The sequence below is a fragment of the Rhinolophus ferrumequinum genome, chromosome 21 (genome assembly GCF_004115265.2).
Source record: "Rhinolophus ferrumequinum isolate MPI-CBG mRhiFer1 chromosome 21, mRhiFer1_v1.p, whole genome shotgun sequence".
NCBI classification, from domain to species: domain Eukaryota; kingdom Metazoa; phylum Chordata; class Mammalia; order Chiroptera; family Rhinolophidae; genus Rhinolophus; species Rhinolophus ferrumequinum.
Window position 1 is genome coordinate 45,806,315 of NC_046304.1, and position 288,358 is coordinate 46,094,672.

Sequence of the window (288,358 nt, forward strand, 5' to 3'; positions counted from 1 at the left end):
AGAGGTTTCCCTACCTGCCTTTTGGAGAATATGTAAAAAGTTTCAGATTTTGTGGCTCCTTAAAGGGACCCAAGAAGGGATTTAAGACTGGTGTTCTAAAATTGAACCTCAAGCTCTTGTCTGTCACACAATTCCTGTCCTTTCTAAGCTCTGGCTATTCTGCCTTCTTCCATTTGTTGAATGGCATGGACTGTCTTCTGGCTGACCCATCTCCTGTTCTTTGTTCCAACATCCTGGACCCTGTTGCCTTATTTCTCAGATAAACTAGCATGAGGATGACCCTTTGACTCAGCAGAGTTCAGCCTCTGGCTTCCCAGACTGCTTTGTGCTGGCTCCAACTTGGACTCTCCTTGGGTCACTGCTTTTGCAGCCTTATCCAAGCCTTCTGGTACTAAGGTGCTGCTTTGGCATAGCCCGCTGCTGCCATCTGGTGGTCAAAGAGTTTCATACTTTACCCTGTCCCAACTAGGCACCTGGAGTGCACACATACTGTGCTGACAGAGTAAGAAACTGTTGTGTCTCATGGTCACTGAGGTAAGGAGAGAAGGAAGAAGAGGAAGAGGATGAAGAGAATGCCAATGATGACTGAACCTTAGTTGTAAAGTTTGCAATTAAATGATTTGAATAAAAAACCCTGGCATTGCCACATTTTCAATGTGAGATTCAGCAAGGAGCTCTGGATTTAAATTGAAAATTGAAATTGTGTTTGTAACCATGTATGATGATGGATGTTAACTAAACTTACTGTGGTCTTCACTTTGCAATATATACAAATATCAAATCATTATGCTGTACACTTGAGACTAATATGTTAAACATCTCAATAAAAAATTGAAAACAATTATATATTTTCAAAGGATGAATGTTGACATAAGATTTATTAGAAGGTATGACACACCGTGAGTGGAAATAAGATTGAGATTTCATCAGAAAGCCCAGCCATAGACTGGACTGTCACTCAGAGGCTGTAAAATATGGATAACTTATAAAAATAGGAAATTCCTGAGTGTTTTTGTTATTATTTTTATTTTAACTGTCAAGTTCTACGATTCTGTATTTATTTGGAACTCTATCCCTAACTACCATGTTTCCCCGAAAATAAGACTGGGTCTTATATTAATTTTTGCTCCAAAAGATGCATTAGGGCTTATGTTCAGGAGATGTCATCCTGAAAAATCATGCGAAGGCTTATTTTCCGGTTAGGTCTTATTTTCAGGGAAACACGGTATATCCCTTTGGAAATATGTAATTTCTTTAGAAAACAAACTTAAAAACTTTTAATTAAGATAAATTATAAATTGTTATTCTAAGTTCTTCTGACTTTCAATTAGACCAAATTGACAAACTTAAAGTAGCTTTCTATACAATTCAGCTCTCAATTTCCTGCTGGATAGGCTTTGTATCTTCAACCGCAAGGAAACATCCATCCAAGACAAGTTCCTGGGTTTGCATCTTACAGAAACAATATATATGATTATGATGATTTTAATGGCCATAAGTCAGATGGTACCAGTAGGATTTTTTTTAAGGTTCTTACCTTGAACTTCAAAATGTAAGTGAAGCTATACAGATGTGAAGTTGTGCCACACTGTCTTTATAAACAGTTATGTTCATCTCAGATACCTATTTCTAATATTCATAATGTAGGCTTATAAAGTGTTGCCCCCCCCCCGAAATGAACAGTCCCAAATGGGACCTCATTCAGAAATACCTTAAGAATATCAGATAAGTAACTTGATATGTAAGAAGGTCACAAAATAATCAAAAGATAACCCAAGATTGACTCAAAACAGTACTGACAGTAGAGAAGCCTTCAAATATGCAAAGACCTTCAGAATAAGTTTGCAGATAGTCTATCAAATTCTGATAATCTTTATTTTAAAAATCAGAATTTAAAAGATGTCTTTACTACCTCAATCTGAGTGAACCAAAACCAGGAACCCACATCCCTTCAGCACAGAGAACGAAGCATTACCTGTGTGTGGGGGGAAAAAACACATAAAAAAGTATCAAAGACAACTTTTCCACCAAAACCTTCAGGTAAATAAATTGAATCTATTTTCAACCCATATCTATGTATTAAATCAGTTCTCAAAAAGGGAGATTTTGCCCTCCAGGAGACATCCGACAACGTGAAGGTATTTTTGATAGTGCTACTGGTATCTAGTAGGAAGAGGCCAGGTATGCTGGTAAAAATGCTACAGTGCACAGGACAGCACCGCCCCCACCCCCCCCCCAAAAAAAAACAAGAATCAAACCCAATTTGTCAATGGTACCGAGGTTAATGTACTCTGCATTAAACAATCATAAACCATCTTTGTGCAAAACTGATTTTGCAAGGAGAAATCCAGTCTACTTTGGATAGCAAAGGGAAGATGAGAAAAGGTTATTATTCTCCAGTAAACTATTATTTGTGTCTTGATATATCCCCTCTACAACACAACGTCTTACCAAGGCCTCCAATATACTAGCCACTTCTTGCTCATCCAAGCCATGATGTCAGGAGGAGACCAGTGCCATGTTCTGTGGGATGTCTACCTGAGCCAAGTCTCTCTGGAATATATTCAGGGTAGGAGAACCCTAAGTCTAACCTTAGGGCAAGATTTAAAGATATACTTTTGTCCACTCCAGATGAATTCAGAATGTTTGATTCTCTTGCTGATTGGAATGCAAAAGAAGGCATCTGACAAATCAGTGGTCCAATACTGTGACAGAAGCTGTTCGTAATCTGCTTTTGCAAAAATAGCATATCGGGCTACGCTGCTCAATAGAGCTGTTAGTTGAGTTTGCAGTCGATTTATGTCATCCTCTGTCCGTTATTTCCGATCTTTGCAGGGGAAAAGATTAGTATACGAAAATTCATCTTTTATTTCCCCCATTCTCTCTCTATCCTCCCTCTCAGAATGAAATATTGCTTTTATTCCCTATCGTGGCTGAGGGGAAGGCAGTTTTAGAGGCTTCCATCTGGCCTCCTCCTCCTGTACTAGGTTGAAGTGTCCCCCGCCCCTCAAAATTCATATGCTTTCTGCAACCTCAAAATATGACTGTGTTTAGAAATAGGGTCTTTGAAGGTATAAAGAGAGGAGGTCTATTAGAGTAGGTTGGGCCCTAAATCTGAAATGGCTGGTGTCCTTAGGAGATACCAAGACAGATTCACTAGTAAGGTGGCCACGTAACAAGACTGGAGACAAGCTAGGTAACTTCAAGGGTTTCTGGCAACTATGAGAAGCTAGGAAAGAGCCATGGAACTGATTATCCCTCTGAGCCAAGGAGGAGCCAACCCTGCCAACACCTTGATTTTGGACTTCTGGCCTCCAACCATGAGAGGATAAATTTCTGTTGTTTTAAGCCCCCCAACTTGTGGTACTTTGTGACAGCAGCCCTAAGAGACGAAGACACCGACTGTAACAGTTCTCATCCCACAAACCAAGGAAACAATGTGGGGTTATGCCAAATCCCAATAGTGTCTACTCCAGCTATAAACTCAGGGACTGGAGACGGGAAGACCAGATGGGTCTACAGACAAATAGACTCAGTATGAACAGGATCCAGGCCAGGATTTATTGCCTGGCCCTCAAATGCCCCCATTGTGACAGAGGGCTATGATGATGCTTTGGGTCTCTGGGTCTCAGCATCAACTTTTTTCATGTCCAATATACATTGAAATACTTGGGACAAACCCCTTTTCTAGTGTATAGTTACTAGAGTTAATGGCCACAGATCTCTGTGGAGGTCTAGGGGAACGGATACCATCCCATGATGCTGCCATCTGTGAACCCAATGCTGTAGTAACTGCTTATTATCACCTCACAGAAAAACACAACACTAACTTTACAGTGATGCAGCTATATCCCTTACTAGCACCTTCCTTGATGCTTTGAGTTTGACCCTCGACTATGTTTCACAGTTCCACAGTATACCTACTCACGCATGCCTGACTTTGTCTTTTCACCCCTTCTTCCATCATGTACCATGGCTTTTTAGCATTGTATGTGATAGACACGGACCATTGCTTTTTCTATGCTTCCAGGAGCGATCCTACCAGCGTGTTTACACCGTCTCCTAGGGTTCTTGTCAGGGTACTGAGAATTCTGCATGCCCAAAAAGTGCTCCCAAATAAATAAAAACTCTCTTATCTGACTTTACGTTTGGCACCTCATCAAGCACGCTCAGAATCCGGTCAGATGCATCCTTTCCTGGCTCCTGAGGGTAGATGTGGCTCCTGAAGTTCCTGTGGAGTACAGTCCCTTTCATCTCCCAGCAAGTCCAGCGTAACTCTGGCCACGATGCTGTAAGACTTAACCCTTGTTGGCTTAATGACCAGGAAGAGAGGGAAGAGCAGATCTTGGAACAGGGCTAACGTTAGTTTCCTAGGGCTGCCCCAGGGGGATTGAAAGCTGAGGCAGTACTCTAAATAGCTAGAGAAATAAATTACTAACAATTATAGTGCCAGGTTTTTTCTTCATTTTTAATATGAGCCACTCATTTTCATTTATCAATACTAAAAAACAAAGAATTCATTTCAGTATACAAAATGAAAGGGTTGTCTTAAATTTTCAGTTCTTAAAGCTTGTTAATAATATTTATTTTTTCTTAAAGGGCAGCATTCATAGTTACTTACATTTGACATATTATGAATAAAAATAAGTAAACTTTTACCTTATAAGAATAGCTGATATAAAAATTATCCACCCAAGAATAAATTCTTTCATTTTATGTTATATATTCTTTCAGGGAAGAAAATGAAAAAAATCAATGTTAGCAATATTAAAAATACATTAAGGAAAAGCATTTCTATCTATTTATGTGTTACATGAAAATACTGTATGGTATTTCATCAGATCCAGAGTACAACCAAAATAAAACATTGTGTGAACAACAGAACAACAAAAACAGTAAGTTACCCTAAGTAGAATTACTTGTGTTCCAATTAAGTGTTAGTACCACTAGCAAAGTATTTGTTATATTACATTATAGTTATATAAGACTCTATCTTCCCTCTACTAGATTATAAGATCTTACAAGGCCAAAATTGATAGTCGTCTTTCTTTCCAAAGAACCCATTGCTTGAAATACAGTCAATAGTTAGTCTGTTAAATTACTCTGAAAACATTTTAATGATTAAAAACAAAATATGGGTTTAAGGTAGTGCATTTGTCAATTTAAAGAAAAACCATTTTTAAAGAAAACCTACACCCTTCTCCTAAGTACAAAACTGAAAAACAATTCAGAGCCCACAAAGTGAAATGTAAAGTTACACTTATCATGTTTTTCATTGTTACCAACTGCTTGCTTCCTAAGTGCTGGGGACAGGTTTGCCTTACTAGTCGGTAACACAGTCACTCACTCAAGTCCAGCCTTTACTTTTACAATTCGATCATGAATAGAAAATAAAAACTAAGTGACAAGATTTTTCTAACTTTCACCTAATATGTGCATTTATATTTATTTGATACAGAAAAAAAGTTTTGAGGTCAGTAACTTAAGACATTTTGAAATAATGTATGTTCAAAACATGAACAGTACACTGCAAAGAAAGATAAACTTCAGATTTGACTTTGCCTCTTAACCTTGCTTTCTTAAGGATTAATTTATACTTCTAAATAGGAAAAATGGTATTACTGTGAAAAAGGAACAGACCATTCCTACAAATAGTTTAAGTCATGACAAAAATATATTCAAAGTCTGTAAATCTAAAAAAATTAATTCAAATGTCTTTTTAAAAAAATGCTTATAGGAGCACAATGATAGTAACTGAACAAACATAAGAACATGATTATAATTAGTCAGAATAATCTCAACTTTCACTTTGCAGGAAAAAAGTTTTACTTTGCATTTATCACACATTCAGATGTAAAGTGAATGTGACTAAATCAATGTGCAAAAGCAGGTAATGTTCTGTTTTAGTCATGCTCTACTTTAACATAATACATCTTTCTCAGTAAGTTCTAAAAAACTACCTTTTCAGCGACTGCCCTAGTACTATAGTTTTATTTTTTAAACTGAGTTTAAGTGTTCAAGATAATACATAGCTACAAAAGCATACCCCAAAGGAGAAGCCCCTGGGTATTTTATATGAATATTAGACACTAAAGATAGCTCTTTAAATGTATGACACCATTTAGCAATGACGTGTTTAAACAATGCAATGTGCTATTTATTAATTTATCTACAAAGGTAAAGATTTTCTTTCAGATGTGTCTGGAATTGTACTCATCATGCAATACTTAACTGCAGTACTAAAGATGTAACAGTGAGACTCTCAGATGAAGAAGCCAAAAGCTTGGTATCATGAGGCAAGTAACTGTCAATAATAAAAGATTAAAAACTAGTACCAACTAAATCTTACAAAGAGAAATAACTTAGCTGTGGATTGTAAAATCCAAGCAGAAACTTTAAGACGACTCATTTAGGTGAGTTAAAAAAACCTGAGATAGGAATGTGTACAGCAGTTACCAAAGCTATGGGGGGGAATATCAGTCACGTACCTTGTGCTGAGACTGAGAAAGGAACACCATTGTAAATCAGCTGCTAGAGCCTAAAATCAGATGTCTTATTACACAGTAGAGCTAAAAGTTCATTACATTTTGCCTATTTTAAATAGCTAATTTTATTAAGGGGTTTGGCTATTTAAAAATAACTTAATACCAAATTCTTCTCTGGTTCCCGTTACCACACTCGTGATACATTTACTTTTGCAAAGTTAATACTTTCATTCATCTGGTTGAAATACAATGTCAACTATACTGTATTTCACCCACACATGGGTTCTACAAGGAAGTACAATTGACCTTTGAACAACATGGGTTTGAACTGTGCCGGTCCACTTATAAGCAGATTTTTTTCAATATACATGTACAATATTATAAATGTATTTTCTCTTCAGTATGATTTTCTTAATAACATTTTTTTCTCTTGCTTACCTTACTGTAAGAATACAGTAAATAATACAACATATAAATGTGTTGACTGTTAATGTTATTGCTAAGGCTTCCAGTCAACAGTAGGCTATTAGTAGTTAAGTTTTCGAGAAGTCAAAAGTTATACATGAATTTTCAACTGCATGGGGAAGAAGCAATGCCCCTAACCCCATGTTGTTCAAGAGTCAACTGTATTTTCTGAGATTACATTAACCATAACCTTACTTCAACTCTGACAGAGTGAAATTCTGGTTTCTTATTAAAGAGAATTATGTATGTATTTTACTACAAGCAAAAGAAATGTAACTTCAAATACCTAAGTTACCTATGTCTAAAATCACCTAATAGAATAAGGTCTCATTTATTATGATTGATGAGTGCCACCTAGTGGATGTCACTTCCTGCAAACTTCTACCTGCACTGAGATTGTCTAATATTTATGCTGTAGCTTTTTAACATGCCAACTTTCATTCAAAGTTTCTTTTAGGAATTAAGGAGAAGCAAGAAATTTTTACTTTATGTCCATTTTCTATGTATTATTTATGTATTCATTTTTTATTTAGATTGGGACATTACATACTTGTGTAACAAGATGGCATAAACTGAAATAAAGGTATCTGTTCAAAATAAAATTCTATCACTATTTCTTTAAATCATAAATTTAGAAGCACTGTTTTCCAAAAGTAAAAAAGTAAATAAATATTCAATGTCACATATAGACTACAGCTCATTATATGTCAGCTATAAACATACAGTTTCAATTAATTATACACAAGTTTTATTTGAAGAAAAGAAAAACATACAACCACAGTACTTCAATTAATGAACTTACGAAAATCCCAAGGGCGTTTACAGTTCTTCAGTTCCCATTAAAATAATACACTTTTTAAACCAGTTAAAGTGAAAAAGAAATAAATTCAGTTAACATAAATAAATTCAATAAATTTCAGTATTGCAGATTTGAGCAATACAAATTCAAAATACAACTCTGTCTTCCTGTGTTCTTTCCCACCAAAGTGTGCTGTTTAAAGTTCCACAACTATTATCTTCTTCCTCTTGTTCTTTAGTGAGTTCAACAAAAACCTAAATGAAAGTAAATAAGTGAGTATTCTGTATCTCATTTACCTCAAAGAATTTTTAACTAAATCAGAAATAGTATAAGGCTATATCTAATTACATTAATGATTCAAGTATCAAGAGACTTACTGCTATTAGTACACTTAAACAGAATAATCTCTATTAATCATATACAAAGATGAATGTCAATTCAGAGGATAAGATTTTTTTTTATTAATATATTTAATTTAAGTGGCACTCGCATAACAAATAATTTATAAATATTTAAGCTATATAATTTGATATGCTACTGTAAAATACCGTCATCATGACCCATTTTACTAAACAAAAAAACTGAGCTATTCAAAATAAGCAGATGAAGAACCTAAAGTTGTTTATATACAAAGTTTAGGAATATTGTATAACGATTTGCCTCTGATTCACAAACTCCCTCCCCCTCCGATATAAACTTAAACAATTAGATATTAGACACTTTCTTCTCTAAAAGAATTTTTAAAAATTTAACATTATAGTACCTGTTCCAATGTTGCTTGAGAAAAGCTGTATTCTTCAATGGCAAAAGTATGCTTAGCTATTAAAATATGAAAACAATATTTTACTGATCAATATTTTAAAGAATAAAAATGGCAGTAACTACTAAGTGGCTAACAATCTTTTTTTTAAAAACCCCAAAATCTCTGTAATCAACTCATTTTAATTTAAAGTTATCCAAAAGTTATTTTCCTCTTGCTTTGTTTCTCTTCCCCAGCCCCACAATTTCTCATGGCCTAATAAGCACAATGTATTCAATATTACTTGCCTCATTTCATCTTTTCCAAGCATCTCCTCCTTACTCTTCTTTATCTCTTTCCTCATTATTCCTTTTTTTCATGATTTCTTTTCATCTCTGCTATTTCCCATTCCCGAATTCCAATACTGCTTGTTCCTGACTTCTTGAACTAGATCCTGGATATTGTTCATATGTCCATATAATTTCTTAAAATTTATTGCAGATCCTTTTGCAATCTAATCTAATGCCAAATTTTCTATTCATTCTTTTAATTCTCCCTAAGTAGTTCAGGTGTTCTCTTTAATCATAAAGAAATCACCAGGATATACAGGTTGTTTCATAGTTTATAAATGCCATAAAACAACCTGTATCTGAATACTTGCCCTGTCCAGGAGCTTACCTCCCTCACTGCAACCAGCATATTTTTATCCTACCTACCATTTATTTTACAAAGGTCAAGATTCAATTGAGCTTCTTTAAAGCTTTTAGGTATGTCCACCCTCTGATACTATGAATTTTCCTTTCCTCTCTCCTGCTGTTACTGGAGTCTTGCTACCATTTCTACTTCAATAGCCTAATATGAAGAAAGGATTTGAGAAACTCAACACTCCCACTTCTGGACTGAGCGAGTGAGTGAGGGCTAATTAGCTGAACTTCATCATAGATGCAATGTGAAAAACTGTGGTGATATCTATTAAAACAGCAAAAGTTTTACATTACCATGTAGGTAATCTACCAAATCCACACAGTATTAGTATTTACCTCATCTTAGATTAATAAAAGGTTATCTTCCTATTTACTATAGTTTCTACGATAAACTGACTCCCAACTCCTGAATTTTTAAATAAAATTCTTTTACAATTTGAAAGCTATCTTACCATGTTTTACAAATGTTACTTACCTTCTTCCAGCTTAGAAAAAGATTGTGAAAGGGACTGAACATCTTCCTTAGGAATTTTATAAGCCAAAATAGAAGAAAAACTAAAAACAAAGAAATATAGGAAACGTTTAAGTTACTGCTATTGTGTTCTAAAGCTAAAGTTCAAAATTTTTAAAGTTCAAAATTAAATACCAGTAACTTATTTTGATTCTGATTTAGATAAAAATTACTATTTGAAGTCTTAAACTATTTCCATGCACAATAACTCACTACTGAATAAAAACTTTAAAAAGTTTAAATACTATCGAATATTGAAAGATCTAACAATAAGTTAGATATAAAACTCCAGTCATCAGACTACATTGATCCAATATTAGTGCTAATACAGACTTTCCTCCATCCTTAATATCATAACACATTTTTATGATTATTGCTCTATAAAAAAGTTAAATTTTGAATATCTTTACCTTTCCTGACGGCTTGCATTTGGGAAAATATATTGAATTTCTCTTTCAAGGCGGTCTATTTCTAAGTTTTCTATCCAGTCCTTTAACTTAATTTCCAAAAAGTAACCTTTTCCAAATTTACTTTTCAGATGCTGGACTGTCCCAATACATCTGTAATAATTTTTAAAAGAAAGCTCAGATATAAAAGACTTGACAGTTTCAAAAATTATTTCTCATCTAACGAATGATTTCAATAAAATGTTTACGAGGGAATACTTTTAAATTTATAGAAAAGTTACAAATATACAGTCTCCGTACACCCCTCACCCAGTTTGTTTCCCTAATATTATCATCTTACGTTACTATGGCACATTTGTCAAATTAGGAAACCAACAATGGCATGTTACCATTTACTTGACTTTATTTGGATTTCACCAGTTTTTCCACTAATGTCCCATTTCTGTTCTAGGATCTATCCAGGATACCATATCGCACTTAGTTGCCTCCTTAGTCTCCCCTGGGCTGTGACAATTTCTTACTCTTTTCTTCTTTTTCATCATTTTCTAGACTTATTTTCATGACTTTTTCCCTTATTTTTTTTTAGAGTTTAAGAAGAACTGGTCAAGTGTTTTAGTAAAATGTCCCTCAATTTGGAGCAGTCTTATATTTTTTTTCATGATTACACTACGGTTATGGGTTTTGGGAGAAAACCCCATAGAGCTGAAGTACTTTTCTTATCACATTATATCAGGCAGTACATGAAATCCACGTGACATTGTCTGGTTAAGATAGCACTTGTCAGGTTTGTCTACTGTTACTATCTTCCCCTTTCTATACTTTTAGAAGAGACTGGCTAAATCCAGACCACACTTGGGACACAGATGGGGGACTAAGCTTCCCCTCCTAGAGGGGGTAGTATCTACATATTTATTTGAAATCTTTCTATAAGGAAGATTTGCCTCTTCTCCCACATTTATGTATTCAATCATTTATGTATAAGAATATGAATTCATGTATATTTATTCTATACTTTGGGTTATAATCCAATGCCTTGTCTAGCAATTTTTTAAAATAATAAACATCATGCCTGAAAATAACATTCCGAGTTGTTGAATAATTAAGCCCATTGCAAATGCAAAGTAGGTAGCCATATTTTGGGGAAAATTCATACATTTACGAGTAATTCTATAGAAAGCAAACTGATTCAACAACTCAAATAAGGAAGAAAATGTTAACATTTAAATTAATATGCATTACTATAAGTTTTTTAAATGATGACATTTAAAATCCACCCTCCCACCCCCCAAATGACTGGTCAGACATCTACCTTAACTGCCCAGATACCATGATAGCCACTCGGTCACAGACAGCCTCTGCCTCCTCCATATAATGAGTGGTCAGGATAGCAGCCCGCTTTTTGTTTTTAAATGCAGTTCGAATTGCTCGCCTACAAAACAGAATAAAAGAGAGGAAAGGATCTGAATGTTAATGAAAATACCTGGGTTTTTAAAAACCCAACTATTTGGTTAATTAGGGTAATTAAAATATATCAAATTTCAATTGCTGTAGTTATTACATTCTGCCCAACCATGCATGATTTTTCTATTATAATCTATTTTCCCTTATTTTTAAAAGCTTGTCAGACAAATGTCATGATTTCAAATGTTTCTATGCATTAAAAAAATGAATTGTGAAAACTGGTGCCTCTTCATGTTGTAACAAAAATAGCCATAGGATCATAGGAAAACCTTAGCATGCATCGAAACCAAACCTCCCATTTTATAGACATGGTAATCTAGGCTCAAAAAGTTGGTCAACTAAGCAGTACTGTGAATTCCTAGAAAGAATTCCAATATAAATTCAAGACAATACCGGGGTGCCAAAAAAAATGTATACAAGTGGACACTTTGGTCAACATTGCTCAAGCAGTAGTTTCCAGTAATCAGAAGTGTCTGGAAGGCGATGATAACCACTTTGAGCACCTCTTGTAATTGCAGAAGTCAAACATGATTTGTACTCATCTTTTGTTATCAGTCTATAATGAATATTAGAATTTTAATAGCTTTTTTCTTTCTTAAAATGTATATATACACATATATATATATATATTTGGCACCTTCTGTATTATTATGAGAAAGAATTATAATTTCTATGTGACATGACTAGGAAAAAACCTTTTAAAAACTATTCAGACAGCAATACTCTGTAATTACCTACATACTCATTTTTGTTGTGAAATATATAAAATATTATCAGTATTTCATGAAAAATGATAGTTTGAAAAGTGTAATAGATTCTCTAGAAATCAGAGTATTTAATTTTTAATTACTATTTTATGTATGTGAAGTATTTAAAATCAATATGAATATATAACTAGCATAAAACCGTTAGTTATAATAAACTATCCTTTTATTCGAAAGTATGATATTGTGTAATGTGTCCCAAGTGCCTTACTGTGATACTCACCACATGTGCTGTTTGGCTTTAGGATCCATACCCGTAGATGGCTCATCTAACAAAGTAATCTTAGGATTCCCCAACATACTTAGAGCAAAACACAACTAGATGGAAAGAAAATGGGGGGTGAGTGCTGCAATACAAGGAATCTTACCATAATAGTATGAGACACTAAACTATCAATAAAACATACACATATTTGTTGTTTAATAAAAGTACCTTTCGCTTGATTCCTGCAGGTAGTTTCTTTATAGTTTTCTGAAGATGTTCCTTCAAATCAAGTGCATTTGTTATTCTGCAAAATAGATAATACAAAATGAGTGTATTATACTCACTGTGATTATTGACATTCTTTTTTCTAGAATACTCTGTGGAAGCTTACAATTAGACTTCCAATTTACATCATTTTAAACAAATTAATATCTTGATGAAAAGGTTCACTTTAAGTTTCATGACAATTATATTTATTCTGCAATTAGAAATATAAAAATTGCCTTTTAATTTTCATAGTTATTACAATTCGGTAAAGAACATATGAAAAAGTAATGACTATTTTCTCACACCTGTTATGAAGTTTTTAAAATGTGAAATATAAACCTTTCTCCAGGTTAACAAAAAAATTCTAAATTTTACCGATTTGTGACTTCTTTCATGTCACTTGGACTCATTCCTTTAACAGCTCCATAAATTTCAAAATGTTCCTGCAATGTAATATATGACCACAGAGGGTTTATCTGAGGACAGTATCCCATACACTTAATGGAATCATCATCTTCAGATGGGTCTGAAGAATAATCTCCTAGGAATACCTACAAAAATACAAACCAATTTTAAATAACTGTTTTTGCTTAATTTACATTGTAAAGGAGGTGGCAAGGAATTACTTCAAACACCTTCCTAGAGTTGGGGTAATATCAGGTCAGATTTTTACTCCTTTTGATGAAGAAAGGACATACATCGCTAAATCAAGAGTTCAGTGACATGGCCAGGAAGGGTGACCAGAAATGCAACGTTGATTGAGAAAGCAAGCCTCAATTTTAACTAGGATGATCGGGGGTCTCATTGGAAGCTAATATTTGAGTCAGGGAGGTAAGCAAATGTAGTCATTTGGATTTCTACAGGGTAAGGAATAGCCAACATAATAAATAGCTAAGACAAAAACCCAAAGAAAAGAATATGCCTGGCATTTTCCAGGAAAGCAATAAGCCAGTGTGGTTGGTGTGAAGTAACCAAGGGGAAGAGGAGGAGGAGATAGGATCAGAACAGTTTTGTGAACTTTCCAGAAAGCAGTGAGTGATATTTGTATAAACAAAGAGCAATCGATGGCAGGGTCAAGGTTAGCTGCCATACCTCCTGAAATTAATACTACTGTCTTCCATTCAGTTGGTGGACAAATCACCCATGCACATAGTAATTATAAAAGCAGAAATATTGCATATGTGTGTGTCTGCACATATGTTATGAAAATTTTACTATGTACATTATTTTCACAGATAACCAAAAAGATTACAATTTTTCATACTAAAAAATTAATATTAAAAAAATATAAAATTTAAGCATCAAACTCCTAATTTGTCATTAAGAAATTTATCTTAATTAAAAATATAAATCATAGTAAACATATCCCACACCCTTGTATATCATACCTGGCCTGAAGTTGGTTCAATATCACCAACCAGAATATTAATAACTGTGCTTTTGCCTGCACCATTTGGGCCCAACAGCCCCAAGATCTCTCCTAAAGGAATTGATAGAAAAATCATAATGTAAGTGAAATTAAAAATGGAAATTACTCTTCTGGAAACATTATTTAAGAAAAAATAATTAAATACCAGCCTTTTTTCACACAGAAGGAGATGTATTTAGTTGCCACTTTCTTTACTTTTCTTGTAAGAAAATCTTTCTTATCGTCATATTCTTTATGCAAATTGCTGACCATAATGGCTGGTTTCTGACAAAGGAAAGAAGATTTAAAGAGAGAGTTATAAATGAGAACTTACCATGAAACAACAGGCTGTACTCAACTCATGTCCATATCATAAGAACTGTATTTGCTAATAAAGGGTACTGTATAAATAAATACCCACTTGTGACTGAAATGACTTATTCAAAAGTGAGTGGACAAAAATACTTTTTCAAAGACTTTGTTTCAGATTGATTCATATGAAAAGAAAATATTTTCAGATTATTCCTCTGCATGGGTAACTGATCACTGGACATTTAATATGACTTAGCAATAAAGAATAAATTACCTCTTCACAACACTGGCAACTCATCAGCTCCCTGACCTTTAGTCTTTCAGCTTTGACATCTTCATCTTCATCGTCATTGTTTGGTGGTTCTGGACACTTCTTATTTGGGGACTTTGTTGAAAGGGTCCTAAATGTAAAAAGATAGTAGACTTTCAAATAATTAAAATAGTAAGAAATTCAACCACTGCATAGAGAAAAGACTGAAAAAATATGCCAACATGAGAACTGTGGTTATCTCTGAAAGACAGAATTAAAGAGCTGTATTTCATTCACTGATACTATTTAGATATCATCCAAATTCATTCAACAATATTATTTATGACCAGTGCCTGTCAGGCACTAGTTTACACAAAGATAAAAAGATAAAAACAAACAAACCCCGGGCCCCTTCCTCAAAGAATTTACAGGATGGATGTAAATGAGATTGCTCAGAGTAGATGTAGAGGGTTGCCATCAGAACCCATAGAAAGGCAAAGGAAGGCAAAGGAAAAAGTACTTCCAATGGAAATTTTGAAGAAATAATAAGGTAAAAAGGGAAATAGCAGCGACATTATGGAAAACTAAAACAAGAGAAAAGTGTAAGAAGAAAGAAGTCAATCATATTAAAGGCTGCAGATTAGTTAAATAAGTTGAGCTACTTGACAAGACAAAGGGGAAGTCATTAGCTATCTTACTGAAAACAGTATCATCAGTAGAGGGGTAAGGGCAGACACCAGACTGTAGGGCATTAAGGAGTGAATGGGAGGTGAGGAAGTGGAGAGGGAAGCACTCTGGCTGTGAAAGAAGAGAGACCAGATAAGAACTAGAAAGAGATTCAGGTTTAAATGTGATTTATGAGTTCTACCGTCTATTACTTTGTTTTAAATGGGAGAAAAGTGAACCCCTCCAAAAAGAAAATCACCCTGTTAAGATCCAAAAGAGGAACTGACTGAGCGACACTGATAGGCAGACAGGATAGAGCTGGATAATAGGAGGGGCACCTCTTGCTCTGGGACTGGGAAAAGGCAAAAACAATGAAAGTGTGTCAAAAACTTAATTCATAATTAAGCGGTTTTGTTTTCTGAGATGGCAGGATCCTTTACTAAGGAGTAGGAAATAAGGTGAGGTGAGTTAATTTGGGGAATTTGAGGAATACAAAGAAGGCTTAGGATAAAGAGACAGGACGGTGCCAGCTAACTAAGAAAATGTGATATGGTTACGTGTTAAAACAAAGCTGAGTTTATGTGGGATAAATATGTAACATTATCAAACTGCACTTTTATGTTATTTTTCTCTCATGTACAATTAGATTGACCAAAATAATGATTCTTAGTGGGCAGGTCAAAGAGATACAGAAGATGAGGGTGCTGAAGGAGGGTGAAAGTGATGAATCACGGAGCAAGGCTGGTTAGAGAAAAAAGTGAAAATAATAGGGATTAGCTAATACATTTGGGAGAACAGAAAAAAATCGAGGGTATGAAATCATAGGAGAAAAGTCCAGTAGGACTAATAAAATAAGATGGCTGAAAACAATGAAAAGTGACTGGTAGAGCTGGACACTGGAGTTTAAGATTTTACAGATGAAGTGAACAGCAGCAATGGCACAGCTCTGATGCAAATACATGGCGAAATGGAACAGAGACAAAAATCACCGGCTTGAAGAAAATCAAACTCTGAGGGGTTAGGTTATCTATGTGGATGCTGAAGTCTCCCCCATGATGACAGTAAGAAAAGGGGCAAAAAGGAGAAGAGTCGGATGTTAAGTCTTCAATGAATGTGGGAAGTATCCAATGGTTAATAAATAACCATTTCATGTTTATCTATACGTTCCAGTTTTCTACAGTATGTTAATATTCAGGATATAAATAAATATGTAAGTAATATAAAAAAGAAATTCAGAACCAATTTAGTACCAATAGCTATATTTGAATAAGTAACTCTTCTTAAATTTAAAACACTGTGAAAAGAAAATGCAGAGACTTGGAGAAAATATTTTCAAATCATATAATCTATCCGGTAAAATACCTGTATCCAGAATATATAAAGAACTCTTATAATTCAAGAATATAAAGATATTTCGTTTTTTTTTAATGGGCAAAGGATTCAAACACATTTCTCAAAAGAAAATATAAAAATGGACAAAAAGCATATGAAAAGATGCTCAACACAGGAATCATCAGGAAAATGCAAATCAAAACCACAATGAGACACCATTTTATATCCACTGGAATGGCTAACATCAAAAAGATAAACAATAACAAACATTGGCAAGAATGTGGAGGAAACAGAACCCTCAGACATTCCTAAAAGGACCGTACAGTGGTCCCCCCTTTTTGGTAGTTTCACTTTCTGCAGTTTCAGTTACCTGCAGTTAACCGCAGTCTAAAAATATTAAATGTTAAAACTGCAGACATAAACAATTCACGAGTTTTAAATTTCATACTGCTTTTATTAGCATGATGAAATCTCGAACTGTCCCACTCTGCCCACCTGGGACCTGAATCATCTCTTTGTCCAGCACTCGTTATGTCACTTAGTAGCCCTCAGTTATCAGATGGACTATTTCACTATCACAATGCTTGTGTTCAAGTAACCTTTATTTTACTCAATAATGGCCCCAAAGCACAAGAATAGTGATGCTGGCAATTCAGACATGCCAAAGAGAAGCCATATAGGGGTCCCTTTAAGTGAAAAGATATGTATGTATAAGACAAAAAAATAGTATACATAGAGTTGGGTACTACCCATGATTTCAGGCGTCCACTGGGGGAATCTTGGAACATATCCCCGATAGATAAGGAAAGACTACTGTAAAATAGTGCAAACACTTTAGAAAACAGTCTGGCAGTTCTTCCAAAGGTTAAACATAGAATTACAACAAGACCCATCAATTCTACTCCTAGGTATCCACACAAAAGAAATGAAAATATATGTCCACACAAATACTATACACAAATGTTCATAGCATCATTATAATAGCCAAAAAGTGGAAACAACTCAAATGTCCATCAACTAATCAACAGATAAAGTGTGGCATATTCATACATTGTAATATTACTCAGCAAAAAAAAAAAAAAGTAATGAAATACTACTACATGCTGCAACATGGATGCATCTTGAAAACATGATAAGTAAAAGAAGCCAGACCAAAAATGACTATATACTTTATAATTCCACTTATATGAATGTTCAAAATTGGTCAATCTATTGTCTGGAGACAGAAAGGAGATTCGTGGTTATGTAGGGTTATGAGGCCTGGTGGGAGGCATGGGAAAGTAACTAATGGGCACAGGTTTCCTTTGGGGGTGATGAAAATGATCCAAAATCAGATTATGGTAATAGTTGCACAACTCTGCAAATACACTAAAAAACATTAAAACTTAAACAAAAATTTTAACTGACCTGAAAAACGGATCCTTTCTTATTGATCTGCCTCCGTATTTTTTCTCATAGTGCTGTAAGAGGAAAATCCATAGTACACACTGCAAGTAAGGCTAAAAGAAGAACACAGAACAGTTCATGGCTGAATCTTTTTTTTTTTATACCAACAGAACAAAGACCACATATATCAGTTTCCTTACCAACACCAGAAAAATTGATCACTTTTTTGCATGTCATATCAGTTATGAATAGATTTTAATATAAACCAACATAGATTTTTAGTAAAATAACCCTTCACATACTTTTCTATCTCTGTTAAGTTCATTAGTTGTCAGCTTCATAAAATATAATCAAAGGGGAAAAAAAGCTGTGTTTGAAGCTAAGGAATCCAGAATTATAATAATGTAAAAAAGCCAAGAATATTAAAATTGACACATTCAGTGAATGAAAATTATTACCACCAAAATACACATTAGCTAGCATTAACTAACACATTCTTTATGCACCTTCAATTTTACGCAAGAGGATACAAAGTAAAAAGGAAATTAAAATCACACAACTAAACTTAAGGTAACATGCTGACACAAAAACATTTTCGTTATTTCTTACCGATATAACAGCCACCAAAAATCTGTCCCATGGATTATAGGTATCCTCATTTTTTTGTATATTTTTCCATAAATCCTAAGACAAAAATTTTTGAAAATTTATATGCTGCTGTGATAGTGTGACATAATGATATTTGGTCTTTGACACGGGTTCCTGGCACATAGCTTCTAACATCCTTGGATTTCCTGAGTGATAGAGGTGATATGGGCGTCTTTTGTTGTTTAAAACAAGCATCTTTCAACCAAAGCTGACAGGTGACTCTTGGGAGAAAGGAGGCTAGTTGCCAGAGGAACCAGCCATGTGATTAGAGGGTTGGAACTTTCAGCTCCATCCACTGACCAATAAGGTGAGGAAAGGGATATACCCTCAACACATGGTTTGGAGAGCTTCCAACTTGATGAAAGCACTCCGATACTGGGAAGGTGGTACGCTCCAAACTCCACAGGGACAGAAGTTTCTGCACTTGGGACCTTTCTGGACCTTGCCCTATTTATCTCTTAACCTGGCTATTCAGTTGTGTATCTGCTATAATAAGCTGGTAATAGGAAATAAAGTGTTTCCCTGGGTTCTGTAAGCCATTATAGCAAATTACTGAACCTGAAAAGGGGTCATAGGAACCCTGGATTTGTAGCCAAGTCAGACAGAAGTGTACGTAACCTGGGAACCCACTACTTGTAACTGGCATCTGAAGTGGGGGGGGGCAGTCTTGTGAGACTGAGCCCTTAAAATGTGGGGTCTGCGCTAACTCCAGGTAGTTAATGTCATATTGCTTTTTGTGAGGGAAAAACCCATATACTTGGTGTCAGAAGTACTGTGAGTAGTAGTTTTCTTTTAGCTGCAATGTGTAGAAATATTTGGATTAAAATGAAAAACATGCATTTTATTCAGCAAACATGTATTCTGTATAAATAAGTTAGCTACTACTATTAATAACTGTGATTTGTACTTAAATTCTTCCCCATACCCAAAATTTCTATCTAAGGAGATAACATAAACATATTAAACTAAAACAAAAATGGGGGTGGGGGTAAAGAGATTAATGAGTAGAATTAATCAGTAATCATCCTAAGTCAATAATTCATCACTTAATATTTTCTTAATCACATGGAATTTTTTTCAATTATCCAGGCTGAATAAAACTAATCTGTTTTTATTTCTTCTTTGAGAAAAATCTCTACACTTTATTTTCTCTAATCCCTTTACAATACATTACATAATCCTTGAAAAACACCCCGAAATACTGAAGTCAGATCATATTTATAATTTATGTGCATATATCATTTTGGGCATCAAAGAACATGTAATGGACATAGCCCTCCTCTGAGACTTTAAGGTTTAAAAACACGTACAAAGAGAATCTGCAATAATTTTAAACTGCTGCAGTAACAACAATTAAATCAAGTAGTAGTAGCTAATATGAAGAAATTTTTTACTAGTTTCAGTACAAGAACTAAGATCTCAAAGATTAGGCACTATTTATGCTTTTTAAATATTAAAACACGTAAGAGACCCACCTTTATGAAATAAATCAGACAACCTAGAAGTGGATAGATCGGAATAGCTATGCAAAATGTATAATGAAGAATAGCTGTAACTGTGTATCCCATAAAGAAAGTTATTTCGGTGATTGCCGTGCAAACCAATGCTATCTAAAGAGGAAAAAAAGGAGGAAACAAGTGAAAAAGTGTTTAGACATTTCATGCTCAGCATTAACTATGTTTTCAATCCTTAGTGAAACATGGAACCAAAGACGATAGTTAGCCAGGAAGCACCAGGGTACTGGTACCAGTTGTTTTTAGCTGGCACCCTTGCCGAGCAATTGTTAAATGCTTTCAATAACATCCCTTCATGGAAGGGATGATGCAGAAGACAAATATACAGACAATAAGATGCTGCCAGCTACGTATCTATTTAAGTTCTGTGCTCAGAAAAGACACACTAACATTTTTCAATGTAATCCTTAAAGAGTTCAGGACTCTTTTTTATCAAGTATAATCATGCGTTTCACATAAGTTGCTGTGAAAAGTTGGGATGAAATAATATAAAATGTGACTTACCATAGAATAGATTAATGACCAAAATTCTTTGGTATTTGAAATTTTTTTAAAAGTGAAAGAAATAACATAGGTAAACAGAATAACTGATGGAACATAACCAATAAGACAAAAAACCTGTAAAACAAAAATGTGTAATTTTATATGAAAATATGAATAACAATACATAGATATAAAATACCAGTCATATTAAAATACTAAGGAATAATTATTCAAATTTTACTGCTCAACAAATCACTCCCCTACTTAAAATTATAGTAGGAGTTACCACGGACATTTCTCTTAAATCTAGAAAACTCATGCTTTTAACTAATTAGCACAATCCTGAATAATTCATATATAAATTGTCTACTATTTGCAGTTCTTTTCTTTGTCAAGCAAAATGCTATCTCCTGTCATTTTATTATAAAAACAAGTATAGCTGGTTACAACTTTATCTTTCTCAATCAACTATTAGCTACCATTTTAATAAACAGCACTTAAGGCATTTTGTAAATTTTTAAGAAAAACTTTTATTAATTTATAAGGCAGAATTTAATAGGTAAGGTCAGTATGATCTCTGGGAAAATAAAGAAGTTTACTTTCATCAAACCCAACCTCATCTAGCGCCAGGCTTTTTCCTCCAGTAAATCATTCATATGAAAGCAGTCATTTACATGTGAACATGAATGCAAATCACACTCTTTCTTAGTATTTTAAGCTTAATTTTAAATTATGGAATAAAAGAGCTTCTTTGTGAAATTATTTTCAGGCATAGAGACTAGGAAGACATTTTAAGGAAGCACTATTTAAGTATTCATGATTACACACAAGTAGGTAGTCTACATGAAAAACCACCTCAGTTTCAAGGAAATATTTTATAATGGTAGTAAGTTATTGTTTTAAAAATTGCTTATAGTAATATAAATTGCATTAATTATAGGTATTGTATACAATAATTAAATAGAAGCTGGCTCTATTGTCTGTAAAAAAAATGAATATCCAAAATACTCAACCAGCCAATTGTAACATTTACAAAGGCTTTGTTTTTTAAAGTAGCCCTTTATTTATAAATAGCACAACTGATGTTAACTTACCACAGAAAGAAACTTTACAGCATAAAAATATAATCCATAATGAAATGCAAATAAACTTCCTAGCATCAAAATAAGAACAACAAAAAATAAGGGGATATCAACAATAGCTTGTCCAATCCAATATGCAGATGGCAAAAGACCTGCAAGTTTAAGTTGAGTATAAGCTTTGATCTAAAAAAAAACAAAAACAAAACAAAACAATTAATTATAATTTTAAACACTTTGCAAACAAACAAAAACTCTAGCTAATTATTGTAGAACTCTTAGTTTTACATCAACAAAACAATAAGTCTATATTCCAGGTCTATAGGTAATAAAAGCCCTCTTGACAGCAAAATATAAATTCCATTTAGCCTGTAACAACTTCAATTAATTTTTCAGAATCAGATTATAACAGTGCTGCTAAGAAACATAAAACTAAAATGAAAGGTGTTGTTGGGGTTTTAGCTGTACAATAGTGATTATATATCACAGTAGTCAAAACATGATTGTGAAAATATGTGGAAATAGATGGAAAGATCTATTTTAAACAGGAAAAGGAGTCTCACTTTTAAAAACTGACCTTTCATGAAAACACTAATAAACTGCCAACTACCATCTGGATTTACACAGGGCTTTCAGATTAAGCGTGAAACTTTGTATAAATTATGTACCTAAAAGCCTTTTATACATATATACTCTTGTGTAGTACATAAATGTAAGTTGTTAATACTACCATAAGTAAATAGCATTTTCATGAGTACTAAAAGTAACTTCAATGATATAGTTCTTTTAAATCTCTAATGCTCTCATTACTTAATTTGAAATTTTAAAAAACTTTTACAAATCCAAACCTAACAATTTTATTCACTTGATTTCTGTTATCCAAAAAAACATCCCTTTTAATAATTAAAAGTTATATGAAAGAAAAAGCCATAGAGTGAGATAAGGGGAAGCATGGAATATAAAGCGTAGTTAAGAAGAGGAAAAATTATATAAAAACTGGACAACTGTTGTGCTCAATGAATTATAAGAAAACACAAATTCCAACATAAAGTATAAAAACATAAACCAAGTCAAATACAATTATTTGCAATAATCCAATTAAATGCTCGTTACTCATACACTGCTGGTGGGAATGTCAAATGGTTTATCTACTCTGGAAAACAGTTTGACAGTTTTTTATAAAACTAAATGTGGAATCACCACACAACACGGCATTGTACTCTTGAGCATGGGCATGTATCCCAGAGAAATAAAAACCTCTGTTCACACGAAAAAACCATACACAAATGTTCATAGCAACTGAATTCATAATAGTCAAAAACTGGAAACCCAAATCCACACCATGGCAATAAAAAGAATAAACACTGATACATGCAAACTGAATGAATCTATAGGAAATTGTGCTTAGTGAGAAAAGCCAACCTCAAAAGAAAATACGCTGTGATTCTATTTGTACATTCCTGAAATATCAAAATTAAAGAAATGGAGAACAGGTCAGTGGTTGTCAGGTCAGGGAGGGGGTGGGGCAGGCGTGTGGGCTTGAAAAGGGCAACGGAAGAGATCTTTGTGGTGACAATACTGTTCTGTATCTTGATGTATCAATGTCAATATTCTGGTTGTGATATTGAACTACAGTTTTGCAAGATACTATTGGGGTAAAGTGGATCAGAGTACATAGGGTCTCACTGTATTATTTCTTACAACCTAAAATGAATCTACAATTACCTCAAAATAAAAATTTGAATAAAAAAAAATTTAAGTGGAAACAAAAAAAGAGAAAAATCTAGTAAGAGAAAAAGAGTAAAGTCTAGTAAGTTTTATCTTTGAGGGGTGGAAATTATGGCTGATTTTTATTTTCTTTATACTTTACTGTATTTTCTAAAATAGTACAATGAATATATATAATAGAAAAGTTAAACATATTTTTAAAATATCTTCTGAGACTCATGTATTACTTTTACATGAGGCTTAATCTCATTATTAATCACACTGTATAAAATAATTTAGACAAACTTGCTTCCACTGATCTAAGAATAGATATGGAATGAGAATTTTGATTAGAGAAGTAAGAGAAAGACAATTTCGGCAGAATGGAAGAGTGGAAGGTTTTGAACGGCCAAAAGACTGTATAAGATCGTCATCTGCCTGGATGGAGGACATCAAAATAACAAGGAGCAGAAAAGGTAAAAGAATACTAAGAAAACCTCTGTACACATAGCAATTTTCCCTAGGTCCTGGTGATGACAATCATTTCTCCCCTTTTTTTATTTAACATCAGTTAATTGCCTTATGCAATCAATACATTCTATTGAAGGTTAAGGGACAGAGGCAGTTTGGTGTACCAATTAAGAACATAAGGATCACAGCGAGTTCCCAGATCTACTACGTAACACAAGATGAGTCAACCTGGACACATCATATGAACACTTCCATCCTCCATTTCCTGATCTATAAAGTGGGTAACGTAAAACTTACCTCACAATGTTGTAAGGATGAAAGGATTTACTTTAAAGGGTACGGCAAGGATCTGAGTATTAAATGACAGTTATTACTATTATTATAAGAAATTATAATAAATGTATTTATACTCCATTTCTTACTCCTGAAATAATTATATGTAAGTCTTGCACTCATGCAAAATAGGTTATTTCTAGTGAGATTTCTTATTAGCAAACTATAGCTGTAATTTTTTAACTGAGTCATTACCTTATGATTCTCTGCGTTTTCCATGGCAAAGTAAGGTGGCATTGCGGTGACAATGATTCCAAGTAAAGCTGCTTGAAAATACATTTCAATTTTAAAAACTATGTCTGTAATTTCCTGAAAGACAACCACAGAATAAGAAACAAAACTGAGAATTACTTTATATCATCTTAGTACTTCCTAAAAGCCTACCAAAACCTCTGAAGAAATACATTGGACAACCATCCCAGGCATAGTCTATATGAAAAAACAGGTGGCAGAGTGAGCCGGCAGTGAGCTACAGTACCAACTTTGCTACTTATTAAATAGCTATATGATCCTGAGCAAATCACTGTACTTCCATTTCCTTATGTACCACACAGAAAAATATGGCATATAAATTAACTTCACCATGTAATTAAAAATAATAACTGCACAGAAAGCAGTTAACATATCCACCAGTGGTTCTATGCAAGGAACATGACCATCTCAGAATGATCTTTGATTCCCTCATTGGTTGCCTGGACTATAAGCCAAGTGGGATCTTGGGGCCCTACTTTTCTCCAGTGGGAAAAGCTGTACTCAAACTCAGCTTCCTAAGGCACCAGGAGTTTCTTCTCCCCAGCACACAGGACGGTAACTCCCACAGGCCCCAAAGGTCCCTAGCTGCCCCAAATGTAAACACCCAGAACCAAGTGTACTGTGTCACCCCCCACTCTCAACAAGGCCATTTTCTTAACCTTGTTCTGTAAGAAGATGTACCCCTGGAACAAGGAAAGTGTCTGCTCTAGAACAGAACCCACACATGTCTAGCAGACACCCTGGTCTGGCGTACTCCTCCACAAGTGGAGACAGACTTTATCCTGTGGAACCTGGCCGTCTGAGATTTTACCAATAAAGCCAACTCCTTAATTCATGCCATATGACACTGTAGAACTTTCCCCAACCTCTTGTACATGACAGTGGCTAAAACCAACAAGTATGTAAGCTAAGCAGTACAAGAAATGGAGACTAAAAAAAAAAAAGAAGAAGAAAGAAATGGAGACTAATGAGAGACTACAGTGGGATTCAATCACACAGAATGTGATGAAGAAAAAAAATATGGAACATTAGTAAGACTATATCTATGAATAGCGAGCTTTAAAAAGTCCCATTTCTTTCCCTCTAGTTTTAAAAAATAATATGATTGTATGTCAGTGAGGGAAAATGTAAGTTACAAGATGTATTGTAATAACTATAGATATACACAAATGCAGTAACATCATAAAAACATGTATGGGAATTATAAATTTTGAACTGTGGTTACTTCATGGAGCTAGAGAAGGAAACAAAACTGGGGAGAGGTACACTGGGGATTTCAACTGTATCTTTAAAGTTCAAGTTTTTTTTAAAGTAAGACAAGATGTTAACATTTGAAACATTTGAGTAGTAGATACATGGTTGTTTATTTTCTTCAGGTCGGAAATATTTCACACACAAAACAAAATCAGAAGGGATATCTACAACTTCAATGATTTCAATAAACCTACGCACTGGTGACTCACAAATATTTATTTCCAGAAGTCTCTCGATTCCTATGTCCAAATGCCTACTACATGTCCATCAGGCACAAATGCCAAAACAATTCAGCAGACTCAAAACTGAAATCAGTACCTCCATTCCACCAAATAAACCAAAAATCTCTCTTCTACTTACAATATTCTCAAAATTGGTGATTACTACCATGCACCACATTACCCAAAGGTCTAATATGACTCCTTTCTTCTTCTCACCTCACAAATGCAACCGTGATGAAGTATGCCACATCTCTTTAACATCTTCTCCCTCTGTCGCTATTATTACTGCCCCTGCATTAACTCAGACACTTGTCATCTCCTCTCGTCTACGCTAGTTAGTAAAAGAATCTCTGATCTGATCTTTGTTTCCTTCATCGTAGTTTTCCTCACAGAAATCTCTCCCCACCCTTGTGCCAGTGATCTTTTTAAAATGCATATTTAATGTTACGTTGTCCCTATGTCCATGTATAACTGTAACAAGAAAAGTACTAAATTAATCTTCAATGTGATTTCCATTTAAAAATGGCAAAAAATCACAGCAAACTAAAAAAGTTTTGGGTGTAGATTATATAGACATGGAGACAGAAAGTAGATTGTGTTGAGCTGGGGGTGGAGATGGAAATAAGGAGTGATTAATAGGTACAACAGTTTCTGGGGGAGTGATGAAATGTGAAACTGATTGTGGTGACGGCTGCAGAACTCTATGAACATAATAAAAACCATTGAACTGTACACTTTAAATTGGAAATTAGATGGTGTATGATTAAATCTCAATACAGCTGTTAAAAAACAGTATAGGAATAAAAAATGCTATTACAGAAATATATTTGTCCATTTATTTTTCAGTACACAAAAAAACATAAGGTGGGATAGTCATTGCATTAAAGTCAATGGATCTGTTAAAAAAAAAACAACACATAAGTATTGAGAGAAAAATGTTGAGTATTTTTCTGAAGACTTATGTTAATTTTCATAATTATAATCCCACAGTCCTACTAAGAGGAAAAATAATTGTCTGGGTGACTTCTCAAGGTCCTTTCAATACCCAGTATCCAGAATTTACATAAACAATATTCATTTTTAAATTATCTTAATATTTCTATGATTAATATGAAAAATACTTTTGTTTTACAAAAGTATGGACACCAAGACGGAACCTCCTTGACCCTAAAGCAAACGAATACTGGGGACTCCTAAACCTAGAAGTAAACCATGCCAATTCAAGTTTTAAGAAAGCTAGATGGCACAAGATGAACTTCCTCAGATTTTGTTTGTTATTACCACTTGGCTTTTAATACTTATTTTACACACACACACACACACACACACACACACACACACATACACACACTTTAAAGTTTGTTTACCTGAAAGAATGGGGTATTCCAGATCTGGATGCTTTCAGTCACGTTTAAGTGATAAAGATAGTAGTTACTAATGATATTCATCAATACAGGTAAAGAATAAACCATAGTACTGTTGAAAACAGCTGTAAAAACATACTCCTACAATTTCAAAAAGAGAGACTCATTACATACCGTATATAAACATAAATGGATATATTGTTGCTACGTACCAAGCTTTTCTCACCAACTAAGCTAATTCTCACTAACTGTACTGAAAGCTGGTCAACAAATCAGAGAAATAATAACTTAATGATAGATAAAAACAACCTGGTTTGGAATCTACAGATATTTTGATATTTTAAAAAAATATATAACAAAATAAAAGTAAATTCCTTGTAGCTTTATTTATTGGTCATCCACCAGAGCATAAAATATATCATAAATAAACTCAGCTACTATTTTCAAAAGTAAATGTTAATTTCCAACTAATGAGGCCAAGTCAGCAAATAATTAATTTTAGAGGAAAAATCTTCGTATTTTACAAATTCCAAATGGGTATTTGCTTGTATACATTACTCACCTTTTCTGACTGCATCACATTTAAAGCTGCACTGTGGGGAGCAGCAGATACATAGTCACTGTCATTAAACATCGTCACCATTATGCTCTGTTTTGTGAAAAAGCGAAGAAGATCACTGATATCTGAGTCTGGTATTAGAAAATAAGCAAATAATAAAGAAGCAGTTTAAGTGAGAAACAGGCATAGGCTTTTAATAACATTAGAAAGAGCTCTCCTTTAAAAAGTATTCTATCTTCAACAGCTAAGACATGACTGAGAATATTGGCTCTGGAGCCAGTCAGCCTGGATTCCAATCCAAGTCACTACATACACAGGCCTCAGAACAGAACCTGTTTTTTTTTTGTAATTGAACAAATTTTAGCTGCCGCTGCTGCTACTACTATTACACTGAAATTTTATTCATAATACACGGTATTTGGTTAAATAGTGAGAATAAAAATCTATCTAGCAATTTTATATAACAAGAAAACCAGCAGGCTCAGAAAGGTAGAAGCCAGGGTACGAAGTTAGGTAGCATCACTCCTTAGAGGATTTCTGCATGCTTTGAAATAATATCACAAGTTTTATAAATATCGATTGCCTTAATTACCTTAATACATAAGAACACACAATGAGGCCTTCATCTACATTTTTTAAATTGCCTGGAGCCAAGGGAAAAACTCTGAAGCCTGTCTAAGGTTTAAATTCATACCGACATGCCTGATGAATGAAAACATTCCATTGTCACAAAAGCCAAGATGGTTGAGAAAAATCTAAACCAACCAAAGACGTTATCAGTAACTAAGTAGTACGGCAGGGGGGGTCAGATTCAGCACCAAACCTGAGTGTCACAGAGAACAGTGCGTTTACTGATACTACGTGTATGCCTAATCCTATCCCCAGCTTGCTAGAGTGGCTCTGTACTCTTGAGAAGAGAGCTGGAACGGAAGGAACTGTATCACCTGTGATACCAATGTTTTGCGAGGAGGGTAAGATACTGCCCAATATAAACACACAGAAGTCAGTGATTCCTAAAGGAAACATGGTTTTCTTTAGGACCAACAATGAGGCCTAGGAAAATATGGAATACGTATTTTCTAGAAGTACTAAAAAATAACAGAAGGGACAAAACTGAGAAAAGACTAGAATTTCTGCAGCTCAGTTGAGATTAAATTCAAAGCAGAAAAATTTGAGACAGATGTACAATGCCCCAAATACACAGGAAAAAAAAAAGTCACAACGTCAGAGTAGAAGGCTCCATGTAGTACTGTATTTTAGCAACATGAAATGTATATTAAAACCCAAGGGACGGCCGGTTAGCTCAGTTGGTTAGAGCGAGGTGCTGAGAACACCAAGGTTGCTGGTTAGATCCCCGCATGGACCAGGGCCACTGTGAGCTGTACCCTCCTTAAAAAAACAAAAAACAAAAACAAAACCCACCAAAACAAGAATTCTAATGAAAGAAAATGCAAAACTGCAAAACGTAACATTTTCTATTCAAAAGTACTTTTCTATCATTCATCCTCCAAAAGAATAAGTTACATAATAAACTGAAAACCAGATTTTAACAATGATGATTTAAAGAGTAATTTATAATCATCCCTAATTATGATTATTCTTTTAACACTGGGCAAAGCTCTTTAGTTAATAGTGAATCAAAAGGAAAGATACTAGAATATAGGTAAAGTGCTGGGAGATGTTAAGCCCCAAAGAGTTTGAGGATACAAAGGGTTGTAGGAAATGCACCTCTCTAACATATTTCAGTAAGATAAGCAAATGATGCAGCTTTTGTGTTGCTGTATATTTGCCAGAGTTTGCTAACCTTGATTTTCAATTCAAGAACCTTGGGAACTACAAACTATCTTTGAAGATAGGAGATGGATGTATTGGGAACAACTGATCATGTAGGAATAACATTTTGTATTAGGTTTTATTATTTTGAAAAGCAGAATCCTATGTAAGTTCCTTTCATTTGTTCTGACCCTTGCTCATGGTCATGTGTTTTTAATTTTTTTTCCTATTTCACAATTATGTAATAAGAATAATCAATAGCAAATCCAAAAACATCCATTACAAGTAACGTACTTGATTGTAAATATTTACATCTGTGATGTTTCTTAATTCTAATTTTTCAGATAGTCCTTGAAGACTTAACATTTCTACTTAAATATATAACTGCATAAATATTACATGCTGTAACTTTTTTCAACTTCTGAAGTTTATTTTTCTCACAGTAAACTTTGAGATGAAACATGCTGCTCTGAGAATAATGTTGTTACTACCAAAAAAGGAAATTTTATGATTATAAGAAGTATAAATTAGAATATTTTTAAAAACTGTCATCTATACTTAAACCAAAATATCATTTCTATAATATATTATTCAGCATTAAGGAGTTCTACTTAATTTATATTTGTGCAGCCAGAACATGCTTTTACCTTACATACATATTTATATTTAAAATCCATATTTTCTGACCTATATTTATCCGTCACCCCCACACACCAACCAACACACATTCACAGACCTTCACACACTCTCACCAGTAGAATTTTGAAGAAGCAGACTTGTTTTGTATTTATGAGGTTTATCTTCAGGTCTTAGGAAATATAAGTCTGGAACAAGTTTGATGGGAACCACAGCCTTTTTAAGGGAGTGATGTACCACAAACATAAAAATCTGAACTGCAAAAAAGATTAAAAGCAGAAGCAACCTGAAAGAAAAAAAGATAATACAGCTCAAAGCACATTAATATGTAAATCTATTTTTTAAATCTTCCTTCACATGACAATTAAAAGGTACTCATTTTTTTAAAAAAGAAAGAAAAAATTGAAAAGTAAATCACACTTGGGAGTAGAATTTCTACTCTCTAAAATGATCTCATGACAATACTGAATTGAAAGCCAATAGTCAATGACAAAATTAAAAGTTATAAAAGTATATTTTAGATCAGTCACCTGAAATTTTTATAGGGTAAACTTTCAAAGAACCAGACATTATGTCACATTTACATCTCTATTCTCCTGAAGAAACTTATTTCCTGCCTACCTCTACTCTATTTACCCTCATATTTTAGAAAATGTATGATTCAAAAATATTTTAGATACAAGGAATAAAAGTACAGTGAAACTTTGAATTTTCATCCAAACCACATTAATTTCCCTTGCTCCTCTAGAGGCAAAGCAAGATTAATATTATAGTTACAAGGAACTTCACTTGCAGCTGGCCCACTACATAATTCTATTCCCCATTCAAAATGCTCTTCTATCTGGAAGGCAGATATCCTTCTATCTTATCCTGCAAAATATCTCTACATTATATGTGATAGGTTGTCACAACAAGTGGGTAGAGTGAGCTTAGATTATCACACTTTAACATTTTATAATTTTTCAGAAACCCCATAACTTTTTTAAAAATCTTTCTTAAATTGCTGTAAATATACCTAAATCAACATTTCCAAAAACATACTGCATTGAACTCCAGTTCCATAAGTTAATAGATGTTTTAGGTTAAAAACAAATCATGACTAAAAAATATTTGGAAACTTCAGGTTAAACAAAGTTGAAGGAATTTCTTTACCATACAACCTCTAGTGTGTTTTTTATATGCTAATGAGCAACTCTTCAAAAGAGGAAATACAAGATAGACATCTCCTAAATGTATAGATGGCCAAATGCATTATTTGACCATAGAACACTTTTTATTACGGACTGAATGTCACCCATCTCCCAAATTCATAGCCCTAACCCCCAATGTGACAGTATTTGGAAATCAGGCCTTTGGGAGGTAATCAGGGTTATATGAGGTCATGAGAGAAGGGACCCCATGACTGGATTAGTGCCCTTATAAGAAGAGATACCAGAGAGCTTGCTCTCTCTCTTTTCCTGTTTATGCACAAAGAGATCATGTGAGGTACACAGCAAGATAGTGGCCCATCTGCAAGCCAGGAAGAGAATCCAAAATCCAACCATGCTGGTACCCTAAATCTGATTTCCAACCACTAGAGCTGTGAGAAAATAAATTTCTGTTATTGAAGCCACCCAGTCTATGTTATTTTGTAATGGCAGCCCAAGCTAATTAAGAAACATTGTTTTTCAGGGAATATTTTATGAGAGTAGTGTTCAATTAAATAAGCTGAAACATGCTAATTTAAATAAACATTTTTCTTTTAGTAATGCTGACCCAGGAATATATTAGATACTTGATTGACATTTCTTTGATACTGAATAAATTTGGACAAAAAAGTAAATGAATTCAGCATATTTCAAACATATAACAAATCTCTTATTTTTGATTATTACTTTTTAGTTCTCTCACCATTTTGGATCTTACAAGACAGGTATATGGTATATGAAAGTATTTAATATTAATTCCAAATAATTCAATGTCTAGCTCCCCATGCAATCCTGAGAGGCAAAGCTAAGTGGAAAAGATGTCCTTTAGATCCCAGTTCTACCAGCTATAAAGACTCCTTTACATTTCAGTTTATTCATGTATTACATAGGGATAAAATTTATTCTTCCTGCTGTTTACCTATACATATTAGTAATAGATGCAAAATAATTATGAAATACATGAATGCAAAATAAAACTTAAATACAGTGACAGTAATTGAAACATTACACAATTAGAGAACATTTGTCACTCCTTCATTTTATAAATGAGATTTTAAAAATGCTAGTTTAAAAAAAGGGTAAAGCTCTAATGGTATTCAATGAAATTTACCGTTAGCATAATCTCTTTTCTCTGACATGTGAAATTATAGTTTTAATCAAAACTACAAAGATTATTTAGATGTTTACATTTTAAAAATTAAGATAGTAAATCTAATTTGTGTCCTTAAAAAAACATTTCATCAGGCAGCAGAGTGACTATACTTACACTGATCTCACTGATTTACTTTCACGTTTCAAGGTAAGGAAATGAAACTTGGCTATTGTATACACCTGCTGTTTCCAAAGGCTCATGGTGCCCAGTCGAGAAGTCTTGGTTTCAGAAAGAATGAGTAAGCTCCGCTCCATTTCATCAAAAGATTTTGAATCCATTTCTTCTTCTAGTTGCTGCTGAGTAAATACACTATAATCTATTTGCCAAAACAAAATAAAAAGAAAATTATGGTTTAGTATATTCCTTAAAAAGATGAAAACTTTTCGGAAGCAGGTAAATTTTAAAGAAGCACACATCTGGCAATGATGTAGGACAAGTGGAACTCTTGTATACTTTGGCAATATTATTAAAACTGAACAGGTGCATAGCTTACAATCCAGGGAACTCTCTATTGGGTATAAACCCAACAGAGATACGTACATAAGTTCACCAAAACACATGTACAAGAATATTCTTAGCCACTACCCTATCCAGAAAGCCATAAAATGGAAAGAACCCAAGTATGTATCAACAGGCGATAAGTTGTGAAATATTCCTGTAATAAAACACTAGTAATAAAACAATGAAAGTAAACTACTATACGAATACAATGTATGAATCTTACATAGTATTAAGTAAAAGAAGTCAAATGCAAGAGGCATGCTATAAGTGATTAGACCAAAAACAGACACAACTCATCAATGGGACAGAAATAAAGATGTTACTTTTGTAACAGTAATTTAATTCAAAACAGATGAAAAATAACAAACAGAGGTGAAAACTGGCTTTATTGTATGATGAGAGCCATAAAAAAGGACTTCTTAGACTTATGGTAAATTTAAAAATGAGTAAACATTAAATAAAAATTTAAGAGTGGAATGCAATGATGTATAAAATAGTGTTTACATAAAATCTGATTGTCCTGGCATCTTACCAATTCTACAGTTTAGATGAATGACTTAGTAAAATGAGTTAAGTCCAATCTCTCCCTTCCCATGACAGTGGACTGATCAACTAGAAATGGGTGCTCAAATATTGTATACCACAATCTTGGTATTCAGCGAGCACCAATTTACCTTCACAGAATTTGATACATACTAACTTTTAAAAAATAAAACAATTACAATTGGCCAAACTAAAAGCAAACTGATGTTACAAGTAAATTTATTTTTTATGGTGGACTTAAAGGTACTATAGAAATATCTAAATTTATTTTTTATGGTGGTCTTAAAGATACCTTCTATTTAGAAGTATCTAAATAGAGTACACCAGTAATATCTAAATAGAGCACACCCTTCTCAGCTTTATTCCCAATGCCCAAACATTTCTAGAAACTATTTCATTACTCCAAAATATTTAGCATCACACAAACAAGTACCTTTTCCATCTAATTCTCTTCCATTATCCTAATTATTATAAACATATTCACTGGTAATGAATTCTACATCCTGACATCTAACTTCCTGCTTATTTCCTCTATTCCCACACCTTTATCTCTATTCAATTTCACCAAACTGGACGTATGACCAAATTTAAGAACTGGTTCTCTCTCCAACTGCATAAGATCCAAAATTTTTATGTGAACTTTCTTCTCTGACTATAGCCTGATATCATGTCCTCAAGATAAACTTGACTTTTCTATTTTCTCCAGGTTTGAGAGAAACATCCCTGTTGCCTTCACTCTCCTGACCTGTCACAACCACCTATCACTTGCATAAGAAGTTTCCTCAACTCACAGTCTCACTTTAAACTACACACATCCAGCTTTGACTTTTACCACACCACTGAAATGGCTCCTTCAAGGTCACTACTGGTTTCCACACTACCAAGTCCCTCACTGTCTTCCATATTACCAAAAACATCCTTCTGTCCTCATCTTATTCTTCATAGCAATCAGCAAATAATCGACAACCTCCTCTTTCCAAACACACCATTTTTCTTGGCTTTTATATCTCCTTTTTGGCTCCTTCTCAGTCAGCCCTTTTTGGCCCATCATTGCTTAGTCTCAGAGCTTGCCCCTCTACTCTTATCTATACTTGCTTCCTAAGTGATTTCATCCAATCCCATGGCACCATTTATATATGAGTAACTCCGGAATTTGTATCTTCAGACCTAACATCATCACTTAGCTCCAACTGTGTTAATCCAACTGCCCACTGTACATCACCACTTGGATGTCTAGTAAGCACCTCAAATAATACAGCCAAAAATCATGCTTGGATTCCCTTTCCATAAACCTGTTCCTCACCCCTTCTCAGGAAATGGCAATTCCATTCCCAGTTCTCAAGCCAAAAGCCGGACTTATTCTTGATTCTTCCTTTTCCATAACCCCTACGAATCCATCAACAAGTTATCACCAGTACCACTAATATAACCCAAGTCTGTTCATGTTTCCCCCTTTTCACTACCATTCTAGTTCAAGCTAAGATTAAATGTAAGTTCCCTAACTGTTCTTCTAGCTTCCACACTTCCTTCAACAACCAGGATGCATATTTTAAAAATGAAATCAGATCATGTTACTCCTTTGCTCTAAAACTCCTGATAGCTTCACACTGCACTAAGAAAACAAACCAAATTCTTTTCCAAATGTTCAAAGACTAAACATGATCCTGGTCCCTACCTACTCCTGACCTCACTACATATATTACCCTCTCCTTGGCTAACTAAGCTCCATCCACGGTGGCCTTTTTTCTGTCATCAAAGACATTCAACTCGTTCCTCACTTAACAACTTTGCAGTAGCAGTTTCCTTTATTTGGAAAGCTCTGCAATAAAACCTTCACTTACTTAAGATTTTTTTCCCAGCTAGGTCTCAGTTTAAACATCAACAGAGTCCTCCTTAAAGATATAATCTAAGTTATTTGCCTCCCAAGACCACCTCATTTTTTCCTTCATAACTCCTATCAGTAAATATTTCAGTTACTTATTTATTTACCTGTTTATTGCATCTCTTTCTTCCCCCAAATATATATTTCACATTTATATAATTATTTGTCTTATTCACCATCTGTCTGGTTAATTATCTAAAATGTTTTTTTAGTTTTGTTTTTACCTGCTTGGTCAATTTCTGCTTCAACTTCTAGCTTTAAGAATACATCTTCCAAAGTTGTCATGGAAACACCATAAGAAATAACACCCAAACTTGAATGAGTGTCTAGAGCAGAAAATAAACCTGAAAGGAAAATACGAAAGAATGTTGTGTATCACGAATTATTTTAAAGTAGCCTTTAGAAATAGGATATGACTAAATTTACTCTGCTAGTACAGTGGTTCTCAAAATTTTTGGTCTCAGGACCAAAATTTTTTAACATTCTTACAAATTGCTAAGGACCCCAAAAAATGTTTGCTTATGGAAAAATATCTACTAGATATTTATCATATTATAAATTAAAACTAACAAGTAACTTAGACAGAATGAAAAACAGGGGAACGTTAAGTTGGCATATGTACTTCAAGCCAGTTAATGATTCCTTTTCATTTCTCAAAAGAAACCAACTGAACTAACATAAAAATTTTATGTCTAATTATGAGATAAATGCTATGGGAATTCTGCGCAACATATGTATATCAGTAAAATCCTTTTGGTTATTAAGAGATCCCTAAACAGATAAGGGAGACTGAGTTTGAGTTCCTCGTTATAAAGCAGAAAACTAATACCATAATTAAAATAATTCAAGGGTTTACCATATAACCATATATTTCACTATGGTATCATGAAACTAAAAAAGAACTTGGGGACATATACAAGCAATTATACATGTGTGTGTGTATGTTTATGTATATACACAAAGACGTGTGTGTATGTATATGTGTGTGTATATATATGTGTATATACAATACGTATATGTGTATAGACATGCACACACACACACACACACATACATAAATCTTATTCCCAGGAGGCCTACAAGCAAATGGAATATTTTCTTTCTTTGACAACAAAACAAACACAATTATTTATTCAAGTTAACATATTAGTTACAGTTTCTTGAGTGCTGCCTATAAAAAAAGAAACATGTTGGCTTGTAGTATTTCTGACTTTCTAAAGCAAAATAAAGCAGAAACGGAACATTAACTCTGGCCACCTGAGAGCATGTAAATAATACACAGAAAAGTAAACAAAGTTAAGAAAACCTATTCCCGTTGCAAGATCCTGGTTCAACAACCAAAAACTGAAAGTTGGCAATACCTGAAAATTTGTCCATGTCCTTGAAAGGCAAGCTATACACAAGTTGTTGGTCATTCTGTTGTAATAAAGTAGCTCCAGGTATATGTTGTTTAACCAGAGAAGAAAGACAATCTGTGGCACAATATCTGTCTATGTACATGCTAAAGAAAACCAAAAATTATTTTTTATGATTACTCAGTAAACAACCAAAAGTAAATTCTAAATGCATTAAGTTAAAGTGAGTGCCATAAAAAACGACCAAAGCACATTATGACAAGCCCTAAATTTAATAACAGTAGGTCAAGAACATAATATAGAACCAATAAATAATAGATACCTCAGGCGGTAGCCAATCCCCCATTTACTTTTGAGAAACAAGGAAGAACCAACACATTTCAACATTCCTTGTGATATGACGGCTTTCCTATCTGCAAACAAAGATTTGCATTTCAATTTTAAGTTAGTAATAGCATTAATAACTGGCATTTATATTTTATGAATCACCATAGGAGACATCAATGTATTACTACCTCATTGAATTATCATTACAACCTTATGAGGAAGGTAGTAGATTATCATCACCTGTTTTTTCAGATGAGCACACTGAAGCAATGAAAAATATATAGTATGCCCACGTTTCACACAACTATTAAATGACAAAGACAGGAATTGTATCCAGGCAGAATAACTCTCAAGTCTACTTTCCCAATATTGCTCCAAATATCTCAGACTCTTCCTAAAAGACCTACTAATGCAAGCACTTTCAGTATTTCCTTTATAACCAAAGGTAAAAACAATGACAAAAAAGCAACAAAAACAAAATGTTAGCTGTTTTTTTTAAACAAAGATACTGCTAACCATATGAATGACATGCCCAATTTATTAGATTATAAACAGAAAGGTGCTCTACAATTTCAAACTCTTAGATCTTGTCACAGTTATTAAAAACCATGTGTTGGCTTAAAGCTGAATTTTTTTATACACGCGTGTTTAGATATGTGTAGAAAACAGTTAACGTAGCAGGCCTGCGACTGTTATTCTTAGAAAGGCCTGCTTACAAGGTTGGCCTTTGACTGGTATCTGGAAACCTAGATTTTAGGAGTGTTCTAAAGGATGGCTCACTGTACCTAAACTGTACAATGTAAGGATGGCTCACTGTACCTAAACTGTACAATGTAAATTATACTTCACATCTGCTTTCCTTCTGGGGGTCTGGGAGTTTGGTATACGCTAGGCAGAGGGTGCCTACAAGACCAGCGCCCAGTGAAAACCGTGGGCACTGAGTCTCTAGTGAGCTCCTGTAGTATGCAACATTTTGTAAGTGTTGTTAACAAGTCATTGCTGGAGAAAAGCAGCACAGCCCCTGTGACTCCATTGGGAGAGGATTCTTGGAGGCGTGTGTCTTTCCTCCAGACTTCGTCCTGTGTGCCTTTTCTCTTTGCTGATTTTGCTTTATACCTTTCGGTGTCACTGCAGTAACACATACCCATGAGTGTGACTATGCTGAGTCCTAAGAATTCTCCTAGTAAATGATTGAACCTTGACTAGTCTGAGGGCCTCCCTGACACAAAAATAAGCAGTTTTTTAAAAATTTAATAACTTTTTTGTTGAGAGCACCATGCTTTTTTGTTCCTCAGGACATCTCTATATCCAATCTCCCATTTGGCCCCGTGACCTTATCTTTCAAAACTAAAGTAAAAATCTCACCAGCAAGAATGTCTGCCTCATCCATGAAATGAGTACTAAACACTGTCACCCGATTAGATTTTCTGTATTTTAGAAGATTCCAAACAATATGACGAGAACAGGGATCCATTCCAGCTGTTGGTTCATCTAGCAATAGTATCTGTGTGAAAAGAGATGGAGAAGGGCAGGGAATCCTCAGGAAAACTAAATTTATGTGGACTGAAAAGCTTTTCCATTTCAAGTTATTATTTCCACTCAGAAATCTATTAGATGTGAGTTTTTCAGCACAGAAATTAGAAATTATCATTTGGCATGTAAATTTTCTTGGTTTAATTTTAAAAGACTAATGTCTGTAACATGTAAGACATAACTGTAACAACAATCAGATAAATAATAAACATTAAGTATATTGCTTTATCCGAACAATTAAATTTTCTAAATATAACTGCTTGTTAGAAAAGTATATCCTATCTTAGATCAAGGAAAGCAATTTAAGACTATTTTTAATTTCGAAAACATGGTGATGGGGTTTTGGAGGAAGATAAATTAACATAAAGCCAGAACACAGTCATCCCCAAGCTGCAGCATCAAGGGGAAAAGTAAAGGACGGTGGGGACCAATGGGGTTCCTAGCTACAAGCACGTCTAGGAGCTTCCTAGCACTTTGCAAAGCATTTTATCAGGTGGTTCTGTTTCTACAGGACAGAGAATAGCACAAGAAGAGGTACATACAAAAATTAAATCAGGAAGACAAATGCTGAACTATTCCTTTGATTTTGTTCTATTTTAAAAAGTTTATTATGAACTATTACAAATATATAGAAAACTATAGAGAATAATAGAATACTGTTAAAGCCATCACTGAAATTTAATAAATTATATTTTTGGCCATATTTTCTTCAGATCTTTTTTTAAAGAAATAAAACACTGCACATGTAACTAAAGGCCATCCTTTCTATTCCCCTTCCTAAAGGGGACCACTACTATAAAGATATTATATCGCTTTCTGACTTCAGTTTTAAGACAATGTTACTATAATTACATCCATACCTTATGTTTTAAGTATGTTTAAACTTTACATAATGTGCGTATGCATATATATGTATATTTCTACAACATACTTTTTATTTAAAATAATTTAAAATTATCTCATCAGTGACACTAATATTTGTTTACCTTTGGATTCCCAAGAACAGCAATTCCTAAAGACAGTTTTCTTTTTTGACCACCACTTAACTTTTTAGCTTGATTATCTTTGATAGCCTGCATGTCCAAATCCAGTAAAACCTTCTGCACCTATAAAAGTGTGAACAATGTCATTTTTTAAACATGATTTACATAATTCTCAATATTAGTTTTTAAGCATTCCAGTATTAATATCAACTTTAAAAATGTTCTTTTAGTACAGAATTTAATTTTGACATATATTCATACATAATTGAAGTAACAGATAATAAGATTCCTGATGGAGAGGTATGTTTTACTTTTGTGTGACTTCCTGGGTAGTGCGAAAGGGATCAGTGCGAAGGCTCTGTGGTGGGGATAGGAGTACGTGAAAGGAAAGGAAGAAAGGAAACACCCATATTGAGACTAGTGCCCTCCAGATTAAACAAGGACAATTTAATATGGGCAAAAACTTTTACTCAAAATTCTATCTAATTCTTTTAATGATTTTCCATTTACTGATTAAGAACAGGTTTTGTATTTATACTTTCAAGCATACTTTTATTACACAAACTATTACAAAAGGCTATTAATTTAGAGAGAATAAAATAAAGATTTCAATATGAATGACCTACTTCTTGTATTATATTATTAGCTGGTATTCCTTTGATTGAAGCCAAAATGGATAAGTTTTCTTCTACTGTTAGAACATCAAAGTGTATATCTAACTGTGGACAGATGCCAACCATTTTTCTTGCTTCAAACATTTCATCTATTTCTGAGACGCTGTGTCCATATATAGATGCAGACCCTAAAACCAAAATACATATTTAAATGTATACTAAATAAGTATTAAAATGTATACATGCTTTAATATAGGTATACCAATAATTCAGTTAGTTAGTTGTATGTAATAGACATAAAGTAAGAATTAATATAAATTTGGAAGATACAACACACCCTCATTTCCATACTATTGGCTATCTGCTTCCAATCTCATTTTCCCTCATTTTCAGGACATATCACATAGTGGAAAGAGCAAGGAACCAGAAGCTTAATTGGTGCATTATTTACATTTATATTCCAATAACAATTTTCCTCATTTCCAGGCATTATGCAATAGTGGAAAGAACAAAGGTAAAAATATTCCCCGAACTAGCAGTATAATCTTAAGAAAACACTTACTCTGAATTCTAGCTTTTCTTTTATATAAACAGTAGTATATCCCACTTAAGAATTGTTAAATCAATGTGGTAATATATGGAGAATCATAACAAAACTTATACAGTCTTATATAAATGTACGATATTAATACTACCATCAAAGAGTGACACAATTATGGATAAACAACAAAATAAAAATAATTTTAAAAGTTAAAACTAATTTAAAAAGATGCACATTCAATACATGGAAATTTGGCTTTTTCTTAAAGTAAAATATTATACTGCTGCTCTGGTCATTGTGAAAATACTGAACTGTCTTACTGAATTCTCACCTATAGGGAAACCACATGTAACAATTATGTTTCAGATATTGTTCTTAATACCTTATTTTAGGAGATAGTATTGACATTTATCATTCTATTATTTGAACTATTGTTGCATACTCAGAAATCTATTTTCTCAACCTGAAATGTCTACAGGTCTCATCTAATATCCAATTAATTACTTCCTTGAAAATGAAAAGTAAACACATGCACACAAAATACCTGATAAAATAGATACAAAATTAGATCCTTTTCACTTTATTAAACATGATTGAATCACTTTATTTTCTATTGAAAAACAAACGTGTGTAATCCAAAAAAAAAAAAAGAGCGAGAAAACACCTTTATAGACATAGAAATTGGTCCCAAATCACTGACAAAAATTAATCTGTATATAATTCAAGGTAATTACATTGTGATACCTTAGTTAATAATACCAATAAAAGAAGAGATTTTTTAAGTCAGAAAACTCACCATCAGAAGGTGGGCATAGTCCACAAAGAATATTCATCAATGTACTCTTTCCTGTTCCACTGTGGCCAAGTAATGCCGTAATCTGACCCTCATATATGTCAAATGACAAATCTAGTTCAGGAAAGGAGAATTTTCAAATATAACTTTTATTTCTGTTGGGCTATACAAGATAATTCATAATAATTGAGCAACCTTGAAATAAACCAATAAATTTAAAAGACAGATTTAAAGTTACCAGCATATTTAAGTGCATAATATTTAATATTATAGCGTAATAATTCTTTGCCATAGTCAACGGTATGAACAATAAGTAATAAGCTTTTATTTTTTTTGTTACACTAACAGATTTAGAGGATGCACAAAATATTGGCCGAAGAGTTCTATATACCCACTTTTGGGAATTTCCAAGGGATTTAAAACAGAGAAACCAACAAAAATTTGTTCCCAAGAGTATTTACAGGCATGTTAAATATGTTGGCAAAAACCTGGAAATTAACCAATAGCATGGTAATGGCTAAGCAAATGCTTGAAAGGTTCAATTTAAATTTAAAGAATGGAATAAAGAAATGTTATTGGATAGATACGTCAATGATTGAAGGAAGACAGGAGACAAAGATCTGAAAACCCAGCTTTATAACCCTTGATTTGATGAAGGTGATCTGGGATTTAGTATCCCTAGAGCTGTAGGCCAGAAGTTAAAGTAAATCCTGTCAGGAAGATTACATTATCCAGAGCATCAAATAATCTCTACGATGATTCATATACAATATGTAACACTCAGCCAAAAATAACCAGGCAGGAGAAAGCAAGTTAAGACCAAAAGCCAATAAATAAGACAGGTAACCAAAAGCCAATAAATAAGACCGGTAATAGAAACAGACCTAGAGGAGATGTAGATATTAGCACCATATGACAAGATTTAAAAACCATTATGCTATCATGTTCACAAGAGAATGTTGGTAAAGAGCTAAAAACTATATAAAAGAACCAAGAGGAAAGATAAAAACTACAAAAGTGAAAAAAATTTCAATAAATAGTTTATCAGCAGATTAGACCCAATTATAGAGAAAATTAGTGAACAAGTCAGAAGAAAACACCTACATTAGAGCACAGAGACAAAAGTATAAACATTCAGGAGAGAATAAAAGACAAACGGAATAAAATGAAAAGTCACAGCATGTAATAATAAACCTAGAGGGAGCAAAAAAAGAAAATAGGACAGAAGCAATATTGAAAAATGGCTGAGAATTTTCTAAACCAGAAGACAGCAAGCTATAGCTGCAAGAAGCACTATAGAACCAAAGCAGAATAAATGTAAAAATAAACAAATCACCAAGGCATATTATGGTAAAACTACTGAAAACCAAAAACAAACAGATCTTAGATCAATAGCATTAGTTATTGGGTAAATGCAAATTAAAACCACATTAACATATAATTATACCCTATCAGAATAGCTAAAGTTAAAAGAACTGAAAATATCAAAGGTTGGTGCAGATACGGAGCAATTGGAACTGTCATACATTACCGGTCACAGTGAAAAAGGGTACCAACTTTAGAAAACTGTTCCAAGAACTTACTAAAGCTAAACATATGACCCAGCAACTCTACTCATGAGTTCTACTCATGATCTAGCAATTCTGCTCAAGTACAGTCATGCACCACTGCCATACATTCTGAGAAACGAAGTTAGGCTATTTCATAGTTGTGTAAACATTACAGAGTGTACTTACACAAAGAGCTATACTTTTATACAACTGGCAGCTCAGTAGGTTTGTTTAGATCAGCATCACCACAAATAAGTGAGTAATGTTTGCGCTACGTTACAATGGCTATGACATCACTAGGTTATAGTAAGTTTTCAGCTCCATTAAAATCTTATGGGACCACCTTCAAATATGTGGTCAATTGCTGACCAAAACATTGATGTGTGGCACATGATTATATTAAGAAAAAATAAACCACTGTATACTTATACAAAAGAAAACTAGACAGGAATGATAAAGAACAAAGTACTATGACAGAAAGCAACATGGATGAATTTCTTTGACTGAGTGAAAGAAGCCAGACATTAAAGAGAACATTCTATATGATCCCACTGATGGGAAATTCAAGAATAGGCAAAACTAATTCACAGTGATAGAGCTCAGAATAGTGGCTGTATCTAGGGGAGGATGGTACTGACAGCAAAGGGGCATAAGAAAAACTTTAGAGTGCTAGAAATGTTCTCTATCTTTACCTAAATAGTGGTTATATGGCTGCATACATTTGTAAAAGATTCATCAAGCTGTACCCTAGGAATTTGTGTGTTTTATTAAATGTAAGTTAAAATACAAGAAAATTAAAAAGTTAAAAATGTTCAACCAAATAGGCAAGAGGTAAAGAAAAAAAACAGGACAGGTGAGACAAACAGTAACAAAGTAATAAGATGGAGGATTAAAATTCAAGCATAGCAATAATCTCATTAAATAAAATGAACTAAACATTCCAATTAAAAGAAAAAGATTTTCAGATCAGATTTTGAAACTGTAATAACAACTATACAGGTCTCAATACAGACAATTTCAAAAACAGACTGAAAGAAAAAGGGTGGGAAAACATATCCTATAATAACCTAAAGGAAGCTGTAACTCTAAATTTGTAGGTATCCAACTGCATGGTCTGAAAAATATGTAAAAGAAAACAATGACAGAAATACAAAGAAAATAGGCAAATTCACAATCATAGTTGAAGATTCTTACTTTTTATTTATCTCTCTCGATAAAGAAAAGCATTTCCACAAAAAATAAAGCAGCAAACACAGAAGATTTCAAAAACACAATTAACCAGCTTGACCTGATATGGAACACAATAAACAACTGCAGTATATATGTTTTGTACAGATGCACACAGAACATGTACAAAAACCAATCATATTCCAGGTCATCAAATCTCAGTAAATTTCAAATGGCTAAAATGAAATTATAAGACTATGTTCTCTGACTACAGTGGAATTAAGTTCGAAATCTGTAACAAAAAGATAAATCACCATATAGTTAAAAATCAAAACATAAATGACACAAAGAAAAAAACTCATAATAAAACATTAAAATATTTAAAACTAAATAATGAAAATAACCTGTCAAGATTCATGCAATGCAGCTACAGCCATGCTTAGAGGAAAATGTATATATTTAAAATGCTGCATTATAAGATGATCTATGCATCTATGTCAAAAATGTAGGGGGAAAAACATTTAAATGTAGAAGTAGAAACAAGAAAACAAGAGAAAAAATCAAAAACAAATACATAATAGAGAGGATCAAGAAAGCCAAAAGTTGGTTCTTTAAAAAGATTTTTTTTAACCTAATAAACTGGTAAAAAAGAAAAAAGTTCAAATAACAAACCTCAGGAATAAAAATGGGGAGATCACTATAGATCCTATAGACCTTAATATGAAAATACTTTGAACAAGTTTTTGGCAATAAATTTGAAAATAATAAAATGAAAGCTATCTAGAAAAGTCAATATATGTTAGGTTAATGGTTCTGAAGCAGGGGTTGGGGGTGGTTAATATACACCCCCTCCACTACGCACCCCACCCACGGGGACATTTGGCAAGGCCTGAAGACATTTTTGGTTGTCCCAACCAGGGAAGAGGGAGGCTGCTATGGATATAAAGTAGGCAGAGACCAGGGATGCTGCTTATGATGTTAATTTCATGTGTCAATTTGGCTAAAGCTATGACACCCAGTTGTTTGGTCAAACACGTTGCTGTGAAGGTATTTTATAGACGTGATTAACATTTACAATCAGTTGATTTTAAGGAGATGACCCACAATAATACTAGTGAAACTCATCCAATCAATTGAAGGCCTGAAGAGCAAAAACAGATTTCTCGAAGGAGGAATTCCGCCTCAATACTATAGCTTAGATTTCCTCTGAAATCTGCCTGAGTTTCCAGTCTCAGGCTGGAATGAATTTTGGACTTAAGATTCAATTTTGGCTTAAGTTCACTTCAACTCTTGCCTGAGTTTCCAGGCTGCCAGCCTGCCCTATAAATTTCAGACTTGCCAGGCACCACAATCATGTGAACCAATTCTTTAAAAATAATCTCCCCTCTTTCCTCCTGCTCTGTATGTGTGTATATGTGTATATATTCTATTGGTTCTGAAGAACCCTGACACATTGCTATACATTCTACAATTCTCAGGACAGCCCCCCACAGAACAGAATAATTAGGCCCAAAATATCAGTAGTGCCAAGGCTGAGAAACCTTGTGTTTAGGCCAAAAGAAAAAAAATAAGTAACAGGTATACACACGCATAATAAAATGAAAAAGGACATAGACTTGTTCAAATAGTTAAATATTTTTCACCTTAATAGAAATTCATTTTTTGCTTTTATTACTTTATGTTAGTTTTATTATGAATATTAGTCACATAAAGGAAAAAGAAAAATTTGTAATTTAAATTTCCCACAAACTATACAAATTGTTTTTCCATTTGTACTTTAATACTATGGACTGAATACTAGCAAAGCTACTTACTTCTCAAAGCCTCCACATTTTCACCTTTTTTCCTGTATGTCTTCTGAATACCACTGATTCTGAAAAACACCATTTTCTACTTTAAGTATTTAAAGCAACGTATAAATGTGTTTCCATGTATAGTATTTTTATCAAATATGTAATTTTTTATTGGAATAATAAAGTACCTCCTACTAAAACAATTAACCAGAGCTGACAATAATTATAAAAGTATTTTAAAGAAACTACAAGAGAACAATACAGTATTTCTCTCCATTTTACGTTATTATTCATTTTTCATGAGCCAAATTCCAAAAACAAAGCGAAGCAAGTAACTCAAGCAATTTATAGATTACTTTTCATCTTTGATACTTTTCTGTTTGCAGTTAATGAAATACTTGTTAAATCAGTTAAGGGAGGTTAAAAACCAAATGTCATTTCACATCAGCACACATTTCAAACTGTCCATAAATGTGAAGTAGTTTCTCATTCCACTTTAAACGTTTTACATAATTTTTTAAAGTAATGGTTTTATTAACCAGTTTGAATTTTCTCTTTGAGAAGACAGACCATTGGTCTTCTAATTACATCCTAAGTATCTTGACTCTCCCTAGCTTTTATACATTTTTCTTCAGTTTAAAAACAAATTATGCTTCACTTTTTCTTTCACTTTTCTTTTCTCTTTCTTGTTATTTAATTTGATTTTGACTAATCTAGCAAGGCACAGTGATTAATTTCTTTGGTTCTTAGAAATTAAACTGATATTCTAATTATGTCACAATACCTAAGCGTCTATGAAATTAGCAAAGGACAATTTAATGTGTTGTATAACTTAAGACAAAGCATCCTGAATAAATTTATAAAGTTAATATTTATTGTTTTAAGCTATAACAATGGAGAAAGTTTAAAAGAGCTTAATTGTGTAAACACTAGGTTTTGTTACTTTAAAACCGTTTCACTGAGATATAAAATTTCAAACCTAGCAGCAATCTTCTTTTAAATGGTTGCAAAGAAAATAATTTAAAAGAGAAGTAGCCCCTATTAATACTGTGTCTTAAAAAAACAGGAAATGTGTACTAAATCTAAGATACCACACTTACATACATAATTTAAAAGATAGGATTTAAATGTGGCATATTCCATCAGCAGTTCTTATACCTAAATTGCCAGATTAAATCGTACCTTATAGCTTCTTTTCCTATAAATTCTGAAGAAACGGACTCAACAATTTCACTAAAAGTAATATTCCCATTAACATTGCCCTCTGATAACTCCTTATAATTTCTTTTGTTCTTTGACCAATATGAGGGCTTCAGAAAATATAAAGACGATCTCCGTAAGCCAAATTCCCCTGAAAAATAGAAATCTGAGTTATCATAACAAATTATTTCTGAAAATGAGTTTTTAAATCATAATGGCAGTATGTAAAACATGTAACCTAGATCTAAAGTTTAGATATAAAGTACTAAATCAATATTGTGCAAAAAATAAAAGTTTTATTGACAAATAATTCAGTTCATAAATATAACAGTTTCAGAGTTGCTGAGAGTGCATGGGAATGTAAAGGTAAGCAAAGAACATTTTCTGCCCTAAAGGAACTTACGTATTTATGAGTACGTATATATACCAAGTGGCTAAAACACAATGCAGAACGTGAGACATATCACGCATAATGCTCATAAGAGTCCAGAAGACCAAAAGTTTATATCTGGATAGGGAATATATCCTGAAGGCTTGAATGAGTGTCATCTTAGACAGTCTCTGAAAACAGGCAGTATTTAGAAAAGTGAATATAGTTCATAGAGAAGACTTTTTAGAATTAGGAGAGTAACACAGAAACAGGACAGACATAGGACTTAGATATGGTAGGTAGCAAAGGTTGCCTACATAACACGTATCCATTTTCTTCTCTTTCTCCAGAAAAATTGACACTCCCCATTTTTTTTAATATCCACTATTCTTCCAGATGGCCATGATTCAAAGGGATCAGATCCCAATTACACAGAAGGTTCTAATCGATCTAATCAGTCCTTGGCAGGCTCTGGCAACTGTTACTGTTCCTACCATAAGCATGTAACCAATCAGACAGAAGCAAAGGGCTGGATTCAGGGAAAGGTTCACCCTCCCTCTTCCACTGGATATGAACAAAGAATGCATTCTGCAACCACGAGGAGAGGAAATCTGCCAGACTCTGGGACAAAGATGGCAAAAGCAGGGACAAAGTGGGTCCCTGATGACATAGTTGAGCAATTCAACCAACTTGGTGTCCATCCTATTTCTGGACCTCCTTTTAGGTAATACAATTGATTTCCTTCTTGTTCAAGCCAATTAGAAAGATTTTATGTTATGAATAGCTAAAAACAATCTGAAACACTGGAAATGTGTTTAAATACGTAAATAGGACCATACAAATAAATATTAAATACAGTAAAGAGGAGGAGAGTGACAAGGAGAGATTAAATATGTAAAAGTATTGTGCAGGACATTACTATATAACGAGTTTCTATTTAATTCACCAGGATGTGCCCAGCAAGGTTTTTGACCAGGTGATTAACTTGATTAAATGGAAAGAAAGACTTGAGGTAGGTAATTAGATGAGAGGTATTGCAATGATCTAGACTAGTGCTGCCCAATACAACTTTCTGCAATGACTGAAATGTCCTATATCTGTACTGTACCATATGTTAACAGCCATATGTGGCTACTGGACACCCGGGATATGGTTTGTGCTACTGAGGAAATGAATTGTTAATTTCTTCAATTCCAATTAATTAAATTTTAAAAGCCACATGTGTCTAGTAGTTACCACAGAATAACACAGTGCAGGTCTAGAACACAGACAAAAATAATGAGGAACTCAAGGAGAAAAATCAAGGGGGTACTGGATATTTAATAATATTTTGAATCTACAAAAGTTTGCTATAGATGCAAGATAGGAGATTAGGGGAATAGTAGGAGATACAAAATTGCTTAATAGTTTCGGAACTTAAAGGGTAAAATAATGAAACACTTTAGCCGAAAAAGATTTGAGACTTGACAAAGCGAAGGATCAAGTTAAGAAGTTCAGTTAGGGACTTAAGGCTTTCAAAACAAACTGCTCTCTTTTTATACAACCTCCTTATGTTCACTAGTTAAGACATGGGTATAAAGTATACTTATTTAAAATTAGATTAAAAGTTTAATAATGAATATGACTTGGGTACTCTGGCTGGAAAAAAATTAAGTTGACCCTATGTGGGCAAAAAAACTAAAAATCTTTCAAGTTAAATCCGGTAACTATCTGCATACCTGGAATGACTTGGTCAAGATAAACAGCCAAGAGGAGATAGAATACACTATTAAGTGCTAGCATGATGATAGTAATAATTAGAGGATATGGGCCGTCAATCAAATTAGAAAATAAAGCACCTTCATTAAAATCTTCCAAATGCATGACCTGAAAAACAGAAACACCAACTTTATTATACAAAAATAATAAAAATAAGCAAAAGCTAACGCTAGCTAGAGTTACTCATTGCATCTACAGTGATAGTACCGAACCTGGGCCTTTTAACAGATTAAACAGTCTACCAAATTAGCAATATTAGTTTATAAGGAAAACAATAAGAACTTTACCAAACTATACGTTTATCACAACAATCCCTTTCAATCATGTTTTTAATGCTGTGTTTCTAAAACTAGTATACCTCCACTCCTGGGGCATCTAATTCTAATGCAATGATTATCAAATGAAATAAAAATAAAGTATGACGTTAATAACAATTAATGCAAACAAAAGGGTTAGGTTCACATAGAAGTCAAACAAACTAATCATTAGAGGATAAATTATGGTCAGCATCATTTCAATACTGAAAAGGGAGTAGGTACTATAATTAATTAACATAATTACTAACACAATTATTAAATTATTCATAGTACATATATGTGATACAGCAGAAAGAAATGTGCTAGAGGTTGAGGCCTCATTTAGATCCCAGACCTGCCATTAAGTGAGTAAACTTGAATTATATCATTTTGGATTTCGGTCTCCTCATCTATAAAATGAAGGAGATAAATGAAATGACACTGAAAGCCCCTTACACTTACAACGAAAACCTATTAATCTATAATTTTACCTTCCTAAGTGAAGGGGAATCAGTGGACTCCCAAAATATGTAACAACAGCTCTTAGGTGTGAAGTAATTAAAATTCCTTTAACTCAATATTTATAAACAAGCTATCTTATGTCTCACAAATCAGAAAATTCTATCCAGCCAACATGAATAATCTCTTACACTAATTACATTTTTTCTTTATATATTAACCCACTTTATGTTGTTACATAAAGTAGTTTCTTAGAGGAATATTTCCCTCAGAACCTGATTGCCCCTGTAAAGACCAACAAAAATCAAATTCATAAATTTAAATATTATGCAGGTGAATGACAATCCCATGAATCTTGAACCAATAAAATCCACCACGTCTACTTATTTCTCTACTATTGTCACCAAAAGTTTGTTCTGCTCCACACACAATTTTCTCCCAAGCACACATCTGAGATAAATTTACAATAGGCAGCAATGTACCCAGGCCACAGAGTTATCTACACTACTGGATGCTTAAATCAATGACTTCTAACAAACTGAGTTATTGCAGTGAAATAGATTGTTGAGATATACTAAAGTGAAAAGTAAGAACTTATAAACAGGTAATATAAATGAACTTAAAAATGGAGAAAATATACATGAAACCAATATAAAATGTGCTCCAATATTCAAATCTCATTCCTTTCTCATGTTGAAATTTTTTTTAATTGTTATTGTTATTATTATTATTATTATTGCAAATCATAGATAGTATTCATGGCAGTATAACATGCTGAACAGAACTAGAAAGAAAAGACAATACTTAGTGAAAGCAAAATAAATATATTACCTACCTGCGCAATACCAATCAAAAAAGTACACTGACAAAAGGGACTAAAAAGCCACACTAAAGATTTGGGAAAACTTTCCTGCTGGACTATCAAAAGGCCAACAAATCCAAAAGCCACAGTGACTAAAAATTCAACTATTCCCACATGTTTTGAATTTTTAAAAAGAGGTGTCAGCATTAAAGCAAAAAATACCTATAAAATAAAAACAGTAATGTTAATGCATTGTTCACATACACTGGTATGAAAACAAAATTAAATTCTGCTTGTGAAAGAACGTTATTTTCATTGGAAAATACACTCATTAAAATACAATTAATTTCTAAATGCTATAGTAAGATATTTTATTTTCATACAAATAGTGACATTTAAAAATTTAAACTGACAAATATTAAAAACTGCATATTGCCTATATGATAGGCAAACATGATCACCTCTACCTTACAAAAATCATAAACAACCATGCATTTCTAAAGTTAGATGTGTACATACATAAACAAAACAATAAATCAACAAGCTTTTAAATAAAGAACCCATCTTTTAAACTTAATGTGTTGATAAGAAACAACACCAGTTAAAAAGCAGGCAATTATATACAGAAGTATGTGAGTTATATGTAAATTATGTTAAAGAGCAGCGGTGATACTGAAAATATTTAACTGGTACAGCACAGGCACATAAACCAATCAGAATAGAAACTGGAAGCACCTAAAACAAAGGCTGGTCATTACCAGCCAGCATTCAGCCAATATACCAAATGAATATCAAAACTTCCAAAGAGCTGTATTTGCAAAGATAAAGCTTTACACAACATCATTCTGTAATATAAATTAATTTGAAAGTCAGGATTTCATGAAAACAAAGGAATAAAAAGTCCAGCACTGACCAATCTTAATTATACAAGATTTTATGAAGCTAATAAAAGATACTCAGATGTGATGTGATGTGAAATACATCATATAAAGACAAGTTCAATTTAAATTTGACACTATTTTATACCATTCCTAAAAATATGGAGGCACAATGATGCTATACGTAAGATTTATCAGTAACCTAGTAACAATCTGTCTCTCCTGGGAAACTGTCTGTAAGTAAACCAAACAGTAAGACTTTGCTATATTAATCAAATATTTTGACAGTTCTTTATTTACATTTCAAGTTAAAATACTTACAGATGATAACCCATACAGGAAAAAAAGTAGAAATATCACAATGCAGCTACTTTGAGGGAATAACGAAGAAGCTGTTGCAATGACTGCCATAAGAAGGGACATAAGAAAAATCAAACTTGTATACAGAAGAACCCAGGAAAGCCTAAAATGAGAATACAAAAACATTTATGGTTTAAATGCATTAAGCTTTAATAGTTTAAAAATCATTTTAAACAAAATTTCAGCTTTATTTCAGACATTTTATTCTTAAAACTAAGTCAATCTATTCATTTCTGTGTTATGTTCACGTATTGAAAATTCATGCTTATAAGTAATTAAAAATGCAGTATTGGTTAAGTTATATGTAAAGCATACTGTGATATAGAGGTAAAATGGTGATTATTTTTCCAAGAGTCAAAAAAATTTTACAAATTAATAGCAAATCATGATTAATTTAAATCTAATACTTTCAAAAGTTCACAACACTTCTGATTTTCCTAAAATACAAAAGAGCTTAATGACTAACAATTTTCTTTATGGCATGTGCTACAATTAAACTTCTGATGGCTTATGGTACTTTAAACAATAAAGGCTACCTCACTAATCCACAACATAATTACCACATATTTACACATGTGAGACCAAGGAGATCAACAATGGATTCACTATATTGACTCAAAATTTCTCCTCAAATCAGAGCTCAATGAAATTGCTACATTATTTAGTTTCATTTTATCTTTATTTTTCAAGTTAGTAGATCATGATTTAATGCACGCTATCATAAAACGACTGAAATAGGGCTTAAGAATACCTAAATTACCAAAATTGAATCCATCATTTTACAGAGCTAAAACTGAGGCACTTGCAGCTACTGCTTTCTCACAAAGTTCTTTAAGAACCCAATACATCTTAAAAACCAATCACTACTAAAATGACAGAAGAAAAAAAAAAAAAGTGAGCAAACAAAGTATGTTATACACAATGACCCGATTAGGTAAAATGCTATTATTACTGCACTGGGCTAAATGGAATAAAATTTTGTAAAATGGACTATAATACCAACTCACATGCTTATTAACTTATTAGGTAAAATGCTATTATTACTGCACTGGGCTAAATGGAATAAAATTTTGTAAAATGGACTATAATACCAACTCACATGCTTATTAACTTTTCTCACATGCTTATACATTTTCTTACAACATAGTGGAAAAATTAAGGAAAATACTCAGAATTACTTATAAAAAAGCATGCCTCTATAAAATTATCCTTGTACAAAAATGCTAATACATTAAAGCTCACTTATAAAAACAATTGTTTGGATTTATTTCTCCATAAATTATTTGTATATTTTCATCTTAATTCACACAAACTTTTTTCCGGTGTGGGGCGGGGAGAAGCCCATATACTACATACACAAACTTCAATCATTTTAACTAAATTTTTAATAATATGTATATGCTATGATATTGGGGGAGGACTATAACAGGCAATTATTTTCTAACATTCCCAGATCTCATATATTCTATACACTGAAATACATGGAGCATGCTTTGACTCAAACAAAATGTGAAATAAAATTTAAATATGTAATGTCAACAAGCTTTCTGAATTCCACTTTCCCATGTTAAAACAAGCCAATCGATTGCTGAAGCTTGTTAACTGGTCTCAAATTCCAAGACAAAGACAATCATTGTAAGAAAACAGGATGAGTACCTCTCTTACCAAGTCAGGTGAATAACAAAATTACAGTTCTGAATATCTGTATATCTAATATAATTATTAATCATACTGAATAATAAACTTTTAATAACATACCAAAAGGCAGTGTCATGAAGTCCCATTATCTTTAAAAACTCTTTTAACTTTTTCTCTTTTTCTGCCACGATATGAATTGCCAAAAAGTATCCAAAGGGTGAAAATGCTATAACTAAGTATATTAAAATTACTCCTCGGGGAAAGGTATCTATGTCTACAACAGCAGTTTCTCCCATAATAACAGCTTTAGTTGTCTCCAGCTCCTTCCATAGAGAAACATTGGTCTTCAACTATAATTAGAAAATGTAAATACACTCAATTAATTTAGTTCTGATAGTAACCCCTAACAAAGTGTGACAAAGATACCCAAAAATTTAGTCAATAACCTAGTACAAATACAATCCTCAAGAAGCTACATCTGAAATAAAGTGACTGACCTCAATATCATGAGAGAAGAATGTTGCTTTTATTCATTCTGGAAGCAGACCAGCATGAATGAAGTTTAAAGTTTGAAATTGAGAAGTATATATATTTTTTGACAAAATAATTTGTCAGAGGAAATAAAATTGCAGTTAGCATCTTAAGCAATTACGTATCTTAAAAAATATGCATTTATAAAATTGAGAAATTAAGGAATGATTATTAGTACCACGAAAGAATGATTCTCTTTTGTCCTTTTAAATAGTATATTTAAAAGTAAATAGTATATCATTCTATTGTTTTAAAATCTATATATACAGTACATATAGATAGAATAATAAAACTATGCCATATGTTACCTCTACCTAACATTCAAATGAATCTCTAAAATGAGATCTGCTCTGCCTATTCATGCAGTGTGGTCTGGGTGGTAGATGGCTAAGATCTATGGTCAAAACGTAACTAAGTACTAAAACACCATCAATGTGATATATCCGATACTTCACTGCCTTTACTTTAAACTTCTGTATTATTGAATTCATGTAATCCTACGTATCCATAATACATTTACATCATATTGTGAGAATTTATAAGACAATTCTACACATATCAATCTCATTCGGTTCTTACAACAATGCTGTCAACTAAAGCATTATTACTGTAGTTACTTTACTATATAGTAAACTAACAGATAGGTCTTCTGTTCAAGGTCTCCTGTTCATTTCCACTAAAACGTGACACACTGGATCAGGTCTAAGCATGTCTTTAGAATGTAACTGTACCATGTACACACAATCCTAGTGGCAATATAGTATTAAAACAGGCTTGGGAGCCAAAAAGCCAACTTTGAACCAACTTTGCACTAACTGAATTTTGGAAAGTCACTTAATCTCCCTGTGCTTCAGTTTTATATGTAAAAGGAACATAATAACAGCACCAATCTCATAGAGTTGTTAAAAATTAAATGGGTTAATATTAGTCATAACACAGAAACAATGTTTGGCAAGTAAGTGATAAATATTTGTTAAATAAAAACAAAACCTACTACTATGATTAGATAATAAAGATATGCACTTTATTTAAACTAAATTATTTTTATTCCAGGGAAAAAGTTTTTAAATATAAACCTTTCATAAATATTACCTATGGTCAACCCAGATATAATATATGTAGAATGCTGAATCTTACATGCTTGGAAACCATCAAATAAATGTGGTTTTCAAAAAACATTAAAACAAAAAATGACTTATCTTTCTTAATGAAGTTATAATAAGTTATGTATTTTGTACATTTGACAGCAAACCAAATCCTGTTGTAAAGACATAGGACATAATTGTTAAAATATAGTTTGGCTTTATTTTTCTTCCTTTATCACATTTACCTGTATAATGGCAGCATCTATGGATGCTTGTAAAACTGTGAACCCGGAGGACCAGTACTGAGCAGCCTCACATGATTTTGAACAGCCAGCTACAGGGAAAAAATGTGAGACATAACATTTTGCATGACTTTCTAGTGCATTCTCTAAAGATAACATACGAAGGGTTGCCAAGTAATAGGATTAATCAATCTCTACAGGACCAAAGAAAATAAGCAATTGCCCTTCGAAGACAAACAATATTTATCACATTCCTGAATGTTTATTTCTAATTTTTGAAATTAAGCAAGTTACACGTGTTAGGATACTGAATGGTGAATGAATACAAACAGAAAGAAATTAATTGTAAACATCGTTATCTAAAATAAGTCACTTCTCTGTTTCAAGGTAAATTATTCTACAATGACTTAAAACTTCAAAGCACTTCCAGGTGCAAGGACAAGTCCAGGTTAATAGGAAAAAAAAAATTTCTGTATGGGCCTTTGGAATCAAGTCACAAATTCAGTACTTAGCATAGTGACTTTAACATCGCTCATTGTGGTTTATAAGATCTCTTCATAGGTTTAAGCACTGAAGTCTGTTTTCCATGTTTCAAACATAAAACTAATAAAGTTCACTAGTGGAAAACTTGAGGTTTTAAAGATATGTAATATACCATATGTGAAAACAATTACATGGAAGGAAAAAATACAGATTTAGAAAATCATACAATTCAAGATACATTTTTGTTTTGTTACTGTAATTGACAATATATACAAATGTATTAAAATAAAAAGGCATGTTATATAAATTATGTATTATATATATGTAGATGTAAATAGGTAGATATTTGGGTATGCATATATATTTTCATGCTACACTGGACAGTTTTCTTATCTGAACAAATAAGCATAGTTGAAAATGCCAATGTTGGACCCAACTAAATTTTGCATAACTAAGAGCAGCAAAGACATGGATTTAACTGATTTTCAATGATTTTTTTTTTTTTTTTTTTTTTTTTGTAGAGCTATTTACCTCTGGAATCCATATAAATAGAAGACACTGGAATCATATCAGGAAAAAAACGGAGTTCGTAGGACATGAAGTCTTTGAAAACCACACCCACAAAGTTGCTGAACTTGGAAAGACTGGCTGCTAGCAACTGTTTTTCATCTGTGTATTCTTCAGTAATTATGACTAAAAAATATAGCAACATACTTAACTCACAAATTAAAATAGCTTACTATATAATAGATCAAATTTGCTATATTTGATGAATATAGTAGTTTATAAGCACTTTTGTTTTATGCTCTAGATTCTTAGAAAACGAATAGAGCCTTCTGAAAATACTAAAAAATAATGAATAGTACAATTTTATAGGCACTATTTTTTAACTGTTATTTGATTACATAAATTACGTCAGTGTAATACATGTTACTAAAATGATAAAGCAGAATATACACTTTATATGAAATATATGCAGTTATCTATCTCAAAGTAGATACAAGTAACTCCTTGATAAATGGCATTTTATTTTCAAATATTTCTTCTTATGAAGAAAATTCCATCACCCTTCTCAGACACAACTATGTATTTTAGTAACTATAATACAACCCCTCTTTGAATAAAAATTGCCACTTAAGCTCAATATTGCTTGTTTCTTTCTTAGGTAGATGGAGAAAAAACTGTAATCATCATTTAGGTCCCTTTACATCAGATAATCCTAATTTTTAAATATTATCTGATTTACAAGCAACTATCTTTCACTACAGAAGCTTCAGAGCATGTGGAGAAATGGAAAGAACATAGAATCAGTACTTTATTACTTATTAGCTGTGTGAGCACAGTTAAACAATTAATTCTCCAAAATAGTATTCTCATCTACTATACGTACCTGATAGAGAAGCTTCAGAGCATGTAGTGAAACGGAAAGAACATAGGATCAGTACATAACTTTATTATTTATTAGCTGTGTGAGCACAGTTGAACAATTCTCCAAATTAGTATTCTCATCTACTCTACATACCTGATACACTGGTCAGGATCAAATGTAGTTATAAATATAAAAATGCTTTGTATATTATAAAGTCTTACTTAAACGTTAATTATCATGATTTTCCAGACCTTTGAGGTGGACATGGGACTCCATGATTGATATGAATAAAAAGGGTGTTAATTCAACAACCTCCCTGCCATGGTACCATATATGCATGTATATCCCACTTTTGGACAGTTCTGTTGTTAAAAAGATAGAACTTTAAAAAAAAAAAATCTACATATATTTCTACTCTTTTGGCATCTAAGTTAAAGTACACTAACTTGGATTTCTTTGGTGTATATTCTTTTCTCCTACTCAGAATTACCAATGAATTTTGTTCTCAACAATTCTGATCAAGTTTTGGAGCTCGTATGCTAAATTAAGCTACTTTACTTAATGTGATAAACCAACAAACATGCTATATACCACTAAGGTATGTGTTTAAGAAAAACATTAAATAGGGCTAAGCCAGAAAGAAACCACTGGGGAAGTTATTTGGTTCCTGATTGTATAAACATCTTCTATTCAATGATGCATTATCTAGTAATGGATGATACATACTAGAAGTCAATTACAATTATCCAATGTAAGACATGTTAATCTCTTATTTTCACAATTCAGCATGCCATTAAATCAATAATCATAGTATGAACAATGCTGTCCCTTTCTCCAGTTCTTGCCGCAGGGTCTTTCGCAGTTGCGTTTACTCATTAGTACTTCACTGCTTACACTGCTTTCTAGTCCACTTTTCTGTGAGAAGTACAAGCTGAGAAAAACAGACTAAGATACTCAATCATAGTCATAGTCTCCAAAGCTAAGGTTTTCTTCAGTTTACACCATGTCTCCATAAACAGGCATGGCAATCTGAAAAGATTACTGCTTTATAATCTTTATCATATAGTTCTAGCTTCTCATTAGATGAGTCAGAATCAAAATGTAATATTCCTTCAATTCTTTTGTCCTATACAAACATATTTATTTTGTAAATGGTTTAAAAGTTAAGTATAAAATATTGAAACACATAAAATATGCTTTCCTATTACCAAGAATATAACTAAGGTTTTACAAGAAATATAAGGCAGCAGAATTAAATGATTTTAATACTTTTATAAAAGTATACTTTGGTGAAGGGACATATCTCTAAGTGTTGAGAATGTTATTTACTCAATAAAGCAAGCACAAAAATACTGAAAAGGCTTTCTGTCACAAATAGAATACATATATAAGCTCACAATACCATCAGGAAGGTGATCTGTAGAAACTTTTTGCATGATGCTTCTTGTAATATTAGTCACTGGAGTATATCCAAGAATTAGGTTAGAGAGGATAGATTTGTCCATAGGATTAAGTTCCATATTAGACACTTCTTCATATTTCTTATTTGGATGCAACATGCTAATTAATATTAACCAAAATAAAAAGAATAGCGGAAAAAGAATTTCCTATAATAAAGGAAACAAAATGATTACAAAGTATAACAACAGCAGCAAAATTCATCAAGATTTCTATCCAAATAATATAATACTAATAAATATTGTGTTGAGCATCTCACCTAACTCAACAAGCGTATTAGACAATTTTCCTTTACATTCAGTTTTACTAAAATATTTTAAAATTCAAGTCACATAATAAATTATGATATAAAAAGTATTTATATATCTTAGCTTACTAATGTAAAATATAATAAATTTACTCATATATCTTTATTTAAAGGAACTTACCAAACACCCCTAATAGGGATCACCATAAAAAAATGTCTTTATTCAATTCTAAATTAAAACTCATGCTTTAATTGTACCTAAATTTCTACTACTAAAACTATACAGTGAAACATAATAGTCCACTTTAATGAGGATGAACTATCTACTATTTCATCTTGCTGTTTAATTATTCTGTTCGTTTCAGAAGATAAATAATATACTTTCATCCTTTAAAACTATTAACTGTTTAGCCAGAATTCTTACTTTCTTTTATCTTTTAAAGTAATGTATGCTTATGGGAACAAACATATGACATAATTTTGGTAATCCTAGGCAATCCAATCCAGAATCCAAAAGTCGGGGAGTCATGGGGAATAAACTGTGGAATAACGTTCCACAAAGTAGTCTACGGAATTTATTTTTCATTTCACAAAACTTAGGAAATGCATCCCTAAAAGTTCAAAATTAAGCACTGATATTAGAAATTAACTAAATTTAGGAATCATTACAATTTTTAACCTTTAGAAAATAGGTAATTGAAGTGCTTTTCTGTAGCTAACACAAGTTTTTACTTCACAAGCAAATCAAAGGAACCTAAAAATATAAAATTATAATAAAAATTTATCCAGCAAAATTAAAAATCTCATAAAGATGGAATGCAGAATAAACAGCAACAAGGCATAAGAAAGGCATTTAACTTACCTGAACACTACTTTTTTTGGTCCTGCATTTAATTAAGTAATTCTTCAGTAGGAGTGTTCTGGTCTGTCTCCAAACTCCCACCTCCCTAATTGCAGTAGCCATGTTTTCTGGATCCGTCTATTCAAGTGGAGAGAAAACAAACAAACAAACTGGAACCACACAGTCAAGCACATGCCATGTTTAATGGCAAAAACAGACAGACAGATGTTTCAGTCTCAGATTAGACGGATTAGTCTCAGATTAGCATACTCCAAGCTGTATCTCCTACTTGGACAAAATGCATGGAAAAGCAATTTGAAGACCTGGAAAGCAAACAGTAGCATGTGAAATAAGAGATAACCAGAATTATAATTACCACCCAACCGTGAGCTTGCTACTTTTTCTCTGCTAAAAAACAATGACAAAGACACAAAAATAAGGATATAAATTTTTTTCTTTTAATTTTTTAAGTTACTTTCATTACTCCACAGCATACCTGGGGAATGTGTTTAATTGTACAGCTTTGAATAATAATTAGATAAGTTTTAAACACTTAATATTAAAGAATTAATAAAATATTTAACTTTCTTAGGTAAAAATAATTCTTGCTAAATCTAATAAATTGCAAGAAAAATGAAAGTCCACTTAAAATAGACTATAATTTACATAATCCAAAATTCAGTATCAAAAAATTCATTTATTAATTTATTAAGAAATGATTGCTACATTAATATGCTATGAAACCTATTTCACCTTTCTCAAAGCAATAAAAAATGTATATGACCTTTAGAAATAATTGTTAGAGAAAAATCATTTGGAATGTTATCAGTTTTATTTCTGAGAGAAGTGAATTCAGACTATATCCTATAAAATAAATCGAGTCATCCTACCATTTGCAATAATATGGATAGATCTAGAGAATATTATGCTAAGTGAAATAAGTCAGACTGAGAAAGACAAATACCGTGTTATCTCACTTATATATGGAATCTAAAGAACAAAATAAATGAGCAAACAAAACAGAAATAGACTCAGAGATATAGAGAAAAAAAACTGATGGTTGCTAGATGGGAGGGGATGGGTATGTGGGAGAAGGTGAAGGGATTAGAAAGTACAAATTATTAGTCACAATATAGTCACCAGAATATGAAATACAGTATGGGGAATATAATCAGTAATGTTGTAAAGATTATGCAGGGTACCAGATGGGTACCGGACTTATCAGGGGAATCATTTCATGAACTGTTTCGAAGCCTGACCACGACGCTATACACCTGAGGCTGAAGTAGAATAGCACTGAATGTCAACTATAATTAAATGTACATGTATACTTACACATATAACTATAATTAAATATAACTACATATAGATATATAGATATATGGTCACGGAATGTAAAATACAGCATAGGGAATATAGTCAATGGTATTATAACAGCTACATGTACAATGTCAGACAGGTAGCAGATTGGGGAGGTTATCACTTTGTGAGGGGTGTAAATGTCTAACTATTGTTTTGTACACCTGAAATTAATAAAATAAATTAAAATAAAAAAATAAAAATAAATTGAGTCATCCTAATGTTCATAGCTTCCTTGTAAGAAATGTGGTCTGTCACTTCAGCAAGCTTAATTTTGGGAAAGCTTTTAGCTGAAAATGTTCCCTATCTCCCACAGATGGCTGTTAGAGGTTCTTCTGGTCCTCCTGAGCAAAGCTGATTATCACTCCTTTGTTCCACAGCTATATCCAATAAATAAACTGTAATTGTAGTTGACACATTGTGTCATCATTATTTGTTTACATATCTTAATCTTGAACTTGACCATGAGATCCCTGACAAAAAGACTGCCTTATTTATCTTTGTTTCTCTATCGCCAATGGTATTATAACCAATTATCACCTTAGCGCAATTTCCTTTATCAAAGCCCTCCAAGAGTCCTTATAGATCAAAGGTCTGCAAACTACAACGGAGGAGGTGGGGACTAAATCCAGTCTGCTTTGTACAGCCCCTGAGTTAACAGTGTTTTTCATTTTTTAATGGCTGGTATAAAAAAAAAAAATCAAAGGATGGTATTTTGTGACATGTAAAAATTATATGAAATTCAGATTTTGTGTCTATAAATAAAGTGTTATTGGAACACAGCCATGCTCATTTGTTTCCGTATTGTCTGTGACTGCTTTTGTGCTGCAACAGCAGAGTTAAGAAACTGAAACAGAGACCATATGGTCTGCAAAACCTAAAATATTTATAGAAAAAGTCTGCTGACTCCGTTATGGATTAAAGGAAGAGGAGGAAAAGTGGAACATTTAACATTTACTGAGGGATTTATGCACCAAATGTAATGAAAAAAATAGTAAGTCAGACACTGTCACTGACTCTGCAGATAGATAAAACTTAACATAATGTGACAGGAGCAATTGGGGGAAAGAGTTTGGCAAAGCGTGGGATGGAAGTTTCCGGCAGAGAAAAAAAGGAGTGGAAAAGCTAGACGCCCAAATAACCTTAACTTGTATAAAGAACAGGGACACTCCTGAGATATGGCAGAGGCATAGCCAAAGTGAACTGGGGCAAACGGTGCAGGTGTATGTTCCCGATGACACTGTCAAGACAGGCAATGAAAATGGGTTGTGAAATACTTTGCATGCAAAATTAGACACCTTTATTTTGTGCATCCACATATAGCACCCTATATGTCCTCTTTTGGACTTTTCATACCTCAGCGTGATTGTTTAACTGCTTGGCAATTATACTATTTCACTAGTTCATTCACTCCCCCAAGCCCAAACCTCCAAAGCTTCCACCCGTAACATCACCCTCGAATTATGACCTGATTCCTACTTCACTGAGAAAACTGAAGCTATCAGCAATTTCCAAAATGTCCCATTATCCTTTCTATCCAGCTACCTATAGCCGTTCCTTTAGGTAACGTTATACACTTCAACGATGTGCTATTTTGGCCTAAACTGAAGACTCTGTTTTCATTAGAAAGCTGAGCAATAAAAGCTTAAATGGAATATTAACTACACTTTTAATTTAAGATTTATTTCTTGGAAGAAGAGATTAAGAACATATTTGGCTGATGACTTGAAAGAAATCCTGCCCAGGTAGGTACATCACTGGCTTCTCAACTAATAAAATAACAGCACTATAAAATCAAGCCTTTTAACTTAAGGGGTAAATTATATATGCTCTCTTCTATTTTAAAATTTACTGAAGATAGTGTAACAATAAAACAAAATACTGTTTGAAAATTAATCTGGGGAACGTAATTTAGCGGTTACCAGAGGGTAAGGGGGTTGGGGGGTGGGAGATGAGGGTAAGGGGGATCAAATATACGGTGATGGAAGGAGAACTGACTCTGGGTGGTGAACACACAATGTAATTTATAGATGATGTGATATAGAATTGCACACCTGAAATCTATGTAATTTTAATAACAATTGTCACCCCAATAAATTTAAATTAAAAAAAATACTATGATTTAGCCTAAAATATGATTTAACCTAAATTTCATGACAGCATTTCTTGCTAAATGGGAAAATAACAATGCAATGGTACCCATATGGTAATTTATCCAATATCTTATCTTATATGTAACAGGATCCTAAAAGCTTGCCCTTAAAACTATTTTTAATACAATTAACTCATACACTAGTAAAGATTCCCATTTAGTAGTATATTACAAAATTATTTCACAAGATCATCCTCTCAATTAAGCTCAAAGGCAAGGATTATAAATCGTACTCATCTTGGGACTCTCTTGGCACACAGTTTAGTATCTGGAATATAAAAGACATTCAAATAAACATGGAATGTACTAATAAATTTGCTTTTACCCTGAATGTAAGATTCCCCTATCCTAAGCCCCGTTTGAAGGAAAATACATTTAAACAGCACATACGCAAGGATTAATGCCTTGCTGGTTTCATTTTAACCCAAATACCTTACGAGCACGAAGTGCTCTAATAATGTTCTCTTGTAGGGAGTCTTCCCTACAAATATGTAATATCGCTCCCTGGGCAGTCACAAAACATAAAGCACCAGAATGTGGAGTCTGGCATCTCTGGGTTGGAATCTCAGCTCTACCTATTTGCTAGTTGAGATCTGAATAAGTGTCTTAACCTCTTTGCCACCTATTTTCCATATCTGCCCAACTAGAATAACACGTCCAACCTCACACGGTGGTTGTTATGATTAAAAGAGATAATTCTGAGCCTGGCTCACAGTTGGGTGTCCAACAAACACTCCTATTCTCCCCTTCAGAACGTCCTCGAAAGAAAGGAAACGTGATTATCTTCCTTGTTTAAGCTGCATTTAGCTATTGAGCTATTACCCCCGCAAACCGCGATCAACTCCTCCAGCCTACCTGGCTTTCCTAACTGCTTCCATATTTTCACGTCGGGAGTTTTTCTGTCTTAGCAATCAGGGTATTTTGCCCCCAAATCGTGTCACGAGATGTGCGCATTTTCACCTCACCCGAAGTCCCTTCAACACGCATGAACCCCCCCCCTCCGCCCCTCAAGGAATACCCAGAGCTAACAGGATCCAGCTGTTCCGACTGGCACTGACCTCCACAACATTTCACCCCATCATAATGGTGCCTTGATGATGAAACGACCACGTCCACCCCAACGCAGCCTCGCGGTCGTCCCACGGCGCGTCCCGGGCCCCGGGCGGGTCCCCTCGGCATCAACACATCAACACACCAACCCCCTGGGAGGAGCAAACAGCATCCCCCACAGGGCACGCGCACCTCCTGCGCTCTGAGGAAGCTCTTCGGGGGCTCCGTAGCCCACCTGCTCGGCCTCCTCCCAAAGGCGCCCAACCCCTACGCCCCTCGCGCCGCCCCTCTCTCGCCAGTCACTCTGCGGCCGCCTGCTGGCCGCCCCAGCTCGGCCCCTTCATCCCCCAAGAGAGGTTTCCCTCCGTGAACCTCAAGCGCCGCTGCCCTCGGCGCCCTCCTCACCTCAGGGCCAGGGCCGGAGCCGCAGCGCCTTCAGGCCGGGCCGCGCTCACTCTGCAGAGATCCGGCAGAGGACGACGCTCCGATAAGTGTGTGACGGCGCGGACTCGCGCGCGCGTCCCCGGTACTGGGCCCCTTGCACCCCAGGGCCGCAGGACTGAAAACGCTCGGGAAGACGAGCGCTCGGCGCCGGAAGCCGGGCGCCGCCTCCAGTTCGACGCACCTGAGGGCGGGGCTCCTACAAGACGGGGCCGCGAACGCGCGCGCTCTCGCCACGCGGCCCCACGCATTCAGGCGCTGGCTGGGAGAGCAGCGCGCCTGTGAGGGGGGAGCCCCTCGGGGCGGAGCTTTCCAGGGGGCGGGGCGAGCGGGGTCCCGCGCGCTCCTCGAGCTGCGGTGCCTTGGGAACCAGCCCCACGTCCAGTGGCTCAGCCCCGGGGCCCTCGGCGTCTCGAATCTGCCGCCTCTGTAGAGACCTCCCCACGCTCGACCCTGAAGCACAGGCAAAAACAACCTTCTTGAAGTCAGGAGCTGGGGCGTGAGTCAGAACCCTGCCTCCTCCTACCTTGCTAATCTTGGCCTGCGGCCCTCCCCTCAGCTGCTTCCCGCGTCCTCACCTCTAGTTTTAAGAATCCGTTCTTTTCTGTTTCCCGGCATTTGACCGGTCCTCTCTCAGAACTGCATGTCAGATTCACTCCGCACTCCCTTCTCCTTTACGCCGCAGCGTCTGGGATGCGGTGGCCTCGTTTTCGTGACTGCTGCCTGGGTCCCCCATCAGACGCCGACCTAGGACTTCTAGACGTTGAGGATGCTTTTAGTTTCTGAAGTGTTCTCAGAACGTCTGGGAAAGTGGCAGATCCGGAATTTTCCAAACCGTCTGAGACAGATGGCATCTGTGAGAGTTTTTTTTTTTTTTTTAAGTTTATTGGGGTGACAATTGTTAGTAAAGTTACATAAATTTCAGGTGTACAATTCTGTATTCCATCATCTATAAATCCCATTGTGTGTTCACCACCCAGAGTCAGTTCTCCTTCCATCACCATATATTTGATCCCCCTTACCCTCTGGTAACCACTAAACTATTGTCTGTGTCTGAGTTTTTGTTTCTCATGTGTTTGTCTTGTTCTTTTGTTGTTTTTGGTTCATATACCACATATCAGTGAAATCATATGGTTCTCTGGTTTTTCTGTCTGACTTACTTAGAGATCCTATACCACACTTATTTTTGCTAAAAATATAAACTGGTATTTGAATTTTATTACCGTGACCTAAATGGGGGTCAAAACTTACCGTAAAGAAAAGCTCACAACACTAGCATTATAAATTTTCCTCTACAGATTTCTGAATGGTCACATTTCTTTGTACAGTTCTTTCCTTTGGGGGATTTAACTACTCATTTTTAAATTTTGTCAATTCTATGTACATCGTGTACTTCTGCTTAAATTTAAGCCAAATCTGCCCAACAGTCACAATACTAAGTTCTACCAAAAAAAAAAAAATCAAGAAATCAAGTTTTATTTATACTACCAAATATGGATTAAGTAGGAAATTCAAGAGGTTTAGCAGAATCCATGATGATTAAAAATCTGGCAGTGGGAGTTGGAGGAGGGAAATAGACTCTCCTAGAAAGTCCACTGCAAAACTAAAGAAGGCAGGTGAAAACTATTCATGATACATTTTTTTCTCTTTTGAAATATCTAAAACACGTTAGTTACAAATTCAGCATTCTTAATGGCATAGAATTTGTGGAAAAGCAAATACATGGAGGACAAAGATAAACCTGGTAAAAATGTGTTCCTGAAATACACACTCAGCCTAACTCTCCAGTTATACTTCTGACGGATAGCCTTCACCTGCTTTAACTTCAGAAGTTTCCTCATCATTTCTACCACCATTCAAGGCATGTGTTTCTTGAGTTTCTTATCCTTGTGATGTTCTCTGCCATTCACTCTCTCTGCTTATGCTTCCATTCTTGCTTCAAGGTAACATGACCAAAACCCAGTTATTCTGTGAGACTCATCCCCCAGACAAAATGATCTCACTTTCCTCTCAACTGCACACATGCTACCATCTTGTTCATACCGTTTGACTTATGTACTGTCTCTTCAATTAAATTGTAAGTAGTATGGGATTAAGATCTTTTTCTTATACCAATTTAAATTTCCAGACCCTATGATAGTATGCAGTCAATGTTGTTGATAGTTCTGATGAGAAAATAATTGTACAAAACTACACAAATATTGTTGTCATTATTATCCCCACAAAATGTCCACTCACTCAACAAAATCTACATAGAAAAAGAAAGGGAAGATACAAAGTTCTTATGGAATGGGTGACAAAATTATAATGAAACTATGGATGTTGGTTGTGGGAACAACCATAGTTCCCACATAACAGAGAGAACATAACAGAGAGAATACTAAAAAAAAAGCCTTTTAATAAAAAGACTGCATAGAATAATGTATTGGCCATGACATATTTTACTGTGTCTTTGAGCGGGATGCTTATCAGATTGCATGTACTTTGTAGACAATTTAGCCACATAATCTCAATCTAAATTTCCATGGTTACCAGGTCCCGGTATTAAACAAGCATCAGCAGGGAAGATGTTACCTTCCGAGCATCTGTATCTAGGAAATAGCAAACAAGCTATACTGCTTGGTTGTCATGGTGGCAACCCAAATCCCCTATCTCATTAATAGATTCTCAGACATATAAATCACATGGGAATACATAAACCATAGAAGTCATAGATGAGATTTAACAAGTTACCTAGCTGAACCAATTAACAGTGACCCAGAATTCTGACTGTGTTTAATGTAGAGAAAGAAAATTAGACTTGCTACCCTAAACACCAACCTACACTATAACCTCTTGCTGGTAAACAATGGATTCTATTTGTGTTGATGTTTTTACTTGCTAGAGACCAAAGCCTTATTTAATTGATTTCTAATGTTATTTTAGCCAAAATTTCTAAATTGTTAGGGCAATTTTTTTCTGATGTCATATCAGTACATTATTTTGCATGATTATCAATACATTGAAAATCTCATATACCATTTTTTAAAATCTATTACTATTAAATACTATTATTTGTTTTTAAACTTTTGCCATTTCAACAAGCTAAAAAAAAAAAAAGTGCCAACAGAGTGATGTGGTTTCTAAAGCCAGGGTTTAAATTAGGTATAATTTCAAAAAAGAAAATATTAGGTATAATTTCAAAGAATTTCAAATTGGTGCCTTTTTCTAGAACAAGGCAAGAGAAGAAACACGGCATTGACTGAGAAAGAAGAAAAAGAGTCTTGCATCTTTAACAATAGAATTCCAAACTACCATCTCAAATGTGGCTAAGATTGTTATTAAATTGCCTAGGGAAATGATTAATTAATAATTGATGGAGGGTTGGAGAAGGGAATGACTTCTGAAAGTAGTTTTAGTTTGTTTGGCTTGTATTACTACGTAGTACTGTTATCTTTATTACATCAAAAAGAATTCCAAGTATTATATTTTTTCTTTCTGTTTCTACAAACAGAAAATTAGTCAAGGAGGTTGAAGAGTATCTTGCCAAATCTGATGTTTAAAACTCAACCAACGAACAAATATATATTGAGTGCCTGGTATTCTTGCTTAGCAAGAATCCAAATTTTGCAGCTGAACAAAAAGGTAAAGAAATCAACAATTATTCTGAGAGAGAAAAAAAATTAAAAAGCATCAAATGGAAGATAATATTTGTTCCACTTTCCACTGTTAAACTATGTGGTGCAAACTATAAAGTAATATAGAGAAATCATTGAGGTCTGGAGATAGCTTCAAGAGGAAAAGGGGGGAGATTGGTTTTACCACAGTGGAGAATATGTCAGAGGTCAGAAAAAAATAAGCTTGCATGGGTTTTTATAAACACAAAATTATCAATTTACTTAAGATATAATGCAAAGGCTAAAAAAGAGACTTAGCTCTATTTGTATGTTCTTTCCCTCCTCAGTAAGGAAAATAGACTAAAGTGGTAAAGGTGAAACAACATAGAAAGAACTGAAACTCGAGATAGGTGAAGAGATAGTAAGCAAATACCTATCTGTTTCAAATAAGTTCATGTGTCCAGGCACAAATTACATCCCACAGCTGTTTACAAGTAACCTAAGACCCCTTGCTATTAAGTCCAGAGAAACTGTAAAAAATGAAAAATGATAGATTACCCGCTTTTTAAAAATGTTTAAAAGGTAGACACTAAAAATTTTAGAAAAGTAAAATTCCACAATACATTTAATTAAATATATTTTACGAACATTTAGAAGAGAGTTTGGTGGACCATAAGAACCACTAATTTAAGATGTCATATTATACTTTCCACTTCCTTTTCATTTGATCTTTGAGTTAAAATGGGAATTGTATAGTCATGATATAAATTAATTTCAGCAAAGCATTTAATCCAATCTTTCATGATATTTGTGGATAAGACTCTAAAACAAAAGCTTGATATAGTTATAATTAGGTAAGCTCAAAATTAGTTGGATAATTGTAGCCAAATTTCTGTTCATCATTTTTCATAAATTTTATAGGTTAAGATAGCGATCATTCTGGTGAAACCAGAGGATGAAGCAAAACGTATATATCATAGAAAATATGACTAACAGAATCAGGAAACAAAATTATATTAACTTTGAACTCTGATCTAAAATGTAAAGATAAAATTTAACAGAAATATATGAAAATCCCTACATTTGTTCAAATTGAAAAATAAACTGCAAAAGTACAAAATAGGATAGATTCTGGTTTAGCCATGTAGAAAACACCCAGAGGTTTTAGTGTCTGCCAAGGTCAATGTGAGTTAATAATATATATCTGGTAGCTTGTAGTGATACCTCTAACACTTCCATTTGAAAACACTGTGCCCCCAAGCACCTGCCCCTTCCTTTCATTTGGGGGATGCCCTTGCCAGTATTCTTCTTAGAATTCACTATTCCTCTGGAATAGGCAGAATAATGACCCCGGTCCACAGAAAGATGTCCATATCCTGATCCCTGTGAATATATTACCTTACATGGAAAAAGCGGAGTAAGTTTGCTAATCAACTGACCTTAAAATAGGGAGATTATCCTGGATTACCTGGGTGGGCCCAATGAAATCACAAGGGTCCTTAAAAGTAGAAACGGGAAGCAGAAAAGGAGGTCAGTCATGTGAGGACTCAACCTACCATTGGTGGCTATGAAGATGGAGAAAGGAATGCAGGTGGCTTCTAGAAGCTGGAAAAAGCAAGCAGATTCTCCCCTAGAATCTCCAGAAACAAATGCAACCCTGCCACACCTTGGTTTTATCCCAGAGAGAACTGTGTCTTGGACTTCTAACCTATAAAACCGTAAGATAATAAGTGTGTGTTGTTATAAGTCACTAAGATTGTGGTAATTTGTTAGAGCAGCAATAGAAAAATAATACACCTCGTACAACTTAGTTTCATTCTCTGCAATGTCGCCGTTATTATTTAGCATCCATATGTCCTTTATTTTCTTCTCTCGCTTGAGGTAAGCAACATAATGCTGTAGAAAGGACAATGAACTATTATATATTGTGGATTCAGAAACTTAATAACTGATGTGACTCCATAACCACATATGCACAGTTAGCCTCTAGTATAGTCACTGGTTTTCTAATTTGTGAAATAGAATTGAAAAATACCTACCTTCTTTGACTCCTGGGTTGCTTCACGGAGTTTTTGAGATGAGGTGTGTGAAATAATAAAAGCCAGCTATTAAGGACATAATATGTGCCGCACATTATTCTGTATGCTTTACACGTAGCCTTTTATTTAATCTTTACAATGGCAGTGTGAGCTGTGTACTATTTTTCCTCCACTGAAGTAGAGAGAAGTTAAGTACTCTGAAAACTATAAAGCACCAGAGATCACAAATAAATGGACATCATGTAGGGAATAGATATACAATGAAGGGGAAAAACAGGTTTTTTTCTACCTGTAATTTTCCTGAAAATATATTTTTTTTCATTTAAGCTTACTGATATATCAACTTGCAGCATGTTTCTTGCACATTTCCATCACAGTTATTCTGTTCATGAATCTGTCCATTCGTTCTGTAAATAATATTTTTGGGGTTCCTGTTATATGTCTGGTACTATCATAAGCATTAGGGATAAAATAATAAATAAAACAGACATGGTACCAGCTGTTAAGGAGTTTAAACTATAATGAGGGCTATAGATTACAAACAAAACAAAAAAAACCTGAAGTTACAATGGAGTGTGGTCTGTAGCATCCTGGGGATAGCTGTTGGCAGGAGGACATAAGTGATTCATCTAATGCAGACCTGAAAGGTCAAGGAACATTGTCCAGAGGAAGTCATATCTATATTAAGATCTGAAGGCTAAGTAGGAGTTAGGTGAAAAGGAAGTAGAGAATATTCTGGTAGAATACTGTTATCTTAAGTATTTCAGCCTCTTCCTCATTCGCACTGACTTTTCCTTTTCTCAACTCCTTCTAAAAACTCAAATAGATCCTGCTTTAAGGTTCATCTCAAAATACAATTTGATGTTTAGTCCCTGATGTGAAATCTTAAAATGTTTCATATTTAATAAACCCTTTGTCTATAATCCATCTTATCTGATCCCGCATTCTCTTAATCCAATGATCAAGCAATGTTGTGTTAGTCTATTTCCCTATCCAGTTAGAACATGGCCCACTTTTTTTTTGTTTGTTTTAAGCATGTATCAGAATTTTATTCCTCTTTAAGGCTGAATAATATTCCATTGTACATATATACCACATTTTTTGCTTATCCATTCATCTGTCTATGGACATTTGGGTTGTTTCTACCTTTTGTCTATTGTGAATAATACTGCTATGAACATGGGTGTATAAATAGCTGAGTCTCTGCTTTCAATTTTTTGATATATACCTAGAAGTGGAGTTGCTGAATCATATAAGAAGTCTATGTTTAATTTTTGGAGAAACTGCCACACTGTTTTTGATAGTGGCTGTACCATTGAACAGTCTCACCAGTAATAGAACATGGCCCACTTTTATTAGTTAATCATAATGTAAGTAGCAAGTGAAAAATAAATGTTTCCTGGAGGATTTCATTCCTGTGATAACCTTCTTTAACCACTAGGTGACACTGGTTTACCTGAGACAAAAATACAGATTTCGTTTTTCTTCCTGGAAACTAGTGAAAGTAACCAATCAGAGGATCAAGACATTGAGAAGAAGGAACTACCCAAACTAAATTTTAAGTGATCTGGTTCTTAAATTTAACTTTAAAAAATAAAGCCAACATCTTTCTTTCCTTGTGGATACACAGGACATCAAGAAATTTAAAATTACGTTACCTTTACATGACTGCCCATCTTGTACCCATCCCTACCCAAGCTTTATTTTCATTTCTTTTATTTTTATGGTCTAATAATACTATCATTCTAACCTAGTGAATTGGACTACTTGTTGTCCCCTATTTGTGCCCTCCACCCTCCCATCTCCTTATCTAAGCTTATGCTTTTCCCTCAAATTGGAAGAGCCAGCCTCTCTCCTAATACTTCCCCCTCCACTATTACTTTTAGAAATTACACTTATTCTTCAAGACACATTTGAACACCTCTTCCATGAATGTTTTTCTATTACTACCACAAGAAAATGCCTTCTTTTGATGCCTTTTTCGTTATTTTAACTAGCTTGGTATTTTGTTTAATAATACATGTAGCATGCATTGTTCTAGATCTATAGCCATCTCTATCGCATTTAAAGACCTTCTTCCTTATGATCATATATGAAGATTTCTTAATCCCTGTACTAAGTAGTGTGCCGGAGTGCAAAGACTACCTTAGTTATTTTTAAATTTCCTAAAATATTTAGCACAATATCATTTATTGAGTGTATTTAAATGGTAATATCCATAAGAATATTGCCAAAACTCTAAGAATAAAAAAATGAGACGATGGTTCTTAGTGATAATCTCTTGAATAATTTGGATGAAATTCATTAGTAAAATCTGTGGAACCAAAATCATCTTTCTACCTAGAAATGACAGTCATGGCGTAAGACTCCCACCTCCTCCAAATTTATAGAAATGATGAGTAGAGTATTATCTATTTAAAAATATAAAGCTGAGTTCAAAACTGAAAAAGCAAGCTTCAGATACCAGACATGAAGAAGAAATTCAAAGTCAAAGTAGTAAGGGCCAGGATCAGAGATTTTAACCCCATGCAAGACCAAGAAATGTGGCCATAAGGCCACTTAATGAGGAGCTAAAACTGAAATTCCTGTATAAATTAGGATCCTAAAGAGGTTTCCACTTTTTAAAGGCTAAGAAAGTTGCCAATCTTATCTTCTACCCAGTAGTCTAGATTGGGTACAGGTGGAGGATAATGATTCCCATGAAAATTAAAAGTTCTCATTTTACATTATCACCTACAAACAGAATCCCAAGCTTAGAAACAGAAAACTGCCAAGCCTCTAGAAAAGCAAATATAAAAATCCTTGATAAGGACACTTGCACAACAGAGGGTACAAAATAATCTCACAGGATAGACAATCTTCACTGAAGATGAGCTCTCAAAATTTGCACACTATGCAAGGGAACAATCCACCACAAGGGAGAGTCAGCAGATACATCAAACAGAAAAAAATTTGTGCCCAAATAACTTTAGTTACAGTTAATAAAACAACCTGAAACGACTACTAGTGAATAAAATGGTTAAGTATATAAAAGAAAATATAAAATACAAATAAAAATGAAAAAACAAGATGAAAAATAGAAATATTTGAAAAAGAATAGGACTTTATTGATTCATTAATTCTTTTAACAAATATTTACTGAACATCTACAAAGTTCTAACACTATTTTAGGTGCTAGAGATAAAATAGTGAAGACATACAAATTCCCTACTATGTATCACAGAGCTTATATTCTATTAAAAAAAAAAACTCACCAGATGGGTTAAACAGATGGACTAGAAAAAACAAAAGAGATGATTAGTAAACTGGGAAATAAATCTGAGGAAATTACCCAGGGGATTTTTTAAAATGGAGAATGTAAAAGCAAAGTTAAGAGATATGTAGGACAGAATAAGAAATCCAACGTAGGGGTGGCCAGTTGGCTCAGTTGGTTAGAGCACAGTGCTCATAACACCAAGGTCACTGGTTCGATTCCCACATGGGCCAGGGAGCTGCACCCTCCACAACTAGATTGAAAACAACGACTAGACTTGCAGCACCTTCCACAACTAGATTGAAGGAAGCTGCACTTTCCACAACTAGATTGAAAACAAGGACTTCACTTGGAGCTGATGGGTCCTGGAAAAACACACTGTTCCCCAATGTTCCCCAATAATAAAAATATTTTTTTTAAAGAAATCCAACATAAATCTAATAGAAGTTCCAAGAGATAATGAAGGGGAGGCACTATTCAAAGAGAAAACGGCAGAGAATTCCTCAGAAACAAAGAATAACATGATCCATGGAATAATGCGAGTCCTTAACAGGATGAATTTTTTAAAAGTCAATATCTGGACACTTCTAGGTGAAACTGAAGAAAACCAAACATAAAGGAAAAAACCATTAACAGCAAAGCTAAAAAAGAAGAAGAAAAAAATGGAAAGAAATAAAAAGAATACCTACAAAGTGCCTGGACTGACAAAAGAAATCTCATTGGTAAAAATAAGATTGAAATAACACTTTTTAAATGTAAGTAAATTAGTATTTACCCTCAAACTTTTTAGATACACCCACATACACACACACACACACAGTTTCTATTTTCTGAACCATTTGAGAGTAAGTTGCATACATTATACCTCTTTACCCCTAAATATTGTGATGTCTATTATCTAACAGCAGGGTGGTCTCCTACACATACATAAATAATTATTATTTTGCTTGCTTGTAAGAACATAAGCCGCAGGGGCACGAGCTACTTTTTTGTTGGTACCTGCTCTATCCCCAAGGGCTAGAATAGTTACCTGTCATTTATAGAACAGAGATAGGCAAACTTTTTCTGTAAAGGGTTAGAGATATATATTGTAGTCTTTGCAGGCCAAGAGGCAAAATCGGGGGTATTACATATAACGAGAGAAAACAAATTCTACAACATTTTAATTGCTATACTTTAAAATATAATAATAATAACTGAATGTGATTTTCTGGGTAGTACTGCAGAGCTGGATTAGGAAGGAGGCAAAGGGTTTGGCCAACAGAGATCAGTGAAGCAGAGACAAAACTGGGAACAAAACAGACAGCAGCTGTTGCTGGCAGCCCCACCCACATCTCCAATCCTCAACCCAATTGGGGTTCTCAAGTGTTCTGCTGTGCTCAAACTAACAGGACTGCAGGATGCTTTCAGGCAGTGGGAGTCTGGTGAGGGAGGATTTAGGAAAGATAAAATATGTCGATGAGCAGGGAGGAGGTAAAGGGCAAGAAGGTTAAATGCGGATTCTATAGTAATCAGTTAACTCTGCTGTTGGAGCAGGAAAGCAGCCATCCACAGTATGTAATGAGCATGGCTGTGGTCCAATCAGACTTTATTTATGGACACCAATATGTGAATTTTGTTCAATTTTCACATGCCACAAAATATGGTTTTTCCTTTTCTTTTAAATCACTAAAGTGTAAATATCATTCTTAGCTACTGGGCCATACACAACGGAATTTGGGCTGGATTTGGCCCTTGTAATAGATACTCAAATGGAAGGAATAACGGAAGTGTTAAAGGAAAACAAATTTTAATGGTGAAATCCTGAGTCACATACAAATACAAAATGAACATATGTGGAAGATTTTATTTAACTCATTAAGTAATGGAGGGATCAATAAGATGTTACAACTGGTTCAAAGAATTCAAGCAACGTACACATACATACACACAATCAAGAATGCGGAAGTGAATTCACTCATGGATGCAAAACTGGTCAAGACCCACATGCAATGACCATTTGTATTCCTCTGGACGAAATTCATTTGTATTTCTAGAGACAAGAATCATGTGCATGGTCCTAACTTTTCGCAATTTACAGAATTGTAAAGCAGTTCAAAGGCAACAAGAGGCACTGGACCTACATTCATAGCAACATTAGGGAAACTAAGACCACTTGCCCATTAAAAAATCCAGCATGATGAAATCCTGAGCACGTACTGGTTTCAAAGTCGTGTTTATACCTTGTGCTGCTTTGTAGGGAATGCTAAAAATGTATATCCAGTTTGTTTATAAAATATCATAACATTTTAATAATATGGTAGGCACAGTAACATATTCCAACCTCTCCATCCCAAAAAACTGCCTATAACCTAGAGGACTTCGTGTAGCATCGGGGGCAATAAAGTGGCTTTCAAAATATAGATTCAAATCACAGTTCCAAGACACACTGGCTGTGCTGTCTTGGGGAAATAAATTAACATGTCTGTTTCTTCACCTGTTAAATGGAAATAACAACAGTATTTCATAGGGTTGTTATGAGAATTAAATGATATACAAGTGGCATATGTAGCATACAGCCTGACACAGTAATCACACTAAGTGGTTATTATTTTTCCTTTAGATTGGGGCTTGATAATTTCTAATTTGTCTAAGACACATCGTTTTGGGCAGTCTTGATTAAAGCTGTGAGTTACTATTTTATGGCATGTTTGTATATTATTAGAGAAAGTTTCTTTTTCTGGGGGTATATCAATATATTTAATTCTCTAGCTCCTGGCTGACCTGTAGTGATGTGGAATTGCTGTAGCTCTCCTGAGCTACCTTTCTATCAGAGGTATATCTGTCAACAGAAAGAGGAGAAACACCACCTGATTTTCAATAGGAATCAAAATGTTCTTTGAGTCAGACACAAGTCCTTTCTAAAAGTCTTCACTGAAACTATGTGAATATTATTTTCCAGCATGCATTCAACTGTATCAGATCCTAACATAAGGAAACATCCTTTTCCTATATGACTATTTAAAAAACTGGCATTTTCCACACTATAATGGGCACAGAGGAAGTATTAAATTTAAATCTAATTTCATTCCAAGTAAATTATACACACCTAATTACATATTGTCTGTTCATTTTAAAGAGCATTAGACATTTAAGAAATTAGAATTGCCAAACCTGCATTTTTAAATTAAACAAAACAAGCATCACTGAAATTACTTTCTTTAGAACCACAAGAGTTTTTTGTTTTTGTTTTCCTGAAATAGAACATTTTTCTATATGAAGAACTGGCATTTTTATTCTATACCCTACCCACTCATCACTCTGCTGAAATTATATTTCCAATTCCTCAACTCAGTGGTTTGTTGGTTTGTTTTTTTCTTCTTTTTTTCTATTTATGGCAGATGAAAACCAACATAGATGCTATAAAAATAACCTTAAGATGCAAACTCAATGACCATGCTTTCTGGGCTGAGAGCATTTCTGTCTGGGTTTTCTGTAAAATAAATGTCTATTAAGATGAACTTTTGAAATATCTTTTCTTTGACATTGGATTGTCCTCTTCTGCCACTTGGTCAGCACAGGTGAATTTAATTTTCTCCTCTCTTCCATTATCAACGCTGCAGGCACCTCTTCCATGGAAAATCCAATCAGCTTGAAGAGGACCGAACTGCCCTTGAAATGCTAAAATGAGGAAAACAGCTTGAGAATGTTGTGAGGCAAGACACACTGACGTGAAAGATATTTTCATTTCCACTCACTTGGTGCCAACTCAGGGCAAAGTTAGGAAAACAGTGCTTGATGTGCTGTAAAGTAATACTGAATGGAACAGGTGAGTTCGGAATGGAGTAAGAATGGAAAAGTGAGTCAGAGAAAGTCACAACACTGTAAATGTATCCTTGAGATAACTGTCAGTGGCAATAATTGGCAAATTTCTGTTACTATTTAATAGTACATTAACTTATGCTAAAAATATTTGCATTCTCCACAGAGCACAGTATGCTGTTCTCAGTATAAAAATAGATGGGAAAACGGAATTTAGTCCTTAATTCCATTCTATCTCTTAAGTCAGTGATTTCTATTGCAACCTGAAGAAGAAAAATTATTGTACATGAAACATGTAACACTTTCTGGTGCGTAGTGGGGAAAAGAGAGTGTTCTGATAGTAAGGCCTTATTTAAAAGCATGATAAAAAGTTACTGAGACAATATAGTTTCTATTTCTATAGCAATTTTTCTGTATTAACTATTTTCTAACAAAAGTGACACCTTTTTGTTGTTGTTGTTGTTGTTGTTGTTGTGTTTTGCAAAATAGCTGAAGGCTTTAAATTGAAAAGAGCCTAGTATATCCTAGGTCTTTGATTGTTGATCCTATTAATAAATGGCTTCTTAGCTTTTCCTTTCCATAGATGTAAAAATGGAGACAATAAAATGATGGAAAGTTTTGAAATTTTTCTTTATGTGTTTGTTTACTTTGTTTTGGGATTCCTGAGTGGACATTTTTATCTCTATGAAATATTACTTACACTGGGAATTTCAAAATACAGTGGTACATCCATGAAGCCATGCCATGGAAGCAAAGTCTATTTTGAAGAAATAAAACTTTAAAAGAATGAGCTTCACAAAACTTTAAGAGAATAGATGATAGATACATATACAGATAGATACATAGACAGATAGATGATAGATAACAGATAGATAGGAGATAGATAGATAGATAGATAGATAGATAGATAGATAGATAGATAGATAGATAGATAGAGAGATAGATGCTGTTTCCCGAAAATAAGACCTAGCCGGACCATCAGCCCTAATGCGTCTTTTGGAGCAAAAATGAATATAAGACCCGGTCTTAATAATTATTTTACTATAAGACCGGGTCTTATAATAATTTTTGCTCCAAAAGACGCATTAGAGCTGATGGTCCGGCTAGGTCTTATTTTCGGGGAAACACGGTAGATAGATAGATAGATAGATAGATAGATAGATAGATAGATAGATAGATAAATAGACAGACAGACAGATAGATGATAGATCTTTAAAAAAATTGAATGTACTGTTGAGGATATAGAGTTCCTTATACGAGTATACCGTTGGAATAATATATATTGGTAACACCTTTACGGAAAGTAATTTATCAATACGTATCAATAACTTTTAAAATATTTGTATTAGTCTGCTCAGGCTGCCATAACAAAATACTATAGACTCGGTGATTTAACAGAAATTTATCTCCCAGTTCTGGAGGCTGGGAAATCCAAGATTGAAGCACCAGCACAGTCAGTTTCTCCTGAGAGCTCTCTTCCTGGCTTGTAGAATGCCACCACCTCTGTGTGTCTTCATGTAGGACAGAGAGAGAGAGAGAGAGATTTCTCTCACTTATAAGGCTGTAATCCTATGGAATTAGACCCCACCTTATGACCTCATTTAACCTAATCACCTCCCAAAGGCTCCATCTCCAGATACAGTCACATTGGGACTAGAGCTTCAACTTGCGAATTTTAGAGGGGTACAATGCAGTCCATAGCGATGCTATTCCCCGTTGACCCCGTAATTCAACTTGTAGGGATCTATCCCGTGTTGTGAAATGAGGTGGCAGAGTGGGGAGTCGTAATGTAGGGGAAATAGCCCTAGATGAAGGTTTAAAAACCTTCATAAGATATTATTTTAATTAGATTTTATTTTATATCATAAACTGTAATTAGGTAAAGAAATTTTATTTTAATAAGATTTTATTTTATATCATAAACTATAATTAGGTAAAGAAAACACCATGTTCAAAAAATATTAATAGTTGAGTGTGTTCTGGTCCAACACAAGGCAGAAAATTATTAATAATCAATTAAAGTGCTTTTCTGAAGTTTTTCTAACGATGGGAAAACCTGTGTTATATTTTAAAATATAGGATGAAAAGTTAGTTATGTACTATGATATCAACTATGTAAAATAGATGTATCAATGCATAGAGAAAATCATTAAGGAATATATAACAAAACATTAACAGTGAGTATGTCTGGGTAGCAGGATTATACCTAATTTTTTTTTCAGATTTTCTATGATAAGCATGTAATATGTTGATAATATAAAAAATCTTTTTCAAAGTAAACAAACATGGAAATGCAGCATAAAGCAAAGACAGGAGAGCTAAATGTGCATTATTACCCACCAACTATCTTAATAAGAGTAATTAAATAATTTTACAATAAAATCTTATGTAAATAACTTAGGACTTTATTTTTACTTCTGTCTTTTCCTATAAACCCAAAAGGGGCATTCGATTCTTATTCCATCCACGTTTACATGTTGCAGGTAGGAAAATAAGAACTTCTATTTCTGATTATTCCCTAATGTTGGATTATTTAAATTACAATCTGTAAATCTAATTTATTTTTCTCTCAGATGAGTCTATTGAGTGGAACACACAAACAAACCATTTTTGTTTTGTATCTAACATTTTATATCTTGCCTTATTTCCAAGTGAGAGATCGTCAAAATTTCTAAACACAGTTAAATTTCAGGCTTCAGTGAAATTAAAAATGAACCTGGTCTTACTGTGCTGAAGAAAGCTCTTTTCTGCTCCATCTCCGTAAGTTTGATGGGAGTGTTTGCTTACTTCCCTCACCAGTAATTTATAGTCTCTATTTACTTATTGTTATTTTGTTCATGCCAATCTAAAGAAGTAGTTCAGTGGGTTTCCAGGACTTTCCCACTGTTGAAGTAGGTGAGATGGAACTATGTTGATTACTAGTCTTGGCATTTTACTAACCTAAGTAGCTAAGGAAAAACAACTCTTAACAAATTGATTTGTGTGTGCGTGTGTGATCTTGACTTGATTTTTTTTTTTAATTTAAATATTATAGTGCTCAGGTTAGCTATCTGTTGGATTAAATGTCAGGCACATCTTTACTAAATCAGTGTTCAAGTCTGTAATTGATGTAATCTCTTTCATAATATATCCTTAAGGCAAGGGAATACTTTGAATTAAAAAGAGAATGTCAGTTGATGAGTATGTCTTTTCAGAGAATGTCTCCTTGAAGATATATTGAATCAAAAAATAATCAGCTTGGTGAAGACTTACAGTTAGAGAACATATTTGTAATTTAAAAATAAACATGCCATTTGTGTAATTAAGCAACGTGAGTTTGTCACATTTGCCCTAATGGGAGAAAATAGGTTTTCTGATACCAACATAATCTCTGATCTTACCCTGATCTATGATCTTAGGGAATTTTCCTAACTGATGTTTGCTTGGTTCATTTTTATCTTAAAGGGGTGATTCATTAAGAATAACATACTTAAAGATAATTTTAATATGCTAGGTTTATTTTTTGTTTATTTTAATAATACTCTAAAGAAAGTCCTAGTTTCTCTCTTCTTCCCTGAGCCTGCCAACAACCAGCTTTATGATTTGGGGCAAATTTTTAACCTCGGATTCTTTTGTCTATAAAATATGAAGTTTGATCTGCAGTGTTTGATCCAGATCTACTATTCTGTGATTATTTGCTTTATTTAAAGCAATAGTTTGAATTTTCCAAAGATAAAAGATCTTATCCACATTAAGCTGATCTTTTATTCCTCTGTATAGAGTGCTAAAATCTATGAAGGTGGAATAAAATTGTCAGGAAAACACTGAAATAACAACAGAGAAAGAATTTGAAATGGACAAAGAGTACTGAGTGTCCTATTTAGAACATCCTTCTGGGTTAGCTCTACCTTTCATTGTTCTTGAGCTATTTTATAACTCCATAAGATGTAAAATATTAATAGTAATTCCAGTTCTGTTTGTCCATAGATATGCAAATTATGTCCACTGAAATGCAATTGATTATTGCCTTTGGATAGTAACCTGTTGTATACTTATTTGTAAATTTATTTCTGCAATCCTAATTGCCTACATATGTGGTAGTTCTTTGAAATCTCTTTTGAATCATTTCTAACATCTTATTGGTTTCCTCATTAATTAATAAGTTAAATAAAATCTTGGACATGTATTCATTTTATATTTGTACTAGGATCATGATTTTTTTCTGTAATTTCTTTTTTTAAAAACTTTATTGGGGTGACAATTGTTAATAAAATTATATAGATTTCAGGCATACAATTCTGTATTACATCACCTATAAATCCCATTGTGTGTTCACCACCCAGTTCTCCTTCCATCACCATATATTTGATCCCCCTTACCTTAATCTCCCACCCCCCACCCAGGATCATGATTTTAACTTTAAAAAATTGTCCTTTAATTTACCTAACTCATTAGATTACTGGGAGGATTGAAAAAGATGATGCATGGGAAGCTCTTGGCAACCTGTCTGAGACATAATGATGATGATTCATATTTAGTCTACTGATCAAGTGAGTTTTGATTCTAGTTCACAAGTGTCTTCTTCACAGCTAATTGGTAAGAATTCAAAATCACATAAAGGTTAGCTGAGATAGTTTGAAGATAATTAACACTACAGTATACTTGAGAGAAGGACTTATGTATCACACATACATATATTTTGGTATAAATGTTGAAATATCCGTATCTCACTTAAAATCATGCCTTGATTTCATATTACTTTCAAAATTTGTGAAGGGGCTAGCAGAGATTTAGTTGACCCCTGAAGTGCCTAGAGAATACAGAGGCTCAAGAAAACCACCTGGTAAAACAAGTAGTAGAATTTGAAGAGAACCAACTTCTCACTGCTCACAGTTCTGCCACTTACAAAAGTTACCCATGTGCTAATTAGTTAACAAAATAGCCTTTGTCCCCCTGGGGGAAAATACAAGATGGAATGGTAAATAAAAGAATGAAAATAAGGGAGTAAAAATAACGTCCAACTGCCCTTTATTTATTTCTCCTCCTAGCCTACATTACCACCAAAATAGATAATCTTTGCAATGAAAAGAAGTGAAAGATATTTTATTTCGGTATGTATTTCTAAGTTACTCCACTGAATAAATAAACCTGAGCTGGTTATGGTTAAAGATACAGTTTGAATAAATCAGGAAGGAATCCTGATTAAGACTTATTACACACTGGAACAGGTTTTATAAGAATAAAAATCGCCTTCATCAAGCAGAGTGAACAGAAGATTAAGTGAGAAGAGTTGACGTGGCAGGAAAAATGTCCTCAAAGAATTTTTCTCTCTCCTTAAATACTCCCTATGTGTCAGGTACTATTTTAGCCAGAAAAATCTCTGCCCTCGTGAAGCTTACCGTGGTAGGGAGCAGGTAACAGGGGAGACAGTGAGTAAAATGAAATAAATTATATTAGAAAGTAATAGGTGCTATGGAGAAAAATAAAACAGCAAGAAGGGAAAGGACTGAGGGCTGTATGGTATAAATAGCTTGGTCGGAGAAGGTCACTTTGACGGGATATTGGAGCAAAGATTTAAAAAAGAGAAGGAGCGAGCACTAAGGATGTGGTGTGGGATGGGGGAGGGGAGACTTTCAGGTAGAAGACCCTGAGGCAGGTAAACAGCTGATGTCCTTGGGGAATAACAAGGAGGCCAGCTGGCCTCAGCAGAATGAGCAGAATGAGAATGGATAAGGTCAAGGAGGGAAAGGAGCGAGTGTGAAGGGAGAGGACCCAGTGAGCCAGTGTAAGCTCTTGGGCTTTCACTCTCAGAGAGATTGGGGTGTTAAAAATTCTCTTTATGGAGAATTAAAAAAAATAAAATGATATGACCTGACTTCCTTTTTAAAAGGATCACTAGGGGGAAAAAGTCAGCAACTTCAATCAATAATGAAAGGCTCAACAAGAAATAAGAGTCTCCAGAGAAAAACCAAAAAGGCTCTAAACTACTCCTATGACTCTTTTGCTCAGTGCCCTACTTCCAAAAAGCCATATTGAAAATTTTCCTCCCCAAATCTCAGGACAGCCAAGTTGAGTTTGTTCATTCACTTTTTTCTCTTTGAACTGAGGATTAGTACAACGGTTTATTTGGGGTTTGGAACCCAGTTCTAATGTGTGTGTTGGGTTTTATCCCCATACAACCATGCAATACTCAGGATACCAGCTGAATGTTTTAGAATTCAATTCTGACACTATCTACCTAGAGATACCATGTTTCCGTAAAAACAAGCCCTAGCCGGACAATCAGCTCTAATGTGTCTTTTGGAGCAGAAATTAACATAAGACCCGGTCTTATTTTACTATAAGACCCGGTATAATATAATGTAATGTAATGTAATGTAATATAATATAATATAATATAATATAATATAATATAATATAATATAATATAATATAATATAATATAATACGGGGTATAATATAGTATAATATAATACCGGGTCTTATATTAATTTTTGCTCCAAAAGACGCACTAGAGCTGATTGTCCGGCTAAGTCTTATTTTCGGGGAAACATGGTAGCATCAGATTACCTTCCACAAGTAAAGGGCTCAGTCCCACAAGCCCAACCTCCGCTTCAGACTCCAGTCATAAATTCAGGTTGTTACCTGTGCTTCTGACTGACTAGCTATAAATCAGAGGTTCCCCTGACCCCCTCCTGGGGTTTAATTTGCTAGAGCCGCTCACAAAACTCAGGAAATCTATTTACTCACTAGATTACCAGTTTATTACAAAGGATGTTAAAGGATACGAGTCAACAGCCAGATGAAGAGATACAGAAGGCAAGGTCCTGAACAAAGAAGCTTCTGAGCTCGCGGAGTTTGGGGCCCAGCACGATGGCCCAGGGAAGTTTTCTGGGTCACCAACCTGGAAGCACTCTGAACCTTTTTCTTTTTGGGTTTTTATAGCATGATTGATGAAATCATTGGCCACTAGTGACTGAGTCCTCCTGCCCCTCTCCCCCTCTCAGAAATCAGGGGATATTCTCTGTTGGTCCCCCTGGCAACAAGTCCCCATTTTCAGGTGCTTTCCAAAAGTCACCTCATTAACATAAACCCAGTCATGGTGGAAAGGGACATGTTATGAATAATAAGACACCCATTTCACCTTTATGACTCCGAAGTGTTTGCAGAAACGGAGGACAAGCGACCAAAATTATAACAAAAGATGCTCCCATGGCTCTTACTGCTTAGAAAATGCCAAGGATTTTGGGAGCTGTGAGCCAGGAACTGTGGATGGAGACCAAATATATATGAGAGATACATTTTGGTTATCTCAATGACCAAATCTATTTATTTCCCATAAATCACAACATCGCAGTATTGTTGGAGGCAAGGGAGTGAGGTAGAGAAATGAACAATGAAACTCACGCTCTCTGGTGGACACAGTGGTTCCAAGGCCACACTCTGAATCAAGAGAAAGGGTCCAAAGGTTGAATAAACAGGTGTAATGCACTGTGGCAAAAACACCAAGAAGTCATCACATTGCATCCGGTGAGACAGAGGCACTAAAAGCTTTAGCAAAAGCAATAGCTTGGTAACTGTAAATACAATGGGGGGTAAGGGGGAGAGATAATATAGCATGCAAGAGGCACAGAGCCACCTTAGAGGGAAACATGGCTCAAGAACAGAATAAAAAGGGGTAATATTGACTTACAGAAAACCATCACAAGGCCCAATACAACATAATTACAGAACTAAGTAAAAACAAAATGTAAATAACAATAGAATAGACACTACTGAGAATTGAATTACCGATATAGAGGAGCTTCAGATAATCAAAGTGAATGCATATAAAAAATACAGAGAATAAAGGAATACATGACGTTAAAAGATCCAGAATACAGACCAAGATAATGTAACACCGTGTTTCCCAGAAAATCAGACCTAGCCGGACAATCAGCTCTAATGCGTCTTTTAGAGCAAAAATTAATATAAGGCCCGGTATTATATTATATTGTACTATATATTATATAATATTACATATTATATTACATTATACCAAGTCTTATAGTAAAATAAGACCAGGTCTCATATTAATTTTTGCTCCAAAAGACGCATTAGAGCTGATTGTCCGGCTAGGTCTTATTTTCAGTGAAACACAGAAGAATAATTTCTCTCCATAAAATAGGGACCCCATCAGATGGTACAGAAGATGTATTTAAAAATATTATTCAAGAAGACTATATTATGGGGGAGGGAGGTTATCACTTGCTGAGGGATATAAATGATAAATGTCTAACTATTACATTGTTTTGTACATGTGAAACTAATTTAAAAAAAAGAGAGGAAAAAAAAGACTGTATTATAAAGAACACATCTCCAAATTAAAAAGGACACATTGTTTCCCTAGTTAATCTGATAGAGAATGCTCAAATCCAATAATATAATGACTGAATCTCAAGGACAGAATTCTTCAGGCATTCGGGCAGAACAAACAAATCACCTTCAAGAGGAGAGAAATAAAGCTGGTGTTAGATTTCTCTACAGCAGCATTCAGGATCCAGATAATAAAGCAGAGTCCACAAACGTGCTACTCAAAGTGGGTCCACAGGTGAGTAGCCTGGGCAATACCTGGACACTTCTTAGAAATGCAGGATCTCAGGCCCAAAACCTGACCTACTGAATCTGCATTTTTAAAAAGTCCCCAGGAGATTTCTATGCATATTACAGTTTGAGAATTAGTAACCTACAAAGCTCTCACCGAAAGAAAAGTGTTGTCAGGAATATTCTATTTCAGTTAGTATGTCATTTTATTTAAAAGGTCAAATTTTCAATCGTGAAATTATTTAGGGAAATAGTACCCATGAGCCTTTCTGAAGGCTTGATAACAAAATTCAGATGTCTCAAAGAATTCAGGAACAAAGAAGCAAGAAGTGAAAGCCTGGTGTTAACTTTGAATCTATTTGAGCAGAGAGCAAAACAACCAAGAGAATTATAGTTAAAGAACAGAGTGTGGATGCAGTAACCTGGAGGACGTAAACGTGATGTCATTCACAACAGGGAAAATGGGAAGAAGAATATCCCTATCTTTCATAGCATACAGTTGATACTTTTTAAATTTGAAGCATGTAATGTTTTTAAAAAGCATAATGACTCCAATATCTTAATGTTTTTAATGTTTACACTTGTGCTTTTTGAAAATTAACCTTTTAAGACATATTTTAGGAAATGAGTTTTCCTGTGGTAAGGAGACGTGTGAAGTTCAACAATTTCAATTTCACTTCCTTTTATTTTTCTTACATTAAATTCAAGAGAATAGAATATTTTCATTACAACAGTATTTACAGTTACCATTTTTACAAAAGTATTTTGATCTTTTTCTCTTTCCATCTACCCATCCACCATCAATATTTTATCTATGTGTGAAAAAGTGACATAACACAAGTTTTTAAATGCTCATATTTTTGCATTTCTTTCTCCTTAAAATTAGTCCAAAAGAGCATGAATAATTTTCAAAAGTAATACAGCAAAATAAATATGAGAGGATATAAATAATAGTGAATTACAGGTGATGGAAATAAAGTTGATTCTTTTTTCTTGGATTTTAATGTATTTTTTTAGTTCAAAAAAAAACTTTAGCCAAGATTTACATCAGAGCATCAAAGACGCTTTTGGATTTCTTAGTACTGAGCCACCCTTGCATTCCTGAGATAAACTCCCTTTAGTCATAATGTATTGTCTACTGGTCCACTACTGTATGCAATATTGAAAATAGCTAGCGATCCCTTCATCTATCTCTTCTTATTTCTCCTCAGTTACCTAATATCTGATTCTAAGTCTTTTTAGTTCTAAGACCACTGAGAACATCAGCAAGCTTTGTCTACCTTTTATATGAAATCCAAATTTTTCACCATTTAAAATACGTAATTTTTCAATATCTACAGTATAATACTTTCTCCCTTGTAACTGTTATTGATTCTTAGTACTAAAAGTTAAGTATATACTTAATGCTCACCACCAGTCTTTCTGTCAGTATCTTCCCAGTCTTATTTCTCGTCTGGAGCTCACGCTAGTACATTCTTCAGAAAGAGATTTAACTATCTATCTGTCTCTTTCTCTCCCTTCCTCCCTCCATCTTCAAGTTCACTAATTATTTCTTCTGTCTTCTCCATTTTTCTATTGAGGCCATCCATAAATTTTATATTTATATTTATATAATATTCATATCTTATATTGCATTATTGTTTAAAAATCTCTTTGCTTCTCTTTTACATTTCTATACATTTCTTGTATTTCGACTCCCTACGAGCATGTTCCCTTTTGCCTCATTTCATATAGTTACAATAGTTGCTTTTAAGTCCCGGTCTGATAATTCTAATTCTAACATCTTGGGGTTGGCAACAGTTGACTGTCTTCTCCATTGAAAATGGACCACATTTTTATGGCTCTTTGTACATAGCATAATTTTGCATGGTATCCTGGAAAATGTCGATTCTGTTCTTTTCCGCCAGTGTTGATATTTACGTTTTTGTTTTGCTTTTTTAAAAACTTTTTATTTTAAATGTGTTTTTCCAGGACCCATCAGTTCCAAGTCAAGTAGTTGTTTCAATCGAGTTGTGGAGGGCGCAGCTCACAGGGGCCCATGTGGGGATCGCACCGGTAACCTTGTTGTCAAGCACACTGCCGCATTCTAACCAACAGAGCTAACCAGCAGCCCTGATATTTATGTTTTCATAGGCAATTGACTGGATTCAACTCACACTGCACATTGTCACATCTTTGCTGGGTGGTGCTTCAGTTAAGACTGCCTTCAATTTGTTCTGTGCCTAATCCCAGGGTGAGCCAGAGACTTGGCAGGTTTTCACACAGATTTTGGAGTCCTGCATCTGTCATTCTCTCCTTCCTGAGGTTCTCTCTTCAATCTCTGGAAGCTCTGGTTGCCCTGAGCCCCTTCCCTGGTTCACCCAACCAGAAAGATGGGAGCTTTCTATTAGAGTTTCAGCCTTTCTACCTTCCAACAGAACTGCAGACTCCTTAAGGGTAAAGGTACAAAAACAGAAACAGGAGGCTCACACCAAACCAGACACATCCTTCAACTAGAGAGACTCTCTTCCAAAATCTGCCTGCTTTTGCTTGTTGTTTTTTGCATTTTGCTCAGTATTTATCTGAAGGCAGGCCAGGTGGGGTGGAACTCCCCCATGTTCAAAGCAGAACTTCCCTGGAAGGGATCTGTGGTTCACTAGTTTTGTGAGTTTATTTAGATTTCATTTCTCAAGAGTCATCAGAAATGATTAGACCTGGGGCCGGCCCGGTGGCTCAGGCGGTTGGAGCTCCGTGCTCCTAACTCCGAAGGCTGCCGGTTCGATGCCCACATGGGCCAGTGGGCTCTTGACCACAAGGTTGCCGGTTCGACTCCTGAAGTCCCGCAAGGGATGGTGGGCTCTGCCCCCTGCAACGAAGACTGAACACGGCACCTTGAGCTGAGCTGCCTCCCGGATGGCTCAGTTGGTTGGAGTACAGGCTCTCAACCACAAGGTTGCCAGTTCGATTCCTCAAGTCCCGCAAGGGATGGTGGGCAGCGCCCCTGCAACTAAAGATTGAACATGGCAACTTGAGCTGAACTGCCACTGAGCTCCTGGATGGCTCACTTGGTTGGAGCGCATACTCTCAACCACAAGGTTGCTGGTTCGATGGCCACAAGTGATGGTGGGCTGTGCCCCCTGCAACTAGCAACGGCAATTGGACCTGGAGCTGAGCTGCGCCCTCCACAACTAAGACTGAAAGGACAACAACTTGAAGCTGAACGGCACCCTCCACAACAAAGATTGAAAGGACAACAACTTGACTTGAAAAAAAGTCCTGGAAATACACACTGTTCCCCAATAAAGTCCTGTTCCCCTTCCCCAATAAAATCTTAAATAAATAAAAAAGATTAGACCTTGTTATCCTAAAAATAAAAGGCCTTTTAAAGTGAGAGGCAACCAGCATTTGAGACCAAAGAAATAGCTATTCTGGAAGTATTAATTCAGGCAAATGTCCAAGTAATGTTCCGATTAGGAGAAAAAGACAAGGGGTATTTAAGAGAAAGGGAAGGGGAATAATTACATCAATAGAAAGAAGGCATTTCTATTGGTGCAGATAGCTAACACTGTGATGCTAATTCTAAACAATGTTTTTAAATTTTCAGTCTGGGAGCCATTAGTATAGTAGTTATATCTGCTTTCTTGTTATCCTTGCAAACAGTTCTTTGGGACACAGCGTTGCTTTCGGTGCAGTCTGTCGTGCAGGGTGTCAGGCGGGGTCTCTGGTCATGCTCCCCACGTAAGAACGCAGGACATGGTGAGGCCAAAAAGGAACACCCCCGGAGCCATAGATAGGGGAGTCATACCACTATAGTCTTGCTGGCGGCTGGGTTGGAGACACAGGAAGCAGGAGCCACACTTTCCGCAACCTGCCATCCACTTCTCTCTGCCAACCAACCTCACTTGCTAGCTACAATCCACTTCTCTGCAATCCACAATCCACACTCCACGGCTTGCTAACTCAGCCACCATCTTCTTGCTAGCCCCCACTTTTGCTGCTAGCGTAGCCACAGCAGTTATATTAGTGGCCAATGGCTCACTGGTTACAGCTGACGGCCAACTAGCCACAGCTGATGGCCATCCAATCACAGTTGATGGCCATTTACTACCTGAGCCGGCACCTTTCTATGTGAGGCCAAGAGCCTGGAAACTGCACTCCTGGCTCTGTCCCCACATAGTCCAAAGGGTTTTTTGTTTTGTTTTTGTCCTGTTTTAACATTCCAAAGGTTTGAGGCATAAAATGTGCAAAGCAGTTCCTCTGGGACGGATGGCAGTTTCTGACTTCATTTTAAAGTGGCTCCATTTATATTATTCTTTTACAACCTTAGCTTATCATGGCCTCTTAATTACACTCATGAATTGAATACAGCAGGATCCTTTCTAGTTTGGGCTGCTGTCCTCAGTGAGTACCTGTTCATGGTTTGGGGATCCTCCAGTTCCCAGGGTCGTCAGATGCCATATTACTTCCCTTGATTCATCCCACACAGATGTTGATTCCACATGGACCTTGCAGGTTTGGCTGCTGAAACAAATTACCACAAACTGAGTGGCTCAGAACAACAGAAATGTATTCTCACACAGTTCTGCAGGCCAGAAGTCTGAAATCCAGGTGTTGGCGGGGTCAGCTCTCTCTGAAGGCTTCCTTGCTTCTACCTGGTTACTGGTCATTGCCGACAATCCTTGGCTTGTAGAAGCATCACCCCAATCTCTGCCTCTGTTCTCACATGGCCTTCTTCCTGTTTCTTCTGTGCACTCAAATTTCCCAGCTTTATAAGGATACCAGTCATTGGATTAAGGCCCATATTAATCTAAAATGACCTCATCATAACTTGATTGCACTTGCAAAGACCATATTTCCAAATAAGGTCAAATTCACAGGGGTTAGGACTTGAACATTTCTTTTTGGGAACTTACAATAGGTGGTTTGCCCTCAACAGATCATACTGGGAGTACAAGAGATGGAGATAACTTGTGTGGGGACAGAGCCCCAAAAAGCAGTTTCCAGGCTCTCGGCCTCACATAGAAAGGTGCTGGCTCAGGTAGTAAATGGCCATCGACTGTGATCAAATGGCCATCAGCTGTGGCTAGTTGGCCGTCAGCTGTAACCAGTGAGCCATTAGCCATGAATATAACTGCCGTGGCTAGGCTAGCAAAAAAGGGGGGAGCTATCAAGAAGATGGTGGCTGAGTCTGCAAGCAGCACAGTGAGGGTTGAGAATTGTGTTGCTCCTGGTACCTGTGTCTCCAACCCAGCCGCCAGTGAGAGTATAGTGGTATGACTCCCCTACCTATGGCTCCGTGGGTGTTCCTTTTTGGCCTCATCATGTCCTGCGTTCTTATGTGGGGAGTGGGACCAGAGACCCCGCCTGACACCCCAGACGACAACTTGTAATCTAGTTTCTTACAGAGGTCACCTGCAGATCTTTGGTCTGCTTTTCTAGATTGTTTTTTTTTTTTTTTTGATCAGGAAATTTGGGGAGATTCCTAAAAGGAATATATCGGATACCAAATAGAGTGAACTGTGTAGGTTTTGTAATGGGAGAAAGCGTGTTGTTGAAGGGGGTAAAGAATCAAGAACAGCATGGAGAAACTGCAAGCAAATGTGCATTCAGCATAAGTATCACCCAAGACACAAAATACAATCCTACCTAAAACAGGCTAGAAAATGCCTGTTTTAAAATGAATTAAAGATTAAGGTGAAAACATTTAAAATATACATATCTTAAAGTTATGATATTTAACACATAATAAAAATATTCTAAATGTATAGATTTAAGTGATTTATATATCATATGAATAGTAAAATTGAATCCAACCCATTATATTCTTATATGCGTTAAACAGTAAATATGTTTTACTGATTTAACATGTTTCTTTTAAAATGAGAAACCACTAAAAGAATACTGAAATTTTTAAAAGGGAAAAATCATCCTAGCTCTCCTGTTATCCTAAGACCAAAAATATTTTTTTTGCACAGTCATCTTTTTTCCATTTGCACCAATGTTTTACATATTTGCAAGAAATCAAGGTTATTTTTTATTTAAATAAAAATAAGCAGTAGAAATTGTGTATAACTAAGGAATTCAGTTAACAATAAATTTAATTGCTTTGAATTTTCACTTACACTGAAATCCATAATACCCAGAGGAATTTTCTAGGTCTTGTCAGCTGTTTCTGGGAATCTTCCTTCAGAATAGCAGGCACTGGTCTTACAACTATTCTGTTTTCACACAGGCACATTATATGATTAAATACGAAACCAGCAGTACAACTGCCCAAGCTAAGGATTATGCCTCAAACGTTACTATCCGCCATCTCACTGATCTCAATGAGTTTAAGGTGTAACAAGTACAAATTGAATAAGTAACGTCTGTGACTGACCGTGATTGATGTTACATAGATTACCTTCAAACTGTATAAAGCTGATGCAAAAGATTGTCCTCAATTCAGACACAAATGCCCTGAAATTAAATCACCCAGAGATGGAGCACTGAGGCAGACGTGCACAGCAGTTAAGAATGACTTTGGGAAGAGCTCGGTTCAGATCTGCAGTCCCCTTCTTTCTGGCTGGTGAAGGTACTGAAGTGGATAAAATACAACTTCATTCATATGTTCTGGAGAATGTCACAAGATCAAAACAATGTCTGACAGGCCTTCAGTCAGTGAATTATTCAGTTGAACGCTGAATATTGAATTCTTCAATAGTTGAACGAATATTCAAAGGGTAGCAGGTAGTACTACAGAGATACTGGTCTATAAAGCATGCTGTTGACCAACTGGCCCAACTCTGGTCACTTGAATCTGAACTGTAACCACTGCTCTGGTCTATCAGATTGTTGTATTTACCTTTAAAAATACTCAAACGGGCACTTTCTACCCACAACTGTATCAGAATAGGAATTAGCAGTTATAAATCATAAAATTTAAAACATGAATTAGTTTACCACACAATTCACACACACGCACACACACAGAGGGTGCCAAAAAGTGTATACACATTTTAAGAAAGGAAAAAACTGTATTGAAATTACGATGGTAACCACTTTGAGCACCTCTTGTTATTGCAGAAGTCAAACGTGACTTGTATTCATCTTTTGTTATCAGTATATATTCAGCATTACAGTTGTAATAGTTTTTTTCCTTTCTTGAAATGTGTATACGTTTTTTGGCGCTCTCTCTCTCTATATGTGTGTGTGTGTGTGTGTGTGTGTGTGTGTGTGTATATGTATGTATATATATATATATATATATATATATATATATATATATATAGGGTTGGTGCAAAAGTAATTGCGGTTTAGAAGGTTAAAAACAACTGCAAAAATCACAATTACTTTTGCACAACACTAATATATATATATATATATATATACACATATATATAAATATATATACATACATATATATATATATATATATAAACAATAACTACAATTAATATGTAATCATAGTAAGGTGTGGTCCAGAACTTAATTCCAGTCCTTCCCAGATTAAATGTCAGTCAGATGAGCGGAAAATTTTGATCTGATACCAACCTTCCTCTTCTTTTATTGTCCAGGGTCTGGCGCTGTTCTATCTCCTTGTTTACACTGTGATAGGTTTGATCTGTGACAGGTTTGTCACTTCTTTGCTCCAGGAATGTGGATCTCAGACTCCAGTTACTCAAAGTTCATGCATAGTCTTGCTTGATGGTAATTTTTTTTTGTACTGTTTATGGAACCTTCTTAATAGGTTCATTCTTTTGAGAAATGCCTAACTCTTCCAAGCTGTCTGATACAGATGCCTCCTGCCTTTTGTATGATAAGTCACCCATTTGGAAGGTGACATCAAGGAAGGCTTCAGAGAGGCTATTCCACTTCCACTGAATCTTGAAATATGTCAGGTAGGTTGTGTAGTGGTGGAGGGCATTCCAGGAAAGGAAAAACCTGCAAGTGTTACGAACCCATCTTGTTCCCACCCATCTGGTTAGCAGGAAAGGCTGTTTGGAGGAGAGTGGCACTAGATAAGTCTGGACAGGGGGCCAGACTATGAGGAGCCGTACATCCCATACCATGCTAAAGAGTTAGAATTCCACACTACAGGTGTAGGTGTACGTGGCCATTCACACTACATTTGCATGTCAGATAATGGACTGGGACCTGGTGGCAAAAAAGGACATCTTAAATATCATCCCTTCATTACCTTCCCTTTCTCAATACACCGAAATCCCTTACACATCACCAATCACTTCTCTTCCTTTCTACTGTATCCATGCATTCTTGTTTAGGTATCTCACTCCTCGGTGATTTTTCATTTACACGCGTGTGTCCTCTATTAGACCCTAAGCTTCTTGAGGGCAGGAACAGTACTGTACTCACTTGTGTTCAGTCAGCATTTAGCCTAATGCCTAGAAGAAAGCAAGCATTCAACTAATTCACTATTGCATTCACTCAATATTTATTGAGTGCCTGCTACATGTTTCCTGGGAAAACGGCTGAAGGCATTGAGAGCAGGGCAGTGAACAAAACAGAAAAATGCCTGCCCTCATAGAGTCTACCTACTAATTCTGACAGACACACAATACGTCAAGAAGTAAATAAATAAATGGGTAAAATTTTAGTATGTCAGATAGTGATGAGGGCTATGGTAAGAAATAAATCAGGGGTCATGAATTGAGGGTGTGATTTTAAATAGAGTTGTCAGAGAAGGCATCACCATAACGCTGATATTAGAACATAGATTTGATAGATGAGGGAGCAAGCGAGGTGGTATCTAGAGTCGGGGGGGAGGGGGAAGATGGTAGGTAGGAGGAATTGAAAGAGAAAAGTCCTAAAACAGGATGTGCCAGTTGTTCAAGGAATAGCAAAGGCCAGTATAGCTGGGTCAGTGAGACTAAAGGGATACGGTCAGAGAGGCTAACTTCAAAAAGGAGTGTGGTGGTGGTTACGCAGATCCTGTAAAGCTCCTTTTAAGCCATTGTAGTGACCTTGGTTTTTACTCTGAGTAAAATGGGAAGACACAGCAGGATTAGGAGCAGAGGTATGGCATGCTCTGACTTTCTAATTAAACATGGTAACTTCAGGAGCTGTGCTGAGAACAGCCTGAAAAGGGCACATTTTTCTGGGGGAAGAAAAGGGGTGGCTTGGCCCAGTGTGGTATCTGTAGACGTGGAGAGAAGTGCTGGGTACTGCATATTTTGAAGGTGGTTTTATTCAGCTGGATTTGCTAATGGTTGAGCAGGGAGAGGAGAGAACGAGGGGAGTTAAGAATGTCTCCAAAGTTTTAGCATGCGGGCAACCGGAAACATGGAGTTGCTACTTACTGTTAAGTGACCGTTTAATTCCCTGTCCAAATTATGACACTTTTGAGAGTAAAAGGGAATACTATACACTTGTGAAAACGTGTAAACGAGGATTATCTTGGAAGATATGTTTCATCCTGGAATAGTGGTTCTCAATCAGGGGCGATTCTGCCCCCAAGGGGACATCTGGCAGTGTCTGAAGACATTTTTGGTTGTCACAACGAGACGGCTGCTACTAGCACCAAATGGGTAGAGGCCACGGATGCAAAGGACAGATCCCGTGACAAAGAATTATCTGGTCCAAGTTTTCATTAGTGCCCAGGTTGAGAAACCCTGCCCTAGAGACAAGGAAGAGAGTAAGAAGGCCAGGTTTGCTGACATGAATTGAGATGAAGATCAAAGTACGTACTTGAAAAGATAAATTCTGAGGATGCTTCTGTCTTCATTTGTTTATCACTTCTATCCAGCCTCCTTCTAAAAAATACAAAAGAGCATTTATTAAAGAAAGGCATTTACCCTTGAATACAGCAGAGTATTAAGAATTATATAATTGAAAGAATCTACAGATCTAGTTAGCCTTAATATTACGATGAGGGGTTTACTGCGTCCCTCACCTACTCCTCCGCTATCCTTTGTTTTACCAAAGGCTCATTTTAGCTACATCATCGGTGCTGTGGCCTCTTGGAGTTCCAAAGTATATATACAAGAAAAGGATGTTCAAATGCAACTTTAAGAAAAATGATTGCCATGATTGCCACCCATCTAAATGTGATCAGTTGAATTTGATCTCACAAGCAAAGTTTTTCCTATTCACAATAGATAGGTAAGCCTCTTGGGAAGAACACAATTATCAAGTGAGATTCCCGAACGCATTCTTATCTCTATTCCATCTTTCCTCTAAAGCAAAATAAACAGATGAATGAATGAAAACACCATTAACATGAGTGGCAAAACTCAAGAGACTTCCAGATCTCTGTAGCCATCCTTTTCCCTATCCATCTGTTTGGACCATCTCTGAAATTATAATTAAAACCTCATTCTAATTGACCTGAAAGCATTCTTTTAGCCCCAGTTTAGGTTCTTCAAGATTTAGTCTTCCCTTCTCCCTTCTCCCCCAAATTTAGTCATTCAATGAGGCCACTCCAATAGTTGGATAGATCTGAATGAGCCTGTTCGTTTCTGAGCAGCTGGAACCTGAGAGTAACATTCCAACTATGAAGCTAATAAAGCAAATGAAAACTTCCAAGCCAGCCCTAATTTTCTGCATTCAGGACTGAGGTTTATAACCTCAGACCCCTTTCCTGTCTCAATTTTATTCTGTGCTTTTGGAATGGGGTCTCGAGCTTTAGCAAAATGGGCAAAAGACCCTTTCTGCTTGTGCCTAATTACTGAGAAGATGCCCACAAGGTTTTGTTTTTGGTAGAAATTATATCAAGGCTTAGTTTTGCAATATCCTCTTCCTCCTCATAGTTTATATGCAGGCACACAAGCGCATTTACAGCTATTACATAACGTGAAACTGGGCAAGGATAGAGTGTGTACACATTCCGAACTCTGGCCTCTGTGTGGAATGTAACAGAAACGAGTTTAAGCAGGACTGTGCCCCCCAAAATGGGGCGATTTCGGGGGGGGGAGTGCGTGGAGAGAGAAATCTCTGTGTTCTGTTCATTCAGGTTAGAGTTCACGAAAAGGGAGGAAAGCTGTAAAGGGTCTGTGCTTCTTACAATCCATGCATTTCCACGTTAGATTATTTGTCAGGTAGCTATGATAGGAACATTTCAGCACGAACACTGTTTCTACGTAGGTTGTGAGGGAAATAGTTCTCCCCCAAGGCACCACTGGTACAATTAAAGATCAAATAAAACCATGTAAACAGTCAAGAAAAAACCAGAGAGCAAAGATACAGGCTACTTGTGAACTTTGGCATCTCCTGCCTCGCTACCAGGTGATCGTGCATGCCAAGGACCTGGGCACAATCGCAGGAGGGGGTCCAAGCGGAGGCATTTCTACTCTCAGCCCCACACATCTCCCTAAAGTAAAACAAAACAAACAAAAGGCCTACGAGGTGCCAACAGGATTAATGTATTGTCCTTACGCGACCTTTTCCTCACTTTTATTTGAAGACAACAGGTGGTTTATTTCAGTCACACAGATTCATGCCCTAATCCTGAAACCCAGACTAAGGATCATAAGCAGATCAATGGGATACCTGTTTTCCCAAGAGTAAAAGATACTCCTGTTCAGAAACCCATGGGCATATCCTTTTAGCCCTCCCTCTTCTACAGCACTCACAGTTAATTACTACTTGTCAATGCTTGTTAAGAACTGTCTACATCTACTTTCTGAATATACTTCCGAAGACTCACCATGGAGACTCATAAATCTAGCACACTTCCTTATCTAAATGTGACAACATAAATTTTTTTTTTTGCATTTGTAAAATTCAGGAGTGTTCATAACCTTCAGGGAAATTGGTCTTTGTTCTTGGAGTAGTACAAGCGCATTGAATAAATTGCCTGTTCCAATGAATACAGAAGTAGAACTAAGAGTGTGCACATATAGCATCTTGAAAAATGATTTCATATTACTTGTTGTTCTGCTTCCAAAGCATTATACAAAACTGATTGAAGAGATAACTGGATATCATCCACCACAGCTCAGCTCTTCATCTCCCTCATGACTTATTTTTAAAATGCTGTTTTTAAGACACAAGGCTCAATTCATTTTGGAAGGTGCACCGACAGATATTTGCTCAGCTCTTGTAGCAGAAACCTTTTTTCTTTGAAGGAAACTCAGTCACTGTGAACATGAAATCTTAAAAATACTTTATCTTCCACACTTATATCTACTCAAAATGAACATTGATCATAAGTTCCTAAAGTAATTCACTGAAAATTTAAGGTTGAAAGTTTAATGTATACATTTTTAGTTAACTCAAAATTTAGCTTTTGAATCCGTAACTGGAGAAAATGGTAATATTGTGGAAGGAAAGCAATAGAACATACTACCTATGGGCTGAAATGTTATCGAACACTTCTTAAATTTTCAATATAATCCTATCTATCATTTTGAAATTCTGCAGATTCTACAGGATGATTTTCATGTCTGGACTTCTCTTAACATTAATAAAGGAAGAATGAGTAAGTTTTTTAACTCATTATGGTGGAAAGTAAAATATTTCACATAACAAAAAAATTATCTAATTTTTTTTCTGTTTTTTTCACTTAACTCCTGCCTAATTCCATACAATCCATATGGATCATTTTGGAGGTATTAAACAAATGTTTTTAAACATGGAATCAATTAATAAACCTTGATAACAATTTATTTTTAAATAATGATAAAATATCTCCAATACATGCTTGACCTAACCCCCTTAGTATTTAGTTATCAGGTAACTAGGCCACCGGGAAAACATATTTTGATGATTTGAAAAATATGCCTGATGTAAATTTTAAAATTGAGCTAATTAACAAGGTAAATAGTAAAAAGGCATCAACCACTAGTAACAGTTACAAGAAAAACGTTAACACAAAAGCAATGACTAGATAACATACAGATAAAATAAATAAAATGAAAAGATTTAGAATATTAAGGTCTTAAGGCATTTAAATGATTGGAAAGAACCAAAATAATCTTATCAGTATATTTCTTTAATAAGGAAAATCATATAAAACCTGATCTTTGAAGCCTGACAATTCTTTCCACCTCTCATTAACTACCATTATGCCCCCTGCTGTTTGCTTTGTTAATCTATGACATTATACAGCCAAAGGCCTACATAATTCATGGCTTAGCTATTCAGCTGTCCTTTAAATCCAAGCCACACTGTGGAATGGAATTGTTTTCTCCAGATGGCCTCCATTTCCTCTTAACAAGTATCCAACAGTGTTTTGACTTGCTACAACAATAAAATATTTCTTCTCTTTCCCTTCCATTAAACTAAGCATTTCTATTCACATTTCCTTATGTTGGTGGTAACATTCTTCTAACCTCAAAGCTTTCTTATCTCCTGCCTTAAAAGGTTCTGTTCCTTGTCACTTGGTAGGATACATGTTCTTATATGCCAAGGTTCTCTTTCAAATATAATATCTTCATTCTCAAGAAAGGAGCCAATGCCTGGAAACTTAATAGAAATAATAACCAAAAGCCTCAACAGCTAATGGCCACTGAGCATATATCATAGACCAGACATTCTTCTTAGAGCTTTAAGTGGATTAATTCACTAATCTTCTCAACTAGTCCATGAAGTCAGTGCTATTTTCATCACCTTTATACAGATAGGAAACAGAGGCAATAGAGAAGTGATCCATTTTGCCCAAGTCACAGAACTAGTCATTAGAAAAGCTGGGAGTCCAATCTAGGCAGTCTGGCTTGAGAACTGGTGCTTTAATCCCCTCATGAGATGGCTGACCTACATAGATACAGCATAGTCAACACCTGTGAACAACAAGAAGAAGATAATGGAAACTGGAATTGAAACAAGTGCTAGAGTTTTGTCAACTCATCTGCTTCCATGGGATATTGCACAGGAAAATAGGATCGTCCAATGGTATATTCTTGATATTTGACACTTTACTATCTCTAGCAAAGTCTTCAAAACCTAAAATTGGGGACTGAAATTCACCTTCACTTAATTTTTATTACACATATTTTTTCACAATATTTATGGCCTAAATCATAACACACGGTATTCCATCAGCTGAACTGTCTTAAGTTCTCGATCATCAACTGTTCAGTTGAATGCAAACAATGATGATTGTTAAGTGGAGCTAAGATACCGTGTTTCCCCTAAAATAAGACCTAGCCGGACAATCAGCTCTAATGCATCTTTTGGAGCAAAAATTAATATAGACCCAGTCTTATTTTAATATAATATAAAAGCGGGTCTTATAGAACAGAACAGAACAGAACAGAACGGAACAGAACAGAATACCTGGTCTTATATAAGACTGAGTCTTCATTTAATTTTTGCTCTGAAAGACATATTAGAGCTGATGGTCTGGCTAGGTCTTATTTTCGGGGAAACAGGGTAACAGAGATGCTTATTTACATACATGTGACGTGGGGCAATTGTTTTCCATGAAATAGACCTGAAATTCTTTAACTAATTGATTACTTTCTTTTTTGTGTATTAACTTGGTGTTTTAGATATAAGGTACAAGCATATTCAAATACATTCCAAATGATCTGACTCCCTTTTATTTTTCATCTTTGGCTGACCATATCCACTAATTTTCATGAAATATTTGCTTGTAATATAGTATACTATCATTCTGAATTTTTCGACCTCTTTCCATCTAAACTGTTCCTAATAGAACACTTGACTTTAAGAAATATTCATTATATTTTATTCCTCTATTAACATAAGCTTTTAAAGACAGGTAGGATAGGTATTCATTTACTTATTCAAATTCCCTTCCCAAATTAAACGTGAATGGCTGAGAAAAAATAACTACCTAGATTCCGTAGAACAATTTTTTCATGTATCATCTGTTGATTAATTATCAAAAATGGGTTTGAAACAGAACACATGAAACATATTATATAGGACGGCATAGAACAGCACCATCGGCCAATAAATTCCATATTTTAGAGTCACCACTGCCCTTGAAAAACAGTCCATGACTACTGGTTATATAAAGACTTGAACATGAAATAATTAACATCTTTATAGAACACAGGCTTTGTGTATGCCTTGGGAGGTATTATTAATAATATGTTGGTAGCATCTACATAGGTATAATCTTGTTTTAATCATATTTTCAAGAAACCTTTGTTTCTCTGGTACTTAATTTTAAATATAACAGAGAATAGCTGGTAGTGATTTTAGTTTCACCTTACTATTACTCCTAAGTCAACATCATATGAACTAGGTCACTTAAAATTGTGACAATGAGGGTTCCCAGTTTGCAAACTAAAATAGTGTCCTCAACTACCAAATTAAAATCTCAATCAACTTGACTTCCAATGGTGAAAAACGAAGAAACATGTATTTATAGATACACGAATAAACAGAACAATGTATTTATATCTGAGGTGCCTTTTTGCTCACACCGTTATAATTTTTTTATCCTCGCTTAGTAGATACAGTAAGACCCCGTCTTATTTTGGGGGAAACATGGTAGTTAGATGTCATAATCGTATTCTGCTTCCTTTCTTGATTCCACTTAAAAAGTCACAAACATATACTGTACTTCAGTTGCCATAACTTTAAACTGAGATGCACTTTGGTTTGCCAACTCATTAAGATGGAGCACGAATTAATATTACGAAGCTCATAAATCCTTTAAAGACTTTTTACCTAGTATATTTTAAACAACTACTATTAGAAGCTCCATTTCACCAAAATTAGTGAGTCATTAAAAATTAAGAGCTAAGAATTATTTTTTTTTATGAAGCACTATCTGGGTATTAAAAAGAAAATTCAAATGTCTATTGAAAACCTGTAAAATAAGCTTCCTAAATCATGGATCTCATGGAAATAAGTTTAAGAAAATTATACACAAAATTTTCCACATTTTTCTTTGAAATTTTCCCAAGCATCCAAAATTTATTCACAGCGCCAGATGGTGTTACCATACTCCACACGGTTTCTTTACATACATACAGTAGCACCTGATTTGGCAATTTTCCTAAAAAAGATTAATAAATGCATTTTGATATTTATTTGGATTAAAACAAAAACAAAAACAAGAAACAAAGAAGTCCCTGTAAAATGGAAATCTCAAGTTGTCTTTAGCAGACATGCAGGTTTTTAGGTTTTCTACATTTCCTATCTAAATTTCAGGAAGTTAAGGAGTCTAAAATCAACTTCCAAAGAATTCCAGAGGCAGTGGAGTATAATCTAACATATTTCTGCTGTTTCACTCCTTGTACTGTACGATACGGAACCATGAACGGGCATGGAGCATGTACTCATGCTATTGCACCGTAAACCTCTTCACGGTAGGAAACCCAACCTATAAAATACCATCAGATGTTCATTATATTCTCAAATAGCTCCTTTCTAATACCATGCAACTATGTAATACTTATAAAATACTATTTGGTTATGCAACGTATTAATTTGAAACTTATATATTGTTTTTATGAGTTTGGCCCACAAATGAAATTATTAGTCTAACTCATTTCAAAAGAGAGTAAATACGGAAAATCAGTAGCATTTTCTACTTACCTGCCATTGCTGTTAATAATAAAACATTACCTTTGGACACTGATCCAAGTGGAACAATTTAAGAAAAAGGTAATTTATTATGTTGCCTGTATTTCAATACATCTGTAGTTCGAATAGTTCCTTAATTTTCCATGGACTTCCAAACTTTTTCTGTAACTTGCATATATCACCTATCTAAAAACTTTCTCAGGGGGGCTGGCCCGGTGGCTCAGGCGGGAGCTCCATGCTCCTAATACCAAAGGCTCCCAGTTCGATTCCTACATGGGCCAGTGCCAGATGGCTCAGTTGGTTGGAGAGCGTCCTCTCAACCACAGAGTTGCCGTTTCGACTCCCGCAAGGGATGGTGGGCTGCGCCCCCTGCAACTAACAACGGCACCGTGAACTGGAGCTGAGCTGCACCCTCCACAACTAAGACTGAATGGACAACAACTTGACTTGGAAAAAGTCCCGGAAGTTCACACTGTTTCCTAATAAAGTCCTGTTCCCCTTCCCCACCCCCAAATAAAATAAAAATAAAAACTTTCTCAGAATATTTTATAGTTTTTTAAAAAAGTGTAGCAGGTCAGTATGACCTGAATTATTCAGGTCTGTGACTGAAGCCTGGAACCATCCATTAATATCAATGTAAGCAGATCAAGAAGCCTTTGAAGGGTACACTTTGTCTTCCATCAGTGTACTGGTTAAGATACAGAGTGTGAAGGAAATATACAGATTTATTTTGTACTTTATAAGTCCTGAATTGAGGTTGTCCCATTAATAGCTAATGTAAAATGAGGGAAAATGTTACCAGATTACTCTTAGCCCAAAAAAGGCACAATTCTAGGGCATTTATTCAAAGTTACCTAGCTTAAGACTAGATGGGATAGCTTGAAGTAAGGAACTAGGAATCAGAAGACAAGTTTTTGCATCTGTAGTCAAGATGTGTTTCAATTATGTTTTTCCATCTTGTCCAAGTAAAACAACATGACGTGATGATGATAAACTAGGAAGTTGGGACAACCCATCCCACATTACAACCCATCCCAGCGTCATTGTAAGAATAAAAATGATATGGTATATGTGAAAAGAGCTTGTAAACCTTAAACTATTACAAAGATGTTATTAATATTACCTTCAGGATTTTAAGCTTTTCAGACCAGGGATTATACTTTGTCCATTTTCTTAACCCATATCATAATTGTCATAACTGTAGGTCTTAATAAAAGTCTATTTTCCCCCCTTCTTCCACCTCCCTCCACCCCCACTCCAGTTCAAGCCGTTGTTTCTCAGTCTAGTTGTGTAGGACACAACACCCTGGCCCGTGCTGGTTGTGTAGGACACAACACCCTGGAGCCTTGCGCTCCCCCTGACTGCCAGTCGCCAGTCGGTCGCTCGAGCCGGCCACTCACGCTGGCCACCAGCTGCTGCTGGCAGCACACAGCAGCCCGCTGCGACCTTGGGCTGCTCACGGCAGCCCAGCTCCAGGGAGAGCCGTTGTTCCCAACCTTAGCTGCAGAGGGCGCAGCTCACTGGCGCATGTGGGAATTGATCCAGCGATCCTGGTGTTAGGAGCACGGCGCTCCAACCACCGGAACCACCAGGCTGGCCCAATAAAAGTCTATTTTTTAAATGGGACATAATAAACTGGGTGCTTCCCTCTTCTCCTTTCTTTTGGTCCTTGGGATAAAAAGACTCGTGAGATTTATGTTTCACGGCTGGCATTGGCTGTATTTTATATTTTGATTTTTCTCAGTCCTTCTCTAGACCTAGTACTGAAACATCCTAGGACTTGAACATCCTGAGACATATGTAGGAAAAGTAAAATAGATGGAAAGTCAGGTGTACTTAAAGAAAACTGAGAGCTAATTTTTTCTTATGCTACAAGGTTCGTGATTCTTATAATAAAGGCTCCATTTAATCAATCATGAAGAAATATTTATAACAAGCTTGCTATGTACGGCCCTGCTGTGCTATATGGAATCTCCAAGGTATTCAAGAGTATTCTCAAGGATTTTACAGTGTAACTGCGGAGTTAAGACATTTGTATTAGAAACAGTTCAACTACAGGCTGATTCCAAAAGAAGTGACCACCTCTGGAAGTCATTGCAGTAATTGATCCAGAAACTGAGTACAGGATTGTAGGGGTTTATAGGAACATGTAGTCAAGATCAACCTGTAAAGCAGGCTGTGGACACTTACTCTGTAAAGGGCCAGATAGTAAATATTATAGGCTTTGTGGGCCAGTCTCCGTTCACAGTAGTCAACTCTCTTGTAGTTCAAAAGCAGCCATAGATGATAAATAAGTGAATGGGCAGAGAGCTGTGTTCCAGTAAGACTTTATTAACAAAAACCGCAGGCACGATGTGGAGCATGGGCCATAATTTGACAACCCCCAGTATAAAGAAATTCTCCCAGCTCTCTATATTATTTAATAAATGTTTAATATGTACCTCTCATGTCACCAGGGCATACATCAATCATCCTTGACCTCTCTGTTAATGCCTCACCTTTGACAACTGAAATGGCAGCCATGACAAACTTCATTTCTTTAAGACTGAAAACGAAGGTGCTGCACACACACGAGGTTCTGGAGGTATTTCCTCTGGAAGAAGTGACAAAATGAGATATTTGGGGATCTGGGTGGCCAAGGTGCAATTCTTTTTGAATCACCCTGTATAGTAAAAGTCATTAGTTAATTAAATACGGAATTAATTAGAACTGTTACAAAGGAGGTCCAAGTTTAAGTGTAAATTGAACTTCACGTAGAAGCACAACTGCTTATTTGGCTTTCTGTAGAACCCTGACTTCTTCAGACTTGCAGAAGCCAGATGGGGCAGGACCATGGAAGAAAATGAATGAGTGCTGAAGGAGAGAAAGAAATATGTGCACACATATACACATGCATATACGGTGCGTATGTGTACATGTATATAATATATGTATGTGAAAAAGAGATTGAGTTAGGGCGGAGGGAGGAGGAAAAATATATACGTATTGATTCCAAGTAGTTCACTACTTGCCAGTGCTTTAACACATCGCACAGATGATACCCAAACACCGTTCAGGGTTAATGCTAGGCTGGAAAAATTCTGTTCTTACTTTCCTAGACCCTACATCTTTTGCCAGTCATTTCATGCTAATATATCTTGTTGAGACTCAATATGGTTTGGGGGCAAGGTTGAAACAGCCTCACACTGGCGCTCTACACGGCTCCTTAATTGCTAAGAAACTGAACATTCACATTACACATTTTTTATTCAATGAGAATGTAATCCATAGAATAGCAGGAGCTAACACACAGAACTGGTGACATGCAAATTCACGTCTCAGGTAAGATAAGTAACCCCGTTTTGAGCAGATTGCTTAAATGAAGGAAACTTAGAGTAGATGAGTGACAGGGCTGAACAGTTATAGTAGGGCCATATTGGGGAGGGTACTGGAAGCTAAGTTGAACCTATTTTGGGACTTCTAAAATTCTGCCAACAATCTTAATTCATCGTGACGTATTTTGATTCAGTAAAACGAAAATTTGTACCTAAATATATCGTACAACTCCAACTCATCATCCAGTCCTTTAAACCAATCCCCTACATGCTTGTCCCCAATATAATGCATTACAATATAACATGACTATTTCAACCGTGATTTTCTAGAACCGAGAAAAGTAGATATTCAGACTTGAACTCTTAGCTTTATCTTTGGCGCCTTCTTTCCCATGTTGCTGACATCTAGCAGACACTGTTGGAAAACATACACGTGCAGATACCTGGGAGGCAATATTTCAAACGGTAATATGAGTAGTTCATCTCTTAACCGGTATTATGATGATGATCATGCGTTGTTTTGCCAGAATAGGGGATCAGGAACCTTTCTAATTCCTGAACAGAAAGCTGTATTGCCAATGTAAAAAAATAGAACGAGTGATCACAACTCTTTTCCTTTAAATCATTGGTGGTTTTAATCAGACATGTGGGCTGGGCTTAGTGGTGTGGAATATTAGAACTGGAAGGGGACCTTGGTCTGACCGTCCTTATTTTCCTGGGACAAAAAGAGATCCAGAAAATTGAAGTGACTTGCCCTAGGAGACACAGCTAATATTTTCTACAGCGAGGAGAACACTAGCTTCTAGATTCTAGTGTTTTTCTCACATCAAAAGTTACGTCTTACCAAATCTCATTAGCTTTAAATTAAAAAATAGAGCATCAGTAACTTCTCTTGGTATGACTACGCAGCAAGGTTTCTCAAGCTCAACACTGTTGACACTGGACCAGATAATTCTTTGTTGTGGGGGCTTTCTGATTACTTGCATCCCTGATCTCTACCTACTAGATGCTAAAATCACCACCCACCCTCTTCATTGTTGTGACAACCAAAAATGTCTCTAGATATTGTGAAATGTCCACTGGGGGGCAAAAATCGCTCCTGGCTTTGATGCCCTAGCCCCACTTCCTTTCCCACCCCACATACATCTCTAGAATAATTCCTTCAGAGCCAGTCTGACCTCACCTAAGGGTACCTTTCCGAGAATCTCATATCTCTAACCTGACAGCACAGGGCCTTCCTCAGATGCTCTAGATTCCCCAGCAGATGTTTATTCCATTGCTGGAATCTAGTAAACACCCGGCAGGTGTTTACTCCGTTGTTGGAATCTGTGGTCATAGGTCCTCTCCTCATCTACTCCATTCTTTATTTCAGCATGCATTTGAGTGCCTATTCTATGCCAGATACTGGGCACTAGGAATGCAGAGATAAGTCTCTGATCTCCAGTAGTTCTGGGGGAGTCTTCTGGGGGAGACAAAACATAAATGAACACGCATCAGCCTTCTGAGGAGCATTAGGAGAGGTGTGCGCGAGGTGCTACAGAAGTAGGGAATCCTTCACACTGAGGGTGGTCTTAGGGTGATGCATCTTACAAGGTGGATGAAAGAAAGTGACAGCTAACCAGTATCTTCATGGACACATCAGAATGAGCTAGACAGAGAAAGGAAAAGGCCTGCCAGGCACAGGGAGCAGTGTATCTAAAAGCAAGAAGGGAGAAAACCTGGCTTCTGGCTGTAGTACCGACACAGGGCGCCAAGTGACTCTGGAGAGAAGCAGAGGCCAGGTCTTGAGGAACCAACCATACCACGCTAAGGAGTCTGGAATTGATCTCGAAAGTAACTAGAAACTGAGGGAAAGTGCATCGAACTTGCATTTTAGAAAGATCTGAAGTCCAGAAAATGACAAATATGGGGGATTAGAAGTAGGCACACAGGTTATCTCAAGATAAAACACCTGATGTACTGTTCAGTCAAAGAACAATTGTGCCAGGTTTCACTCTTGCAAATGCCATCGTGGGAGGCATTCTCCTCCTAGCAGCATTGCCATAAACTGGCAAGAAAGATCCGCGACTATACAGAGGGACAGCCCCTCCATCTGCCCAGGGATGTGGGCCGGGGAAACCTTTTACCACCAAGGCAAGAAGAAAACCTTTTTCTCCTGGAATCAAAGACTTCAAAGGGGTTGAGTCCCTATAGACATTTGTAAAACATTTCTTCCCAGAAAGAAAAATGATAAAGTTTGCTATTTTTAAACTTAGGGTTCAGGTAATGTATTGCATAGGAGTGTGAGTCTATTTGTGCAGTGGCTGGTAAACGTGTCGCTGTTCGTCGCTGTTCCTATGGGAATATGAACGACAGACGGATTTCCAGAATACAATCCATTTACCAGCAGTGAACTGTGCATGCCTGTGCAGAGAATGTACAAGCACCAACAACAGTAGCAAAATCCATTGGGCAAGTTTTGATTAGAACTCTTTCACAGATAAGGGAGTCTGGGGCAATTTCAGAGCAATGCTGCTGACCACACACTCGTAAAATGCAAACTGCAGTTAGCTCTAGGTGGTGGTTCAGGCCCAACCTAGGCTAAGGGCGGCTACGTGCAGCTCCAGCAGCTATCCTAGGGCCTGGGACTTAGCAGGGGCCCCATCAACGTTTGCAAAAGTGAATTAGATGCACTGAAATGGATCTCCACACCCACATGCTGCCCGGTTCAATTATACTTAAAAAAAAAAAAAGAAAAACCTGCTGGTTCAATGAAGTGCTGAGAGTGTGTGCAAGAAAGTGAGGAAGGAACGCAGAGAACATGGATTTGCCCAGAAAGACAGTGTAAGGAAGTGAGCTGGTCCCTGCGTCTCTGCTCAGAGGACAGAAACGCCTTCCTCTTAGGAGCAGGAGCTGACACGCACATGAGGTGACACTGATGAATGCTCAATGTCAGCAGAGGGGCTCAACTTAAGCAAATTAATGTTAGTTCCATGACCTGTCGTGTATTTGCTTTAAGAAGTGATGTGCGGATTTGTAGCTGAAACATGGTGGCCTTCTTCCCTCTGATTCATCCTTCCCCAGAAGGCCCTGGCTTCCTAGAATTCTCAATAAAATTCCAATTGGTCTCATAAGCATCATCAAATCCAGCTGGATCTTTTTTCAAAGTGACTCTTTTGGCGGTTCACTACTCACCTGACCTATCTCCAACCTCTCCCAGTTTTAAACCCCCTTGACCACTGAGGGCAAATGTACCTTCTTAAACCAATGCTTTAAGTTACACCCTTTTCCAAAAACCCTTTCACCACCTCTCAGATACCCGGGGAATAAAGTCCAAACCACTGGCCTGCCTTTTAGGCCTTGTTGTGAGTCTTCACCCACTCTCACCACTTTTACACCAGGCAACACGATATCCTTTGTGATCCCTGAAGAGGCTGTTCTCATTCCTCCACTGTGCTTGGCTCCTACCTCAGAAGCCTGCAATCCTCCATTCCTCTCTCTCTTCCTTGAAAAGCACCTTTCTGAGTCTGGTCTTACTCAGTGAAGTACAAGTCTGAGCTCCTTTCACCGCAGGCCCCCTCACTCCTCTCCATTCCTTGCATGGAATATTCTAGGCCTCTCTGGCTTCCGGTGACTTTCTCCTCCACCATGATGCCACCCATCCCTGAGCCATCAGCAGTAGTGACAAATGGACCACCCCAGGCCCTAGAAAGGTGCCGGGCACATCTTAGCTCAACAAATGTCTGTTAATTTTGTTGAAGAATTTCAAGATATTCGACTTTGTAAATTTAAGATTACCACTCCTTTTCTCCCTTAGGCCAGGGACTTTCCACCCTAGGTGAGAAAAAGCATCTAAGTATTTTAACTTTGATAGTTAGCTTTTATACATAAAAAGCAGAACTGCCTCTCTAACTCTTCAAGAAACGAGAACTTCCCAAACCCACTCCCCACCCACCCACTACTGAATTTTTGATTCCTTTAAAATAACCGACCTAGATCATTCTTACTAAATAAAACTTTGTGTCTTCACTGCAGTTGCAAAGGTAACCTTACCTCTAGCCAGCCACGTCACCAACAAATTCTCCATGAGAAAAATGTTTTTAAAAATGGAGGTGGGAGCGTAAAACATCTACAGGCAGGGACAGTACAACAGGCGCTGCCTGCACACACCCCAACACCCAAAAGGACCTACTACTGATTGAGCCAAAGCTTTTTAGCCTACTATTGTTTTTTAGCTCTTGTTTCAGGGGCTTTTCGATAACAAACATGTCCCTTCCCCTTGGCGTTGACCGTTTTTCGCCCACCACTTACTAGAGAGCGTATCTGATTCATCAGGGCGCAACCTACGTCGCACCCAGTCATCTCACTCAGCGATCCGCGCAACCACGTTTCCTTAAATCAGAGCCCGGTGGACTCTGATCCGGAACTACATTACCCAGTGGCCCCCGCGCTTAGCAGGAAGGACGTCTGCGCACAAGATACTCAGTTCCAAGTTTGGAGCTTTTAGCTGCCAGCCCTGGCCCATCATGTAGCTGCAGCACAGCCTTCCCTAACGTTGCAACTGGGGGAAACAAATCACTTTCCAGTCTGTTTTGCAAGGTGTGCATTTCCACCTTGATTCCCTGAAAGTCCATCTGCTGGATCGGTCAAGAGAAACTCCACTTGCATGAAGATTGCACGCCTGCAGCTTGCATCTTTGTTGCAAAACTAGCTACAGAAGAGAAGCAAGGCAAAGTCTTTTGTGCTCCCCTCCCCCATCAAAGGAAAGGGGAAAATGTCTCAGTCGAAAGGTAAGATCCAATTTGCATTACTTGCAAAAATGCAAAGGGTTGTGCATGCATTTATGAATGCATGGATGCAATTTTCGCCTAGCGATTGCATTTTTAAGTTTGAGGTTTTCCACAGCTCAGTTGCATTTCCTGTTTAGTATGTGTCTTTTTTTTGCAGACACAGAGAGTTCCTGTAAGGCAGGGCTTGCAGTTCAGCTGTGCATTGACGTTATTTGCATTCTTCTGCTAGGATTACTGAGCTCTTTTTGCCTTTTGCACAGTCAGGAGAGATAGAGCAGGTTGGTAGCGTCTAAATGTGCAATGCTTTATATAATTGTAAAATTCTTTCGTATGCACGCCTATTACAAGTAATTTTATGTGGAACAGAAATACAAACTTTTCAAAAGTCTGTGGGTGAAGATGAAAGGTAAAACTTGAGTTAAACTAGTAGGAAATTAATGTAATCTTATATTCCTTTGGGAATGCGCCGTTGCTGTGCCAGTATTTAGCTAAATTTCCATTGATATCCCTTTGAACATTAAGCAACTTTTGATTTTTAAAGGAAGTAAAGGTGAAGTGTGAATAATACGTTCTAAAAACGTAGAGAAGTCTGTCTCTTCTGAGATTTTGCGCTTTACACTAATTGCTTATTGGCTCACAGTATTTAGAAGCAGCAATGAGGAAGGACACTGATGTTTTATGTCTTCTCATTTGGGAGATGTGTTGCTTCTGGGTGGGGGGATATCGGGAGAAAAACTATCCTTTTAAGCATTCCACTAAGGTGGGGGGACTGTCCTGTTTCATTAACAACCATAATGAAATCTTTTAAGGGTGTAATTGCATATAGTCAGCGATAATATAATAGGTCAGAAGTTCAGGGTTATGGTTGTTTTCTTTATGTTTTTTTTCCTTCTTAAAAAATGTTTTCTACACAGTTGAATTTTGCAGGCTTAATGTCATGCTGGGGGAAGGATTAAAATAAAATTTCTAACATGGCATCAGAGAGCTGGGGAGGTGCTGTCAGGTGTTCTAGGACCCTAAGGCACTTGTTTCAGAACAAATCCTTTACCAGAGACAAAGCACTTGCCATGTGAGAAATGTGTGGGTTAAAGAGGTGAGTTAAGCACGGGGTGAGTTAGGTTACTGGGGCACAACCTAAGCAAGTAGGCAGTCTAAGTGTGACCTGGGGAGATTAAAATGTCTCATAAGCTTTCGGCCACTTTTTTTTGGAGTTGTTTGCACCACTTTTTAATTCTACCGGATGGGAATCATACCTCACAGCCCAAGAATAAAGTGATGTGTATTCTCAAGAGTTCGAAGTAGGGCTCTGCTTTCCTTTGAGCATGCAGGGGTATGGAAATCTAAAAAGCTAAGCGTTCTCAAGAACCTAGGAGTTGGCAGTATGAGGTGCACAGGTTCCTGAATAGAGGGGGAACCTCCAATCTCCTAAATGAACAGACAAGTAACAGCGTGGAAGGGACATTCCATGCTTTCAGGTATTCAAGAGATGGCACCTGGTTACTTTGTATTTTGTATATATTCACGCATTCGTTCAGTTCAGTTTAACATGTATAAATACACACACACACACTGGACAGGATTGGGGGGCATACAAAAATATTTAAAATGTAATCGTTTCCTTCAAAGAACTTACCCTGTGGTTCATGAAAGACCATGTATGGCTGAAAGAAAGCAAGTCATTATAATGCAAGATAATTGCATAGATAGTGAAGAGAAATGGCGATGTTGGAGTTTAGAGATAAAAATGATCTTCTCCCTGGGAGAGTCAGGAAGGTTTCATGAAGAAGGTGGTGGTATAGTGAGTTTATCTTTGGACCTTAGGGTCTAAACTAAATCAGGTTCCTATTTGCATTTTGGGTGCATACTCCTAAGGCAGCCCTAGTAGAGCCAGTTTTTGAGTTGAGAAGCTAAGAGTTACTAGCATGATACTCTTCCATTATGGGTATGCCCATAATAGATCAGGTACTGGCATTCTTCAAATCATTTTCCATTTATCCAGGTAGTTTTCTTAATTGGTCCCGTTCCAAAGGTGGAGGTCCCGTTCCAAAGGTGGAGGTTTCTGTCCAAAAGGAAAATTATGGATAGAAGTAGGTGATCATTTCAGAAATGACAAAGGAGCCTTGGCCTGGACTTTCAATGTGGAATTGGCCTAATTCAGTTATGGTATTCTTACATGGCCAAGACACTTTTTGCAGTACCCAACTTCTTTGTCATAATATAACCAATAAAATGGGAAGGAAAGTGAAAGGTGGATACAATCTCATAGCACTGAAGAATTTAACAACATGTTCAATTCATGGACCTTTACGAACTTTCTAGATCACTATAATTCGGTTTTACAGACCTCTAATTTAAGGCACAGCAGAGGCAAAAGAATTACAGACTCCCTGGGAGCTGGAAGGACTGGGTTACTTCTTTCCAGCCTTACCAACAGTGAGATTCCGAGAAAGAATTTCTTAAAAAGAAATTTTGTTTTCCACTGTTGTAACTTTAGGTGGTATGCTTTCCAGCTTGTTTATATTAGCTGTCTGGGGTTGAACTGACATTTTTCAAATATTAAAGTGGTAGAATGCCTTTTGAGGAAATCTGAAATGTAAGTTAACAGGAAGGGCACCCATTCCTGCACTTTACAGGAAGACAGGCTACAGGAAAAATGTGTCATCTACATTACCCGGGAGAGAAAAGCTATTGTTATCAGCCCTAATGATTGGAGGGAGGGAGGGAGGCAGGGAGGGAGGAAGGAGGGTAGTGAGGTAGGGAGGTCTGGCATCTCCCAGTTCACCTGAAAATATACAAAAAGTTTGATCCTGTTAAAATGCACTCTTTCTCAGGTCTACCTCTATTCACCATCTAAAAAATACTAGTACCTTAGTTTAAGATAGTAAATATTACATGTTCCCCTTTAAAAATTATTTTAAAATTAAAAAATGCTCCTTTAAAAATATAGTAATAGGCCAGTCATGTCATGAGAAATGTGGGTAAGGCATAATTCAGAATCTTGTAGGAGAGCGATAGACAAGGGCTTAACCCTACTATGGGATCTTTGCTTTTGTGATTAATTCCACCCTGGGAAATGAGATATGTCAATTTCTCATTCTGTGCAAATTCTTTTGTTAGGTTGTACCAGGCGGACTTGTCACGCTTAGCCTGTAATCTGAGCCAGTTACGTTTTATAACCTGGTACATCTCAGGACACAAAATCAGAATAGGTACCTTGGGTTTCCCCAAGCTGCTTTTGTATTGATGTGGCATTCAGCACTTGACAAGTAGGCTGCATGTCAGCTGCAGGGGCTTTCAGGGGAGGGGGGTCTCTGCGGTAAATTTAATGCTGGAGGAAATGGTTGAGATTCTCATCCCTTTGTTTTTCACAGATTAGTATTTTTCTAACAACTTTTTAGTATTTTAAAATCTGAAAGATCTATAAGGAATATTTTTAAAACTTAAAATAAAACTAGTATATAAATAATACTTGTTCATTATAGAAAATTTTGAAAATACAGAAAAGGAAAAAAGAAAATAAAAATCACTAGTTACCACAGTGTACATTTTGGCATATATCTGTTTGGACTTTTTTTTCTGTTTTCTGTATATATATATATATATATGTATATGAATAAACCCAAAATGTGTTGTATAAAACTAGTATTTATTTAGTTACCTTTTGTTTCACTTACTGATACACTGTGAAATATTTCCAAGTTAATCTATTTCAACATTCATAGTATCCAATTCTATTGTATTTATTTAAAGAGAACCTAATGATTATTAGCTTTTTTATTGAGGTATAATTATTATACAAAATTATATTAGTTTCAAGGTGTACTACATGATTTGATATTTGTATATATTTGGAAATGATCACAAGTCTAGTTAACATCCATGACCGTACATAGTTCCAGAATTTTTTTCTTATAATTTTGAAGATATACTCTCTTAGCAACTTTCAAATATGAAATGCAATATTATTAACTATAGTCACCATGTTGTACGTTACATCCCTGTGACTTATTTATTTTATAACTGGAAGTTTGTAGCTTTTGACCCCCTTCACTCATTTTCCCCCCTCCTTCCGCCACCTATGGCAACCACCAATCTGTTCTTTGTTATCTGTGAGAATGTTTTTTTGCTTTTTGCTTTTTAGATTCCACATATCAGTGAAATCATATGGTATTTGTCTTTCTCTGTCTGATTTACTCCACTCAGCACAATACCCTCTAGGTCCATCCATGTTGTTGCAGATGGCAAGATTTCCTTCTTTTTTTATGGCTGTATAATATTCCATTATATATACGTATATGTGTGTGTGTATATATATACATATACACACACACATATACGTATATATACACACATATATATCACATTTTTTTATCCATTCGTCTGTTGATGGACACTTAGGTTATTTCCACATCTTGGCTGTTGTAAATAATGCAAAAACATGGGGGTGCTATTAACTTTCAATATTATGAGTATTGCTATGATGATCATCCCAGTTCATAGGTTATTATGTATACTCTGGCCTTAGTATCACTATAGATCACCAATTCTTCCCCACTCTCCATTTTCTTCACTACCTTTTACACATAGCTTTTTTAAATTATTGTAAAATGATATATATTCCCAGAGAGTAAATTCAAACCAAATAGAAATTTATAAAAAGAAAATAAGAATCCCTCAAAGTTATACCACCCAGAGCTAATTACTGTTAATTTTTTGGTGACTATCTCTTTGCATACATATATACATAAGTATGCATGCTAATATTTATGCGTGCTATTTTTCACAGTATATATGCTATTTTGCAACTTACTTTATACTCTACCATACATCTCGGTCATCTTTCTATATTCATACACATGTAGTTACATCACTCTTTCCAACAAATTATTTTACAATGTAAGAATGTAGCCGTTTTCAATCTTCAATTGGACTTCCACATAGTTTCAGTATGTTTCTTTTTAAACAATACTGCAAGGAACACCTTGAACATACTTCTTTGCACATTTGCCCTATTATCTCTTTAGGATGAACTCCTATAAGTGAAGTGTTAGGTCAAAGGGAGGGCATGCATGGATATATTGCCAAATTGCCTTCTAGAGAGCTAACACTAATTAGTCCCACCAATAATGTTTGGAAGCATCCGATCTTTCCTTTTAAGCATCATGGTAAATATTGTCAAATGAATTGCTCTCCAGAAAAGTTATACCTACTTTTCTTCATCCTGAGTAGAATAATTTGAAAAAAATCTCTATCAATTCAATAAAAGTTATTAATACTTTACACTTCTTTGCATTTTTAGTAATAAAGAAGTTGAATTTTTCCCTTTTTTTTTGACATTTGTGTTTAACGTATTTGAATTTTCTCATAAAATGTATCTTTAAATTTTTAATTTGGGGATCAAATTATTTTCAAAGTTAGGCCAGAACATTCCAAAATTGCAAAGCTTAAGTAATCATGGGTTGGAAATTGGGTTCCATGCATCTAAACAATTTAATTCACTGGTGAATTTTAATTTTAACTAAAATGTCTTAAGTAAACATCACATATTTTATAAACTCATTTTGTTATGTTGTCTATAGCTATCCAGACCCGTATGAAAATAATAAGAAAAATGTAATGATCTGATTAAAATTCCAGTTTGGGAAGTAACTTACTTCTGGACATTTCTGCATTTTTAGTTATCTCTACAGGCAAAAGCAGTTTTTCTACGTTTCGTAAACAATTCTTACATAGCACATGGTTGTATTATGTGCATTGTTGCAGAATAGTTCTTTTTTTTCAGCTTCATGTGCAATGTCTAATCATAAAAGGTGGTTCACTTTAGTTGACTAGATTTGTTACAAGAATCAAGGCTAGAATCCACTTTGATGACGGCACAAGTTAAATAAGTCAGTCACACTTAACATATTCTTAACATAGCCTTCCTTAGTAAATGTGCCTATTTCTGCATACGGGGGATAAGTGATAGAATTTAAAGCCATGAAAGGAGTTTTATAGTCCAATCATCTCTTGACAGAAGAGCAAACTGAAGCCTTAGAAGTAAGTGCTTTGCCTGAAGACGTAGCCAGAGGGTAGAATTTATATCTCTTGATTCTCTGTCCCAAAATTCTTTTCATTAAACCATACACAAACACTACTAGTAATCCATATTTACAAAGCATTTTTTTTCATAATCTTTATTATATTCCACATTTTTTTTTGGTTTTGTTTGTTTTCATGAGAAGCAGACTGGCAAGGGGGACGGGCGGCTGATGGTCCAATCAGTAGGGGTTCTTTTTCTGTGCCCAAGAAATGGGGATATATGAATCATGGTGGTGGGGCTTCTTACGAGTTCTCTGCAAAAGGATATTTTGCAAATGCTTTCATTGTAATTCCCATTGCCTACACTAGATAGCTGCAAGTTTTAACCGCTGTGAATTGTTATTTGCCTTTTTTGGACAACCTCTGAAAGACCCAGCTGGGTAGCTAACGTTTCTTCTTTTATATCTTTGCATCTCCACCTCTTTTAGCAAATGCTTATACATAACAGGTGCTCAATAAATGACGATGGAAGTATTTTTTATCAGTAGGGATCTCTATCAATTTCCCCCCCCACATTTCATAAAAGTATTGGGGTCACTAAATTACAATGTCATTCTCTTCCTGTGCTTTCTTGTTTGCGTTAATATTCCCATTATATGTTTGCTTTATTTGGAAATTGCAAGGATAGCATAAAAAGCAACTTCAGATGGCTGGAGGAGTCATTTCTCCTACCGATGCCCTCTAAACAGATTTCAAGTTTGTATGATCCTTGGCTAACTAACTTTCCCTTTTAAAAATAAGCGGAACTAAGATGAATTTTCCAAAGACTCTAATGGGATAGGATTGAAGTGAATTCCTCCCTCCTGTGCTGGTCTCAGGAGCTGTTGGTAAGTTACCTCTGAACTTGAGCCTCTGAAGGGTTGTCAGAGATAATCTGAAAGTTTTTAACAGCTGCCCTATGACAAAACAAGGAACTTTGCATGGATAACCTCCAAATGAAACGATTCCCCCCTTCCACCCTGGGTTTTGTTTCCCACTCTGTCTCCTCAGATGGTTTTCCTTCCCTGAGTTGGTCCATACATTTTGGTAGTCAGTCCACAAAACCCTCTGTTTCTGCAGTAAGAGGATGTTCTGGTTATAACACAGGAAATCTATCACAAATCATGTAATTTAGTCAACTCACTTCTAAGTTGAAGCATTAAATAGATACTTGCTGGAACTCGCGTCATCTGATTTATTTTCTACTCAGTACATTCCTCCTTAAATCAGATTGGGATCAGGTGGGTTTTTTTTTGTTTGTTTGTTTTGGTTTGTTTTATAGACCATTACCTCCAAATCTCGGTGCTGATCACAACCCACACCCCTACCCCCAATGCTATCATCGTCACCATCATCACTTTTTTCATGTCAGCCACTTTTCATGTATTATGCTTTTGAACGTCACAAAAATCCTATGGGGACAGATACTGTTATCATTCATTTATAAATGAAGAAACTGAGGCTCAAATGAATTAACTAACTTGCCTGTGGCTGAGTAGGCAGTCAGCAGCAGAGGCAAAGGCAAGGCCAGGCCTGTCTGACCACAGGGCCCATGGTTATAACCAGGGGTCAGCAAATTACAGCCCGAGGGCCAAATCCAGCCCCACCTGTTTTTAAGTTCAGCCCATGAGCTAAAATGTTTTGCACATTTTTTAAATGATTGGGAAATAAATCAAAAGAATAACATTTGATGACACATGAAAATTATATAAAATTCACAGTCTGTATCTACAAATAAAGTTTTATTGGAACACAGCTGTGCTCACTCATTAATATGTTGTTCACGGCTGCTTTTCCCTCCAATATGGTAGTGGTGAGTAGTTGTGATGGAGGCTGTTTGTCCCACGAAGCCAAATTATTTACTGTCTGGGCCTTTCCAAAAAAAGTTTGATAAGCTTGCCCTTGACGACTTTACTCAATCACGGCCTGGAGTTTTTTCATGTTGAGGCCCCCATATTACATTTCTCTTTGGCCTTACTTGGAAGTTGTTAACCTGGATTACGACTCACTCGCCACTCAGCCAGTGACCTCTGGGGCCCACCCACAGGAAATGTCTGAGTGTTTCTCCTGGTTATGAGATTTGTAGGCCATTGCTCATTTCCGTTGAACTAAGCTACCCGTCTCCTTTAGCCCATCCTGGGGTCCTTTCGCCTGAGCTGCACTCTTCCTGTTTGCTTTATAGTCTTTTCTTTTTACTCCCCTCCCCTTGAGAAGCTGCTCATCAGTTCATCCCTCATTCCTTCAATCCCCCCTTCTTGATCCCCTATTTTGTTTAAAAAGCAAACAAAAATCGCCTCTCATGCTACGACTGTTGCCTGGCTTTGTTGATTATTATCATGACCCAGGTCAGAGGTTCCATCCTTTCTTTTGTGTGGCATAAAGATGGAAACTGCCCTCCATGGTAAGACAGTCACCATCTTACCCAGAGAGGTTTCCGGTTGTCATCTCTGACAAAGGTTAGAGCCATTTTCTTTAACCGCCCCCCCCCCAACCCTGGGTGACCAATACTTTTGGGGGGCATGACTATCCTTTTGCTTACAGAGTCACATAATTTGTGGGTATTGTGTGTATTTAGGAGGGCAGGTTGTGGTAAAGGGAAGAAAGGGTGAAGATGGAAGCTACGTGAAGACAAAGTAGCTTTGGTGGGATGAGCCTAGATTTGTCTCTGTATCCAGAATGAGGTAAAGTGAAGTCACAAGGAAGTGCTGATTCCTACTACCCCAGATGGTAACACCACTGCAGGTTTTTTTCTGTATTCTGGATACTGTGCTTAGGGAATGATCTCATTCTCCCCTCCTTAGGGCCTGGAGAGGCGATGCCACATTTGATATAGGAGCAAAGCGAGGCCAGAGAGGTTAAGGAACTCGCTTTAGACGTCAAGGCTGATAGTGGCAGAGCAGAGGCTTTTAATTAAGGTCTATCTGACTGCAGGATCTGAGCTCCTGGCTACTGCGCTTGAGTCGTCACTCTATAATAAATTTATGAACCTAATACCCAAAAGACATGGTTGGAGCTAGAACCCATGAATGGCTTCCCTGGAAATGTGGGCATACCAGGACCTGGGATGGTAATTGACAGGGACTAACCTGTGTCTACCTATATATAGGTTCCTTTTGACATGTTCCTTTAAGTCTCTGTTGATCATAGAATACTGGGTCTGACTCTCTCTGACTGCCGAGGTTGAATTCCAAGTACAAACTGCCCATTGGATGAAGGAACACTGGTTACAACTGGTTTACTGATAGATACTGGTCTGTATAGAGTGGAAGTTGATATTAAATGTCAGCAGTGAGTACTGATTCCATTAGCTGTCTTATAGGCTGTAACTAAGGAGACCCAAACTTTGTGTGTTTCCCTACACATCTAAGTTAAATTGTTTTAAAACAGTAATAAGAACATGGCCAGATTGGCACCATACTAAAGGAATACTCAGCCCCTTTTTGGCTCAGTGATTTCTTTTCTTCCTGGTTATTTCTATGTAAATGTAACAAGTGCAGTTTCCTTGAAATTGTGAATGAATCTATGGCTCCACTGTTTTCCTCTTGTACTAGACAGTGTTGAAGGTACTAAAATTACCTCTTTTTATGGAAGAGGAGTCAGTGGGATTGAGGAATGACTTTTCTTTGAAATTAAGGGATTCTCTCTCGGCGCTCTCTCCAGCCAAAGCAGAAGAGTCATACCTAAGCTTGAATTGTTTCCCATAATCCCATGCTGAAACCGTGGGAATAGATGGTCTGGATGTTGAGTGACAGTTACTCATTCCGTTCCTCTATTCTCCCCCGTCCAATCCCACCCGGGAAGGATGAGTTAGAGTTAAGGCGAAGGCTAGAATCTGAAAAACCAGTGGGAACAGCATCATTTTGGGAATGATTTGGGGAATCCTTCTGCAGTGAATGTGAAGAGAGAGCCTTTCTGTGATATTTGAAAACGTTATAAGCATATTCTCCTCCATGCTATTTACTCCTTCCTGCACCCCAAGCTCCTTTGCTATTTGAAAAAAATAATCCCAAAGACTCTGAACATACCTAAAGAAAGCACTGTGATAAAGGGTTTGTTCAGATCAGTTCAACAGATAAACTTCTGACCTATTGTTATGACATTTAAGACACTGTGTTAGGTGGAACTAGACAAATGCATTCCACTCTACTTTTCCACTGACTAGCTATGAGCCCTGGAAAATCTACTTAGCCTCCAGCTTCAGTTTTCTCACCTGCTATGTGGAGAGATGCATTTACTGGATTGGTATGAAAATTAAGGAAGGTCATGTATCTAATATGCTCTGGCCAGTGCTTGGCATTCATTTATTCAATAATTATTTATTGAGTGCACATCTGGATTTAAGGCATTGTGCTATAGTACGTAAGCTCACTATAAACATAGATCTGCTTCCTTCTTCTTTCCCTCTAGCCCTTAAGAAGCTTCTAGTTCAGTAAGAGGTAAGAAAAGCACCGAAATGTGTGTAATACAAGCCAGAATCCTAGATACATATGCTTAGAAGAGGTACTATGAGTTGGACGGTCCTTTGGCTGAGAGGGAGATCAGCCAAATTTTTACAATGAGCTTGGAAGTATCGATGTGATTTTCAAAGTTGATGAGGAAAGTGTGTCCTAGATCCAAAGTAGGTGGGAGAAGGAATCTTGACTTCAAATATCCAGGGGCACCACTAGAATGTTAATATAGGCAGAACAATTCCTTAGAAGAGTTAAAAAGAGAAGATGCCCTAGACAAATATTGGAGCTTGAGAGACCTTACTTGTTTCCTAAGAATTTCCTTTTTCTTACCAAGCTATATACTGGAGCTTTTACTTCTAATCACAGTAGGTTAATAAATGGAATATATCAGGTCTCGTACTTTTAGATGTTTTTGTGTTGTGGAAACTCCAGGAAATCTGGAGGTTAACAGTTAAATGAGTATATCATCATATCAGCTGGGTTTATAGACATACTGTAATTATATAAGCAAGCTGTCGGTTCGATAATCAGCGTCTAGCTAAGTCAGGGAATAGTTCCCGAAGCATGGCCACAGCTGCAATTTTCATTCTTCATAACCTGCCAACCTGCCTTTTCCATTTCTTAGTGCTTTTCCCTTTTCTAGAATCATCTGAAATCAGTTTAGGAGGAGGACAACTGTTTAATGTACTTCTGAATTCTCATTTTACTTAAGAGTGGAGCTCCAGACAGTTCTTTTACCAAACTGACTTTCTCAAGCTTGATATTGGATACCAGCAAGGGAGTTCATCAATTGTTTGTGTATTTTTAATTTCAGAAAAATTCCGTTGAAAAGATAAATATATTTAATGGAATTAATTCTTCTTCCTTTATCTTGGTTTCAAAACACAGTGCCCTAAGTTCTGGAGCTTCCAGTAGGTTGTTCCTTGGTGTAACTATGACTTATGTAGTCACCTTCTTTCTCCTCAGTGACTTTATCCAACTCAGGGTCCGTGGAGTGGGTAAGGTGATGGTCTGAGTCACTCAGTCAGTCGGGCGAGCCACAGGGCAGTTTTTGCCTCACTTCGCTGTACAGTTAAAGAGAACGTATGACCCAGCCAGGTAGGTAGGACCTGCCACCTGTATCATCTCATTCAAGTGGCTTGCCAGGTCTTCTCGCTTGGGACTTTCTTCTTGGATGAGTTTATCTTTTCATAGGTAAAGTAGTGGGGGTGAAATGCAGATTTAATTCTGGAATTGATTTAAAAGCGAGATTGAGAAATTTTGATACATTAGGGTTAGAATGACTTTTTCCAAATTCCAATCTTTTGTTATTTTTTTTCTGATGTGACCCATCTAAGAACAAGAGAGTCAGTGTTAGCCGGGGAGGGGGGTAGAGTGGACAGATGGGTGGGTGGGGGGCAGGGGATCATATATTTCTTGGTTGAATTTAACAAACATTATTAACAAAATTAAACAAATAATTTGCACTTAACACTGTGCTAGGTGCATATAAAGATGAGTAGAATTGTATCTCTACCTTCAAGAAGCTCGCAGTCCAATAGGATGTATTCGTTTGCTAGGGCTGCCATAACAAACTACCGCAAATTGGGTGGCTTACACAGCAGAAATGTGTTGTCTCACAGTTCTGGAGACAAGAAATCTGAGAGTAGTATGGCAACAGAGTTGGTTGCTTCTGAAGGCTGTGAAGGAAAATCGGTTCCATGCTTTTGATGGTTTGCTGACAACCTTTGGCATTCCTTACCTTGTAGACACATCTCCCGGATCTCTGCCTTCATGTTCACATGGTGTTCTCTCTGTGTGTTCCTGTGTCAGATTTCCCCTTATTCTGAGGACACCAGTCGTATTACATTAGGAGCTGACCCTCATCCAGTATGAGCTCATCTTAACTAATGATATCTGCAATGACCCTGGTTCCAAGTAAGATCACATTCTGAGGTCCTGGAGGTTACGACTTCAACACTGGAATTTTGGGGGGACACAGTCAGTCCATAACATGGGAAGACAAACATAATGCTACTGTGTGCCGTGCATGTAAGTTTTGCTACCAGATGCAGCTGGGGTGCTGAGGAAGGTGAAGGGCGTAACTTAACTGGAAGATCAGGAAAGCCTGTTGGTAGAGGGAGGTCATTAACTTGGTATAATGAATTTTCATTGTGGTTTTTCTCAGGAGAAGAAGTAAGTGAAAAAAAAAGGGGGTGGGGGGACTTGCCATCTGGTCGTTGAACAGACTACCTGCTCTTTCTTCTGATTTTCTTTTTTTGAAAGGAGAGCGCAGCTCACAGTGGCCCATGCAGGGATTGAACTGGCAACGTTGGTGTTGTTCTTAGCACCGTGCTCTAACCAACTGAGCCAACCCACCACCCCTCTTCTGATTTTCTGAGGGGTGTTAGAAAGTGCATGTGTGAGCACACACACATGCTGTTGCTGTATTGATTCTCAAAATTTAAGAGTCTTGTGGTAATGAGACAGCAAAACACGCTCAGTTGTTGTCACAGCTGACAGAGGTGGAGCTTGGAGTTTGCGGGAAAGGGGCATCCTTCCCTCTGTAACTAATGCAACAAAGCTTAAGAAGGAATGGGAGTAAGAACCAAGGATCTGTGGCCAGGCAAAGCTTATTTTTAGAAAAGGGCAGACTGCAAAAAAGGACTTCTCTTGCATTACCAAGTTATTACAATATTGATTATTAACAAAAGGTCTTTTCGACCGTGTGTATATATTAATGGAGTTAATAGGCAGTTTTAGTTTCTTTATGTGATCTGAGTATGTTTAGCATAAAATTGTGTATAAAAGTACCAGGATCGGTTTCAGTAAGAGGGGACGATAAGGGATGAAACTGTCAGGACATGTTGTGTGAGGTGGTTTGGGGACAAGATCAGCAGGAAGGAACTTTTCCAGCTTAGAACAGACATCCCTCATCTGTCAAATTATCCTGCCAGGGTGCTGATGGTGGTAAGCTTTAAGTGCAGGGGGCCAGGTGGGCAACCCAGAAAAAGCCGCAGGAAGGTGAATCATCCTTCAGAGCTCAGTGGATGGTCCTGGGAGTGGGGATCCAAACAGCAGAAGAACACGTGGGCAGCAGAAGAAAGGTAGAAAGTAGAAATGAGTTGAGTCACCATGGAAGGGAAAGGAAGAAATTACAATCAGGGAGGTCAGATGGAAAGCAGGGATCAGAGAGTAAAAGGGTCCAAAACACCAGGGTGCGGAAGCCAGGCATGAATGTACGTTTTTATTCCATGTGAGAAATGAGTATCCACCTCACCTGCTTCTTTGAGCTTCAGAGCAATCTTTGTTCTTCTGGCTGTTGTGTGATGATACATCATAGGAAGCCTGGGGAGGTAGGGTGTAGATGGATAGACAGAAAAAGAGCAACAGAAACTTGTTTAAAACAAGCCCAGACTTATATCTGCACACAGCGCTCTAAGTGGGACCAACAGAATCAGAGGAAAACAGGAAATAGTGAACCAGCTGGAGTGGCAGGCCACTTGGCTTAAGACTGAAAGCGGCTGGTTTCTCTCTCTCAGGTTAGGCGGTGAACAGGGTCTAATGTGAAGAAGCAGCCCTGGGATGCAATTTGCCATCCGATTCCATGGCAAAGCTGGGAAGAAGAAATGCAGATGCTAGAGGAAAGCTTGTGCTGCTCTTCTTAAAGGGGATTGGGATGTAGACGTGGTCTTCGCGAAAGCAACTGGGCAGTCGCAAGAACCTGTGCAGTTTTTGTTCCCTTCGATCCAGCATTTCTGTTTATGAGCATCTGCCCTATAATAGCTAGTGATTTTCTGAGTGCCTACCTACTATGTGCAAGGCCTTGTGATAAGCACTTTACTAATTAGCTCTACTCCTCAGAAACACCTGAAAAGTAGGTAAAATGATCCTCATTTTACAAAGGAGGAAATTGGAGCTGAGGTGACTAACTTGCCCCAGATCACACAGGTAGTGATTGCAGAGCTGGGACTTGAATCTAGTGCTTTTAAATTCCAAAGTTCACGTTTTCCACTTATGTCCTGCCATGTCAAAGTAGTGAAGAATAGAAACACCCTATTGCATAATAAGTTACACATACCTACCTGATGCACTAGGTTAGAAAGAGAGGGTAGTAATATTAATGGAAAGATGCTTACAGCCCAGGAAGAATGGATGTATACCTATATATACATGTATGCGTATATGTTTGTGTATTTGTGTGTAGTTTGGTTTTCTTCAAGTCAAAGAGTCTTTATTAGGCAGAATTTCACTGAATCCAGTTGCAGGAGGTACGGCTGAGCCTGCGTTTCGTGACTCCCGCGTTTTCATTCTCTGCCTTTATGGGGACGCTCATTCTGCTTTTCTGAGTCTTTTCTGCTTTTCCCTGCAGATCAGGCTTTTGCTAACTCATCAGTATGCAAGTGGTTTAAAAGAGCTATTAGCCCTGCATCTATACGAATCTGTCGTTTTAGGCCCCACCGTTCTTTGATTAGTTACATTCTCTGGTCTCAGATCATATTCACTATCTTGTAAAAACAAAAAAAATGTTTTCTGTCGATGAGTGGCTGCTGGGTTGGCTGGACCTGAGTTGGGGGTTCATCCTTGGGCTCACGAGGCGTAAGTCCATGGCCCACTGCCCATGTAGAAGTACTGCAGAAACTCGGGGCATGAGTGAGACAGACAAACAGATTGACATCATAAGGCAGGCAGGAAGGAAATACGTGACAACAATGAAGATGGCCGCTGAGACTTATACTTGAATGAAGTCTTGACAGTATTGTGACCTGTGGTGTTTTATCTCATTTTCATACCGTTTTTCCCCGAAAATAAGACTGGGTCTTGTGATAATTTTTGCTCCAAAATACACATTAGGGCATATTTTCAGGGGATGTCTTATTTTTTCATGTACAACAATCTACATTTATTCAAATACAGTCATGTCATCTTCTTCTGGAACATCGTCATAACGTACTAAATACGTCCGTCTGGCTGACGATCTTAACTGGGGCTGATTTTTGGCGTAGGTCTTATTTTCGGGGAAACACGGTATTTGTATACTATTAATAATGAAGACCTTGGTTATTAAAGAAAGCTATGTATCTCTTTAGATTCTCTCATTTTCAGTGAGTAGAAGTGGCCCAGACCATATACGTTACCGTTTGTTCTGTTGCCGGTTGCCTTTTATAAGGAGGCCACTTGAGCAGTAAAAAGAGCCTAATACCATCTGCTGAACAAACTGGGTCAATGCCCTTGAACCGAAAGAACACAGAAAAGGCATACTGGTGTCCTCTAATGGCTAAGTGATAAATACAGGATTAGTTTTTCCATGGTTTGATGGCTGCCCAGGTATATGTGGTAGAAAGAGTCTGGGCAATAGAGAGCTGGCAAGATGTCAAAAGGTTGGAGCCATGAAATGTTACAGCTCGTGGGGACCTCGGAAATCATCTAGGCTAAACACCTCATTTTATAGATGAAGCAGTTATGATCAAGAGAGATTAAGTAACATGGGTAATGGTGATGGTGAGCTAGGTCTGGAAGGCATATCTCCTGACATTCACACCTGGGCTGTTAGCATCCAGGTACATGCTGATGCTAAGCCAACCTTTGGCTCTCTGGGGAGCCCTTATATTCTTCCTGTGAAGACAGAAACTAACTCCTGGGGCTTAAAGATAAAAAAAAATAAACGAGGGCGCCAGGCATGGTGGAAATCAGGACCTCTGTTTACGCCATGGGCCATCAGATGGTTGAATGGGTCTGTTCAATCAGCGTGCAGCCATTCATCCATTTATTTATTCCCTGAACATTGATTAGATGCTTTTTAGTGTGGTTAACGTCTCAGAGAGAGACAACTTCTACTTGCAAGAAGCTCATGTCTAATGGGGGACAGACGTAGGTATCAACATTTGTGACGCAGCGATAGCTCCAAGGAAAAATGATTAATTGCTTGGATCTTGGAACATGAATGGGAGAGTCAGAGAGTAGGAGTGGGGGAGTCAAAGTAAACCTAGCTCTGGTCAGCGTGTGGGGCACTGTGAAATGGCACGAGTGTGCAGGACACCCTAAAGCTCTGTGTGGTTGTTGGAATGTGGGTTCATCTAGCAGAGCAGTGAGAGACGTAGGAAAAATAGGCAGCGGCCAGGGTTTGGAAAGCCTTGCGCTTCAGGAGGCATTCATTACCCGACTCAAATACACACTATGAAGTACGGCAGAGACAGGGTTTCTTCCAGCGGCTATATTTAATATCATTTTGTATTTTAGACTCAACTATGCCTCTATGTCCCTTAGCAACAGGTTTTGTTAATATTCTGAGCTCAGTATGAAATGGAGAGCCAAATTGGCATTGGAGAGCTTTCCGTTGGCACATCTATGACTAGCTTTCTTTATCACTTAGGGGGAAAAAAGATATTAACCTTTGTAGGGAAGAGAGTTTGCCGGGGTTGATTAGTACTGAGCGTGGTTTTCTTTAACTACCATTTGATGACTCAACTCATAATGGCATTTTGTTGGCCGTTCACCAACTTACACTTGCCTCCGATTGACAGGGCACGCCTTGAGGTCTGATTATACGGTTTTCATTCATTTGGGCCTGTCTTCTACCCTGCGTTGTATGTGTCTTAGCTAACTAACTTGACATTCCTGCCTGCCAGCCCCCCATGAGCTTGTCTTTCACCCCCATTTGCTTTCTTCATGAGGTCACGCAAGTGCTACTTACATTTGAGTGCCTGCCATTCTGGAGGTTTGACAGAACGGAAACCCCAGCCTCTGTGTTCGAGAGCAGGAGATTCTGGACCTTCAGAAGTCAGTCTTTGATCTCTGGAAGAAGAGAATACCCCCCAGTTCTGGAGTCTTACAGAAATGCTGGAGGCAGCACCTAGGGGAAGACGAAATGCTAAACCAAACCTAAGGTGGTCTCCCAAATTTCATAAAGCAGCAAATATTAGCTTTCAGCTTTCTTTTTTCTAACTGGTAATTTCCAGAGCCTATGTCTACCTACAGCCTTGCGTAGTTCTTAGCAAACTTAGCAACAAATCAGAGGGGAAAAAAAATTAACGAGTTATCTGTATTTTTAATTACATTTGTGATCTCATCTACTTTCTACATTCTATTTGTTTTAAAGAAATGCCTAATTCGGTTGGGAGGATACATTAAGGCTAAAACATGCAGAGAATACAGAGATATATATGGTGCAAATATAAAATTAAGAAGGGTGAACGCTAACAGATGAAGTATTTCCAACATTTCACCTTTCCTCTATTCCAGCTGGGCTCAAGAAAATCATCCATGGTTTTATTGTTTTTGCAGAGTTGGAAGAAACGAACTCCTTAAACCAGACTCAAACAGTAACCTGAATTTATGTAGAACTGGATTCATAAATTATTTTCCAAAATGCATTTATCTGTTGTCACTCTGCTAAGAATAAAAGGTAAATAATGGAGCTTGAGGAAGAACTTTGTTTTTTGTATGAGTTGTAAATGCAAGGATATATGACCAAGAAAGTTTCTGAAGTCTTCAAGAAAAGGACAGACCAGCTTTATGGGTTGGTTTAGATCTGATGGTCCTAAAAGTTACAAAATCTAAAATGTAGTCCAATCATTTGGAATTGATTTAAAAGAAAAAAATTAAATGTGCTGCCAGCAGTGTTAGATTGTCAGACTGCAAACAACACTTTCAAAGAAGTGAACAGCTGTCACACTTCTCTGTCCTCTGAAGAGATTTAGCTTGGAAAGATAACAGGTTTGCAAATTAACAGATCTCATCTAAATTCCATCCTTTTCCCCTGGAGCCTTTGCAACCCTAACCGCACCCCCCCCCTCCAAGAGCTCAGTCCTTTGCTTCTCTTGATCCAAAGAGCATTTGCTTCCTTTTTCTCATTGTTGGATATGCTAGTTACAGGCAGTTTTAAAATGAGAATTAATGAAGAAATGCTGTCTTTTTTTCCTCCATTTTATAATAATGACTCTACAGTAAATATTCTGCATGTATTTTTATAAAAATGACTGGATCGGGGCTTTTGCTCTGGTTAATTATAGATTGGAAAGAAGTTTAAGAACACCGTTCTGTCCTGTTTACTGTTTGATCCTCAGTGCCAGGCTCTGTGCCCAGCACATTATAGGTGCTCAAGAAGTATGTTTGACTAAATTATTTATTAGCAGTGTACAGAGTTAGCCTTATGCAGCCTAGTACAGTGGACTAAGGTGGTCTTTGGTGAATTCAGTCTCCCTTTTTTAGCCTTTCCTCTCACTTCTCAAAGGCGAACTTCTTATCTCACCGGCTGAATCCTCATGCATCTTCTTTATAGATGTATATTTTCTACTGTGGTGGAATACACATAATAGAAGACTCAATGTTGAAGTGATGTAAAAACATACAATTCTGTGGTTTTTAGTGGATTTACAAGGTTGTGCAACCATCACCACTCTAGTTCCAGAACTTTCTTATCACCACAGGTGGAAAGCAGTCACTCCCATTAAGCAGTGACTCCCCACCCCCTTTTCCCCCCACCATGCATCCATGCTCTGACCTGTCTTCTTTCTCTGTCTCTATCCTTTCACGGGTTCATCTATTCTGAGCAATAATAAGGTTGCCATTTATTAGATGCCTGTAACAGTCAAGCACTCAGTGGGATTATGAGGAAGGTTCAGAGACATACATATAAAGTCAGGTTTATTATTTTGTTTCAGGGATGTGAGAACTGAAGCTTGGGGAGGTCAATTTACTTCTCTAGGACATGTCAGTTAGGAGGCTGTGGTGCCATAGTTTGAACCCCCGTCTTTCTGATCTCAGGGCCACTACTTCTGGAGTGATGTTATCTTTGCTTTCTGAGGATCTAAAGTTATCTACCTGACCCCACTCCCCACTCCATTCTCTTTGTTTGCCCTCTTCATTCTCACCCCCAACCTCCACCCTCTTTCTAATGGTCTTTTCTTCTTTGAATTAAGTTTTCATGCTGAGAAAAACAGTTCCTTGGGCCAACTCTTCTGACCATACTACCCCAGGCCCCACCCCATGTGAGATTCCTCTCCTCTTGGGTGTATGTAGGGCAAAAAGGGCATGAATTAAATCTGGTTCTGCCACTTGCAGCTGTGTGACCTTGAGTACTTATCTAAATCTGAGTGTCCACATCTGTAAAATGGGATGATGGTAATAGAAACTGCAGAGGCTTGATTTGAAAATGGAATGAGATCACTTACATGTTATATACCTAAACATGCCTGGCACCTAATGGACACTAAGAATTGTAGTTCTTGGTCTTCTAACTATTATTGTAAAGCAGTATTTTCTATCTTATTGCTCAGTCGCAAGTCCCAGAATTACCTTGCTTGGTTTTCTAGGGGGTTTTGTTGTCTCTTTTCACCCCCATTGTCCAAGTTATGTTCAGCTTGTTTTTCACTCCCTAACTTGCATGCTCTCCTCTAGTCAGCCTCTGTCTTATCTTTATTTTCCTTTAACATATCTTACCCCTCCCATACTTGGTGCCAGTTCTTAGATTGACCATTCTCCCCTCCTTCCATTCAAATTCTGCACACTTGTCGGGCCTCAGCTCAAGTGCTCGGGTCTCCTATGACCGATCCCCCCTGTCCTGAGTTTTTCCTTTATGGACTTCCTTTGAAGTTGGAGTCGCAGAGCCATAGCATCGAAAGGCACTATGTTGTTCCTCCCACTTGGCCAGGTTAAGTGTCTTCAGTAAGGTTATTCAACCTGCTTGTACCATCACTGCCAGACAGGAGGTGCGGATGTTGTCAGAACTGCTGCCAGTAAAGCTGCCCCAAAGTGGATGGAGCTGCCACTGCCATTGTCAAGTGCTGAAATGGCTCAGTGCTGCCCCTGTCTATTTACATCCCTCGGGACTGATCCTGCATCTATAGTGGTTACCCGGGGGCCTGTTACTCTAGTGCAAAGGATGTTGGGAAAGGGAGTATTCAGCACTTTTAGCTTCTATAATGGGTGGCTGACTCTGCCTCATGAGGTGGAGGACCGTCCAAACATAGGAAGGGGACTCAGAGGCCAAACGCGTGACAAATGTCCGCTGCAATCTCTAAGCTGGCCATTGTATGCATGCCACCAACTTTCTTTAGCTGGAGACTTATGGGAAATCCAAAGGGCATTTGCAGCAGGAAAAGATTTTACCAGCTCTCTGAGATAGAGGAAGGAAACTCGACTCGGGAAAGTTAAGCAGTGGAGAGAAAACTCTCCAGTCTTAGATTACTTACTGACCTCAAAAGCAGAAGGGCTGGCTCAGCCTTAGCTAGGTCTGTCAGGAGCTAATTCTAGTTCACTTGAAAAACGTGAAATTTTAAGTGGGGATGCATTGCCTTGATTTGTGAACGATTTTCAATAGATAAAATCATAGGTAAAAGTTTTATCCTTATTAAGAACTTGATGTAGTAGAAGAGATATTTTTTCTTGTTTCACAGGAGGGAAAATTGTTGCATGTTTAAGAAAAGCAGCTTGGGGGTGGCGGGTTAGCTCAGTTGGTTAGAGTGTGGTGCTGATAACACCAAGGTTGCCGGTTCAATCCCTGCATGGGCCACTGTGAGCTACACCCTCCTTAAAAAAAAAAAAAAAGAAAAGAAAGAAAGAAAAAAGAAAAGCAGCTAGTTTGGGGTTGTATAACTATCAGGTGGTAGGCCCAAGGCTGGGACCTAGGTTTTCCATTTCTCTTTCAGTTGTCTTACCATACCATGGGTATTTCCCTACAAGAATTCCCTTTTCTCTGCGTAACCAATGAATTGTCTGTAAATGCCTGAGTATCATAAGGAACAGTAAAAGAACTCTAGATTTTATGCATAACAATTGGGTTGGTAGGACATACACAGTAGTTTTACTACTCATGGGTAGTTATTTGGATAAAGGGTATGTTACATTTCTATACTCTGGCTTGAAAAAGTAAACCTCGGGAAGGTCTCTCTTCCTTATTTTGAGATATTTATACAATCAAGTTCAGTTTCAAATGTATCAGTCTTAGCTTTAGTTCAAATTTGTTTCAGTGTATTAAAATATGTATGTCACACAGCGCAAGAAATCAAACAGGTACACATATCTAAGGAGTTAAGAGTTTAAGAAAGAAAAATACGTTTTATTTTTTACCCTGCAACAAAGGTATTTTGGGTATGTAGCATGTTGTCTTACCAGCTGCTGCCTCTTTTTAGTGTGAGATTAGCTTTCATTACTTTAGTCTGTTTTGGTGATTAATGGAAACTGTGCTGGTGGTGCTGGTGGTGGCGGGGGGTGGGGGGGAGGCATCTATCACTTTGCCTAAGAACATCAACTGTATATAATTCAGCCAGTAATTGACAGTTTATTGTTAAGCGGCAGAATTCTAGGATTCTTCTAGGGAATGAGAACACAGTACAAGGCTACAGTTTGGATTTACGTTAGTCAACAAGGTTTTTGAGTGACGCACAGGAAACCTAAACTATACAAAGTGTTTAAGAGATTGAATTGCTGGATTAAGAATCCTGTTACATGGGCTAAATCAGTAGGAGCAGGACTGGCTGAGCCAAGTTACTTTCAGTACCTCAGTTTCTCTACCATTGTTTACAGTATCTATGTGTGCCAGATCGTCCTTTGTGTTAGCTCCTTACTCCTTCACCGCTAACCTACTAGGTAAGTGCTTTCTGTCTTTTGCAGGTGAGGAAACCAATGCTCTGGGAGGCTGAGTAATTAATAATTGTCTTGGAGGTTCATGGAATTTGTTAATAACAGTGTGGGGAATGCAGGCTTTGATTAGGCCACTCCAGAGCCACTTAGCCTAATTGCCTGTTCTTATCCTGTGCCTTTAAGACACCGTTTCAGTACCCCCCACAGACACTGAAATACTGTACACATGTTAATGCCTCCTCCACTCTTTAACATGGGCTGTGGTTTGAGTTTATTGGGGAATGGGTGCTTGAAAACACAATGGCCAGATTTCAGAATGATTTTTTTTTTTTTTAAAGTTGAATTATGCCCTTCTGTGAAGTCATCATTCAATTTGATACTTTTAGCAGGTTTGGCGATGTGGGTGATTTATATAACTTCATAGTTTATTGTAATCTTTGTTTTCTACACACAAAGCAGTCATAGGTACAGGCAGGTTTGGGAAATGGAATTTGATGATTGCACAGAAAACAGTTGAGTACACAGGTAGGGATTGGACGAGGGAGGAGATGAAGAGAAGAATTTGAGCAGTGATTCCATTTGGGATCACGAGGGGCATCTTGGCTGAGCAGAGAGGAGCCAGTTAAGAAAGGCAGAAGAGGAGTGAGCAGGAGGCAGGGGATGCGATCCTTAGCAGAGAGCCAGGCTGGGGAGACTTGCTAAATCACAGAAGGGGCCGAGTTCAGGGAAGTGCAGACCTGCCAGACTGTTGAGGTCAGTTGGCAGACAGGGCCTTTTCAACTTGAAATTGAGAGACCGCATCTGGAACACAGCGGAAAGAGTTCCGCGTGACTCTTAGGGTAAGGATGAAGGGAAATAAGTCAGTCAGCCTCGGACTCAAAAAGGGGGGGCATCTTGAGGTGCTGATTCCCTCATGAAGCCATGACAAACTCACCTAAGTATTGTTGCAGCGTACCTCTAAATTTGTCTCGCTGTTTCTCATTTATATGCCCAGGACTGCTTACCCCGCCATAAAATCAAGCAATGGCTCAATTATATCGCTCTGTAAGGAAATAGTCTCAGAGCATTCTTTTTTTTTTTTTTAAACTAAAGTTTTGTCCTCTAAGCACTGAAGCTTAATTTAATTAACACTGATTTTCTCAAGATTCTAAAAAGCACTCTCTTTTCTCTCTGCTACTAAAAACGCCATCTAACTTTTTATTTAAGAATCATGACCATCTTGCTGGTCTGCCGTGCATGGAGAGCTCATGAGAGGTGGCTAAGGTGAGGACCCTTTTGGTTCCATGTCCAGCTGGGCGCCTTGTGGGTCTCCCGATGCTGTCCTGCTGCTTTCCAACATTCAGTGTCACCGTTCTGGCCCCACTGCTACTTTCAGCCACCTCCAGCCAAGACTCTTTCCATTCACCATTGTGTTTTTCTTCTGCTTTTGTCCTCAGCCACGTCTCCACTCTTGGCCCCTGTGGCTTCCTTCTTCAGCCCTCCCCAGGTATATAGGCCTCTTCCTTCAGGTCAGGGAACAGACTGTTTGCAGGGCCAGGTGTCGTCTTGGTGCTCTGCCTCACCTTGGCTCTTTCCATCATTGCCCAGGGCGTTAGTTTCCATTCCTGGCTGTGGAGTCCCCTTCCCTCCCCTCCCTTTCCCTTCCCTTCCTATCCTATCCCATTCTTTTCCTTCTTTCCCTCTCGTTTCTTCTGTCCTGGGCGTTCATGGCTTTTCCACTTAGTGAATTTGCTAAAAGAAAAGCTCCCTTGATAGCTGAGGTGCTAGTAGGGGTTGCAGGGCTGGCTGCATGTAGCTGTTGCAGGCGAGCAGCCATACGTGCTGTGCCAAGGTCTAGGGCAAAGGTCAGCATTCCCAGGTTACAGGCTTTGACACCAATCCGTTAATGACAGTGGCGAAAGTTATAAAGGACCCAGTTTTCTTCTCTTAGCATGATGAAGAGCCTGGATTTTGGAGCCTGGGTTCAAAACCTGGCTCTTCCCCTAATTAACTTTGGGAAAATTACTTGACATCTTTGTTTCTTAATCTGTAAAATGGGGATAATACTAGCACCCAGGACATAGGGCTGATGTGAAGATTCTGTTATATATGTTATATATATAACATCAAATATAACATTTATATTATACTTATTATATTAAATTGCATTATATTTATATTACATTTTAATATATATTAGATGATTGCATAACATATAACGTACTATTATATATAATAACATTATGTATGATATAGTATATAAACTATACATATATAGTTACTATACGTATGTAAAGCTGTTAGGACAGAGCTGGTATACAGTAAGCAGGTGATACATAAGAGTTCACTATTATTCTTTGTTTTTCTTTTGGAGGGGGGAGTACATTTTTGTGTTTGACTTGTAAACAAGGCTGATTCTCCTCCCTCGGACTCCCCTGAATGGTCGGTTGTCATTTCTATCCGTATTTTAACGATACAGTAGTTTTCAAGGCACGGAGTGAGGATGTGTCGATGGATTTAAATCTGAAGCACAGTAAGCACCTACCTGACTCTGAGTGTGAGGCAGTAAGTGGTATTTGGAAAGGCTGGTCTCCCTGCTGCCTGTCCTGGAGTTAACCAGTGGGTCCACCGCCCATCTCCTTGGGTCCACAGATGGTGCTCTTGTTTCCAGTGCTTTTCTGCTCTGATCCACCACTCTTGGGTTTGGAATGAAGATTTAGAGGCCATGCTCTGGCCCAGCCTTCATCCATGCTTTTCCTCTCTGCAAGATGCTAGAGGTGTAGGGCAAGGGGTCAAACCCTTTGTCCAAATATGGAGTAATAAGAGTATTATTTTTTTCTTGAGATATTTTTCTTTTTAAGAGCTGCATTGCATGATAAAGTTGAGCTAGGAAGTGAGGGCAGGCTTTGTTTGTTTGTTTGTTTCAGTTTATTTAAAACACACATTTTGTGAACACCTTCTGTGCCAGAAAAATCTAAATAAGACCCTATTTTCAGAGTAGCTATAGTCTAGACAATACAGTTTTGTGAACACACACACACACACACACACACACACACACACACACGTAATAGGGACATTAGGAGAGGAAAATATCTTTGGTACTCGTAGACACCAAAGCAAGAGGGTTCTATTTAACCTTTGCGTGAAGGGGGATGGGCCGGGGTGAATCTTGGAAATGTTTATGGAAGAGATTTTATTTCAGCTGAATCCAGAATGTTGAATAGGTTTGTATGAGTCAGACAGGGAAAGGAAGCATATTCTAGACGGAGAAAACAACATGAATAAGGACACAGAACCTCAAAGTCTCCTGGTGGTCTGAGAACTGCAAGAATCTGCCGTGGCTGAAATAGAGTATGCATGAAGGAAGGAGCACAGTGAGAATTAGCAGTAGCGGTGGTCAGGGGTTATCAGTGGCATGCTGCATCTGGCTTGTGTCTGGCTCGTCAGAGCCCTTTATTAAATAGCCAGTGATTTTGCAAGCTGGTTTTTAAACTGTTGGTGGCTTGAAATCGATAGGGCTGGAAATATTTATACCCTGGAATCAGCAAATGCAACATATCAGGGCTGTTTTTTGTCCTCGCGAGAGGTGCTTTTCCAGCAGCACTCTACTGGTTGTGACACCCTGGCGTGTCACTCTGATAATTATTCTTTAGGGCCCCTTCATGGAGGCGATGCATGGAGCCAGTGCAGGGTGACTGACAGGGGAGCAACATGATCAGATTTGTAATTTAGAAAGATAACTCTGTGTGTTTGGTCATTTCCCTGAGGAGACAGACCCAGAAAGGGATAGATATATGGGGACATGTTCTTAGGACTAAAATTTGAAGGGGAGCGAACGAAACATGATTGGGCAGAAGGAAGAGATGCATGGCGAAGCAGCTGTAAGGCTGGTCCCACAGGGATGCTTGGGAGCTGGAATGGCCCATTGGAGTGGTCCCAGCCAGAGGCACAGGTGTCAGTCAGGCCTGCAGTCCGTGGGTGGGGGCTGGCGCTGTGGAGGGGCACATCACCACAGTGAAGTGGCTTCTTCAGCTGAGGACACTCCCTGGAGAAGGCTCAGCAGTAGGGGAGAGAGAGAGCCTCAGGCCTGGAGGTGGTTCTGGGCTTTGCTGCTCAGCACCCAGGCCACTCTGGTGGCAGTTCAGAGGCTGTCTGAGCTCTGTGGCAGGAGGGTGGCATGTAGAGTTGGGAGAATGTTATGGAAGTCCAGGTTCAAGATGATGGAGCCTAAAGTAAATGGCAGCCAGGGGTGTGGAGGAGGCAAGAATAGGCAAGTGGAAAGGTGAGGTCCATGGCAGTGGTTGTCCGCTCAGGGCAGGGGCTGCCTCCCAGTGTCTGGAAACATCTGTGGTTGTCAGAACTGGGAGGGGTTGTGTGTCTGTGTGTGTTACTGGCATCTAGTGGGTAGATGTCAGAGATGCTGCCAAACGTCCTGTCATGTACCGGACACCACCCCTCCCCTCACCCCATCCCCAAAGAATTATCAGGCCCAGAATGTCAGCAGTGCCAAGGTTGCTGTGAGGTTAGAAGTAAAGGAATGATATGAGGAGTAAGGGACAGGAAGTGTGACATGCCTTCCTTCTCTGTTCCTGCCCTGGGAGTCTGGATTCAGAATCCATAATTCAGTACCAAATGGTTAAAGTGGAGACAGCCCTGTATGGATGGATGGAGAACTTCCATCTCCTAAGCAAACACAGATCCCATTGTCTCTGAAGCCCTGCGCATCTCCTAGGACGATTTTAATTCTAGGTAACAATAGATTCTCATGTCTTTCCCTTCTGTCTCCCTTCCAGAAGATTCAAGTAAATTAGAGCTACATGCTGTCTTTAAAACTGCAGAGGTGGAAGCAAAAAAATAACAAGGGGGCTCTTACCACAGCCTCTGTGTTTTGCTCCCAAAGGAAACATTTTGAAGAGAAGTAGAACTTTGGGGATAACTTTAAAATGCCTTGCTTAGGTTTTAGAAAAGTAAAGCAAATGAAGAAAATTAAATTTAATTAGACAAAGCTAGAAGTCGATTAGGGAAGTTTGAACTTAGGTTGTGGACAAGCCCTGCATAAAATATCTTAGTTTGCTTCTTAACATGAGTGTATTCAATTGTAGTAAGTTGGTGAGGGCTTTCAGTTACCTGGTCTTGTTTTCTTTTCTGGCTGAAAACTGGTTGTTGCACAGAGTGATGGCGTGAGCCAGGCACTCTGAGGTGTGCTGGTCAGAGCTCAGGCACTAACACCAAGCAGGTTGGAGCAGAGTGACTGCTGCAGACACTGCCAGTGCCCGTTGATGGGACTTACCAGAGGTGTTTGGCAGGAGCAGAAGTACAGATTGATCTCTAGGATGGGCACTCATGGGAATAGAGTAAAATGATTAATTCCTTGTACTAGAGTGCTAGATTATAGGTAGAGCAGTGGTCTGAAACTTTCTGTAAAGGGCCAGAGAGTAAGTGTTTTAGGTTTTGTGGGCCAGATGGTTTCTTCTGTACCGCTGCTGTTATAGTGCAAAAGCAGGCAGATACCACATAAATGAATGAGTGTGCTGCTTCCAGTACATCTTTATTTACCGAAACAGGTGGCAAGCCCAGCTTAGCCCATGGCCAGGAGTTTGCTGACCCTTGGACTAGGGTCTTGAGAAGCTGGATGCACTTAAAAAAGTGATTTTGATATGCTGTTTAAAGAAGGTGCAGGTATGGAAATATAGGAATGACTGTAAGATTGATGACTGAGGGGGCCAAACACATTCATTTTTCTCCCCTTCATTTTGATCTCTTTCTCCTGGTCATCTCTCTCCTTTAAATAATTTTATATATATATATATATATATATATATATATATATATATATACACACACACACACACACACATATGTGTGTATATATATACATATATACACATATATATGTAATTTTATATATATATTCATAATAATTGATTTCCTGTTATTTTTAGAAATGTTAAATATGCAGTGGGAGGAAACTTTTGTAGTCCTTTTTCTTAGCCCTTTGTAAATGCAATTTGGTGATTTTTCTCTTGGGTGTGGCTCTGTAATTACATTTTCTTCTATTTGCCATTGACCTTGGGTCAGTGGTTCTCAGCCCTGAGTGTATATTAGAATTACCCGGGGACTGAAATAAAGAGGAAAATTTAACCTGTGTAGGTAACTGTTTATGGCCCACAGGTTATAACTTTGAAAATAGGATTCTTCAGATTTTTAAGGGCTGTATTCAGACAAACTTATTTCCCAGGGACACAGTAGAAACACTTTGTTGTGGCTTGGTAGAGGCAATAACAGAAATATCAGGAAGCTATCGTGACTTGGCTGATGTCTGTATTACTAGCCAGAAGCACTTTTTCTATCTATGAGTCCAGTGTCAGCCTGGGAGCCTGGTGAAAGCTTCCAGGTTCCAATGATTAAGTCATTATCCACAGAAGCCAGTCTTACTAGAGTAAATGATCAGGACAGATGTTCTGACTGTGTCCAGAGGGAATAACCTTCTCCCATCGTCATGGGCACAAACATATTTCGATGCTCTTTCTTAAAGAGAACCTAGTTGACCAGGCTGAGGGTGACTTTTGTTTAATGTAGGGAGATATAGGGCAGTTCAAAAGGTAAATTCAAGGCACTTTTATAACCTGTGTTGAAATTGATTTGAAATTATAGACATGGGGATACTCATGTTTTGTGAGTAGAGACATTTTTAAGAGGGACCCCCCCCCAACAGCATTTTGTTCACAAACATGCTTTTTTTGTTTCACAAAGGAAAGATTCTAACTTTGTAACACTGGGATTGCTCAAGCATTCAATGTTCAAGGCTGAATTTGAAAGATTTAGTGCTTTCTTTCCTAAGTAAGAGTTAAGAGAATCCTGATTTTGTGGGGCAGCGTGGGAGGTGGCCTACAAGGTTCTGAAGTGTTTTCTAGCCGGGAACAAAGGGTCTAATGACTACTGCAGCGTCTCAGGTTCCATTATACAGGAGATAAGAGAGCTGCTTCACTTATTGAGGGGAGATGGAAAGTCAATGGGATTCTATCCACTGACCCAACCAATGTAGTTGCAACACTAGGGGTATATTAGCCCCTCTGCGAAGATACCTAGATACCTTGGCACTGCCGTTCCAAGGTTGGTTAGTTTAATAGTTTAGCCCAGCCCTGGCTTTGGATGTATCCCTTTGATTTCTGATTCCTTTGACTTTTTCTTCCTGGTCACAGGGTGGCTACTATGATATAACATGACAACATCAAAAGGCAGAAAGACAAGGGGGCATTTCTTCCCTGGGTCTTATTATTATTACTTTAGTCAGGAAGGTACAGCTTTTCAGGAGCCCCCAGTGGGACTTTCTTTCAGGTTTCAAACCTGGAGCCAAAAGCGACCGGTGAGTTGTTCATACCCTCCAACCCATCCTGGCTAACGGGGTTACTGTGGTTGGCATACGCCAGGGGTTAGCAAACTTTTTCTGTCAAGAACCTGTGAATATTTGGGGCTTTGCAGACTACATGTGTTCTCTGGTTCATATTCTTTTTCTTTTCTCAGCCCTGTGAAAATGTAAAAACCATTGTTCGATCTAGGGGTGCTGCGTGCCAGGCATAAACTGATCAGTTCCATTCCATCTCCTGAGGCTGGTCCACCATCCCTGCCCACATTTGTCACCCACTTGCTGAACAATACTGTGATTTTGTTAGCAAATTGAGTGGGCAGCCAACTGTGTTTGTCTCAATATCTAATTTGCAAAATTGCTGTAATGATTATTAAATGAGATAACTAAAGGAAGCAAATCATACAGTTCTGGGCACATCAAAGGCCTGCAACACATAGCAGCTACTTATATCATTATTGTTGTTTTGTTCTTTTTTAGCATTCCTGTATCATCGCTGGGGAATTCTGCCCTCTGAACTCCTCCTACATGTGTGCATGGAATTCTGATTAGATTGTAATAAGTCATTATTTTGTGATTTTTTTTTTTTTAGTTGGTTCTGTTTTCCTCAATTGTGGGAAGTGTGGCCTCTCAATTCCATATCTTGTTGACTCATGTATACCAATTTTAAATTTGGCAGTGGGCAATTTGATGGAGAAAAATTGGGTTCTGAAGTCTGAGGACTTTAGTAACCCTTTCATTGGAGTAGGTTAAGTATTCTCACTCTGTTTGGTTAGACTAGGTAACAACCCCTGCTCCCCCCACCCCTTGCCCTGCTCCCAGAGCTCAGTGGCTTGATACAAGAAAAATGTTATACCTTGCTCATGCTACATGTCCCAAACGAGTCGGCAGGGAACCCTATCCCAGTTAGTGACTCAGTGACCCAGCCTGAGAGGCGCCACCACTGTGTAGTTGCACCACCGGTTAAATACGGCTTTCTCCGCCTCCATGTAAAGGGAAGAGGGAGATTGGACAACAGCTTTTGGGCTTCTTGTTGCCTCAGCGAGGAAGTGACATATTTCACTGACCAGAATTGATTAGATAGGTCCATCGAATGGCAAGGAGGGCTTGGAAATATGGGGGAGCAAATGGAATTTTGAGTATTACTGTCCCTTCCAGAATCCCACTGCTTTATTCACATTCTTCAGAAGGAGAGAACTGATGAGGTTACACCAGCAGTAGTAGTTCCTGGTCCCTTTCTAGCTTGTCCTAAACTCTTATTTTTCCCACTTTCTTTTTTTTTACATTTTTAGATTATATTCTTCTCCTTTCCCCTGCCTTTTCCTTTTTTTATACAGTTTAGAGTCTTGTCAATAGTTTCTAAAAGTCAGAATGAATCAGTTAGAAAGTGATAGACGTGAAAAGGTATGTGATAGATGACTACACCATGAAAATTCAATAGAATTTATCACTGCAATGCCAAAGGCACCTTCTTTTGCCCGTTGAATACTCCCCTAGTTCAGTGAATCTCACCTGGGAGAGATGTTACTCCCTAGAGTATATCAGGCAATGTACAACGACATTTATGGTTGTCACCGTGGGGTGGGGGTGGCTACCAGCCTCCAGACGGTAGAGGTCACATATGGTACTAAACATTATCCAATGCACAGAACAGCCATCGACTGCAGAAAATGGTCAGGCCCCAGAAGATTCATATGCACGTTACAGTTTGAGAAGTACTATTCTAGGTTGGTTTCAAATTATGGTCCCATCACTACCATAACATAGTCGCCCTGGAATGGAGGAGCTCCTTCTAAAAAAGTTACAACTCCTTCCTTCTTCTTTCCCTCCCTCCCTCCCTTCCGTCTTTCCTTCCTTCCTTCCTTCCTACCTACTTACCTACCTACTTACCTACAATGCACAAGGAACTCCCCTAGACCTACTAAATCAGAATCCCAAGGGGTAGGGCCACGGCCTTTTAAACAAATACCCCAGGACATTTATACCACCCCTGAAGTCTGAGAACCACATCCCAGGGCCAATCTTCACTCTATAGTTATCTCTAGTTTCCCCCAAAACTTTGCACATCGGAGTCCCAGCCTCACAATTAGCGTCAACTCTTAACGTTTCCCTGTGGCTATTAAAGTGCTGTCCTTCTGCTGCCCCCAGATTCCCACCTGGCTTTCATCCCATTATTGGAATAGTTCTTTACCTTGCATTGAAAAATGCACAGTGTCTTTGAGTTTCAGAAAAAAGATAAAGAAGTTTTTGTTCACATCTGTTGCCTTTTCTAGTCATCGTCCTACTTCTCTGCGTGCGTCACTCCTTTCAGGTTCCTAGTGGGTTGCCACTGTCTCTGTTTTCTGCATCTTGGTGCCCACTCATCTTTAGTGTCTGCAAGCTGGCTTCTCTCCCCATTTTGCCACCAAATCGCTTCTTGCAAAAGTCACCAGGGACTTCATTTTCATTTTTGTCAACATTTTTGAGTGCTTTAAAGCAAACCTCTTGAGAGGTTGGCAACCTTATAAAAAAAAATCATGTATTATGGTTCTAACCTGCTTTGCTGGTGTGCAAAGTTGAGCATGAACGTCAGTCTGTAAGCCAGGGAGAAATTGGACCTTATTCTCCCTTTACTTGCCAACCTCCAGGGTAGCAAAGTAGTCAGTCAACTGAAGGTTTTTACACTTAAAAACATGTTTTACAAATTCAAGTTTACTGCAGATTTTCATTTAGCATTAAGCTAGTTATTTTACTTCCTAATTCATTTAATAAATTTGTTCAGATAATTGCCTATATTATTCTTGTGATGTCTATCCTTTTGTAGTTGATTCTGACTAGAACCTTTCCTTATTCTATAGCACGCACCCATATTTGGAGTTGCTAAAAAAAGTCATTCTGCATTCTCTTCCCTTTGAGAACATGTAAACTAAATCTTTAAAATCCAGTGGAAGGGGAAGTACTCAAATTGGAAGGAAATAGATTTAGAATGCACCAAATGCAGGCATCCTTCCAAAAACAAAAACAAAAACAAAAACCCTCCATTCTCCCTCCTTCCCTTTCTTCCATCTTCTGTCTTTCATTCCACGTGTCTTTCTTTCCTCTTTCCCTTCCTTTTTTTTTCTCTCTCTTTTTTTTTAATATACTCAGCAAACACATTCCAGGTATGGCATTAGGCTTTCAGGATAGGACAATGAAACACACAGACAGACACTCTTGCCTTTAAGATGCTGAGTTTAGCATTTTCAGTATTGTCCTCCAATAACCAAAATGATTTGCTAAACATACAGGGAAGGTGAGGGTCCAATGGGCCTGGGGGGGAGCCATGAAGATGGGGTAAGTGGAAAGTGGGTGGACATTCATAATAGGGATCTTGCTTGAGCTGAATAGTTACAGGTGAGCAGATGTCTTCCTGCTGCCACGGTAGGAGGGTGGAGGCAGAGGTATTTCAGGCACTGCGGTCGTATCAGCAGGACAGGGAGGTGTGCGATTACCTGGTGCCGCTGAGGTGTCCTGAGCTGGTATTGACTGAGGAGGCTGGAGAAGTAGGGGAGCACAGGTGTGGATTTTAATTTGGGGAGTAGCAGGACCATGCATCTGACCGCACAGAGGACCGTGGCTTGAAGCGCAATCCTGAAAGACGCGAGATTAGTAAAACCAGTGCAAAGACTTGATAGACTGGTGTTCGGTATTGAGAACTAGCCCGGAGTCATAGAAACCTTGACAAAACCACAGGTGAGGGGCACAGGGAGAGACGAGGCTAAAGACAGCCCTAGGTCAGGTCAGCGTTGGATGGGGCGCATAAAGGCAGAGTTGCTTAGGAAGTAGGAGGACACCCTGCGTGGCACTGCCACCAACACTTGTGGGTCAGGGACTCCAAAATAAGGTCCTTTTGCTCAGTGTCGCTCACGCCGATAGAGTCAGATTGTACTCGGTAAAGCACAGCAGAAACTTGAGCGTACGCTCGAAAGATACCTTCTCCCCGATTTGAGGAAATCGGTAGACCCTTAAAGGACTGGTGGGAGGTAGGTGGTTCAGGGGTGCGTTTTTCCGAAGAAAGGGCGGCGAGGTCACCGAAGCGCGAGAGCGCGTGCGCAGTTGGTACACGCGTTCGGAACGTGTCTGGCGGTACCTCGCGTTTCTCCGTTTAATGTTGTCTCCACCCTTGTACGTGATTTTTAGCATGCCATCGAAGGGAAGTTTATCAAAAGGTCACTTGGGACGGAGTTTCGAGTGCCATCTTGGAGCCCTCTGGCGCAAACCGGTTTCGTGTTTGTGTCCTCGGGTCTCTTATCTGGTCTTTGCTGGCAGGCTTAGCTCGCCCTGGAATTTCTGCCCTTTGCTGACGAGTTGAGCCAGTTTCGATGGGGGATGCGGGTGGACAAAGAGAGGAGATAAGAGCGTTAGAAGCTTCAGGATTAACTGATTATGTGGTGGCGCAACTCCGTGATAGTAGAGATTTTTAAAAAATGCTCGCTACTCTTTCCAAATACCGGGCGTGCCAAAAAAATGTACGTGTGACTGGTATTCATCTTTTATCGGTATATAGCGAATATTACAATTTTAATACAGCTTTTTTCTTTCTTAAAATGTATACTTTTTTTTTTTGCACCCTCCGCAGTTAAGAAATTCCTTTTTATAGTGATACACCGTATTCCTTCGCCTCCCGAGTAACTCAGAACAAATCTGCTCCCCTTACAACGTGACAGCTCTCGAAATGACTGGAAGAAAGCTCTCGTGATTTCCCTTGATTTTTTCTTTTTTTCTCTCTCCGGGCCACACATTCCCTGTTGTCCCCACGGGCCTGTATGGGACATGGTTTCTAAACCACTTACCTGCACAGGTGGCGCGGCTGGCAACATGGTCGCCATGAACGGGAGCGGAGGGAAATGACTTCCCCTGGTCTTCATTCCTTCCTCCTTCCGCAGACGTTTCTTTCTTCTAATTTTTATAGCCAACTCTGCGTGAGTTGTTGGGTCAGTGAGCCTGAGGGTGGGGGAGACAGCTCCGGGACCGCTGAATAGCCTCGCTTTGTCTAGAGGCATGTTTTTCTCACTGTTTATGGTGCCTGACAGGGTCGTTTTTGTTCTGGGGAGAGCTGGTTTGAGAAAGCAGGCTGCTGAGAAAGCTGTGGGGCTCCACTTCCCTCTGGGGCTATCTCCAAGGCCCTCCCAGAGAGCTGTGATTTAAGCATCCCGAAGGCGCCCCTTTCCCCGTGGAGTCATCTGAGGTCTCTGCATGCCGGTCCCAAATCCAACTCTGATAGTGAGGGGAAGAGAAACTGTCACCAACTTCACCAGCTTAATAGAAGTCAGGAAGGAACCCAGGCCAGCAAGAATCCATTTTAATTGTCAATCACATTACAAAACAAACAAACAAACAAAAAAACAAAAAGACCCAACAACAGCTGTGTGCCGCTTTTCATAACTTTTCCTCCAAGGTTGGCAGGCAGATTGCTTTCGTTTGCAGAAAACACGATGTCAGTTTTAGTCAGAATTTACTTGTAAAAACTTGAAAGAAGGCAATTTGGAAAGGAAGGTGAAATTAGTGAGGTTTTCAAGTTTGCATTTGGAATGAAACACCCACATTTGGGATTGTAATGTGCAAACAAAATGCTGAATTTTCCTTCTCAGGCCTTCCTGCTTTCTCTCGTACCCCTGGGCACATAGACTCCTTTACAGGCAGGCTTTAGCAAGAACACTGGCAAGAAAGAACTTCAGTGCCTCTAACTCAGTCAGCAGGGAGCACGTTAGTATCTCCTCTAACCCCGGTGTGGACTCTGGTCAGCTGATTGGGGTGGCAGTACATTCCAGGAGAGAAGAAATGCTTGGCTGGTCTCTGTGGGTTCCAGAACATGTAGTCCTTCCGTCAAATGACAGGAAAGTGCAGTGTGCTATTGAGAGCTGCTGGATTTGTACTGAGCCCCCTACCCCCTACCCCCTTAGCCCAGGGTCATGACAAAGGTGATTTTTCCGAGTGAGTTCTCTAGGCTAGCAGTCCAAAGAACTTTAGGTTCAAGTTCCACTTCTACCCGTTATTAGTTTGGTGGCCTTGGGTAAAGTGCTTGCATAGGTAAAGTTCTTAATCACCCTGAGTTACAGATTCTTTCCATAGGTCTAAATGCTACGGATGTTTTTGCCCTGCATTTGCTCATAGAGACAGGTTCTACTGGGTGCATGAGTTTAAAGTATTAGTCATAGGGCTAATAGTATGACTCAGTTTCCTCATCTGTAAATGGTAAGACGACTTCTACTCACTTAGGCCTTGTTCCAGCTTCAAAGGTGATTCACTTATGTTATCAATTAAATGGGCATTTCGTCGGTGGATGGATACTGTGTATCCAAATATTTATATATACATATATATGTATGTGTATATATATATATGTATATATATAGAATATATGTGTGTGTGTGTGTATATATATATATATATATATATGTAGAGAGAGAGAGAGAGAGTGTTTTAAATAACAGACTAATAAGTGAACATTTCATACACCATCTGTTTGGTGAGGTTGATTCTGCCATGGCATCTGGTAAAGGTAATACTAACAAAGCAGAGAAGTACATCCTAATATTTACGTGGCTCGTTATAAGAATCAGTAATGACTCATGAAGTGGTCATCTTACTTGATCCCATTCTATCCTTCTGGCCTGTGCTTTCCTTGAAGCTGGATATTACTCAGTCAATTATTTCTTCTCTACTTGAATACCAGGCAGGGATAAAGGGGTCTCAATAAGGCAAAGAATATGGGATTAAGTAAAGGAAGGGTTGCCATAGATGATGAACATATATAGGAAAAGACTAGAAAATGTTGGAATCTGTGTTTTAATACTTCTCAGGGAGAAATCCTGAGCTGGTGGTGTAGTGAATACTTAATTATCTCTGATTGGTCTTCTCTGCAGGCATCACAGCCATTTGGAGTTTATGGGTTGATGTCTGTTAGGAAGTGGGCCATCTGCAGCCAGGAAGGTTTAAGATGACAAAGAGGGAAGAGGTGGGAGGAAAGGGGGTTGTGTGGAGCTCTGAAATGCCATTGTGGTGAGTTTCCTTTCATTGTGTATTGTTGATTCTTCTAGAGGAAGGCCCTGGACTGAGTCCTTTTCCATTTTCACTACTGCTAGGTTGACTCTTAAACAACGGTTTTACACTTGGATGGCTTTTGATGAGACAACTAGGAACATCCTGGAAATATTATACTATAAAAATGTTAACATGCACACATCTGTAAATAACCATAACACTCAAATCTTAATTGCTTGTCTAATTCTTTCCTGGAAGCTTTAGATTTAAATAGACCGTTGTTTGCTGAATTTCTTTACCTGGATGGTCCCTCAGCTTCACTCTACTGCATCCCAAACTCCTCCCTTCCCCTCTCCCCTATTTGCTTCTTTTGTGTTCTTGTTCTCAGTTGGAACCAACCATTCTTCCTAGGACCCTTTCAATATAATTCAGTTTTCCGCCTCTCCATCTTTACGACTACTTATCAAGTCCAGGCTCCTCTCTTCTCTTATTTGGACCTCTGCAGTAACCTCTCAGTCAGTTTTTCTGTCTCCAGTCTTGTTCTGCACCTCAATCCACTCTCTGCTACCAGAATGACAAGAACTAAGTAATTAAGCATTTATGGGTCCGTCACTCTCTTTCCAGGGCTGAGGGTAAAACAGTAAACTAATCACTGTTTCTGCTCTCAGTTATTTTCTGGTGCTAAAGACCAACAAAGCCATCTACACAGGCAAATAACTAACATGTTTATGAACTGTATTGTATCAAGAGGAAACAAGGATTTGAGATGGAGGATAAAAGGGTAGACATCTTTGCCTATTGTGGATGAGCAAGGCTCTCCTTAATGATAGCATTTAAGCTGAGATCTAAAGGATGAGAAGGAACTAGAATGGAAAGAGGTGGGGAAACAATTGTTCTAGGCAGAAAAGACAGTTTGTGCAGACTCTGAGATGCATAAAGGCTTGGTGGGCTCAAAGAGTTAAAAACTAGTAGGAGAGAATGATAAATGCACAGAGACATTGAGGGAGAGTGATTTAAGATGGGAGCAAAGAAATGGGCAGGAATTATATCACACAGGGCCTTGTAGGCTATAGTAAGGAGTATGTTTTACTCCGAGTTCAATGGGAAACCACCATCGAGGAATTCTAATCACAGGAGCTTTTTAATCCAATTTACATTTCACTATCACTCTTGTTTTGTGGAGCGTGTGTCAGAGGAGGATGAAAGAGAAAGCGTGGAGACCAGGTAGGAGGTTGTTGTAGAAGTCCAGGTAAGAGATGATGGTGTAGACTAAGGTGTTAGCAAGAGAGTTGGAAAAAGGTAGGCAGATTTGGAATAACTTTTGGAGACACAATCAATGGGATATCCCATTGGATTAAACATGGAGATAAAAGAATGGGAGGGGATTAAGGATGGCTGGTTTGAACAACTGGATGGAGGGGGTCATTTGCTGAGATGATGACCATTTTGACCCTCTGTCTCTCTTCCATTTTTAAGGACTCATGTGATTAAATTGGGCTCACCCATACAATCCAAGCAATCTCCCCATCTCAAGGACTGACCTTTTAAACACATCTACCAAGTTCCTTTTGCCATGTAAAGTAACCTATTCCCAGGTTGTGGGAGTTAGGGGGTGGATGTCTTCGGCGGGTGGGCATTAATTATTCTGCCTACCACAGAGGTCGAGTGAAAGGAGAAAAGTATTCACAGAGGTGGCTGACGAGCTTTTTCAGCAGTGTGACGGCAAAGGAAAGCCTTATCATGGTGCGTCGAGCAATGAAAGGGGAAGTCAGGACGAAGATACGACATTGTGTGTAGATAACTCTTTAAAGAACTGGAATTCTGACTGGAATGATTCCAGTGTGGAATGAAGTGAAACACTTTTTATGGCAGATACAAGAGAATAGTTGCTTATGAATAGGAATAAGCCACACAAGTCGCATGAGGGTGAGACTGGGGAGTGTAGTCAGGGAAGAGATACCTGGAATTCTTCCTAGGATGAGCGTGGCAGGATGCAGTGGGGGAATTGGCCTTAATGTGAGGGACATGCCTGTCTTCATATAGAAGGGAAGAACATGGATGTTTTGTGACTGTGATGCAAGACGAGTGAGATCCTGTCTTATGCCTCCCATCTCTTCAACGAAGTATGAAGCAGGATTGCCATCCAAAACAGAAGTGTGACCGTACCAATTTATTGCTTCCAACTCTTCAGTGGCTCTACCTGCTTTCCTCTGTTTTCATTTCCTGGCACTCTCTGCGGAGGGTTTCACACGGTAGTCTCACATGTTCCTTATAGCTCTCTGGACATACCACACCTCTCTGCTTTTTTGACTTTGTGTTTGCTCATTTCCTTTACTGGAATGCCTTGCCTCTCCTACCTTTCTCTTTAACCTCCTGGCACACCCATCTCCAAAGCACACTTTTTCTCCAGGAACCAGCCTGTAGACATGCTCTCACCCAGGTTGGTTAGCTGCTCAAGGTCTCTCAGAGCTCCCTGTTTATACTTCTGTTATCCCGATACAATTATCTGTTATCTATCTGTAATCTCTACTAACTTTTGAGTTTATTGAGGGCAGAGCCATGTTTCTTTCATCTTTGTATCCACAGCACCTAGCACGGTGTCTGCACGTCATAAAAGCTCAATAAATGTTTGCTGACCTCACCAGAATCATAGCAGGTAAACTGATTGAACATACATCAAACAATATCAAAGTAAGATAGGAAAAAATAAATCTATTTAGTGTCCATGAACTGTTATTATACTCTTCATTGACTTGTTATAACATCATTTTGATCACTCTCCCTGCCAGATCTCAGCAGGCTCAAGCATTCCAAGGATCAGCTTTGATTACGTATCACCTTGTAGGCTGTCAAGTCCTTCAGAGAAAAGATTGTGGCTTAGTCATCTTTGCGTCACCATTACTTACTTAGTACAGTGCAAAGCCTGTAGAGAGGATAAACATGTTCAAATTATTTTATAGTTGTTTCTCTAGATTGTAAAGTTGTTTCTCTGAGCCATAGTGTGGAGCAGAGCTTCCCCTCCAGAGCACGTCCTTTTCTGTGCTCCGATCAGCCTTGAGAGAAAAGTAGTCTGATACCGCCCTGATTTTGATCTCTTTATCCATTTCAGAGGCCTTGGATTGTTCTAAGTGGATTGATTCCAAGTTCTGTAAAGCTGAGTGACTTAGCATATTGTTCTTCAACTTGTTTTTTTTAGAGTCAAACATATTTCACACATGCTACTAAGGCATGCTAGCTATGCAATTGGTCACTTAACAATGATGAATAAACATACCTCTTCACAGCCAGCATTTGTGATGCTTTGAATGGAATATTTTGCAACTGAAAAAGAAGTTTACAAAAATCTGTTTGATGCCTGCAGATTATATTCACAATAAAATGCTAAGGAATGAAAGCATGTTTAAAAATTGTGCATACAACATGGTCTTAATTTTATGAGAAAATTCTGTATCTATGTAAGTACTTATAGATACATGTACAGAAATGACTGCAGTATAGTGCACCAAAATAGTAACAGCAGTTTTGCTTCGTTGATTGGAATTTGGGTAATTTCAATTTTCTTCTTTATACCGTTAAAAAAATATTTCTACTAATATATGGTGATGGAAAGAGAACTGACTCTGGGTGGTGAACACGCAACGTGAGATATAGATGATGTATTACAGAATTGTACACCTGAAATCTATGCAACTTTACTAACAATTACCACCCCAATAAACTTGAATTTTAAAAAAATTTATAATAAATATTTTTTACTTTTAAATTCAGGAAATCTATGGTATTTGTTTCTAAGAGTAATTTATTATTACTGGCAACAATTATTATTATTATTATTGGCAAAACTTTAAGAGTCACACCCAAAGAACATGCTTTTTAATGCCCCCCTCCTCCCTACCTGGCATTATGGCTGCAGTAGATGCCTTTGTATTCTTTAATAAGCATCAGTGGTAAGATAGTTTTTAAATTTAATTTTAATTTTTAATTTTGGCCAGTGATGAAGAAAGCAAGAAACAAGGGGTCCTAGCTTTGAAATGTTTTTTAGCCAAGAGTACTAGAGAATGGAGGTTAATGTACCTAAATGATTATTGACCTAGAAGAGGCTTTGGAGATGACTTAAAATGTGGAAATGAGATCAGGGCTCAAGAGATTTCCAAGGGCTACCCGATCAGATCTGTTTAACTCCCCAACCTCAGGCAGATGTTCCAGCAGTTTCTTAGGGGAGGGGCCTCTGTTTACCCTGGTATGTGTGATTACAGCAAGACTTACTGAATGCAGCTTAATTCCCAAGACCAAAATAGTCCAGTGAGTCACTTGGATATATTCTGAATCAAAGATTTAAAAACCAAAGCATGCCAAAGGTCCTCAGGCCTTACTTAGCTCAGAGTAAACGTCAGTTAATTTTGATTTCAAGGCTACCAAAAGGCTCGTTGCTCAAGGTAGCCAGGTAATGGTAGAGTGAAGAGAGATGGCACTTTATTGGCAAGGACTACGTGGTATATGGTGTGTTAGGGTATGTTGTGGCGTCCTATTTTATTTTAATTATTTTTTCGTTTTCTCTGTGGTGCTTCACACAATGTAAGGCACATGCCACGCACAGTGTTGGTGAAGGGCAGAGACCAGAGCAGAGGAGAGGATTAGAAAGTACTGACTGAGTAGGGTGCCATCCATCTGGCTTGCGGGGACTGCCCCTCTTCATACCTCTTGTCTCGGTTTAACGATGGTCAGTGTCCTCTTTCACTCTCAGAAGTGCCCCATGTGGGATGGTCATTTTATAGGGTCACCCTGTGACCGAGGAGGCTGAGTACCATCTAGATTCCGTGATTTCATCTCTGTCTGCACAGCAGTTGTCTGCCTGGCAAAAATGTAAGAGTCACACCCAAGGCAGGACACATGCTTGTTAATGCCCCGTTCCCCTCCCTGTCCAGCGCAATGTCTGCAGTAGATGCCTTTGTATTCAGCCTTTTCAGACAAATAAATAGCGCTGTTGAAGGAGCCCTAGCAGATGAAAGCTCTGGACACGTTGATCTCTATTACCACAGCTGTCCCAGATGGTGGTAATATTTCTGGGACTCTGAAGTCAGCATTTGGGCCAATGGGATAAAATCCTGAGAACACATTGAAACTGACAAACTGCCTTGACGTTTGCTCTTTGGCTTCTAAGCCATAGATTTTCTTCTTTATGACAGTTTGCACTTCTGTTGCCTTTATTCCTTCAGGGACTCCCGCTTGATCCCCTTTTTCTTTGGAAGAATGAGAGTTTAAAGGCAGCCTGTCTAATTCTCCGAGGATTTAGTGCCCCTTAATTGCCCTAGAAGTCTGAAAAGTCGGTTTCTAGGAACAAGCTCAAGGAGGACTCCAAGAGAGACAGACGTTTGTAGTTCACAAAGGCCGTGCAGCTTTCTGATTCCTACCCTGGGAGCAGCAGTGTGATAAATGAGACTGGGGAAATGCTTGCGTTTTCTGAACTGGGGTTTAAGTTCCTAGAAACCTCTCGTGCTCTGTACATTGAAGAGTTAGTTAGAACTGTGCTCGTTTAAAATGAAAATGGTTCTAAACTTTTCCTGGGTTCCTGAGCCCTCTGAGAAAGGATGATTACTGAGGCTCCTCTCCCCGGAAAATGATGCATGTGCACACACACGAAACATTTTACGTGTAATTTCAGAGGATTTATGTTGCTCAGTCCACTCTGTGGATTGTACATGAATCTAGCAGATACAGCTGGTTGCCTCCCTGAGTGGCACGCTTCGCACCCCCTTTCCTTCTTCCTGTGAGAGACCCTGTTCTCTTCGGGTATCTCATCCTCCGCCATGTGACCGTGTACCCGGGGGGAGGCCCTGACCCCAGCCCTAGGGATGGAGGTGGTGGCAGGATGACTGGTCTAAGCCAATCGTGATGGCCTTTGGCAGAGATCGGTTCTGGCATTGGGTGGTAAATGATACTTTGTTGGCAAATAAGACAGGAATGGAGTTCTGCTGGGAGCTTTGGGGCAAAATTTCATCCCTCTTAAAATGAATGAGGTCCATATAGTAGTATGGAGAAAACAGTCTTTGATACTCTCTCAGATATGTTATAGGATTGAGCAAAGGAGAGAAGGCACAAAGAACCCGGTGGGGATGGATTGAAATTGGCCCTTTTGGTATGAATTCATGATTTCCAAAATATGCACCTGGATGTGTATATGTATTTTCATGTGTAGATGTATGCATATGTGTATTTTTAATGTATTGGTGTATGTATATTTGTATGTGTATGTATATGTATATACACATTCATGTACTTCCTACTTCTGATTGGTGAATGGGCCAAGAAGTGATTCTTCAGTAACGATGAGCACACCTAGTAACCAGATCTTGACACCACTGACCACTGAAGGGAAAGGAGTTTCTTTGCACAGATTTCAGGGATGGAGCATGAATCAAGGTGATACCGGAAGTTGTTCTCATGCTAGTGCCCTAACGGAGCCTTTAAAAGACCATTCTTCACCATTCACTGTTTGTTTGTTTGTTTTTAACAATTATGTTTGTGATCAAACTAGCGGATTCCTTGGTCTCCAACTCATTGTTGCACCTCCTTTGATATTAGTCAGCCCCTTGGTCTGTAACTGTGTTCTGTGGGATACCATGCTGGTAGGTTAGAAATTCTTATGCTTTTGGAGAGTGTGCTTGCAGAGGCGTGACATGCAGAGAAGGCAAAACCATATTTGGAGTAGGTCAGCGTGAATCGCAGTGAGCCTGGATTGCTATCTCCTCTTCCCCTCCAGGGTGGAAGTGGTCTGTTACAGTCCACTTTTTACCAGCGGGCTGGTGATATCCTTGAAAATGCTATAGGCGTTGTATCTACCTCTGCTGTTGATTGGTTGGACATTCAGCAGTAGCAATGGCTAGGTCGAGAGTAATGGGAACCCACACTGCCGGACCCATGCCCAGCTTCCATTCCTGCCACCTGAGCCGTTCCCTTCCTGGGTCCATTGTGCCAGCACTGGAGTGGCTGAGAAGAGGAGGCTGGCCGACATCCACAGGGGAGACACCCATTCTTCCAAGAACACCTCAAGCACCGCTGCATCTGCTGAGTGATGGCCTGAAGGGCAGGGCAGAGTGTACCACAGCCAGCACTGCGCTGAGCCCTCACCTCTTCTGGCTCACATTTTTGCTACCTACTGACTCTGAATGCAGAACTTGAAATAGAGGCTTGTGTGCAAGACACTTGTTTGTCAGTGTGATCTCAATAAATAGGAGGGACAAAGTGGATGGAACAGGGAAGGAGGGAAAGCCAGTGTGCAGCCGTCACGGCTAGGGACAGTGATGATCAATGCCATTAGATCTTCTAAGAGTCTCATGAAAGGTACCTCAGAACTGCGTGCCCAGGGGACTAAAGGGGTTATTCACTGGCTCCTGTTCATCATTGTTCATGAGTCACAGGTGGCCACACATGCTTTAACCCCCAGGTTCTGCATATCAGCAGGCCCAGCATGTTCCATCAGGTTCAGAGAACTCTTAGAGCAGGAATGCAGAGATAGAAGAGGGCATCTGGTCCAGATAAAGATAAAGAGGCACTGACAAGTTGCATCTGTTTGGAAGCTGGTCAAAACCTGTGCTGAACTGGAAAGCCACATAAGGGACTGAAGTAGGATGGGGGTGGAGAGGAATTGGGAGGGGTGCACAAGCTTGTCCTGTGCATACACTACACTCCAAATGGTCGAGGGAGGGAAAAATTCAGGATTTGAGCAAGACACACTTGGCTCCACTCTTACCTACTGTGATTCCTTGGTGTATTCACCTGACCATTCTAAAGTCAGTTGCTCATCTGCCTAATGAGGATAACTCATGCAATTGGGGGGGTTAGCAGAGATGATATCTGTTAAATGCCTTGCTTTGGGCCAGGAGTAAATATTAGTGACCTACCACCAAGCCATACAGAGCAGTAGGTGTACAGACAACTTTCTTGTAGGTAGAGGGGAAGGGAAGGAGCTAGGAGGGAAGGGATGAGTTCATAGGAAGAAGCCATTGGACCAAAATGCAGGAAGAAAAGCTCTTGGGCAGCGGACTGTGTGTGTGATTGCACAGTTAGGGGACAGGTACAGTATCCAGGTGGCAGGAGCAGCATGGTCAGAGTAATGGAGTCAAAACCAAGGTTAGGTGAATTCAAGGAAATAGAAAGGACTTCTGTTTGGCTGTCTCTTAGTTACTTCTTAGAGTGGGTAGTAGAAGGTAGTACAATGTGGTAGGCTCCTGAATGCCAGTTTGAGTATGAATTATACTTGGCTGGCAGTTAGGAAGGAGGCACAGACAAGCTTCTTCAAAGATTGGGAATTCAACCCAAGAGGCCATCTTGTGTCTCCCCCACCCCCCACCCCAGCCCCCACGCCACTCCGCCCCAGCTCATTTAGGCCATGTAGGAATTTACCATTCCCTGTGTCCTTCCTGGGAATAACCCAATGTAACTTAATCATTCCATTAGTGACATATTGTGGGGGTGGGGGGAGGGGGCGGGAGGAGGATGAGCAGGCGTAGGGGGCTAGCTCTGATTCATTTCTTACTTCGAGGGCATAGCCAAGTGCTGACGCACAGTAGGTGCTGAGTAAATATTTGAGGAGAGGATGAATGAATGAAAGCACTGTGTGTTCCTTCTGTTCCCTTCTTGGTGGCACTGTTAGCTTATGTGCCTCCTTGGGTAGGACACTTGCCCTTTCTGTGCCAGCGCCAGCTGTGAGGGATAAGTCGGTCTGCTTCCTAGCTACCAAGGCGAGTTCTCTTAAGCCCTGAGGTGAAAGACTCTCCGAGGGGTTTTGAGCTTCGATACATGTGGAATGTGTGTGTCTCCATTTTTCTTCCTAGGTGAGATCAAGCTGTGTTTCAGCGTGTGCTTGCACCAGTATTCAGTTCACTGAAAAATAATGTGGTCATGTAAATACTCAGAAGGAAGTGTGGTATGGCCAGTGATCACAGAATATCTAGAACAGATTGCCTTCTGCAAAGGAAAGAGACTACTACAATAACCATAGCTATTTATATAGAAAAGTCTTAACCCTAGTTAATGGTCTACTTATTCAAAGCAATATTAAATATAACAGACTTTCAGTTCCATCATCGAATTTGAACAATTTCTTGGAAACTCATGTAACAGATTTTAACTTACCATGAGAATATTTGGGGAGCTAAGCCCTGGAAATGTGCTTTTACTTTCTGTAATATCTCTTTGGCTGCACAATTGTTTGCTTTTCCCCAATACAGGAGGATGTGGAGAGTTAACCTGATACTCCCAGGTGGAATGTTTTCTTATTTGTTTATAACATTTCAGGAAAACCAGTTTTTAAAAAATCGTTCAGCCACTTATGGGGCTTATATTCTTGGAAGCTAAGCATCTAAAGAACTTAGTGTCATTTCCTAGAATTTTGCATCTCTCCCTCAGCCCCTTCACGTTCTTTCACTTTCGCTCCACGGCGTGTGAAACACCACGGCTGCTCCTCTTATTGCTTATGGCTGCTTCTGGTCCTTTCCTCTTTGTCACAGGACATTCCGTTCTTTCCACCAGCCCCAACCTGTTTGCAACTTGGCACACATGGAGAATGGGACTCTGCACAGTCTTACCCCTGGGACAGTACTAGCTTCAGCTTTTCAGAGGCCAACAGCTTTTGGATATGGAGACAATCGGGAGAGGTAGTCATACATATTAACTTCAGAGAACATAGTCTTGACATAGAAGGAGGAAGGTATCTCGGCATCTGTACTTGACAATCACTGGGTAGTTTGGAAAAATTCCACTTCATTCGTCCTTTTTTTTTTTTTTGGATCCTGAAATAAGAGGCTACAGTACAACTCAGGCATATAGAGATTGGTAGGGGAGGCCAGGTATGGGAACAATTCAAGTAGCCTTCCAGAGCAGCTGAACAGACAAAGTTCTTGTTGGGAAAGCAAAATCATCTGAAAACAATCTGAGTTCGGAAGTAATAGGAAAAAAAAAAAAGAATAAAAAATAGTGCTTCTTCTTGATTTAAAATAAAAATAATTTAGTGCTAGGATGGAAAAGTAGTACCTCTAGCTTGGTCTTTGGATTCAGACCTGGATGGGAAGACTGACTGTTGGAACTTGAGAAAAAGCTGTTAGTTTCTGCACCTGTAAAGGGAGAATAATAGTCCTTTTTTTTTCTTAAATTTTTAAAAAAATTTTAATTGTGGGAAAATACGTATAACACAGAATTTGCCATCTTAACCATTTTTAAGTGTATAGTTCAGTGGTGTTAAGAGCATTCATACTGTTGTGCTGCTATCACCACTGTCCATCCCCAGACCTCTTTACGGCTTACAAAACTGAATCTCTATAGCTATTAGACAACAACTCCCATTTCTCTCCCTTTCTCCCATCCCTAGTCAGTATTCTCCTTTCCCTATGGATTCGACTACTCTAGATACCTCATATAAGTGGAATTATACAGTATTTGTCTATGACTGGATGATTTCACTTAGCATGATGTCCTCAAGGTTCATCCTTATTGTAACACGAGTCAGAATGTCCTTCCTTTTTTAAGGCTAAATAATATTCCATTGTACATATATGTCACATTTTGTTTATCCATTTCATCTGTCAATGGACACTTGGGTTGCTTCCTCCTTTTTAAAAAAACTTTTGTTGGGGAATATTGGGGAACAGTGTGTTTCTCCAGGGCCCATCAGCTCCAACTCGTTGTTCTTTCAATCTAGTTGTGGAGGGCGCAGCTCAGCTCCAAGTCCAGTTGCTGTTTTCAATCTTAGTTGCAGGGAGCGCAGCCCACCATCCCATGCGGGAATTGAACTGACAACCGTGTTGTTGAGAGCTCGTACTCTAACCAACTGAGCCATCCAGCCGGCCCTGCTTCTACCTTTTGGCTATTGTGAATAATGCTGCTATGAAAATGGATACACAAATATCTCTTTGAGACCTGAGTATTAGTTTGTTAGAGCTGAGTATGCCACGCTGAGTGGTTTAAACAATAGAAAGTTATTTCCTCACAATTCTGGAAGCTAGAAGTCTGAAGCTAAGGTGTTGGTTTCTTCTGAGGCCTCTCTCCTTGAATTGTAGATGCCTGTCTTCTCCCTGTATCTTCACATGGTCTTTCCTCTGTGTATGAATGTCTCATTTTTTTCTCTTTTAAGGACACCGGTCATGTTTGATTAGGTAGGACCCACCCTAATGACTATATTTTAACTTAATTACCTCTTTCTCCTATCTCTAAAAACAGTCTGAGATACTGGGGGTTAGGACTTAAAGTGTGAAATTTGTGGGGATACCATTCAGCCCATGATAGCCAGCTTTCAGTTATTTGGGGAATATACCCAGAAATCGAATAGTTGGATCATATGGTGATTCTATTTCTAATTTTTTGAGGAAATAATTTAGTTTTGTAGAGTGTTAGGAGATTGCATGTAAAGAACTTAGCCTGGGGTTGGCCCCAGAAAATGTTCATTCTAATTACTTATACAGACTGTAAACTAGTCTGATCCCAGAATTTTCAGGCAAAGAAATTGAGTCCAGAAAAGTTAAGCAACTCTTGTCTCCAGGTTCCTGGTTTGCAGCAGACGCTGAAAAAGAATCTAAATTCTAACAACGTCAGGGCTCCTGGTATCACCATGCACCACTTCTTCCCTGTCATTTATAGACTGTCCTGTTAGTATTTACTCTTAACTATTTGCGGGCTTTCATGGCATTTGATTATGTTCTTCATTTTTTAAATTTCGCTTTTTGAATAGGTAATATGTTTACAGGGTTCAAATTGAAAAATTATACAAAAATTTACTATAAAATGTCTTTGTTCTACTTCTATCTTCCCTGGCTGCCTTCCTCATTGACAACCAATATTCTTAGTTTCTAAGAACACATTACAAAGATTTGACACATGTACGACCAAATCTGTTTATGCAGTCTCCTGTCATTTTTAAATATAAAGTAACAGAGTTTTTTGCATCTTAATTTTTTTCACTTACTGCATTTTGGAGCTATTTCTGTACTGATATACATAACTTCCACATTCTTTTTTCAGCTACATAGAATTTCATTGTTTGAATGCCCTGTACATTTAGCCCATCTCCTGTTGCTGGACAGTTGATATTACAGATAGCACTCTGTCCATACATAATATTGCATGAGTGGGAGATATATCTGTAGGCTATAGTCTTAGTGGTAGAATTGCTAGGACAAAGGGAATGTGCATTTGTAAGACAAATTTTTGTCAAACTACCCTTCATAGGGCTTGTGCCAATTTATACTTACACCATCTTAGGGATTTTAAATAACTAGGAGAAATTACTATACTAGACCGTGCCCTACTTTATTTATATACAGAAGGTGCCAAAAATATATGTATACACATTTTAAGAAAGGAAAAAACTGTATTAAAATTGTAATACTCAATATATAACAAAAGACGAATACAAGTCATGTGTGTACATTTTTTTGGCACCCTGGTATTGATGGCGGTCTATAGGAGGGCTTGTCAGGAGTCAAGGCAAAAATCCATGGACATCTTCCTCAGATCAGGAACAAGACCAGACATTTCAATCTTGCTGCTTCTCTTCAACACTGTACTGCCGGGGCAGTTGGGTAAAAACATGAAATAAAAGTCATCCACATTGGAAAGGAAGAAGTAAAAATATCTCTGTGGCTGACATCATCATCTTATATATAGAAAATCCTAAGGAATCCGCAAAAATACTATTAGAACTAATAAGCAAGTTCAGCTAGGTTGTAGGATACAATTTCAATATACAAAAATCAGTTATATTTTATGCACTAGAAATGAACAATCTGAAAGTGAAATTAAGAAAAAATTTATAATAGCATCAAAAATAAGCAAATATTTGAGAACAAATTTAACAAAATAAGTGCAAATCTTGTACTCTGAAAGTTACATTGTTAATAGAAACTAAGTAAATGGAAATATATGCCATGTTCATGGGTCAGAAGATTTAATGTTGTCAAGATGGGAATACTCTTAAATTGTTCTACAGATTCAACATAATTTTCATCTGAATTCCTGCTAGATTCTTTGCAGAAATTGACAAACTAATCTTAAAATTCATATGATAATTCAAGGGACTCAGAATAGCCAAATCAGCTTTGGTAAAGAAAACAAACTTTGAGGAATCACACTTCCCAATTTCAAAACTTATTACAAACCTACAATAATCAAGACAGTGTGATACTGGGATAAAGATAAACATAGATCAGTGGAATAGAACTGAGAGTACAGAAATGAACCCTCATTACAATTAGTTGATTTTCAACAAAGGTACCGAGACAATTCAATAGGAAAATAGTGTTTTCAGCAAATGGAACTTGGACAACTAGATGCACACACATGCAAAAGAATGAATTTGAACCCCTATCTCACACCATATACATAATTACTTCAAAATGAATCAAAGACCTATAAAAGAGCTAACGCTATAAAGATCCTTAGAAGAAAACATAGGTGTAAATCTTCATGACCTTTAGGCAATTAGCAATGGCGATTTGGCAATTAGGTGATTAGGCAATGGTTTCTTAGATATGAAGACAAACCCACAAAAACCAATGACAAGAGATAAATAGGGTTTCATTAAAATGAAAAACTTGTGTGAGGCAAAAGACACCATCGAGAAAGTAAAAAGACAAACCACAGAATGAGAGAAAATATTTATAAATCATATATCTGACCGTGGACTTGTATGTAGAATACATAAGGAACCTTTACAACTTCAGTTGACGGACATAATAAAAGACAAATAACCCAGTTAAAAATGACCAAGGGATTTGAACAGACGTTTTCCCAAGAGAATATACAAGTGGCCAGTAAACATATGAAATTATGCTCAACATCATTAATGATCAAAGAAATGCAAATCAAAACCACAACGAGACACCACTTCATATCTAGTAGGATGACTATTGTCAAAAAAACCCAGAAAAAGAAGTGTTGGCAAGGATGTGGAGAAACTGGAATCTTCGTATACTGCTGGTAGGAATCTAAAATAGTGTGGCTGCTTTGACAGTTTGAAAGTTTGGCAGTTTCCAAAAATGTTTAGAGTAAACATTAGGTTAGAGTAAGCAATTTTATTCCTAGGTATATATACAAGAGAATTAAACTTATGTTCACATAAAAACTTGTACATGAATGTCCACAGCAGCGTAATTCATAATGGCCCCAAAGTGGAAACCATCTAAATGTCGGTCAACTGATGAATGGATAAATAAAATGTGGTATATCGGTATAATGAAATATTTGGCAATAGAAAGAAATACTGATACATGTTACAACATGGGTGAACCTTGAAACCATTATGCTAAGTGAAAGGAGCCAGCCATGAAAGCCCACGTATTATATGATTCTATTTACATGAAGTGTCAACATAGGCAAATCTATAGAGACAGAATGTAGACTAGTTGTTGCCTAGGACCAGAGGGAAGGATAGTATCAGTGGAAGATGGAGAGTGACTGCTAACGGGTATGATGTTTCTTGTGTGGGTAATAAAAATGCTATAAAATTGATTGTGGTGATGGTTGCACACCTCTGTGAATATGCTAAAAATCATTGAATTGTACAATTTAAATAGGCGAATTATATGTTATATGACATATCTCAATAAAGCTGTAATAATATTGGAAGGTAAAGGTAATATCATGGAACTATGGTAGACCTTGAGGTTTGCAACCCTGGAGATCAAGAATCAAAACTCTTTAGTAGTGAACTTTCTAATATTTCTCAAAAAGCGAAATGCATCACGTGATCTTTGAGACTCATGAATAAGTTCTTGAGCTGGGAACCACTTCCGAGTCATTTATTTCCACGTTTTATGATGCACCACTTTGGAGTGGAGGAGGTTCTTAGAAGAAGTAAGGAAGTTTTAGTTCCCATCTCCTTTGCAGCCTCACAGGGTTGAGCTGCCTGTTGGAATTTTCTCTTATACTTCTCATAGAACGTTAGCGACTTCCTCAGGAGGAAGACTACTTGCTAAAATTTCATTTGAAACTACAGGAACACCTTTGCTGACCTATTCTGGCTGTTTCTAATGTGTCTTGGCTTCATGTTTCCTAGGACCTCATGGGAAATCTGGGCAGAACACAATTATATGGGAAAGCTGACAGCTCATCTCTGTCAATATGAGTGCCTCTCTTAACTTCCCTTCACATTGAATTTTCTCTTGGTTGTCACCCTTTATGCCCTTCTTTCTTCTTGTCTTAAAGAGAGACTCTCCTCTCATTTCTCTGAGTCTAACCTCTGTCCATTGTGCTATCAGTCCCAAGAAGTCCACTAGGACCTTGTCCCATGATTTCTGTTTACTTCTCTGGCCTCTTTGTCCCTTTCTCCCACGTGCTTCTTTTCCTGGCTAGACTGTGGCTGAAATCTCCCATCATTTTTTAGCAAGCAGTAACAAATGTATAAAAAACCCAAACACCAAAAATTTCCTTAGATCCTTCTTTCTTCCTCAATATGGTATATTCTTCATGTTTTTTTCAGTTATCTTTTCCGAAAAGTCTCTATTTTCTTATTTTCACTGATGTGTACTTTTGATGAAGAGACCGAGGTTATGAAGAGGCCTGTGCTAAAATTAAGTCTAGAACATAGCATATCTAGAAAAATTCTGGGTGTGAAAGTGAAATGAGGTTGCAACAGGAGGAGAGCAAAGCTTCTAAACTGTTTTCCCAGGCTTCGTGCTAGATGCCCAACCACCGCAAGCCGACTCACATTCTGGTTAGATGGCCAGATGCAGTGACAGTGTTATTTGGTGTAAAGCCTAGTTTGTTTATTTATTTTTTAGACATTGGAGAATGGAGCAGTTTCCTGGAGAGAAAACACTATTCTCCCTTCACAGAAAATGCCATTAAGATGGTTGTTGAGATGCATTGGGTTTTGTGCATTTATTTTATTTTGAATGTTAAGGTTTCTGGGATATAGCCAGATTTAAGAGTCTCAATGACCTTGAGTGTTTAGTCTAGTCTGGGACTGGTTAATCCTTTAGTAAGAAGGGAGAAGCATCAGGTAGCGATTACCATCAGGATGAGGTGATCAAAGAATCCATTAAGGGACCAGAGCCTCTTTCTTTGATATTGTGAGGGGGCCATCACCACAGACAGCACACGTGTCACTGAGACACACAGCGTTTTGCAAACAGGAGCCACAGTCACTTGACCGTGGACCTCCTGCTAACGTAATTTATGTCAGGTAGGGAATAGGCGTATCAATCTCATTAGAACCCTTTAAGGGCATGGGTGTTTACAAACATACCATGGAGCTCTCTTACAATAGAAAACTTTGTGACGTTATCCGTAAAGCTGGTGTAGCACTCCTCTCAACTACCAGAGCACCATTTAATGAGAAGACTAGTTTATTGACGGAGTATTTTCCGTTTTAGCCTCAGAGGAACTAAAGTCCAGAAATGTTACACTATTTTGGGCAAAGTTCATGGTAATATAGCTTTTGTGATTGAATCTGGATCTCCCGATAGACCTAGCTCATGTCAAATTGGTTCCTGGTAAACAGCTTTCTAACCTGCATTTATTATCTAGAGAAGTCTGAACATGAGAGTAGAAAGCCTGTAAGGGGTTTTAATCCGGGACTTTTTCCTTGGATCCCAGATGCTATATATAGCTCCTGCACAGTTCAGCAATAATCCTTCTACAAGCTAGTGGAAATAGACTTGTGATGAAGAGTAATTACACTTGAAGGACTAAATACAATTATATGGGAAAGCTGACTGCTCATCTCTGTAAAATCTTTATGTATATGGACGAGGCCTTTGAAGTGGAGGAAGAAATATTTACCCCATGCAGTGGCAGTGATCATTACATTAAGAATTTATGTGAAAAGCTGAGCACTGTGCCTTGCATATAATAAATTCTCAATAAATATTAGTTGCTTTCATTATTCTCATGAGAAGCTACTTGTTAATAGGAAAGCAGCTGCCAAAAATAGCAGTGAAGCCGACCTGGCAACTTGCGGCACTCATTTATCCAGCACGTATTTATCGAGTGGCCCTGCATGTAGTACTTAGCTCCTTTAATTCCACCAAGGTCAATATTAGTATTCCCATTTTAAGGATGAGGCTGAGATTAATAACATCCTAAGGTGTCACAGCTAAGGAGTTGCTATGTCTTGGTCCCTTCCTGCTAGGCCGCTTTTTTTTTTTTTTTTTAACAGGGTCATGTTGTTAAGTTGTTTTCCAATTTAATCATATATAACTTTGGTGGATATACTTTGAAATCATCAGCTTGTGTATAGATATGAGCGGGCACTGCCCCCAGTCCTTCGTGCTGCATTCCAACAACAAAAGACTTGTGATAGTTACCATCAATAGAATTCAATTAAAATCTAATAAAAACTTGCAACTTAAAGAAAATCTTACAAAATTAGTATATCCAGGGGTCATTGTATATGTGACCTCCTCTTTTTTCGGTTAGCCACTGAAACTAGTTTGGGGGCACTGTATAGGTAGCTATGTATGAGACATCAGGGAACATATTGAAAGTTATACCTTTCACTCACATTTCTGATCATATAGGTAGGTGGAACATTCTTGTGCAATAGGGAATTTATATACTTATTTCTGTGCTCAGTCTTGGAGATGAACTGATTTACATGTTTCAAGGTGACTGCCTGGAACCTATTAGCTAAGACGTGAGAACTCCATTTCTTTTGAGACCCTGAGACCCTGCCTGAAGCAATGTTCGTTAATCATGGTGATGACGGTTTATTCAGGAGTAAAATCCAAGGGCCTAAGTCTTTCCATAGGACTTTGGAATTTTCCCTTAAGGGTTCCATGAGAACGTGAAATAGTATTGAAATATGAGTAAACGTGCATAAAGAAAACTGTTTTGAAAGTAAGTTGCTTGCTTTTGTAAATGAGTCTTCTCTTTTCAGAAAATCTCACATTTAAATTTTGTGTTTTCTCGAAGCAATTTCTTAGTGTATGGTTTTTAATTGACTGTCATGAGCCGCTAACTGGAAGTATCACCAGTGGGAGATGCACTAGCCAGGAGAGTATGGGGCAGAACAAAAGGCCAAGGCCACTACAGCCTTCCGCCAGGCTGTGGTTTGCAAAACATGACTCTCAAAAACACCCAACCTCCCTGGAGAGAAAGGTGATGCGATGTTGCAGAAACAACCATGGTGCCAAGGATTATACTCAGTTTTTTCAGGCTGGAGGGTTTGCGTTTCAAGATAAAGAATCCTGCCATATTTTTTGATATTGCTTTGACCCTTATTTCTTTATCTTCTGTTTTCTTGTTGGCAGAGGACGTTAGGAATATCAGAATGTGCCACAGGCCTAGGGAAAGGGCTACATTTCTTATGATTTTTTTTCCTCTGAGATGGCATCACATTAGAAAGAACTGGAAGGAGTCCAGCATCTCCTCCTTCTTTGTTCCAGTGAAGGGCATCCACTGAGGACTGCTCCTGACCCATCGGCCAATAACCATTCCTTCTAGTTTGCAGTTAATCTCTCAGTGTTGCTTGTTTTGCCCCTTTATGGTCAGGTTTAAGATTTTCTAGATGTTTCTTGAATTCAGGGATTAGCAAACTCTAAGTTTCAGTCACCTGTGGTAATGCAGGACCACAGGATGCTCCGGAAGGCCAGTGGCAGAAGCAATTAAAAAGGAAATAGAGTGAAAAGGGGGTGGTGAGAGAAAGAAAAGAGAAAGGGAAAAATAAGAAATACATTTGTTAGAGAGTGTGGCAGCTTGGGTATCGCAGTTAATGTTGGATTATTTCAGTTAATGTTGAAAGGGAATTTGGTAAAATTCAGGGTCCATTTCTAATAGCTCAGTGTATTAGTTTCTTACAGCTGCTGAAACAAATACCCACAAACTTGATGGTTTAAAACAACAGAAATTTGTTTTCTCACATTTTTGGAGGCCAGAGGTCTGAAATCAAAGGTGTGTCGCAGGTTAGTCTCCCTCCAGAGGCTCTGGGAAAGAATCCATTCCTTGCCTCTTCCAGCTTCTACAACCTCCCGGCATTCCTTGGCCTTTCTCGGATTGTGACTACATTTCTCCAGTCTCTGCCTCCTTCTTCACGTGGCCTTCTCTATATAGAGTCCAATCTCCCTCTGCCTCTTGGTTATAAGGACACTTGTGATGGCAGTTAGGACCCAACTGGATAATCTCCTCACCTCAAAATCCGTAATTTAATCACATCTGCAAAAATTTTACCATGATAATAGTCACAAGTTCCAAGGATATGGGCATATCTTTGAGAACTGTTATCAGCCTACTTGCTAAAATATGAGTAGCTATGTACTTCTACCAAACTCAATCCAAAACCAGCATAATTTCTTAAAGTGCAAAGCTAGAAATTTCTCTCAAAGTCAGGATCAAGTGACAATGTCTGCAGTGACCATGAATATTTAATAATTTATGGATGTGGCAGCCAATGAACTAATACAAGAGCATTATAGAAGAGGTATACATATTTTAAAGGTGTGTAAAATTAATGGGGAAACAAATGGACAGATTGACAGGTGTTATTGGGACAGCTGTTTGGGGAAGAGGAAAGAATGTTCCTGCCTTATAGAAATGCAGTGACAATAAAGGAATGTAAAAATTATAAATTTTGTAAAATCATAAAGGTGTGCAAATACACTTGCAAGTGTACGAATACACTCATGCATGCATGTGAGAATATGTTATAACACAACTACACAAAAGGGGCAATGTCTTCTCTTAAAAATAAAACAACAATAGTAATAACCTAATATAAAAATGAGCAAATGGCTTGAACAAACAGTTTATAGAAAAATAAGTACAAATTCAGTAGACATAAAAAATACTCAGCTTCATTAAATATTTTAAAATGCAATTAAAAACAGTGTTAGTTACCCTTTATACTTATCAAATTGACTAAGAATAAAAAGTTTATTCAATATCAAGTGTTGTTGAAGGATTATTCACTTACTTATTCAGTTCTTCTTTTATCCATTGAGAGTTTAAGGTAGCTTACTAGGATGCACAAAATTCAGCAATTTAACATAAAGTAAAAGCAAGTGAGACCACCTAAGAAGTAGTTTTGCCAAACAAAGTCAAATTTGAATCTGATCAAGGTCTAACTGACAGGAAATATGTGAATCAGCAACAAGAGATATGATCAGCAGAACCCATTGGGAAAATTTATAGGACAAATGACCAGATTCCGTTAACAAAACAATTGCATGGGTGGGGAGGGGCAGACAACAAGAAATGGGGGGAAAGCTTGTGGGTTAAAAGAGACCTAAGAAACTATCAACCAATCGTAAAACTTGGACCTAATTTTGATCCTGATTCAAACACTATAACTTAAAAATATTTGAGATATTTGAGACAGTTAGAATTTTGAACACTGAGTTCAATTAAGAACTTATTTGTTTACGTGTGATAATGGTATTGTGGGCTTTTTAAAAATAGTCTATTTGTTTTAGAGATATTTGGTAAAATATTTATGAATGAAATGACTTGATGTCTGAGAAAGTGGTTGAGGTATAGATGAAAACTGGCCATGAATCGATATTTGTTGAAGCTGGGGAATGGGTACACAGGAGTTGATTATAACTATTTTGTTTACCTTCTTACATGTTTAGTAAAATGTTACTAAAAGGGTAGGTAAGAGAAACCAGCAAACAAAAAAATACTGACTCAGAAATTAATATGAGTCCCAGTTTAATCCTAAGCTTTTTAGCCGTCACGAAGGAAAGAGACACATAGAGAAACATTCACATCATCCATAGGCAGATATTGATACCGGAGAAGCCCATTCTTGTGTTTGATAACACACATGTTTCCCCTGAGTCTTTGTAAACAGGACATTATGAAAGGCAATGAACAATATCCTACAGAGATGAATTTCAGGGGCCTCTTTTTAAGGTGTACCTCCACATGGGTCAGTGGCGTCATGGTAAGAGTGCAGCTCTGGAAATGTAATGGCTGTGTGCCATGTCAGAGGGATAGTGGATGGGGGAGGGGGGTTGACACAGTGTGAGGGATAGAAATGATAAATGTCTAACTATTACATTGTTTTGCATTGTTTTGTGCGCCTGAAACAACAACAACAAAAAAATGCAGCTTAAGGAGAGAAATTAGATGAAGCTGGGAGAGAGGCAGGATAGACTATAGCACTCTAAGAAGGGATATAGATGAAGAACTTGTCTGTGTATTTTCTTGTAGTCTTTTACCCTTCACGCAGCTGGTTGAATCAAAGTTAGGACCCTGTAGTTTTCTTTGGTTAGAAGGGAGGTAATCACAGTGCAATTAAAATTGTGACCTTGAACAAGAGGGAAAAAAAGAATCCACTTCTCCCAAGAAAAAAATTTAGTGCTCTTACCCACTATTCCTCTTTTTGACTTTTAAAAGAGTTTTCTGTGATTCAGTGGCTAATCTTATTTCATCTATCCCTTTATTTCCCCACCCCCACCATATATTTTGAAGCAAATCCTAGAATCATATTATTTCATTTGGAGACATTTCAGTATCTCTAAAATATGAGTGCTATTTTTAAACCTAACCAAAACTCAACGAGCGTTTTGCAAAGATCAAACACATCACTAAATTTCTTTGCTACCGATTGCCATGTTTTCATTTTAAAGTGGTGTTTTTAACACCCTTATGACTGCATTTCCTTTTGATAAAGACTCATGAATGAGGCAGCACATAAATGAGGAAGGACATGAGCTCAGACCTCGGGGATCCCCCATCTAACCGCTGCCCGCCTCCTATCTTCACCGGGAACTCAGACCACAACTTAGGGGCACCGGCTGTGATTTGCCTGTAGGTTCTTTCTAGATCACACAGTCGGCACCAGATTGCTGACATGACAAAACGAACTTTAGTTCTACCCACGTCTTAAAAAAAAAAAAAAAAAAAAAAAGCTTCAATCACATGGGGCTGTACACAAACCATGGGAGTGCTTTCCTCCTTTGAAAAGGACCATTTCGGAATGTGTTGGCATGTTGGCTGTACTGCTCTGTACACAACGGTGTCTTCTTCTCTGACACATCCAGCAATTCTTTGTCCTTCGCTGTCTTCATTTGCGTCTCATTGTCTCAGGGTTCTTGCCTTGGCTGCCCATTCTCCTCTTTTTGTTCCTCCCACCCCCAATTAATTTTCTACTTACCGTGTTTCTCCGAAAATAGGACCTACCCCAAAAATAAGCTCCAATTAAGATCGTCAGCCAGACGGACGCATTCAGGACGTTAAGACGATGTTCCAGAAGGTGACATGACTGTATTTGAATAGATGTAGATTGTTGTGAGTGAAAAAATAAGGCATCCCCTGAAAAACGCCCAAATGCGTCTTTTGGAGCAAAAATTAACATGAGACCTGGTCTTATTTTCAGGGAAACGTGGTATCTGTTTGTGGCTCCCAGATCTACACCCCCCGCCCCCACCTATCTTAAGCTCCCTTTGCCTGCTTGAAATCTGCCACGTCCATCCCTCCAGAATCTTACCCTTAACACGTCTGAACTGGAATTCCCTAGTTCCCTCTCCCAGCACCACCCCAACTGGCCTGATGTTCCTTTTTCATTTAATGTCATCTACATATGGAAAAGCCAGATTACTACTAATTACTACTACTACTACTTACTATTATTGCCTACTACTACTTATTACTTACTGGTACTGCTGCTACTACTAATTACTGCTACTACTATGCTTATCTTCTATACCATTTTTTAATTAAAAATTTTTTTTCCCTTTTTTTCTATATCTCTTATCCAGATAATTATCAGAGCCTATAGATTTTGCCTCTGCAAAGTTTAAGCAGCTTATTTATTAGGCAGATTGCTGTGGTCTCTGCCTCTTCTTTCTTTTTTTTTTTTTAAAGGAATTTATTATTTTATTTTTTTTTAGATTTTATTGGGGAGGGGGAACAGGACTTTATTGGGGAACAGGGTGTATTTCTAGGTCTTTTTATTGGGGAACAGTGGTGTGTTTTTCCCAGGACTCTCGTCAGCTTCATCCGAGTCAAGTTGTTGTCCTTTCAATCTTAGTTGTGGAGAGAACAACTCAGCTCCAGGTCCAGTCACCGTTGTTAGTTGCAAGGGGTGCAGCCCACCAGCCCTTGTGGGAGTCGAACCGGCAACCTTGTGGTTGACAGCACGTGCTCCAACCTACTGAGCCATCTGGCCACCTGGGATCTCAGCGGCAGCTCATTGACTTCATTCTAGTTGCGGATGGCACAATCGCTGGCCCATGTGGGAATCGAACTGGCAGCCCTGTTGCCCAGAGTCCACGCTCTAACCGACTGAGCCATCCGTCCGCTCCTGCCTCTTTTTTCTTGGGTGTAATGCTTACTCTGTACGTGGGCCAGACATGAAGTATGGCTTTGAAGAGCTTGCATTCTGGTGGAAGAGATGGGTTCAATCAATCAGTGGAGGAAGAGAGATTAAAGATATATTCAGAGAACTGTGACCACACAGATGAGGGGTGTTTATTGCCTGTTTTTTGTGGGAGACTTCCTGAAGAGAACATGCTTGAACTGAGTGTTTAAGTTGACCAGTGGAGACAGGTGATAAGAACATTCCAGGAAAAATATGAACAAAGACCTGGAAGCTTAAAACACCAAGGTGTATGTATATATGTGGGATTGTGTGTGTGTGTGTGTGTGTGTGTGTGTGTGTGTGTATCACAATTTGAAAATGTCCTGCAGATATTAGATAAATCTTGTTATGTTTTTTTTTTGAAACATAGATGATATGGGATGACACTCCTCTACTGAAAAACGTAGATGACTTCTCTTATATCTAAAATTTTAAAATTATTAGTTACAGCCTTTTCAGTCTTTGGATCTAACCTCCTTTTCCAGCCTTCTTTCTGCTACTATCCTCCATTTTGTCCTAAGTAGACAACTCAGAATTCTTTGAATATACCACGATGCCTTCTCACCACCAATGGGAACCCATTCTCATTCTACTTGGAATTTCATGTTGCCTTCCAAAGTCCTGATTGTCAAAATCCTACCCATTCTTTTTTTTAAAAAAACTTTTTATTATGAAAACATTTAAATATATAAAAAGAAGACAAAATAGTACAGTGAACACTCATGTGCTCTCAAAGCCTACCGGTTATCAAAGGACCACCTCAAATACCACTTCCTCTGTCAGATCATTTTTTTCTCTTTTACCTCGCCCGATTTCCTCTCTCCTGCTTTGACCTCCTGTGTACCGATGGTGTAATACTTGTATACCACACATGCTCTCTGATACTACGGGAACTGGTTTTTATTATCCTCTGATTCTTTCAAAGCAGAATTTGTCGCTTAATGAACTTTTTGTACCTTTCAGTGTCTACTTTGATGAGTTATTGACAGTTTTTGCTCAAAGATATAGATGGCCCAGTGAGGTGCTTCATGTGGAATTTCTTACTGGCCTGAAAAAATTGATTGGTGATGCGGGAAGTGATAGGAACATGGTGGAAAGTGATCTTGTCATTATAAAGAGAGAAATAGTGAAAAAAGGAAACATGTTACTTAGACATACACTTGACAGGGGGTTCTTGACCCTGGCTGGGATGTTCAATCACTGTGGAGTTTTTAAAAAAGTGTGTGGTACAGCCACTTTGGAAGACAGTTTGGCTGTTTCTTACAAAACTAATCCTCTTACCATATAATCTAGCAATTGCACTCCTTAGTTATTTGCCCAAAGGAGTTGAAAACTTATGGGCACACAAAAACATGCACACAGATGTTTTTATAACTGCTTTATTCATAATTGCCGAAACTTGGAAGCAAACAAGATGCCCTTTAGTAGGTGAATGGATTAATGACCTCTGGTCCATCCAGACAATGGAATATTATTCAGCGCTAAAAAGAAATGAGCTCTCAAGCTATGAAAAGATACGGAGGAACCTTAGATGCAAAGAAGCCAAATCAGAAAAGGTTACATACTGCATGATTCCAACTATATGACATTTTGGAAAAGGCAAAACTGGGAATAGTAACAGATCAATGGTTGCCAGGGGTGGGGTGGGGAGGGGTATGGAGGGCTAAATAAGGAGAGCAGAGGATTTTTAGGACAGTGAAATACTCTGTATGATACTATAACAATGGATACGATACATTCATATCATAACACATTTGTCCAAACCCGTAGAATGCACAGCGCCAAGAGTGAACCCTATTGTGAACGATAAACTTGGGTGATAATGTTGTGTTGGTGTAGGTTTGTCACTTGTAACAAGTGTACCACTCTGGTGGAGGATGGTAATAGTGGGGGAGGCTGTGCACGTGTGGAGGGAGGGGGTGTGTGGGAAATCTCTGTACTGCCCCTTTGATTTTGCTGTATAAAACTGCTCTATGAAAAAAGGATAAGCCTCTATTACCAAAAAAAAAAAAGCTTCAGATGCCTTACTCCCAGCGATCCTGAGTCTATAGAGCTGAAGTTCTCACAGTCAGTGGGAATCAAGAGAATATGATTCAAGACTGATGAGATGTTTAAAAAATGTAAATTTAACACAAGAGGGGAAGAACAGAAGATGGCATCTGAAGACATAAGCTGTCCAGGCAGGGGGCATTCTGCTTCCTTCATATTTTAAAAATGTAAGCACAAGCATGGAAGGAAGAAAAGAAACTAGTATTTATTGAGCATCTATTATATTCCAGACCCTGCTAGACAGCGTGAATAAGAGGTACAGCTGGGATTTTAAATGAGGTCTGTTGATACTTAAGTTTATACTATTTCTACACCATTCTGTTTTTTATTTTAAAATTTGAAGGCCTCAATACTAATGTTCAGAACAGTCAAGAAAAGAACACTACGTGTTCAGTCAACAGGTATTTGCGATTTGTAAGCCCTGGACAAAATCGCTGTCGCAATGGAGTTTATATGGGGAAGATAGATAACACATAAGTAATACATAAATGCAAGCATAAGGTAATTTGAGACTGTGAGAAAAGATATGAGGAATATAAATGGAAGACGGTCATGGAGATCTATTTTAGACAGAGTGGACGTTTTAAACCAAAATGTTAGCGATTCCTTCAAGTTGCACTGATTTCTATTGTGTGCGAGATGCCAGAATGTGAAAGCTGGCCCGTGTGGACAGTGATCCTTAAGGAGTGTTCAGGAAGGTCTGGAAAGGTTCTGTAGGGTGTGTGATAAGTGTGGTGTATTTGGAAGGTTGAGTTCCTGTCCACAAGAGGGCCAGAGCCCTGTAGGCAGAGGGGACACAAAGGTCAAGGCAACACTCATCTGCCTCCTTGAAGTCAAAACGACTGCATCTTTTCTAATGAGCTTTGCAGCTTTCCTTCTGTAGATTTTATGTAATCCCAAGGAAATTTGGCATAATGATTGGACTCGCAGTGGTGGGTGAGATCCGGTGGTTTGGGGCAATGCAAGCATCTGTGTCCACTTTCACATCGCTGCTGTCGGTCCAGCTTTCTCCCTGCACGCCCTTCCCTCTGTCCTGCTTCATTAATTGCTTTGCATCCGATCATTGCAATTTAATAACATATAATGACACTTCTCTGCCAATTTTAGTGCCAGCTACCTTTGGAACTGAAGCCTAGCTGCCAGTATTAAGGAGAGGGCAGCCAAGGCCTCCAGGTTGCCAGTTATTTGGCTGGAAATCCCATTCACATTGGGAAACGGATTTTTAAAATACATTTGGCACTGGAAGCAATGCCATCCTTTTGTAAAGCTGTGTCAATAATCATAAACCCTCATAACCATGCCCCCCACCCGCTCCCCCTTTCCCCCAAACCCTCAGCCAAGCTGACAAATATTTGGGCGTCATCATAGCCTCATGATGCCACCTTCTGCTGACCCTGTGGGATTCTCTTGCTGTTTGGGTTGGCACTGGAGCACGATCTTCTGTTTTATGTAATAAGGCACATGAGAGAAGCCCTTTGTGCTTTGCCTTACCGAGTGGGTGCTGAGCAAGAGGTCTTGCGTACCCCATCATTTTCGGTATGGGCAAAGCTAGTGCACATTTCTGTGGCCTGGTAAATGTTTTCTAACTATTGGCAAGGTTTTCTTTTTTTTTTTTCCCCAGTGCCATTTTGCTTTAAGCCAGGATCATAGTGACCCAGCTTTGGCTTAAGATGAATTTTGCAAACATACAGAGGGTGCCCCCCAAAAGATATGCATATTTTAAGAAAGGAAAAAACTGTATTAAAATTGTAATACTCACTATATACTAGATAACAAAAGAGGAATACTAGTCATGTGTATACATTTTTTTGGCACTCGTGTGTGTGTGTGTGTGTGTGTGTGTGTGTGTGTGTGTAGTGGGGGGGCTACAGTATTCTCAGAGAAAACAGGCATGGGTGTGACACAGGCTGATGTAATGCAGTGCTGCATGTGCTCTATCCGCCAAGCAGGCTAACCCTTTGCAGATTGTACCAAATAGAGGATAAAGCTTACGGAACTCTCTCCAGAAGTATGCAGAATTCTCTCTTGGAGAAGGCTTGTTACTGGCATGTAACGTAAGCTAGAGCCTCTTTTCGGATATATTTTTCATTTTTTCTTTAGCATATCCAGGGAAAAGGCCGTTCACCATCATTGGCCACTTAGCGTTATTATTCATGTTGCTCCGTCTCATTAATTTTTTTATATCAACAGTATTAAATGTTAACGTCAGGGGTTGGCAGCCTTGCTAGGGGAACAGATTGCTTCGAAATCAACACAGCTGGAAACTGACCACGTATTGTTTTTCTTTCTTTTTAGAAATGAAAGAGGCATTTTTGTAGAAAGGCTGGAGAAGGCTGTGCTGTGCAGAGTTACTTTGCAGATTTAGTCCTCCAAGTCTGGTTAATGATTAATGTCACACCTTGGTGTCCAAACGGACCCATTTCTCCCTTCCTGAAGTTGCAGTTCCCCGGGAACAATACACTCCCGAGGTTTGCCGCGATCCTCTCTTGAGGGAGGGGGTGGAGTCTGTTCAGTGCTGTTTCTCTCTGCTGAAGTGTGGTCTTCAGAGCTAAGGAAAGAATGCCTTCGGTGGGGGTTTCTCTGCTAGCCCTCCCTGCCACCCTGCAAAACTCATCGCAGTCATTCCTGATGGCTTCCCACTGGGCTGCCCTTCCAGTGGTGGGCACGTAAGTGAATTACGGTGTGTTGGTGTGCGCGTTTGAGATGTTTGTTTTATTTGATCCACTGTTAAAAATGAAGGCAGGGTATTTTCTAACGGTGTAATTCAACTAGGCAGCTAGGTTCTGTGTGTCCTGGAACTGTCATTCTTATTGTTGTCAGAAGAGAACCAGAGGCCCTCTTTTCTCACATCTGGAAGACTTGGTTGTTATTTTGGTCATTTATTCCATGAGTCTCTGCCCCAAAAGGTTTTCCTCTTTCTCTCAAACGCTATTTCTTTGTATAGGCATGTTGATTGATTTGCTGAGTTATAGTGTAATAACCGATTGCCATTAATGAATTGCTCATAATTCATTGCTTTGGTGGAATGATCCTTTGTTATGTTAAAGTTTCTCAGAGGAGGTTTTCTCCATAAATAGCTGTTTCTCTTGAATCTATTGTGTAAGAGCTGAGTTAGAAATGAAGAGAACTGTAAGAATTGAAGAGTAACTTCTGCCCTGGGCGTGCTGAAATGGCAGCTGGGAAGCTTTGTTCACAGGTAAAATAGATTTTACTTTTGTTTAGTTTTATCTTTAGAATATCAAGGGAATTATAAGGTTGTATGTGTTGGGATTACCTGAATTAACCTGTCACCTGTACTGTCATATGTACGTAGTTATCTGGACAAGTTGAATTTGTTCTTCATTTCTTACTAGAGTATCTCACTTAAAATAGCATTTCCATTTATTTAACCGAGGCCCATGAATGGGAATTGTGGTACTTATGCCATATATCTAGTATTTGGATTCTCACAATCAGATCCCTGGTACATAGTATTATTGTTCCTGGTACATAGTGCAGGTCTGTACATTGTCAGTAACTGACTAACTTAGTGTAATGTGCTAAATGGCCACTGGAGCCCCAGAAATAGGAAAGTAAATGATGAGTTTTTAATCTTATAAAATGTATAGATAAGCCAAAAGGAGGAGAGAATTGAGAAAAGCTGTTATAATGAAGCTGGTCCTGAAAGGCTTTCTCTATGTTGATGACTGCCAAGCATATTTTTTCCTGGCTTTATACAACTTGGCCACATTGATCTAGATTTTGGATTTTCGAATGCAAGGGGGAAAACAAGACTCACTTATACATTATATTGCACTTTGATAATATGGCCAATTCTGTTATGAATTTATTAAGTGACACATCTTTTAATGCAACTATACAGATTCTTTCTCTAAATGATTATAGTTAATAGCTACTGAAAACACCTCAGTACTCTTTCATGTTATCTCATTTGATTCTCCTATCAGTCCAATAGGTAGGCATTGATGTTGCTTCCTCATTTTACAATTGAGGATATTGAGAGTCAGAGGAAAAGTGACTCTGAGATCCGTCGGTGAGGGGAGGAACCTAATGTAACCTGTTTTTATTTAAAAAAAACAAACCCTCAAAATCCCGTACTCCCTCTACCTCTCTCTCTAGCCATCTCCAAACTTCTTCCATTGTGGAATAGTGGTAAGAACACAAACCTGGGGGTTCGGAGACTTGGATTCTGATTTGGGCTGGGTTATGGTGAGCAGTCACTGAAGCCTTTGGATATCGTTTCCAGCAAGAAATCAAATGATAGTTGATTTCTTGAGTTCCTTTGTGGCTTCAGAATCTTTACTCCGGGTCTTGTCCAGGGCTGGTGTCAGCTCTGCAGTGCTCACCTCTGGGATAGAGAAGAGGTGAGAAAGAAAGTAGAACCGTGGGCGTTACATGCAGCTCTGCTTTGGTGTGAAGAGGCACAAGATCTCCTTAGCTGAAGAAAATCCTGGGCCCTTACACGGCTGTTTTCTCTGATCTGCTTCCTGAGCTGGCATTTCTCAGTCTGTTCTTTTTGACTCATCAACAAAAGCATTTGAGCCAAGCACTCTTGTGGTTTCAGCCCAGGAATGAACACATCGGTTATGTCCCCATCTGGCTCCCTAAGAAGCGATAACCTCCTTGCATGAGCCCATCTGTTATCTTAGTCCTTTTTGGAACAGGGCAAATGTAAATAAATATCACTCTATTCCTCTCTTAGGTATTTCAGCTTCTGGCAGGGGGTTGAGAATGGGCAGGGCAGACAGTGGGAAAGTATATTTTATTTTACTCCATGGTTAACTCTATCGGTTGCTCACAGATCACTTTAGAAAATTGTGGGATCCTGGGATAAGGGTGACTGACTACAGTTGACTGACATTAAAAAAAAAAGTATAACCAACACCATCTGCCATCACCATCGTCACGTATAAAGAAAGAGCAAAGAAGGTGAAATGACAAACTCTCATCAGGGAAGAAGGGTAGGTCTTCCTAGGTAAAGGGAGTCGGCATTCTTACACTGACATTTTCACCGTGGACTGGTCAACAACCTGACCTGGGACCTCAGTTTGCATTTGGGAAGCTCTGCTCAGCCTGGTGCATGGGTGCTGATCAGAGACTTCCTGGGTAGGAAGTTCTGAACGGGGAGATGTGCGCTACGTTCCCAGGTCAGCCCTGGTCTCCTGCTGCAGACTCTGCCCCTGCGCTCGTGCTGTGCTTTTAAACCTTAACTTTATCCTTACGTCTTTCCCCATAGGCAAGAAGCGAAACCCTGGCCTGAAAATCCCAAAGGAAGCCTTTGAACAACCTCAGACCAGTTCCACGTAAGTTGGCGAGACCATTATCTTAATCCAAACACCAGCACTTGGCAGACTTTTGGGGCATGGGGGTTTGTTTTTGACTGGTGAGAGATACCTTGACTATGGAAACGGTTGTTAGAAGGAAGAGCCCTTTAAGGGAAGCCGTGGGCTCACCGTTCTGAGACCTGAAGTAAACACACTCGGTCAGTCAGTCTGGGTTGAATGGGTAGCTTTGAACTCAGTGTGTCACATTACTGGTTGGCTGAAAATTGAGTGTCCCAAATGCATTTGGCAGAAGGAGCCCTATGTAAGTCCAGAAAGGTCCCTGGATGTGGACTTTTTGCCTTGTTTCCCTGAAAATAAGAGCTAGCCAGACAATCAGCTCTAATGCGTCTTTTGGAGCAAAAATTAATGTAAGACCCAGTCTTATTTTACTGTAAGACCGGGTCTTATATAATGTAATATAAAACTGGGTCTTCCATTAATTTTGGCTCCAAAAGACGCACTAGAGCTGATTGTCCGGCTAGGTCTTATTTTCGGGGAAATAGGGTAGATTTGAGCAAACAAGTGAATCGTTGTGAGAGCAACTACTATAAAAGTTGAGTTGAGATGGAAAATGGTATTTGGTGAGCACTCAGCATCCTGACACCTAAATCCTATCCCATATAAACAGGAGGCAAAATGAGGTAAAGGAACACTTCTTTATGAGCTGAGGCTTTGGCCCAAATCCCCAAGTAAGCTAAAGTCCTAAGGAACCAGGACACACACTCCCTGAGGCTCCCTCTTGTTTCTTTGTCTCTCTGTGGGGCGGGGAGGGGGAGAGTCCCTCGTCTCCAGCTGGAGGTGTCTCCACCTCTCAAAGTGTGTGTATGGGAAGCATGGAAGTTACAAGGGAAAAAATCACAGCAGCGGTACCAGAGAAGCAGAGCAAATAAAAGGTGCCATCCCAATGGAAGCCTGAGTTTTAAGGCTTTTGTTCCTCTCTACAAATTGCCTCTCCTTTTAAAAGTTTTTGACCTTAACTGTCATCCATCCTATCAGAAAAGTGCACGCCCTGGTGTTGGAATGTGCTAATAAAAATGATTGTGTCACATTTCGTACATCCTACACAAACTTTCCACTGAAGAACCCACCTCTAAGGACAAAGCAGAGTGGAAGGCTATTATTCTTCAGGGTTCTGGACTGTAGCTCAAGGCCCAAACTCAAGTCAGACTGTTCCTTTTGTGGAGATCTGCCGTTCTCTCTGTATCTACCACCAAGATTGAGGGTTTTTTTGTTTTGTTTGTTTTTTATTTTTGCTTTTTTGGTCCTGTGGTTATTTTTTTTCCCCTGCGAACCTGTGGACTCTGTAATTAATAACTTTTCCTCTCCAAGTGATTTCTCAAGAGTGTAGAGTCCAATATGTGGCTTCTCTATACTACCTGTGTAGGACTTTATGGGGTACACTTGAAAAATATTTTATTTTGAGGTAATTGTAGAGTCATAAAAGGTTGCAAAGATATGTACGCAGGAGTCCCATGAACGCTTCCCCTAGCTATGCCCTTCCCCTCAGTGTTAACACAACACAACTATAGGACAATACCCAAACCAAAAAAGGGGCATTGGTTCAAATCATAGAGCTTATTCAGATTTTACCAGCAATACAAACACTCGTATGTGTGCGCACGCACACAGTTTTTCACGTGGTAGCCTTACAAAAACCACTGCCCTAACCAGGATATTCAACTGTATCGACACTATAAGACTCTTTCCTGTTATTCCTTTATAGCCACACACACTCTAACCCCTGTCCCTAATCCCTGGCAACCACTACTTGTTCTCCATCTCCATTTTGTTAACTCATGATTGTTATATAAATGGAATCATGTGTCTTTTTTGAGATTGGCTTTTCTTCATTCAGTGTAATTTCCTTGAGGTTCATTCAAGTTGTCGGTGTATCAATAGTTCGTCCCTTGTTATTGCTCAGTACCATCCTATGCTATGGATATGCCACAGTTTATTCAACCCTTTCACCTTTGAAGGAGACATGAATATTTTAGAGTTTGGAGCTTTATGAATAAAGCTGCTAGGAACATTCACGTGCAAATGTCTGAATAAAAATATGTTTTATTTCCCTGGGATCTATGTCCGGGAGTGTAATTGTTAGGTCATATGGTAAGTCCATTTTTAGTTTTGAAAGAACTGCCAGAATAGATTCCAGAGTGATTTGATCATTTTACATTCTGACCAACGATGTATGAATGGTCCACCTTCTCAGCAACTCTGCCAACCTTATCATTGTTTTCATTTTAGCCATTCTGATAGAAGTGTAGTGATATAGCACTATAGTTTTAATTTGCATTTCTGTAATAGCTAATGATGTTGAATATTTTCAGGTTTTTCTTTTCTATCCATTTATCTTTTCCTGGTGAAATGTTTGTGCACATCTTTGCCTATTTTATAATTAGATTGTTTTTTAATGTTGAGTTTTGTGAGTTCTTTATCCATTCTAGACACAAGGAGGTGGCAGATATGTGATTTAAAAACATTTTCTCCCAGTCTGTAATTGGTCTTTTCATCCTTTTAGTTTGATGAAGTCCAATCTATCAATTTTTCCTCTTACAGATCATGCTTTGGGTGGCAAGTTTTAAACCCTTTGCCTTGTCCCAGGTTCTACAGATTTTTTCCTGTGTTCTTTACTAGAATTTTTATTGTTTTACATTTTAGATTTACGTCCATGATGCATTTTGAGTTTAATTTTTGTACAAGGTGTCAGGTTTAGATTGAGCTTTATTTTTTTTTGCCAATGGACTTTTTATTCCTCCAGCACCATCTGTTGAAAAGGCTAGCCCTCCTTCATTTAATTGCTTTTGCGCCTTTGTCAAATATTAGTTGAGCATATTGTTTGGATCTATTTCTGGGTTCTCTGTTCTATTATATGGATGTGTGTATCTGTTCCTCTGCCAAAATCACACTGTCTTGATTACTGCAGCTATATAGTAAGCCTGTACCCTGGGAAAAGTGATTCCTCCCACTTTGTCTTGTTTTTCAAAATTATTTTGGCTATTCTAGGACTTTTCTTTTTTCATATTATTTTAGAATAAGCTTATCTATATCTTCAAGTAAACTTGCTGAGATTTTGATAGGAATTGCATTTAACACATAGGTCAATTTAGGGAAAATCGACATCTTTTACTATATTGAGTCTTCCAATCCACAAACATGGTAGATTTCTCCAAGTATTTAGATTTTGTGATTTTTTAAATCACTATTTTATAGTTTTTATCATGCAGATTGTCTGCATTAGGTGTTATTAAGATTTATACTTAAGTATTTCATTTTGGGGGAGCAATTATAAATGGTATTCCATTTTTTATTTTCATTTCCACTTGTTCATTGTCAGTATATAGAAATGCAGTTGATTTTCTTTGTTGATCTTGTGTCCTGTGACCTTACTAAACTCACTTATTAGTTCCATTTTTTTGTAGATTTCTTTGAGTTTTATATGTAGATAGCCATACATTCTGCAAATAGAGATCACTTTATTTCTTCCTTTCCAAACTGTACTTAAAATTTTTTTTTTTTTTTATTGGGGAATATTGGGGAACAGTGTATTTTTCCAGGACCCATCAGCTCCAAGTCAAGTCATTGTTTTCAATTTAATTGTGGAGGGTGCAGTTCACTGGCCAATGTGGGAATCGAACTGGTGACCTTGGTGTTATGAGCACTGCACTCTAACCAACTGAGCCAACTGGCCACCCCTAAACAGTACTTTTGAAAATTTTGTTTTCTTACCTTATTTCAGTGCCAAGCATGTTAAATAAGATTAATGAGAGCAGGCGACCTTCCTTTGTTCTACATCTAAGAAAGCATTTAATCTGTCACTATTAAGCATGATGTTAGGTTTTTGTAGATGCTTGTTTATGAGGTGGAAGAAGTTCCTCTCTGGTTGTAGTGCACTGAGAGTTTTTGTCATGAGTGTGTGTTGAATACTCTTTTGTGCATCAGTTGATACGACCATAGATTTTTCTTCTTTGTCCTATTGATATGGAGTACACTGATTGATTTTTAAAATATCGAACTAGCCTTGCACACCAAAAATAAATCTCACTGGGTTATGGTGTATTACCTTTTTACATATTGTTGATTTGATCTGCTAAAACTTTGTTGAAGATTTTTTTCTTTTTTGGTGTGTGCTGTTATTTTCTCGTTTTGGTATTCAGGTAATACTTGCCTCAAAATGAGTTTTTAAGAACTCCTTGTTCAAGTTTCTGACAGACACTGTAAGGTTGTAATTCCTTAAAAAATTTTTTTTGAGGTATAATTGACATATAACATTATCTAAGTTTCAGATGTGCAACATAAATTATTCAATGTATGCAATTCTTTTTATTTTTTTTAATGTTTGCTAAAATTTTCCAGTGAAACAAAATGGGCCTGGGTATTTCTTTTTCTGGAGCTTTTTAACTACAAATTCAATTTCCTTAATAGTTATAGGACTAGTCAGCTGATCTGTTTCATCTTGGATAAGTTTTGGTAGTTTGTGGTTTTTAAGGAATTGGTCCATTTCTTCTAAGTTGTTGAATTTATGAGAGTAAAGTTGTTCATAGTATTTCCTAAATATCTCTTTAATGGCTGCAGGATACGTTGTGACATAACCTGTTTTTTTCCTGATATTGGTAATTTGTGTCTTCTCTTTTCCTAGAGGTTTATTAATTTTATTGAGTTCTTTTTCTTTTAAGAACCAACTTTGTTTTTCTTTATTTTCTTGTTTTCAATTTTGTCGATTTCTGCTCTTATCTTTATTTTTTCCTTTGGGATATGTTTTTATATCAACCTCCCAACTGTTTATATTTCCTTTAAAAATGTTTATTGTTCACCTTCTTCTAATTTGTATTAATTTTCTGTATTTTATGAATTTTTGAAAACCACCATAAATCCTTCCTTGAAATAAAGAAATGAATAAAAACCCATGCAAGGATCAAAGTAGTTTCTATGTTGTCTTTCCCTCGTGTGGTGGAATATACTTTGAATGTACTTTCCTGTTTCACTGTGAAAAGCCAAGAGCATCACTTCATTATTGTAGACCGTATCTCTTTAGCCATATTATTATTGTTGTTATTTTAATGCTGAACTAAAATTTGTGCTCCTAAGGAAGTAGTTTCCACATTTTGAGTTTTTCTTGGCAATTCTTTGAGGTTGGCTTGGTGACTCTTAGCATTTGTACCCTGCCTCTTTCTGCCATATGACACAAAAATAAATAACCTGGGACAGAGCTCCATTCTCTTCAGTTTCATGTGTGTGGACACTCTGCTTGAGCTTTCCTTCTGAGTAACTGATGCGAGGGTGTCTTTGACTCAGGTTTCTGAGGTGTCCCTTCACTTGATTGGCAGTAACTAATTCTTAATTAATTCAGTGCTAATCAGTATTATTTCATTTAACCCTTGCAAGAAACTCAGGAGGCGGTTACTATTATTCTCACTTTAGAAGTGAGAAAACAGACCTGCACAAGGGTCAGGTGTCTTGCTCAAAGCACTCGAACGTAGTCTTGTGGGTAAGAGTTCAGACTCTGGTGCTGGAATGCCTAGGTTTGTCTTTGGGATCTAAACGTCACGATTTGAATGAAAACCTTAGGCAAGTTACCTAACCCTACTAAGCCTTAGTTTCCCCTTCCGAAAAACAGGAACAAGCAATGATGTTGCTATGAGGATTTGATGTCATAATGCGTATTAAGTGTCCTAGAGCCTGTTCCACTGTAATTTCTCAATGAAGATAGCTCCAAGTGTTGTTGTTATTACTCCCCTTTAATTATTATTATTAAGTGCAGGAACTGGCATACAGATTCAGGGCTCTGACTCTCAAGTATATGTTCATAGACACATATTAGGCTGGTAGAGACTGTGGACAAACAGTACATAACTGAAATGAGAGGCAGGATCTTTCACTTCTGCAGTTGAGACGACTTCGTGGTGTGTCTCTGGGTTCTAATGTTACCATCTCTTTGAATGACCTTAAATTATTTTATCTGTGTCAATGTCCGTTCTTCACATTAAAATAGAAATAATAATACCTCTAAGAGTTGTGAAAATTAAAGAAGATATTTTATGTAAAGGGTCTAGCCTAGTCTCTGGCCTAAGGAGATACTGAATAAATATTGTTGTATAGAAGAAGAAGAATTGTAATAATGACCATTGAACAGATTATTCGTGCTGCATTATCAAAAATTATTATAATAAACCAAAGCTAGTTGTTCCTATAAAATAGTAACATGAGATGACCTTTGGAATACCTTTAGTCTTCCAGGCAAGGAATTTGTAATAAACTTCTTTCCCCAGCGGAGTAAAATATTGAAGAAGTGACAGAGAACATCCACCCACAGTATAAACCGCCTACAGAGACTCGGTGCCACAGGCAAACTAATGTGCCCAGCCTTGGACAGAACAGTGTCAACTAATCCAGTACGAGCTGTCAGTCTTGGCCCCATCATTTGATGCCTTTGGCAGAAAGTGATGAACCCACAGGCCCGAGGCTTGGGTGGATTGATCATTTTCATTAGAGGAGGCCTGGGTGCTGAGAGCAAGTTCCTTGGATTCAATCAGATTTGGACTGGAATCATGGCCTCACCACTTGCCAGCAAAGTTCATTAAACTCATCTGGGTTTAATGGGAATAATGGTACTCATAGGGGGTGTGTGTGTGTGTGTCTGTGTGTGAGTGAGTGTGTGAGTGTGTGTGTGAGTGTGTGTGTATGTGTGTGAGTGTGTGGGTGTGTGAATGTGTGTGTGTGTGGGTGTGTGAGTGTGTGTGTGAGTGTGTGAGTGTGTGTGTGTGTGAGTGTGGGTGTGAGTGTGGGTGTTTGAGTGTGTGGGTGTGTGAGTGTGTGTGTGAGAGTGTGTGTGTGTGTGTGTGTGTGTGTATTAAATAACTAATGAGATGCAGGCAAAGCACTTAACCCAATTTTCAGCATGTATCCTTCCCTCCGTAGGTCAAGACTGAGAGTCAGGTGATGGGAGTTTTATTTTCAGCTCTGTTGATGACTGTACGATTTCAGAAAATTACTGAGGTTTTTCTGGGTTTCATTTTTCTCAGCCTAGAAAATGGCACGGAGCCCTCCCATGCGGTTATGACGTAGGGGTATAATGCAAAGTGAGTATAAAGCTGGAGTCAGCAAACTTTTTTTGCAAAGGCCAGGTAGTAGATATGTGTGTGTTAGGCTACCTGGGCCACAGTGGCTTCCGCCAGATATTTTTTGTTGTTTGGGTTTATAACCCTTTATACTTGTAAAAATCATTCTTAGCTGGGCCACAGGCTGTGCTTTGCAGAGCCCTGGTAGACTTTCAAAGCTGGAAGAGGTCTTACCCAGTGCCCTCACTGGATGGCAAGAAAGCGAAGCTAGCCCTAGATAACTAGTAATCGTTCTGCTGCTTCTGTTGTTTTAAAAGGAAAGGTGCTGAACAATTGCAAACGATTTTTTTATTGTTTATATTAGTCTCATGTGTCAAGTAATATTTGTCTTCATTTCAGTTGCACTGCAAATCGTACAAATTGTGACAACTAGAGAAAAATAGCTTTGGAAATTTTAAGAATGAGAAAGCAGATTTTTACTAATTTAATTCCTCTGTAAAGTGTTGCTGAAGAAAAATTCCCTACTCAGAATCACAAGATATGTAAAAACATCACTGCCGTGTGTGTGTGTGTGTGTGTGTGTGTGTGCGCGCTCTCTTGAGATTCCCTCCTTTCCAGTTTGTGGTTTTAAATTCGTATAGAAAAACTCATTTTAGTCATTCTGTGCATTTCAAAGAGATTTCAAGGCGAGGGGATGCTTGCCATTCAAACCTTAGATTCACGTTTATATCTGTGTCTGTATGTCTCCTTTTCCCTTATTGTCTTATTGATGTAGTTAGTTTCAGCAGAAGGGGTAGAATTATAATACATTAGGGTTGGGGAAAGTTGTAATTGGCAGAAGATTCTTTTCTTTCTTCTTTTCATCTTCCCTTCCATTTCCCCTGTGTTTTTTCAGAGACAGTCCTGGCATGGAATGAATGTCCCTTAGTTGCTCTATTTGTTTGATCCTATTAACAGTATGTTTCTTGGCATTTACTACTTTTGTTGTGATGCTTTTGATGCATTTATTTCAAGAAAATGCTTTTCGAGGCTCCTGGTTAGATGTACAGCCAAAGCCAAACATTTTTCTCTTCAGCAGCTTGACATCAATCCAGGCGGTATCGACGTAGTAGAAATAAACGCACGTGAGGTGACTACGTGCTCTCTCTGAAGACACAAAATCAGCAAACCTCTGGCTGCTGAGATGACCCCTGGATAGTGTGTACACAATGTAGAGAAGAAATATCACAACTGAATTAGACAGCCTGGTAGAACAGAAAGTATTCTGACCTCAATATCAGGGCACCTGAGTCCGTTGTCACCTTGGGCAAGTCATTTCACTTCTCTGGACCTTTTTTCCTTCTCTAAAGGCAGGGACTTAGATAGATTTGGGATTCTTACGGTCTATCAATTTTGTGAGTTAACTCTATGCCAATTATTGTTTCTTTAAAAATTGTGGGAAAAGTACTGGGATAATTGGGCACATTAGTGTTCTTGGATGAAAGAAAAAGTTTGAGGCTCACTAGAATTGTATAATTATCTATGTAACTCTATATACATGGCTCACATTTATTGGGTGTTTACTGTATGCCAGGCAGTCTGTTAAGCATTTTCCTCGCAATATCTCATTTAATACTCACTCCTACTCCCTCAGGTAGGTATGCTAATACCCTCATGCTAAAGAGGTGATGGAAGCTTAGAGAGATTAAGTAATATGCACCCAAATGTGTTTTATTCCAAATACCATACTGTTAACACTTTCATGCTGTTTTATTTCATTTATGAACTTCCACCTTATTTCTAAGGAAAAACCTCTATAGTCACATATGATTTTGGAAAGACATTATTTGACTCAAATCTCATGTTTTTTTTCTTTCTCCCTTTTTTGTCTCTTAGGCCGCCTCGAGATTTAGACTCTAAAGCTTGCATTTCTATTGGCAATCAGGTGAGAAAAGTCTGCCCGCCAGTTAATATCGTGACCATTTTATATGTATGCTTTCTGAGTGTGTGTTGAAAAATTTATTTTATGCTGTCGGGATGGATCACAAAGTTTGAATTTAAGGAGAACTGCTGTATGGAGCGCTTGGTATTTTTTAATGTCAAATTGAAATCAAGCTGTTGTGGTACTGAAGGAAGATATTTGAGGAGAGTAGATGATTCTCTGGGGTGGGGGGTGTAGTTCTCAATGTGCAAGCATAGATCTAGTTGCCATCAGTCAGCAAATGGATTACACATGTATTGAAGGAGGCATGGCTGAAGAACCGATTAAACTGAGCAATTTGGAAGCTGAGTTAGCGCTGGCATTCTGTATTGTCTGTGACAAATAGGTGGCATGCTGTGGGAGTCTAAACATCTCCCTACCCTTTTGGCTTTCAGTGGCTGCTGGGAAAAGCTTCTAGGCCAGTAGCTTCTGGACCAGGAATAATCCTTAAAACTGGGAGAAACCAGAGAGAGAACAATGTAGTTTACATCAAATTCATTTTTTTTCTTTCCTATTGTGTTGTTTTTCTCTCTTGAAGAACTTTGAGGTGAAGGCAGATGACCTGGAGCCTATCATGGAACTGGGACGAGGTGCATATGGGGTCGTGGAGAAGATGCGACACGTACCCAGTGAGCAGATCATGGCGGTGAAGGTACAGTTGATGTTCCCCCAGAGGTTTTCTGTCTGTGGTGTGTTTGTCCACCTCAGTTGCAAATCAGCTCTTTCCATAGAAGCAAAACCATCTTCAATGGGGTTAAACAGAAGAGATTATTTGTAGAGAACAGTATTTCCCTCCAAATGTGTGGAAAAATCCTTCCTTAACATCATCTAATACCAGGTCCAAATTAAAATTACTTTGATTGTCTCGAAGTTTGCTTTTTTTTTTTTTCCTTGTTGGTAGTTCAAATTCGAATCCAAACCAAAGTTCACTTACTGCATTTTGTTGTTATGTCTCAAACGTCTCTTTTATTCTATATCCTATTTCTTTTAAAGACTAGTCCCTGAAAATCAGGAAACCAGAACTGAGGGAGAAAATTGTCTCCATTCGTGGAAAACAGGAGGGTAAAACACATCTTGAGTGAATTTGCATAGCTTCTACACTTACAAAAAGAAATGTATAATCATTGTGTATTTCTTGAGTAGATGCTAGAAATCCCTTGGAGAATTGCCATCTCTAGATGAATTACTAGACTTGGGCCACTGTTAGGAATGTGGATGGTCAGATGACTTGGATCCCTTTGGTTTTGGACAATGGCGATATCTTTCCCTTAGCTTGTAGATGTTTCACTTTGTTCTGCTGCAGACTCTGCAAAAATGTGAAAGCCCAGCAATACATCGTTCCTGTGATTTAATGAAATAATTGTATTTCTGTAAGGCTACAGGTTTCGCTTCTCTCACAAGTACTAGGATGGGAATGAAGGATTTCTACATTTCTGCTTGATTTCTTTCTGTTTCCCACAGCTGTATCCATTCTCCTACAGTTGCTGTTTAGTCGAAATATTTTTATTTGTTCCCAAAGGGGGGCTTTTGGCTTTTTTTGTAAGACCCCCAATTCTGCTGCAAAGTAAATAATACTGCGGCCTCTTTGCACTAAAAGACATAATACAGTAAACCAGCTTGTTTTTACAACGTGGAAATAAAAGCATTCCCAAACATTTGCACACTTTCCAAAATACATTATCAGTTTACTTCTTATCGAGGATTAGTCAGGAAATCAACTGAGTAACAGTCATCCTATTTTTCTTTTGTTACAAATAACTAATCACGTAGGGTGGATGTTCGAAAGGATGTTTGCTAGAAATTGTGCTGTAAATTTTTGTGCTGTTTTGAGATGGGACTCTTAACTCTTTCGCTGCATTGATTTCAAGTTTTTTCCCCCAAAATGTGTCAGAAATCCACAAAAAATAAAAGTTAATATTTTGACTATTTTATGCATTTAATAATAACAATTTGAGCTGCTTTGTATATAAATGATATTATTTTTATGTATAAAAATTTTGGCTATATTCATTCAGATATAAACGTTGCGGCAAAAGGGTTAAAGTCCCTGCCTTATTAACTGACATCCTCAGAGCAGTAACCATACATTTTTCCATGCATTCCCATCCAGCGAATCCGGGCCACCGTAAATAGCCAGGAGCAGAAAAGGCTACTTATGGATTTGGATATTTCCATGAGGACAGTGGACTGCCCTTTTACTGTCACCTTTTATGGTGCACTCTTCCGGGAGGTAGGTGATTCTTCAATTCGAAGTCCGAGGAGAACGATAACTTAAAAAGAAGTTTCTCGGATAACATAAATACCATGCACAGTTAAGGTGCTCTTTCTTGTTTGGCATGTCTCCTATAGAGAGCTTTATGCTCATGCATTGATAACATAAAATGCTGGTGCAAAGTTGGCTGGATATTAGGGTATTTTCAAATGTGGTAAACTCTATTAAAGACACTGAGGTTCCCTGCCTTCCTCCTTTCTGTTTTGGTCTGTCTCTTTTGGCAGCACTCTTTTGTTTATATCGATTGATTGTAGACTGATTTGGATAGATTCCTTAAAATTTGAAATATTCTAGCCTTTTGGCTACTTGATGAGCTTTATGTAGGCTGCGTGTGTACCATATAGACTTAGGTTTATCTCTTTGCTCTACCTTTGCTTTTCAATTTACTGTGACAAGGATTATGATGCTTCACCTCACTTCTAAAACCAGCCTTTTGATTAACCATGGCCAGTGCTTCGTGTGGGAGGTCAGACTTGGGGTAGGCATCTAGGCTTAACTCCTAGAGGGCAGTCACAGTAAATGCTTGGATGTCTGGGATTCTGTCACTTGTCTCTATTAGTATTTAGATGCTAGTTTTCATTCCTTAATGTAAGTAGGTGATCACATGCCAGGTCTGCTTGGCTGTCTGCCAGTTTGCTCTTTGGAGATAATCTTCCCGGTTTATAAATTCCTTTGAGATCTTTTTAAAAAAAATTTTATTGCGGAATATTGGGGAACAGTGTGCTTCTCCAGAGCCCATCAGCTCCAGGTCGTTGTCCTTCAATCTAGTTGTGGAGGGCACAGCTCAGCTCCAAATCTGGTTGCCGTTGTTCAATCTTAGTTGCAGGGGATGCAGCCCACCATCCCATGTGAGAATTGAACTAGCAACCTTGGGGTTGAGAGCACACACTCCAACCAACTGAGCCATCCGGCCACCTGGGAGTTCGATGACAGCTCAGCTGCAGCTCGTTGTCTTCATTCTAGTTGTGGAGGGTGCAGCTCACTGGTTCATGTGGGAATTGAACCGGCAGCCCTGTTTCCTAGAGCTTGCACTCTAACCAACTGAGCCACCCGTCTGCCCCCTTTGAGATCTTGAAGAGACAGTTTACACTCTCTCCAAAAACTCAGGCAAGAAATAGTTCTTCCTGACAAGTGTTAACTGTGTCCTCTTTTCCCCTTTCCATCCTCTCTAAAAATCTCTGAACCAATCGGTCTCCAGGGTGATGTTTGGATCTGCATGGAGCTCATGGATACATCGCTAGATAAATTCTACAAACAAGTGATTGATAAAGGCCAAACAATTCCAGAGGACATCTTAGGGAAAATAGCAGTATCTGTGAGTACAATCATGAACCCTACAAGGAGAATGTGAGATGTCTAGGCCTCATGTGTCTTTGTATCCCCAACACAAGACAATACTACCTGGAGCATAGCTTTTATCCAGTACGTGTTGAATGCAATAGTGTGTCAGTGGGTGGATAAATGAATGCTTTGCTTTCTGAGATCTGGGTAGAAGATTCTACCACTGGCTTGGTTTGGCGAACTCTCAGTTTGAGTGCCTCTAAGCAAGCAGTGCATTCAATGACCACATTCCTCGTGTCTGTATTCTGATGTTAGTCTAATTTTCATTTGTAGATTTTTGCATGTTTTCTTAGAACTAATAGACATAGAAGGAAACAGAATAAAATGAAATGGAATGAAGGTTTTCTCCCTGAAAAGCTATTGAGGTTCAGGAGGGTGAAGAGAAAAAAATTCTGGAGGCCAAAGGAAGAACAAGCTATAAGAGTGAGAAACATCCTCTCTACTGTAAGATATAGTCCTTTCCGTTGGGTGGAATCCAATTTGTGTAACTTCTTGAGTATTTTCCTGGCTAGGACCACCACTATTTGAGAAAATACTTCACCTTGTGACCTGAAGCCAGGGATAATACACCTGGATTTACTTAACGTTCAGTTTCTTTTCGGTGATGGGGGCATAAATTTACCTTGTGTTTCTCTTGCAGATTGTAAAAGCATTAGAACATTTACACAGTAAGCTCTCTGTCATTCATCGAGGTAAGCATCTATGGAGCTACCTGGCTGTTGTTCCTTTTGTAAAGTTTGTTTCTTTCATTTGAGTTCCATCCCCACCCCTACCCAAATAGATGGCAGCGGAATTGAGGCAGGCTAGAGAACCGAGGGGTTTTCCCTTGGGACTGGATAGAAAATCATATAAGTAGCTTTTCTTTATCTTGTCTGAGGACCGGGCTTTATATTACACCTGAATTGACTATAAAACACCTGTTAACAATCAGAGCTGTGGGATTACCCCATGGAGAATTTTAGAGAATAGGATAAAAATTCATCCAATATTGACTTCGGAGTTTGTTAGAAAAGCAGAACCATGGGTCCCAAGACCAACTTAATCTGCATTTTAATGAGATCACTAGGTAATTCATGTGCAAATTGAAGTGTAGAAAGTTCTGGTATAAAGCACAGCCTTTACAGACAGCAAAAGGCAAGATAAAATGAAAACAAATTGGTAGATTTGTCTCTTTCTCTTCCCCCTCCTTCCCTTTTTCCTTCCTATTGACTTGTTATCTCTGCATCCATCCATCCATATATACATTCTGCCATCTTTCATCAATCCATGTATTCACCTATTTATCTCTGATGATCATTTTTCTAGCATCATACAGCATCATACTTTTACAGCACTATCATACATGCCCCGAGAAGTATCTGAGAAGAAAACATATTCTTATTAAAATTCTACATAGGAATTTTTGAGAGGGCAATAAAAGCAAATATACAACAAACACATAGAAACACAATAGAAATATGAAAGTACCAAATGTGGAAGTACTATAGGTAGAATATAAAACAGGGAAATGGTTCACACTGGTGACCATAGTCAAGGGAATCTTCTTGAAAGTGAGATGCTCAGCTAGGTTTTTGGAAAACTTAGTGGAAAATATTGATAGGTAACATTGTGATTTGGTAATTTTTACATTCCTTGGGTCTGAAAGTAATGTGAAATGCCTCCAACAGTATGCTTATTATTACTGTAATTATTAAAAATAGGAAGAAGGAAGGGGAGGAGGAGGACCAGAGAATGGGATGTTATCCAGATAGGAAGAAGAATGTGGATTACCAGCAAATGTCAAACTTACTTTTAAGGGTTTATTTCAAAACTATGAAATATTTCATTCACATTAGAGGATATATATAAAATTACAAAATCATGAAATGAAATGTGTATATCTACCATGCCATTGAAGGGAAAAATTATAAAGGATAATTTCAAAAGTTTTTAGAATAACATTTTCCTTCTGGTTACATGTCCTCTGTGAAAAGTGTCACAGGGAAAAAAATAACTACAATTTCTAATTCTGTCATCCAGAGATAACAACAGTCCATCTTCTTGGGGGTAGGGGTAGCTGTATTATATCTTTCCAGGCTGAAGGATTCACTTCAGAACTCTTCAGTAATACCCGTTCATCTACGTTACATACCTGTGACCTGCTTTGTGTCCTGGAGTATCTGGGTTTATGATGAGTTACACTATGTGACCTCTGATACACTTCTTGCAGAGGCTTCAATCAAAATTGGTTGCTTTGATTGTATCTGGTGTACGGTGATGTCGCAGTATGCCTTTTCATTTCATGATCTATTATTCCTTCATTAAATGTGCAACCGATCATTATGAACTGGGCTTTTAAAACATTATTGTCATAAGAACGCTTAACATAAGATCTAGCCTCATAACAAATGTTTAAGTGTACATTATAGTACCTTCCATTATAGGGACAATGTTGTACAGATCTCTAGAACTTACTCATCTTGCATAATTCAGGCTATGCCCATGGAATCGGGCATTTGATGCAGTAATAATTTTTGACGTTCTTACTACGTGATGGGGGCAATAAAGATGAAAAAGTAAGTAGAGGAAGCAGTTCTTTCCATTGATGGATTCACAGTCCTACAAGAAGGACAAACCATGAAATAGAAAATCAAGGTGAAAGCAAGAAGAAATGTGAAACTGAGTCAGGGATGGCATTTACTTTTACGCTGGGCGTGGGGAAAGGGAGGTGAAGGAAAAATGGAGATTTCAGGCCCTCTGGTGGTAGAGAAATGAATCTTCAAAACAGGCTGGGATGATGGGTTCATGGTTCTTGTTTTCAGATGTCAAGCCTTCCAACGTGCTGATCAATGCTCTGGGCCAAGTGAAGATGTGTGATTTTGGAATCAGTGGCTACCTTGTAGACTCTGTGGCTAAAACTATTGATGCAGGATGCAAACCATACATGGCTGTAAGTACAGCATCTGGAGGTGGCCTGTGAGAATGCAAACCGTGCCTGGAAATAGGAATGGGATGGCTACAGAGGGAAAATTGAAATGTGCCAAAGATGCAAGATATAGTCTGCATCTCCTTTTTACTTAAATATTTACTGTCTGAAATCTTTGGTCACTTGCTTCATATATATTATTTTTTTAAAAAAATCAAGTAAAAAGGTATAGTATCCGAGCAACTATGTAAACGATACATACACCCCACACAATTTTCCACACCGAGTTGCAGGGGAATGTGACTTCGTTTGTTGAGTATAGAACAGTAAGTAGAATTTAAATTACCCAAATAAGTCAGGTAGGTTAGTCCTGAGAGAAAATTATAGCTGTGAGGGTTCAGTCGTTAGCAGAGACTGGGACCCCCTTTAACTTAAAGGACTTCTACTGTATTCTATTTTGAAATGGACTTGTACTTGGAATTAAAACGCTTCCTGTCCCTGTTTAGCTAAAGGTTGTTTGTTTCTATCTGTTCACACCAGGCAGTAGTGCAGTCACTCTTGTTAATTCTTTTTACTGAGTTCTGCACTGTTGGTGTTTTTAACAAGGAACATTCTAGACTGGAAAAGTAGCTTTATAACATATATCCTGTTCCTTCCGAAGGCAGAATTGAAATTAGTTTTGAATTGTGAGGGGACTTTGATCCATTACCGTCTCCAAGAAAAGACTAATGTAGAATAAGGAAATATTGTGGAGACATGAGTATTTATTGTCTTTAGTGGGTCTTCTTGGCCTGGGAGGCATGTGTTAATAGCTTAAAACAGCTCAGTTGGCAGCTGGTGCCACCAGAGACTTTACTGAGCTAAGAATGCCACTCAGTTGTCCTTTTCTGTCTTCTTTCCAGCCCGAAAGAATAAACCCGGAGCTCAACCAGAAGGGTTACAGTGTGAAGTCGGACATTTGGAGTCTGGGCATCACAATGGTACCGTGTGATAACTGTCGTGGACTGGGAGGTTCTGGGTGTGGAGCTGGAGTGGGGCAGACGTTGAGACCACGGGGCAAACGCCATACATGCTGGTCCTGGGCACCCTTTCCTGCCTGACTTAGCAGGAGATTTGGAGTGACAGTTGTTTGCAAGATGGGGTAGAAGCCATACTGAATTGGGATTGGGTAAACCCAATGTTTCTTTTCATTCCACCTCTAACTAGTTGGATGCCCTTGAGTTAATGATGCGGTCACATGGCCTGTCTTACTGTCCTCATCTGTAAAATGAGAGGGTCTAGCTATAGTTCCTGATGGTTTCCTTAAAGTTAAATTATTCTAATTGAGGCACAAAGAAGCTTAAGCTACTCAAAGAGTGAGAATGACCATGGACCCCAATAGAACTGCGTTACCTAGGGCAGATAACGCATTCTGATAGAAGCCTTGGCTGTTGAGGTCAGGCACAGTGAAAATACATGATAAATAGGATCATTTCATTAGGCACAGCCTTAACGTTCTACGATTAGTGCCTTATTAATAACTTTGCTTGCTCACCAATTTTCTGTGTATCACCAAGGTCTGGAATTATCCACCGTAGTCCTGGCTCTTTCCCAGGCATAGCAGCTGATTAAATCCCGTGAGTTATTTCACATCCCTGCCCAGAAAACATGGGATCTTGTAACAACAGCAGAGTGGCCTTTACTCACATCCAAAAAAAGATCAGCCCTTTGGTCCCAGGTTTTTTGTTTGTTTGTTTGTTTCTTCCATTCCAGCAAGGGGCCTGCAGATGGCAGCACATGTACAGCTCTGTAAAAGGCTTAGGGTGATGAGATTACTTTTCAGACCTAACGTTTCAAAACCTGGTTGCTTTATATCCAGACGTTTAATGCTACTGGCTTGCAATTTTATTAAGTGCCACAGTGGGTGTTAGTGACGGCCTCGTTTCAAGTAGGCTTAGTGATATAATATTTAAAAATCCCCAGCACGAGGAATTGGGGGGAAATTGCGAGAGCACATATATTATGAGTTTATTCCTTCTCCCTCTCCCAGTTTTACTTGAACTCCACCATTGTTTTTCCTGCTGGTTCTGCTGAAAGAGTCCATAAAGTAGCGCTGTTTAAGTTGTTATCACCTTGTTTTCCTCTCCCCCTGTAGATTGAGTTGGCCATCCTTCGGTTTCCCTATGATTCGTGGGGAACTCCTTTCCAGCAGCTCAAACAGGTGGTAGAGGAGCCATCGCCGCAACTCCCGGCAGACAAGTTCTCCGAAGAGTTTGTTGACTTTACCTCACAGTGGTAAGAGAGCCTCATCTCCCAGCTGCCAGTGTTAAGGAAGAAGAGGAGTTCTCGTGCATTTCCTCCATCGGTTTTAATCCATTATGCTTACATTCATCCCCAAAGCACGTATGGAGTGTGCCCTCTGTGCTGGAGCAGCAAAGATGCCTCTATCTAGTCCCTGCCCTCACTGAGCTCAGAATCAAGTAGGGGGAGTGTTGTTAATCAATAATTATAGTACATTATGGCAGGTCTCGTGATGGAGATAGGGCATTTAGGGAACTCAGAGGAAAGGCATGAGGACAGAGTTTCTGGAGGAGCTACCTCCTGAGCTGAGACCATGTGAGGTATTTGCAAAGTGAAAGGCATGTAGGGGAGGGAAGGGTATTCCACGTAGAAAGAACATCATGCATCATGTCACAAAAAGCAGAAACTCCTTTACGAGAGCGTTAAGCAATTGGATGTTGGATTAGAGCATAGAACGAGAGGGTAGGACCCATTGGAGGTCTAGGGGTGGGGAGTCGGTAAGATGCAAAAATTACCTGGAAGTGTTGCAAAGTAGCGGTAGTGTTTTATAAGTTGCCTCCTACAGAGCACTCGCCAACTGTGGATATGCGTGCCTATGTGGTATGATGGACAACGTGAGAGGTCTGAGAAGGGGATCTAAAGACAGTTGGAATGTAAAGATAAAAGGAGCCATACTAATGCTGTAAACTTTGTTTTCATGGAAATTGCCAGTGGAATCAAGGAAAGCAGGAGAGGAGATAGTTTTCTCCAGAAAATCTAGTGATTTCTTTCTGCATAGGGACCATGATGCCTAATATAACTTGATGCGAATGATCATTGCAGGTGATGCCAACAGGGAAGCCCCCAATGGAGTAAAGTTAGTTTATCTGGGCATCCTGCAAAAGCAGATGAGAAACGGGGGAGGATGGGGAATCAGAGATGGTGACAAGCCCAACTGTGACCCTCAGAGAGGAGCAATTCTGGCCTCTTGCTGCTGGAGTTCTGAAGCCTGTTTGAGAGTATGGCTTCCTTGGCCTCCATACTTTGGGGGAGGTGTTCTGAATGTAGCTTTTATTGGAAAACATGATGAGACAAAGCAACTGTCCGTTGCTTGTGAAACTAAGGCCTGTCGGGCTTTTTGTTAGCTCTAGGCCCTGTATCACATACTTTTCCCTAATGATGTATGAGGGTGGCCTACCATTCTTTGTTTTTGTTTGTGACTGAATGGCCAGAGAGGGGCTGGAGCCCTGGGCTCTATATGTAAAGGCTCTGGTATCCCATACAGTATGTTGTTGGGTGAGCATGCTGGATGTGGGGGTGCACTTGCCTGGCTGAGATGGGCTCATGATTTTGCCTTATGTATTCAAGAACTTTTTTCCCCTTATTCTGAAATGTTGTACGTTCACATAGGAAAAGGGATGAGTCCTCTTGAATCGTTCAGACCAATTGTTCTCAAGACGGGTGGTAATGGGAAGGGTCTTATCTAGAGCAGTCTTTTCAAACGATCCTCCCTATAACCTTTCTCCCCGCTGTCCCCTTTTCCCAAGATTCTGGGTACTTAAAACTTTGGTAAGAACAAGGCCTTCAGAGAAAAGTTCTAGAAAGCTCAGCTATCTGTTGTGAATCACCAGTTGAATCCAGTGGTTGCTCAACTCTGTCTGCTCATTTATAAAACTCGAGAGAGCTTTTCAATGTACTATCGCCTGGGCCTTACCCTCAGATTCTGACTTAATTGGTCTGGGGAGGGTACTGAATATCAGTATTTTCAGATGTTCTCGAATCATTCTAATGTATGGCTGTGGTGAGAACCCCTAATTTAGACCTGTGATCTGTGGACCCACTATCAACTGGTTCCTGTCCAGAAAGCCGCTTTTCTTTTACAATTCATGTTTTTAAAAATCATTCAATTACTTTTTCTTTCACTTACTTATTTCTTTCTCTTACTTAGAATTTCCCCTACAGCATCACAGTGTTAAAGCTTTTTTACAGATATTTTAAAAATGAAAACCTTGAAAATAAATGCTTTCTGATTTCAGTGTATGCACACATATGTGACCATTCCAAATACTTGTATTATTGGTATTTATATAGTGACCACCCTGTATCTACCCCCTCCACGCATGACCAGGTCTCTGTTTCCCTCTCTTTTTCTCTTAATTTTAGTCCTAGCTATTAGAGTTTATAAATTTAAAAATTTTTGAGCCATAGACATTTTCCAGCTATTCTGAAGCTGTTAATTCTGTTACTACTGTTAATTCTGTGTCATTTCATTCACATTCAGGTCAGTCAGTCTGGCTTGCTTGTGGGCTTTACTAAATAATAACAATTAATAATAGTAATAATTACAATAATAATACTAGAAATACAACTCAAATCACGTCAAGTTTGAAGTCATCAAAGAATACGTTCTTCAAACTTTCCGTGTTGTAGAGTCTGGTACTGAGGAATATCAATTGTGTGAAATAGTGAGTCATTTTTATTGGTATGCGAATTGCGAAGTTGTAGGGGAGCAGTAGTTCTGAAGTTTTATGAACATCCTTACTTATCCTCTGTTGGATTTTTTTTTTTGAGTGTAGGCTCTCCTATTTCAGATGCCAGGTCAATAGTTTTTTTGCCTATCATAAACCACCAGTATATTTTCTTTGATACCCTCTTAGTATGACCATTATTTTGAAGCAGACTGAGTTGGAAAAGTTGTCAAATGCTTCAAAAAAATGGTGTTGATTTTTTAAGAAAGGTTTTATGAAGGGCATAGATCTTTATGGAAGCAATTTTACTTTTCATATGTATTAGCGCACAGATGCGTACCTCCCCCTAATGGCAATCTAGTTATTTCACTTGTCTTATTGCTGATAGTTTAAGTTTGAGCTGGAACTGGATGGAAAGAATGGAAAAGTGATTTTAACCTAAGAGGCACCTCTTCTGTTTTGTCATAAAGAGAAGGATATAGCCTCTGAGTATTAATTCCCTTTTATAGGTGTTCCTCCATTTTCCTATGTATAAAGCTGTATTTTTGAGAGACATATTCATGAAAGGACCCTTTTCTGAGTGACCCATATGTGTTTTCTGTATTTTTAGGACCTAGTCAGGCTATGATCCTTTAAAACATCTCAAAAAGCCCCAACTCTTTGTCTTACGTGGGGGAAGGGGACTACAGATTTGGAAAGTGATTTCATCTCAAATTTCAAGATAGATACGAGGTGTGATCAAAACTTACAGTGAATGTTTAAATAAAAAAAATTTATTACTGTAGAAGACACATCGCCAGTAATCCCCCTCAAAATACTCCCCCTCACTTCAAACACACTTATCCCATCATTCTTGCCACTGTCTGAAGCCATTCTGGATGTCCTCTTTCGTGAATATCTTTAGTTGCCCTGTTGTGGCTGCCTCAGTGTCCTGAATCGATTCAAAACATTTACGTTTCGTGGTCATTTTGACTTTGGGGAAGAGCCAGAAGTCACTCGGTGCCAGATCCGGTGAATAAGGTGGATGAAACTGCAATTTTTTTTTTTTTTTTGTAATGTTTTTATTTGACAGAAATTGTCATACCAGAAATGATGTGTGACATGGAGCCTTTCCGTTGTGATCATATGATGAATTGCTTCTATTGAGTGCCATCCAACGGAAAGGCAGGCATCTTCAATGTGGGAAGTGGTGTTTCGAACCTTAGTAACAGTGTGTGACAAGTTTCAGCTGGTTCGGTGCAGTCAGTTGGGTGTGAGCTATGGTTGAGAGAAGATGTGTTTTAAAATGTGCTGTAAATCATCCTCCATCATGACAATGCTTTGTGTCACACATCGCTTCTGGTACGGCAATTTCTGTCAAGTGAAAACATTAGTGTGTCCTCATCCACATTATGAACTTGAAGAAAAAAAACGCAGTAATTTCTTACATACCCTTCCTGCGTGAACTTACTTTGGAAGAGGCCCACTGACTGATATTCTTTTCCTCTTTTCCCCACGTGTGGCTTTCTTATCATAGGGGTTTTAAAGGGTTCCTGGGATGAGTAGTACTGACCACAGGGGCCTTGTTTTGGGTTCCATAATCGGAAAATCTGATACTAAAGTAGCACATCTTACTTCTGCGGAAGGCTTCACAAATGAGTTTCTCAAGACGGTGGCTTAAAATTCTCACCACAACCTCTTCCTATAGGTTCTCAGGTTTGGGGACTGAAGGAAGTCACTGAAACCAGCATGCTGAGGAGTGCCAGAATGGCTCGACTTCCTTTTTGCTTTCTCTTCAGATGGATTTAAGAGGCCCAGTGCCCAGCTGACCATCCCTATGGCATGTTGGAGTGTGTTGGAGGTCCACCTAACATCGATATGATCTGACTCAGGGGAGCTAGTATACAACAGAGACAATCAAATATAGTTCCCAACTTGTTGAGGAAAGACAGTAAAAAGAGGCACTGGATATTTATTTAGCTGATGACACATGTATGGCTTCAGAGGCCCAGTGTGTGTTTATTTTGTGGATGCACCACATAGCCCTTCTTGGAAACGATCAGGGGGAATTCAAATAGGCAGAAATCCTCTGGTCAGCACAAACTTCAAGCTAGCAATTCTCAAGACAGCATGAAACTGCGTTTTAGTGTCAGCTACGGTCAGGAGCGTGTGTTGTGGCCTTTGGAAGAGGAATTAGGGCAGTTAGCTAATTGCACGCTTGAAAATGACAAGCCACTTGAAAATTCCAAAGTCGGACTCAATTCCAAAAAGACATTGGTGTAGCTTTGAACTCCACAGTTGTTATTTTATACCGACTTTCAAGTACTTCCTATTAAACATGGAAAATGTGTTTTCTCTTCTGACCTTATCCCGAGTGTTTTGCTATTCTTAGCCCATGTTTTGAAGCGTTCTCAATTTAAAACATGGAGAGAGTGGGTTCTATCAGTTATGTTAATTCAATAAACGGCCTTGGTTTGCTGTGTAAGTATTTTCCATCAACACTCCACAGTAGTGCTTATGGTAAGTTTGGAGCTTCCTAATCGGGAGCCGTAAGTCAAGAAAGAGACGACTGGTCAGCAATCTCTGAGATTTCAGGAATCCTTAACACTTTGTGAGGGACCAGCTTGGGGTACTTTGCCCATATTTTCTTTATACAGATTAAAGAGACATTTCTTAAATTCTTCCAGAAGTAAAAAGATAAGGCATCCTGACGTAAAATTACCTCTCTTTTTTTTTTTTAAAAAAAAAGGAAGTTTTAAGTTCTTCTACCTGAGGAGAAGAGAGATTATTATTTCATTATCTGCTAATTAGAAGGTCAGAATCAGCAGCATCGCAAAGATCTCTGGTTGGTAAAACAGACCATTGTTTTACCTTTTGAGAAATAAGCTTTTCTTCCTAACTATCATTCCAGTGGGTTTTGGTCCCTAGTAGAGTTAGGGTCTGACTCCTGACTCATGTTCTGTCTAAACAGAGACGCCTGAAACCAACCACTTCAATATTGAGTGTGGATTGAATACTGCATTTGTGCTTTTCATTATTGATTTTAGCAAGTTAAATTGTTCCGATTAGAGAGAAGGCATTCTGGTTTTCTATTTGCTTTGAACAATAGCTGGAAATTCAGGGTTTTTGTACATTAGCCTGTTTGGTTTTTTTTTTTTTTTTTTTTTACTAGGGTCTAAGTACAAGTCAGCCACTCTCCCGGAGTCACGTTTCTTCTGCTGTGTTTCTTTCTCGGGGTAGTAGCTCTTGAACTTAAAAGGAAGACATTTTGCTGCCTGGGGTGGGGGTAGAGAGGGCTGGTAGTGGTGAAAATGTGCCCAAATGACAGACCAGGCAGCTGGAGATGCTTCTAAGTGAATTTCATTTCAGAGAAGGGGCTAGAAGGTAGGAGGAATACCCAGGTACACTCAGCCCAGGGTTTCTCAAGCTCGGCACGAATGACATTTTAGACTGGATCATTCCTTGTTGTGAGGACTGTCCTGTGCTTTATAGGATGTTGAGCAACATCCCTGGTCTCTACCTACAGATGCTAGTCCCACCCCCCCACCCCCACCCCAACCACCAATTGTGTCAAGGCAAAAATGCTTCCAGACATTGCCAAATATCCGTGACAGGCAAAATCACCTGCACTTGAGAATCACCAGTAGAGCCCTGTAGAGTCTCAGGAGATGGTGACACAGAGTCATAAGTGGGAGTGACAAGGTCTCATTCATTTCACTCAGGCACACCTCTCCATATCAATCCAGCTTTGACAGTTGATAATTCCTCTTTATAATTCGCTCTTACTTTTATCCTCAGTTGAGATGAAGCTTTCTCTCATAGGTTGTCTGGTCACTGAGGTTACTAGGTCCTAAATCTGCCCTCAGTTCCAGATTGAAACTTCTCTCCTCACATCTACCTGTACCCTGTCTCAGGTTCCCTGGCTTCTACCCACAGAATTGCCTGGAATAAACTGGTAGGCTGCTTTAAGTTGTTTTGGTTCAAAAGCTGCCTTTTTTATTTGTTTTTCCATTTTGTTTTGTTTTAAACCACAGTTTCTCCAGGTGTCTCTGCTATTTCACTTCCTTCCTTATGGTTCTACACCTTACCCCCACCCCTCTCATAATTGTTAGGCCATGTGGGTAGAACAGAGCTCCTGTCACACAGTAGGTCTCATTTATTCAAAATGAGCCGTTACCACAAATCCAAGCCACCTAATGATCCATCCCGTTTTGCTTCCTTCAGCGCCAGGCAAAACTCCTTTCCATTCACGTATGATTTTGTGACCCAGTGCACAGGGGAGTCTGCAGGTGGCCTTGCAAACCACAGTTTTTGAAATAATCCTTTTCTCCATTCTGTAACCTGGGATCCCAACTCCAAATAAACCTCCTCTTTTGTTTTTTCCATTTTAAGGCCAGAGGTGGATACGGAGGTGGGTTGAGAGGTTGGTCTCTTCATACTGCAGTTTTATTACCGTTTCCAACATCAAATGTTGTTAAAATGTCTGTGTATATAGACAGCTGAATGAGTGGGAGCCACCTGACAGGAGTGCACGACCGCAAAGTTTTCCTAACAAGAGTAATTGCTAAGTCGCTGGCTGAGCAAGCTTTCTCTTTCAGAGAAAGCAAAGAGGTCGCAAACAAGTAGTGTCCCCTTAGCCATTGTGTGGGTGAATTGCTTCTATCTCAGGCAGGTTTGGTTAGAAATATACAAAAGCAAATTGTACGTTTAGGGGAGCCAGAAGCAAGGAGAACCACATATTGAAGATAGTGAAGAGATAACAAATGTATAATGAGAAACACCTGCCGATTTCTTTGCCAGTGGGTGTGGAATAAAATTGTTTTGAAGGAAAGTAGGTATGTATTTTGAAATACAATGGCTGTAGACCAGAAAAGCTAGTTTATATGTCATTGGTAAGGTATCAAAAGGAAAGTAAACACACACACACACACACACACTCACACACACACTCACACACTCCTATTGTTCTTCTTAAGGTACACCCAGGGTGATTTAAAATAAGTGTAACAGAAGAGGAAAGTCAAGATAGGAGGTCTTTGTTTTCAGTACGTTTTTAAAGGTGGTTATGTTTAGTTATCTACAAGTTCTGAAATCCTAGTCTAGTAAAAATAGATGATTTCTAGATTTTAATGGGACTAATTTTTTTTTCTTTAAGCTTGAAGAAGAATTCCAAAGAACGGCCAACATATCCAGAGCTTATGGTAAGTATTGTTAGCAGTATAAACATGTCCAAACTAACAGCTAGCAAAGATAAAGTGACTAAGACCTAAATTATAATCAAACAACCATATTGCCAGAGCTGACTCATTGAGACATTGGTAACTGGAATTGAACTCAAGATAAAAAGAGCTGAGTCCTTTGTTCATCCTAAATACTTCTTTAGTATAACCTGGTATAACCTGGGGCATGTCACCCATTTTAGCAATTTATTCCATGCTGATAAACATCATATAGACCAAATTATGTATATAAAATTTATATGTACAAATTTTAAAGTTACAGAGAACCACAAATTACTAATATAAAATGAAGAAAAGCATGATTTAACAGATTTCAATAGAGAAACTTAATTGCTATATGACTGATCAATTTAGGATTAATTGGATGAACTTCTTTTTGGTGGACATTTAGAGAGCAAAGAATTACTTTGTTTTTTCTTTCTGGTTTTTACTTTCATGGAAAAAAGTGACCAATGCCTTAGTAATTTGAATTATGTGACTTCAGCATACACAGTTGGTCATTTGCATGACCTATACCAAAAAAAAAAAAAAAAAGTGAAAATAAGACTTGAGTTGTTTTAAAATAGTTTCTCTTAAATTGTGGCGCCTACAATTCTAAGCTACTTACAAATGATTCTTTAATATATATGACAGGGTTCTAAATTTGGCCCTCCTTATCTAAGTATATGTTGAATGTGGGAGAAACACTTTTATTTTTGAAATATTATAAAATTCAGACTGTTTACTGATTGGTTACAATATCAAAGTTTTAATTTTGGCAAGGGAAGGAAGAGTTCTGTTCATGCACAGTTTCAGAAGAGATAAAACATTAACACCATTTCTTACTGGAGCCAGTTACTCAGCCTGCATTCAATGCTTGCTCCTTTTTCATCCCCCCCACAAACAGTACTCAGCTTCAAGACCAGGTCAGGGCAGCTAATAGAAGTACAGGTTCCTGATATCTCACCAAATGTTGTGGTAAGGTGGCTCCAAGTGGGAAAAAGGATAGCTGTTGGCCTGTTTTTTTTTTGTTGTTTTTTTTTTGCTATTGAGGTATATGAGTTCTTAATATGTATTTTTGATATTAACCCCTTATCAGACATACAGTTTGCAAATATTTTCTCCCATTCTGTAGGTTGCCATTTCATTTTGTTGATTGTTTCTTTTGCTGTGCAGAAGCATTTTAAGTTTGATGTAATCCCACATGTTGATTTTTTGCCAGCAAGTGCATGAAAAGGTTCTATCGCTAATCATCAATGAAATACAAATCAAAACCACCGTGAGATACCACCTCACACCTGTTAGAATGGCTGTTATCAAAAAGACAAGATAACAGGTGCTGATGAGGATGTGGAGAAAAGGGAACCCTCGTGCACTATTGGTGGGGATATAAATTGGTATAGCCAGTGTAAAAAACAGTATGAAAGTCCCTTTAAAAAATTAAAATTAGAACTATCTTATGATCTAGCAATTCTACTTCTGGGTACATATCTGAAGGAAATGAAATCACTATCTCAAAGAGATATCTGCACCCCCATGTTCACCGCGTCATTATTTACATTAGCCATGACATAGAAACAATCTAAGTGTCTGTTGATGGATAAATAGATAATGAAATTATGATATACACACACACAATGGAATATTATTCAACCATAAAAAGAAGAAAATCTTGCCATTTGCAACAATATGGATGGAGCTTTCATTATGCTAAATGAAATAAGCAAGACAGAGAAAAACAAATACTGTATGATCCCACTTATATGTGGAATGTAGAAAAATTGGACTCATGAAAACAGAGAATAGATTGGTGGTTGCCAGGGGTGAGTGGTGGGGGTCAAAGGGTGCAAACTTCTAGTTACAAGATGCAGAAATCCTGGGAATGTAAGGTACAACATGGTGACTATAATTAACAATACTGTATTGTAAACTTGAAAGTTGCTAGAATAGTAAAAAATATTATGCGAGGTGATGGATGTGGTAATCATTTTACATATATAATTATCAAATCATCACATTGTACACCTTAAACTTACACAATGTTGTATGTCAATTAAGTCTCGATAAAGCTGGAAAAAAAAAAGAAAAAGCATAGTTTGGAGATGTCAAGCCAGGAAGAGTTATAGAAAGCCGATCCAACAGTAGGTGATAGACACAGCCAATCACATGGATTTTCCGTTCTGTTGGTTAAGCTTTGATTTAAGTCTGAACCATTCTCCAATTGGGTGATCATAAAGGAACTCTGGAAAGAGTTTGAGAAGAGACTGGCAGTTCGTTAGGCCTCCATTGTTCCCTTTGAAAAGGCAGCCCCTGGGACTCAGCATTCTGCCAGCTTTATTCAGCTAAGACCCACGGTTGAGGGAGAAGAGATGAGTAATGCTTGAGAAAATCTTTTTATTTTTATTTTTTAAAGGTTTTATTCGGGAAGGGGAACAGGACTTTTTTTATTGGGGAACAGTGTGTTTTTTCCAGGACCCATCAGCTCCAAGTCGTTGTTGTCCTTTCAATCTTGTTTGCAGGGGGCACAGCCCACCATCCCTTGCGGGAGTTGAACCAGCAACCTTGTGGTTGAGACCACGCGCTCCAACCAACTGAGCCACCTATTGGCCCTCGACAAAATCTTAGTGTACCACATGTTTGGGTTGAATGTTTCCTCCCCGATTAGGTTTTTAATAACCAGCCAGGAGCCTTTTCAGTCCTGGATTCCCTGTTTTTTGGTATCCTTCAGCAACCCCCAGAGCATTTTAAAGTTAACTTCACCTAAAGTACAATAGATGTAAGAGTGATTCCTGAGAGACCCTGTGGAGCCTGTACTCCTATTTTAAAGTTGCTTTGTCTGTCACTTTTTCCAGATAAAAGAAGAACATTTTCTGTATATTTCTGACTATTTAAAAAGCAGAACTTTTTTTTTTCCTTCCAAGTGACCTCTTATCAGAGGTTTCAATGGAACACACTTGAGGAAAAATACTTAGTTCGAGTTTCACATGCATTGGCCGCTGATGTTGAATTTTACCTTTCCAGTATATCCTAACACTGGTCTTTTGTGGCCTACACATTAATGTTGTAAGGTCGTGTGGGCACCCCCCTTCTTTTTATTGCATTCGTCTTTGTGGTACTGGAAATGGACTTGCCTTTTAAAGCCGTAACTGCTCCCTGCTTTTCTGTGGAATTGAGGTTTTTAAGTGGAAAATCTGAGTCCCAACTCTTAGACTTTAGCATTGGGAAAACACATGCTGAGAGGTTCTTGTTTAGGTTGTAGGAGTGGGAGAAGAGGTAGAAAAGAAAACAAAAATCCTTTTTTCAGGTGAAGGACAGTATAATTAAGGGCCCAATCCAGACATGTACCTCTTATGGAAATCTCAAGTGTTTGTCTTTCTAACTTGGGTGTACTTGCTCTCATATCATCTCATTCGCTTGTTCTCTCAAACTCCCATCGGGTCACATGATTCCAGAGGATTGGCCCTTCTAGATCAGAGACCAGCCATCTTTTTCTACAAGGGGTTAGACAGTAAATAATGTAGGCTTCGTGGGTTGTCATAACTATGCAATTCTGTTATTTTAGTCTGAGAGCAGCTATATTCGATGTGTAAACGAATGGGTGTGGCTGTATTCCAATAAAACTTTATTTCAAAGTCAGGCAGTGGACCACATTTGGCCCCTGAACCATTGATTGTTGACCTCTGTCTTAGATGATAATCAGCATAAAGGATAACCAGGCAATGCAAGTGATTTCCCAGTGAGGTGATTATGTTCTGCAGATATCCTGGGAAATTCTAGATTGAATCACAGTGTTAAGCAAGGCTGACTGAAGGCATAGGAAACCTCTGTCTTGAGGGTTGGGGTATTGTGCGTGGGCTGTGGAGACCATTGGCAATCAGCGCTTGCCCCAGTGCTCCTGGCAGTACATTCATGGATCATGCTTTCTCCAGGTACAACCAAGGGCAACATCTTCCCTTCCTGTCCCTGGATCCTTTTTTGAAAAACGCAGCCTGGGGATGAGTTCATGGTGCCATTTGCTCATCTCCTGGTTGCTGTCCTTGGCTATTCTTAGTTTACCATGTAGAGAAGGGACTGAGTTTCCTTCCAACCTTTTACATCCTCAAAGCCCACACAAGAAAGAGAGTCACACTTTCCATTTTGACATTCCTGCCTGCTTTCCTCTCCCTCTACCCTTTGGCTCTCACAGCATTTTCCCAGCCTGAGAATAAACTGAAGGATGTGTCAGGATTTTTTTTTAAACTTCCGGTCAAGGTATTGAATTCATTCACAGACTCAGGCAAGGTCTACTGAGCTAATAGCCACCAGCAGCACCAGAGGCAAGGTGGGGCTGGCAGGCATGAGAAGCAGTCACTGAGATGATCAGAGGTTTGATGTGTCCGTTTTGATAGTAAAAGGCTTTTAAGTACATTAAAAGATTGCCAGATGTCCAGAAAATGTGGTAAAGCTAATAAGCATGATGGTAAAGCACTTGGTAAGTGTGCTGTAAGTAGTTAGGAATCAAAAGTAATGCTGCGCTTATTTATCCCAGGAGCTCAGGATGAAGGACCCAGCCTCAGTTGATAGAGTGGGTGTCAGGCGCTGAGCCAACACCCAACTTTTTTTTAACTTCAGGTGGGCAAAAGCACAAAACCTCTTTTCCCTTTTCTGAGTACTGATACTTCCGTGACCACCTACCTTCTTTGGGGTTTTATTTCTTTGTTCCTTTCCCATTTGCATTGTTTCCTACAACTTCCATGGGTGGGCATTCAGTTCCCACACAGAGCTTACTCATCCAGCCCTCTGCTGTCAGGTTTAAAACAAATATAATTAGAAAACCTACTGCTAGGCAATGTGAAGGTTGTAAACTAAAACCCCCAAAGTCAGGGGAAACAGAGTGAGTCATCTACTTACTTGTCTGCATGGAAAAAAAAAGAAGAAAAAGCTCACATTTAGCTGCTCCACAAGTCATTGAAAATAATAATACCCCCAGACCATCAGGGAGGTCGCCATGCTGTGTGGTGGGGAGTGGGTACCTGACACTAGGTCCTACCTGAAAGAATCATCCCTTTTCGTTTGGTTGGTTGGTTCTGTTTCTGCCATGAGAACTGCTGATCTCCTTCTAATTAGAGTTGTAAGGTTCCAGTGTGACAGCCTGGCACTTACCAAATTGAGCCATCTGGGGAGGGCGTTTCTGGTAGAGCAGATGCCTTCATTCCTTCAGAATTGTTTTGAAATGTATGGCCTCTCGTATCTTACCACATCTGTTCCCTGCCCCAGCAAAGTACCAGACTTTGCTAATGTTTTTGCAAAGTTTATTTAATCTAACTTGCGTGATTAGAGGCCCTTTCTTTTTTTGCTTTTCAATCTTTAACCTTCAAGTTGAATTTTCTCCGCGCCTACCTGGAGTTTGGCAGCCTGCATTGTTTTCCAGGTGGATCAACTGTTCTTCAAGAGAGATATAAGTATAACTTGTGGCTGTAGATGTGGCTTAGAAAATGGCTTTATTAACTATTTCAGTACAGACCGCCTCTCCAGCGTCAAGAGCAGGCAATGCCTTGCCCATTTACTGTTCCACAAAATTGGTTTCTCATTCTGTCATCTCCTGAGAAATGAATGTGCGTAAATCTATCAAATTTCTAATTATTTTACTACCGTATCAGTCTTAAATTATCTGTAGGGGACAGGGTTATTGTAAATCAGAGTTTGGACTATCTTTGTATTTTACCATAGATGAGATTTATATGGCCTAATTCATATATATTTTAAGCAATAGATACTCTGTAGTGGGAACAGATCAAAATGTGAGGAGTGGCGACTACTGTGTTTCCCCGAAAATAAGACCTAGCCGGGCAATCAGCTCTAATGCGTCTTTTGGAGCAAAAATTAATATAAGACCCCGTATTATATTATATTATATTATAGACCCATTTTATATTATACTAAAATAAGACCGGGTCTTATATTAATTTTTGCTCCAAAAGATGCATTAGAGCTGATTATCTGGCTAGGTCTTATTTTTGGAGAAACATGGTAAGAGGAGGTATCGTTAAAATGTTTGCATCACTAGATATATGTACCAGGGGTGCCAAAAAATGTATACAAGTGGACACGTTGGTCAACCTTGCTCAAGCAGTAGTTTGCCATAATCAGAAGTGTCTGGACGCTGATGGGAACCACTTTGAGCACCTCTTGTAATTGCACAAGTCAAACGTGACTTGTATTCATCTTTTGTTGTTGGTATATATTGAGTATTACAATTTGAATAGCGTTTTTTCCTTTCTTAAAATGTGTATACATTTTTTTGGCACCCTCTGTGTACTTGATTTGGGAAGGGGTAGGAAGAGTCCAGTTTAGAGCACTGATACGGGTACTTACCCTGTTTACCCCACAGATCTGTTCCCTTGCGAATCTCGTATGTTGTCAGTGACAAATATTAACACCATGTATTTTTCTTTTCTTTTCCAGCAACACCCATTTTTCACCCTACATGAATCCAAAGCAACAGATGTGGCGTCTTTTGTAAAACTGATTATTGGAGACTAAACACGATGGACTCAATCGGTTGCCCCTCCTGTGGCTTGGGGGGTTTACAGGGTGAAGCAAGCTCACTAAAGCGCCAATAGAAACTCGTCTTCGAGATACTTTAACCCTCTCAGAAGGTTTTTCTCCCCCATTTTCTTTGTTTACCCCTCCAAAGGGGGCCTTGGAATCTATAGTATAGAATGAACTGTCTAGATGGATGAAATATGATAAAGGCTTAGGACTTCAAAAGGTGATTAAATATTTAATGACGTGTCGAATGAGTCCTTAAGCTTCTCAGACTTCTCTTGTTCATTACGAAATGAATGCATTGGCCCTGGTAAAAAGGTGCTATAGTAGTGATGAAATTGTAAGTAGATTTGTAGTCTGTTCCACTTATTATTTTAATATTTATGTTTAAGCGCTTGGTTGAAAAGATTCCATTTTATGCAAGGAGGAAGATATGAAAGACAAGGTTAGGTTGGCAATATTTATAGGGCTTTTATTTTTTAAGTTCAATTGTGTCTGTGGTCCAGAAGAAATTATTTAATGTGCATCTTTAAGAGTATTATAAAAATATCAACAAGCAGCTCTTTTTGTGAAATATCTGTTCCAGCTGTTGTGGCTGTTGCCATGTCCCCAAATTTCTGCTTAATCCTGGGTGATAACTACATACTCTAGGTGAAGTGGCAAGGTATCCTGGTCATACTCCTTTCCCAACTTTGGAAAACATAAAATCACTTTTATCACAGCTCCAAGAGTCACAAACTTAGTTCTGTTGACATTTGTGATATAGTATTAATGGAATGTGATTTGTGATGTGATTTTTTTTTATCTCCTGTCTATCTTTCTGTGTGTGTATGTGTGTGTGTGTGTGAGAGAGAGAGAGAGAGAGAGAGAACTTGATAAGTCATAATTTCTGCCACGTTGCTTCTGTGAACATGTTTAGTAAGGAGGACATTTGTCCGTCCCAATGGGAAATATCCCATCAAACCACCACACAGAGAATGGGTGCCTTCTGCTGTTGCCCCCCCTACAATATACAAACCCCAAGGATTACCTTGTAGCGAATGTACTCTTTTGCTTTTTTGTTTTGTTGCGTTTCTTATTCAATGAAGAAGCCTTACTGTTAATGGAAGGGCTGCAATGGAAGAAAATTAAAGGCAGTTAGTTGTTCTTTGATAAGATGAGGAGATAATGGGGAGGGTTGAATTAATTCCTAGGAATAGACTGCCAAATTTCCACGGGTTGAGTTGAGGCCGCATCTTTCTTCAGCAGCGTGTTGTAGCTTGCTCCACTGTAGGAGGCTAACTCCATGGTGCATTTCTAGCAGGCTGACTAGGCAGCAAAGAAGAACCCTTCCTCATGGCCACATACACCAATGGATTCTCTGATTTGGGCCATTAGGTTCCTCAAAGGTCTAGAAGTGAAATGATCCACAGGGAAGATACTATTGATGATAACCAGGAAACATTGCTTTTGGACATTGTGTTAATACAAGGCTACTCTTGCAGTGCTAGGGCAGATTTTAATTTAAACAAAAGGAAGAAGAGGACACATTCTGTTTCTTTCCTTGCCTCAAGTTCACAAATATGGAGAGAGAATTGCTCCCTTGAATCCTACCCTTCTTCCGCTTTTAGATTTTGAAATGTGATTGTATTTTTCTCTGCATATTCTCCTTGTTCTTGATCTCTAGCTCGTAGCAGTTGCCAGAGTGGGTCTGGCTGTTCCATACATGTCTTTGTATTCAGATTCAAGAGATACCTATTTGATTCAACAACAGTTTTATCTGCTGTGAAGCTACCTCTGTTCCCATCTTTTTCCAGCAAGAAAAGGGGTATCATCCTAGTGATTATGGCCATTCACTTTCCCATCCACCTTCCTAAATCAGTAAGTTTCTCTCTTTGAGACCAAGAGAAAAAAATCACAACTGTATTCCTTGCTTTATTCATCCATTGCATTACAGCTTTGGGTGAAATATGTAAAGCGAAGCATCTTTCTGGTCTGGGTCAGATTACTCTTACATGTCCTTCAGGGTGGTTTCTACTTTGAAATGTTCTCAGCCAAGTGTGTTCCTGAGGTGTAGGTCTCTCCAATCTATGAGCCCGGGGCCTGAACTTGCAAATAGTCATACTGGGCTAGAGAAGAAGTTAGTCAATTGTTCTCAACCCTGGTGCACATGGGCATTGCTGGGCTTATGGACAACGTCAATACCAAGGTCCCAGAGATTTGGATTTCATGGTCCATGGTGGGGTCTAGGAATTGGTGTTGTTTTACAAGCCGCTCATGTGATTCTGAGGTGCAGGAGGGATGAGAACACTGTTCTAGTGCCTCCTAAAGAGAGAATTGACTTTCAATGTCTCTTGAACATTTGCAGCAAGTAATGAGTGACTATAGAGAGGCACAGGACCAATGGCACATACACCAATGGATTCTCTGATTTGGGCCATCTTTTCCTGCCTTCATTGATGGGGACAGCTTGGTCAATATTAGAGATGGCATGTTCCTGGAATACTCATTTGAAAGTTGGGATACATTTTCTCCATAGAAACAATGTACTGCCTGATGGTTAGGTATTTTATGTACCTAAGTAGAATGGCGTGATAGCCTTATAAGTCTAAGTTTTAGAATGTGTGTTTTACTTTTTAGAACTGTGTTAAAAAATTCTAAACAACTAATTTTAAAATAAATGTATAGATGCATAAACTATATTTAAGTTGATATAAATTGGGAGTCTCCTGTACATACATGCATATATATGTATATATGTGCATGTGTATATATGTGTGTGTGTATCTATGTGTCTGTATGTATATGTGTGTATATATATCTCTCTACATATATATGTATACACACACACACACACACACACATATGGAGAGAGAGAGAGAGAGAGAGAGAGAAAGAGAGAGAGAGAGAGAGAGAGAGATAATATATCTATATCCAGGGATGATGCTCAAAATATTGAATGCACTACCAGCATGGATCATAATGCTGTCCTCTGTCCTGTCTCTGTGGGTGTATTAGAAAGTCAGTGTATCTCTACAAAAGGGATCATGCTCTTTTTTCCAAATGTATTGAATTTGGTATCATGTAATTGTCCATATTGTAAATTGTCTTCATGTTTATAAGAATATCCATCTCCATATATACTGTTGATTTCAGAGGTGTGCCAAAAAAGTAATGTGAATGACATTTAAGACAATTGCCACATATGTGTATGCATCCGTGAGTCTTGCCCTTCAGAGTAGCCACCTTAAAACACTCTATGTTCATATGAATAAGGCTACTAAAACATTTTTGCCACTTCCCTTTCAGAAAAGTCTTGAGAATTCACTTCTTCTCCCACCCGTGTAACATGAGAAATCATCCTTTTATAATTATTCCTTAGTTTGTTTGTTTGTTTTACAAAAGTCAGATCTGCCCGCAGAGCTGAAGTTTTTACCATCACGGAGTCTTTTTACCATTACTGACCATTGCTGAATCATGGGCGCTGTAGATACTTTCAAATGTATGTTTCCCCACAGAGTGTGCCTTTGTTTTTAAGCAAAGCCTACCTTCCTAGACTTAAGTGTAGAGCCTCCCAAATTGGTGACTGAAGGAGAAAGAACTCACATCATGTATATGTTTGATGAGAAAACACCAGTCAGGTTGCCCCTGCTTTCACACAGCACGCATGTCTTAGCCATGACTGACGCCCCTGATGGGGCAGAATGGTCCATCATTCTAAAGTCTGTTTGATCACCTTGATAATAGTCAGAAAGAATCTGTTACATAGCAGCTTCTGTCTTGGTTAAGCCATCCAAAATGGAAAATGAGTATGTAAGGGGCTAGCTCAGTATTGTTTGTATTTTCCCATTTTTGTCTATCCTCCAAGCTTCATCCCCCCAAAAAAAAAGTATGTGCCGGAGCTCCCCAAACTTTCTCTGTTTATGGTGCCATTGGTGTCGTAATTTTTTCCATGGTTCCCTAGGCCAAAATAAATAATAGTCCCACTTATTAGGTAATTAGGTCCAAACAACATAATAGTAGTAGTTTGCACAATGTCCTGCAGATGTTGCTTGTTTCCTTCAGAAATTTACAATGTCTGGTGGTGCCCCGTGAGTCTGCGGCATTGCCGCCGTGCCTCAGCACACAGTTTGGGGACCAGCTGTGTATGCTACACTGATGTTTGCACTGTCTCCACTAGGTGACCCTCAAAATGGAATTCTTGGCCAGGCAGTTCTCTATTTTACTTCCCTCTTGGTGTTTCATCATTATTATTGTTGTTTTTGTTTGCCGCTGGGTGATGAACTTTTTAATTGAGGTCTTACTCTCCTTGGCTTTTCATCAGTCCTGTGACATCAGATATCATAATCTAGAAAATGAAAGGCTCATTACCTCTAGCATTAGAGGAGGCTGGCACTGAGGCTGAAGGGGCCCCTGGTTTCTCCAAATGTGACTGACTTAGTATCTTTGGAATATAATCACAAAGGAGGCAGGGAGGGGCTAATGGTTTCGTAATTTAATACTAAAAATGCTTTTGTTGATGAAAGGGCTTCATCAGCTCTGCTCAGAAGCTGCTCTGTTTCTTCCAGAAGTGTCTAACAAAACACTTGACCTCTTGTGTGAAAGTGCAAGGGATGCCTCCGTCCTGATTTCCTAACCAAATGCCTTTTTGGCTATGTAACTCCCTCTGACCTCAAGGTAGGATTCATATATTCATACAATTCGTTGGAGCTGGTGGTCAGATCTAGTAAAATGAATTAAACCTCTGTTCTGGGGATTTTGCCTTCTTAATGTCTATGCCTTAAAGAGAGATTTTTCTGGCTTAAAGGAATCGTCCGTATTTATTGAATTAGCAATAAGTAGAAAGTGCAGTTTTCAGTTGGACCCATGAAAATATACATATTCAGATGAAAAAAATGCCAGAGTAAATCTAGAAAGAAGCAGCTACCAAACCTGATAGGACAGAAAAAAGGTATTTTATTCTGGAAGGTCCACATTCCTCGTGTGTGTGTGTGTCTGTGTGTGTGTGTGTGTGTTTGTGTGTGTGTGTGTGTGTGTGTGTTTACTGTTAAATGTACTGTCAGTTTAAGACACTCTAGTTTTCTTTGGCTTTAATTGGGGTACTCTAGATTCCTTTGGGAATCTGTTAATTGCTAGGACCTTTTCCCTAGGAAAATGCACAGTGTACATGGAACACATAGTTTTGCAAACATTTTTTGTTGAGTGGGGAGGGAGTGGAGTACAATTTTACAGAACCCGTAGGATCAATAACCTTTGCTCTGTAGAATACGGACTGTGATATTCTAGACCAGGGATTGGTAAACATTTTCTGTAAAAGGCCTGATGGTAAATATTTTTGGCTTTGTTTTCCATACAGTGTCTGTTGCAACTAGTAGGTCTGCTCTTGTAGTATAAAAGCATCCGTAAACATGTCAATGTATGAGCGTGGTGCTGTGTTCCAGTAAAACTTTATTTGGAAAATCAGGCAATGGGCCGGATTTGGCCCCCATGCTACGGTTTGCTAACCTGTCCTAGACCATCAAATACAAAGCTAATTGATTAACTATGTGTATGAAGTTTTTCTCATTAGTGAATATTTGGCTCAGTTTCTGCTGAGTCAGATTAGGAAGACAGACACAGGAAAATGAATTCAGAAAGGATGGAGACTGTTTAGTCCCATGAAAATTGCCTCTTAATTTCCTCAGGTCAGAAGCCAAGGGGACAGTTTTCTTCAGATTAAATTGAGTACTTGCTTTTTCCTTTTTTTTTTTTTCAATAACCAACATAACTTACTTCAACTGGGAAATGAAAGGCACACTTCTCTTAGATGTTAACTGCATTCTTGTCTCTTAGCTCTGCCTTTTGTTTTTTCTGTGGTGCGAGTCACGTGCCAGGAGAATGCAGAACCCAGACTGCTCATGATTCGGTTTTCCCTTTCCCAGAACTGTATGAGGATTTGAGAATTTGGGAGGCTGTACTTAGCTCAGAGGTAGAAGGTGGATAGAATTCTTAAAATCTTCCGATTCATCCGCCTAATCTGTTTGGCCTTCTTTTAAAAAAGTAAGAAAGAATGGTCTGGGGATAGAACACTTGTTTTAAGTGGACTTACTACCCAAGCTCTCGTTGTGGCAGGAGACTTAGGCGTACACCTTGAGTACTATTTCTGGACTTGGAGAGACGAGGCTGATTTGCCTTCTTCCTTTTTTTGAATCATTAATAAATGTCAGTTTTAAGGGGTCTATGCAAAAAGCCTCCTTTCTGATAGGATCACCGTGGGTTGCCAGCCCTGGTTTCTAGGCCCATAGATTCTGGTGAAAGCTCTGTGTTCTCTATGGGGCCAGAACAACTGTATCATTTGTTTCATCTTCTTTCATTCAGTACTTGCACCATCTTTGCTGTATAGAACACTATACAGCTAACTGTCGGCCGGTTACCTAAGCTGTCTCCATTTTCTTCCAGAACAGTACAGCACACCTTACTTAAAGCTATAGGCTCTTTATTATTCAGAAACATTTTTTTTTCCTGCTGTATTATCTGGCAAACAAAAATTACACTTAGAATGACACTTAGACACTTAAAGAGAGGGTATTTAAATATTTGATCTGGCAGTTTACCTAAAAGAATGTTTTCTCTTCACCTAGGGAAATAAAACCTGAACTCCAGAGCCTTCAAAATGAAATTATCTTTTGGGGGAAGCAGATTGCTGCCAAATACTTCACTCACCACCTGTTTCTGGTGTCCACAAAGAAGATGTGTCATTTTGCTGAGGTTTAGAGAGTCACTGCTCAGAGCGATGCACGTATAATCCTGCCATTGCGGGTTCTCCAAAGGAGTCATTTGGAATCAAGACTTAAGTTGGGGGTTATCTTTTTAGTTCCTGACCCAAACTCCTTTTACAAGCAAAATTTCCCTGGAAAACCTCTTTCCTCTCTGAGAGGAAGAGGATTTGGGCCTAAGTAGAAACACAAGGCAAGGTCAAGGACTTTGTTGTAGGGATATATATATATATATATATATATATATATATATATATATATATATATATATATATATTTTAAAGAAACTAGTATCACCTCGTATTGCAAATGTGTTAATTGAATTTAAAAACATCCACTTTTATTGATATCACTTCTATTGTCATTTGTACTAGGACACTGAACCTTTTATTCTTGGGAGTTTACAGTTAGATTTTGGGAGATTTGCATTGTATTTCTTTCATATGGTTGTCAGTATGGACAGATTGCTCCGTGGGCAGTTCATCTTGGCATGCCTAGGTGTTCCCTAGCTTACACTTTTGCATTTCTGGGATTCGGGATCTCTTTCGAGGAATCAGGGTAATGCTCTTATGACTGAGAGATTGAGTTCAGGGAAAGCCCGGGAAAGTTTAAGCGCTGACTTGTGTCTTAATATAGGAAACAGAACTTCCTAAGTAATCCCCAGAGGCTGTGGCTTTGGCTAGGCCATCACACTTTTTTTTTTGTTGTCCTTGATTACATTAGCTTGTTATTCCTCTGCCGGTTACAGATGACCTGGGTTGACGTACCACTTCTGTGGAAAGGAAGTGACCCGACTATTCTATCAAAACTCATAATCAACAGTTTTGCAGAGGTCTGGCGACATGGATGATTCTACTGTCACCAAATCTTGAAAATGTGAAAGGATATCTAAGAGAACTTGTAGCAAAACTCTCATAATTCAAAATGTTAGACTTTGTAATAAAACTTCCCTTTGGCTTTTAAAGAAGAGCAGCGGGGTTGGGTATCTGTTCCTCTTAAGTCGTATTCTCCTGTGGCCAGCAATCAGCAGTTAACATCATTTGGTTACAACCAGTGTTTGCATTGGAGTCTGCAAGCCGTTTCAACCAAGCAAGTCAGGCCACTGCTTTAGGGATTGTCGTCGGTCTTTGGAATTTAAGGCTGAACTGTGATGTGAAATCGTGTGGGAGCTGGAATAAAAGATAAATGCAGAGAACAGTGCTGAAGTAGGAAACACGTGAGTGAGCAAGCTTACAAAAGAAGTTGACAGACAAGTATATACCTTAACTTATTTTCAGTATTACTACAGAGATGATTTCCTATGGAAAAATATAATCAGCGAAAGCCAAACCTTCATTTATTTTTTCCCCTAAAAATAGTGAACGTTAAGAAGTTTCAGAGACTAGCATTGATTTGGATATCACAAAATTTTCTCGTGTTTCCTTAGTGTTATCAATTCTACAAAGTCAGCATTTTAAAAGATGACACCCAGAAAAGAGGTAAATGATTAGAAGGGTAATAACAGCATTTTGAGAGTGTACAACCCATCCATCAGCTACCTTCTGGGTAAAGAAAAACAAATACAAAACCAAGCCACTTAATCTTTAGTTCTGGTGGCAGACATTTTTTAAGAAAGGTGGACACCAAAGGTTATCTAATGAGCATACTTTTTTCACAATGCAGAGAACTATGAATGTTCGTAGAAATAACACTACAGTTCTTCACCAGAAGAGCTAGAATGTATGATGTTAGAACATAACACTGAATGCTAGTTTGAATTTTCAGGAGCAGTGAATTGTGTGGAAGAAGTCATTGTTTTCTTCGGATCTCAAGTTGTCTGTCCTAGTTTTGTTCAATACTTGGGGAGTTAAGAGTCAAGAGCACAGAAGTAGTTTCCAGAATGTATGCATTGGTGCCCGTGGGGGTCTCTTGTTATGAAGGGAAGGAGAAGATAGTTTGTGATGAAGGTCAGCTTTGCCCTTCTGAAACCCCAACAACCTTCATACAGAATATTTGGCTACCAATATTTTCCCCTTTAACTGGACGTCTCTGTGGCTGTTAAAGGCTTGGCAACTTTGGATGAAGTGACACCTTGAGGACCGTGAACAGCTCAAGAATCTGAGTAACTTTGTAGCCAACAAGGTCTGTGAGTTGCTGGCTTTGCTGTATTGAGGATGCTAACAGGTTTGAAGGCGGAAGGGCAAGAAGAAAGGGCCATTTATCTACTTTTTAAGCACGCATCATTTGAAAATGCAAAAATCAATATGTGGTGGCCATGCATATAGATCCTCAAATTGCTTACTTTTCTAAAATGGTTGATAATAAACTGATTATTCTCAGTGATGAGAATAACTTCTACCTTTGCAAAGGCAGGAGTTGTAATTTTTGTTCATTGATGTGTAGGAAAAAGTAAAGCTTTTTGGACAATTTTGCACAGAGAAGGATACTATCTGAGGCTCAAGCTAACAGTTATTGTTGCTGGGTTTTACAAAGGTTACTGGTGGAGAATGGTAATGGGAACCTGGTACAGGCTTTGGAAACTGAAAACTACAATGGTGTATCTGTCATGAACTGAACACAACGGAATGCTGAGACTTTAGCTGAATCCTATCAGGTGCCTTCTACACACACACAAAGGGTCTGTGGTGAATTCTGATAGTGGTATGTTTGCTACTACACCAAACTGAACAGCTGGGGTTTCACAGCAGCCATTTTAGAACACTGTAGGTGTCAAAAGTCCCATTTGGCAACAGTTTGTAGAGTTCTTGGCCAATCTCTGTGTAAAAGTCACCCAAGGAGGTTTGATTAAGAAAATTCTTAGACAGTTTATCTGTCATATTACTTCTGTGTTTGACTTATTCTTTAGTCTCAAATTTATTTTTTCAGTGGAGTGATTTTCTATGTGAACTGAAATGATGTTTTATAAAAATAATAGGTATTTTTAGAGGAAAAATGTTTTCTTTATGTAATTAGCTTCCACAGTTGGAATGTATTTCTACCATATGGAATCATCACATTGAGTCATTTAAAGCTGAAAGAAGTGTGAGGGATGTAGTTCAAATTTTTTATTTCAATACATGAACAGTTTTTCTATATATTTTGTGAATATCTCAATGAGATGCTAGATATAACTTCTATATGGAATTGAACTTTACAAGAATTTTAGTAAAATAGGTGGGGTTTCCCTAGCTGCCTTTGTGCTTCAATTTCATCGCTGAAAATGCTGCTTCCATTTATTAATTAATCTGGTCTTTGTCAGGAAAAAAAAACACTTTTTTCCTTACATTGTGTGAATTTTATGATAGACCTTTCTTGTATTTGTGTATATGACTGATTGTTTCCCTATGTTGCACCCCAAATTTGTTTTTAAGCCATGTCTATTGTTAAGACAGCTGTTGGGCAAGTGGAAACATGCCTGGTCTTTACAATGCCTTCATGCTGGAATGAAGTAATTCCATATGCTGGTTAGGAGGCCCTGCTATCTCTTCCTGGCACCTGAAATACTCTCAAAGGATATTGGAGAGTTGTGTACCCTATCCTTTGAAACCCATCTCCAACACTGTGTCTCTGGAGAGTCATAGAAGAATGGCTACCATTTTGTGGATACCTTCGTCAGCTGGCTTCCCTCATCTTCCCTGCCACATATAGCATGTTGCTGGCTTTCCCTGGTGGAAATCATCTCTTTCATGGATTGTGATATCTTTTCTTTATGAATGAGGCAGGCTGAATGGTAGAGTATGGAACTCATTAGGAGTTCATAAAGTAAAGACCTAAAAGATGTGGATGTCGGTGGAATGTTTCCATGCCTTTGAGGTGAATGTTAAATTTATGTTCTAGCCCTGGGAACTTTGCTTGTGAGCTCCAGAAGCAAAGAAGGAGTTGGAGGTACATACTAACTCTGTATTTTGCTATGTGGAAGTGTATGGCTTTCTTAAGGTGAAAACATTCCTAGTCATTGTATGGGGAAAGAGAAATTATGAATATCCATTGATAACTTCAGTCAAGCTCCAGGGTTATATTTAAAAATACCTGTTTTGTAGGGGAGTATGCCTTTTGTTGTCTGCTGTATTGGCTATTTTGGCCCCCATACATTTTCATTTTAGTCTAGCTTTCCTGTTATCCAGGTGTGTGCATTGTTTTGTTTTGTTTTTTTTCTTTTGAACTACTGCTTATTGTAATTGGTGATGTTATCTCAAAATCCTGAAACCAGTGAAATATCTAATGCGCAGGACTTGGTTGGGATAGATGCAAGTATTGGTATTGATGTAGGTTAAGTTTTAATAGAGTTACCAGAAATATACTGAATTGAGGGGGAGTGTGGCTTTGAATAAATCATATTTGCTTTTAACATTTGGAGAAGCCACCTGTCCTAGGTCCTTATTCTTGAGAAATTCATGCAACTATCATTTGTGGGGCATATTTAATAGCCTGGCTTCTATCAGATGATTGGCTTCTATCAGCCAATAAACAAGGAATTGTAATAATTGCCAAAGTTGGGGTTAATTTTCCTCTTATAGATCATTCTATGATGAAATAAATATCCAATCAGTATGTTGTAAAAAGCATAACTTTATAATTTCCCTCCTCTTTTTCTGATCTAAGAGCATAGTAAAGGAAGGGTAAAATTCTGATGTGCTGCAAAATAGTTCCTTGAATCCATATTTTTGACCAAGGAAATGGCTGTGATTTTGGTTGTTACATGGCTCATATGGCGACTGCTTTGGCTCCTCTCTCACCACCTCAAAAGGAAAATGAAATTGAGAGATTAATTCAAACTTAGATTCCGGTGTTATGAGTAGCTTACGCTTTGATTTCACATCTCAGGATATTCTTCAGGATCATATTGCTGCTGAGGATTAAGGAACAAGCTGCAGACACTGTAACTGGTCTCCGGATGTTTGTGCGTGTGTGTGTGTCTGTGTGTGTAACACTTCACACCGTGTGTGTTGTATTCAATGTTGTGTCCATCCATGAACTGACTCAAACAACAATCTGAAGCTAGAGAAGACAGTGATAACGGCGAAAGACACCCAACCACCTCTTTCCGTCAGAGTGCTTGCTGTGACTTTTCATAGCTAGGACAAATAACATAAGTATTCAGGAATAAGGTTTCCTTGGAAGAAATGGTGTGTTGATCTCATAAGAAAATGTACCACCAATAAAAGACATTTTAAAAAGTGCCATGAGTCTGTGTATTAGTTGAGTTGTTCATGGAAATCCTTTGTGCCAGAAATGCTGCTTTTAGGTATAAAAGCCCTACATGTAAAAACTTCTCTTGAACTGGTTCTTCTCTTTTGCTGCCCCATCTTTGTTACCCCACTTCCAAAATATAATGGAACAAAACAACACTGTCGCAGTCTTTAAGACTCATTAGAACGTCATTTCATCTGCAGTGAACTTCAGACCCAATATTTTTATAGCCAGTATTCGTAAGGTAGAACTGAAGGCCAATATTTCATTATTAACATCAGATGGCTGATGGTGGGGATAGTCCAGATGGCTTACATGAAAAGATCAAGACCAAGACTTTTTGGCTTGCATGTGTTTCTGACACTGAACTGTCAGGCCAACTAGTCATTCAAAATTTTCCCAGTACTATGTGTAATATATGTAGTCTTAGGAAATTTGTTTTACACCGTTAGGCAGCGGTGCAATGCAGATGGTCTGGGAAAAATAGAACATGTTAGTCCAAATAAACATGATTGGTTCTGCAGAGTTCTTTGATTTCTCCAGTAAACGGAGTGACCAGATCTATTTGACTGGCATCCACGTTAATCCAGTTTGGAGAAGAATTGCTAGACCTTAATGCTAATAGTTTGAGTGGATCACCAAATATGCCTGGAGGCAGTCACTCACCTCTGTCTTGCTTATTGCTTAAGCAGGTTGTTGCTGAAGCAGGGATTGACCCCTTTATAAGTCCCTAGTATTTCACCTCAGATAGGTATCATTTCAGGGATTGGAATACGAAGTGGAGGGCGCCCCCTACTTCTGCATACATCATTCAAATGACTTTCCAATAACAATGGTCTCATACTGATTTCGTGAAGTCCTTCTCCCCCAGACTGTATTAAGATTGCTGCAGTCCTACATCTTCCTTAAGTGCTAGGCCTTCCTGGGCATTAGGAATTTTGTTTTAGGTTCCTCTAAGGGGTGGAGGGGTGTGGTGGGGGAAGGCCTAAACACAAGACTCAGGCATCGTATGTAAGGGTTATTTTATCCACTTCTCCATAGCCTTTCCTTCTTGTCCACAGGAAGGGAATCCACAGCCATATCTTACTGTCATACTTTAAAATATCAGATATTTAAAATATTTTTCTTTTGATGGGTATAATGCCTTCTTCACACGCCATCACAATGATTTCATGCTTACTCAAGATTTTGTAGGAAACTGATAGTGGCAAATGGAGAGAGACAATTGGGCTAGTAACAAAAGATTTTTGTGGTTTTTCTTAGTGTTTGGTCATCTTCAGTAACAGCAAACCCCAAATGTAATAGCTTAAAACCACTTGATTGCTATTTCTCCTGTCCTCTGGGTTGACTGGGCTGAGCTGGGGGATTCTTGCTTATCATCTCATGCAGTCACAGTCAGCTCAGTGGAGCAAGGGTCAGGGAGAGCTGCTTCACTCGTGTCTGGTGCCTGGGCTGGGGTGGCTGGACTGGTATGGATCTGGAGACTAATAATGCTTCTCTATCTTCATGTGGCCTTTCTATGTGGCTAGCTTGGGTTCCTCACAGTGTGGCTGTCTCAGAGTAGTTGGAATACTTCCATGGCAGTTGGATTTTCCCAGAATTAGTGAAGCAAAAATCCCAGGCAGAAGCTGCAAGGAAATTACACTGAATCCTAGTATGTGTGTTTCATGGCGGGGGACATCTTTGAAGACTAGCTACCATTCTTGGTCAGCTGAGTCCAGTTAGAATATAGTTGCAAATTTTTAAAAAAAGATCTTATACCTTCTTTCCTAAATTGGTGATCAAGAGGCAGTAGACAGAATGTATTAAAATGAATGATGAAATTAGTTTCCATTTACCGTATTTATCATCCACAGATTTGTCAAGGAAAGTACTTTGGTCAAAATGTTATTGTATAGAGAGTGAGTTAGCCTTCTCTGCCTGAAAGTCTTAAGCCATAGTTGGAATTAAAATGACACAGCAGGAAATTAAATATTAACACTGATGACTCACAAAACTGTTCATACTTACCCATCACCCCAGATGGTCGTGGTTCATAAATACTTGCTGAATAGGTGTTTTCCCCTTAAGTGGAAATAGCTTTGTTTTTTTATTTTTAAAATAATACATTTTGAGAAAACTTAAAGAATACATGCAGGAAAATAAACATACACAATTCTGAGTTAATTGTTCATGTGTTCTTTAAAATATATAGTTCCATACTTTTTACACACACACATACAAAACCTTAATGGTATTGTACTATTGTTACTTGCCTTGCTTTCCAAATTATATCATGGGCATCATATGTCAATTAATTCAGATGACATCATTGTTAATGTCTGCTTAATATTCCAATATATACACATATATTCAGTTGCTCCTATTGGTGGAAATTTTGATGATTTGCTTTTGATTTCTTTGATAAATATCCATATTTCTACATCATTATGCATTAGTTTGTTTGTCTTGCAGAAATTTTAAAGAGCTGAAGAACCTCAAACATTTTCCCCAGGGCTGAAAATCAGCAATGGTTTCACTTGTCTCAACACAGCCTTCTTCTTCCATCCTTGTGGTGCCCACCCCTTTCCAGGTCCAGCCTTCAGCTAAGGGGTCAGTCTTGCTTGGTAATAAATCAAAATTAGGAATTTACAGTGCTGGGACCTGCCCACACAATGGTGTGATGATGTTTCTAAATGTCTATTTCTTGAATAAATTGGAGCATAAAAAATGTCTTTCAGGAATATCCACAGAGGAAGAAGTCACTAGGAAGAAGCACGTGAAGAGACAGTATAGAGCATAGAAACAGAAATGGAACCTGCCTCTGAGAAACAAAAGGTTGTGTGGTTGTGTTTTAAAACTTGCAGTTTTGGTATAATGATTACGTCAGTGATTATGGTCTAATGATTGGATTATGTGAGGTGAGAGCAGAATTTCCAATTGGCCTGGTGAGCACTGGACCCATTTGAGACCACACTGTCCTAATGAAGCTAGAGCGAGAACTCTGCAAACAAAACGAATCATCGCTGACTCAATGGGCATCAGCCCATTTTGTTAGATGTGATGTAGCTATACTGGTTTTGAGAAGCTCTGCACAAGCTGGAATTTGCCTTCTGTGTCCTTGTTCTTCAAAACAATAGCACCACTGCCATCACTCGGGAGCTTGTTAGCAAACGGAGAAGAACCCGGAGTATAACACCATCCCCGGGTGGTTCATATTCACAGGATATTCACAGGACAGTGTGTAAAGTAGTGGTCTACCCATGTCATCTAAAGTTTGAATTGTCAGACCTCAAATGCAATTCTTTTGATGTTGACCTCATATTGCAGACGAAAGATACCTCTGCAAGTGATAATCAGGCTTATAAAGTAGAGTATCAATATTAGAGGGAGGAATGTATGTGTTAAAGTATATTTAAATATACCGGCATGCTGATGTTTGGTTAAATTCAGCTTTTTTTTTTTGTTTTAATTGCAGGATCATTGAAAAGAAGTGTCATGAAGAAGACAAAAATGACCCTTATGCTTGAACACGTTTTTACCAGTTGTAGATAAGTGTTTTGTAGATTCCAAATGGAATGCTGCTTTACGTATGCAGAGCGCTGTGTAAGCTGCATCGTGGAAGAGGTTTAGGAGATGGTGACCATGAAGCTCAGAGACCGAAAAGGATGCTGCTTCTACTGTTTCCAAATTCAGTGACTTCCTGGTATTATCTGGGCCTTAATGCACCTCACCTTGGGTTTCCTTGCACTGCCAGTCTTGTCAGAAACTTTCTTGGTGAGTGGTGGCTCTCTGTTCCCCGAGGAAGGACAAGAGTCAGAGGCAGAATTTAATGCGACTTGCCTAAGAATAGTCAGCTCAGCTCAGCTCAGCGCACTCAGTTTTCCTCTGATCTTGCGTGACCCCATGGACTGGGAGGCAAAGAGTTGTTCTTAGAGAAGAACTTGCTAAACCACTTGACATTTTCAACAGCTGCAGAGCTGTTTATCAAGAGCATGCCTTCTCTCTTGGCTCCTTCAATTTGGCAGCCAGGAACGTCAAGCCAGTCACATTGCATGCTTTAGAAAACTTCTGAACAATTCACAACTTCCACCATAAAGTGGCTAAATTAGTCTCACTAGTCCGATAGTGATCTTTGGATGGGCCATTTTCTCCTCAAGCCGGTTGGCTTTTGGGACTCGTTCACTGGAATCAAATGAGTCATGCTGGAGATAAACATAAATACGGATTTGCCAGCGCCTCCAATTCTCTAAACTGTAGCTCATAATGAGGAATAGATTCGGTCTGTTTCAAACCACAAGGCTAGGGCAAGTGGCAATGTCTGTTTGCCAATAGCAAAGAACATGAATTCTGTTTATTAAGCATTTTGTTTTTTTTTAGAAATTAAGGAGCCAGTGAGTTTTAATTTAGCTTATCTGGAAATTATGTTTGTGTGCAAAAATATCCATGATTCAGGACATACTTTTGCAGGATAATGTGAGTTGAAATATAACTTGGTAATACTAATAACATGGGTGAATAATTATTTTAAAATAGTGAACGTGGTTGTGAACTGAGCAAGAGATGGGTCTTGAGTTGGTACTGAAACAAGAAGGAAGACTCTAGTCTAGAGCCATGTAGGCTATTTAAAATCCTGGCTCCATTACTTACTAGCTGTGTGAACTTGGATACGTGTCTTAAACTTTGTTTCTCAATTTACTCCTTAAAATGGAAATAGTAATAGGACCCATTTTAGAGAGGGCCTGTGAGAATTAAATGAAACGTTGCCTGTAAAGCACTGAGCTCAGTGTCTGCCACATTATTGTCACTCAATAAGTTTTTCTTAATATGGTCCTCTGATCAAGTACTTTTGTAACAAATACAAGGTCAGACAATTAAGTTCGTGAACTTGTTGCAACGATGTTGCTAACTTTTTTTGATATCAGAGGCATTATTCATTATGAATTTGTACCAAGTGGACAAACAGTTAACCAAGTTTACTATTTGACAGTGCTGAAAAGGCTGTGTGAAAAAGTTAGACGACCTGAACTTATCGCCAACAGTTCATGGCTCTTGCATCACGACAATGCACCAGCTCACATGACACTGTCTGCGAGGGAGTTTTTAGCCAGTAAACAAATAACTGTATTGGAACACCCTCCCTACTCACCTGACCTGGCCCCCAATGACTTCTTTCTTTACCCGAAGATAAAGGAAATATTGAAAGGAAGACATTTTGATGACATTCAGGGCATCAAGGATAATACGACAACAGCTCTGATGGCCATTCCTGAAAAATAGTTCCAAAATTGCTTTGAAGGGTAGGCACTGGCGTCAGTGCATAGCTTCCCAAGGGGAGTACTTCGAAGGTGACCATAGTGATACTCAGCAATGAGGTATGTAGCACTTTTTCTAGGATGAGTTTGTGAGTTTAAATGTCCGAACTCCTACAGGCAGCCCAGGTGACCCGAACTTGTCCCTGTGTGCTTGGTCTCATATAAAGATTGCAATGAAGGAGACCATGGGCCTGAGGGTCAGGAGAGGCAACCTGGTAACTCAGCGGTCTTGGCAGGACCACTGGATCGGAATCAGGACTGCAACCCAACTCCCCAACTTCATGCTATCCAGCATGAAGGGATACAGAGGGGCCAGAGGCTCCCCGTGCATTTATTCTTCTCTTATAATTGGCAGGCTGGGACTGAGCCTTGAGGTGAAAGGGACTGATGGATCCAACTAGAGAAAAGTAGGAGAATGAGGTACTAAGAACCAGACCTATAACCTTAGGCTTGAAGTAACAGCAGTGGCAACATTTCTATTTCCCAGCTGGAGGGGATGGGTGACCCCCACACCCATCACACAAAGTGTAGGCCAAGGTGCTTGGGAAGATATACCTTGGATCATTTGTTCTTCACTTTTAGGAACTTCTTAAGAAATGTCTAAGATGGGGCCATCACTCTGCAAGGTGTCTTTACTCTTTGGAACTTAGGGTTTATTAGTAGGCAACCCTGTCCGTGCCATTCAGATGGACTGTAAAAAACCAGGCCCACTTGTGGAAACCAGTGCCTATAGAGCATGTGAACCAGTTTTATTCTCAAATTCAAAGGAGAAAAGCAAAGACATTCATTCTTTAAGAGCCATGCCAAAGACCAATTCCAGCATCATTCAGAAATAACAATCAGACGTCACGACTAAAACAAACACCCCTTTAGCTCCTTTAAACTGGAACAGTGATGGCCATCAAATGGCACCATTTGCTAACATGGGATGGAATAACGTGGGATAGGAAGGGGTGGGGTGGGGCTCAGCCTCTCCAAATACACAATCCTGTCCTGATGAACATAGGAAGACTCTTCTGTGTCATATGCAGTCTGGCATTTAGTGAATGAACGTCTCTTGTGGTCAGAGTAAGTTACGGAAACTGTCAAGTTAATACCTTTTGCATGTGAAAGGAGAGCTCACTCAGCTCAGTGATACCAAACATTTCCTAGGTGTGTGTGAGGTGGCAGGCAGGGAGAGGTGGGAAGAAGTGGTTGGGAACGAGCTCCACTGAAACTCTCCGTTTACCCCTCTTGTTAATCTGTAAAAGACTTCTTGGCATTCTCTTAGGCAACTTCAGAAGCAGATGGAAATATTTTAAGATGCATAATACACATGGGCCTGTAACATGAATTTCCATTTTCCTTACATGACTGAACGCAGGGATGATTTGCGTTATCCTTTGGACGTTAGCAAAATTTTGAAGAGGAAATTACATTTTATGCTGTGGCTTCTAGGCGGCTTAGAAATCACAGTCCAATTTGCAAACAATGAACAGCACAAAAGCAGTGCTTTAATGCTGCCCATTATATTTTAAAGGTCAAGTGTCACCTTTATATCATGCAGTGGACAAACCTAACCTTTGACATCAAATTCAGCAAATTTCTCCTCCTCCCACCAAAATTAGGTCTTTTGAGGCAAGAAATTATTAAGCTCGTAGGAAATGGAATAGCCATGACAGTGCATTTTTCATCAGAGTAAGCATCCACATCAAACTGTAAAATTATCTTCGGTGACATCCTGATTTCAATAATTTACTGAATGTGTTGTGCATTCTTTAAAAAAATGAGTTTGTATTGGTGTACCAGCAGCATCATGCGTGATAATGTCTATATAATAAAATCTAGTGATGGAAGGGGAACTGACTCTGGGTGGTGAACACACAGTGTAATTTATGGATGATGTGATACAGAATTGCACACCTGAAATCTATGTAATTTTACTAACAATTGTCACCCCAATAAATTTAAAAAATAAAATTAAAAAGAAAAATCTACATGCAGTATTTTTATGGGCCTATAGCTAGGGAAATAAAACTGTCTTAGCACCAAAAAATTCTGAACGAAATTCAAATGTACCATCCAACAAATCATTTCTCAGCTCTGTACATCCCTGTCACCACTTAACAGTAACTGAAATCTGCTCTTCCTCAGCCTGGGTGAGCTCGCAATTTTTCCACCAGTGTGAGGGGTCTCATTGGTGCTGAATGGACAGCTCTGGATATGGTCAGATGAAGCTGTCCTGGGTGCTTTGGGACCCATGGGTGGTTTCAAAGGGGTTGCGAACTTCACAAAATTAAATGCAAAATTGTATGTGTATGAATGTATGCACATTTTTCTGAGAGGATTTATGGCAGTGAAACTTTGCAACCATAAGAAAAAAAGGGATACAATTTGTTGCTTAACTGCTACCAAAAGAAATGCTGTTTTCAGAGTACAAGATTTGTCATAAATTTTCTTAATGTGACTAGTCTCATATCCCAATCAGGTAACTAAATGATTTTAACCCACTAACATGCAAATATCCACATCTTTTCCACAGATTAAAACAAGGTCTCTTTATGCATTATAAATAGGGTTTATATTAAATATACCTTATATTTTTGCTGATCCAAAAACTTATCCCAAAACTTAAAGAGTTTACCCACTTTAATATCAGTGGGATTGGAAGAGAGTAAATTTTGACAAAACAGAGATCAACCAAAGAGCAAAAAATCATTTTCAAGGTTTGATCATTGACATTTCTTAGTACAGCAGGTCCTGAAATAACCTGGTTTCATTATAATGTTAATGAGTTGCCATAGGAACTTAACTCTTGTTTATATCAATTACCCTATGGTAAAACTGGTTTTGTTAAACATGGTTTCGCTTAAAGTTGCAGAACCTAATCAATGACATCAAGTGATCACTTACTGTGCACAACTGTAGTTCTTAAAATATTTGTTTTTAATGTGTTTGGTGTTTCTGGGGGGAAAAAACCCTATTGATGTTAGAGTCTGTTTTGGGGGTGGTGTGAATACAAATAAGCATTAAAAAAGTTGAGAAGATGTTGATAAATGTTTAAATTAACTAACTTGATTTTAAACTAAATAAAAAATTTCTCTTAAAATTCCCAGGCATATTTTGAACAGTTCACATATTTAGTAGTGTTTTATTGTTCCATATTTTTATTTCTCTATCAGTCTCTCAGCTCTGGTTGAGCTCTTTAGCACTTCTACAGCAGTGATGAACAAGCTAGATTAAAATGACTCATAACTTCTCTCTTGTGACTTCTCTCTTCTCTCAATTTAAAATATTGAAATTGTTTAACGTTTTTATAAAAACAGATAATACAATGAGAAATTTGTATTTCTGCTGTCCCTTTCAATATGAGGTTCTATTTATTTCAATAATATAGTGAATAATCAAGCTCTAATACCACACTAAATTCTGATGAAACAGAAATAACTTTATATTGTGCAAGTTTCACTCAAAAGATCCCTTTCACATGCAACTTGTAGCTCAATTAAAATTCCGTGTGTTAGTGTATATACATATGTAATTTTTTACATTGAACATAATGATACAAAGAATGCATACTTCGTCTTCTGATGGGAGGAGTTTTAATTGGAAAATTTTAATCCAAGTTCGGTATCACTCGAATGAGAAATTTGAGACAGCCACAAGGGGACAGCAAAATACACTGGATTTCCTTAAGTGGGGAAACAACAGTCTGTTCTCTGGCTCCAGGGTGTGATGAAGGCAAATGAAAGAACCAATTGAAGTACCTGGGATTTGAGCCATCCTGAAGCACAGGCATTTCTAGTACAAATAAGTGAGCTGGGGTGGGGTTGGGGCACTGTTTTCCTAGGACAACTGAATATATGAGACATCAGCTTTCTAAGTATTTCTTATGAACGGCTATTGGCGATTGGCACACAGAGTGGGCTAACACCTTTCCCAGTGAGCAGAGTGTGAATTCCCCTTCTCCCTTTCCCTATTAAGATTTCCTGTATCTAAGGAGAGAATAACAACAGGATAAAGTGTCAATAAGATGTATTAATTTTTTAAAATAGGGAAATAGACTCCTTTCAGAAGAAGTGGTAAACACTTAGTGTGGAGACAGAGTCCCAGAGAGCAGTCTCCAGGCTCTCAGTCTCACGTGAAGGGGTGCTGGCTGGGTTCTGAGATGGCCATCTGCTGTGGCTGGGTGGCCACCAGCTGGTACCAGTCAGCCATTAGCCACTGATACAGATGCCATGGCTACGCTAGGTTGGTTGGTTGGCCGAGGCGTGGACAGCGGATTGCGACTCCTGCTTCCTGTGTCTCCAACCCAGCCGCCAGCGAGAATATAATGGCATGACCCCCCTATCTATGGCTCCGTTGGTGTTCCTTTGGTGTTCTTCACCATATCCTGCATTCTTGTGCAGGAGCGGGACCTGAGTCCCTGCATGACACATACGAATCACTAATTATTATGCACTGTTCAGCAGAAAGACTTACAAAATGCAGTAGAGTTCAGGGTACCAGGAAACCTTGGATTCTGTTGTCAGAATTCCATGGTGTGGAGTTTTTAATCTTGGGCTGATTTCTTAATCTCTAGGTGTCTTAGTTTATTCACTTGTAACTTGAGGATAATACAAGAGGTTGTTTTAAGGCCCAGTTAAAAAAAAAATGCATGTTACCCACTTAACTCAGTGCCTGGCATATGGTAAGAATTCAATTAGCAGTTACAAAATTATTATAATGGATGAGTGGAACCTGGGAGTGCTCAGTAATTATCTCTTTATAACTAACAAGAATATACATTATCTCATTTCATTCTCCCAACTACCAGTGTGAGAGCTAGGTTTTATTTCCCTCTATTTTTATAGACGAGGAAGTTGAGGTTCAACCATATATTAAACAGAGGAGCTGGAATTTGAACCCCTAACTTTCTGATTCCAAGCCCATGTGCTTTCCACCACATTTGCAGACTACCATCCTTCTTTCCCTGCTCTTAGCAACTCTTCGGTCACCCGAAGTCACTTGACAGTTCTTGGAAATGACCAGGCCAGCACAGAACAGAATCATGTGACATTTTCCATGCACTGATTAGACCAATAGAGGGTGTGGAGAGGGAGGGGAGCGGAGGGCTTTTTTGCAATTACAGAGGAAGGAATTGCGACCCAAATATCTCAAACCCAGAGCAGCCTCAACGAGTAAGTCAGTGTAAGGCAAATTATTCAAACTCGTGATCACATGCATTTGTGTATCTCCCACATTATCCACTGCAATCTCTGTCTACAGGTACAAATTGAAATGAGCGGACTAGCCTACAGTGAAAAGACACATAGATGCCTAGGATCAGAATGTGGTCCTGAGCTCTTTAAGGCTTTGTGAAAAAGAGCAGGGAAATTCACAGAATTTGCTCCACCTGGTCTCTCTCAATATGGTATAATGTAGTCTCTCTCTCCTCATTAAAGGAGGCAAGATCCTATTTTTCATTTTTTATTGGAGATGCCACCCTCACTTACAGGCTTCCAGAAGCAGGTCCCTCACCATGTGCATTGGAGAACCACACTGAATTAATTAAATTAAAATTAACTTAATTTTAAATTAAAAACATAAGCAAATCTCCTCTGGTTAAAGCAGCTTCATAATCCACAAATTCTTTGTTATTTTAGACCAGAAGTTTCTTCCCATGAAACGAACAGCACTAGAATTACAGAAAGGCCACCAATAAGGCTACCTATAAACTCTCTCATTCTTTTGAGAATAGTATTATGGACATTTCCATAAATATATTTAAAAAACACATTTATTAAAAACAAAAACTCAGCTGTGCCCTCAAATGAATAACAGCTGTCCTCAGGTCCTAGCCTCTTCGTGTGATAACGTGAGCATCTGTTGGAAGAGGCCGCGAGAGGACGTGACTGCAGGTGTAACCAGGAGCTATATCCGGGCAATCGGAGGCTCCTCCCCTCTGCGGTGCTTACAAAGCACCTTCTGCCCAGCAACCCGGAAGTGGGAGCCATTTTCGAGAAAGCCGCCTTGCTGGCGCAATGTGTTGTTGAGGCCCCCGGGACAGTTTGCTGACTGAACCCCATTAAGGCCTCTGTATAAACTTTCAAGATTCTGGGAGGCAGGACAGAGAGCTCCTTGGCTTGTGACGTCCAAGACTAAGCCTCGTAAGTTCCCTTCTTAAAACCGCCATCTACAAATTGTGGTCTCTACTTACTGTGAGGCTGTGTGTGTTTGTCTGCACGTATTTGTGCGTTTGTGTGTATGTGTGTTTTGCAGCTTCACGTTTCACCCTGGAAGCTCCCGAGGTTTCGAACCTAGAGTATCAGAAATGCAACACTGCCCAAATGGCACTTGGCCACCATTGACGTCAGTCTCAAAAGTTTAGGGCCTAATGGAGAATGCTCTTAAAATAGCTTCTGATTTTTTATCTGTTGACTTTTTAAAGTAGTGTTTATATCCTAAATGCAAATGACTGTTATTTTACTCTCAGTCCCCTTGACATTGACTTGCTGTGGTGTGGGGACAGAGCCAGGAGTGCAGTTTCCAGGCTTTCGCCCTCACCTGGAAAGGTGCTCACTCGAGTAGTAAATGGCCATCAACTGTGATTGGATGGCCATCAGCTGTGGCTAGTTGGCCGTCAGCTGTAACCAGTGAGCCATTGGCCACTAATATAGCTGCCAGGGCTGCGCTGGGGAGTGGAGTTGGTCTGTTGGCAGGCAGAAAAATGGAAAGCAGGTTGCACATGGCGTGAATCCAGCCTCCAGTGAGACTATAGTGGTATGACTCCCCTACATGTGGCTCCGTGGGTGTTCCTTGTTGGTCTAGCCATATCCTGCATTCTTATGTGGGGAGCGGGAGCTGAGACCCCACAGGCCACCCCCCCATGACACATGGCACAGCGAGCAGGGTCTCCCGCACCACAGTGGTTTCAGTGGGCTCTTGTTTGCTTTTACTGAGGATGGGCCTTGAGAAGCATCCGGGCTTTCTGTGCATTTGTCACTCTTCAGAGGAAGGGGTCTTGGTGATCGTGTCAGAATGTGGTGGAGATGTCGCTGGAGGCTCTCTGGGATGTTGGAGAGAGGACTCAACCTGGAGCAGTGGTGACCAGGTTCTTGTCTTTGCACAGGAAAGAATTCAAGAACGAGACAGATGCAGGAAAGCACAGGAAGTTTATGGAAAAGAAAGTACACACTTGAGAGGGAAGTGCAGGCAGACTTAGGAGTTGAGTCCAACCTAGGAAGTTCTGACCATGGGTATTTATACCTCCCCGGGGTGGGGGCCAGGTTTTGGTAACATCCCATTGACAAGACCCCTCAGTTTCCTCCCAGTGGGTGGGATCTTTAGTTCCCTTCTCTTGTTTCCTTATTTGGCTCCTGTAGAATGTCATGGCATCAGATGCATGCTGGGAGTCGTAGTAACCGCAATGTAAATAAGATTATAATGACATTATAATTAGTTAAAGGTCAGGTCCAGGTCAAAGGCATTAGCCTTGTTGGATGAAACTGGTTCTTGTTCATCTCCAGCTGCGGGTGTAACCAGTGAGGCGCCTCACCGTGTATTCTGGAGGGGGTTGTCAATTTCCTAGGCTACCTATCCTGCCTCAGGTAGGTGGAGGAAGTGGAATGGGGGCTAACAGCCTGTGGTTTACCTAAGCTCTTCCCTACATTCTTTAGCTTATTCTGGAGCCAGGCATGTACTCTGACCGTCTGTGTACTCTGTTTCTTTTGGTCTCAAATACCTACAAATGAAACTGCTGTGAAGCATCATGTATTACATTTGGTAGATTTTACTTGGATTTTACTTATCATTTGTGATTATTGATATATATGGGAAGGAATTCTACACAGTATGCACATGGAATAGTCAGATATGGAAAAATATGTAACTTATACTTTGAATAAAGGTTTTTCTGCTCATTCTTGATAAGCTATAGAATACTGCTTCGCACATTGGGTCTTTAATTGTAAACATGCAATGGTACACTTTCTGAATGTTTATAAAGGAGATTTTTAGGTCAGCCTTCAACATGGGGGCATGATCTTGCTGAGAGAGTAGATCAAAATGGACATTAGTTTATTGAAGCAGAAATGTGTCTGCCCAGCTCTTCCCCCAAACTGCCAGAATTGCTTAGTAGTACCGTGTTTCCCTGAAAATAAGACCTGGCCGGACCATCAGCTCTAATGCATCTTTTGGAGTAAACATGGTATGTTTCACATGAAGAAGTCACCTTCACAGGTGGAACTTCTGTAGAAAAGGAACCAGAAAGACAATCGCTGAGGTTCTCTTTCTTTTCCCCTCTTTCTGTTCCCCTCCTTTCCCTTTCCTTTCCCCCTCCTCCCCCTCCTCCTCTTCCTCCTCTTCCTTCTTTTTTAAGAAATGACATAATTTAAGATGCCACCACAGATGATTTAAAACATATATTTACCTTCTTATTTTGGAAATGACCTAAAAGGAAAAATGATATAAAGGAAGAAAACAACAGGTTAGAATAGTTCATTCTTCTCTTTGTGAGAATGACTTTTTTGAGTGGAAAGATTGGTCTCTAGTAGCATAATGTGGTGGTAAGCTGGATACTCTCCCATTGTCAGGGTGATGTTTGTGCTTGTATGTGTTAGTGTGTGTGTGAACAGAATTACCCCCATAATCCCATGGGAGTAGCAAAGTAAGAGTCTCATCCTAATGGCATAAGGAAGTACAGTTCTTAAACTTGAGATGTGTGGTGACCTCTAGTCAGTCTGGAACTTTGGTTGTGTTCACAGTGGTCTGTTTTACACCCTTAATCCTTGCTCACGTTGTAGACTTATCTGTTATTTTAACACTCCAACCTGGCATTGTTTTCCTCCCCCAGTGCAGATGAGAACTGCTTCATCAGGTCTGCAGAAAAACATGCAAGACAGAATAATCTGGAAATCTATTTGGGAGAAATCCTATTGTCTGTGAAGTTACACATATCTTAGTAGCCTGACCTATAGAACAACCAGCAAGCAAACAAAAAATAAACAAGAACAAGAAACAAAGAAAAAAAATCAATAATGTCAGTAACCAAACCAAAACAAAAACTGTCCTCTGCTTCTCTGAGTTGCTAACTTTTAACATAATTAAAAAAAATATTATAACAATAAGACATTTTCATGTAGAAAATATAGATAAATAACAAGAAGAAAAGGACAGTCACCTACAATCTTAGCATTCAGAGTTAACATATATTGTTAACATTTTGGGGTATAGACTTTCAGTATGTTTGGTTGTGAGTGAGTGTGTGTGTGTCTTTCTCCTATACACATTCAGTACACACAATATAAATTTACATAATATATAAAACTTACAAAATATATAAATTTATAAAATAGAAACATTTTTGCTTTTATTCCTCTTAATAAGCATACCTTATCCTTTAATCACTGCAAAATATAAGATTGTATGAATATACTGTAGTTAATATAACTGGTCATTATTATTGGGTCTGTAAGGTTTTTTCAATTTTTCCTTCTTATTAATTATTTTATAAAAATTGTTCTTGTAGCCAAATCTTTGTGACATTACAAACGCTTACTTAGGATAAATTCCTAGAAGTAGGATTTCTATGGTAAAGGTTAGAAACATTTTAAATAGCATTTAAATATTTAACCTTTGTTGTTAAATAACTCCAAGCTACTTTTTAGCAAGGTCTTACCAATATATTCTGTCATCAGCAGTGTCTGATGAGACTGCCCTGGTTCTCAAAATCTCTGAATGTAATCATTAAAAAATATGTAAAAGTGAATTTTTGTTTTAAGGAGAATGACTAGAGAATTTGATGCCGCCATTTTGACTATTCAGACTTTATTGTGGAACCAAAGTGTTTTCCAGGAATTCACTTGTTACCATATGATTTAGTCAGTCATGTTCAAGGCAGAAGTCTACAGTGGTCATGCCAATGGGGTTGTACATTCATTTATAAGAAAGGGCACATCTTTCTTGCTTAATTCAAAGGAGCGGAAGCTGGCTTGCTTCCAGGTGGGATATCCTGATTGGAAGTCAACTCTGACACTCAGCTTTGCTCCTTCCTTACCCTCTTTTTGGTGCAGGTTCCTTAAAGAAGAGCGTGATGTCTACACACACACACACACACAGTGTGACAGACACATGATCTACTTGGTCATCCTGTTTCACTTTGGGGCCCAAGGGGAGGTGGAGAGGAAACAGGCTGAGAAAATTGCAGGTTGTTCCTGGTAAGTCCATATCAAACGTTAGTGTTTGGCCCACGAACAGCTGTTGCATGAATTATTTATATTAATAACAATGAGTAATAATTTACAAAAATCGTGTGTGCTTGCCAACTCTGCATTTAGTGCTATGCAATAAGCTTAGGTCAAAGTCCTTGCTGGACCTTTTATAATGGCCTTGAAAATAATGTTTTAACATTTGCAAAGCTCTTCAGATTTGATAAAGGATTTTCGTACTGATAAGCTCATGTATGGTGAGCTGTCATATGTGGTGGTACTTCATGCTTTTACCTGTCTTTGAATAATACTCCATTTAAGACTGCATGCAGATTTCTTCTGTTTCAGGTGTATAATTTCAGTCCTTACTTAAAAAAACAACTATGGACTCAAATCTCTTATTCTGTTTCTTTACTGGATATAACCAAATAGCAAATGTGATGAACTGTTCTGACATATTTAAATAAATAAAAAGATATAAAAATCCAACTGTGACAAGATAGGCTTTCACTCAGTTTCGTGTGCCCTGGAAATCAACATGCCAAAGTCCTGTGAGTCTTGGATTAGAAAAATCCCCAAACATCTTTCATGGCTGGCTGGAAGTATAAAAGTTGGTGTCCTGGCTCTCGTCCAGTGCAAAGGGGAATTTCAGGAGCTGGTTCACATATTTGTAATTTTCCAGTTTGAAGCACACATTTCCTATTGTGGCCACTCGTGCTCTCTGGGAGCACCCAGCAAATTGCTTGTAAAAAAGGCAAAGGCTTCTTGGTATCTTCAAACTGTACAGTGCTGTGGGATGTTTGTGGACGAAGAGTTCAGGGAGATCATTAATTTTGTAACCACTCTGTGGTCGTTAGTGCAGTTCTAAACTGACAATGTTTTATTAGTGTGGTTTGCATTATTAGTTTATTGGGAGAATCATTATGAATTATTGATGGTGTCCTTCCACTATGGGGAAGCTGGAGGAAATAAGAGGCATAGATGTTGTTGTTTTTAATCTGAGTTTATGAGCAGCAGTGCTCTAAGTGCTTGGGCAATCTATGGAAATACTTGTTAATTCCCAAAAAGAGATGCCGGTGCAGATGAGCAGCAGAAGCTGCCAAGGAGATAGACGTGTGTGGTATGTTCCACGTGGCCCATCACAGGTGCTTGGTTGGTGTCATCATGAGAGGCTGCCCTGTTCATAACAAACCGTGGCTGCTGTGAATAGTCAGAAACCCCCGTTGCGGCGAGGGAAGGGGAGCAGACGGCATTTGCAGAAGGAATACATAAGTACTTTCTCGTTGTAAAAACTTGCAAATAAACCTACAGCCCTTGCTGATGGCAACCTCAGTCTCTGCATTTTTGCCTGCTCGGCTGATCCTTCTAGAGGGTCTCCTTGTTCTTCTGTGATTTCGGCTTTCTGTAAACGGCACCCTATTGCACACATGAACTAAAACTTGCTTGCAGCTCGTCAGGGGTCTCTTGGAGCTCTTTTCATGTCAGTATGTATAGAACCACTTTTTGTTTTCAGCTGCTGAGTTGCATTCCACGATATAGTCTATACAGCAGGTCCTTGAATAACAGTTTCCTTCAAAGTCGTTTTGTTGATGGGAAAAAAAAGAATCGATTCCTCGCGGGGTTACTGTGTTGTCTCCAGTTGGTTTCCTCCCATGTCCCAAAGGTGTGCATATTAGGGGAACTGGCTTTTTAACATTGCAGCCGGAGTGAGTGAGGGTGTGAGTGTGAGTGGCCCTGTGGCAGAAGGGCGTCCTGTCCAGGGTGAGTTTCTCCCTGGCACCCTGAGCTGCCAGGAAAGTCTCCTGACATCTGTCACCCTAAACTGGCATAAGCAGGATAGAAAATAATGATCTTACTTGTTTTCATGCACCTTTCTTAAATGTATGTATAGCTCACATTTATTTCAGTGTTTAATATTAGAAGTGTTTTGGGTCTTTATTTGGAAATTTGGTGTTTTTGTGACTGGAAATATGCCGTAGGAAGTAAACTCTTGTTTATATCAATTAGCCTATGGGAAAATTGGTTTTGTCGTATGTCGTTTCAATTAAATTCTCAGTGTCCAAGAACCTATCGACAACATTATGTGAGGACCCACTGTATGTGCAATCGTTATTCCTATAAGTGGATATTACATTTTTCTCTGAGGTTGCCTGTCTGATAAGAACAATGTTGGAGATCCAGGGGTTTGTTGCCAGTTATTTTCTGCCCAGGTAGGGAGAGAAGAAAGGATGTTCTTACATTGGTTGGCTGGCCAGCAAAGTTAGGGCTGTTCAATACAGTTTTTGAATGTCCACTGCATGAAGAGACCCACGTTATGCCTTTTCCTTAGCCCGAGAGACAAAAGTCTCCACTAGAGAATTGAAGGATATGTGTGTGGCCAATCAGGGGACAGTTGTGTTTACCCCAAAAGCGCAGTTATATTAACATTTTTCTGTTTTCTACTTTCTGTAAGAGTGAGGGGAAAAGTAACTTTAATCTAAATTCTAGATTTTAATGAGAACCTTCTATTACCCTCTCTTTCATTATTTTAAGTTTTCAGTAGACAAGTATGCAAACTTAACATTTTGGCATTAGTTGATGGCAAAGTTTAGAACACATTCTTTATAGCCAAAGGTATTGGTATTAATTCCTAGTTTTAATGACTGTGTTGCTTCTTATTCTGTGGCTGAGATTTGACTGATACGTGGTTTCAATATGTGTGTGTCATTTGAGTGGCCATAAAAGGGGTTTATTATTCCTAAAATTATTAAATGAACTAATCCTATGATGGAGAATAATGATTTGATAACACCATCCGTGACAAATAGAGTACCAACTAATTCAAATGACCCAGTATAAAAAATTAATTTTCTTCACAAGTTTTAATGGTGGATACTTTTGTTTAGCAGAAAGGGAATATTTAACTAACACCAAGAATTAAGTATTACAGGTGGTGTTATTATAGAGTGCCCCGTGTATGGGAATATTTCATTTCTGGTTCTAAGACTCCTGCATCATAAAATAAATATTAGGTGTCTCAAAAGTAATGAAAAATAAGCTTTGCCCTGATGACTTTGGTCACTGGCTGCCATTTGAAATAGAAGTGTGAATTTAGTTCAGGGTATCTGAGAGCACAAGTCCAGGAGGAAACCCCACTCTCCTGAAACCTGCAAGGGCCGAATGTATCTTGTCTGGTCTAATGTGTTTAGGGACTTCAGATATTTGAATGGGTCCTGATCAGAGTGAACAATTGGCTTTGAATTTTGACACTTATAACAGAGCTAACTTGGAGTTTTTTTGGAAATTTGATGATGACCCAGTGACTTATCTGGCAAAGAAGGTGTGTTTTTAAAGTGTTGTTATGAAGCGGGGTGAATCTTTCTGGAAGTATCTAGTTTTGATTGTCCTCCTGCCACCTTCCCAACTGCTACTTGAAATCCTAACATCTTGGAGAATTCTTGTGTTGCCCCTTCAATAGGCAGGACTCTTTGCTTATTCCCTGGTAAAGAGGTATGGCATTTCCAGTTACCCAGGCTTCTGAAACAGAGCACTCTTCCTCCCTTGGGGATCAGCTCTGCCCTAGGGAAAGGAACTGGCCACTTCAAGGACATTTTGATTTGATGTGCCAGTTTGAGCAAGGGGCACATGAATACGCTTGATTTATTTTTGTTCATAAGAGAAAAACAAAACTCTCCATCATCTATGAGGTAATCAACAACTGTTTATGGAGTATTTACAGTGCCCTCTCAATTGTGCAGTGTGCTTTTGGGAATATGAAAAGAAATTATCAGAAGCTTCTGCACCACCTCCCCTCCCAGCATCCTCCTCCTTCCCAGGCAGGATCTTCCACTTACATCTACCTAAAAGTCCCAAGTCAGATAACATTCGGAATTGCATCCTGCCTTCTCAGAAACATTCAAAACGGCAAGAGGGACTGCAACGCCTGGCACGTTCTGGAGGCCTGGCCTTGGGGTTGCTTAAACTTGACTCCTTGCCCATTCTTCTTGTCCGTGTCCTGGACCCCTTGCTGGCAGCTTTTTGTTGTGTTCCTGAGTCTGCTACTGGCCTCTCCAGACTTTGTGCCTGTCTGTGTGTCTGCTTCTGTTCTGTCTGCTCCAAGTAAGGTTCTCAGCCTCATTGTCTGTTGGGTTCAATGCGTGACAATTTCTGAGTCTGCGCCTGAGCTGACCTCACTTTGGTGCCTCCAATTCTTGTCCCGTGCTCTAGATTCTGTCTTCCTTTCTGCCTAGAGCCTGATCCCAGGCCATGGTTTATAGCTGTCATGGTACAATCCAGCTGTTTTCAAGGGGAGGCTGGGCAAGAGGATGTGAATGACTTGGTGAAAAATGATAATACCTCCTTAAGGAAACTGGAAGTGGTGAAAACATCACTGATGTCTGCTGTGGTTCTAGCATGACAGTTTGAACCATAGTCCGGAATGGGACAGGCCCGATTCTGTCCTTGTTTTGGTTTAGTTTTGAAGAGGTTATTAATCCTCAGTTTCCTGCATGTAAAAATGTGACAAATCTCACAAGATTGTTGGGAGCTAGAAAATGTATACAATATCCTTAGCAACAAATGCTTAGCAAATGATAGCTGGCACTTTCATCTTATTGTCTTGGCAATTGAGTGGCTAGGTGTTGTTATGCTGCTTTAATCACTTGGAAGTGATGACATGAGCTTCATTTAATCCTAATCCTTACAACTGACATTCATTAGCTACTTTCTATGAGCAAAGGATTATGTTAAGCAATCGCCAGGATATAAACATGAATAGAAGATGATTTCCCTGAAAGGAGCTTACGATCTATTAAGAAACACAAAACAATGTTATTAAAAGGCCAGATGCAATAAATGTGATAAAAAGGAGATGCTATGTCTAGTGGGGGCAGAGTGGGAAAATGGGATGTCTAATGGCTTGGAGAGTTTGGAAAGGCTTCATTAAGTAACAACATGATATGTAGATGATGGATTGTAGAACTGTGCACATGAAACCTATGTAACTTTACTAACAATTGTCACCCCAATAAACTTTAATTAAAAAAAAAAGTAATGGGCATCTGAACTGAGCATTGAAGGATGCCAGTATTTCTGTAGACAGAGAAAGGAGATGTAGAAATTTGTGTGATAGACATTGAGTTCAGAGAGCATATTTAGGGGCAAAGGATCTTTCTGTGTTATTTAACTTGGGGATCTTCTTAAATGTTCAAATGGAGACCATGGATGGTTTCAAATGTCACGGGCTATGAGTTTAGATTTTATGATAAATGAAGATAAATGAACAGGGTGATGTCATAATCAGGTCACATTTAAGGGAAGATTGGCTGGAGTAGTGCAGGAGGTAGATTGGAGATGGAATAGACTTGGAGAGAGGGAAGAAATCATTGCATTTGTCTAGGTGAGAGGAACGATCGACTACATTAGGAGATGAGAGGGCACATACAAGAGTCATTTCAGTGTGTGAAGCATGAGGGTTGATTGAATGTACAAGGCAAGGAAGATGGAGAAATTGGAAACTCATTTGTTTCTGGGAGTCTGGGACAATGGCGATATTATTGACATAGAAAGGGAAGGAAGGAGGTGAAGGGGGCATGGCAGACAAAGCAAAATGATCAGTCCTGCTTCATACATGTAGACATGATGTGTAATACCAGTGGGCATCCTGGTAAATCTATCTACACACAGTTGGAAAAATCCTATAAGGTGGTGTTGCTCAGATCCCGCTGGAACCTGGCTTGTCACTAAATCCACGTAAGCTAAATAAATTCTTTCTGTTTTTGTAGTCAGTATTAACTTTCTGCATTATGCTTCTTAACATCGTATACCAACTTTCCCATTTGGAGAAAGTTTATACCATCTGCCCGATGGTATAGTTAGCGAAATAATGATCCTGATTAGTGTGCGCACGTGTGTGTGTGATTATTATAATTCATTCTATCAGGACACATACAATCCTTTAACTTATCTGACCTCAGTTTCCTAACCTGTAAAATATGGGTTATAATAACCAGCTTATCTGTTTACGAGGATTGTTGTATGTCCTACTTAGAGTAAAATCACAAAGTGCTATATAAATAAATCATCCTCATACTCCTCATCAGAAGTCCATAACGGATGTCTTTAGTGGGATTTTTAAACGCAGTCTTCCACTGCTTCCTATAAAATAGGAAATCACCAAATGAGAACGCTTTTTTTTTTTGTCATTAGTCTGTGAATCATAGATTTATTTCTTCTAAAGTGATTATTAAAAGCAAAGAGAAAGAAAGCCCAACTGCATAAACACATCTCTTTCTATTTTAAACTCAAAGTGCATCACCCAAACCACAAAACCCTAAATCAGATTTAGCTCCTTCCGAGCCCGTGCCCAACCTTAGGCTCTCCCAGAGGTGAACTTCTGGGAAAGTGTCTGGGCTCCAAGCCCAGGCTCCTCTAAACGGCGTCTTCCTCTCCCCTCCCCCGCCTCCCCTCCAGCACACCTGTTTGCAGAGCCCCTTCCTCTCTCATCCAGGCATTTGGATCCTGGGCAAGGCCACCTGTTCAGGATGACGCAGATCTAGCCCTACGCACATCCTTGCCTTGTTGCTGTCTTCAGGGTCCCAAACTGTGTTGATTCTCCTCACAGGACATTATTTTTAGCCTTTATCTCTTAGTGGCTTTGTTTTCTTTCCGCCGCCTTTTGACCTGAGAGCTGGAAATAAAGTCTGCCTTCCATAAGGACGAGAAAGTTGTCACCATTTCCTTCCTACTCACATGAAAGGCCCACCCAACAAAGCCCTGGGAAGACGCTGAAAATGTCAGTTCTCTGGGTCCTGAAAACACCCGTGCTCCAGGAGCACACCTCATGTCGTGCTTGGACACTCAGCAGACTGGTTGCCCGGAATAGGCCGCTGTCCTTTCAAAGCGTCTCGAAGATGCTCCAAGGGAATAAATAAAAGGAAACCATATTTTTTTCTCTTCTTTTGATCCCTGTTGCTGAACTCAGACATCTAGGTGAATTTGAGTAGCCTGTGTACTTCTATATATATATTTTTTTAAGTAACTGAAAGAAATTCATAGGCAAAGGAGAGAAATGATTGCTTCTGGCATGATACTGTGTGAAGCTATAGCTTCCTTGGACTGGAGACTCAGTTGTTACTATGGAATAAAATATGGGAAAGTACTTTGTAAATTATAAAGTGGGAGGTGTATTAAAGGGCTTGAAAATTATATTGTCTTTGATTTTGAAGTGCATATATATGTATAGATAACTCAAATAGAATAGAAAGATATAAAGATGAAAGTGAAAAATGTAGGAGCACCCAATATTTTTGATATCGGAATCCGTTATACGGCTACTATAATTCAAGCAATTGCTTTTTGATGAGCTTTTCTTTGCGGGGGGGTGGGGGGTTTTATCAATATAACTGCAGCCAATTTCCCTTTACCTTTATTTTAGTGAAATTTTCTATCATTGTCCTTCAGATTAAATTCTAAATGTGAAATTATGGGCTCAAAAGCATACACATTTAAAGTTTTGATACACATTTCCGGACCTTCCCCCAGAAGACTGTACTCACAATTTCTCCAAAACTGAACATTTCCATTTCCTCAACTCGTGCAAACAGAGGCTTTTGTTTGTCTTCTTAATCTTTGTTACTCTGACCTTCTTTGTTGTCGAATAGCTTGAATATCTTTAATATGTTTATTAGCTACTTATATTTTGTCTTTAAGGAATTGATTATGTTTATCTTATTGCATCTTACCCCTGTGAGACTGTTAGCTTTTCCTAATTGAGTCATAAGAGTCACTTTTCTAGTGCATATTAATTTTCTTCTCTTATATATGCACATATCTTCCCAGTTTGTCATTTGTCTTTCAACCTTAAGGTGGTGGGGGGAAGCTGTAATGTAGGTCGGGCAGGGAAGGTCTCTGAAGAGGTGACATTTGTGCTGGGGTCTGAGTGATGACACATGTGAAGAGGTGGGGAAGAGTTTCTAAGCAGAGGAAACAGCTAGTGCAAAGGCCCTAAGGCAGGAATAAGTTTGGTGGTCCTATGTGTGATGGTTAATGTTATGTGTCGACTTAGCTAGGCCATGGAGCCCAGATATTTGGTGAGACACCAGGCTAGATGTCTCACCTGTGAAGGTGTTTTTTTTTTTTTTAAAGATGAGATTACATTTAAACCGATAGACTGAGTAAAATAGATTACTTCCCATTATATGGGTGGGCCTCATCCAATCCACTGAAGGCCTTAAGAGAAAAAAGACCAATGCCTTCTGAGGAACAGCAAATTCTGCCTCCAGATTGTCTTTGGACTTGAACTGCAGCATCAGTTCTTTCCTGGGTCTCCAGCCTGCTAGACCCTGCAAATTTTGGATGCATGAATTTTCTCTATGTGAATTAACAGATTGTAAGGCAAGACTAAAATGGCTGAAACGAAGATGGGAACTACTGGGTAGCTTTGATATGTGTTGAAGGTACTGGTTGCAGGACTTGCTCATGAATTGGGTGTGTGAAGAGAGGAAAAGGATAAGAATCAAGGGTAATTCTGCGAGGCACTGTACTAAGTAAGGTCTCTCTTTATTACCTCTCATTTTCACAATAATCATTACCACTTTATATATAAGGAAAGCAAGACTCAGAAGAGTTCAGTCACTTGCCAAGGTTATGAATCTATGAGGAAATCATAATTGTAGATTTTCTGAGGATTATTTGAAATCACATGACAAGCAAATAGTTTTCGGTGGGCTTCTGTTTCATGACTTGAAGTTGGGGCTTGCGGAAAGGATGGGTTGCTGCAATATTTTAGCTGCTTATTGGTCAGATATAGGTCAGTTTGTCCTACTCATTGGTGATAGATATAACCTTCCTGTCATCTTAATTTTCTTATTTTTTCTTCACCTCTTTATCTGCCAGTGACTCTTCAGTTAATTCTCTGTATTTAATGGTTATTCAGTTTCAATCTATTGTTTAACACACATTTAGGTGGTTAGAAGGTTTTCACAATGATATTGATGATATATCACGGTAGGCAGAAAAGCAAGAAAATCTTGGGTGACCTTTGTCATTTTGTTTAAAATTCAAGTTTATTGGAGTAACAATTGTTAGTAAAGTTACATAGATTTCATAGAACTTTCATAGAAAGTTACACAGAATTCTGTAATACATTATCTATATCTCACATTGTGTGTTCACCACCCAGAGTCAGTTCTGTTTCCATAACCATATATTAGATCCCGTTTGAACTCTGTCGTTTTACAGTACTCCCCCCTTACCTGCAGTTTTGCTTTCTGCAGCTTCACTTACCTGCAGTTCGAGTTACCTGTGGTCAAGCATGGTCCAAAAATATTAAATTTCGCCAAACCATCGATATCGTCTGCTCCTAACATCCTATCGTCATAGCTCGGTGAGCCAGGATCACCTCAAAGCAGACGATCCTCCTTTTGATGTATTGTCAGGTCAAAGTAGCCTAACACTAGGTCACATGCCTGTGTCATTCACCTCATTTCATCTCACCACATGAGCATTGTATCATCTCACATCATTGCAAAGAGAGGTGAGTACAGTACAATAAGATATTTTGAGAGAAAGAGAGATCATAGTTACACAACTTTTATTATAGCAGTTCTGTTTTATTACTTATTATTGCAAGTCTCTTACTGTGCCCAATTTATAAATTAAACTTTACCATAGGTATGTATGTGTAGGAAAAAACATAGTATATAGAGGGTTCAGTACTATCTGTGGTTTCAGTCATCCACTGGCAGTCTTGGAATGTGGACTACCGTACACATATTATTTAGTCCTCGCACGTATCCTACAGAATCTGTCACATTTTATAGAAGATTAACCAGAGGTTTGATGAAGTAGTTAGTGTAACTTAGATCACAGAACTAACCAATGGCAAAAGCAGGATACAAATAGAAGCTATGCTAGAACACTTTCCACCATTTCATCCTGTCACTGTTTTCTTCTTTTTCTACTTTTTCCCTAGTATTTCTGCCTTTTGGTGGTTTCGTATTACAACGTTTCCCATTTACCACTCTAAATAGATTATTAAAAAACATATTCTAATTAATAACTCGCCAATGATATTACTCCAATAAGAGAGAGTGAGCGAGAGAGAAAGAGAGAGAGAAAGAGAGAGAGAGAGAGAGAAAGAGAGATTACATGTCTATGAAGGTGAAGTTTACTTTTTAAAAAACTCCGAATGGTGGAGTTTCACGGAACATGTTCTCTGTTTATGTAGGGAAACCTTCCTGGGACTCTGAATCATAAGGTAGGAGGGGGGCTTCTACTTATTTATAAAGGCTTCACATGTGAAAACCACCATTTTCCCTAGAGATTTAATTTTTATACCACAGGAGCATGTGAATTTCAAGGCAAAGCTTGTTTCACGTCCTTTGCTTTAGCATGACATTAGTCTTAGTAAAGATTTTCCTTTCAGTTAATCTTATTATTTATTTATTTATGTATTTATTTATTTATGTGAGTAATGATTTTCCATCATTTTTGCGTCTTTGAGTAGACATTCTCAGGCTTACCCTCTTATGGTTTCCATTATATATGGTGCGCAATATGGTAGTTTGGGGATCACTGTAGGATTCTAGTGTTTACTGAATTAAACTTCCACCTCAGCGTAATAGAGTATTACTGAGGACTTTCAAAAAAGGGGGGAGAAAATGTTCAAGTCTTCACATGCTTGTGGGTGGCTTTCCGATACAAGATGCCATTTAAAATAGACTTTTAATTCATTTATTGTTGAGTCCTGGTAATTTTCTAGGTGACCTCAGTGTGTATGAACAGCATGGGCCAAGAAACTGTTTTTTTCCGGCTTTCAGACGTCAGATTGCTTCCTTTCACACCTTGGAATGTCAGAAATTTATTAACTTCTTTCTCCCCGAGATGTTTTTCTCTTGCAGTATTATTATGGTGACAGTGGTATTCTGTTTACTTGTTGCTGAGTAGTTTTCCAAACTCAGTTACAATAGAAATAAAAAGCCAACCCCCCACCCTCACCCCAACACCTTTCACCACCAGTCACATCAACAAGAATATCAACCTTTGAAAACATTTCTGTCACCAAGACATTTTATGTGAACCTTCTCAAAGGCTGGTGATTTAATACCAAAGTGCACGATGACATTTGTAGGGTTTGCCTTAGGATAAGAACAGGGAAGTAAATTCCCTAAAAATTTGTTTTAGTCACTGTATCATGGATACATATTGATACATAATATGTTTTATTATTGATTTCATTCCATTATCTATTAAATAGCCATCTTGACATAGGTTATGGGTTTTTCTTAAACAAAGCCATAAGAGATTGGCAGAGATTTGCTCATGGAATGTCAGTGCTCCCTGCCTCCATGTTCCAGCCTCACTTGAATTTAAGATGGAGCCATTGACCAGTTTTAGCAAATGGGATGTGAGCAGAAGAGATCTGTGCTACTTTCATGTCAGGCCGAAAATGTTCTTTTATGACTGTTCAGTTCTCTCCTCCCTTGCTGTAGAGGCTCTGGGAGCGGAGATGGTGGCATCATCAGATGGAAGTTTCCCAGAGAGAGATTTTCTGCAGAAAGTTCTGCGTTGGACTTCTGAGCAAGAAATGAACCTTTGCCATGTCCAGCCACCCATATCTTTGGGTTTTCCTCGTTCCCTCACCATACCGTAAGTTTACCTATTCGATATTTTTCAAATATATTTTTCAAATGTATTTATATATTTTCAAATGTATTTACTATCAGAATTATTATTCAAATTTTTATCAGGATTCCAAATGTTGCCTTGGAAACTATCCTAGATGTAAAGATTCCACACTCTTACCTTCTTATCCCAATAATTAAAATGTGTATCTGGAAAAGCATTGGTTGCAGTGTTTGGCAGCTCTTTGCAAAGTATTCCTGTGGATTTTGAAATGCCTGGACAATCCCAACATTGTGAGAGCTGAGAAGGAGAAAATGTAGAAGCAGTTTGCCTTCAGAGTTATGCATTTTGTGTACAATACAGGGGAGGAGGAACATTTATGAATATTGTGCTGGAGAAGCATCATTTAAAATTATAGCCTGTAAGAAAGTGATAATCAGTGTAGTTCAGATTGGTCTTTGGAAGTGAGCCCTGGAGGAGATTTTGTCCTGATGATCTATCCCAGCTGTTGCTCCTTTCTCTATGTCATGCTCCTGCCATCCTCTGTAGGTACACGGCGTTCACCCATGTTGGCTGCACCTCATAATTCCTTTTCACAATTTATTCTTAAAACATAACTGTCCTATATGTAATTCCTCCAGTGAACATCCAATAAATAAATAAATTAGTGAATTATTCATTTGCTTATCAAACATTAACTGAACACTTTCTGTGTTTCTATAGTAGTGCCAGCGGTGGGTTATGTACCAGGTAATTACTCTGTTCCTTGGATATTTGTTTCCCGTTTCCTTTTAGTTGTTTACTTGGAAATTATTTCAAACGTAGAGAACATTTGCAAAAATACTGTAAAGAATTCCCATATACCCTTCACAGGTTACCCAAATATTAAAATTTTACCACATTTTCACTCTTCTTTTTCTGAACTTTTTGGGAACAAGTTGCAAGCAAACATATCTTTTACCCTGAAATGCCTCAGTGTTTCCTAAACATAAGGATTCTCTTGCATAACTTAAGTGAAATCATCAAAATTAGCAAGTTAACATTGATTTATTAGCATTATGTAGTCCAGTAGTTGACAAGTGTGGCCTGCTATCTATGCTTGTAAATAAAGTTTTTTTTGGAACATAGTCACCCTCCTTTGTTTATTGATTGTCTTCCTACAATGGTAGAATTAAACAGTTTTGTCAGAGACCACATGGCCTACAGAGCTGAAGATATTGACTATCTGACCTAGAGAAAAAGTTTCTGGCCCTTGATCTGATTGATAGAGCTTATCAAATTTCATCATTTGTCCACAGTGACTTTTACCGCAAAAAACACACCCAAAACACAAAGTTTCTAGTTTAGTATCCTATCCATGATCGTTATATTATGTCTCTTTATTCTCCTTCACTATAAAATAGTTTTTTGGTTTTCCTTTATTGTTCATGACCTTGACATTTTTGATAAATATAGGTCGCCGCTTATTTTATAGGCCATACCTCAATTTAAGTTTGTCTGAAGTTTTCTCATGATTAGATTCATATTATACGTATTTGGCATGAATACTCCAGATGTGATGTTGTGACTTAGTGCAACCTAACAGGAGACACTTGTCTGTTTTTCCCATTACTGGTGATGTTAATTTTGATCCTTTTGGTTAAGGTGGTATGCCAGATTTTCTCCCTTGTAAAGTTACTGTTTCCCTTTGTTAATAAGTATTTTGTGGGATGATACTTTGAGTCTATGTAAGTATCTTTTTTTTTTTTATCAAACTTTCACCTAGTAGTGTTAGCATCCATTGATAATTCATCTCTATAACAATTATTACTATTGTGGTTGCCAAAAGTGAATTTTAAATTTTCTTTATTCCTCTACAGTTATTTGTTTGAGTTTTATTATTAGAAAGAACTTTCCCTTCACCTGTCTATATCTATGTATCTATCTATCTATCTATCTATCTATCTATCTATCTATCTATCTATCATCTAGCCATTTATTCATCTATGCATCCATCTGTCAGTATGGACTCATAGATTTTTAATTTTGTGGTTTATAATCTATTACTAGCATTGCTTATTTGATGCTCAAACTGTTCCAGAACTTTATTTAAAAACAATTATTCTTTAGGGAATAACTTGAAATACTAGTGGGCAAGCACTGTGTCTGTAGAGCCATTGCCTAGCACAGTGCCTGGAAATATTTGCTACTCAATAAATATTTGTCGAATGCAGATCCTAATTCAAAGGAATAAACCCATAAATGTGGGGTGTTAGACATTGTGTTAGGTGTGGGGGAGACGTATTTTGGAGTAGTACTTCAGTACCCTTTAAATATTATGTTCAGCTTGAGTGGAAACCATGATAATTCTTTTCTTTTTTGATTACTATTTTAAGAATAGTAAAACTAAGCTATTTTTTAAAATTTGTTTTAATTTTCCTCACTTACTTTTGAGATGCTAAAATATCCTTATAAGAAACATGTTTTTCCCTAGACACATTCTAGTTTTAACTCAGTGGGAAGAGTTCTCAATTCCCTCGTGATTTAGAAACTTAGTTATAGCTTAGTACTGGAAAGTGATTATCCCTAGAGATTCAGGAAAGGTTTTTAAATGAATCTAGGAAAACCAATTCAAAAGAAAAATAGTTCTATGTATTTTCAAATCTCTATTTTCTGAAATCTATAAAAACTAATCACAAGAATCATTAGAATCACAGAGTCATATCCCCTGACACCACACCACCCCGCTTCCGCCTCCTTTCCTAATTTGCCAACAAGGGAGAAATGACTGATCGCACTCTGAATTTTGCTGTCACAGTTACCATTTGTGATTTGGCCTTGAAATCAGTGAATGGGTTGGGATGGAATGGGCCTGTTTGGAAATTACAGGACGGTTGCTTGAGATTGTGCCTGGAAGGAAGCCATGAGTAGTGAAGAGGAAATAGCTGAGACTAGCTTAGAGGAAGTATAATGCATGATGTTTTCCCTAGTCCTAAGTCAAGTCTTTGCTTTTACTGTCAATAACCTGATAACTCAGAGGATACAACCTTAGCAATTCATTTCCTTAAGTAAGTGGCTTATACAGGCCTGATGCGTATTTGCTTGTTATCACTAAGTGTCTGACTGGGCTTTAATGGGACTTCCAGATGGTCAGTTTGTGTACCTCTGTGAGCCTCTGTCTACCTGTTACGCTTCCCAGTCTGGGAGGTAGAATTGGGCAGAAGTTCATCTTCCCCTTGCTTCTAAGGCACCGCAGAGCAGAATCAGTGAGTTTAGGTGCACAGTGAAGTGTCCTTGCTTTCTGATCAGCTCTTGAATTGCCATTGGGAGTAAAATCGGTCCATTGTGTCTCTGTTTTGGAGATGAATTATCTGAGGAGGTTACAGCACTACTTTTCTTAGAAGGAGAATTCTAAGAATTACTCACTCTGTTTGGGTGACTAAATCAATTATTCTTGGAAGCAACACGACCATCAGATACTGCACAGCAATCTAGAAGACCTTGTGTCGAGTCTCATGCATTCATTGCTTTCCCCAGGAGGGTTTGGCTTTGTACTTTACCCAGTGTCTATAGCATATGGCTATTAGAGCTCCATCGAGTATCTTAGCTGCTCTGCCATCTTTTTTATCCCCCCCTGAACTCTCCTTCAACAAGAATTCCGTCTCCCTTATGTGTGTGTCCTGTGGCACATCGCATAAATGGCTGTACCAGACTGTGGTGAATCTTGGAAACTGCAACGCAGGTGGGAGATAACCTTTGACAGGCTGTTTAGCAGCCAGAATGACACAGGGGCTGCAGGAAGCTGCTTGCAGCAGGCTGAGTCCTGAGGAGGAGACGATAACAGCAGGAGAAGCACCTGGTAGCTGCGGCACTTCAGCCAGGAAGAAAACAGGATCTAGAATATAAACAACATCCTCACAACACACATGAGTGTACAGCTCACGCCCGACTTTGTTGGACTGTGTTCTTTCAAGGCTCTCATGAGAATTTTCATTGAAACAGGAAGGCGGTCGTGAGACGGAGCAGCGTCTCACGATTTCCAGCGGGCATCAGACAGAATTGAATTGTTGCTCTTTTATTTTGAAGCACATGAGTATGAGGCACCATGCCATATCTACAACGAGAAACTTATTTTTAGTTGGATAAAAATTTAAATACCTTGGGACTGACACTATTTTAAAAGTGATGTAAATTGTAACAAAACAAAAAGAAAGGGTTTTGAGGATGTTATCTTTCCAAAGCATCTCTTCTGAAGCATATGTTACCTTTTTTAAACACCATATTAACAGCAAACGATGACATTTATTAAGTGGTCACCATTCCAGGCATTGTGAAAGGTGCTTCAAGTGTGTTATCTCAATACATAGGGAAGCTTACGCACAGAGAGGTGAGGTAGCTCTCCCGATGTCTCACAGCGAGTAAGTGAGGGATCTAGGGCTGGAAACCAGGGAATCTGGCTCAGAGCTAGCTCACTTGTACCTTCCACTCTGTCCCATCTGTACTCTCCTGACTTTGCAATAGGCATTGTATTACATCCATAATCTTCTGTAAAGACCCTGCAATTGGTAAATGCAAATTTGTGATCACTATGTTAATTTTGTTTATTAAAATTGTCCATCTCTCTTTAGTTGTCGATTCAAAAACCAATGAAATTTCATGCCAAAAGCCATTTTCTTATAGCGGCGCAGCAGTTCTCATGGCATTCAGTCAGTGCCCTTATATGGTTAAGGGTCAGGCCTAAGATCTTTTTTCTATAAATGATCAAGAAAAATAACATCTCTACTTCAGAACTTCTCTATACTTTCCTTGTTTATTGGAAAGGAAAGAAACTAGGAGGAAAATGAGTTGCGAGGGTAAATGTCAAAATAAAATGCATCACTTTTGCCTCTGAATAGGCATCACTATCCTAAGTTTTATAAAAACCTCCATGAGGGGCATCCCCCCTGCTTCCTGTTCTTCAAAGCAGAGCCCTTCTTACAGCTTCAGCTGTTGTTTCACTGGGATTGCTACCGGCATTTCTGAGGAGATGTAAAAACATCCAGAGATTAGTCTTTCAGAAGGAGATCTATCCTGCCATCTTGAAAATGTACCCACCTACCCGGGCTAATTTGAAAGGCTATTTCAGCAAATAGCTCATTTTGCTAAAAGGAAATTGGGGAAACTAGCTCCAGATTTTTCAGTCTGGTGGTAAGCCCTATCTTGTCATAGTTACCTTTAGGTGATTAGCTTATTCATTCATACAGCAAATACTGATTGAGCACATAACATGTCCCAGCCATTGTTTCATGGCTAGATGCATTAGTCCGTAAGCACTGTCCTCCAGAATCTTACACTCCAGTGTGTTATTAAGAGGTCTCTATGTTATAAATGCTTAATAATGGTGGATGGAAACAGCAAATGATGCAAATTGACAATACTAAAAATATAACTGCCTTGTTACATTTTAACTGGCATTAGCAGTGAGCCAGGTACATTACATGGATTATACTCCTTCATCCTCACCAAAAACCTCATGTAGGCTTTAACTTACAAAAATGGATAATTTTATGATTCAACCAAATGTAATTATTATTCCCACTTTAAAGATGAAAAAAGAGAAGCATAAAGAAATTGGCAGGTTTCCTCGGCATTACAGGTAAAAGTATTGGAGCTGAGATTCAAACCCAGGTCCCCTGACACCAAGATCACACTCTCAGTTACAATGCTGTACTGAACCAGAAAGGCAGAACTTAAAATTAAATATTACCAGATGAATAGGAGATTGTTTTAAAAGAAGACTGGCAGCTGTTGATATAATCACTCTGGATGTTAATACAATATGGCAGCTCTCATTAGCTTCATTTTATTTTCCTCCTCATCTTCAGATGACAATAGCATTTAGCCCTTGTAGTTATTTCCCGATGCTGAGATAAGCCTTGGAGGAAGAGCTTCCTTTCATAGTTAACCCCGGTGAATCATTTCTCCTTCTCCCTGTGATCAGGAATTATTTTAAGTACCTATCTTTCAGGGAATGCCGTGGGGATTGACATTAACTCATCGACTCTGACCTTCCCTAGGGCACATCAGTAAGGAGTCTATCTGCAAAAGAGTCCTTGTGACTTGTTTACATGGGTGGGGTATGACCAGTCCTTGCAAAGAGTTAAGGAGCCTCAGCTTCCTGCAGGAAATCTGTGACTGAATCCAGGACCTGGAACGGAAACATTAAGTGTATCGTGGGAGAAAAGGAAAGCAAAGTGCTAAAATTGTTACTCTGAACAGAGGATATTGGAGCATCCTGCAGAAAACTTCCTGTTTAGCCAGTAGACTAGAAAACAAGATGAAAAACACTCAACTTCAATGACTATTGTGTAAATATATTTCTAAACTTTCATTACCTTGGGAAGGGCTAACTCACAAGAACTCATGGTTTCCCAAGGTGGACAGTCAGTGACCGAATCACACCCAGCCTCCCGTCTTCCTTGTTTTGGCGGCTACACCAAACCTTTGTGTCATTTGTGTAGGCTATTCCTGGGTCTGCACTGCATCCTAGGCTGGACTTTCCCCTGGAATGAACTTCCTTTAGCTTGTATTAAACACTCTGTAGATGGATTCAGAGAATGTAATTTAAGTATTGTGGTTCCAACTCTCCTGCCTCCATAGGGGCAGTGGTTTCCACTGGTTGAGCAAAGAGCAAGAAACACTGATGGTTAAATGAAGTTTAAATAACTGTTTATGCTTTTCATTCCTAAACACTTTCAAATGGAAGAATAAGACTAAATTCAAGAAGAAAAATTGGAGTTCTAAATTCCTCTATTGAAAGTTTCAGCATTTGAGAAAATGTCAGATATTTGGTCAAACACATCCCAAATGGTGTTATGTTGCACTGTGTATTAATGTGTTATGTTATCTTGTGAAAGGAAGTTATTCTGAAGAAAGACCTTTATTGTTTTTTTAATTTATCTGACTACATTGCTTTTTACAAAATAAAGTAGAAATGGTTAAAATGGGAAAGAATGGAAGCTAATGTCTTTTAATTTATGTTAGCTGTCTACCTTTTAAGTATGTCTATGTAATGGCTGTTTAGTTGTCTTCTATCTAAGACATCCTTTTGTCTCCCCTTCTCCTTCCTCTCTCTTTCCTCTCCACCCTCCAAATTAGGATGTCCTCATAATCATTCTTTTTTTCTTTTCTGAAATTTTCTGATTAAAAAACCACTAGCAACAAATAGGTAGTTAACAGTAGAGAAGCATTGCCATATAAATCAATAAAGATGAAAAAAATTTAATCAATAGTATGTCTAATGTTCTATTCTTTCTCTATTCTTTCAAACACCATAGATTTGAACATAAACTAGCATTTGAAGACAGCAGTCTGATTCTGATGGTACCACTTTTGTAAGATAATATTTAGTCGCTTCTTAAGACCCTTCTACATATAGCTCTATATATTTCTTTTAGCTCTTAAGAATGCTGTGATGACTCATAATACTAGCAGGAATACCAATAACATTCCCAGTTGTTGAGTTCTTACATGTACTTTGCACAGGGTTAAGTACTTGGAATAAATGTGCTGTTTTTCTGGCCAAGTTCAGTGTCAGCTACATGTAACTAGTCCATTGCTGATGGTTAATTTTGATGACCTCATCAAAATGACTACTGTATCTCTCTACCCTACTTCCGGTGGCTGTTCCTTGGCCCATGCTGCCAGTCAGTGTTGCTCTACCTTAGGAAATCCGAGTTCTCTCTCTGACACTGATCACTTACCCTCGGGCTGACTCCTACAGGAGCTCTTGTTATACTCGTTCTTTGGTCTCATTAGGACCCCTCGTTCTTTGAACGTCTCTAATGTCTCTCTGTGAGTTTTCTTTGGTCTTTATTTCCCTTCCTACCTTGCTTAGATTCCTCACTTTGTTTCCCAGTCCCCTAAATACCTTTGATCCAGTGGTCCTTTGTCGCTTAACCTCAAGTCCACAGGACTGCGTTGCTAGCACATTTGTAGTTAGTCCATGCAAGGGGCCTCCTTTCTGTAATGCTATTTATGTTATTTAATTATTTGCCCCATCTTTCTCCATCCCCAATTCTATATTTTTCTTGGCATAGGCACCCCCACTCTTACATTAGGGTACATGTATCCTCCCAGTCCACCTTCGATAGATGTATTTTGACTTGTGTGTACCCAACTGCCTGTTCAACAGGGTCACTGCTTTTGCTGTTTCCCCTACCTGGACACCTGCCTCCAAATACCTGGAGAGCTTTCTCCTTCATTTTCTTTAGGTCGCTAGTCAAGTGTCACCTCTTTATTGAGGCTTCTTTGAGCACCATATTTAAAATTGTTACCCCTCTCCCCCAACATTTTTACCCCTTTTCCATCTAATCAGGGCTTTTTGCCATCTAACATGCCACCAAAGTTGCCTGTTTCTTCATCGCTGTGTTCTCAGTGCCTATTACAATGTTTGGCACATGATAGGTTCTCAGCAAATATTTGCTGAAGGTGTGAATAAAGATTTCTCAGCAGTGGGCATCACTGCACTTTCTATTTTTGCCTGTAAGGTGTATCTCATTGTTTTAATTTGCATCCTTCTGATAACTAAATTTTGAGGGCAAGCACCTCTCCATATACTTTTTACCTGTTTGGATTTCTTATTCAAGGAATTAATTGACTGTTCCAGTCTTGTACCTATAGAATTTCCTATTTTTCTCATTGCTGTTTTCTAAGAATTTCTCAACAAATCTAGCTAGTAGTTCCTTGTCAGTTTTAGACATTGCAAACTTCTTTAAATTCTTTGTGAATAATCTTCACTCTGCCAAAATCTCTCATTCTGCTACAGCTAGATCTGTCTGACAAAAGGCAAATCACATTATGTTATTGCCCTGATGAAAATCTTTTAGTGACTCTTATGTCGTTAACATAAAGATGAAACTTCTTAATATGATATATAAGATGCTCGCTCCAAAGTCTGCCTTCACCTAATTTCTTACTCCTCTCCCTCCAATTCCTTGCTTTTTTACTATATCATGATGGCATTATTTGTCTTCTAAACCAGGACGTTTTTGAGATGAGGTGGGGACATTATTATTATGTCAAAACAGTTTATTCTGCACATGGACTGTCTACACATGTAACCTGCATCTGGTCACCCTATAGCCATATGGACTTCTGTTTCTTTGAACTTGACAAATATTTCTGGGCTTTCGCCCCATGTATTTTCCTCTGTCTTCAACATTCCTTCCCACTCACTCAACTTGCACTTCGATCACCTCCCCCCTCATTTCTCAGGTCTCAGAGCTGTACTGGTCCTTAGAGAGGCCTTCTCCGGGCACAACTATAGACTCTTACAATTCCTTGTTTTCTTCTTCTTTCATAATACTCATCACACTTGTATTACCTTTCCTGGTTAATGGCTAACTGCCCTGCCTAACTGTAAACTCTCCTGGAGGGATAAGGACTTGTCTGTATCCCCGGGTCTCACAAAACTCCTGGCACAGAGCTGGTACTGAATTGACGCTTGTTGATGATGCAAGTTCATCTTCACAGCACCTCTGGGGCGGATATTACTATCCTTAATTTTTTCGGTAAGGAAACTGAGGCACATAGAGATTGTACAGAATCACATAGCTGTAAATGGTAGGGATAATATAAAAAATGAATTCCAACCCCATGCTCTTAACCACTGTGTATCTTCCCTCTATAAATGGATTCTCTTTGTTAGTGATCTTGTATAAAACATATCCAAGGTACTCTTGCTGACTACTGTTTGGACTAATAATCAGAATAGTTATGCTAAGAAAAAAAATCAATTTGAAAATATAATTCAATACCTAAAAATATTTATACTCTTTGATCCAGTAACTCCATTTGTAGAGATCTCTCTTATGGGAATAAATAAAAGATGGGGGAAAAAAAAAGATGCAGAAAGAATTTATGCACCAATTTACATAAGGAGAAATGTAAATAACTTGAAAGCTTAATAGGAATAGAATAGTTAATTGAAATATGACAGGTCCATGGATAAAATATATGTACACATTAAGATAACATTTACAAAATATGTTTAATAATGTGGGAAAATACTTATATTACATTAAAATCTGATAAACAGTGTAATTCTAAGTATGTTTGAGGTGTTAATGGTGTGTGTGTGTGTGTGTGTATGTATATATATATATATATATAGCTAATTTATATAGCTATAGCTAATTCATATATTTATACACAGACACATACCTATAAACATACATACGACATGGATTCAGGACTGTCTACATAATTGGTAGTGCTTCAAGCAAAATAAAATTTGAGAGCCCTTGCACAAAAATTATGAAGAATTTCAAAATGGTAACAACAGAGAATTAAGCCAAAAATGGAGTCCCTCTGAGTGTGAAGCCCTGTCTGACTGCAGAGTTTGTACAACCATGGAGCCAGTCCTGCGTGTGCAGATAACAAAGTAACTGCAGAGAAACATGTTCCGGTATTTCTAGCAGTTACCTTTTGTGATAGCATTTTGGATGGTTAGGTTGTTCCTCCTACTTTTCTATACTACCTAAACTTTTCTCAATGGTAGATAGTGCTTTAATAGTCAGATATGGAAATTATTGTAAAATGTTACAAATTTTCCTACATCCTGTAAAGCTACAGTACAATACCCTGAAGCTTAACTGAGGTTTTCCACACATGAGTATACTTAGCGACTCAACACCCAAAACACTTCTCAGCGTTTTGGTTATTTCAACTGTCGTGGCCTAATAGTAGTAATAAGGTTAACCCTCGGCAAAATTGATTAAAGTTGATAAAGGTTGTCTTTATCATCCTTTTGCCTTTCTTCTCCATGAAGGTCTCCCTCGGTATTTTCTCCTTTTAGCCACCTAGTACTAAGTTGCTATTTTCTCATGTATCCCCCTTTACCCGAACAGGAAAAGTAGTAATCATTTTTTCCAATGTTACTATGTGCAAAGAACCACACCAAGTAAATTGCAATGTCTCCTTTGATCTTTTTAAGAGTTTTATGAAGTAGACAGTGTTACCCCATTTTGAGGCAGAGGATGTTGAATCATAGACATATGTACCCGTGGCCAAGGTCATAACGCTAGCAAGGGAGAGAGCCTGGTTAAAATTCAGGTGGACTAATAGTTTCCAGTTATGGACACCAACAGTTCCTCCCATCTCTGTATGTGCTTGTATTCCTTATATCAGAAGGTGGGATCTATTTCTCTACTCCTTGAATTGGGGATGGCTTTATGACTTGCTTTGACTAAGAGAATGAAGTAGAAATGGTGTTTTGGAACTTCAGAGTTTAGACCTTCAGAAAACCAGCAGCTTCTGCTTCCTAGAACTTGGAACCCGGCCACCATGCTGGAAGGAAGTCCAGACTAGACCGCTGAAGCACCGGAGACCATGGGTAGAGAAGCTGGGAATAAAGAAATCAGATCACTGTACTTCTAAACCTCATAGTCTAGTGGAGGATATAGCTCTATAAGCCAAAAATCTATAAAGTATTGATTTTGTGAAACCTATAAAGTATTGAAAGTATTACAATCTGTGTTGTAATAGAGGCAAGTAAAAAATACTGTGTTTTTGTGTGTGTGTGTGAGTGTGAGTATGTGAGAGAGAGAGACAGAGAGATGGGGGTGGGGGTAACGTAGAGAGTGGAGAAGATAACTTTATAGACTTGGAGGCAATACTTGTCCTGCATCTGGTTAGAAGGATTTCCTAGGTGGAAAGGGCATATTTTAGGCTGGAGAACAGCATTTGCAAAGGCATGGAGGTGTAACGAAGGAAATGTGCTCAGGGAGCATTGAATGAACAGTACTTACTGTAGTTTCTTGATTCTTCTAAACCTTAAATACTCTAAAAGCTCTGAACTTTCTCACTGCGGTTTCCACGCTGGTGAGGGTGTAGGGTGGATAGGAGAAAGGGCTTCCTGCAGTGATCAGTGGAGGATTTGCTTTCAAACATTCATTCCTCTTAACTGATTCTTTTATTGTAACATTAGATAGTATATTAGTTTCCTAGGACTGCTGCAACAAATGACTACAAACCCAGTGGCTTAGAACAACAGAAATTTGTCCTCTCCCAGTTCTGGAGGCCAGAAATCTGAAATCAAGGTGTGGGCACGGTCACGGCCTCTCTAAAGGTGCAGAGGAGAGACCTTCCTGCCTCTTCCAGCTTCTGGTGGCTCCAGGTGTTCCTTGGATTGTGGCCACATGACTTGTATCTCTGCTTCTGTGTTCACATGCTCACTCTCTGTGTCTGCATCTTCTCTCATCTTATAGACACTGTCATTGAGTTTCCAGTCTGCCCAATCCAGAATGCTCTCATCTCAAGATCCTTAGCAAAGACCCTTTTTCCAAATAAGGTCACCTTCACAGGTTCTCGATGGTCATATCTTTTGGGAAGGGGTCACCATTCAACCCATTACAGATGGTAAATCAAAATTTCCCTTTGCTAATGATTTATATTTAAGGATCAATTAAAAAAAATAACAAAACTTGTTTCATCATTTTTAAACTTCAAAAAGTTTAAAATTCTAAAATGGTTAATTTTAAATGTGACTTCGGTTAGGTCTCTTTCCTAAGCAGCACCTTAGCAGATTCTCTCAGGCCTCAAAAAAGTTCATGTCATGGCATAATTGGTCCTGTGACTACCTATGTGAAATTGACATCTTCTCACATAGAGCCTGGTTACATTCGATGTCAGACTGTGGTCTACATTATCACACATAAATGCTTTTCATTATGTTTTACTGTCCGCAAATTCTGGCGTGAAACCCATTGCCCTTCCTCATATAAAGAGAATAATAATAATAAAAAACAATACCAACATCTGAGAGTTTTGTGTGGGCTACCAAAGACTACAAACTCAATTCAAAGAAACATGAATGGAAACTTTATGAGCTTTCCCCTGGACTTTTATCTTTGCTGCTTTTGTCAGTAAAGAATGACTGTGGTAGAACTTGACGTTGTTGCTAGACCCCAGTTGTCTTTTGTTTGTAACTCAAGTTTCTCTTCTTTATCAAAGCTTGTGGGGGGTGGTGACTCACCCAGGCCATAGAATGATAGAATAGTACCTGCAAAGTAACGTACAGGCATTTGGACAGGTTAGAGCTGCTTTCTCTTTGGAAGGGAGAGGGCTTTTAGGCTTGCAGGAACTCTGTCTGCCTTCTTCAGTTTCTACCATTGGAAACGGTTACAATTTTAGGTGTTTCCTTAAAAAAGTCTAAGTCTACAGGAGGCAGACGGGAGTAGTTTCATTAGAGTCTTCCTGTCAGTGCTGAGCACTTTCCAGTTTCTTTATCATCATTATCTTCTTCTCCTTCTCCTTCTTCTTCACCACCATCATCAATACCATCTGGAAAATTCTTTCACTGAACCAATGGCTGTTAATCATGTTATCCTGTCCTCCAAAACAAAACACAAAGAGATGTCTTAGAGAAAATCCAAGTGGGCGATTTGCCTGCTTGCTCTGGTTCTCTGTGTGTTGATTTCATGAATATGTTCAAAATACCCACGGACTCTACTGCATATCAAACCATGATCCCAAACAGTCGGTGTCAACAGTCAGACCCAGCATTCTGGGCCCTTCATTCTGGGCCCCTCGTTTTCTCACGTGGTAATAGCTCGCTGTTACAAAGGCACAAGAGTGGAATGCCTGCGACGAGAGGTTTGCTAACTTGTAAGAAGATAAGAATGTAACCTCCGTACAAAGTTGACATGGGAAAGGTACACTCTGAGATAGGGCAAGTTACCTCATGCCATTTTCTCTAGACTTTCTAACTTCTCTCATCTGTAATAATCAATTGTTCACTGACTCTTAAGGAAGCAGTCCCTGGGTGTGAGTGTAGCAAAGACTCTCTCCTTAGAAATCCTCCCCAATTCAGGAGAGAGTGGCTGAAATTCAGAAGCTGGGTCTCAGTGCCTGTTACCTAACTAGTTGGCACACAGATTTGTCAAGACAAAGACAGACAGACAGGCCCTGGCCAGTCAGTGCATGGAGGAGCCGTGTAAATGCTACTTTAAGTTCCACAGATGGAGAGAACACGTTTTTCTACCGGACAGCTATTCAGAGCAGTTTGGCTACTCCAACTCCTTTCCCGACTTTCATCATTCAAAATCTGTGAGTTTGATACCCAGTCCTCGTGGAAGACTGTCATTTAACAATCTGAGAAATTATTGAGTTGGGAAAATGTAGAAGCTAGGTGGCGCTGGCTACCACAGGCTGCACAAGATAAACTTGTACATGTCAGAACATGCCCTGTGTCCATGGGACACAGCTGTGAGGTCTTTCTTCAGGAGTCTCATATTAGATGCAGTGAGCCTGATTTGAAATAAGAGAGAAATGTAGACATTTCCTTGCACTGCTCTCAGACTGCTCCCGAACAGTACCCAGTCCTTCTGATTTAGAGGAAAACACAGAAAGCACAATTCATATTTATCTATTTTCTAAATAGATTCCTCCTGGTCATTTGCGTTTCTAATATTCTGTTTGGTCTTTTTGGTTTTGCAATCACCACTGACTAGGAATTCCACAGGAAAACCAGAAGTTCCAAAATAGCAATCGGAAGAGAACTTGGTTTCAGTCCCTTTTCCATTAATGCCTATTTTCCACCAACCGCATAACCTGTGCATTTGGAATATTTTCCCAATAGCGCTGGCTTTCATAAGTTATAGTGCCTGTCAGGAAATAAAACTGCTTTGATGGAAAGACCAAAATTATAGCTGAGAACACAGGAATGTCGAACCAGCCATTGAAGTCCAGCAGAATGGAAGAGAACAAAGCTGAGCTGGGTCAATGAGGCAGGTCTAACAACAGTAGAGCTTTAATTGAATTTCTAGTTGCATCTTCTGGCCAGATCATCTTCTACAGTCACTTAGCCTAGGCACGAGAGATAGGAATCTTACAAATCGGGTAAAATTTTCCGCGTTGTGAATGCTTACGGAAAGTGTTTTATAAATAGAAATATCAAATCACATTTAGATATACATTCAATAAATTTCATTTATTGAAAATAATACCACCAGATTAAAATGAAAAAGAAGATGCTTTTCGTTAGTGTTTCCAACTGTTCTGAAAGATACAGAGCATAGTATACGTACATCTGTAATTGTGAGGGGTTAAATACACAAGAAAAGGCAGAGTATGCTGTTGATTTTTTTGACATATTGGTAGATATGTCTTTATATGGCCAGTAAAATGTTGATAAGAATTAATCACCAAGTGGACACAAGCTTACAGGTTGGTAAGTGGAAGGGCGGTGTCATAAACATTGTTTTCATTGGTCTCAGCTGCTGGAATCTTTGTTCCAACATAAGTAGCTCTGGCTCGGATTAATATTACTACGTTTGTCCCCTCCAGAAAAGGAGACTGTTGAAGAGACTTTCTTTTCTATTCCCCTTTCCCCTCTTGCATCATTTCCCCTCCTGCACTTAGCCAGCGCACACTTTCATAAACTCTTGTTCCAACCTGGTACGCATGGTAGTGACGGAAAAAAAAGGGGTTGAGAATTTCAAGTTTACTCCTGCAATCGAAATGGACTTCAGTCTCATCTGGATGGAAATGGACACAATAAACTCACAGAGGAGAAAATCAGCTCAAAAATGGTGGACGACTCATTCGTCTTGTTCATTACTGTGTTTCTGGTACCTGGTGCAGCATTTGGCATATGATAAACGCTCCTTAGCTAAGTTGCTTTTCTGTGTCTGTCTCTACATTCCAAAGATATGAGGCTCTCTGTTACCTTGGTCTGAGAATAGTTTACCAAATACTGAACCAATAATATTGAGCACCAACTATATGCAGAATTGTATTAGAAACTATGGGGAGCATAGAGTGATATATTAATCCATGTTGCCTGAGAGGTTACCTATAAGTACATAACTGCATATTTCAAAGGAGATGGTATAGCACATTGCCTGTCAACCATCTGCCTCAGAATCGAGCTGTGTTTCCATCTCTAATCTGGTTAAGCTAGCCAAATGCCACACAAGAAACCACAAAGCCAATTTGTATTCTTGGATAACTGTGCACAATACCCACTGGCTTTCTATGGGCAGGATTTGGCCCATAGAACACATCTATTGCTTAAAGGAAGTTAGGGATTAAATAAAACTAGTTCTGTGTTCCCAGGGTCGTGTCCATGAGCCCATGAGGTCGTAGTCACATAAGCACACTTGGCAAGTTTAGGACACTGTTATTCTATCTTTAGAATTAGTTTTAGTGCCTTGTTGAAAGAGCATCAGATATTAAAGCAAGTTCTCTTACTGTGTTTCAAGGGCTTTCTTTGCCTCCCCATTCCAATGTTACAAGTTTTGTTCTATGACAAAGCTCATAGCTTCCTTTTGGGTCTCCTTTTTGATATGTGTAGCATTTTGTTTTCTTTTTGGCAGAAATGCATTCGTAGCTAAATTATGGAGTAACCAGAATTTGTCAACCTCAGCAGTACTGACATTTTGGGCAAGATCGTTCTTTTTTTAAGGGGGCTGTCCTGTGCCTTGTAGGGTGTTTACTAGCATCTCTGGCCTTTGCCACTAGATGCCACTAGAACACCCCCTCCCTGCAAAAGTTGTCTCCAGATATTGCCAAATACCTCGACGCATCTGGTCAGGAGGTGTCACCTGTTGGGAGCCACTGATTTATACCACGTTATTTTTCTGCCCAGAACCATAATACCATTACTCAATAGCCACAAGTTGGCGAATGGATTTTTCTCCTGTATTTAACAAAAAACCCATGTGAGAAAAATGCCAATGGGGAGGAAAACAAAACAAAATAAACCAAGTATAGATCCTCACAAACTATTCCTTGACCAAGAAAAGGCCTTGGGTGACCTACTTCCTCCCCCATTCACTCTGTCCCCCTCTCATATGTGGCTGTTTTTAAGAATCTAAGGCAGATGTGTGACAGAGACTAGCTGCAGAACTTCTGGAGAGTTCCCTGGGTGCAGGGTTATCTGAGTGGTCTTGACACGGGTGTGTGTAGGTGACTAAACTTTTAGGGACATCTTTCTGACTGGAATTCCATTCTGCTGCCTTTACTTGCTCCTGAGGTTGCTTATTATTGAGTTGACAGGTGAAAAGAAACTACTGTGAGTGATTTTTTTCTCTATTGCTTAATTGCTGTGTGTAGAGAGTGGTATTGATGGGAAGAAGGCAGCATTACAGATTGAAAAGAGGAAAGCCAAGGCAGATGCCAAAGGATAGATGGTTAGGTTACGTTAGTGCAGTTGGCAAAGCAGAAATAAAGCCGTATCAGCTACTCCCTGAATAGTTTAAAATCTCCTGGAATGAACTTTTAGGACTTTCATAGGTGATTTCCAAGGATTTTTCTATGCTTGCCCTAAAGGTAATCTTGGAAAGTAGAGAGGTCAGTTTTTGTTTGGTTGTTGTTTTTTCACAGGCTTTTCTGACCAAAGCGAATGGAAAATTGGCTTTGAAAGATTGGGGGTGGGGTGGCTATGTGCCTTGTAGGTCTGTGCTGGTCTGTTTCCTCACTGTCTGTCATTGTAAGCCTGGAACACTGAAGGGCATGGAGCTGGATAACGGAAGAAAACACAAGGAGAAAAGGTGGGGGTTGGAACGGAGCATTTGTTGACCAGTTGCCAGTTGATGTTATCTCGTATATTATTGCTCACAAAAAACCTGTGTTTATGTCCTGTTTACACTTGTAGATGAGTAAACTGAGGTGAGAGATATTAAATGTGTCTAGGAGGAGAAAACTAGGAAGTGGCAGAGTTGACATACGCATCTCCTGTTGTGGGACGCTAAGACCCATTCTTCTTCTGTTACACCCTGCCACCCCTGGGCGAGAAGACGTGTCTGTGATATCAGACTCTCGTGATGAGAACCTTGTAGGTAGGCATCGTCTTTGATGAGACATGAAATGTCAAGCCAATGTGTTATGATTACATGCTGGGTGACTGCCAAGAAATTTGTATGTATTGCTTATAATCTGGCCACAGAGCATAATATTTGATTGCCGAAGATTAATTAAGGTATGTGTCTGTTTTTTCCTACTTAAAGAAAAGGCTGATTAAAGTATGTAGGTACGTGAAATCTTTCCAGATTTGTTATTTTCTATTTAAGGAGACCATTTAACATTTTATTTGTGGTTCCAGAATATTGTTTCACAAACATTTTTGAACCTCACAGTGGCTCTAGCCTGTGTGATGGAGGCTTTGCTGAAGTGAACTGAAGTAATGAATTATTTAAGAATTGGGAAAACAGAATTTTTTCATTATGCCTCTTATTTATAGAATGAAATCACCCCATTCTTCAACTATGGGTCAGACCCTCGGTCTTGTTTTGTGCCAACGTAGTTACCTGCACAGCCAGCCCCATCCTCCCCGTGGGGGCAACAGAACCTGGCTCTGTGCCTCCAGAGGGAAGCCCTCTGAGCTCCGTAGTGGTACCGGTCCTCTCTCCCCAGTACATGCCTCACGGCCTTGGTGAAAGGTGTCTCTGGGCTGGCCACAGAATGTGCTTCTCCGGTGGTCTCCCGGACTCGCAGAACTTCTCCATTCCAGCCTGTCCACGCCCCTCAGCTTCTCTCTTTATTCCTCTGCCACCTGCCGGGGCAACTCAGGTATGTCTGCATTGCTGAGAGCCGCCCATTGCTTCTAAGAGGCTGCTAAGAGCCGTACCACCACCCAGTGTGTCCAGTTCCTGGCTGCTTTGCTGGACTGTGAAATGCCATTACATAAAATTCCTCTTAACTCAACGAAATTGTGCTTATTCGGCCTACATTCCAACCCCTTTGATCGCACAACCTCAAAACTCACATCGTAGGCGGACCGTCCTGGCTCCTGCTAGTTCCTAGGTATACAGTTCTTTAGGTACATAGTCTCTTTCCACACTTATCAGACCCAGCGTATCCCCAGTCAGGTCATGTTGGGATTTAACTCTAGTTATCAGCCTGGAAACCTAGAGGGGAGGCGTGGGCAATGACTTGGGAAAGGGGGGGTGGCGGCAGGGGAACGCTCTGTTAGATTCCCATCACTGCTGTAACCAACTTAAATGACGTAAAGCAATACAAATTTATTATCTTACAGTTCTAAAAGTCAGAAGTCCTAAAATCAAGATGTCAGCCGCAAAGAGTTTATTTCTTTGCCTTTTCCAGCTTCTAGGGGGCCCCTGCATTCCTTGGCTCATGCGCCTTTCTCCATCTTCAAGGTCGACAGCAGAGCATTTTGAAATCAGTCTCGCTGTCTCTCTTGTTTTCTCTTTTTCTCTTGCTCTCTCCCGCTCTGTCACCTCTTTTCATTGTTGCACCTCTTTCTCTGACATGGACCCCCTTGCCTCCCTCTTATAAGGACACTTGTGATTACATTGAACTCACCCAGAATAATCTTCACATCTCAAGGTTCTAACTGAATCACACTTGCAAAGTCCCTTTGCCATGGTAAAGTAATATATCAACAGATTCTAGGGATTAGGACATAGATATCTTTGGGGGGCTGTTATTCTGTCTACCACAGGTACCTGTTGTTTTATGGGAGAGGAGTTGTTGTGGTACAAGTCCCTAGTTCTTCTCAGAGGAATGACCGGCTGCTTTGGGCCACGGACCCCACCCATGCCCCTCCTGTCAACTAGCATGGGTGGTGCGTTTGTCAGTCCAAATCTTCACCTCGTTGCCTGTTTCTATGGGTTGCTCCTAGTACTATTTTTGTCATCCCAGGAGTTTGGGAAGTTGATGCCAAGATGGAATAGTCTGGAAAGATGGGATTAAACATGAGGGAAACATCTGGGAAAATGCCATGTAAGGGAAAATAGGGAAGGAGATGAGAAGAGCTAGGAGAGCCTTCAGCCCATGAAACTGTCTGACCCTGAATGGTAAGCAAAAGAAGCCCTAGAATGCCCTGCACTGTACGGGAGGTTCAGTAATGGTGTGAGGAGCCCTCAAGCCAAAGTTGGCTGTCATAGGCGTCTCTGTCTCCAAAGAATGGGTTTGCCTGAGTATCCCTGACGCATTCATCCTTGGTCAGGAGCAGCAGCCTGTGGGAGGTACGAATAGCCTTGGCACAAACATGACATGGGATTCCAGAGCTCAGCAGATGGAGCCTTTGTTCAGTTACCCTCCTTGTATTTGAAGATCTGTGATTAACATTTGCATGTTGCCATGACACTATTTTGACTTTCAAACACTCTGAGATAAAACTGAGACAAATCATGTAATCAGAACATTACCACATGAGTCCTAAGAATGTAGTTTAAGTACTGAAGAAAAGCATAAACCTCTTGGAAGTTAAAAGGAAGGAAAGTGCACAAACATTTAGGAAAATAAAAAGGTTATGGGCATTTGTAATAGACCCTGAAGGATGATTAATGTGTTATAGGATTGATACTGGCTGAGAGGAGAGGGCATTCCTCGTGGAGAAAGCAGCTGAGCACAGTTTCAGAAGGAGGATGTGTCTGGGACGAGTGGGGGCGGTCCAGTGTGCCCGAGGCATCAAGTGTCTGAAGGAAAACAGTAATCGATGCGATTAACTACAGTTGTATAACGGAGGGCAAGGAAGGGTAGGGCAGGTAGGAATTAACCAAGCAATAGGGAAGGAAAAAGTGTTCTGGGGGAGGAGAGAGCAAGTGAAGAAGAAGCGGCACTTTTGAATGAAGCTGAGGTCTAAGAGAAAGGAGTGAAGATGAGCTATATTAAAGGATAACAAAGCTGGGCTTGCCATTAGATTTGAAAAATGTCTAGGAATTGTGAGACCAAGGTATTAAAATTATCATTAATATAGTAGCTGATTATACTGGGGAGTGATGGTCAGAGAAGAGTGGAAGGAAAAGCTGATCAGAGTTTGGAGGGTGAGGGGCAGAAGGTGTTTTAACATCCTGTAGAGTATAGCAAAGAAGAAAGGCAGATGTAAGTGGCATGAATTACTGAAGATGAGGTGTCAGGTTAATGAAGTACCCCTTTCCTGTGTTCTCAGAGTACGAGCATTTATCATGGATCAACTGATAATTACCATAAGTGTGTGATAAATACTGTCTCCCCTGGCAGATTGTGAATACCTTGAAGACTCATTCATCTTGGTAGCACCAGAACGTGGTTCAAAACCAGGACCATCTAAATATTCAGTGAGAAACTATTGAATAAATGAAAGCGGAATGAATATCAGGAAATGAAAACCAGGGTCACTTGGGTACATACTGAGGTGTAAGAACTCTCAGGAACTTTTGCCTACATCATTTCACTAATTTTCCACCCGTCTTATGAAGTAGATATTATTCCCATTTAAGAAATAAAGAGATTGAGGCTTTGAGGGGTTAAATAACTTGCCCAATTTCCCATCACTAGTAAATAGCAGAAACAGCAGGATGCTGGAGTGGGTGGGGGATGGGGGCAGAAGTTTCCTTCATTGAGGAGGGCTTTGATGTGGTTTTTAAAAAAGCCTGGTTTTGGTTAACACTAGGAAGTTAAAGGAGTTTGTGAATAAAAAGGTACAATTTAGTGGTAAGACAGTGGACACTTAGATGATGCAGTGAAAAGGAGACGATGGAGTCGTGAGGAGGGCTGGAATGGCCCAGTAATTGAGGAGGGATGAGAGAATGGAAAGATACAGCTGCAAGAATGCGTTTGAAAACATGGGGTTTCAGAACCATTTCTTTGACGTTACTTTCAGTTTGTTGAGGAAGTCTAGCACAGACTACAAAACAATCGAAAACCCAAGTTATGCTGCGTATTAGTTACCTGTGTAACAAATCACCCCCACACGTATGTTATCTCACAGGTTACGTGGGATCTGCGAAGGACTTAGCTGGGTCCTCCAGCTCATGGATTCTCACAAGGCTTCAATCGAGGTACCAGCCTGGGCTGCAGCATCTCAAGGCTTACCCGGGGCAGGATCTGCTTCCCTGCTCATTCACAATCCTGTCAGCAGAATTCAGTTCCCGCCAGGCTATAGGACAGAGGGCCTCAGTTCCTTATTACTTAGCCTCTCCAGAAGGCTCACAGCCTGGTGTGAGAGCAGGTGAGAAGGAGGAAGAGAATGCCAGCAAAATGAAAGTCACAGGATTTTATAACCTCATTTCAGAAGTAATATCCCATCCCTTTTGTTAATTAGAATTAAGTCACTAGGACCGGCCCACCTACACGTGGGGGCAGGGATTACACACGATTGAACAGCAGAAGGCAGGAATCGCTGGTGGCTATTTTAGAAGCAGCCTCCTACAAAGTGACTTGCTAGAGACAAGATGCTCTCTTCCAAAGGAAGAATTAGAGGTGAAGTTGGTGGTGTGGAGGGTAACATGAGAGAAAAGAGAAATAGCTTATGAAGAACTTGGATGTATAAGGAAATTTAATGCTTTATTCAGACTCAGATTGATCTTTTTGACCCACCTTCTGCAATAGGCTTTCTAGAAAGAAGCTATTATACCCGCAACCGTATCTGACCCTTTTTCAATTGTAGTATTGGTTGGAACCTTGCAATGCATCATCCTCTTCTGAACATTTGAGCACAGATTTGAAAATTTGTATTTTTTCAATGACAGCCTTACCTTTCCAAGTTGTATCAAATGATTCAACAATAAAAGGAATTTCTTGAGTTTCTGGAGCCTCAGTTAAGTTTTGAAACATGCGTTCTATGACTGGACAAGTTTTGTTTTTCTTTCCCCATGGTCTTCAGTGGTCAAATAGCAGTGACTGAGATAAGGTCCTAAATACATTGATGGTCTGTTGGAGGAATTCACTAAAGAAGGATCCATTCTTATTAATGGAAAAATACATTGTTTTTATCCTCTGAAACCCAGGACCTTGTTACTGTGGATAGGAAAGGAATTTTAAAGGTCTTCTACATCTTTGTGGAGACAAATTCAGTCAAGACTGTCCCTTGTCACAAGGGTGCCAAGATAATTTTAATGGTAAAAGAGTAGTCTCCTCAACAAATGGTGCTGGGACAACTGGACATCCACAAGCACAGAATAAGTTGGACCCCTATCTCATACCATATACAAAAATTAACTCAAAATGGATCAAAAACTGCTTAAAAGAGCTAAAACAATACAGCCTTTAGAAAAAAATGGGAGAAAATCTTTCTGAGCTTGGATTAGATTATGGTTTCTTAGATATGGCACCAAACGCACAAGTAACAAGACAACTTTGACTTCATCAAAATGAAAAACTTTTATGCTGCAAAGGACACCATCATTGAAAAGACAGCCCGTAGATGGGGCGAAAATATCTGAAGATCATATGTAACTGAAAAGGGACTTGCATAAAAATACATAACGAACTCTTAAAACAACTCAATAAAAAAAGACAAATAACCGAATGTAAATGTGGGCCAAAGATTTGAGTAGATAGTAAAGAAGATATAGGAAAGGTCAATAAGCACATGAAAATCTCCTCAATATCATTAGTCATTAGGAAATGGAAATCAGAACAACAATAAGATACCATTTCATACCTAATAGGATATCTGTAGTGAAAAAGACAGACAATAAAAAGTGCTGGTGAGTATGTGGAAAAATTGGATGCTTATATCTTGATGGTGGAAATCTGAAATGGTACAGCTGCTTTGGTAAACAGTTTGGCAGTTCCTCAAAAAATTAAACATAAAGTTAGAATATGATTTGGCAATTCCGCTCCCACCATGTTTCCCTGAAAATAAGACCTAACTGGAAAATAAGTCCTAGCATGATTTTTCAGGAGGATATCCCCTGAACATAAGTCCTAAAGCGTCTTTTGGAGCAAACCTTAATATAAGACCTGGTCTTATTTTCGGGGAAAGATGGTAGGTATATACCCAAGGGAATTGAAATCATATGTCTACACAAAAACTTGTCCATGAGAATTTATAGCACCATTACTCATAATAGCCAAAATGTGAAAGCAATTCAAATATCAACTGATGAATGGATTAAAAAAAAATTATAACATATATAAACATTGGAATATTATTTGGCCATATAAAGGAATGAAGCATTGATACAGGCCACAACATTCATGAACCTTCAAAATATTACTCTAAGTGAAAGGATCCAGAAACAAAACACCACATACAGTATAATTCCATTTATATGAGTTTTCCAGAATAGGCAAATCCACATGGAGAAAAAGTGGATTAGCGGTGGCTGGGGTTGAGGAGAAGGAGGAATGGGGTGTGACTACTAATGGCTCTGGAGTTTCTTTTTGAGGCAAGAAAAATGCTTTACAAGTAGATGGTGGTGACTAATGCACAACTTTGTAAATATACAGAAAAACCCACTGAATTATACACATTAAAAGGGTGAACTTTATGGTATGTGAATTATATTACAAAAAAAGCTGTTATTAACACAAAAACCTCTCCCCCATTTTACTTCTTCTAAAACTTGGAATTTTTTTTAAAAGTTAGTTTTATTTTTCAGTTACAGTTGACATTCAATATTACATTAATTTCAGGTGTACAGCATAGTGGTTAGACATTTATATAACTTACAAAGTGATTCCCCCAACAAGTCTAGTACCCACCTGACATTATACATAGTTATTACAATATTATTGACTATATTCCCTATGCTGTACTTTACATCCCGTGACTGTTTTGTAACTGCTAATGTGTACTTCTTAATCTCTTCCGTTTTTTCACCCAGCCCCCCCCCCCCAACTTTCCTTTCATCTGGCAGCCATCAGTTTGTTCTTTGTATCTCTGAGTCTTGAAATTTAATAAAACAAGCAATAGTCTGGACTATGGTTTAGGTACTTGTAAACCAATTTTGACCAATTTAAACATTTAGCCATTGGCATTCCATTATACATTTCTTAGTTACATTACATCCTGTTGAATGTATCAGACTGTGCTACAAAAACTTATCACAGCAACCTAATTGCATATCATTTAAAGAATATAGAGTTACAATCAGCACATTCAGGATATGTAGGGCAGAAAAAAATCCATCCTTTATCATGGATTTTTAAACTCAGTGTTTTGAGTTTTCATTAGCATTTTGTTACTAAAGATGAGTAATCTAACAAATGTAACTAGATGTTAACATTTGTCACACAAAATCTCCTAAGAAAAAGTTCAAATTCTAGCATCCCACCCCCTGAATTCTCAATTCTGTTTTTAAAAGTAGAAATAATTGTTTCTGAAACATAGGATCTGATGTGTTTAATATATTTCAAAACAATATATTTCTAAGCACAAGATAGATAATGAGAAAAATAAAAAATGCCCACAAAGAGGATATTACTATGCATGACAGCTTATTTTTTGATTTGGCAATTTTTTGCTAAGTTTTAAGCAGCTGGGGAGAGTAGCAAGTAACGAAATCAGACAGATTTATGGCGCCCACACATGGCAATATTTTTGTGTAAAATTAGTCAAAATCATTATACTTGTAGATGAAGAAATGGATTCCAACAAGTTTGCATTTTTTTAAAGAGCAATCATATTTGGTCTCAGTGAACTGGAAGAACTGAGCAATTTATTGGATTAGTTGATCACCAGCATTGTAACTCACAATAAAATCTAAGGAAGTGTGCCAAGCATTGGCTCTCAAAAGATTAGGATAATAATACATTGATTTTCAATATGTAGAATTCAACCCATATTGCAGTCTGTCTTCATATCCAAGGAACTGAGGAGAAGTAAGCCATTAGAAGAATTTTCCACTGAAACTTCTTTGTTTTGCTCTTATGTATTCCTAAAATTTTCTGATGACAAAGGATGAGACAGATATAAATGTGCCTCATTTTAAGAAAATCCGATGGATACTACAATTTTAAAATAGACAGAAATGGCTGGTTCCAGGTACCAGATCAGGAGAAGTACCAGACAAACCTGAAACATGGAGTAAGGAAACATAAAGCAAGGGAGCATGATACGTAGTGACCCGTCACAAGGACGCAAAATCCAGCTGGAAGGGGTTACAAATCAAATCTAGGACCATTTGAACATCAAAATAATTAAGTATGACAATGAATTATAAACCATTGAAAAAATTAAGAACTTTCGAGTTCATTCCAAACATAAGTAGATAAATAGGAGAGAAGGGATGGCTCTTGCTAATAGTGGAATGCCAAGGGCTGACTGGTAAATGTGGGGGAGCACTGGACTTGGAAATTTATTTTACAGCCATAGTAGTATAGATTGGATCAGGCAAAAATAAGCAATGGATTCTAAATATAGGGAGAAATTTTGACGAGGAACAGGATATTTATATAGATTTTAAGTGTCTCTCCACAGACTGTTTAAGGGAGACTAAAAATTCAGTAACTCTGCAGTGAAGAATCAAGTCTCACTTTGCACCTTGACTGGTGATAAAAGTTACTATCCCTCATGAAGAGCAGATGGACCTTGTATAACTCCAGGTGTGATATTCCTAGAAGGACATCATATCACTTATGCAGTATTCCAGCTGAGAATACATAACCTCAATATAATCATGAGGAAATATCAGACAAGTCTCAAAAGAGGGACTTGAAACAAAAGAGGGACTATATTTTTTCAAAAAATTAATATCATGAAAAATAAATAAAGGATGTAGAAATGTTTCAAATCAAAAGAAGTCAGAGACATGACAGGTAAGGCAGTGCCAGAATGCAGGTGGGGCAGTGCTGTCTATGACACTGTTAAGTGACAATTGAAATACAAATTATAGATTAGGTAAAAACATTTGCTGATATTAAATATGCCAAAGTTGACAACTGCACTTTGGTTATGTTACAGAATATTCTCATACTTAGGACATACACATTTAATTATTTATGGGTCAAGGCCATGATATCTTTAATTTACCATTAAATGGTTCAGAAAAAAATTAAATCTAGCTAAAAGAGATAGTTACTTAGATAAATAGTATCAATGATTGAGCAAATGAGGTAAAATATTAAAATCAGGTTAATCTGAGTAAAGAATATTTGGGTATTTTTCATATTTCTGTTTTCACAATTTTTCTATAAATTTGACGTTATTCCCAAATAAAAAGTTTAAAATATATCATTGATCTGGGAAATGTTTGTTTCCCTTGGCAAGGGATTGCTTGCTTGTGAAGAACTCAGCAAATCAATCCCTTGACTTGGGAAATCTAGTGCTTTTCAAATATGATGATTTTGCAAATTAAAATTTGGATGCAAGTTTGGGATTATGTCAAGAAGGGAAAGCAAAAGGCTAATTTTATTTCTGTTTAGGGGCTTTTTGGTTACAAGAAAAACAAACCCATGTTAACCAAAGGACATTTATTATAAGGAACCAAGGGAAATTCATGAAACCTAACTGTGGGAAGTACTACCGGCCTCATGGGAACTATTAAGATGTCAGATCTCTCTCTCTCTCTCTCTCTCTCTCTCTCTCTCTCTCTCTCTCTCTCTCTCTCGCACCCCAAATATTTATTTTTATGTTGAAATTAAAGAAGAATCACTGACCATTGCTCTTTAATTGGTAACTTAATAAATGTAATCTATAATTAATCATTTAACTAATTATGGTAATAATTTAGCTTAAGGGTAATATAAGTTATAAAAATTTTAATTTGAGCTGTGATATGCTTAGATTTGTTTTTTATAAGCATCACATTGACATAACACGAGAGTAGATTTTAGAGAAGCGAGAGTAATGTGGGATACAGTTTAGATGCTATTATTATAGTCCAAGCAAAACATGGTTACTTGGAATGGGATCATAGCAGCAGTGGAGGTGGAGAGAAGGGGATGGGGGAGAAACATTTTAAGGGGTACAACTGACAAGCAGTGTTGGATTTAATGTGAGTGATAGGGGAGAGGACGTTTTCAGGGATGGCTCCCAGGTTTCCAGTAGGAGTAAATGGTAGGGCCATTTATGGAGGTTGAAAGCTGTAGAGGAGGAGTCATTTTCGATCATGAATTCAACATGGGTCCTGTTCAGTTTGAGAAACCGAAAAGATACAAATGGAGCTCTTAGGTAGCTAGACATATGGGCTTGGGGTGTGGAACATGGAAGAGAGAGCTGAGGTAGAGATGTCATTCTTGATAAAGATGATAGGTATGTGGCATTTGAAGCCATGGGAATTTATGGAGTAACATCGTAAGAAAAAGCGTTTGAGCCAGACATCTGAAGAACTCCAACATTTAAGGAATAGATGGAGGGGAAAGATCTGCACCAAAAGACTGAGAAGAAATGGCTTGAAATGTAGGGGAGAAATCAGAAGAATGTAGTACTGTCAAATGCACTGACAGGTTTCAAAAAGAAGCAAGTGATTAAATACCGTGTTTCCCTGAAAATAAGACCGGGTCTTATTTAATTTTTGCTCCAAAAGTTGCATTAGGGCTCATGTTCAGGGGATGTCCTCCTGAAAAATCATGCTAGGGCTTATTTTCCAGGTAGGTCTTATTTTCGGGGAAACATGATATGTCATCAGGGTGATAGTCAAGCAAGATAGGGCAGTTATCATTCTTATCCCCTTTGTGCAAATGAGATGCCCATTAAGACTCACGGAGCTTAAATGACTCACTCAGGACCCTGCCGCTATTAAAGTGGTGAAGCTGGACTTTGGACTCATGCTCTCTGACTCTGATGCCTGTGCTTTTACTCATTGCCTCATTTATTGTAGTCAGCAAGTATTTAGTGTTTTGCACCTACTGTGCATAGCGGATACTGATGATACCATGATGAACAAAACCCTACACGTTCTAGTCCCCTGATCATAAAATCGCAATGTGGTGCACAATGAAAGGTGCAGTATGTAGGGAACGGGTAAAACAGGCTGTATTCTATTGCTTCATACCAAATGACTACAACTTCCTGGCGTGAAACAACACCCATCTGTTATCTCACCATTCTGCAGGTCAGCAGTTTGGGGGGGTGGGAGGAGGAGGAAGCAGTCTGATTGGGTTCTACACTCAGAGCCACACAAGACCCAGTTCAAGGCTGGCCTGGGCTCGTATCTGGAGACTTGGGGGAAGAAGCCATTTTCAGGGTCCCTCAGATTATGGGCAGAATCCACTTGCTGCTGCTGTAGGGCTGAGGTCTCCATCTCCTTGCTGGCTGTCACTGGGGGCCTTTCTCAGCTCCTAGAGGTCTCCTACAGCGCCTTGCCAGGGCTTTCTCACAGACCCTTCCACAATATCTCAGCTGACCCTTTCCAGGCTGGGAGCAGCAGCCCTCATGTAGAATCCCCCTCAAGAGTTGAATCTCTCTGACTTCTCTCCTGCAGTCAGCCAGACAAAGCTCTCTGGTTTCTAACGACTCCTGTGATTAGCTTAGGCTCACCTGGATAATCTCTCTCTGGCCATATAACCTGACGTAATCATAATACCTCATCATATCAAGTTCCAGCCACACTCAAAGGGGAAGAGATTATCTCAAGGGGGAGAGTCACTGAGGGGCAGCCTTAGAATTCTGCCCACCTCACAGGCATAGGCCCTTGTTGCTTCCTTCTCTCCGAGATCTCTGATTCTCGTTTTAAAAAACTTCATTGTTTGAGGGAGAAGAATGCACACGGGTGAACAGTCCATTGGCTTGACAATCACAGCATCAGCATTCCCAGAAAAAAGCCTCGTCTCTTTCTGTGGGCATCGGCTTCCAGAGTGGAAACACATAAGACGGTCCTGCAGCAAAGAGGATGTGCTTCAGTTGCCCAAGACACCACAGATGGGCAGCTTAGCTGCCTTTCTGGGAAGAGGGACCTCTCTGGTGTGCATGGAAGGCCACCCAGGAGGGCGTGCTCGTGTGGGAGTCTGAAGACAGAGTGCAGGACCATGGACCCAGCATCAGATCCTCCCACAGCTGCTTTGTTGCCTCTCCCAGGGATGAAGACAGACCGCTGTCCGGAGATGAAGCGAGTCCAGGATGCGGGTGATTAAGGGGGAATAATGCTCTGGGGATGAGGAACACTGGGCACTTACTGCCCAGCCTCCCAGCGAGTTGGCAGCTTGCTGCTTTCCCAGCTGCAGCAAGATGCCCTTTCTGTGGAGAAAGCAAAGGGAGAGACGGGGCTATGGACAACGCCAGTTAAGAGGGCTGCCAGCCTCTGAGAATGTGGGCCCTGAACTCTTTGGCTGTCAGCATTGCAAAGCCTTCAAAAGGCCAGAGAAGCATCAGTGGAAATGAATGACAAGCCTCTGACAAGCATGCCATGTATGAGCTGCAAAATTACAAACAGACCTGGCACGCTTACTCAGAAGCCCGACAGACTCTGAGTGTTGCTCACTGTTACAAGTCATGGGACAGCAGGCACTCGCTTCACTGGAATCGACTTCGGCGTTAAGGAAAATCATCATCTGCTCCCCACTGCTTTTGGCTACTTCAGACCCCCAGGGAGGGACTTTGTTGTTGTAGCTGTGTCTTGTGCCTCTTTTGTAGTACAGAGGAATCACGCAGAGAATCAGTGGCTGTCTGGAAGTACTGAAGAATGGAGGGAGTGGGGGCAGAAATCTTAACACGAAGGACGTTTGGATAAAAGGGCTCAGATATAGACAGGCAGACCCAGCTGGGTTCATACCTTTATTCTGCAGCCTCCTGTCTCGGTGACCATCTTAAGTCATTTGCAGTAGACATGTTGATTTTTTATTTGTGATCCCTAGTAAGCTTCCCTGAATCCAATGGGGGGCTGGGGGTGGGTGGGAGAATAATATCTATATAAGTGTTCAAAAACAAATACGATGGCATCTGAAAAGTAGGTAGTGTCTCATACTGTATTCAGAGGACCTGTTGGCTGCCTACTCAAAAACCATTCTTCCCACTTTCTTCAGTTTATTTCTGACCTAATCCATTGATGGACTGACTGTTCCATAGTTACACTTTTCACTTTTATTCGACAGCTGTTGCCATAGTAATGCTGTGTAACAAGCAGCCCCAAACCTCTGGTTTATAATGCCAAACGTATTTCTCCGGTCTCTGGGTCAGTGGTGGTTATGCTGGCCTGAGCTAGGATTGCCTATGTTTAACTTCACACATGTATTGAATTCAGGTCACACCATGTAGTTCTTTATTTTGGGATATTTATTTATGTTGCTACCTGGTAGGCATTGTTCTCATGGGTATGGAAATATATGCAAGCAAACCAATCCATGCAGGTACATTTAACATCTTATAGGTGTCACATTAGTTATTATTTCATTGGTCAAGCTGAGTCACATGGCCAAGATCAAAGTGAAAGTGGCAGGCATGAAAATGCTGCCTTTTCTACTGCGAGGCACTGAAAAGTCACGTGGAAGGGGATATGGACACATAATTTTATTGCAAGGAGGAAGGAAGAATTGGCAACGAAACTCCAATTCACCATACACATACTGTTGAACTGATTACAACCTTTAATGGCTCTGTCTCTCACAAATTAAAGCCTACCATCATAAGTGGGGCGTTTGAGACGCTCTAAATTTTTACCTCGTCATTCTTTTCTCTCATGCTTCCTTATTCACATCCAACTGGTCTACTTTTGTCCCTGATCATCCCTGATCCATTTGCGGTCATATCTCTGTGTTATGTTTATTACATTCATCCACTGAGGTAAGTCAGACCCTTCCCCAATTGAAGCCCAAGGTACCCTTCCTGTACCATAGCGTCTATTTGAACTGTTTATTTAGGGGTTAGCAGTTGTAATCTTCGGTGGATTATCCATTTTTTTATCCCATGTAGAAACCATAACATTGAAGCCTACAGAATAACGACCACTTGGAATTATAATTCTTGACTTTACTAGGGTAATATCCACAGGCATGTAAGCCAGTAATCATTTTCATTTCCTTGAGTTATGAACTTGTACTGGTAACAGGACCCCGTTTTCCATTAGCTGTGGACATTTGGGGTCCTGGATAATGGAAATAAGGTAGTCAAAGTGCTCATTCATTTTTGGAGACTTAATTGATGGCATGACATTTGGCTGAACACGGAACTCTCTCTAAAAATGAAATAGATGAATAAGGCTAGTGTAAGAAAGAGAAAAAAATCTTTTCCCACTATAGTATTTTATAATGTAATTACCTCCCAACACTCAGCAAAAAAAAAAAGGGAGGGTCTGGAAATGGTTAGGCCCCCTCTGCTATCTTTATCCTTAACTTGGAAATCTTTACTGTGGGAAGGGCCTTACCATATTCCACTGTGAGCTCTCAGTGTCTAATAACTTTCAGCTCCAGTTTTAGCTTTGGGAAATCCCCTGTATGTCTAGCATCAATTGGTCAGTGTTCAGATACTTACAATTCTATAAATTGGCAAGGTAAACAGTTTAAAACAAAAGAAATTCAAGTTAGTTAGGGTGACTCTCTTTGATAAGGAAGAAAATGCCCATAAATGCTGCAGTATCACTTAACTCTGAAGCAGTTTGTAATTCTTCAGGAGAGGGACAAAGCCAATGGCTAGATAGAGGGAGAGAGGGAGGGAGGTAGGGATGGATGGATGAATGGAAAGAAAGGAAGAAGGAAGGGAGGAAGGAGAAAAGAAAGATGTATCTTAAGAAATTGGTTCATTTGATTGTGGGGGCTGCAAAGCTGTTACAGAAATCTGTAGCTCAGCAGACTGGAGACTCAGAGAACAGTTGATATCGTGGTCTTGCGTCTGCAGGCCGTCTGGAGGCAGAATTTCTTCCCCTTCCAGAGCCTCAGTCTTTTCCCTTAAGACCTCTAACTGATTGGGCAAGCCCATCCACATTATGGACGGAAAACAGCTTTTTTATTCCAAGTTGACTGATTTAAAAGTCAACCACATCTGCAAAGTACCTTCATGGCAACATCTAGGCTGGTGTTTGACCAAGCAACTGGGCACCATGGCCTGGCCAAGTCGACGCGTAACGTTAATGTCCCATAGCTTTACTCTAAGATCCCTGACACTTAGGCAGGAAGTTAAGTAGGCACCCAGCACTGGCTGACACCACTTCCAAGGAAGGAGGGTATATGTTTAGCTAGGATCCCGTTGCACTAAGTGTAATAGGTCTCTGGACTCCAACTCCAGATGCCTTCTTACACAAATTCTCTTGAGCCCCCAAAGATTCCATGGAGCTGCTTGCTTTCTCATTCTTCACCTCTTCCAAACTGTATTTTAAGAATACCTTCAGGACCTCTGTTAACTGTTTCCCTTTCCTTCTCCATCCATCCTGATCATCTTAAGTCATTTGCAATAATCATGTTTTCCTAATTTAATTCTAAATTTCTCCAGACAGGGGCTAAGTCCTGTACCTTTTCATGCAGTGAAATGAAATGAAGAGGGTGCTGGGTAATGAGAATGAAGTTACTACATCCATTAAAGATGCAGTGTCCACCCTCATGACCTGGTCACCTCCCAAAGGCCCCACTTTAATTTTCTTACAAACCATCCATGTCTTGGTTTGCGCGATTAGTGTTTGACTAGTGATTTAAGGGGGTTGGAGGAGGGGACACTTGTACTGGGTCAGATCTGAGGACAGGGTGTTTCTAAGGTTAACTCAAGTTAGATCCAAAATTAAGGTAGTCACACCAAGTTATCTAGATGATCGTTTATCATTTTTATGAAATTACAGAATTATGGTTGGCTTTTTACATTGTAAAAAGAAGAGACTATTTTGTTTCAAATAAGTGACAAGCAATAGCTTTATTCTAGTAGCATACACATGACGGTAGGCCTGGTACTCTGAAGAGTAATACCACTGCGACAGGGTGATACGAATGAGAGTGTTTCATGTATTTAACCATTCTACATTTTCCAAGCTATTCATATATCCGTATCGTCTCCTTTCTCCAGCTGACCAGGGGATGTGAAGGGGGCAGTTTCTCCCCATCATCAGTCCAGGTTACCCCCAAGAACTTTCCATCCCAGCCTCTGTGGTCTCCAGAGCTCGCCCTCTGCTATTTCTGTGCCACCCTGGGGCACCGGCATCTTCGCCAAGGCTGGGAGACTCTCTGCTTTGGGTCTGACATTCTGAAAGCACTTGTCCCCAGTCCCCCTGAGATCCTGCCATCTGGCCAGCAGTGGCCCAACCCAGCCACTGATTGCACTGAGAAGAGTGGCCCTTTGCTCACTTTGGCAAATTCCCTTCTTTCTGCTTAATCACCAGCCTCCCGTCTCTATTCCCACCATATAAAGAATCTCTAGTGTAATCTCATCCAGGATTCCTGGCTCTCCAACAACAAGAACCAGGGAGGAAGTATCTTCTGGTAAGAGAGACCCAAACGGGCCAAGCTGCCCTGCTGCACGGAGAGGAAGAAACTGTTGGGAGAACTAATTTGAAATCAACATATCTGTGGCACACGATGAGTACTCTGGTGCATTCTGGGTATTCCTACTGTATTTGTTTCCGTGCTAGATGGGAAACTCCTTCAGGTCAGTGTGTTCCACTCCAAACTCTGTATTAGCCCATTTGAACTGCTACCGTGTTTCCCTGAAAATAAGGCCTAGCCGGATAAATCAACTCTAATGTGTCTTTTGGAGCAACAATTAGTATAAGACCCGGTCTTATTTTAATGTAATATAAGACCGGGTATGATATGATATGATATATGATACTGGGTATAATATAATATAATACTGAGTCTTATATTAATTTTTGCTCTAAAAGACGCATTAGAGCTGATGTTCTGGCTAGGTATTATTTTTGGGGAAACACGGTAATATATACTATAATACTGGGTATCATATGATATAATATAATATAATATTGGGTATAATATAATATATGATACGATGTAATGTAATATAACATAATATTATATATATATGATATATAATATAATACTGGGTATCATATCATATCATACCGGGTCTTATATTAATTTTTGCTCTCAAAGAGGCATTAGAGCTGATGGTCCGCTAGGTCTTATTTTCGGGGAAACACCATAGAACAAAATACCACAGACCAGGTAGCTTAGTAACAACAGAAATGTATTTCTCCCAGCTCTGAGGCTGGAAGTCTGAGATCAGGGTGCCAGCATGGTCAGGTGAGGCTCTCTTCCGGGTTCCGGATGTCTCGTGTTCTCACATGACAGAAGTGGCGAGGCAGCTCTGTGGGGTCTCTTATCAGAGTATTCATCCCACTCATGAGGGCTGCACCCTCATGACCTAATCACTTCCCAAAGCCCCCACATTAGTTTTGTCATAAAGAAAATACATATTATACTAACTCTGCAGAGCTAATTATGAGTTGTATTTCCTATGTATCCTTTCAGACATTTTATATATAAATATAAAAACATGAATATGCATATGTACATCATGTTTTACACAAATGAGATTATAATATACGTAACTCATATAATTTGTTGTTTTTTTACATTCGAAATCTTTTCAAATCAGTATTTATGCATGATATACATTTATGCATATCTTTATATTTATTTACAATTTGTGATTAGCTCTGGGAGTGAAAAATGGGAGTTTGAGAGATGAAGGGGAAAATTACTTGTAACCTGACACCTCTATACACTATCTGAATTTTTAGCATACATATGTATTGTTTTTATAAGAAGAAGAATGTATTTGTGAAACTATCTGACAGCTTTCTCTGGTGCGCATGCATTCTTGAAGTGCTTAGGAAGTTAACCCCTGACCCCAGCAGCTCAAATCCAGTGAATAATGGGAGTTAGTGGGTAACTAACGGGGGTGAGATCCCTCTGAGGCACAAATTCTACACTGGATCCCAGAGTTCCCCAGCAGGAATTAGAGTATTTACTCACAATGGTGACTAGCTTAATAATAACCTTTTATTTCCTTTGTTTGCCTGGCACACTTCCCCATTTTCTTGGTGTTTCCCATCATCTCTTCCCAAACAAACAACTTGTGCTTGAATCTGTGTCTCACGATCTGCTTCTGGGGAATCCTAGTTAAGACAGAAGCACAGGCTATATGCAGGGCACAGATGAGTTGGTACTGTGGGATTGGGCAGAGTAGGGTAGTTTTAGAACCATCGTTCAGTTCCTGTCATTCCCCAGGGTGTTCTCCCTATGGGCTTCTAAGATAACTCCTTTGCTTGATGGGGTTGAATGGGAGACGCATTAGCAGTGACTTATTTCAGACTACCAGTACTCAGTTAAGTAGCAGTTGCAACTCTTCATGAGATATTAAAGTCCTTTGCTCTTGTTTTCTATGGAAAAACTGCTTTTGGCATATTAATTTTAGTTTCTGTATGCTTTTTCAATACAGTGTCTCTTGGATAGATCATAAAGTGGCTTAATAGCAAAGGGTGAACATGGTCTTAGAGTAAGATCGTCTTCCAAAATTTTGAGTGATAGCTAAATATGACCTCACAGCTAAGAATTTCACAGGCAATTTGTCACTTACTCCTTGTTACTATTATGATTTCCACCTTTCAGTTGCAAAATCTGAGACTTAGAATAATATCTAAAACATAATAAGCACATAATAAATCTTAGCTATTATCTTTAGTATATTAAAAGTTTTGATTCTATAATTTAAATATTATTTCAGTGAACGAATGGGACATAGACAAAAGGCTGGCTTCTCAGACTTGCATTTGCAACAAAAGTAGAAGGAATAACTAATACGCTAGTTAAAAGACTTGGGTTTCAAATATCTCGACATTTTTAATTTAGGCAAAAAAAAATTATAGCACAAGTATAGGATGTGGGAGCCCTGGCTAGACAGTAGTTGACCACAAATTTTCTATGAGCCAGCAGTGTGATGTGGTTACTCTAATGCAATGTCCAGCATCATTCTAAGAAGGCATCTGACCAGAAGATGGGTGTACTTCTCCTTGGTCAGATCAAATGTGCTCATTGGAAGGACCAAAATTTAATGAGAGATCTTGCTGAAGTAGGAAGCTACCGGCCGACTTTCAGAATGGTAAAATGTTCTGGAAGCCCTGCTATGTGAGGAACACTTGAGAGCACCAGCGTTTATTCATCTGGGTCTGGGAGGGACAGTGTAATCAGGAGCTTTGGAATCAGACAGTCCTGAATTGAAACTCAGTTCCTCCACGTTGTAGCTTGTCACCTTGGGCAAGATACTCTCCGCACCCCTGTTCCCTTTTCTTGAAAGCTAGGACACTAATATGTACCCTTACTATCCTGTAACACCCAAATGAAACATATGCGAAGTACTCGGCATATACCAGATGTGTGGTAAATGGTGGTTTTTGTTCCTTCGCATATTCAGAGGGTTGTCATGTAAGTCATTAGTGCCCTATCCTCCCCCGCCTCCAAAGACAGAATCAGCTGGTAGAAGTTACAGGGGAGTCAGTTTTAGTTCAATATTAGGACTAGCCTACAAATTCATCGATCGTGTTACAAAATGCAGATGCCTCAAAAATCTGGCCTCTGCTGTGAACTCCAGACTTGTTTAGCCAACTCTCTATATGGTGACATTCTCCAACATCATGTGGTCGCAGCAAAATTCTTGGGTTGCCTGCAAACCTGCTCAGTTTTCCACACATCGGTAAATTGTACCACCTGCTCAGTGATTCAAATCAAATATCTTGGGGTTGAATGCAATTCTTCTTTCTCTTACTCCCCTAACCCCACCCCAAGTCACACAGTCAATGTAGCTAGGCTTGTCAACCCTAATCTCCAAATATACCCTGAATCCATCCTCTTCTGTCTCCAGGATTACCACCACAGTCCAAGCTGTCAAAATCTTTTCTCTGATTTACCACAGTACTTTGTCATTGGGTTTCCTTCTACTCCCTGTTTCTTTGAATTCCATTCTCTGTACATGAGCAGTATTTTAAAGTCTCCTGTTTAATAGCTTCCCATTGCACTTAGAATAGAACCCACAATCCTTATCACAGCTGGACAATCCCAACATAGAATAGCCTTTGCCCACCCATCCAGCTTTGTCCCCAGCACCCTGGATCTAGCCCCCCAATTTCCTGTCACATTTATTTCCCCTCTTCCTTTGCTAGGCCGAGCTGATGTCCACCTTAGACCCTTCATCTCAGCTATTTCTTCTGCTTCAAACACTCTTCCTCCTGAACTGTAATGTTATCTCCTCCAGGAAGCCTTCCTTGATCACCCAGTCTTTAGTAGTTATCCATTCACTTTCATAGTAGTCTATTTCAGTGTGTTGAATGGCACTTATCACTATCTTGTGATTTTCCTGTTCTCTACTTTATTCCCCACACCTATGGACGTGCTAAAAGCGTGTATGTAGTACACAGATGCATGAACAGTGGAACTAAATGCTCCATAGAACAGCAGGTCCCTTATTCATTAAAGTATATGAGCATGCTTTCCTTGGTGATCATATATTAACAGATATTATAGAAAGGGATTCCTGCCATAGGTCAGAGGTCCAACTAGATGACTACTGAGATTTTTCCTAACCCACAGATTCTGTGCTCTTATTGACAATTTCCATCTTCAGTAGCTAAACAGTTGTTTTAAATGTGAAGAAATCTGTGATTTGCTTTGCATATTATTTTTAAAAAAATAATTAAAAAGGGAAAAAGAATGGAGAGAAGAAAAGTACTTCAAGGGCCAGTATAAATTTGAAAATAAGTGCACCAGTACACTTGTTTATCAGTTCATTAGTTGATTTATATGTGTTTAGTTAGTCGATAGGCCTGAGAGAAATATCACACAGACTCCTAAGCACTGACAGCTGTGGATGTTCATCCACACGTCAGCTTCCACCGTGGGCAGTTTTATCACTGTGTCTGTCTCAGAGCTTGGACTTGGTGCTTTAATATAAAAATCAAAAACCAGATTCATTCTCTTCATCTGTTCCTTGTTTCAACTGTATAAATATTATTTGCATGTCATGGGTTTCTGACTTCTACTGGTGGAGACCAAATCGATTACCCATGAGCTGCTCAATTTGCAATCATTTAAAATTCCAGACTCTCTCTGGCACAGAAAAAGAACAATGGAAACTTGTCATAGAGCTCTCTCATGGTCTACTTCTTTCCCTTCATTTTTCTTTTTCTTTTCCCTTTTCATCCCCACCAGTTTTCTCCTTTTCCTTTCTGCATGTCCCATGGGTCCCTTAGGGAAACTCAGATCCTCTTTCATTAGCCATCTCATTTTTGGTCACCAAATGAAACCAGGAGATCCTTCCACGAAACCTTTAAAGTCACTAGGTTGGTAAACCTTGAGTCTGCTGAATGCAGGTGTTCCAGTCTTGAAGGAGAGAGATTGGGGACCACGGGATGTTACTGTCATGTGAGCTGCATGTGGTTTATCTACCAAGTGGCAACATCTTGCACTCTCACTGTCCCAGCACAGCTCCGAGGGCAACCTGATCTGTCTTTAATCTACTCCGACCACAGAGCAAATGTTTTAAATAAAATCTCTGCATGAGTGAGTCACTACTCCTCTGGCTTTTATATGACATACCGAGGAGTGATGGTTTACTTTGCCTGAGTAACAAAATTAATATAAGAGAAACATTTTTGTTATGT

The 288,358-nt window shown here is 38.4% G+C and overlaps 2 protein-coding genes and 1 long non-coding RNA gene across 9 annotated transcripts; 1 reads left to right on the forward strand and 2 right to left on the reverse strand.

Moving 5' to 3' along the window:
• Positions 1 to 4,529: 4,529 nt before the first annotated feature.
• Positions 4,530 to 65,519, reverse strand: ABCA5 (ATP binding cassette subfamily A member 5). 3 transcript variants are annotated; one of them, XM_033090649.1, is made up of 40 exons: positions 65,361 to 65,519; positions 60,416 to 60,532; positions 59,251 to 59,455; positions 57,870 to 57,881; positions 57,011 to 57,172; positions 56,000 to 56,088; positions 54,259 to 54,488; positions 52,462 to 52,603; positions 51,296 to 51,484; positions 49,666 to 49,813; positions 47,560 to 47,728; positions 46,399 to 46,457; positions 41,871 to 41,981; positions 40,546 to 40,721; positions 39,923 to 40,042; positions 38,769 to 38,907; positions 37,399 to 37,489; positions 37,083 to 37,222; positions 35,946 to 36,065; positions 32,910 to 33,111; positions 30,572 to 30,741; positions 28,050 to 28,177; positions 27,491 to 27,628; positions 24,592 to 24,705; positions 21,901 to 22,071; positions 20,828 to 20,941; positions 20,285 to 20,419; positions 18,771 to 18,845; positions 18,183 to 18,274; positions 14,802 to 14,928; positions 14,386 to 14,500; positions 14,196 to 14,287; positions 13,183 to 13,358; positions 12,769 to 12,844; positions 12,559 to 12,653; positions 11,420 to 11,539; positions 10,114 to 10,263; positions 9,668 to 9,747; positions 8,513 to 8,568; positions 4,530 to 8,003 (listed from the first exon to the last, which is right to left on the reverse strand). In XM_033090649.1, the coding sequence occupies exons 2-40, from the start codon at positions 60,515 to 60,517 to the stop codon at positions 7,896 to 7,898; spliced, it is 4,938 nt and encodes a 1,645-aa protein (XP_032946540.1). In that variant the 5' UTR covers positions 60,518 to 60,532; positions 65,361 to 65,519; the 3' UTR covers positions 4,530 to 7,895. The 3 variants fall into 3 exon arrangements, with proteins under 3 accessions (XP_032946540.1, XP_032946541.1, XP_032946542.1); XM_033090650.1 differs by lacking the exon at positions 65,361 to 65,519 and adding an exon at positions 64,964 to 65,145; XM_033090651.1 differs by lacking the exon at positions 57,870 to 57,881.
• Positions 65,520 to 77,779: 12,260 nt separating this feature from the next.
• LOC117013469 (uncharacterized) lies at positions 77,780 to 110,764 on the reverse strand. The gene is made up of 3 exons (XR_004421339.1): positions 110,674 to 110,764; positions 96,314 to 96,378; positions 77,780 to 77,944 (listed from the first exon to the last, which is right to left on the reverse strand). It is a non-coding gene; the product is annotated as an uncharacterized LOC117013469 (long non-coding RNA).
• A 73-nt stretch (positions 110,765 to 110,837) lies between these two features.
• On the forward strand, positions 110,838 to 210,489 carry MAP2K6 (mitogen-activated protein kinase kinase 6). 5 transcript variants are annotated; one of them, XM_033091464.1, is made up of 12 exons: positions 110,838 to 111,152; positions 178,154 to 178,220; positions 187,175 to 187,223; positions 187,798 to 187,911; positions 189,370 to 189,489; positions 190,730 to 190,846; positions 191,513 to 191,564; positions 193,674 to 193,801; positions 194,680 to 194,757; positions 195,912 to 196,051; positions 203,639 to 203,684; positions 210,147 to 210,489. In XM_033091464.1, the coding sequence occupies exons 1-12, from the start codon at positions 111,137 to 111,139 to the stop codon at positions 210,222 to 210,224; spliced, it is 1,005 nt and encodes a 334-aa protein (XP_032947355.1). In that variant the 5' UTR covers positions 110,838 to 111,136; the 3' UTR covers positions 210,225 to 210,489. The 5 variants fall into 5 exon arrangements, with proteins under 5 accessions (XP_032947355.1, XP_032947357.1, XP_032947358.1 ...); XM_033091466.1 differs by lacking the exon at positions 110,838 to 111,152 and adding an exon at positions 174,867 to 174,971 and having other exon boundaries at positions 210,147 to 210,485; XM_033091467.1 differs by lacking the exon at positions 110,838 to 111,152 and adding an exon at positions 175,186 to 175,597 and having other exon boundaries at positions 210,147 to 210,485.
• The last annotated feature ends 77,869 nt before the right edge of the window (positions 210,490 to 288,358 follow it).

Excerpts from the sequence above, each read along its gene's own strand:
- ABCA5 (XM_033090649.1), bottom strand. The coding sequence starts at position 60,517 with ATGGCTACTGCAATTAGGGAGGTGGGAGTTTGGAGACAGACCAGAACA. Across the intron at positions 40,043-40,545 it reads CTAATAATATAATACAAGAA|GTGCAGAAGGTTTTACTGGA; the intron begins GTAGGTCATTCA and ends ACACTTTTATAG. Across the intron at positions 8,004-8,512 it reads CTCAAGCAACATTGGAACAG|GTTTTTGTTGAACTCACTAA; the intron begins GTACTATAATGT and ends ACTTTCATTTAG.
- MAP2K6 (XM_033091464.1), top strand. Across the intron at positions 187,224-187,797 it reads GCATTTCTATTGGCAATCAG|AACTTTGAGGTGAAGGCAGA; the intron begins GTGAGAAAAGTC and ends TCTCTCTTGAAG. Across the intron at positions 203,685-210,146 it reads CAACATATCCAGAGCTTATG|CAACACCCATTTTTCACCCT; the intron begins GTAAGTATTGTT and ends TTTCTTTTCCAG.